Genomic DNA, 222,853 nt, shown 5'->3' with positions numbered 1-222,853 from the left:
TAAATCCGCATTAATCTTTGCATACGCCGCCATCATAGCCCTTTTCCAAAAGAATCACTGAATTATATTTATATTCATATTCGCAGGTACAACAGTAGATTTCGTTCTTTCACCGCATTGTCGTCCTGACAACTGAAACAACCTTGGAAATATACGTCATGATTTATCAATAATTGCTCATTGATCAGGTGGCAACCAATCACCAGACACTAACTTTGCTTATAGCTTTAGCTGGTGATTAATGAGCGTGGCGATGTTCTTTATGGTATTTTAAATCAAATTCATTGAAATATCCGTGATCGTAGTTGCTGTTGTAATCGTGTATGTGAGTTTTGTCAACATCAGCGGGATCAGTCCACAATAAACCACCAATTGGTGATGGATGCATCATTGCTTGTTCATTGAGCTTTTTGTCGTAAAGATGCAAGATGTGACTGTTAGGGGCAGAGAGATCACTCTTTGTGTTGTTTGAAGTGTACCTCGATGCCTTGCCTTTGGTATTCCGTCACTAAGTGAGCGCCGGATAAGTATATGCATATCCATATCTGTCGACAAAATTCAACTCAATTTAACTTTTTATAGTAGTGCATTCCAAACCATATTAGGTGAGGTAAAATAGTACGATTACGCTAGATCGAGCTTCTACGTTTGCATAGGAGTCATGAAATGACTCTAACACATCAGAGACTATTACATTGGTGCGCATATACAGATCGAGATAGCCACCCATACTTTTGCGAATTAATTTGGACCAGACTTTGTTTGCTTACGTGCAGACGATGCTGGAAATACCCTCACAAAGCAAAACCCATTTAAATCATTACTGATTATAAGCATATCGCCGAGGGAATGGAACTGTTGCAGAATCTATTTTCATGCAACTCCGAGCGATTTAATAAATACATCAACGACACAACACTGGCGGCTCAGCTTGATAGCATTGTAACAAAACCCGCATTGGACTTGTTCATCAATTTGTGCTGCATGCTGTATGTTTATTATGTATTGATCGTTGAAGCTGAGCTTTCCATAGAAACATTGAGACAGTCCGCACAGACGAGATACTTTAACTGCATATTTGCTAGGTTCTGACATAATCTTACTCTGTGGTGTTTGACTGATTACACCTTAATAAAAGTTATGGCAATCAAGAAGTTATTGAGTGCTAGAGGTTTGCATGCAACGTCTCGTCTGTCTCTATATTTCTTACCCTGGTACTTATTGTGTCGGTTAAGCTACTTGAAAAATATTTTATCAAAACATACTGAATTGAGCCAAGAAATACATTATACACATAGATCTGCTCACGTTGACTATGTCGGGATGGGGTAGGCGGATGAAAGTTGTTATTTTACGTGAATGCATTAACATCGATACCCGGGTTCAGTGTTGCAAACGTCTAGAGTGTTGGCTAAGTAACCTGCAACAGAAATGGCATATTCCCAAAAACTGTATTCGTCCTGGTATTTCTGATATTTACACGCCTGATCTCGATGATCACCAGCCGGGTGTAACGTGGATAGTTTTGCCTGTTTAAAACACCGATCGTCACTGACTTTTACATTATCACCGACCGTGGCGGAACATTGGTGTTAATAAATAACTCGAACTTAAAAAAGGCTGGTATGGGGAAATATGCTCTTTAACTCTATCTTTCAAGAGGATCATTCATATCAACGATTGGTGAATTTGTCTAACGTATTGATAATCTTTACGATTTATTTGTTGTTGATTTCATTGCGGTTGAAAATCGTAAATGGACCACCGTGAAACCACGACGATCGATTTTAAAATCATTCAAAAGCTACATAATCAAAACCACGCCGATAATAACATCCATAGCTCCGTAATATATATATATATATATATATATATATATATATATATATATATATATATATATATATATATATATATATATATATATATATATATATATATATATATATATATATATATATAGAAAAGACAGATGAGTGTGGACGCCATCGTTATATTAAAACGAAAACATCTTTCTCGTGTTGTTTGCTGCACCAACTACTACATTCGTTTGTTATATCAACCATTTTTATCGTCTTCATCATCATAATCATTGCAACATTCATTTGTACGCAACGTTAGCGCTCTTTTTTGTTTCTTGCACAATAGCAAATAATGACTTTTCGGGTATTTTACCAAACACAAATCTTAGCTGTTCCAAGATGATTCTTGAGTTACTTAATTTAGGAGCATGTTCCGGATATGAATTCGGAAAGTAATATAGTATCGTTTGGTCTTCTTTGACAGATGTGTAAGATGCTGTCAAATAAAACACCGATATAATATGTATGGTTTACGCTCCAAACATACTGCGGCTTGACATCTCCATAAATTATTTCAAAATATTATGCTCATCTATTTGTGAACTTATATATATATATATATATATATATATATATATATATATATATATATATATATATATATATATATATATATATATAACAAGATTATTTATATGAGATTATAAAAACGCTTGTGATTTTGAGCTGCTACAGAAGAATGTTTTGCAGTGACTTGACGTGTGCGGTCAGTGTCTATTAAGCGGATGGAATCTGTAATCCCAGATTTGAAGCAGGCATGAAAAATGACATACTATGAATAATTGATGTCGTCTCTGGTCAAATTAAATTACAAAGCATTATGTGTTTGCCCCTAATTGTAATTATTTGCAAAAATGGATCATAAGACTAATTTTAGTTTCTTGTACAATCATCCTAAGCTTGAAGTTCCTCACTCATTATTTGAAAACAGTGTTATTCCGCAAGTATGGTTTGAAGATGACTCGCTAGCATTTCATGGAGACCAATTAATCCACTAGGAACTCGTAACAAATTAGTACAAGAACTCTAACAGCTATGATGAAGGCATGCATGTACATCTCTGTTATAATAAATTAATCTGAAATGTCATTCCATTACTTTTTTTATAAACCCATACATTATATTAAGCCGTGTAGTGGTAAGGAAAATTGTCCAAGGTTGTAATTTATATGTCTCAAATATTAATTAGTCCTTCCACCAACAAACATACTATTGGTTTTTCACGTTGATGTTATCAATTGGACCGTCTCTTGTATAATGGCAAAACATGTTCTATTCCGCTTTGACAATTATAGACACACCAGACTACTCCATATTTGGTTTAACGATTTTGTTTCCAAAAATTAAAGGCATAGAAATATAGGCTGTTTGCTTGATTTACTACATGTGTATACATGTACGCTGATCTGACTTTTCCCTCCCATAATACCCGATTGCATACCAAAACTACCACCAAGTGCCTATGGAGTGCCGGATTACCAAATATGCAGGGCAGGCACATCGACTTCGGATCAAAGTAATATGTTTTGGTCTTAAAAGAAACTTTCAATCAAGCTTTCTTAAATTGTTTCCAAACGATAGAAGAAGAAAAAGTAATCAAAGAAACGAAAACTTTACGCTAAAGACTGCTTAGAGAAAATACTATTTTAATGAAATGTACCCATTAACAACTTAAAGTACATAAGTCATAGAGAGGGACCCCAAGATTTTGACTGCCTATTGGCCTCGACAGGGTTTAATCTGGCACTGTGCTTATGTGAGAGAAAATTAGTTATATTCTTGTACTAGCGAGTGCATAAACCAGTATCGGGAAAAATCATAAGGATGTAGATGAGTACCAATAATACCAAATACTTACACATCTCAATAATCAAAATGCTACTGCTCCATTTTTGTTTAACTTTGCTGTGCATAACTGATGTGAATTATATGTGAATAATATTTATATTCTGGACTAAATTTATATTTTATATTTTATATTTTGTGGATTTGAATTTCTTGGATTATTCTGAAAGATCTTCTTGGATCAATGGACGCAGTGGGTGAGTGTGACACTCCATTTAATCATGTAACGTGTGAAAAAAAATAGAATGCATATTTGTCTTGGTCATCAACAATGTGCAAAGGGATGAAAAGCTGAACATGATATTCTAGTTTTCATGTGTATATGACGTTATAAATGGCAGAGATATCCTGATAGATGTATATATATACACTTAGTGCTCTTTTATGTTGTGTGTGATTGTTATTGCGAAAAAAGGAGTTGAAATTCGTACACGATCTGTGATTCGTACAGGTTCTGATTTAGTACTCATAATTACTATATATGACGATATGCCATATACATGTCAGAGATTTGCCATCTACAGTCAGATTCTAGATAAGATCTAAATTCACACTGGGGCATTCGGATCAAGATGTTGGAAACATGATGTGTGTGTATGTCAAATACATTAAGTATCGTTGTTAAATACTATATGTATTTGTGAGATGCTTTTGTGAACTGTTGTTCACGTTAACTCATTCCAGTGTAAATGTGTACTCAGTCCTAGTGCCAGTAGTTATATCCTTATATGTGTTATATATTTAGTTTTTTAGTGAGTAGATAGTGAGTAGATAGTGAGCAAATCACATATGTACGAATTCAAAATATTATGGTAGCGGATGCGTTAGCTTTGGTACCTTTACCATGTGTTAATTCTGAGTTAAGTTCTGAGTTAGACCAAATATCATTCATCATTCGAACAATGAGAACAATTTTAGTTAAGTGATGCACGAGAGGTAACAGAACATACAACTGTTACATATCTGTCCTAGCAGAAGAGGGCTCACATTCGTTAGTGCAAGTGCGTGCGATATATAACAGGTATTAACCTATTTATCAACTGTATACGGACTTCACTATAAACCGTTGAACATGAATGACAACCTAGAAATAGATGAGCGTTACAGTGGTGATGAAAGGTCCGGTTTAGAAGAAGACTTAATAGCAACTCAGACCGAAAAAAATATATACCTTCAAATTGATTCGAAATTTGGAACTCTGGACAGAGATGAATTTAAAAAGAAGATGTGTTTGGAATTGGATGTACAGAGTTTAAAAGATGTAAGACTATCACTTCACGACCTGGCTAAATTGGAAAATGTCAATTACCCTGTGACTCGTATAGTTGAGAGAACAGTAAGATGTGATAGTGCTCCTCTAGAGGAGAGATTAGCTGAGGATATATTTATTCTATACCATTTCTTAACAGGAGATAACAACTTATCTGAAGTGAAAAGCCTTGCGTCGAGACAGAAGCCGAGCACGGGTACGATTGATAACAGTACATGCGTGAGTCAAGCATCTAAAAGAAAAGGATCTAACAAACAGTCTCAGCGATCTGAACCAAAACCAGAACAGGTGATAACGTTATCAGATCACAATTCAGTATCTTCACTATCAAATGATAAAAATGACAGTTCAATAACAACAGAGAACTTATACAAGATAATAGACCTAAAACATTTTATACAAAGCAGTATTCAACAAATGAAAGATGACATTAGAAATGAATTGAAAACTGAGCTTGACAAGATACGTAAAGAACTGCTCAGTAGAGATGTTAACTCGACTAGGTTACAATCAGAATTAGGAAGATGCAAAGAGGAAGAGAAGAAGTTATCACAAGACAACCTGGCCTTGAGAATCTCACTCAAGGAGAAGAATAACCAGCTGGAAACTATAAATGCTCACCAGCTGTTTCTACACCAATTGCTCGGTGATAAAGTATATAACAAGGCTAAAGAAAATGTAACTTCAAAATGTGAGGCAGAAACTCAGACATTACTAGCTGATATAGTGCGTATGGGCAATCATTCAAATGAAACACAAACGGAAAAGAGGGCTACAGCGATAAATGCTCTGGACTCTGATTATATCAAACGGCGGAAGCATTTATCGGATCAAACGGAATATACGGCCAAGTCAACTGACTCAAGGGAAGGAGTGACGTTAACACTGTCCACCATACTCAATACCTCCAACGAAGAACATACATTAGTTAAAGATAACGGTGTACGTGATTATCACCAAGATCAGAAATACTCGGCACGAGTACACACAAGGAACAACGATAGGGAGAGAAGGTCACCATTAGCAAACAATCCGGGCACCTCATTGAAGGACACTGATAAAGTAAACAAACCGATTTTAGTTATCACAACCAACAGAAACTGCAGACCACATAAACGAATGAGGAACTCTTATGAACGTCGAGTTCTAATGTCAAGAATACCAGTTGATAGAACAAGAGAAGAGATGAGAACCTGTATTAAAAAACACGCTAAAATTAAAGGAGTAGAAGTAATTGACTCTCAAATATTAAAGCATTGGCGAGTAAAAGGAGGAAAGGACACTTTTACTGTTTTAATCACGGTAGATAAGTTAGACTTTGAGAAAGTTTTAGAGGAAGGTTTATGACCAAATTTTGTATGGGCAAGAGAATGGTATGAGGATTATGGTGATAAGGACACCCAGCAGTACTGGCGTAAATAAATAAAGGAGCAGTAAGTAAAATACATATATTATGGTAAATTGCTATATAGTCTTTGCAATACTTGTGTTGAAAATCTTTTTTTCGTTAAGTCAACTAATGTCTAGTCATACATTTCGTTTGTTGACGTGGAACGTAAAAGGAGTCATGTACGGGTCGCCTTACTTGTATTCTTTGCTAAATGAGGTAGATGTTGCTGTACTTACTGAGCATTGGCTTCTCCCGGAGCAGCTCAGTTTCCTAGATAATATACATCCAGATTTTAAATCATTCGCACGCTCTGACAAAAGACTAGCAGTAAATTTCGAAGAAAGGCTAAGGCATACTGGGTTCGGGGGAATAGCAATCCTTTATAGGAAATCACTCCGCGTTAATCCCTTGTCGAGCGCTGGCAGTGACAGAGTTTTAGGGATAGAGGTAAAATGTAATGATAGACTTAAATATTTTATATTTCGGAGCACTTTTGCCATCAACTAATTTTCCTATTGCAAGTTACTCCGAAACAATAGAAGAACTAAAGGATCAGTTTGATATTTTCTGCAAAGAAGGCATTCCCGTACTTGCCGGAGACTTCAATGGTCAGCTAAGTTCACTGTTTAGCTCCAAAGCAAATTGTTTAACATCAAACGCTAGAGGCACTATTCTGGAAAAGTTTCTGAGCAATAGACATTTAATATCTGTCAATCCATTTGTGAAGGGCCAGATTTTACTTTTTTCTCAACTGATGGCAAATCAAAATCTTTGATAGACCATATACTATTGCAAAAAAGTAAATTCGATTTAGTGGTTAAGGCAGAAATAATAGATGATCATCCTTTGAACATTTCAGATCATCTTCCTGTAAAAATAGAGTTGGTCACACCTTTAGTACATAAGGCACCAATGGCTGACGAGCATATCATTCATTCCATAAATTGGAAGAAAGCCTCAGCAGAACAAATAAATAGATATAAGGAAGCAACACGCAATGAATTGTTAGCGCAAATGCATAAAGCAGAACTAGCGACGAACGTCGATATTGAAATTATTATTCAAGACACGGTAAAGATTTTACATGAAGCAGCTTCTAAGTTTCTTCCCATAAAGAGGTTTTGCCCATATGCTAACCCCTACTGGAAACTATTAAACGTAAAAAAGTTTCACACGGAAATGCGGCTGAAACGCAGGGTATGGATTTCTAATGGTAGGCCAAGAGGCTGGGAATATATATCATATGCGAACTATAAGAAAGCGAAGAAATTGTTTGCAAAAGAATTATTGAAAGCTAAAGAAATATACGATAGAGAACAATTTAATGAGCTTGAAAAGGCTGCAGAGCTCGATATTTCTACTTTCTATAAGTTTATACGGAATAAAAGAAATAAACGCGATTACATTCACGAAATCGAATCAAACGGAAAAATCGTACGCGATCACGACTCTGTTAGAGAGTTATGGGCAAATCGTTTTTCCAGTTTATCACTGCCTGACAATACTTATCTGTACGATGAAAATCATTACCAGATGGTCTTAGCAGAGGTCAGAAAACAAACTAAAGAAACCTATTCAAACTTTGATGAACTTGTTGATAAAATTCCCACTAGAGACGAAATCAGTAGTGCAATTAGCTCTGTCAATAAAGATAAGGCATGTGGCCACGACGGTACTGTTGCTGAGCATTTACTGTTTGCGGACCCTCCAAGCAGTGTACAATTACTTGAAATTATATTCACAAAAGTGTACGAGGCCGAGAAGTACCCGTGCCACTTTAAACAAGGTTTGGTTATACCAATATTCAAAGGAGGGGGAAAGAACAAATTAGATATGAATAATTACCGCGATATAACTATAATTCCAGTGCTTCAGAAAGTTCTAGAACAAATTATATATAGTAGACTACTTATATTTTCTAAGCAGATTTCTTTTCCAAATCCGTTGCAACATGGTTTTGGAAATAATTGCGGTAGTATCACTGCAGCGTTCTGTATCAAAGAATCTATATGCTACTATTTGGATAAAAATACTCCTGTCTATGCTACATTTCTTGATAATGCTAAAGCCTTCAACACAGTTTGGCATAACGGGTTATTCTACAAGTTGTACAGACTTGGCATCAAAGGGAAGACCTGGCGCATCATGAAAGATTCGTTTGAGAGAGTAACAAGCTCTGTTTTATATGCGGACAAGCTGTCCAAACGCTTCGATATTAGGCAGGGTGTAGGACAGGGCCGTATCTTGTCTGCCTGGTTCTTTCTTGTAATGATAGATGATTTGATCACGGAGTTAGATCACACTTTGCGAGGTCTAAATCTTGTTGATCTCCACCTGCCTTGTGTCTTATTTGCAGATGACACAACTGTAATGTCTAACTCGCATCATTCAATGCAACAGCTGCTTGATACAATTTCCGACTATGCGAAAAGGTGGAGATTAAGATATAATGCAGATAAAAGTTGCACCATCTTGTTTACTAACAAAAGAACGACTGGTATACCTTCCTTTATGCTCGACAAATCTCCAATTCCGGCAGTCAAAAGTAAGACGTATGCCGGCATACCTCTAAAATACAACTTAAAACCAAACGATGCGATAAAAGAAGCATGTGATAAAGGCAAACACTTGTTAAACTCTTTATATTTTATTGGTATCAAAGATGGAGGAATGAACCCTCTAACAAGTCTGAAGATTTGGAAAAGAATTATTCTACCCTCGGTCCTATATGGATGTGAACTATGGTCAGGTATCACAAACTCGAATATAGAAGAACTTGAGTTATGCCAGAGATATGCAGCGCGACGTATGCAAGCTTTCGATAAATATTCGCCTACGAAGGCAACGAGTAGTACCTTAGGACTCTGATCAATGGAAGCATACATAGATAGGATTAAATTTCTCTTTTTCAACCGATTGTGTAAGGGCGATTGGACTTTTATCTGGAAAAAGATTTTCATTATGCGCCTATGTCAATATCTGAACAACCCGCTAAAACAGACGGGATTTATACCTGATATTGACAAAATAACTAAGAAATATGGTATGGGAAGTGTTCTTTTAGACTATGCAGAAAGAGTACAAACTGAAGAAAAACTCATCTGGAATCGACATATTATTGATATTATCCAAATCCATGAAGAAACTACCTGGAGAGCAAATATGGAACTAAGGGATGATTTAATTCACTTCAGAAACATTCATTTGGACTTAAAACCAAGTAATATATGGTTTCTTGGGCGTAAATTTCCATCCATGTTATGGCCTCTCTCTGAAGTAATGAAACTATATATCATGCCTGTTGGTAAAGTTATGGTATGCAAACTCTGTGGAAAAGAGACTGACGACAGAGCGAAACATCTTATTTTAGGCTGCGAAATGCTGCTTGAGGAACGAAACGTTTTCTTTGAGAGAGTGATTGACTCTTTAGAAGTGAGAGACGGGGTTAACTTATTCAATCAAGAAGACGATATATTGTTGGAGACACTTCTTGGAAGCAGGGTTGACTGCATGTCGTCTATTGACGATGACGTATCAGATAGGCTCATGTTGGTGACCGCAAACAGCATAGCTTCATTCTACAATAAAATGTGTGCCCTACTATCAGCTAACATGCCCTAAAATGATATTAAAATTAAGTAGTAAATTAACATTAAATATAAACAATTAAAGGCCAAAGTCTTCTTGTCAAATCCGCAAATTTTGTTGTATGACAGCTGTTTGTGTGTGTGTTTATGTATTTGTTTATGTATTTGTTTATGTTTATTTCCAAGAGATTTCTATATGGTTTTCTGTATTTATATATCTCATTTTGTAAATGCATTAGTTGACGATGTATATATCATGCTTGCGTTCTCGTCTATGATGTGTCTCATAATCCTATGATATGTATAATATGTATCTTAGCAACCTGATATACTCTTTGTTGAAGAGGTAACTAAGTCATTTAGACAGTCAGTCATAGATAAATGCATGCACGCACGCATACGCGCAAACAAGTATATATATGCATAAATACATGCGTCATATGAAGTAAAAAAAACTACATATAGAATTACACTGTTATAAGTTTTTCATTTCATTTTCGTTACTATCTCGAACTTAATGTTAAGCACATAACACTATAGACGTATTAACTTTTCGAAATATTATCATCATCAAGCAACTGTTAAAAGATTAGTGCCTTGCTCCGCCAAATGACTGCAGATTTGCATAATTGCAGGCATTGAGATATTTCGTTTTGTCAATACGGTAGCTGACACAGTTTTACTTTTGTATTTTTGTCAATTTTCTGTTTTATTTTATGATCTTGTATTATCATGAGTTTGTTTATTCTGATGTAATCTCTTTTTAAAGAGGAAATAAAGTCAGTCAGTCAGTCAGTCAGTCATACATACATACATACATACATACATACATACATTGTCGTGGATTTGTGCATGTATATTGATCATCTATTCATACAATAATGTCATCCTTGACAGTTATACTGATATGGATCTGCTATTAAAACAGATAAACTAAATTCTCTTCTGAGTTTGCTCCCCAATACATACCTTACATGTAGGATATCTTTTTGTTCCGGTGAATCTATAAAGTAGCGCAGCCATGATCATTTCGTAATGGTTCAACAAATTTGTAAAATGTTTTGTTGTTGTTGCTGCTATCTTTGATGGTGTTTTTCATTTTTGTTTTAATATCTGCATTGCTTAATATGTAAGTATGCTGTTAGGCAGACATACGATCCTTTAGTAGTCTGATCAATGAAAGTTCCAATGATTGGATTATAATTGTAGTGGGCATTTAGGACGTCAGCATTTTAATTAATCAAACTGTAGGAATTGAATAGGATACTGATATCAGACAATTGAATTGTATACTATAGTATGTTTTTATCTATATCTAAAGACATTTTTATTTGCGAATCCATTTAGCCAGTTGGTTACATGCACCTGCCAAACATATCAATACAAAAGTACTCTATGAATCCGTTAAATCGTATCCTTATCAAGATGTGGCCATTATCCGAAGCAGCTGTATATAGTTAAACCTCAGAATGGAGATGATTTCCACAATAAAGTATGTATTTTGTGAAGAACATATTTATGGTTTTACAAGGGTAGACGGATTCTGCACAATTAACTTCAGAAAGTGTCCTGCAATATAATGAGCTTTTTTATTTTTAAAATGTGTCATCTGTATGGACTCAGCATTGGCATAATTAAGTTCATGCACATTTTGAATAATGAGAAAATTAAATTTTGTTTGCATTATATTACGTGTTTCTGTAAAGGTTAGAAAGAAGCAGAATCTTCGATCTCTACGGAATCACTTATGCAAAACTTATCACTTTATGTTCAATGCATCAATATTGTCTTTACTAAACGAAAACATGACAATAGTGAGCCTGAATGCATTGAGATCAGTAAGCGTTTGTATAAACTTTAATATCTATAATTACTGTTAATCTGTGAAGTATACCTCGAAATGTGTTTGGAAGTTAAGTGTCTATTCTGTAAGTCGAGTGAAGTGTGACTTTACGTTTGACATTTAAGGAAAGGCTCCACTTGCATGTGACTGTAGACTTAATCCATTCCTATGTCCCATGCATCACTGTAGTCAAATTCAAAGCTACAGAGTAAATCTATATCTGGAATGCAGACAGAAAGATGGCCTTGATCTTTCAATGCCGTATCAAGTTCGTTCTTTCCTCCCACTCGGGGAAAAACACGTGGTGTTGTCTATGAAACAACTACCACCTTATTTTTTTTTTGATAAATTGTCCTAGAAACTGTATGATGTTGTACTTAGCGCGAAAATCGTTCGCAGTGTGTTTTTATATAATGAAATAAAACCCTACATTCTAATAGTTTTAGAGAATGCATTGTTACGTAGATTTTATATATTTTGTTTTATCTTGTTTTATTTCAATTGTGAATGAAATTTGAAGGATTTATGTTCCTAAAGTTCTTCTGCAATTCTTTCAACATTTCAGTTTTATAATTTTATTTTAATAGGCACTATATATCAAATATTTTCAAATGTGATCTTAAAGCATATTAATACATTGTAGAGGGATATTAAGTTATCTTTATTAATCAACACTGCATGCTACCTTATCGTGCCACAATGCACAATGTGTACTTCTTTGTTGCAGAATTTGTAAGTGTGGGACTCTCAAAAAGGACCATGACACCATTCAAACTGCTAGAGCTAACGAAGAATGGAATGTTGATATGGACACAGTGCCTGTACCTACTAATGCCTTTGGGAAGATTCAGTTTGATGATGATGTAGCAAATATTGAAAGAAAAGTAAGATTGACTGTATACCAGTTGATCTCTCTCGCCGCAATTGCGACATGACACACTTGCAAAATTATGTATACAATTAAAACCTTGTTCTCTAAAATACAGGTCATATGTGTATTTATATGAAGATTACAGCTTTTGAAAATTTCAACAAACAATATTTTGTCTTAAAATTTTAAAAAGAACTTAAAGCATTGTGAAATAAATTCCAAATAGTCCACAAAGTTCTATCAAAAGTCCTAATGAATAACGTTCTGATTACGTTTAAGTGCTGTTCCAAAAAGAGATCCAACACTGTGTTGATATGCCTGTAGTCTTAAATGTATTGATATACCTTTGGACTGTGGTCTGATGATGTACCAACAGTCTTTTGATGAATCTGAATATGATCCACGATGTCTGAATGCAGTATAATTCCATCTTCATGATTTTTTCCAAGAATATTCTTAAGAACATTGGTATTCCACAGAATAGTATTTTTTAAAAACAATTCCAACCAAATCAATAATTGAGCGCAACAGTACTAATGATGTCTGCTTCAAATGTTATCGCATGGATTAATAATTGTTCTAGTATACAAAATTATAAAACACTGTATTTGACCTAGGTCACAATTAGTATTTCTTGGAACTACTCTGGTACTTTAATATAATTATCCATTTTAAGTCACACACACACACACATATATATATATATATATATATATATATATATATATATATATATATATATATATATATATATATATATATATATATATATATATATATATATATATATATATATATATATATATATATATATATATATAGTTACGCATATTTAAATTTTATTGTTTGCTAGTTTTTAATCATGTGTTATGTTTAATTGTAATTTGTAATTGACCTTGTGTAGAATCAGGTTAATTGTGTACATGACTGTGGTACAAGACACAATGGCCATGTAGGCATTCATAGCCCATTATTTCACTAACTGATGCAAAACATCATTTGTTATTTGGCAAATATATATATATATATATATATATATATATATATATATATATATATATATATATATATATATATATATATATATATATGTAACAAATGAAATGCTATCTTTTGCACCAATCAAGCAATTATTATCTAACAAAGTACTGATTTGTAAGTAAACTTGTATCATAATGGTAATCAGCCTATTCAAATGATAACTATGTGCGTAATTTTAGCCGTATTATTTATTTATTTCCAGCTAGATTTCACAGTAATAAGAGATAGCCACCTATTGGAGGTTTATAGTTTAACATACTTGAACAAGGCTGTAAAATTATAATTAGTTCGACATATAAACAATCAAACACAAAAAGTCAACATATGCTATATTATTTTCAATTTCGCAGTTTGTCCGTGTTGACATAAAAACTGAAATGCCAAAGATGATGACAATGATGAAAATGTGGGGAATGGAAGAGCCAAACGTGATCATTTCTGTGACTGGTGATGAAGAAGACTTCAAGATGGACACACGTGTACAATTAGCGTTTGAAAGTGGCCTGATGAAAGCAGCACACAACATGGGTTTGTATTTAACATCTTGTTTAAGATTATTTCATACTTGTCCTATACATTGTGACATGATATTACACAAACATTCGTCTCATAATCCTTTTGATTTGTTTAATTATCTGACATAAAATGCATTGGCGAGAACATTAACATTCATCAGTGTGGTTTGGTTGGGGTTGCGGTAATATAATACAAGAGAACCGGCATAAGTCATCAAGCCAAATAAAAAATGTTTGCTAGGCCATTAAGCTTTTCTGTCACTTTGTTGAAAAAAGCAAATAAGGAAGAGATGAGTAGTGGTAGTGGTAGCACTGAAAAACCAGGTGATATAGGGTTCCCAGGGCACCTGTTTATTAAATAGTTGCTAAAGACAATTATTGAAACATTTGCATATTGATAGTAGGCCACAATCTATTTTATGCGGGAAACGGCTCATGTTGATTGCCACAGGCGTCTGTAAACTTAGAATGGTTCCCTCGGAAAATCAAAATAATCTCATTTTCAGACACTAAAATAGCTTAAAGATGGTCTTTAAAGTCCAAATTCAATATGGTAGCCAATCCCACTTATAAACAATTCAAGATTATAATTCTTTTCAGATATCCTAGAATTTAAGTTATGTTAAATATTAGGAATACATGTATCCTTGAATATGATTGTCAAATCGTATTATACATTTTGCCTATCAACATATTAATGCTTTAAATATCCTCTAATATATCGTGAAATCATATTATCAAGTTCAGGTGCCCTCAAACTTCGTTGGTAAATCGTATTAAATGTCATAAAACTTCCAATGTTTTGGTTACAGCATACAAATATTTGATGTGCTTGGCTTGTATCATTAACTCCTCTAATACACTTCCGTATGTCTATATCTGTATCATACATTTTAAGAAATAGAGTTGTGAAAAGGAAATACATTAGCCAACAAAACATGATGTTAAAAAATGGTACATATCTTGTAGTTTATGGTGACTCCCATGCCGAATTTAAGAAAAACTCTTTTGAAATTTTTCATTATTGCCAGTAAGAAGCACTCAATTATGAACAGAAAAGCCTTGATCAGCCTTATTTCTCACCCCCTCTCCATTACAGTTAAAAATAAAAAATAAGTATAAAATATATTTACAATAGATACAAAATTAAATTAAACAAAAATGAAAGATAAAATAAAAATGACAGACTGGCATATCTATATATATATAACGAGAACATTAGAAGTAAATCATAAAATCGGCCAACCTACCTAAAGCACGTTCATGCAGAAGGTGCATAAGATAGGGTTTAAGGAAACATGAATTATTTCCCCTCTTATGTTACGTGTTTAGGCTCGAATAAGCAGTAACACCGGAAAGAGTGAAAGGAACAAGATTTCAAAAATAGGATAATTTATTTCCCTGTTAAAATATTTTAAAAATGAAAAAAAAATATTAGAAAAGAATCAGATCGAAAGATAATCCAAGAATAATCCAAGAATAATATTTTGAAGTCCAAATAATAAAATGTTCTATTAAATTCAAGTTCGAGTCCCGACGAAGAATCCAAGATGACAGTCGATGTCGTATACAGTAACGTGTACTATGTTGAAAAGTTTACAGTTCCTTGTAGAAAAACAATAATTAATCCTCCGGTCTTGGAAATCCAAATTAATTTTTTAAGTAATGTCTTTGTTTAAGAATTCTTTATGAGCACAAACAATTTACAGAGAAACGAATTAATCTTTTAGAATCTGAAAAATGAAAATGTAACTCAAAAACTTAAAACTGGTTACAGCAGAAGAAAACAACTTGACAAGTGATCATGTTTACATATAAAAATTACGTAGCCCCTGTATGTTCTTGATAAAACCCAATCATGTTGCTCAGACAAAATCCTGTTTATTTGACGCTCAGTCAAGGCCAGAAACAGTTTATTTTATTATTAGGCATTTATGGAAAGATTCAGGTCAAACTGAATTTTCTGGAAAATATCATATTCCGAGCTAACAAAATTACATTAAATTGACAGGTAAAGAAAAGAAAAAGATTGCAAAACCCACAAGCAATCAAATCAAAACAAGCACAAATTAAATCAAATTTAAATTATATCAAAAATACGTGACACCCAATCTTTAAGGCTTTAATAGGCCCTATTGCATCATACCTCCCAAATGAGCAAGGAATTATGCATTTATAAAAGGGTTTAATTCTTTTGAACAAACTTATATAAAATGTTTGAACTGTATAGTTTTTTTAAGAATAAAAGATCACAATTGATTGTCGACAATTGTAGTGCCTTTCATTTGTCCTTGGATAATTTATTTCCTGCATGCAGTTAGGAGAATTCATACTTTATTTTCCACCGTCTTTTTTCTTCACCCACCATGTGCGTTACAGTTTTTCACCTCACATCCACACTCATTACTTATATGGAATAGGACCGTCTGCACCGCTTACGTACACCACTGGCATGTGCCAATAATAAGTTGTCTTTCCTCTGTGGAGCCATTTGCTTTAATTTTTTCCAATCATTCGTATTAGCATTATAATGTTTCCAATTAATTTTAACGTGATGTTAATACATTGAAAATGATGTTACTGGAAAAAGCAGCAGAGGTTGGAGCAGGCATCTCAGTGTTTTATTTCGACGCTTGATTGGTATGGGGTACGGGTATTTTGAAGAAAGTGTCCGGTCGCGAAGATTCTTTTCCTGGATTTATGGTGACCATAATCAGTTGACAGGGATAATCATTTTCAGGAGGATCCGTCCTTTTGTCAGTAGGAGTATACAAAATGATTTTTAAGTTGGGCCCCTTCCGCTGCTTGAACAAGTGTAACATTATTGGATGATTATGTGCTAAACGTACTAGTGTTAATGTCAATCAATGGCACTTGTGACTAGTTTGTTATGGAGTCCGTGCGCTCAGAAGTCAGTTGTACCAGATGCTGATAAGCTTGGTTCAAACTGATTTTCCAGTAAAAATCAACGTGCACTGCAACAACGCACAGTTGTAATTGCAATCATCAGATTTGTTTCAAATTCAAATTTCAATCGGTAACATCATTGCCGAAAACGTACGTATATATTCCATTGTTAAATGTTGATAAGTGATTAACCATTATATCCTAACAGTTTATTTTTTTACCAGAATTGTCTTTGTGCAGGCCAGTATTGATCTAGAAGCATCATAGGTTTTAGACAAACCCTGACTAAAGGGTCTGACAATGATCGGCTCAAGTAAATACATGTTACACCAGAACTTCCTCTTTCGAGAATGCTTTCTTAGTATTCTGCTTAAATCAGCTAATTCCTCCAAATAAAGGGTTTGACGTGGCGACAGTTGTATTCTGTTTAATGTGATACACTAATAGTATTGTCAGGTAATAAAGTAATTCCAATTACTTAGCATTGCATGGAATTTTATTTGTGCCTTTTGATTTTCAAGATATAGATGGGACGTAACATAGCACAACTACGTTTCTTTCAGGTGCCTGGATTATAACTGGAGGGACCTATGCTGGTGTTGTGAAAAATGTTGGAGAAGCAGTAAGAAAGAATCCAATGAACACTAGAAATCGGAAACCAGCTGTTGCCATTGGTATAGCACCATGGGGAGTCATTCAGAACAGAAGGGACCTGGAGCTCAAAGAGGTGATATTATGTGTGATATGATGTTGTTTATCCATGTAATTTTTAAAATAACTATTAAGTCTGTTCACTATGTTCTTTGTTGCATGTTTGTTAAAAAGTGGGAACTTTTACTGTACAAACTATCAAACGTAAATAGAAGATTTTTAAAAATAGTTAGTGTCATTGGCACTATATAGCCAAATTCGTACTGATGTGATAATTAAGCCCTATAGATACACACATACTGCTCTGCCATAAACAAGCTGATACTCAGAATATAGTTAATTTAATTGACGAAGATATGGGTCTAAACGTCTCCACGCCTGCATTAATCCATTTACTTTTTCTTTATAGGAGAATATAAATTTGCTTTATTCAAATTTAAATGACTAAATCGATTCTACGTTTGTGAACCAATGCTGGCAGACTCTGGCATCAAGCCCTGTATAGGATGCCAGTCAATATCGGTTAGACCACGCGAATATAATGACACCTACACACAAATATAATAACTATATTATCCCTAATTTAGAACTGCCCTAAATAGAGCTTGATCAAGGAATTACATCACTGACCTTGCAGATACTCAGTCTAAGTATCTCATAATCCTAATTCCGCCATTCTAATTAATATGCAATGATATAAATGATATATTACAAAAATACCGTAAATCCGTTTTGTGTGCTTCAAAGTTCATTTTCAAATAAGCAATTAAAATGACTTTTCTGTGGAAACAACATAATTCTTTTCTTCTTTGTTAGATAATTAGTCAACCCTCACTTTCTCAACCATGCTAATGTCTGCATAACATAAAAATGATAAATTCAGAAGAAGAAAAAAATATCAGTTAAACAAATGGACGATTTTTTATAACTTGTGATACTTTATCTTGATATAGGGGACATCTGAGCCTGCGAAATACCATATCAACGGGAAGCCAAATTCAAATGAGTGCTTTCTGGACCCAAATCACAGTCACTATATTTTAGTGGATGATGGAATCCAGCACAAGATTGAAACTGAGAACGATAGTATCAGTGATTTCAGGGTTCGACTGGAACAGGCAATATCCAAAATGACAACAGACAAAAAACATGGTAATGCTCTTTCTTGATATTTAATAATTTCCTGCATCCAAGCAATGTCTGTCTGTAAAGAGTGATGACCAGATCTGCCATCACTTAATCACATACAAAACAAGTTCATTACTGAGAATGGTAAGCAGACAACGAAAACTTTAAAACGTCTGGGTTTCAGCTTTAGATTTTTTGTTGACCAATCACAAACAATGTTATTTTTGTAGTTCATTAAAAAAATTGGCTGATTAGGGAAATTCACTCTCACAATCAAGTTAAAAGTTTTTCTTATATTCAGGTCTCATCTGACATCACATTATCTATACGTATCACAGTTAAATGTACTTTTTTCGCATGTACTGCTCATTATTTTTAATAATAATAATAATAATAATAATAATAATAATAATAATATTATTATTATTATTATTATTATTATTATTATTATTATCAGTGGTAAAAATGTAACGTAGAAAAAGAAGAATTTAGTATCTTCCGGTCTTACTAGGTGCAGAAAGGTTCAACATATTCTGGAGATGGAAGTTAAAATAATTTCAAGGAAAAGATAATATTTTGGGACATATTTATTCAATTTCATCTCATACTTATATTGTCATGATAATGAAGAGATATGCATTCGTTCTAATGTACAAATTCAGTCCTAAACACTGAAGTATAATTTCAAAACTTAGTTTAAAGATTCCGATCTTATGCAATGAGCCAGGCTGAATGTAAATGTTTGGTAATGTAGGCAACATCTATAGTTTAAAATTATTTGTGTCATGTTTTATCAAAATATAAAAATAAATTCACACATAGAGTTTGTATGTTTAAGAATTGCTGTATTTCAAAGTCTTGGTTTCTAAAATGTTTAGACCATCATCATTCCTCTTTGTTCAGACTGGTACTTCGGGTCTTCACGGCTGCTCTCTATCTAGGGCTATCTGTTATTCCACCTTCTTTCAAATGGGGATGGTCTTAAATTTGGTACAGAGTGTTCTACACAAGTCATGGCTGATCATTCCCTTCTGCGTTTGCCTTCAGGGTTCCAGTCCAGGGCATGGCGTGCTATGTCCGGCTGGACTCTCGATAGGGTATGTCCAGTCCATCTCCTGTTGCGTTCCTTTAAGTTGGATATTTATGTATATAATGTCATTTGCCATAATTCCTGGTTCCTGATTCAATGTGGCCATCTGATGTACAGGATCTGTTGGAGACAAGTAGTGACGAAAATCTGTAGCTGGTGTTTCAAGTTTGTTTGTCTCCCGGTCTCTGCCATATGAACCAGCGCAGATGAAGTCACTGGAGTTGAAGTTTTGTTTCTCCAGTGGCCCGAGAGTGCTTGCCTTTGGAACCCTCATCTGTCCTCCTGACTTGTTAACAATGATGCCAAAGTATTGGAACTTAGCGACATTCTCAATAGCATTTCGTATGGTCGGCAGGTATCTCTAGGCTGTTAGTTTGGGTTCGAGAAAATAAGCTCCTTAGCTGCATGTGCTGGAGTGTGTGCCATCAGACTAATATCATCTGCAAAGACAAGTCTTCCAGTATATGGATCAGGGTTTACTGTATTCGTTGTGGTCTATTCGCACCTTTATCACCCAGTGTATCATTAGTGAGAAGATACATGGTGATAAAAGCATCATTGCTTGCATACACTAAATATAGTATAGGCATTGAAGGTGGTCCCAATTATAGGCTAGATTACAACATTAAGAGAATCTATAAGGTCCTCCTGAGTTGTGCATTATATATCGTTACTATAATATGAGTTATTTAACAAATATTTGTTTCACTTATATAATTATCTATTGCTTCTGTGTATTTCTTATCAGCAACTCACCATGCCCAATTTGAGTATTTCTCCTAAAATATAAAGATGTCATGATGCCTTTATAAATAGCATATCACAGATAAAATAAATCTACACCATCGAGTTGAGCTGTATATACTCCCTTCGCTAAATTATGTATTCTTATATTCCAGCATTTTAAAAATCTTGCAGTGCCAATAGATGTACATCCTCACACTCTCAAAAGTTTCCGATATCATATTGTTGGAGAACACAATTGTGACGTTCTTGGATTACTTTTTGGTTTAACGGTTATTCTATCTAGCAAACGTTCCGATCCAGAGGAACGTCTCAGGACCTTGTAATTTCAGCAGCGTGACGTTTAGTCTGAGGCAACTACATGAAAAGGACAAAGATTGATGTAAAGTAACGTGTTCGTGGCATATCATATATGAAGTTAAAGTATGCCCTGTAAGCATGCTGTGTTGAATGTAAAATCTGTGTTTCTTATACCATTCATTGCAGATGTCCTACCAGTACTTGTATTAATAATGGTTCTAGGAGGACGAAGTCGTACATTGACGACAGTTAATAATGCTCTGAAGGACAATACACCGGTTGTCATTATAGAGGTAACAGAAAACTGAATTGTATATAAATTATAACATTTAATACTGCAGTTACACTAGAACAAGATGAATCAAATGTGTATCACCTAGACCGGGATCGTCTGCATAGAAGATATTCTTTTTACTGTAAATTTCAAACAAACATAGTATAATGTTGTTCAGTTAGAGCAATGGTCAACCTAGGTCTACATTAATTGCATTCGTATGCAAATCATGTATCGTTATATCTGATGTGCGTGTTTAGTAGGCTTTTTTGATTGAAAACTAAACCTATGATGTTTACTACAATAAGGACTGGTTGTTAAATCCTTGAAAATATTTGTATTGTGATGATGTTTCTAGTCCGATTTCTTGTTTGCAATATAAACAAGCGAAAGTGTTATAGCCAAACCGTCCAATACAATCGTACTTTTATAAACAATATTCTTAATATGACACTTTAAAACATATAGCATATAACATGTTCATGTGTTTACCGTGTAAACAGTAAACAGTTGTGATTGCCATATCATCATGGTATATGCTCTTGAAACATTAATATTCCTTTGCTGTTTAATACAGTTAATTGCCATTGATATGATTTGAAAGTTAAACGCAGTACGCGATAAATAATCATCCACTTATTGACAGTAGCTTGAGCTATTTTGTGTTACTGGTACCTTCAACATTGCTGTAGTTAGCAGGCATATATAAAGTTTACAAAGTGGAACAACCCAATTCATTAGAAATTATACAAACCAAAATTTCCTATTAAGAAAGCATGGGAACGCTGTTAAATATTATTGAATTGTTTGTGATCAGCAAATGTTTGAATTTCCTCTACACATGTAATTCAATAATAAGCTAAGCAGAATGATCTTGGTAGATAAAATTTTAATGCTAGGAGCAGTATGAACTGGTGATCCCTTTTTGCAATGAAAATGTTAAATATCACATATAATACACAAACAGGAATTGCAAGAGCTGACAAAATAAACAATTTGGCGAATGCATATTTTACACCGATTCACAGCAATGCAGGTGTGAAAAGATCATTTTCAATGCTGAAAACAATTCAAAAAGATCTGTAATTAAGTATGAATAAGTAGATCACCCAGTTAGTGGTGAGAAAAAGTTTAGCGTTAATGAAACTGTCCAGTCGTTTTTTATAGGCTTGCATGACCTAATAACTTATTCTCAATTGTACAACATTGCTTATATACAAACAGTGCTATAGATTGACACCCACAATAATCCAAACGGTTCAAAGACATGCAAAGTTTTGGGAAGTTTGCTTTTGATTGGGAAGTTTGCTTTTGATTGGGAAGTTATGCCACAAGTATAGGTAACACTTAAGGTGCAGACGACTAATGCAAACATACTTAAAAGTTGACTGATAATAATAGAATATTAGTTTTAAATATAGAATTGAACAGCTTTTCACATATGTGGTCCTTTGTCCAATCCCATATGAACGATTCAAGGTGGTCATTGATATTCTCAATTTTCTCCCATTTTCTTAAATATCACACTAACATTAAAGTGCATTACATATTAATACATATTAATTTGTTGCAACCTTTTTAAGTTTGTAAGTTACGAATCATACAATCCAAGGTAACCTTGACTATCACCAGGATAGGCATTTACATTGAAACCAAATTTGTTGTTGACAAATGTAACACTTTAATCGGGGCAACGTTTTGATTGATATTTAACATTGCATACAATTAAAATGAAAAATGAATTTTGTTATAAATTGAATTTATACATATTACGTAGTGCAAGTTATTGCAGTGTTTGCCATTAAGGCAGCATGCCTTCTAATAAGCAGACAATCTAATCACAACAGGTGAAAATACTTTACATATCAGTACACATGTTGCCATTACAAAACTAGCTACTATAATGAATTATGATTTTTAATTTAATGGAAGGGGTCTGGAACTTTTTATTTACGATTAAAAATTATAGTGATTTTTGTAAATTTCTCCTAATTTAGGAACCATTAAAAGTCAATTCCTTAGTAACTGTTGTAGTTGTAGTTAAACACGGCAGCATAACTGGTGCAGGAAGAACCTGGCAAAAAAAAACGGAAACAACCACCGACCCACTAGAAGCTACTGGCAAGCTTTCTCACATACCCACATTGGCCGAATCCATGACTCAAACCCACGCACACAGGTGAGATGGCAATGATCGGTAACGGTGAGCGCTTTAGACACTCGACCTATCCGGGCCTCTCTTTAGTAACAGAACTAATGAGTGAATACTATAAACCATGTACAAAGCGATAGAATTATGCAGTAAATATGCTTACTGCCAAGTCATCTTAAGCATCTAATGTGGCTTCATGATGTTATACCACATATGACAGTAGTCAACAATTCCAACATATCAGATATAACAAAATATTGAATCTTATCAATCATTTTCCATTTTTATCTAAAGTATTATGTAAAACATTTATAAGAAATATGGAACATAATTTATATCATGATTTGGGTCCTTTGCTGATTGTTTTATTCAGAGTTGACTGTTTTCTAAAAGTATGAGAATGGTTTACATAACAACACACAAAAGGCATGTAGAATGTGTGAATGGTCTTTCTTCCTTGAACATGGATACATTAACACCAAGAGTTTGAACTAATATTCCCATAATGAAATATAAATGAAAACAAAAGTTTGAGTATACACAGAATATTCCGAAAATGCATAACATATACGTAGTTTATCGGTTTCACAAAAATGATTGAATTTTGTTTCTTACATGTGTTAAGTCATGAAAGTAAGCTGGAAATATTTTCGTATTAGGTGAACACTGAAAATTCAAGACCACAAAGGAGAATGAAAAATTGTGTTCCTCAATCATCGGAGGAAAATATGCATCTTTAAATTTTGTTTATTGCAGGGATCTGGAGGAGCAGCAGACATACTAGCTTATGCTTTCAAACACCTGGCAAAGGTTGAGGATTACGACAAAGATAATGAGGGACAAGCAAACATGAGGTTTATGAATGCAAATTCTCATTGAAGATGAATAAGTACATTCTGTGCCATAAATTGTTTGTTGGTATATGATGGCTCATCAAATTCTGAAAGGTTATATCACGCCTTGGGAAGTGTAGTAAAACCAAGTTTAGGCCAGCACAATTGTGGTTCTGAGTCTGATACACTAACCACGGAATTAAGGCAGATTCGATTAAAATCTGGATATTAATCGCAAATGAAACACAACGTGTATATTGGTAATACATGTGCAAATTATTAGGTATTTGGAATGCAAAATAAATGTTTGCGAATGTATGTAAAATAAAAACGAAAATTATGCATTCAGGTTTAAAGACCAGCTATATATTCTAAACACGTTGTCGTTACCTTGTGAACTTATCACTAAGAACAAAGCTGTATAAAACGTAATGATATTCTTATTTTGATGCAAGCTGTTTGACGAAAAATATAAATGTAAGAAGTAAGGCATTACGTCATCACCCATCATATGCAGCATTTATATAAAAATTATTTTAAGCAAATCAAAAAAATGTCTTGTTGAATAGATTCAGCATAAAAGTTCTGATATATGATAGATTTAATAATTTAGCAGACAAAATTTCATATATGGTATTTTAGCTAAGTTATTTCTGTAAGTGGATTGATAGGTAGAGTTTATTTGTCGGTCCATCACTCGTTTTGAAGCGACCATTGTAGAAAAGGAAAAGGAGCCAGTCAGTATATAATAATATTGAAAAAATGGTAACGGAAACATGGTATGCAGCATGTTTGTGACAAACTATGTGTTTAATGATACAGTTGATGATCAATATAAACTTTGGGTCGATAAATACATTGTACAACATATTTATATTAACAATTTAACACTTATTGTTTAATTAGTTGTTAATATTTTTTTCTGGAAAATGGTTGAAACGCTGAACTATGGCTCAGTGAGTATCTCTTTAGTAATGGTTTAATAGATAATACATTTGTTTCAACAGAACCGAAAAGCATATGACAAAAAGCCTGGAATGTAAGATCAAGGATAAAATGAAGAAGGAAAAGATAGATTGTAATATCGATGTAATCAAGGAATGCCTTGCCAAGTCCGATCTTATTCATATATTTAAAGTGGGCAGAGATAACCATGGCATTGATGCTGTCATGCTTAATGCATTGATGAAAGGTAAATGATTCTTGCAGTGAAATATAAATGTTTTGATTGCCTTACTAGATAATTATATTATGATATCGTATTTACAGTGACAAAAGTAGCCGTTCCAATTTTGCTTGTTCTAATATTAGTTTAAACTCATCACCACACTAACTAAATCAATTTAGAAATTTCCATTAGATTTCTACAGCTTTAATGAAACCAAATGAATGCGATATACGTATACCTATTCCAATACAGTAATGCATATGTTAAGCATAGACTTGAACACAAGATATACAAACGTTAAAAAATATAATTGATTTTCTCGGAGTCTGCTGTAACAGTAACATCCAACAATAACTGATTGTTACAGATAGCTTAGTATTATATGTTGTAGATAGGTAAAACATCTCAGCTAGTCATGTGAGATAGGTAGACTAGCATGATAATTGTTCATAAAATACTTTTGTATATTTTTTATAGTTAGACTAATTTTGGATTTGTTACTTGAATTAGCTTTGCAGTTACCTTGATATTACCCTTTTAAGTTTTCTCCAGAACAGGATTATGATGATGATTATACCTAATTTACGGCACTAAACATTTAACCATCTATATGATTATGAATGAGGTTTTCACACGAATGTGATGTTGCAGTAGCTGTTGAGAAATAAAATAAATATAAGAGTCGATTTTTGATCATACATACAGTGTGGTCATAATCGAGTCGAATGTATTAGTGAAAAATAGATTCTGCATAGATTTGCTGATGCAAACTATGGAATGCGAGGAGAGTGTCACTTACATATACAGGATTTCTTATTAACCCCATGGATTCTTTGTAAGTTTCTTAAAAACATTTGATATTGCTAATTCGCAGTCATGATGTGACAAATTATGTGCAGATGGCTGCAATACTAGATTATATTTGGTAAAACTACTTATATTCATTGTGATAGTAAACAAATATATATTCATTATAAACATATAACGTAAATTGCAGCCTCTGTACTATACCCGTTAGTCCCGTTTTTATTCATGGAAGTCCTAAACGTTTATATCCATACGGGTAGGATAAGAGAATATGAATGTATGCTATAATAATAATAATACGATTTATTATTGAAATGGGATCTATGACCATATCTACCGTATACATGAATAAGCGATACTGATGAGTGGTGAAAAGTGGGCGTTTGACCCTTTTGACCCCTCAAAATATTTTGAAGGGATTTATGCAGGTCTATCTTCACATAATTAATTTACCAATCGACTAGAGTATAAAGAATACAACGTAGGAACTGAGATAGCTTTATTGTTTGGATGCATTATATAGATTTCTCAAAGAGGCTCAAAATACTCTGTATGCATTCTCATAGATATTATATAAGCACATTGATCAGACGAATAATTTGGAGGTGATCTAAGAAATGGAACGAGATAAACTAGGGCAGATTTACTAGCAAAACACGATTATAAATATAGTGATGTGAAAAGTAAAGTCGCAAGAGAAAAGTAATAATTCGCCCACTGAATCTAAAGTTTTTTGATAATTTTAGTGAAACATATTCCAGCTGTAATAAAGATGATATCGAAGAACAAATCAAATAAACAAATGCTTTTGTGTATTAGTATGGAAATCAAATCCTATCATGCCAGACGACTGTATTTGCGTTGCAAAGTAATATATTACGATGCAGAAGTGATGCAGCGTAAGTATTTGATAAAATCAGTAACGGCAGTTGTCGAAGATAAATATCTGAAAAGCAAAGATACATTTTGCAAGACGTTTGACATTATTAGATACGTTCAGAATTCTGTCAAAATTCATGCTGGTGCTGTACTCAGTGATGGACCATTTGAGATTATCGATGCAGACTTTTTCATGAAAGATATTATATTTAGCGCGCGCAAAGCAATTTCGCTATCAGTACCCTGAAATAGCCGTAATTAATTATTTGACAAGGGCTGATCAACAACTTAGTATTAATTGTGCTGACATCAGATTCCATTGGTTTTGTATAAAGTAGCACCGGAGTATTATAACAAGATAACACAACACAGCAGTGTTTACGCACAATTAGATAAGCACTATCGCCTTTATATAAAAATATCCACTAGGAATAATAAATGCAAAGGTTCCTATGTTGGAATATGCTAACTTTGTGCAGAACATGGCATTACGAGCACAGTGAAACAAATACGGTGGTGTTACGTAATGGACCAGGTACATGACATGTCTTACATATGGTATCGGGGTCAAGTCATATAATCAATTTTGCCGACTATGTCGATTTGTTCGTGAATACCATTTGACGCGAGAAAATAAACCGATACCTGTCATTGCACAGACATATACAAAAGACAATAAAATAGAAATAATTGAAATCATAGGTACTACTGAAGCGATTAAAGTTTTTAATCCTGGTAAAGCTCAATCCTTAAAATAAGTCATTGATCCACTTAATTAGAGGCGCATGCCTGCCGAGCCTGAGCTCAAACAGATCGCACATCAACACGAACTATACATACCATGTTGTATAATAAAGGCTGACATATTTAAATTATTGAGACCCACTTGGTCCACCATCGCCACCACCGGTTGCCACTGCAACATCAACGATTACTAATAAAACAACAGCACAACAACTCGAACAATTTGCGATTGATAATAATATCTGAATACCAAGAGGTGCAAGAAAAGTTGACAGCCTTGCGTCATGAATTAAACAGTCTCAGTAGTTTTACATCTGCTATTGCTACTGAAGCAGCCAAGTATTTTCGTGCAAATCACAGCAAACATAAATACCTGAAAACAAATTTCAAAAGGGCAAGGGCAAATAGAGAATCACGTGGCAATTATCCAACCCACATACAAACCAGGCAGATACACCCAACAAATGTTAATTCATACGATTGCTGGAATCGTATCAGTATTACAAAACTTCGGACAGTCTAGTGTTTAAGCAGACATTGTTCTTAGCGCCTATTTGGTTATGCCACTTGACATGGAAGGATTCAGAACTAGAAAATCCTCGATTCATAGTGGTGGCGTCGTAATTTTGAACAGTATAAATATCAGCGCCATCAACGATAAAATTGGTGAAGAAAATAGAAAAAATTCTCGAAACGTTGCAGAAACTCAAGAATGCAGGATCAGGATGGACTCCTGAAAGATAATAAAAGCTGAAGTACAACTCGAAAATACTGGCAGCTCCTGGGTAAAGTCAATTTTACTAAAGTCACACTGAACAAATTTAAAACACTTAACCCAGATATCTCAGTTAATGTGTTCACTTACAACACAAGCTTTAAACCGTTTGCATTATCCCCACATCGGCAGCATGGACGAATCTAGACTGATTTGTTATTAGAAAGTGAAATGATCGAATCAGATTCGGTATCTCACTAGATATGGATAAAGAATCTTGCTCGGCTGCTTAACCAACACAGTATGCATCACGGTAAGACATATCCATGCAGTTGTGGCATGCAGAGGTGGCATGTGTGTATTTTGCACCCATCAACTGCTCACCAGCCATGAGCAGTGGAATCAGAGGGTATATGTTGGGATGCATTATTGTCAATAAGCGAGCTTAAGCAGGAATTGCTCGCCGATATTGACCAACATTTGTCCATCGGGCGTTCACTTTGTTGCAAAATAGCAATGATAGGTCACATTTACACTCGTGCCAACAATCCAAACATCGGCGTGTATGACGCCGCTCTCTTTATCAGTATCACCTTGGATATTGCGAAAATAACCTCTATGAATTTGCGATGATGCAATCGCTGCCAGTTTGGTAGATTTCAGTGGATTGATCCTGCGCAAGTGGATATAGAAAAGCATGTGCACGATTACAGCATTAACATCTACCACCGATCCTTCTTTGAAGTTCATAACGAATACCCCAAACATTTACACAATGTGCACAAGGATTATCCGCTGACACCAGAACCACATGGTTGTCCCAGTATCAATGCTATATCGTTGATGAATATGGATCAAATACACTGAATGCACCAAAAAAACTAGTACCAAGTCTATGGACCAAACACAATTATGAACTGCAGGTACGAATCATACAGCTTTATCTGCGACTGGTTGTGAGTATGACCAAGGTCCATCGAGTACTCGTATTTCGCCAGCAGCCTAGGATGGCTTCGTATATTCAGATGAATACGGATCTGAGAAAAAAGGCTACCAATGACTTTGAGAAGGTTTTTCTTGAAGATCATGACAATGCCGTGTTTTGAAAAACCATTGGGAATTTGTGCAAACGAGTCCGCATAGATCTTGTCCGTGATAGTGAACAAGACAAACTTCGAAGGCTTGTCGCTGACTCGGCATTTGAATCATGAAAAATCTTTCCTGGTGGTCTTTTTGCCCTTCCCATTCAAACAATGAAAACTACCGCTGAGAAATCCAGTTTATGTTGGTTTGTCAGTACTGGACTTGTCAAAGCTGGTCATGTACAAGTTCCACTGCGACAAGATCATTTTACATAAATCGAGTCAAGATGATGTACACCAACATTGACTCGTTGCTGACACATATTACCACCGATGATGTGTGCGCGGACGTGGCACAACCATGTTTAGTAAAATAATTTGATACAAACGAGTATCCAAAACAACTGCCGTTATTTAGCAACGCAATTGAAAAGGTTGTTGGTAAGGTCCAAAACTAATGATCGGTGAAACCAGTCGAAGACTGTGGGACTGCAACCGGAACTGTAAACAACTGTTGTTAACTCCTAGAACATTTGTTTTGAAGGATTTCAAGCACAAGCTGTACTTGGAAATTCTTTGAGACTGACGTGAGTTCGTATACACTGCAACTATGATATAGTGCCAGAAACATCGCATAGGTGTTTACCGAGGCACCAAAGTGAGTTTGTTCTCACTTGATACCAAACCATGGATACTACCCGCTGAATTACCACTTAAGCGTTTGGTCATTGTGATGTTGTCAACCGACTTACGATTGAAGTCCACGAACAGTCACTAGAGCATTTACCGCGTTAATACAAATCCTGCTGGAACGACTTCCATTCGCAATTATACTCACACAAATTTCCTGCTTGGTTGTTTTAGTCCAATCGGGGAAGTTCTCGGAATATCAGTTTGTTAAGTGATAGTAAATACATCCACGGATCATACAGTGTCAGCAACATGACATTGCCCACCTTCTCCCTCTTCCGGCATATATATATATATATATATATATATATATATATATATATATATATATATATATATATATATATATATATATATATATATATATATATATATATATATATATATATATATATATATATATATATTCTGAATAACAGTGACACTCCTATCTAGAATCGCGAGACAATTTGCTTGGTAAATAAGCCCTCAACATGGTCTTACTGCCCCAAAAAAGTGTTCTGACGTTTCAAGTTACATATCTAGATAATAACCAGGAGCCAAACAAAATGTTATTTGACACCTTATTAGTCACTGAAGTTTCTTTGCGGTTAAACGGACAGCGGGAACCCTCAGGCGAAATCCTTCATGTCTATGCATCCGACGCTCCTCATGTTGGACTTGCATATCGCAGTATGTGGTCGTACATGGGCCGGTATCAGAACGTCGACACTGGTGTATTTAATTTCCCGAAAAGACTTTCATACCTTGTACCCAATGTATTAATTTTCTTTGGAGCATCTGAAGTTGTTGAGGTAATTAGTTGTCGACATGCATTTGTATGCACCTGTAACTCCCGTTGGTGCTAATTACATGTGATAAACTGTGATGATTTCTGAAAAGCCAATGTTATTGAACAGTGCTGGTGGTCGAATGAAAGTTATCGATGCACCTGTGGCAAATGCATAATTAAACCTGTTATGAATTTTAAAAATATTGTCTTATCACAAAGTGAAGGTGGTCGTTTGTGCGAGGCAGCTGGGACAAATACAAGCAAGTATGCAATCAGAAACAATAATGCGTCACTCTGAAAATGGCAATGTCCCCATGTGGCTAATTTTGAAAAACACGAAAAAACGTCGGCGATAGTAACATTATCCAAATCTGCTGTAACACAAATGCATGGAACTGATGGAATATTTTGATTGCTTGGAGCAAATCCAGCGTTGTTAGCAGAAGCGGCTGCAGCAGGTGCAGAAGCTGCAACGTTAGGGGTTGTTGGAACTGCATGGCAAACGCAATAAAACTTAGTCTCGATGTCTTTATGCGAAATGAATTTTCATCAATAGTGCCACGCACACGTGAACCCGGCTTCGTCATACTGGATTTAACAACAAGACCTGGCACTACTGGATCTCATACGTAAAAACATCTCAACATCCCTTGTATTTTAATACGAATGGACTTTGCCTGTTGAAGCTGCTGATTATGTAAGCCAGTACGATGGACCTGGATAACATATACTGTTTCGTTCGACTCTGCCAATACAAATTCTGTTGGATAGACACATATACGGACATCTTCTTCTTGAAGCGTTGCGTGCAGTTGCTGAACACAACCCGAAACCACATATTCATTTCCATTAAAGTACATTTAATACTCCACAAAATTTCCATTAACATTACGGAAGTTAGTGAGTTTGACGACACGGTATTGATTTGGATCTAAGACGATTTGCCACCAAAATGATTTGTCTGAGTTTACTAGTTGCGTTGTTCATTCGATTCAGGTGAGCTTGTGATTTTTGAAGATCAAAATGGTAATTTTAACCGGCTAATGCTGACATTCAAATATTTTTTTATGACACCAGAGGTACAATTGCAAAGAACATGGCTGAGATCGCTGAAAACGGTGGAACAATAGACGCAGGCGTGTCGGTTGAGTTTATCAAAGGCACTGTCGATACATCTGAAAGTGCAACAAACAATATGTGCAATAAGAAATTGCTAACGTGCCCTTAAACACCACGTGTAGTAAATTCATGGAGCTTTGCTATGGGAATATCAATCAAACAAGACAAGAAAAATCTGACGCAATCGTAGTAAACTAGTAAATCTTATATCTACGTCATAAAAATAGTCCTAATAAACCTAAAGGTTACATCTTAAAGGTGCTCGAGCCCGGAGCATACTTGTATCGCAACATAACTAAAGTCACGTGGGGTCGAACGGCAATGGTGTTAAATAACAAGCGGCATTTTGATCTTAATTATTTATCAGCAATATACAAAAAATTACAAGACCAAGCAGTATATGCATGGAAAGTTACATAGTTGCTTTATCATCACCGTTGATCACTGGAGATGAAACTGAATGTGAAGCACTCCATGTTTATCGTAACGGGTACGTAATCGTCATTGGCATTTATGCATTTGATCAAATTATATCGTTGTATAAATACGTAAGGACCTCGTTGATTAAGGTGGAGAATCTACCGACGATGTGTAGGATCAGCTGGCAGAGGATGCAGACACCGATAACAATTTTGCTCAACTTCACGAGGAATATCTGGGGAAAAGTGGTGTCACCGTATTATCTGTCATATAATTTTGTTAAAGTTCCAGTATAAATTGCTCGTGGAACCACCTTGATATATTATTACTAACTCAAGGATGGCTTGGAATCATTACATAAACAAATATTTAAACGTTGACATCACATAGAGATGATAAACTTCTAAGGGATTGTTTATATAACAGTAAAGTGATATTCACCGCTGTATCCACCTCAGTTACGGACACGAATGAATATTTTACACCACATTAACTCAAGTGAGACGAAAATAACTAGGCTGTTAATCTACAACAAGGACGATCTTGTTCGTATAAAAAGTTATTGAGCAAAAACTATCTTTTGAGTAGAAGATGCTGGCGAGGTTGGTGTCTTATTCAATGAAAAGGGAACAGAAAGCACAGTCTCCGGAGATTTATGTATTCTTGAGGCAGAGGTTTTCTATAATTGTATGGCAATTGTTCCGGCAAATAAAGTTAACTGGCATGTGTGCATATTGCGCCTGGACGTGATGAGACCGGACAGGGTCTGCCTGTCGAACAATTGTGCTATGCGACTGTATTATTAGACAAACTATGATGTACCCTCCTTCTTACCGACGTCGAAAAATAATCGAAGTGGAAAAGCAGCTTCGCGGTGAAATTACCATGAAACCGCGATAATTGTAAAATCGTGAAATACAAACGACCACATTTGATCGTAGATGCTATTTGTGGAATTGCTGTGGCAATGACTTACGTCTTGGGTTTACTGAAATCACGTCAACAACAACAATTGTAGGTGCACTAATTTGAATTATTGTTGAAGCTATAGCAATGGCAACCGGTTTGTCTGGTGGGGCTAGTGAATTAATTTCGATGAGACTGCGTTTACGAGTACGCTCCTATTCCAAATGACAACCAACCATACAGAGCAGTCTCAGTACAACCATTGATCTGTATCCAGTGGATATCGATGATAAAATAATCAATATAATCGTCAATATAATCGAGTTTCAAAACTGTGCTGGCGGCAATGAATATCACAGGCTATTAAGAGCATAGATAATGACTCGAAAGGATTTTACACATCAAAAGTCGAATATAAACAATCTTCGCCTGTACAGAGGCCTCATTGTTGCGTGAACGATCGGCTTTATATGACCACGTTGTTTGGAAATATTGACCTTTATCGCGTGTATTATCAGAAGATATGTTTTACATATCGATAACAGAGGAATTAGTGGTGAAATACTGTTTGGCAATTTTTGATCCCGTTGAATCACGGATGCACGACATAGACTCGTCCCCCATTACTAGTCGCATGCGTAGATTATTAAATTTCTAAGCATGCATTGGTCGCACTGGGCTAGATAAGTCATGTGGATAGAAGCTGTAATGTGTTTCAGGGATGCAAAGGGGCAAAAAGGGCAAAACGCTCACTTAGATACTACTTGAGGGGCTGTATATGGCAGAATTACTCCACATACCTGTTCTATCTTACGATGTCATGTCGAATCTCAGTCTCTGAGCTTTAAATCACATACAGAATACAATTACGTTTCTCAATTAATCCTTGCTAATGATTGTTGAGTCAACTTTGGTAGTTTTGAAAAAGATTATAACGTTTGAATCTAGGCCTGACTTTCCACCCACAGTCTTGACATGCATGTTGCGGCCACCTTCATGTTTATTATGTACGCTAATTTAAAGTTTGGTACATATCACAAACTCTAAGTAACCTAACCTTGCATGTGTTTTGCAAAGATCACAGCACGTGTTATGCCTAATAAAATAGTATATAAATGAAAATCATAGAATATAAATAAATATAGGTTGAACTCAGTAATTTCATGCATACACCGTACGATATGTAACCTGCCCCAAAGTGTTGAAGGTGTCGTAAAAAATGGAAGTTGTTTGCATTTAGTTCTGATCAATGTAAATAGAATAATGCGTGAAATATATAATCACATAATTTGCTAGGAAAATAATGTTTTGCCCAGAATTTACCTCAGCTTTGATCCATAACCAAGTAAATGTCCATTATGAAGACTACTGATTGATTCACAGATCTATATAATATTATTTAAAAATGTTTCCTGTCTTCCTCTAATTATTTTTGAATCATTAAATTCTACTTGTTGTTATCTATCCATAATGAGTAGTACTCAGTACCGTATAACATACACTTGGAGGAAACGTTATAGTGGATCTAATCACATGACAAAAATGTAAGATTCATATGCAGAACCATGACATCTCAAGTTAGAAGATTGCGATATATTTCACTAATATCTGATACTTACGTGTCTAGCTGCCCTCCTTTATATCCGGTCTACATATCCATAAAACAGTCGGTTATCAGATAAACACTGAAAGTTTTATCATTTGAAGCAGATAAAGGCGACACTTCTGATATTCCCCCACCCATATCCCAGTGGATATAGGGTATTCCACTCAATACACGAAATGCTAAGAAACATACATACACTGCTTTACAGTTTTGATATCTTTCAGCCAACGAGGACCTGGTGAAGAATAACATTGCCGCAGACAAGAAAAAGATGGTTAATCTACCTCTGTCTTTCCTTTCACATTTTATCTACCTACCTACTTTCAAAACAAACGATTAACTTTCCCTTCCTTTACAAAACAAGATAAATAGTCTTTATTGTCGATGTTGCGATTTATGTCTAGACATAAAATTTGTTTCTGATTCATTTCTAGTAAGATTCATAGAATTAAATTATATAAATCAGAATTTTCCATAAATGTCAACTAGAGATGAATCTGTTTAATCTGATGTATTATACTTCAAAACTTATAAAAATTGTAATAATTATTATACTTTAGCGAAAATCATTCAATCTCATTACATTTGAAAATCTTGTGCCGGTGAGAAAATAAAATAACAGTGTGACGAAGAGCTTTGCTGTTGCCAAGATAACAGAACTGGATATACGCAAAATATGAAGAGAAATATTCATATTTGGAGACAATATGTAGCTCACAAACACGCTAATTAAACATGGATATATATTACAAAAAGCTAAATAAAAGTTGAATATGTGTATACGATAGTAAAACCACTACGCATGCCAATAATCTTAGAACTTGAATTCGTCCATTTTCTGCCTTTCTGTTATGAGTCACAGGTAGAACTGAGGTACATCAAAAACGTATGCGGTTCAAGTTATTAAGCAAACATATATCCATATTAATAGAGACGGTTCATGAGGAAATAATCTTCATATAGCACCCTAACATGATGCATATATAATCGATATATTTCCTTCATCTCCGTGATAGTTGGTGACTTGTGTTTGTCTTCTATGGCTCAGAATGCAAAGTAAGTCATCATCATCAATCCCTTAACCCAAGAGGTCGTTGGGGCACCAAAGTTGACTATACAACCAATTTTCGACATCTTACCTGTTCTCTACTGCTCTTTGGGAATCTCCAAACCCCATGTCTGTCAATTCCTTAATGTTTTGTTCCCACCTATTGTATGTCTGCCTCTTCTTCTGCACCCTCGCACTGTGCCTTGCAGGATTGTTTTTTCTAGTCTAGATGATCTTGAGACATGATTATACCACTTCAGGTTGCTCATTTGTACAGTGGTCAAGAGGTGTTCATAGGATACGGTGGACCATTGGATCTTGTTGTGGACTTTTGCGTTGGTTACATGGTCAACTTATTAGATGCATAAGGTCTTGCGGTAGCATCACATTTCGAAGGTTTTAATCTTTCTTTGGAGATCTGATGTGAGCGTCCATATTTCATTAGCTGTCAGAAAGGTGGATATGACAATCGAGCGCATCAGATTTTTTTTTTGGAACCCAAAACAACTGTTGGGATATTTCCATATTGGCCTCAATCTTGTTTTTGCTGCTGTTTTCTGGGCAATCGTGGAAAGTATTTTTGGTTTGGAGCCCTCATATGAGATAATTGATATCAGGTATTTGCAGCTTGCGACTCTTTCCAGCTTCTGTCCATTGACCTTTATTTCTGCACTAATGCCTTTGGTAGTGTTTGTAATCAGTTTGATGTTTTGGCGCTAATCTCCAAACCGTATGCTGTAGAGGTCGTGTCGAGGCGCTCAACCAAGTCAGCTAATTATTTTCATCTCCTGCTCAACAACCAATATCATTTGCGAAACGAAGGTTGGTGGTTGTTCTTTCTCCGATGCTGACAGTGCCCTTGTGGTCATGCAAGGCATCCTCCGTGATCCATGATCCTTTCCAGAAAAAATATTGAAGAGCGTAGGTGACAGTATACATCCCTGTCTGACTCGAAATTCTGTTTGAAACCTATCTCCTCTGCTGCCATTGATGACGAGAGCACTGTAGGTTTTGTCATAGAGGTTCTCAACAACCTGCACCAGGTTTGAGCTGATGTTGTACTTCCTTGTAAATGCCCATAAGGCCGCATGTCATATCCTATCAAAGACCTTTTTGAAATATATAAAGACGTGGTATAGATTATGCTGATGCTGAAGGTATTTCTCACAAAAGAGTTTGAGATTGAATATTTATTGTGTGGTGCTCCTTCCTGCTCGGAAGCCTGTCTGATCTTCAGCAATAATTTTCTATGCTTGAGGCTGTACTCTCTTGAGAATTATCTTCAGCACGGCTTTGCTTGGGTGACTGATCAGACTGATGGTTCTGAAGTTTTGGCATAGCTGTCGGTTTTCGTCCTTGGGACCACGGTGACCAAGGATTGAATTCATGCGGCGGGCCATTCTCATGTCTATCATATCACGTTTCAGGTTGTTGTTAGGACTGTGACTGTCTCTTCTCCTTCTTCTTGAATGGGCTGTGTTGGTATGATGTGAACGACGGCTAACTTTCTTTTCTTTAGTGATCTAACTGTAATTTCCACTTCCTCATGAACAATGTGGATTTCATAAATTTCTTCTGCCTGAGGGCAATAAAGTACTCTCGGATCTCCTTGGGTTTTGTGATTGTACAATTCAGAACAATATTCTGTCCATCGCTTTAGGATCTCTTGATCTTAAAAGAGGCATTTCCTGATTTGTCTTGGATGGAGGTAGTTTTCCCTTGTTTATATGTTGTGAAAACTTTCACCAGTTGATATCCCAATTTGCTGTTATTTCTACTCACACTGTCGTTGATTTTGCAGCATTGTCTTTCTATCCAGGATTCTTTTGCCTTTCTCATGCTTTTCCTGGTCATTTGTATCTCTCTGTATTTTCTAGCTCCTTCAGTATCTCTTTGTCCCTTTTTCAATTCTCTGCAAGTAAGAATACCAAATATGAAAATATGGTTTTGATCTTTATATATATCCCTTCTAATAACTTTTTTCTTTGAACCAAAGTGGGTTGTATAACAGAAAGAAAGAAAGATGTAGCTAGGTAACGATACTGTACAATGTAGAATTTCTACTAGCATTACACATTGTTGATATTATCTGGTTTTCAACTTTTAATTTTTTATTGTTGATTCATAATTGGTGCACATGCCTTCATTAAGAAGTCAACATGAAAGGGCAATTTGTTTTATTCCTTACTGCTTCTCAAGATCATATAATTGTATTTTTTTAGAATAGCAATTTGGTCAACACACGTTCATAATAATGGCTGTTTCAACAGGAATTAAACCTTTTAACTTTATTATGTTTCAAACAGGTTATTCTAGCTTGTTTCCGATAGTGGAAAATATTTGTATTGACCTAGAAATTGATGAACCATAACGACATCTGTTATGTTATGTAAATTTATATCAGCGCAAAGTATATCCTTGATATTTCATTGTTTTAGTAGTCGTAGGCCATGAAGCAAATTTAGAGAATTATTTAAAAGAAATTGTGCCGGCTGCAACATATAATTGTATTGGTGCCTGTTTGTCTTTTTCTAGTCTTCTTGGTTTAAACCGTTTGGTTTCAATGTTCTAAGGCAGCGTATTCAGTAAGATTCCTTTTCTTTCTTGGTTTGGGAACTCCAGTTGGGGTTGTGAGCAACTGCAATAAGTGTTTGTCTTTTTCTAGGAAAGAAAAGGAATGTTAATCATCTGATTACACCAAGAAATTAAATTTCATGGGACAAAACAATTTACTTTAGAATGCTTATATAAGCAACAATCACTGGTGCATCTCATGACTAAGTAGATGTTATGCCTGGATTTAGTCTCTTCTTGTACGTTTGCTGATCAAGCTAACTGTGTCTGTAAATTGTACATTTTCAGACCTTCAGTCTAGATAACATGATGATGCATGCCATACAGTTTGCCAGTGCGGATTTCGTGAAGCTACTTTTAAATAATGGTGTCAAACTCGAGACGTTTTTGACAGTCGACAATCTGCTGCAGTTATACAACAATGTAAGTTCACGACAAAGCCGGTGAGAACATTTTCCTTTTCGATTTAAGGTGTGCATGACAGAGTACCAAATTTCGTTCAAGCAACTGGTACGAATAAACGTTGTTAAAAATCAGCTAATGCTAGTAATGCAATATACTAAATTGAATTGGCTTGAAGTAAAACCAGAAATAAAATTGATGATTTCTATTTGGACACTGTTATTTCCACGTTATAAAAGTTGTACAGCAGAACCAGTGCACCCTAGATACAGTTCAGATGAAATTAACCGCTACGCGAAGTTACATGTACGCCATTTAGCAGCAAAAATTACAAACTCAGAAGACAAAAAATATTGACCAATTAATAGAACAGTAACCAAGCGATATTGATTCAGAACTGGAAATTGATTTGACTAATTGTATCATTTTCTGTATGATATAAACATCAAAAAACAATTGTAAACCTGTGATCAGCTGCAGAGCAGTTTTTCCTCTTTTTTGACACAATTATTTGTCATATTAAATATGGACTGCAGATTGTTTAGTTTAATAAACGTTCTCTTTATATGCTGATGACTTGTTTGGAGCAGTAATTTAGATATTGGATTCAAAATCAAATATACACAACTTTAAATAATGTATGTAGGTTAAGCCAATACTGCAAGATATTAGGAATGATATCGATTCGATAATGTGTTCGATTAAACTTATATTATTTAAGAAAGAATTTATAAAATATTGGGGATATTTACGCATTAATGACCTCCGTCACCTCTTTCCCCTCAATACCACAACCTTTAAGTTTTTAGACAATACACCTTCTTTTTATAATGCACTCCCCAACAGCACAACTTCTTTTTTTCAGTCAAATTAGCACCATTTGTTTTCTTCACGATCATCCATTTTTAGTAACGCACGCAATACAAACTATGCAGACAAAGTCAATACAGAATATATATTTGTTTACGGATGCTCGCAAGCTAAAGACAAAAATCACCATTTCAGCTTCATAAATGGAGATCCCCGTAGCAGACCGCACACTTAATAATTTGAGTATTATGATGCCGTCGAAATGAGTCACTAAAAGTTGAGGAAATCATGAATCACAAATTGAGTGAACATTCAAGTAAATGAAAATTTGAATATGTTAACTTGCATTTCTTACTCAACTCTGTGAAGATTCGAGAGTAACATCACAGGTTACACAGATTTAATAAGGATAAACCAGGTTCCATAAGTCTAATGTTCTGTGTCATATGATTTGACTATACTTAATAGGTAACTTATATGTGATACAACAAAGCACACCTATTTAATGGGTGGGTTAAAAGTTAAAATTATGAACAAATATACTCTAAGAAGGGTAACAGTTTCAGAAAACAAACTCAAATTCTTCCTATACAATTATATTTTAACATATAGAAAAGAACGGTACTTTCATTTGGAAGATAATAGGACAAGGTATTGAGATTAAAACAATAATCATAATGTTTGTAAAATAACCTTACCTTGTGGGCTTATAATGAATCATTTATGGTACTTTTCAAGTCTTTGAGTATAGGGTTAATGTTTGTACTGTACTATGTTGTGCTGGTTTTCAGTGGCATACAAAATTGTGAAAACAATATGACGACTTACCCCTGAATGATATTTCTAAAGTTTAACTTTAGTGTCGCTTTCTTTCTATCCAAACAGTTTAAAATCACCCAACAGTCAACACGTCCGTTATAAGTTAATAAGTGCTATACATTTTAGTTTAAAAAGATAATGTTGTACTTTCGGTCTAAACGTATGAAAATTAACTTCACGTTCAACAATGAAATAGAAATGATAGATGACTTTCAGAATATGGTTGGACTATATTTCTTTTTCAGAATATGTTCTCAATTGTTTTCTTCATTGATATTCCAGAATAAAATTCAGTGGCATTTTTAATGTTTTCGTTGTCATATGTCTAATGTCTGTAATGTTTATTGAAGATAACATGACCAGCACATGCATTTGTTAGTATCATTATCGCCCTACAGGGACCTCTCAACAAGATATTTTATTTTGGCTGCAAACGCACATGTTTTTTAATGGATGCAGGTTTATGATGCAAATGTTTAAACATTTCTGGAAAAGATGGACGCAGTTTGCTGACACAATGTCCTCAAATTGTTAGTATTATTCTTCCAGTATGGTTTTAAGTTCTTATGAATGTTTCGAACTAATTTCACAGGACCTCTTAGGTATTTCAATGCAAATGAAACTCTTTATAGTCATTTTCCAAATTTGTGATGAAATCTGATGCAATAATTATACATCTGGGTGAATCAATACTGTCTCACATATGTTCAATTTTTATGACAGGCAAAGTTCTCCTAATTTACATTACCCGATCATAAATAATAAGGGGCATGAGTACTAAGACCTCGCAAATCCAGCACTCCCAAGTTATATCTTTTTAGCTTATTAGCTAAAGGTTATCGATCCATCTTTGTGGCAGGTAGGTAGAGTGACCTCCCCATTATAAGTGGATTGGCGCTAATTCCTGAGATACTTCAGTTAATACCTCTGCTCGTCCTGAGTAGCACGCTCTGTACAGACAGACCTCTCATTTGTTAGGTTTTCTACCTTAAAGCAAGCACTGGGAGTTGTCTCGTTGACGAAAAATAATACCCCGTTCATAAATTTCCAACTTTTTTGATCTTTATTTCTTCGACGACAAAGTATATTTTAAGTGTCTTTGTGCCTCACACACTTTGGTAACATTAGTAAGTACTTGGACTTGTTGCGATTGCGTTCCCTCATATTTATATAGCTATATTTAAATAGACGTAGGTCTGGTGTGCAATATAGACAACTAATATTGCAATATAAGTTCCGTTACTGTTTAATATATACAGATATTTTTTCTATATTAATATATTGATATAGTCTTAGTGTCCACATCGGGGTTATATATAATGCTTGTACCTGTATAGGCTAGAATTTGGACTTTCATGCCGGTAACATTCTCTTATAATTTGTATTTTAGCATCCGCTTTGCAAGAATCAATCACGAAGCTTCATGCATTTGTATGTGCATGTATCTTGTGTATTATATAAAAAAACTCATCTATCTGGCTGCATAGTTTCCACAACATCAGATATGTACAGAAATGTTCTATATCCTTATTTTAGTCATATAATCGAATTCATAGTTACTGTAAGCGACACTTTAAAGATTGCACTTGTATAGACAATAAGGTGGTATGTCCTACATGGAACATTTATTAGAATTGAAATTTAGTGTACACTTTGTAGGTAGATTATTGTCATTATGTATTGCTATGCACGTACAAGTTCATACAAGAGGATATGTGCAGGGCTACAACCTGTATATTTTCTCAGCTGTATTTTCTCTGACAGATCTCGACCACTTGCAAGATCAGAATGAATTTCTACATATGTAATTTACCCTGGTTATCAATCCACGAAGTCAAGTCGAAATTGCATTTAATCGAGAGAAGTCAGTTCAGTTATCACTGAAGGGGAAGTCACAGTCACGTTGAGAGACGAAGACTTCATAAGTTTTCACGCTTGGGTTCGATACCATATCACTCTCTCACAAGTCCGTTTGTCATTAACGGATATAAATTGATGCACGAACGCTCAGATTTACTGGCGCCTACTACCATGGGAGGTCTGTCTCCCTAATCATCTAAACAACTGTTGCCTGCTCAACTTTCCGGAAGTAGTTTACTATTAACTAAAAGGTATAATCTACTTACAAATTGTTTCCATGTTATGCCAGAGTTACCGATATTCTGAGCTGCTTGCTTCGTCAATTGCATTAGAAAATGGTCAACTGATATTAAGCTTATTAAAGAAGCCCTCATGAATAAACAGTTCTCAGAACCAGAGGTAGAAAATCGCACAAGCGAGATGACACCCCCCAATTTAAATGGAGTGCCTAAGAGCACATTGTAACACTATCGACATCAATATCTCACATGTATAGCTTCCTACTTTGTCTCCTTGGCAACAGACACCATCAATCACAAACAGAGACTTCCATTGCACTACTAATCAAACCATGGAATCATCGTGGAAAACAAGATAACGGAGAAAAACAAAGACCGATCGGATCTTCTGTCCAATAGTGACTACACACGTCTTTCCAAAGACTTTAGCCCTTTGTTGTAAGAACTAACCAGGCTGAACTTCTGTCAAGAGCCTCCTTGGTTCACGGCACCCAGACTCAGTGAAGAAAAAGCTATTTCAGTGAATTTAAACCAAATGTAGTTGCAGCAAAATGGGTCAGTATTACTCATAAAGGCACTGCTTTGATTGCCACAAAGAGGCTAGTGTGCATGGGGAATAGGAGGTTTCTATTTAATTTCTTTCTAATGACGACCCCTCATCTCAAGACCATCTATGGAACCCATTGCAAATTCTGAAGTGATACTTAAGAAGGACCGAGACCTCGCGCCGACACAGGTGAAAGTCTTTCGTACGTCTCACAGAGGGAAATGATGACATATGAGCTAGAATGCGTTCGACCTTGATAAAGTGGGGAATTCGTTTTGTAGATCGGAAAATAACCGCAGACCAAATTAATGTGCTTCACAGATAGGTTCATGAAGTTAGGGCATTTGCCACAAACATTGCAAGAGAAACTGAACCCCTGATGGCATTATCCATGTCGTGTGAGGGAGTTTATAGTGTTTCAATATCATTATAAAATGCCAATCCCGTCTGGTGAAACTAGTAGCCGTGGTGCATAGAGGTTACCTTCCCATATCATTTGACCGCTTCAGAAGGATGTGGCTTAACGACTACCTCTGGATTTGTGGGGGACGGTGCCTTCCGCTCCAGTAGTAACTGATATGTTCGCGGTATTAAGAGCCAATTTTTTTATCAATGGGACATCATTCTATCAAACAGTTAATTAGGTGGCCTGATAACGTTTTGAATGTTTGCTATAAGGATGTTTTCTTTGAGGTCGCCATTTGCGATATGGTTGTAGTTCTCCCTAATATATTATGATCGCATTACTAGTATTAAAGAAATATATACTATTAGAAAAAGATTAGTTTCGAAGAAATGTATTGTGACTTACAAAAGTACATTTCTAGAAATGGAAAAATCCAAATTTGATTTGGTTTGGTGATTTAGGGCACATCAACACAAGTTCTTGGTTATTTAGTGTTGAGGCAATTGGAGTAAAGTTCCTTGCCTTGTTTCTTTAGAGATGTACTTAAATAGTTTTGTATTTTTGATTAGCTTATGAAGCCAAGCATTCAATAATTGCAGTCTGTGAACGAAACATAGTTTGCTCAGAGAGGATTACACATATTTTGTCTATGATTTTTGGTATTCTAGTTATTCTTTATTGTCCAATTCATGTCATTTTTAAGATATGATTCGCAGGAGCTGATATTATGAGAGACAACTATAATAAACTTGGCGTCGTCAGTTGCATATTATATTTGTTATGCGCAGTGCCATACTAGCGCACTGTGAAGTGACCCTGAAATTTGTAATCTCCAATTGGTAGTTCGCACATCCAACAAAGAGTAGAAGCGGTGTTTCGCTTTATCCTCGTTCTTCAGAGACCGCCAACATTTTTATTTGACCCCCAATTTTCATAGGAAGGCTTGGTGTTTTCTCAGTGGGCTACCAAAATTTGATGGAAATAACGGTTGATGAGCTTAAATACTTTTTTAAAAATATCTATTTGCTTGAAATTATATATTTTGTTGCTGAGAATGATACTATTCAACATTATCATGATTATGCGATGTGGATTACGGAACTATGTCTTAACGTTGAATGTTGATGTTTGAGTAGAGAAAAAAAAACAAGTAAAACAATTAAAACTTGGTAAAAGTATCAGACCTAATAAGCTGATAAATTAATTTTTAATTATGTTATTTATTGTAATCATATTTGTTATTAATGTTACAAATTATTGTTAACAATCTACTAAATGTATTAGACACCTTTAGCACAGTAACTAAGCAACTTTGTTGACTGAACTGAGAAGTTTATGTTGAAGCTCAGGCTGGTTTCTAACAAAATATGTTTACTGTGGATAACATTTTAAAACTTCATGGCTTACTTACAAATTCTCTAAATTCAAGTAAAAAAATTATATTGACTTTTACAATTACTGATTTTGCAAAAGCCTTTGAAAATGTCATAGTACATTACAAGCTTAGGAAATAATGGGACAGATATGTTTTGTTACTACAATACATTTTATACATTAAACGGTTAATAGTAGACATACAAATAGCAATATCTGGTCCGAGAAATATGTGTGTGAGTGAATACACAAGGTGAATGTTTATTATCTATTTATTGTTGACGTTTAAACGACTTCAAAGATTAAGGTTCCCTAAATGAGATTGCAGTGAGATATTTAATTATTCGGAAAATATTCTTTATAATTTGTGAAGATCATAAAAAAGTGTCCATTGAAGCAACTGATGATTGAAAATGGGTCCAATACTTTTATAATATATATCACCGAAACGTAAATAAGAAAAGTAACCGTTATGGTATAACAATGAATTTCGAAGCAAACTGGGCTTTCAAATGGTTCAGATATTTTGTAATAAATGTCACATAAAATTAAGTACAAATAAATAAAAAGTATTATGGTGTTTTCAAGGGTCGAAAGAAGTGCAGTTGCAGTTAATGACCTATTTATATACCCGTTGGAACTAGAAATAGTTAATAACGTTGACTTTCTTTGCATTGTGTTAGCTTAGGTTGTACATTTATTGAATGAAACCAAAGGCTTGCTGGACAGACAGGCTAGTTAACCTTTTCTTGTAGGTGTAACATTTTTGTACATAACTTAGATCATATATTAACATTAATGTTTTGTAAATTTTTTGATATTCAGAAGTCCCAAGTTTGAAATATAACACCAAAACTGCGATGCAAGCAAATGGAATAGAGAGTCCACTTAAATGTTTGAAAAGAAGATCTGTGACTCTTGATATGTTGCAGCTAGATTTTATTTATGGTGAATTAGGGACAATGTCTCTATGAAAAAATATATACATGTACAACCGTAGTTTGAAGCATTAGTAAAACTTTTTTAGGCTTAGAATATAAAATATGTTTATTTTGATTGCATTTAAAAAATATATTGATCTGAAGAGTAATTATATCAGTTAGTATTTATCACTTGCCAAGCAACGTATTACCTGCAAATGTTGTTAAAAACTGGCATTAAAGGATAGAAGATTCTTTGAGATATACTTTGTCTGTGGATTTGACTTGAGAGTTCAGACATAAAACATATCTAATTTTCGTTACGGTACAAATAATTTTAAAGGCTATTTTAAGATGGAGGACATCCTCACGTAATTTCCATAATAAATCTGGCATATAAAGGATACATCATCTTACCCATATTAAACACAGTTAATTAAAACTATGCAATTGATTGCAAAGTTATTCTCTCTGAATTAAATACAGAGAAGTTTATAAATCTAACATTGCTCGTATGCTATGATTTAAGCAGATCTAATGCTTCAAACTACGGTTGTACATGTATAATCAATACTATAACTTATATATATATATATATACATGTGTGTGTGTGTGTGTGTGTGCAACTGCTGCCAAGTGAAGACCAGATGTTGAATACACACCAACAAATGGGGACTTAAAAGTCAAATGGGGATCCGAGTCAATATGTAATATGATACATTACAATTAATGAAGATGAGAGAGGGAACAAAATGATTCTTGTATGATTTATCGATGATGAGAGAGAGCAAAGGCAGATGATGAATGAAAAAAATTACTTATATTTAGCATTTATGGTAATACTGACGTTAGAGAGGTACAAATGATACTTGACCTGATAACTATACAATTGATGATGATGAGGTGAAAAACATGGTGGTGGTGAAGGATAAAAAAGGACAGTGAATGAATATTGTCCCTACAGAGCAAACTCACCTTTTTACATGGAAGTCCCTATTTCGTCCCCTTCAGTACTCACCTTAACCTTTATAGTAAAATCCAGCCTTTGCCAAGGAATTCTGTGTGTGTGTGTGTGTGTGTGTGTGTGTGTGTGTGTGCGTGTGTGTATTTTCTTGAACAATAATGCAGTTGATTTATGATTTACGATCCATTTATAAAATTATGTACATTTATTACCTATTTGTTAATTGTCTCTTAGTGGTAAATTCGCATTACTTCATTTACAACATGCATATTTTTTGCTTTAATAGAAGTATATGAACTGACGATAAATATGTCATATATTTGGAAAGCTTAGTATATGATGCATTACCGTTATATTTTTTATGTCCATTAATATATTTCTTTCTTCACCAGGCCCCTTCAAAAAGTATTTTCAAGGATTTGTGGTCGAAGAAAAAAGAAGAGGTATGTTATTTGACCATAAAACAAATTTTAATTTTAGAATATTTCTCAAATTTTCGATTTAAAGTTGCAGCTGTGGAGACAGAATTATCACTACACAACCAATCGATGCATACTATGATTTATCCTTTGCACTGTTTGATCCCCAAACTAAATAACAAAGACCTATAAATGTGAGAATGTTTACATTGAATGTCAAGGTTGTGGTAGCAAATCAAGTTTAGCCTTCGCACGAAATTTCGAATCAGCATGTATGTTCTCCTAACCAGTTTGAACAGAGATCAGGTGATATTTGACATTTATGGGGCCATATTTTGCATGGGATAAATTACAGACTCGTTCAATATCAATATTTTAGACTAAAACATCCAGCGGAGGATGATAACTCTTAACATGTAAAGGAAAATAAATTTCAATTCGACGTCATTAAATCATCTTGTCTCGCGTACGCGTTAACGCTAATTTCGCTAAAAGTTAATATCATTTAACCTGTTAAGAAAGGACATAATGCCCATACAACTGAGAACCAGACTGAGTGTTTCCATGATGTAATGTGACATTCAATTGTGGGTTTTTAGAATTTTGAAGTTAAGACGTTGTTCTAATCATCCTATGGCATACATTTAGGGACGATACTTTGTAGAAAACAACACAATTATCTCTGGAAATGTAAGTTATAAAGATAATTTGTATATAATAACATATATTCGGCAGCAATATTAATATTGCCCCAATTCATTACTCCGGAAAATGCATTACCTCACCACATTGTATTCGGTTAACTTTCCTTTATACTTCCAAAAGCAGCCTTTCTGGAAAGACTAAAATAATATCTTTCGGTCTTTATATTATATTGAAAAATGGAAACAACTCTCAAATATTACCTCCCTTTACAACTTTTTGGTGGCTTCCATTTGAAAGGATATCTTGCAGACGATTCTATAAAAATATATTGCTTATATTTAATTCATTAAATTTCATTTTCATTGGTACAGTGACAGAAAAAGAACTGTTTTATATGGTTCATAAAACAGGTAATACAATCAGGTCAATTTCGTCTTTGCCACATTTGATCTCAAATAGCAACACACATTTTTCCCGGTGGATCTGTATCTTAAGCATATTCTCTCATTGTAACTCGTTATTCAATATAAATAATAGCATCATACTGCCACAAGTCCATATTCCATCAAGATTTAGCACACACAACCAGAAAACAATGCCACTGAGTTATCGGTATGTGAACTCGTGCGTAGCGGTCACAGTCGCATGGCAACCAAGTAATTAATTCTCATATATCTACACATTCTGAATCCCTGTTAAAGAAATGATGGTATATAGGATTAATTATAGAAGATTACAAATATATACCAAATAGAATGGAGAGTACCAATCTCTGGATTCTACGGAAGAATGCCTAAAAACGCTAGGCAGAATTACTATTTAATACAAATAATAATAACATATAGGTTAGAGAATGTTAATGCGTACCATGCAGAGATTCGAACCCAGATCCGCGGGTAAACGACATCCATCATCTTTCCTGCACACATCAGTCCATGTTCCATCACGACTCATCACACATCACCAAAACAATGATGCTACTGAATCTGTGTAATACGCATTTGTTTGTTGCAGACACACTCAAATGGCGACCTAGACGGATGGGTAACCCGACCATCATTGCATTTATTGCTATTGCGAGTGTTTACTAACTGGTCCGGTCGACAACGAATGGGCGATATACGACTGCAGTTGTCACGATTCACTTTTCGCTGAATGTCGAGATGTCCATCCACGTGTTCATACATCTATGGTAGTCTATACCAAATGCTCTGCACTAGGATATTTCTCATCCGGACCAAACATTGATCTCTCAGCTTATGGTGGACAAATTTTACTCATAAAGGCGTCCTCCAGAGTCTAACTACCCTCTCCGAACCGATATTGTAGTATACCACCACTTTTAATGGCAAGTACTAAGGACAAAATGATGCATCTAGACGATAAGGTGTCATCATTGCAACACAGAATGGTCTGTCCATGGACCCAATTTGTACAAATGGACAATCGACAGCTAGACGAAGTGGATAAGATGGAAATGCTTCATTCATCTGATCGTACAATGGAACGGACAGAATTCAGCTCTAATGCAGCTCCAACATAATGGACGAAACGATATTATACAAGACAAAGATCTTTCCGATTTGAATTTCGATTTTAATCTAACCGGACCAGGCTCAATTTCCAAAAATGAAATCTCCATTGGTTCTTAACGTGGCCAACTCATGCATGTTAGAGATCCTGTTATCCACATCACTCAGCTATCGTATAACCTACTTTCCGATAGCACTTGCCACATCATGCATAGTCAGTGAGCTAAATGCCCTCTTGTTGGATGCAACCTTCATGCAGTTACGCTTGTCCTAATGATACAACCAAGTTACTTTTCCAAAAACAGGTTGCCATCACTGGGTAATCACCAACACATTTTTCGCTTCCTCTCATCGATCAATACGTTGATAAAGGCGAGACCCCAAAATCCCGTGCTCTCTCTCAAGTATTATCTGATTTGCTTGGAAGATATCCATATAGGTCTGCCTCTCAGGTTTTGAAGCAAGACATATCACATCAACCTTTCGGCGCTTGGTTAAAGGGAGAATATAACTGACCTCTCTTGGGAGCAGGTGTACACTGACCTCTCTCAGGAACAGGTACGCCCCATGAAAATCTAGGCTTACGAAATACGCGCAATTTCCATAAGCCTGGCAATCGAACGTTACGTCTCCTGTCGAGACGCCGTAGTCAGCTGGATGACATGCTGAGACCACTTTCTCAGCTTTTTGTGTCAAAGAGAACTGAGCAGTTGTAGCTGAAACGACAATGCAATTCTGTAACTTGGCGGTATTGGCCACATTCATTTGATTTTCCTGGAAACACTTTAAAGGTTAGACCAAATAGGTACAAAATCTCATAGCGTTATACCCGTATGCATAAAACTAAGGTATCCCGTTGTGAAAAATAACATTAGGAGAATTTAATCAATTGGTAATAAAAGAATGATTACCAATGGTGACTCAGGTAGATGTGGGATAATTAGGATTTCCTCCACCACTTGCATATTATTCTAATGTAATGTGGTCGGGTAGTCTATCTACCGAAGAAAGCAAATATTGTTTGGTACATAAAGTTTCTCCTGTATTACTTACCTCATCACATTAAAAGCATCCCTTCTACACTTCCCCTGCGAACATCCTTCAAGGTGTCGATCAAGTAAATATCGTCTTTCAACCGCATATAAATCTAGCTGTATAGCTCTTTGAAGGGGTACATAACCTATAAGCTTTGCTTTCGTTTTAAAACCGTACCGACATAGTTACGTTTTTCCGTCTTTGCGTGTTCGGAGTGGCTGTATTCAGAGGCAGCAAAGACAATTATTCTAATGTAATGTGATCTGGTAAGTACTATAAGAGAAAGAAATATATTTCTAAAACAAAACCTTTTTATCATTATGTAATATCCTTGGCCCATTGTCTGTTTGATCTAAATTCTCGTCACTTCACTTGATTTCCAGCATGCATAATTCGTGCCCGAAGTAGGTTATATGGCACTGTGGATGAAGCATACCAAAGTAAATATCATTGTTATTGTAGTTGTAATTACCGTTTGCTTATGCATATTGTCACAAACTCAAAATGCTCAGTGAAAATGTGCCACCTAATAGATGTTTCATCCTTACGACAACATTTAGAATAAATCGAAGCTTATCAAATGCTTCAAGTATTGCATCATGTTTTTGCTTTGTGTTTAAAATCACAACTGTATTTGATAAACATAATAAACATGGTTCATATGGTAAGACATAGTAAGTATAGTATGAGAATTATATGGTAAACAATCTCCATTTATTTATATAATTTACCTCAATTAAATATTTGTTGTCAACTTAAATTAATGAACATAGTTTAATATAGCCCTTCAACAACACAGAGCGATACGTTTTGTTTAAAGAAAAATCTCAGCCATATCGACCTTGTTTTGCCCGATAATCGTTCTACTCCCCGACTCCAAACTTGAAATAATTGATCCCAAATATATGTATCATTATTCATTGATGAAAACGTGGAAAATGTTTAGAGTGAAGTCTTTACAAATACGTGGTACCAACCAACCATGTACACAGGTTCCATTTTCTAAAATACGTTTCCGATGTTCGGATTTCTAAGAAGTAAACTGTTTTCGAAACTTTTCCAAAGAAAATCTAAATATGAAAATGTCCTTTATTATAAGAAATGAGTTCGCGTCGACACTGATATGAATTATAACATGACTCATACTATAAGAACATATGTTGTTCTCATGCATTTGTCGTCTAGACCTCTTACACATTTCTATAACTTGATTCATATATAAATTGACTTCTGGTACATTTAACTTTTCTTTTATTTACTAGGTCTCTTTAAAACGTATGTGCAGTATGAAGGAAAAGGAGGAGGTATGATATTGGACAGAAAAAATATATTTTATTGTTGAAGATTAATGTACCCTTATTAGACTAAAAGTTGCATGGTACTATGTTGCAGCATTTTTTAATCTAGACAGACCTGGGACTGGCAGATAGCGTCAGCAATACAGAAACAGTTTATGCAAAACTTTGCACATTTGTTATCTTTCGCAGGAAAAGGAAAATTAACACTTATTGATATTGGAATGTTTATATTTAAAGTCAAGGTGATTATTCTTAATGGACATTAGCTTTATCATGACATTTCGAGTCAGGGCTTAGATATCCTTTACCAATTTCAAAGAATTTTGATAACATATGTTACACTCATTTTGTCAATGGATGAGCCAGGCTAATTAAGTAGTCGGCAATTTGGAATTCATGGTGAGTGCTCTTCCTATCATTTCCGAACAATCAATTGACATCATTCTGACAAAATCCATGGAGACATGGTACTTATGTTTCCATTTTCCTAAAACGATCCATATGGATTGCAGAGTTGGTAGCCCGAATGCCACTTTGACTGAATTTAATTTGTTTGCATTGTATATAATATCTGGATAAGAACTGTGTTCAATTACATTACAGTGATTACTACGGAAGGCATAATTGTATTTCTTGATAGATCTGTATTGTTTGTTTTGTGTATGCATTAACCTACCCAGATAAAATTATGCGAAACTTACTATCAAGTAATATATTAATTGAGTGCAGATGCACAAACAGTTATGACTAACATCAGGAGTCTTGAACAATTTAAGTGCTGTGTTTTAATTGGCATATTTTTCTGATGCATCATTCCCATATCATTCTCATCGGTATAAAACAATATCACGTCAATACTACTTTCTCTCGCCTAGTCAAAGGTCTTTTTAGCGTAATATGGTATGATATGGCCCTACCAGGTCTGATTAAAGTTTGTATTTGATTTGCTATCCTCATTATGGTGTCCATAGCAAATACATTGTTCAAACATTCTTGTCATCACCTTATACAGTTATGATGAATCTTGAAAATATTAATGTTCAATAGGTTAGTGTTAAAGCACCATGATCTTATTTCCAAGTAAATATTGGCAAATGTCCTCCTGCGGGTCCCGGGTTGTAGAATTGGCCAGACGTGCCTCACTTCGTGTCGCAAGAGGTGACTAAGTAGAGTCAACCTGTTTGCCGTGGGTTGCGTCGCGTGTCGGGGGAGGAAAGGATCCTGGTAGTTGATCAGAGGCTTTCCGATGCAGTACACTACTTTGGCCTCTAATTCCTCTAGACAGGTGGTCGGGATGGGCCGGATCTCGACAAATCGGCTGGTTACGTCGAGACCTAGGAAGTCTTTATTTACTCGCTCGCCTACTTTATATTTCTCTTTGTATCTGTCTTGATACCACCGTTGTCCCTATAGTATATTCCTTTAGCTTTCTCTTTCCCATGTCCTGGAAGACTTCCTAGAAGGCGGTTTCTTTACGGATAAATCAGGAGGTAATTTTAACGAACCAGGAATGTGGTGGCTTCACGGGCTAATCATAGGTAATTATATCGATTGAGTATAGAATCTGTGTATCCCTGGCGCTTGAAAAGTGTTCCCTTGTTTGTCACCATGGTGGGCGGAAAGCAGGATGCTGAATTTTAAACAATCCTAAATGGAAAATCAAAAATCAGAACAAACGTACAAAACCTGTATCAGACACAGATGACGAAAATTGTAGTGCGGAGTCATTTTGAGGCTTCATGGTTATACAGCCTAAAGATGCCTCAAAACCGCCTGCCGCACTATCTCCGTTTGTGATCGAAAGAAAATCACAGGATGATTGGCACTGCAAAACGTATCAAAAAGTTGAAATCGGGTTGCCTTCTTGTTGAGCGAAATCGACGAGGTAAAACAGAAAATAACAAGAAAATAAAAATTTTCTTCGATATCCCAGTAACTTCATTCGCTCACACAACAGTCAATATGTCCATAGGCTTGATTCCCTGTCGTGACTTGCCTGGAGTCAGCGATACAAATTTAATTGAAGGGATAAAAAACGAAAGTGTCACTGCAGTCCGTAAAATACGCATTAAACGTAATAACAATCTGCAGGACACCAACATCATAGTACTCACCTTCAAACATCTAACAGTACCCAGAGTGGTCAAAGTTGGCTTCTTGCAAGTGAAAGGCGACATATACATTCCGAACCCCCTTCCATGCAATAAATGTCAGAAATATGAACATCACGAAAACCGCTGTTCAAAAAACAAAATATGTGGCCGACGCGGAGACCATACTCATCAGGAATCTGATTGTAGAGCAACTCGACATTGTGTCAACTGTGGAAAGAAGCCCACGCCAATTCCATGGATAGTGATACTTGGAAACAGGAGAAGGAATAGAGAGGGTAAAGAACACATCTAACATTCCCTATCCAAAAGCCAACAAACTTTTACAGGCAACAATAGTCAACCTGGCCATTCCTTCTCCGCTGTAGTGAAGAACAATTCCAAAAAAGCGAAGGATACTCAAACACAGATTTACCCGATTCAGCACCAAGCTCTCACACCCATTATCATGCACAAAACAACTCGGCATCTACGCAAAGAACCTTCAATAATATCCCATCACCGAAATTACCAAATAATAAAAACAAATCTCAAGGAAATAAGCAGCAAAATGGGTCAGATGACCCTATCAAACTCTATAATAGGTTTGGAGACATTGAGAGCATGGATGCAGAAGAGACTGCTCCATGCGCTGAATGTAGGTTTAGACCTACCACCAAAATATCCCCCCACTTCCTTCAGAGAAATAAACACACACATTGCCTTCGCGAAAAGTCTTACCTAGCTCCACAATCTTCACTTTAAGTTTAAAATGAAGGACACCATCATACAATGGAACTGTGGAGGACTTAAAGCCAACTAAAACTGCTTTTAAACGAACATGATCCTGCAGTACTATGCCTTCAGGAAACATTCTTGAAAAATAAGGACAACATCACACTTAACAACTACTCCCTGTTTAACACCTACTTTCAAAATGTTGCCAGCTCCTTGGGAGGAGATTCTGTTGTTTTGAAATATAGAGCCCCTCATATCGTCGTCCTTTAAAACAAACACTAGCTATTGCTGTAAGCGTTACTCTATATCGAGCAATTACCGTTTGTGCTATTTACATATCACCACACACCAACAAAGTACCAAATAAATTAGGGGGGCACTGAGTGTCCGAGTTTTCTTAAGCCCTCTTTGTACGGATCACTGCCATCTCACATCTGTCCGCGTCGTTAGAGCCTCCGATTCGGCAAATATGGGTATGTGAAAAAAGCTTGCCATCAGCTTCTCGTGGGTTGGTGGTGCTTTCCAGGTTTATCCAGGGTTCTTCCTCCACCATTAATACTATAGCCTATCGTGTGCTGAAAAATGGTGTTAAACCCCACAACAACAACAACCAAATGAATTATGCAATCGTGTTCAACAACTTTCAGCGACCTTTGTTTCGCTCGGAGATTTTAATGCCCATAACCTCTTATGGGGATCAAATTACATAAGTGACATAGGCCACAAAGTAGAATACTTTCATCCCTAGACAGAATTTGTGTCTATATATCACCAAATCAACAACACATCTACACCAGGAACGAGTACAAACACGTGTATCGATTTGACAATTTCTTCTTCTTCGTTGATATTGGATTATGTATGGAAGATCGCTGATGACCTTCATAGCAGTGATTACTTTCTAATCTACCTTGAAAATATCAACTCTACTACTGATGACGCAATTTCACAATGGAATATAAAGAAGGCCGAATGGGCTAAGTTTGAAACACTCTGGAAAACTAGGCTGAATAAGGATACAGTCTTCAAAGTTAATAACCCTATTCAGCATTTTACATCTATTGTAATAGAGACTGCAGAATAATCCATTCCCAAGTTCTCACCGAACTGTAAAAGAACCCCCAAAACCTTGGGTTGCTAAGGAATTACGGAAGCTATCAGACAATGCCGAGAAACATTGACAAAATTTAACAATCATCCGACACCGGCAAATTTAAGTAAATACCGTACTCTTCGGGCCAAAGTTCGCCGTACAATCAGAAAAGGAAAAGATAATCATGGAAGAAATATGCTTCTTCTTTGAACTTTCGTTCCTCTATTAAGAAAGTTTGGGACATTATCCGCAAATAAACGGAAAGAGAAAACACAATTCTCTCCGACATCTGAAGCTAAATAATAACAATTTTAGTTCAAAACTTGACATAGCAAATTTTCATGCTGACAATTTCTCTAAAAATTCCTCATCATCTAATTATTCCGAAGCCTTCCAAAGAGTATAAAATCAAAATGGTCACGTTTAAAATTCACATCCAACAACTCGGAAAGTTATAACCAAGTGTTCTCACTATTGGAGCTAATGGAGGCTTTAGACAAGGGTCATGATACATATGCTGGGTCTGACGAAAAACATTACCAATATTTGAAACACCTTCCAGAATCATCATTAACATCTCGTTTGAAAATCTTCAATGATTTATGGATTACTGGTAATGAACATAAGATTTGGACAGAAGCAACAGTAAGACCAGTTCCCAAATTAGGTAAGAATAGAGCAGATCCTACCAACTATCTACCCATTGCACTGACAAGCTGTGTCTGCAAAATAATGGAACAAATGATCAATTCTCGAATTGTATGGTACATCGAAACTAACATTCCAATATCTCCTTTCCAACGTAGCTTTTTTTGTATGGCCGTAGCTCCAGTGACCATTTTGTTGGACAGGAAAAACATATTCATGACGCATTTATCAATAAGGAACATTTAGTAGCGGTTTTCTTTGATTTAGTACAGGCCTATGACAAGACATGGAAGTACTGGGTACTAAATTACCTGCACTATCTGGGTGTCAAAGGCTGTCTGCCCTCTTTGATATCAAACGTTCTCTCAGACAGACAAATTCAAGGTACGAATGGACTCTGCCATCACTGATTTGCACGAGTAAGAGACGGGTGTGCCTCGGGCAGTATTATATCTGTGACGCTTTCCAACATCAAAATCAATAGCATCACCAAATGTTCGTCTTCTGTTGTGGACTGCCCGTTATACGTTGATGATTTTCTAAAGTGTTATCGATCAAAGCACATGCATACAATTGTAAGACAACTACACAAAATATCAACAAGATTCAAAATTAAGACACTACTAACGGTTTCTAATTCTCGAAGTCAAAACCGATATTCATGCATTTCTGTCAGTTACGAAGACATCATGATGAACGTAAACTCAACCTGGAGAGAACGCCTATTCCAGTTGTTGAGGAAAAAAATAAGCTTTTAGATATTTTCTAAGAAAACTGACGTTTATTCCACACCTAAAGAACTTGAAAGCTAAATGCTTGAAATCTCTAGATCTACTCAAAGTAGTAGCGCACACTGACTGTGGTGCTGATAGAAAGGTCATCCTTAATTTATATAGAACGTTTATTCGCTCCAAACTGGACTATGGTTGCGTTGTTTATGGTTCAGCTAGGTAGTCATATTTAAAGATGCTTGAGCCAATTCGTCATCAAGGACTAAGACTCGCTCTGGAAGTGATTAAGACATCATCCTGTGAAAGTCTCCTTGCTGAAGGAAACGAACCACTTTTATCACATCGTGGAGAAATGCTTTCCGCACCTTAAACTCTCAAATTAAGATCAAACCCTCTCTGAACTCTGTCTTTTCTGCTGTTTTGCAACTCGAATACTAAAACTTGTACGAAAAAAAGCCAGACGCGATACCTTCCTTTGGCATTAGAATATCATCCAGCCATGACAGTACAAAATTAATTTTTCCAAAATTCAGCAACGGTCCATCTCCGAAACATCTCCCTGGCTACTTAAACAACCAAAAGTAATTTTTACGATTAAACGATGGAACAAGATCTCAGACAAACTCTTTTGTCTTCCACAATTCTTATCATCAACTCCTCACCGAGCTGACAAACTACAGAAGAATTAATACCAAGGGATCAAAGGATGAGGAAAAGTCTGCTGCAACTTTTATTAGTGGAAAACACACAATACAAGTTCGCTTACCAAATGGCATATCAATGTTTTTTCTGCCGAAATCAGAGCAATAGATCTTGCTCTGCAAGATATTGAAAAGAAACGTATTTTAAACATCATCATCTTCTACGATTCCCTATCAGTACTTCAGTCACTACACAATAGAGAACTTGAGCATCCATTGTTGACCAATGTCTTCGTCAAAAAATACTAAGCTGAGTACCTCCCACATTTTTGTGTAATGTTGTTTACCTAGCCATGATGGTATTAAAGGTAATGAGAAAGCAGATCGGGCTGCTAAAACGGCCCTAACTCAAGAACCATCTCATTTTAAAATACCGTATACTGATTTTAAACTTAGTATCAAAGGGACTTTACGTCAGAAGTGGCACACATCATGGAATGATGCAGTGACTAATAAACTTCACGCCATCAAGCCAACCCTAAGAGAATGGACTCCTTCCTACAAACCATCCGTAGGGAGGTGGTAGTCATTGCAAAAATTCGATTTGGTCATACGCATATGACCCACTCACAAATACTTAAAGGCGAAGACCCATCAGAGTGTGTTTCTTGCAATGGACCATTCACTGTTAAGTACTTTATGATGGAGTGTTTCTACCTGCAACCTACACGTGATCAGTATGACAATATTCATAACATGAAGGAGCTTTTTGATACAATAAACTTCACTTTTATTGTGAAATTCTGGAAAGAAGTTAACATTTAGTCTCAGCTATAAATTTTACGTCATCACCTTGTGCAGTTTTATGTAATGTATATACCGTCCCATTTTCAATACCGTTTCATTTGTCTTCATTAACATACAACATTTACACACCCCTTGATCGGGAAGCTTTATTTTTTACCGTTACTATCTTATCGTTTTAATTTCAACTATTTGGTTTTGATATCGCTCTTCGATATGAAACCTTTTATAATATTTAAACGATCGTACATATAACTTTTTGTACGGCGCTAAACAGCCTAACAGTGCTGGTGCATCGTTAGAATAGAATCAATCAATCAATCTATTTTGCAAATGGGCCAACATGTAGTTTTAACATTTGTTGACACATCAACGGAGTTGACTTTCATTAAGCTTTACAGGAACCATTCAAATTCTGTGTTTTACTGCATTTGTGTTTTTTTGGTGTCTTCTCTGCCGAATATACCTCCATCTAAAGTATTGTGTACACTTTTTTTAAGTACCACACATTAGTATTGTAATATTGATTTACATAAACCAGATTGTGATCATTAGGACATGTTCTTTGTCTTGTTGTGGCTTCCCCGGCAATCATGTGACTCCCATAGTTGACTGATTACGAACGTATTAGTGACCACTCCTTATTAACCATTGGGGCACTTTCTATAAAAAGTCTTTTCTCTGTTCTATGACATTTTCTGCCATGCCTAATTATTTATGGATTCCACATATCTGGCTTCCATTGCAATAAAAAGAAAATGATTACTGACATCTAACAAATAATATTTGATTAACATTTGCTTATGAAACTTTCGTATGTTATGGAATGCTAACACTGCATTTTCGGTTATCACACTATTAAACTTCATATTTTTGTATGTTTCCGCTATATATTGACATTTGAATTTAACTTTGTAACATCATTCTCTTTGACATTCTAACAATGTCCTAACAAGATTTATCTCTTAGGGCGGTCTGCAATCATTTGGGTTTATAACAGCCTGGTTAGAAGTGCATTTGAATCATAAATACCAGATCAGTGTGTTCAATGTTAATGGTGTAGAGGAATGTGAGTAGGATTGGAGATGTAGTGCATATTCTGGTCTCTTGACTGACAAGCATGTTTTGTGGCTAGACCTTACTGTATTATTTAATGCATACACTACATGTCAATGCTAGCTGATTTTGTGTAGCTAATGCTGTTTCTTAATATTCTTTTTATGGTGGAGTTAGAACTTGGTTAACTTGATAGGCTATCATTATTAACTTCATTACACTCTAAGCCTGAAATAAATTTATATGATCCAGGAATATTCGAAATTATAGTTTATATGGCACTAATATTAGGTGGACATAAAATAATGTTATATGTGAAACAACTTTTGATTTAACAAAATATTAATGACAATGACATTGTATTGGTGTGATTCTAATAGTATTCATTGTACTGTTATACTGTATGGATGAATGTATGGTTGCTGGGAACAGATAATTATGGACCAAATAAACGATAAACTTCTGTGGAAACATTGATTTATACTACTCTATAATATAAATGAATCGACATCATTTATGACCTGAATTAATTAGGTGTTTCTTTATATTTCCACACTGTAAAATCAACACTATAAGACAATTACACTGAAGGATGTGATGCACTTGGTACAATATTTAGTTGGTGACAACTATCTCCAACATTACACACAAGATCGATATAAGGATAGTGATGATGCGAACGAAGATTCACAGAAAGAGTCAGATGCAAATGAAGTCCAAAAGAAAGACCACGCTGTCAGTGGAATCCAAATAGATGTGAATAAACTCGAAACGAAACAACAGAATGTGAATGAGATCCAAACAAAAGATCTGACTGCAAATGAAGTCCAAGCGAACAATCCAGGGTCGAATGAACTCCAAAAAAATGAGCAGGATGTGAATGAGAAAAAAACGAAAGGTTGTGAGTGCTTTCTTCTCTATTACACGTTTTCATGCAGCAATATATAACTAATTATCTTGACCTTTCAAGAACTATTTATTCTTTAAGTTTGATAAGCACAATTTATCAAAGAACCTGTCTGTGACTAGTGTTTTGTTTTTCTCCTATTTTAATAAATCCAGGCTTTAGCTACTTGTACCGAATGCTTGATTCTACCCATCAAAGTGGGGTTATTTTGTGCTTCCTGTGCCACACCTACGACTTACGACGCACGTGCACACATTTAAGTACTACCTCACAACATAATCGACTCAACGACCGAATTATCGACCAGTCAAAACAGATCAAAGTGAAGCTGGCACACATTCATTTGAATCATGTTAGTCAATGTAATTAAATCTAGACAATTCTCATACATTGGTGCGAGTCTCCTTTATAAACGAATGAGACAATTATGCCAATAAAGGAGCTTTCTATGTTCATATTTAAACAACATAATGTATATTATGGTCACTTTAAATGTATTAAGTGATATTTACTTTGTGGATAAAATGATTTTCCTAAATTATGTTGCATTAAAGATGTTAGTTTGGGGAAATCACATTTCATAATTAGATGTTTAACTAAAGGTGACCACCTCATATTATTTAGCCTTTGATATTTGTATATGACAAAATCAATTATAAAACAGGTCTGAAAAATATGATACTTCTGAACCTGAGTTTGTGTTTGAGTTTGATAATTTGATTTTGAGTTTGAAAATTTGGGTTTGAGTTTGAAAATTTGTTTCAAAATCACAAACGATTTTACTTTTCAAAGTTCGTTCCTGGTAAGATCAAAGTGTTTCTGACTCATTGTTATGATCTATGTAAGGCAGTGTGATGAGACATGTATATCGAGTATAGTTTTGATTATGCTTGCTTTACTGTTACCTTCTGGACATTGTGACGGTCAATTTGATAATTTTGTTTAATAATGGTATTCAAATTCTAACCTGTTCATAAAAGTTAATATAAACTTTTCTCTCAAAAGGTGAAGAGTTTGCGAAGAAACCCGATTTTGAGAATCCCTGTCATGATCTCTTTATTTGGTCAGTTCTAAACAACCAACAGGATAAAGCCAAGTTGTTCTGGGATAATGGAAAGGTAATCATTTTATATGAATAGGCTGTCGATTTGTGGACATCAGTAACGAGATAACGATATAAAAAAGTTTTGTCAAAGTGCTTCAGCCTGTGGATATGTCTCTCCGTCAATTCCTGACAAAGCTTGATGTACCATCTTCTCCCACAAAGCTTGGAAGATCGTAAGAACATACTGCTTTCTCGTTTACATTTTTGAGGGATATTTCGTTACCGTTTAACACATTAGGGTTACATTGTATTTTGAGAGTTGAGACTGACATCGCTTTCCCTTCCCCACGATTTGTAGGATTTCAACTAAACTTTGTTTAGTATCCAGTTTCACATGTTGATCATTGTTGACTAGTATTGTGGATCAAAATGGAGGCGTAATATTAAATTACTATATTACTATTGACCCTTAAAGACAAAACCTACAGGCCTGATACATTAAATTCTCCTAGACCCCATATTGGCCTACTTAGCATAATGTTAAATTTTCATATACCTAGAATGGGTCATAATGTTAAACTTTCTTAGCATTACATTTCCAAAAGCGCTATAAGTACAAAACAGTTGTAAAGATAAATTTATATTGAGACTATAACGGGCCATCATTAATGTCACTTTCAAATAAATCTCACACTGGCCAGCATGGCCTATTTCTAATTTATGATGTACTCCATATTGCCCCACTATACAATTCTTATACAGATTTATGCTTTTCCAGCTTCAATCGTTCATTGTTGCTAATGTTCACAGGGCATGCATGTGTCAAGTTAATATAGTAGTGAAAACTCCAGATATTTTATTGCAAGCTCATATTGGATAGAGCTATTTTTATTACATATGTATATAAGATTAAGTGTGCTTATCCACATTCTGTGTTTCATGAATTTTCAACAACTGTTATTTTCGACCTCTTAAAAGCCGCTTGACCAGGTTAACACAAAATAGAAAATGGCACTTTGGCATGAAGATCATTCAAGTGTAGACATCAAAATCATATATAATATAACTTAAATAACATTATGTCCACAGCTGATGAACATAATTTGGCCAAATAAATGTAAATAATACCAATATGATATAATCTGCATTGCCAAAATTATACAGCCTCAAAAGGCTTCTTTACAAAATAACTATGACTGAATTATGAATACATCTGCAAACATTATCAAATCATGAAGGCCTTTACATTTTATAGATAGGAGTATGATCATCGACACGGCATGTGTGCTATTACTAAAAGAGAATAAGAAATAAAACACGACTGTAATTACTTTCAAACACGCTACAACAATTCAAAAATCCGAAGCAAAGAAAGTTTGATTACGAACAAGACTCTATCACCCTAAAGTAAAATAAGTAAACTTGACCCACTATGAAGTTTGGGCTTGTTGTTGAGTTTAATTATAGTGGCGTGCGCACAATTGCCACTTGAAGTTTGGGGGACACTATACAAACTTTTGTGTTCTTACAGGTGAAATGGGCAAATGATACTTCATCCAAATGAGCGATATCATAGGAGACTTAGGCGTTTCTTTTATTTGGAATCGTTTTGACATAATCTACGATGTAGCTTTCAGGCGATGGAAAGATAACATTAAATTACTCGAGAAAGGTCATTAATGCAATTTTTAATAATGCAAAAGTAATTGTTTTAGGAGTTTAGGAGGGTATGCTATATTTTCAGCCTCGGCAAATGTGAGTCACCACCGAGATAGATCATCAAAAATAAGTCCTGAATGATATTTTGAAAAACATTCTTGATACATGTAAAAGTAGAATATATCTCAAGTTAATTTGTTTCAAGTATGAAAGGTTGTAGTATAAAGAAAGTCATCTGGACTATTTATAATATCAGTATGCATTTTACAGGATAAAATCGCTGCTGCCCTAGCTGCACATGCTTTATTTTCTGCCATGGAAAGTCAAATTGATGATCGAGAATTACTAGAAGGAATTGATGACAATAGCACGTAAGATTCATTGCAACCTTTTACATCACATGGAAAACAGTTAGTTAATTATAAACAACATGTTAGCTAATCTTTCCATGATAGTTAATTGTAAACAACATGTTTACGTGGCAGGAGTTCAAGGTTTATCATGTCTACAGTTAACTTGCTTTTGAAAATTTTCTCATTCTATTACGCCATAGGTCAAGTGAAAGTATTCATTAATACGGATTTGATAAACACAAAAAAATCATCATTCTTGTTTTGGATTCTTATGTGAGATATAATTTGAGAGAAATTATTTATTTAGAACATTAATTGATAGTAATAAAGTCTTAATTAACTTTCACGCCTACTTTGGGATTAGTGTGATCTCATTCAAGGACATACTGGAATACAGCATTGTGTTATATCGGAACATTCAGTTTTATTGGAATTCTTTCGAAACATTCTATATTTGTCTATACTTTTTGGACGTGTGATACGGCATTAAAAATAATTTAGACCTTAATTCACTATAATGTGTGTCGTTTGAATACTCACTTTGCATTGTACTGTAGGCAAATAAATTCCTTGTTGATTGTATGTACATCTGTTTATTTCACTTATTACTGTTGCATAATGTAAGACCTAAAGTCGAACACAGTGTTCGTTTTTTTAAAGTATGAAGAAGTTTTCCCTATTGTCTTTTCTGATCTTTGATTCTATTATCCTTTGCCACAAGGTCAAGAAGCATGGTAACGTTTCCTCAACTCTACAGCTCTATCCTAATGGGCACATTCAGATTTCATCACGTTATGCGTTCGAAGACATTGCCTGGATGGGCATATGACACAGTTTATCTGTTTCTGTTTATTATTTTTACATGTGTTTACAGTGAGTTTATGGCATTAGCCATAAAAGTTGCGAAAAAGTGTTATGAAACTGATCCAAAAAAAACACAGCATCTGATGATTTGCAAGATGAAGCAGTGGGGTAATGCAACATGCATCGAGATTGCCGTGAATGCACGTAACAATGAATTCGTTTCCCTACAAGCATGCTATGATGTCTTCGACGAAATCTGGATGGGAGGATTGAAGCAGGAGAATAGCATAAGCAAAGTAAGTAAAATTCATCACTGCATAAGATTTAGCCAAATGAATTAATGCATACGTTTAGCTCTGCTTGCCTTAAGTTACAAGTATAGTGACTTTTCTGCTATGTCCTGGGTACCGCAGGATCAGAAAAGAATGTTGTTTGTATTGAAAATAGAACATCATCTAAGCACTTATACACCTTTATTGAATTTATTTGACAATAAAGCTAACCTATCTGATTCGGCCCACTTTAGAGGGGTGTCTTGTACTGAAGGTTGCATGCATATCTTTATAACTTAATTGTTTCCATAAAGTGCCTCATATCATTTCACAATTACTGAATATCACGTGACATGAAAAATGCTTGTTTTCCTTTTGGTAATATTTAGGATTTAGAAGAAGTAACTCTTCATTTTAGAGACCTTATCAAATGCGATTGCACTTATTGACATACCATGCAAATAATTATGAAGATCTTGATAAAATATAAGTATATCCACCTTTATTATCTCTGCTTTCATACATTAAATCTAAAGACACATGAACACAAGCACAAGATCGGTAGGAAGTTTAGATCTTACTTTCGTCTCTGCAGACAAATGCTTAGCTAATGTGATTGTTTCAAGTTAGAGGCAACACAGCTCACATTGAAAACGCTTTCACAATTGTTTAATTACAGTTCTTATATTCACGTCTTAAAAGATGCATAGACATATGTGTATTGGCTCAGGAAACTAGAGTTCTGGGTCCAAAAAAATAAGGACAGTTCTGGCTCAGAAAAAGGTGACAAATAATGGATCGATGAAAAATCAGGAGAGTTTTGGGTCAGAAATAGAACAGTTCTGATTCAGAAACAATAAGGACAGTTCTGGCTCAGAAAAAGTACGGACAGTTCTGACTCAAAAACAAATGGCTCGTAAAAATAAGGATAGTTCTGGCTCATAAAGAGAACAGTTCTGGTTCAGAAAAAAATAAGGACAATTTTTGGTTCAGAAGAAATCAAGGTGTTTCAGTGTGATATGAAGGTGAAGTTATGAATTGATAAGACAAGGTATCTAAATGTCTGAGTTTATTAGCAAAATTAGTGAACTGACTCATAAATGACAATGCAAATGATTTTCTGGATAGATATAGTTTATATATTTTGACAAGTCCCTTAATTAAAATTTTTATATTACAGAATATGCCAATTAGGACGATGATATAACTATTATATGATATAAGGTCAATTAGAAAATAAATCACTATATATATATAGTAGCACTTGTTTGGTAGACTTGGATTATTTTTTTTTTTGATATCGTGTGGAGTCTGAGCAGAACAGAAATGCTATATTCGGCGGCCCTTCTCATCAGAAGTAGGTCATTTACCTATACTAAGACGTGGAGTATACGTTTATGTTCCATATATTTGTACTTTTATTTAGAAGTTAATTTGGGAAAACATCAGCGCGGCCTTAGCACGTGTTATCATATATAACGTTACCTGCCTGAGCAGGTCAGCTGGCACAAAGGCATTGTTGTTATTTTCTTAGTATTTAGTAATGACCATATTGGCTGTGATGCAAAACTGCTAGATCAGCAGGATACCCAAAAGCAATTATAAGCTATTCCACCAGCAAAGATGATTGCTATTTTTGTGTTTTCATGTGTCTCTCTCTTGTTCGCTGCAGGCCAACGGGTAAACTTTAATATGAATAGAATGAATCGTACAACTTGGTTTATTACCGGCTGAGGAACATATCGTAGGACAACACCGAAGGAGTGCACTATCACCCACTTTCAGACCTTTGTATGAAAATTTATGATAACGCAGTAGTGAAAGAACTGATTCATTGCGCAAAATGTAGTATTAGTACAGTCTATGAAGAATTATAATTATGCTAATATATCTCAATCTTGATGTAACATCATGTCTATTACAGTATTGTCATTTACAACTAGGAAAGGTTTCTAGTCAACCGAATTAACACATTAATTTCAATATCAGAACATAATCAACGATATAATTAGATCGGTGCCTCTCTCTCTTCATGAAATTTTTTATGGAGCATACTTGCAGGGATCATAAACAGTACACGATGCCCATTTTATCGTGACCACGTCCACTCCCCGGTAGAATTGGCCCGACGTGCCTCACTACGTGTCGTTAGAGGCGACTAAGCAAAGGCAACCTGTTTGCCGTGGGTTGCGTCCTGTGTCGGGGGGGGGGGGGAGGGGAGGAAAGGATCCTGGTAGTTGAACAAAGGCAATACACTAGTTTAGCCTCCACTTCTTCTAGACGGGTGATAGGGATGGGCCCGGTCTCGACAAATCGGCTGATCACGCCGAGCCCTAGGAAGTCTTTACTTGCTTGCTCACCTTCTTTATCGTTCTCCTTGTATCTCTCTTGATACCACCGTTGCACCTACAGTCTATCTCTTTAGCTTTCTCTTGCCCAAGTCTTTGAAGACTTCATAGAAGGCGGTGGCTTAACGGATCAATCAGGAGGTAATTTTACCGACCCAAGAAGGCGATGGCTTTACGGGTCAATCATACGTAATTGTATCTACTGAGTATAGCATCTGTGTATCCATGGCACGTGAAAAGTGTCCCTTTGTTGGCCACAATGGTCGGTGGAAACACAGGTGCTGAATTTCAAACAATCCAACATGGAAAAAAGAAGTTAAAACAAACGTACACAACTTGTATCAGACTCGGATGACTAACCATGTAATGTGCAGTCATTTCCCCGCTTCATCATTGTACAAACTAACGATACCTCAAAACCGCCAGCTGCACTATCAACGTTTGTGGTCGAAAAGACAATCAAAGGGTGGATTGGCACACCAAAAAGTGTCAAAAAGTTGAAATCGGGTCGCCTTCTTGTTGAGTGTGCAAGCTATTGCTGTAAGCGTCACTCTAAATCGAGTGATTACCTTTGTTCTATTTACATACCATCAAACACCGACCTAGTACCAAATGAATTAGACAGTCTTGTTCAACAACTTCCCACGCTGTTTTTATTTACCCAGAGATTTTAATACCCATAACATTTTTTGGGGATCAAATCACATAAGTGACGGAGGCCAAAAGGTAGAAGACAGTATTTTCTAGAAACGATTTGTATCTATACAACACGAAATCACCTACATATGTACACCCATGAAGGGTTACATACACTTGTATAGATCTGACAATTTGTTCTCCTTCGCTGCTTTTAGATTATGAATGGGAAGGTCACTGATGGCTTTGACAGCAGTGATCATTTTCCAATCTACCTTGAAAAGATCAACTCTGCTATTGATGACGCAATTTTATAATGGAATATTAAGAAGGCCGACTGGGATAAGTCTGAACCACTCTGTAAAACTATGCTGACTGAGGATACAGTCTTCAACGTTACATCTGTTTTAATAGAGATTGCAGAAGAATCCATTCCCAAGTCCTCACCGAACTGTAAAGGAACCCCAAAACCTTGGGTCACTAAGGAATGTAAGGAAGTCATTAGACAAAGCCGAGAAGGACTGAAAAAGTTATCAATCATATGACGCCCGAAGATATAAGTAAACACCGTATTCTTCAGGCGAAAGCCAGCCGTACAATCAAAGAAAGTAAACGAGCACCATGGAAGAACTATGCTTTTTCTTTAAACTCTCGTTCCTCTATTAAGAAAGCTGGGGACACTATCCGCAAAATAAATGGAAAGAGAAAACACAATTCTCTCCGACATATGAAGCTGAATAACAAACATTTTAGTTCAAAACGTGACATAGCAAATATTCTTGCTAACAGTTTTCTAAAACTTCCTGATCATCTAATTATTCAGAAGCCTTACGAAGATAAAAAACTCAAATAAAAAAGTCACGTTTAAAATTCACATCCAACAACTCAGAAAGTTATAACCAAGTGTTCTCACTATTAGAGCTTATGGAGGCTTTAGACAAGGTCAATGATACATCCGCTGGGCCTGACGAAATACATTACCAGTTTTTGAAACACTTTCCAGAATCATCATTGACATCTCTTTTAAAAATGTTTAATGATTAATGGATTACTGGTAATGTATCGAAGATTTGAAAAGAAGCAACGGTAACATCATTTCCCAAACCAGGTAAAGATAAGGCAGATCCTACCAACTATCGACCCATCGCACTGACACGTTGTGTGTGCAAAACAATGGAAGGAATGATCAATTCTCGGCTTGTATGATACTAGGAAACCAACAACTTAATATCTCCTTTTAAAAGTGGCTTTCGTTTTAGCCCGAGCACCGATTACCATCTGGTTAGACTGGAAACAGTTATTTGCACCGCATTTATCAAGAAGGAACATTTAGTAGCGGTTTTCTTTGATTTAGAAAATACCTATGACACGAGAAGAAAGTACTGGATACTAAATGACCTGCACGATCTGGGTGTAAAAGGCTGTCTGCCCTCTTTAATATTAAATGTTCTCTCAAACAGACAATTCTTGGAACGAGTGGGCTCTACCCTCTCAGAAATGCACGAGCAAGAAATGGGTGTGCACCAGGGTAGTATTCGATCTTTGACGCTTTTCAACATCAAAATCAATATCATCACCAAGTGTTTGGCTCCTGGTGTGGATGGCTCGTTATAACTTTATGACTTTCTAAGATGTTATCAATCATAGCACATGCATACAATTGAAAGACAACTACAACAAAATATCAAGAAGATTCAAAATTAGACCAGTACTATCGATTTTCAATGCTCGAAATCCAGAACGGTATTTATGCATTTCTGTCAGTTACGAAGACATCATGCTGAACCTAAACTCACGCTGGACGAAACACCTCATCGAGCTGTTGAGGAAACAAAGTTTTAGGTCTTATCTTCGACAGAAAATTGACTTTATTCCAGACCTAAAGAACTTGAAGCTAAATGCTTGAAATCTCTCCACGTATTCAAGTAGTAGCGCACACTGACTGGGGTGCTGATAGAAAGGTCATCCTCACTTATATAGAACGTTTATTTGCTCCAAACTGGACTATGGTTGCGTTGTTTATGGTTCAGCTAGGAAGTCATATTTGAAAATGTTTGACCAATTCATCGTCAAAGAATAACACTAGCTCTTGGAGAATTTAAGACATTCCGGTGTGAAAGCTTCCTCGATGAAGCGAACTAATCACCTTTATCACATCGTAGAGAAATGCTTTCCGCACAGTATACTCTCAAAATAAGAACAAACTCTCTGAATCCTGCATTTTTCTGCTGTTTTCAACACAAATACAAAACATTGTACGAAAATAAATCAAGCTCCATACCTCCTTTGTCATTAGAATATCATCCAGCCTTGAGAGTACCAAAATTGATCTTTCCAAAATTCAGAAAAAGTCCATCTCCAAAACACCTCCCTGGTTACTTAAACAACCAAAAATACTTTTAACGCTACACGATCGAAAACAATCCGAGACAAACCCTTCCATCTTCCACAACTCTTATCTGGAACTCCTCACGAATTTAAAATCCACAGAAGAAGTTATACCAACGGATCAAAAGGATCAGGAAACCGCTGCTGCAGCCTTTGTTAGTCGACAACACAACACAAGTTCACTTACCAAATGGCATATCAATCTTTTCTTTTGAAATCAGATCAATAGTTCTTGCTCAGCAATATATCAAAAACAAACGTATGTTAAACAGTGTCATCTTCTCCGATCCCCTATCTGTATTTCAGTCACTACGTAATAGAAAACTCGAGAACCCATTATTAACCGAAATTCTCGTCAAAAATACTGAACTGAGTAACTCTCACAATATCGTATACTGCTGATTACCTAGTTGGTATTAAAGGTAACTCAAGAACCATCTGACTTTAAAATACCTTATACTGATTTTAAACCTATCATCAACGAGTCTTTTTGTCAGAAGTGGCATGCATCATGGAATGAAGCAGTGAATCATAAACTTCAAGAAATCAAGCTAACCCCAGGAGAATGAACTCCTTCATACAAAACCATCCGTAGAGAGGAGGTAGTCATTGCAAGAATTCGAAATGGTCATACGCATATAAACCACTCAGACATACTAAAAGGCAAAGATCCACCGGAGTACGTTTATTGCAATGAACCATTGTTAAGCACTTTATGATAGAGTGTATTGACCTGCAACCTCAGCGTGATCAGTATTATAATGTGCATGACAGGAAGGAACTGTTTCATACAATAAACATCAATTGTATTAAAGAATTCTTGAAAGCAGTGAACATTACTCTAAGTTATAACTTGTTTGCCATCACCTTGAGCATTTTTATGTAGTTATTTTTCCTTCTCTTATTTTCAACAACTCTTCATATGTCTTTATTAACATACACCAATTACATTCCCTGTTGATCGGGAAGCTTTATATATTGCCATTAACCATCTTAACGTTTTACTTTCAACTATTTGGTTTTGATATCGCTGGTCGATATAAAACCTTTTGTCATTTTTCAATGACCATGCATATAACCATTTTTATGGCGCTAAATAGCCTGACCTTGCTGGTGCGCCGTGAAAATAATAATTAATCAATCAATCATTTGATGTAATTATAAATAAGCAGATAACATGATGCTATCAAAAAACATTAAAATCTTTGTATCAGTATTGGGAACTCTTTTGGTCCTCATTATAGGCACATATTTTACAAGCACATATTAATGCATAACTAGAACCTGCGTTTGATGAACTTGTTGTTGTTGTGGGATTTAACGCCATTTTTCAGCACACGATAGGCTCTATACATGGCGGCCAGTATTAATGGTGGAGGAAGAGCCCGGGAAAACCCCGGAAAGAATCACCGACCCACGAGAAGCTACTGGCAAGCTTTCTCACGTATCCACATTGGCTGAATCTTAGATTCGAACCGCCGCAGACAGAGGTGAGATGGCAGTGATCCGTAACGAAGACCACTAGGCCACTCGGGGCCCCTTGATGAACTTGAGTATACTGATGTTTATTTAGCTGGTCAATGTTATATGTACTATAGTCCAGTTCATGTTTTTGAAAGTCAAGGTTTTGTGATTACTGTTACTGTTGTACTTTGTTTTACCTAACCTATCATATTCGTACCAGCAGTGTACTCAGCAATATTGTTTAAATTTCGGTCTTTAAATTTCAAGCAGTGTGAGCGATAACTATTGAGCATGAACTATATAAACTGACAGTGTATCCCATTCTTCTGGATGTATGCCTTTCCTCAATTAGATTTTGTACAAAGTCAAGTTCATTTCAAAATCTTGATTGTCTTTAGTTAAAGTTGATCCACTCCTCTGCTTGCTGAAGGGAGACTTTGACCGCTGGATACGGTCTAATGGTATGTGCTTCAAAATAAGAGTCTCATTAGCATAACTGTATCTTCATGTAGGTAACCTGCTTATCTTGTCAAGACATGGCACCAGTAATTCAAATCTTTGCAAAATCGTTTTAATGTGTTCGACTAAGTAAGTAGGAAAATGTAATTTGGTAGGTATATGCTTAAGAACATGTAGATATTCTGATTATATATCTTTGTCAACACACACATTTTCTGAATATGTTCAAGCTTGACAGTTTGAAGAAAACTGAACGCAAAAGTGAACAAAAAACCCACTAGAGGACAACAAAGTAATTTGCTATTCACAGTTGCTTGCATATTTTGATGGCCATATAGTATTTGTATGACTAGTTAAGTTTTTTCTAACTTTGTAAACATTTTGGACCGCAATTTTCTGTCTCTATTGGGTGCAATTGGGTTTTATAACTTAAATCGAATGTCATTGTCGTAATCATTTTACAAGATCAAAGTCATCTGGCAGTCAGAGTTAAATTGTTGGCTATGTTCTTATTCCTTTTTGTTTTAATATGCATGCAACATAAATCCATACAGTATTTCTAAATAGGTCTGATAACAAAATCTTGCCTATGATTGTAACGGTGCTGTGGTAGTTGCATAAGGGCATGTATATATTGCAAGCAGTTAATTATTTAGGGATACATCTAATAATAATTCCAATTTCAGCTACTGCCATGTATGGTATTTCCTCCTCTGATCCTGCTCTTGGCACGCTTTCAGGAAAAAGCTGATCAGCTCAGTTCAAGTATTGATGCGACGCTACGGGAACGGCAGGTTGAATTACTGCTATTTTATCAACTACTCCTAGATTTTATATGCGCTAACATGAATATGGATTGAGCATCTTTCATTACATTTCCATCTGTCTACACATACCTTCTTGTTTATTTTTGCAGGTCATCGTAATATGGACTGTTGGAATTTTCTCATCATTTATAGGAATTATTGTCCTAGATCTTGGTCTGCCAACATTATATTAGATCTAAATTTGGCATGCGTATTTATATTGTAAAGGCCGTGATACATTTAACTTCCAGCATCATTTACATGTAGTAATATCACAACCTGCTTATCTTATATAACATAGCAATGATGTATAAAAAAATCAGATTTTAACATGCAGCTTTATAAGCATAACAATGTTTGTTTTCCAGCGTTTTGCATCAATTGCAGGAATCAATTTTGAACGAATAATTATACTTTAAATTATTTGTATAGCATTTCACAAAATCATTGATATCAATCTCGATACACGATTACCCACGACTTGATTGATCGTTATTCTGCTTGAGGTGTATCAGTTCGATGTTTCGGCAATTCATTTGGCAATATGCTTACTTGCACCTTTTACCGTAATGCACTTGTTTTCCAGACTGTAACAATTGGGCAGAACTTGTGTTAAGACTTTTGGTAAAGCATTTACATTTGCTTATATTTCTTAAACCCTAAATAGATTTCTAAACACTTGATCTTAGTTATTAAACCTAAAACAACTCATTCTGTAGCATGCATGTTTGTCCTACAACCTATCAAAGTCACAGTCATATAAAGTTATCAATAAGGGCTTGGCTCAAGTATTGTTTCATTTGCTTATTCTGCCTAAATCACTGCTTAAATTTTTTTCATACCTACAATGACACATTTTTAGTCATGACAGTTGAATTTTCATGATGTTCACTCAAATGTTTAACATTGGGATCAACGTCAATGGATTTCTTGGAATTTTGTGATTGTAGGCTCGACTTGCAGGCCCTGACCTTTGTGTTAAATTTCAAAAATGTTTTGCGCTAGCTCCGTCCAGGTATTCAAAATGAGTCACTTACAAGATTTACACGAGTTATTCATCTATTCTAAACAAAACGCAGGTGCTAAGTGCAAAGTTGACTGAGCGTCCAACCAATAGAATTTAAGACTTTGTGTTAGTAACAGTTAACAAAGTAAATCAACTATACAAACCATGTTTCCTTGTTAGTGATGTTATTGCAATTGATCTTGTTTTGTAAAATACACAAAAACGTCCTTACAGTATATACTGCACCCTTTGTATTCACCACAGAAACTTGGGCATATAGGTCTAAGTAAATCTTGGAATCTAAATGTTATATTTCTACTCATCGCGTTTTGTGTTTAAGTATGGCTTTGTTTAATCTTATGAGAAACTATTTGCATGCTCTATTAATTGCTTTAAGTATATATGTTCATATTCGCATTAATTTCTAATTGCATGTATCAACGGATGTGTGTAATCCAGAAGTTATCTTGCTGTCGTTCATCAAAACTACGGTAAATAGTCTTCTTCGGTACTTCCATATTGTATGCATTCTTAATTTTAACAACGAGTCTTGACACATCTTTTCCTTTATTAATTAGTTCATGATCAACAATAAATAGCCACATTTTAGATATCAAAGAAGCACATTCTTTTATTGACAATCATTGTATTCATCTGTAAATTTACATACAGCTTTAACTAATATTGTGGTATTGACCTTGAGAGGAAAATATACATATTGATGTTATGCAGATTCAATTCCTTTACAAACCAGTAATATGATTTTCCAAAGTATATTAGTATTAAAGTTTGCAAACATCTTCTTGAAACTGGTTTAGCCCACATGTCTGCCACTAATTATATAAAACGTCTGAGCTATCAGTAATTAAGGCGAATTGATTTTTTTGGGATATTAGATGCATGTCAATATTATTTCTTTTCCCTTGAAGATTTGTAGGGATATAGAACATTTTCCCGTGAAGAAACCCTAATTGATATATCGGTATTTACGTTTTTCAGCTTAAAAATGACAATATGAAGTTTGTATTTTATTGTGCATTTTGTATCACTTTTTTTCAGAATAAAATGCAACTAATACAGACCACATGCAACATGAATTAAATTGATTTCTATAATGATCCATCCTAAGTTAAATGTAAATTCTTTTGATAGTGTTGTATAGCCAAACCTCAAATTAAATTAAATATTTTCTAAGTTTACTTCAATATATTAATCCGGTTAGAGGTTAAATTTATGACATTTTCAACAGATACTTTTAATTCCAAAGGTTGGTAGTGTACGTACTAGATTTAGTTCCACTTAGTTCCGTGTATATACTTCAACTGCCATTTTTAATGTGATATTACGCTTTGTACTATTTATTATTTCTAGTTCTCTACACAGAATGTTTACAACCGGATGTTTCACAATTTAAAAAATATGTTTACATTATTATTATAATTGTTTACAGACACATAGAACTAATTCACAAATATATGAGTTATGAAAATTTATTTCAAACAAATTTAGGTGGTTATTATTGCTAGTTCCAAATGGTGTTTTCTTCAGTTTCTGGGTGCTACTGCAGTTGTTGGTTGTGGTGTTTGTACTGATTTAGTGTGTCGTTGGGCTTCGTCACTGACCTAATTGTTTAACTATACTTGTTATAAACCAGAAGAGCATATAGGTTGGTCTGTTGTCCGTCATCCGTCGTATGACTATCCATTCGTCAGCACAACTTTGATGTCACAACTGCTTCCTCTTAAGCTATTTGGATGATTGCTCTGAAACGTACACACATTGGTCACATGGCCAAGATGGTCCTAAATAAAAAACATATTTTTACCATAGATGCCTACCGGATAATCTTGGGATCCATCTTTCAAAGATCTCTTACGATATACATTTAGTCCGGAATCACGACCGTGCATATCTGACCAGCAGCACAGCCGACAAGACAACCATCTTGAAAATTGTGTTACTGTTACTTATTCTGAATTGATAGTGATATCAGCACAGGCTTTCCTCTAACCAATTACAAGTTGGTCTTAAAAGAAAACGGTACCTTTGTGATGTCCTATTTTGCCGCCGATCTAATATTAATTATAATCATCACTTTAGCCAGCTGAAAATATTGTTATCGTTACTCCTCAGGAATGGATCGTTCTGTCAACATATTGTTTTCGTAACGGCCTTCTTTTCGTGTCTGACTCATCCTGAATGGAAATAGTGCTGCACTGACGTTCAATGTGACCGTCACATTGGTCATCTTGAAAATCTTTTTATAGCCACTGCTTCTGAAAGAATGATTGAATCAGTATGTGGCTTGCACAAGTTTTGATGGTTTGTGGCTAGTCCAAAATTAAAATGCTGTTGATATGGCATCCACTATGGCAACCATCTTACAAATCTTATCATCAGAAATCTACATAAACATAACGTCATATTGATTTGGGGTTTTTACCATAAGAGTTCTCATGACATCCGGTTGGTCTTAAATTAAAATGATGCAGACATGACGTCTAATATGGCGGACACAACAGCCAATACAAGAACTTGTTATTGCTACTCTTACCGAATGGAAATTACTATGTGGAAGATTTTGATTTCACCAAAAGACTTCTTATGATAATTGATTTACCTTAGCTGAAAATGGTACCATAGGTGAATCCAGTATGGTTGTCATGACGACTAGTACAAATCTTACCACTACACACCTTGGATATACGATGATTATGGTATGATGACATGGGTTTGTCAGCAAGTACTAAGCGAAAATGGTGCTGGTTGCACATCTATTATTTCTGCCACAACGATTGTTGAGTATACTCTTGTTAAGCGCTATGCCATGATTTTGTTTACCAAAACATGTGTACTGATGTTTATCTGCAATAAATGAAAATTGTGTGAAGCTGACATTCAAACTGTTTGCTACAATATCTATTTTGAAAATATTAATTGTACGATATATTGATTCTCGCTGCTTTGGATAGCAACAAGGTTAAATTCCTCACACTACTGACTCGTATGCGACATTTGACAGAATATACTATGGTATATTACTTCAAGTCCCCAGCATGTATTTCTTAAACAGGCTTACTATAGTTGAAGCAATTCAGCCATGAGTATAACCCATCTAGAACCTGTTGAGAATAAAATCATGTGAATACAATGACATCTGATGAAAATATACTTAGATATAGAACAAATACGGAACAACTGCTAAGTATATTTAATTTAACTTTTTGTTAGTTATGTTTTAGATATTTTAGTACATGCTATTGTAATGTAAGACTGTAGGTTGGACTTGACCTTGTTCAAAACTGAGGTCATTTATGCTTAACCCAAGTTGACATTTTTATTATTCAGTGTAAACAAATAATACATAATTAAATTATTCTCTCTATGATTGAGCCTAATATCAGGCTTATTATTAATCGAAGAAGTAAATATGTTTGGTTTGGTCAATGGTTTGGAATTTCCTTACTGAATACTAAAAAAACCAGATTATTGTGTTGTAAATATGTAATCATTCTGGAAGGTTATTTTTCAGTAGGTAATAGTTGTTTTTAGAAAATGTAAATAGTAATCTGAGGTCAAGTAGAGATAAATTGTAACTGTGAGGACTTCATATTTCGTGCTGTAACATGTATTACTTACAAGTTTCATGTTATAAGTTGTGACCAGTAGTTTTCGGCTGGAATCTTTCATGTTCAAATTATTGAATTCAAGTGATTATTTTCTCTGGAAATACAAAAGTGCTCTGATAAAATTCTTGGATAAAGACATTCACTGGAAATTATACTAAATTCAAACCCGGATTTGTATTACTGTCATTCAAAAAAATACTGTTGACGCATCGACACTATATAAGCTATAAAAGACATGTCATCTCCTTCAGGTTTTGAATGTTGTCGGAAATTTTACTGTATTTTACTTCGGACTTTAAATTACTAGTACTTGTGTCTTTAAATCTTGGAGTATTTTGGGATTTAATTCGCAGTACTGTAAGTTAATTTTTCTCATTTTCACTTTGTATTCTAGGGAAATAAATTATGTGTTACATTTTACAAAGCTTGTTGTCTCTTACTCTTTTCTGGGACTTATCTTACGAGCATACACTTGCAACAGAGCAAAAACGTTTCAAGCACTTTCAATTTTAACTTTTAATATTGTTATAAATATTAATAAGTTAATAATACAAATTGTGTATCAACAAATTGGTCGAGGTTGATCTTAAATCTTATCAAGTTAAGGTATGAAATAAGAAATCAATGCTACGTCATCAAGAACATTAAATATGAGCAATAATTTTATTAAAATATTAAAGGTCCAGTTGAAGACGAAGATGGTACTATTAAGTGGTATATTGACCAAACTTGTGTGCAGACACTAGTAGCTAATATATAAACATAATTGATATATGGTGCCTTTAAATCTTAATCTAATGAATATAATCTGAATTCATTTAATATTATAAGCACAATAGCGATAAACCATTTGTCTCCTACAATATCTTGAAATGTAAATGAAGGCAAATAACTAATGGAATAACTTCATACTGTTTGTTAATATCTAAACCCACTAACCAATCAGGGTGTGAACGATTCAATGAAGTTAAATTTAACCTGATTAGGTTATGAATGTCACATATTGAAATGTCGCTCTCAATGGCTAGAATCACAAACATAGATAAGTTGGTATAAAAAGATATTTTAAACAGATAAAAGTATATTAGAACAAGTTAGCTGTTATGAATGAAATAAAAATATGGAAAATTACCAAAATGCAACAATTACCAAGACATATTTTTGTTGAATCTCAGGATGAATCAGAAGTAAAAGGCAACATGAAATTAATTTTGTATTTGATCATGCAAGTGTAATGTGATCTTTGCTAGAATTAAAATGTTTACTATCCTGAACAGTTATTACAACGCACCGTTGATCCAGCAACTACAGTTATTCAAGGGGCAATCGACGTTTCGGGACATCGACACTGGAACTAATTTAAATATATTTTGCTTATGGGATTATATGCCATTTTTCATTTGACAATACTAAGCACGGTAAAAGAAAACTTATAATAAGTACTAGGGATATTGCTTTGGAATCAAATTTCAATTTTAATTTTGCAGATGTATGATGTCAGTGTTATGTACTAATTGTAAGTGACCGTTACCTAACATGAAACTTAATAAATGGCGATAACAATGTTATGGTATGATCATATATTATTATGAGCTATGCTTTAATTCTTTTGTCAATAGTACTATTTGGATTTTAAAAAAAGGAGTTAATATTAACAATGTTAAATACAAAATATATCAGAGATGGTCATTATAAAACTTTCCTAGTTAAAACTCAATTCCAGACATTAATATTTGTAAATTATATAAATTACATTTTGAATACAAAGATGTAACAGATATACTAACACAAGAGAAACGCGTACATAATGCTTTATTTGTTTATGAATGAAACCTGTGCATATTCATTATGTGATCTTGCATTTGCTAGTCTGATTTGAACGAATGTAATTATAAAAGAGTATGATAAACGTATTAAATATGCTTTTTTTAATGATTTTGGTTGAATATGATACAGGCCAGATCCACATGCTGATCTTCTATCACGTTAGCTGAGATTATCAGTAATCAGTCAACTATGACGTCTAACATTTTGACCAGACCTGTTATGTTTTTAAAATATTGAATGTATATGGAGGAACTGTAAAAATATATAAAGAAAGAGAATGTCTTATTCCCATTATTACTCAGGATAGGTTTATACGATCAGTTCACAAATAAATTCAACATTCATGGACATTTATACATACTTGTGCTGATCAAACATATTTGCAAGAAATATGAGATTAATATATGACATAAATTCATCAGGAGCAGACTGTTTGAAGTTCTTATGATATATTATCTGCCTTAAGGTCAAGGTCAATGGGACAATTTAATTATATGATCTTTATATATGACCTTGTTTAACTTTTGAACCTGTGGAGATCTTGTAATGAAATTTTAATTTGACATTTTCTAGCATGGTCATGGCCACCTACTCAATGTCAATGTTACAATAAACCCAATGGCAATGTCGCCGGCAAGAGTTTGTGACACGACAAGATTAACAGGCGCCATTTATAGAACATTTATGAAAAATGTGTGAGATCAATATGAAGAACATACAATCTTAGGTTTGCATCTCAAAGTTTGTGGTGAATGTTAAATATGATGTCTGTACAAGAAATTATGGTTTTACAATATGAGCAATGTTTCAGATCAGACAGGCAATATTGGGTGCGTGCATTTGGGATTGACAAAGTCTCCATGCTCTCTAACAATCGCATATAGTGTTATAAATACACAAGAATGATATAACATTGCAAAATAGGTATCCATCATTCAAAATTTTAAAATATAGACGAAGTGTTCGAAAACCCTTACAAATGTTTTTCTTTATTTCAGCAAAGTAGATCCAAACAACTTGATAAATGGCACATCCGAGCAAGTGAATTACAAACCAGATACAAATGCAGCAAATGAAAACATGCACCAAGCAAATGGCAATTCAAATAGAACAACAAATGGCAAGAGAGTCCTCACAGCATGGGAGAAAGTCACAACTTTCTATAACGCACCCATCATTATATTTATGTATAATGTTGTAAGTTTCAAATATCCAATGTGCAATTTATTATCCAGACTGTACGCGTGTACATTGTTATGCAATTTAATACTTGAAACGACGCATTTAAACATCAGCATCATACTGTATTAGGCACATACACAAAATCTGCAATATATTATTTAGCATCAAGACAATTATTTTCGAGCCTGCAACCTTTTCGTCACGTGCTCGGCACGCTAATCACTATACCTCCACTGGTCCTGCCTCCATTGCTCACTTTTTATAATATGACAGGAAGGCGCATTGCATATATTTATTATAGCTGCTTTGTAGTGCTTTCACAACCTTATTAATATTTGCATGCAGATGCTCTCTGTTAAAAATATTAAGAAATTATGTAGGTCCTTGCACTCTGCACCTAAGCTGCTAAAGAAGCGAATCTGCTATCTGGAAATTTACTTTCCAATTTGTGAATATTATCCCTACGCCGACCTACTCAGAGGGAACCGTTTGTACGCTAAAAGTAACAAATAATTTCAAAATACGTGGCCACATTGCTTTATTTGTTTTCAAAAACTTCTCGGACAGTGTTATGTATATCTTCATCGTAATTTAAACTAAACACAATTTTTGTTAAAGTGCTAACATGTGTGTTTGCAAAGTATAAAGTTGTTCATGAATATTCTAGTACTTTCTTTGTCAAATCTTCCATTTCTGAGGTACGTAGTTTTTCACGTTGTTAAGCTACTCATCGTGGTAGATGAGTAAATCATGAATGCAGATAAGATATTCGGACAGTTCAGAGTAATATAGATATCTGCTGCTTTTCTTTTTCACTGATTGTATTTTCAAAACATTAAATTTAATATATTTATGTTCTGAATTGTGCTTATTCTTATATGTCTAAACGTTGATTGATTTTCAGATGAGAATAATTCAATAACTTTTATTCGAAGTCAATAATTCGTATCAGATTACGCTATTTATACTGTATTTACTATAGACAATAGAAGAGCGCAAGTTAGATAAGTTCATGAAACTAATTAAGTTACCATTTTGCTACATCATTTTGTTAATATTAATATTATTATGATATTCCCTGGTTTTGGCATTAAGTTCATTAAAATATAATTTGACCAAACGTCAACGTAGGTCCATGGAAATGTCACCAGAGCTTAATGAAATAATGAAGTACTTCCTAGGCATTTTTATGTTTGCTGCCACTTGGCGCAATGTTGTAGATGTCTAGCATTCAGTGCATAATAACCATTATTTTGGAGATTGATTGGACCTGTGCCACAAAACACGTACATTTTATGAACTGTGTGCCCCCTACATAAAAGCGCATCCTATCGATTTTGCAGACCATAGGTCAAAGGAAAGATCCCAAAGAATGAGGGAGAAAAAATAGTTTTCACACGTTATAATCTAACGTTATATCCATTAGATAAGTGGGGGCCCATAAATTCATGTCAGTATAAAAGGTTGCCAAAAAATGTTTCCAAAGTATATTTTATGACATGTAGATGGAATGTCTACCATAACTAGTCTAATGCATAAAGTTAAAGCATTGGCAAGTAAAAGTATATCTCTTTGATCTAAATGATCATCCGGTGTGCGACGTTTGATGCAGTACATGCAATTTGATCAAATTATGATGACAAGAGAGTTTATGTTATATCATAGCAATACCCCCAGTCAATACTTGCCATATCCTGAGGCAGTGCTGGTGGGTTTTTGGGTACTCAAAGAAAATTTGTTGATAGCTCATTGGGGTTAGAGCATTAGACCGCGTCAACTTAATACGTCCTTTCATACATTCAAATTGTAGATCCGCAGAGAAATTATATAAACGAATAAGAAAATTCTGTATTTAACGTCCAATTGACAGTGGACTATTTTGTATTTTCTTTATTTAATGCAGTCTTGGTTAATCTCATTATCTGAGAGAAGCTAAGCGTAATACAACTATAATTCGTGGTTATAAGGGTAATTCTTGTACAACTGGATCCGACTGTTGCTCAGAATTCACTTAAGATATTGTAGTGTTATTCCCAGAACAGAAGATTAACTTTTTGCATCTGGATTGCTGTAATGGAGTGCCAACCATCCTGGGTAGTGCTGCAGTTTTGAGGAATGTCATATACTCCATAATGACTAATGTAGATATTATGTCTACAGCGTACGCAAATCTCAAACGTGACCACATCTACGCTGATGCTAATGACAAAGTGAAAATTGTTCCATTTTATTTTATTTTAGTGTTGCATAATTTTGAAAAAGTCATCGTCTCCTACATCACGGATCCTTTACGACCTTTTCTTATAAAAAAACTAAACCATACTTGTATACTGTTCTGATTACCTAAATAAATGTGTTTTACGTTTTGTACATTGAGTAAAATCTGACTTCAGTGATACGTTTCCGCTGATTACACACTTGCAAATGATCTGGAACAGTGATGGTTTAATCATTATTATTGAACACAATGATATGTCAACAAATTTTCTCCTCTATGACTGGGCTTAACTCAAACGAATTGCTTTGTTCCACTTACAATAATTTATATCTGCAAAAAATAACAATGTTCTAAAGACTATTCTGCTTGTTGTCATGGAAATGGTGGTTACATATTTGTGATCACTTTTCTTTACTCTGACAAGAATATCTGCAAATTATTCCTGATGCAAAATAATGCGCAGGCCCTTCTACGATAATCCAAAACATGAAAAATGCAGTAAAATGGTAAGTGAACACATTCTATTTTAAGAAAACTAGCCTTATGCGCAATGATTTAAATACACTGTAGAATTACATTGCAAGGAACTATTTCTAGCAATGCGACACATCCAGTTTAAGATTAGTTTCAGCTATCGTTCCATTTTTAAACCTAATAAAGAATACTAAATGCATTTTCAATATTTTATGCCACAAATATTGAAAAGTATACCAAAACAAATTAGAGAAAGTGTGACTATAAATGCATTTAACTACGAACCTATTCAATGGACAATATAGTCAAACATGTTTGATAGTATAACTTAAAGTATACATTTTCAAACCAACTACTTGTTACCTCTCTATTTAATTACTGTATATACACAATATTACTAAATGGAACATGTTCTCGTACAACGTTAAATAACCAACTTAAATAAATAAATCACTTATATAAATTTAGCGCATTTTAAATTTTATTTATCTTTCTTTTCAAGTATGAGGTTGTGAATTGTTTGGGAGGGCATTTTTGTTTTCTAATGAACGAATTAATAATGATATTTGCCTTTATGTATTCTTTGTGCCACTAATTACTACGAATATGCATGCAAATATGCATATATTATAGACAAAATGAGGAATAGTTCCATGCAATAAATCTTGTCAAACCTCTGTAAATCAACGGGTTAATATTATTGTTACTATTATTATTATTATTATTATTATTATTATTATTATTATTATTATCATTATTATTATTATTATTATTATTATTATTATTATTACTATTATTATCATTATTATTATTATTATTATTATTATTATTATTATTATTATTATTATTATTATTATTCAGATGACCGTGTCGAAAATTGGTTTAGAAAGCATTTGATTTCATGTCATACCTAATGAGGCATATTGATAAAATTGCATCTGTATATGCAGAGAATCATTACAATTAAAATTCAAACGAATTTTAGTCTATGCCATAACGTTCTATTATGAACGTCCTTTATGCTATACTCGAGCTCTTTTGTAGTTCTTTAATATTATAGATCTAAATAAAGTATATTCCCTTATCATATTGAAATGATCGATTTTCAAAACGTTTTGGGAAAATAAGTTTAAAGAAATTACATGAAACTAATTGTTACTGTGAGTTGAAATTAATTCTTGTCAGAACTTTCATAATTACGGACACTTTATATATTTGCGTTTGCATGTGTGTGTTTTGATGCAGGTAGATACACACATTTGAAACGGAAGAAGGCACTTTTAAATTATCAATATCTGTTTCCATGAACCGTTTTATTACTTGAACACATCCACACTAAGATCTTATTTCATGAAAGTGGTACCCACGTTTAAAACCATATGAAAGATGATACTATTGCAATGAGAGTGTTATTATAACGTCCGACTTTGCGTATAGTTCCTTCATTATAAACGACATTCATTTCAGTTTTTTATAAATCGAATACAATCAATTGTGACACTTTTATTTTGTAGTTTCCTGAATGCAGAATAAAAAGCCAACATAAAAGGAATGTATAGTAGCTCTGAGATTTTAAGTAAAGGCGAGAAGCACCTCTTTGCAGCAAACACATTAACAAGATTCTGTCTCATTTCAGAAATTCTTCATAGCCTTTCTCAGCCTGTACATCTACTTTGTGATCAGTACGCTGGAGCCAAAGATTTCAGCGCTAGAAATTATTCTTTTTGTGTGGGTAACTTCCTTCCTCATTGGAGAGATCATACAGGTTTGTGCACTTTACCATATATATCCTGTGTAATGTTTTTAGTATGTGATTTAAAAAGTGCATACAAGCAGCAATATCTGTGTAAGAGGGAAATACTCTGTAGTCTGGAGTTCCAGTTAAAAAGAAAGCATAAAATATATAGCTTCGTGTTTACACCAATGAACATATATAGGCAAATATTTATTTTTACGGGGACATTACCCACTTTGTGAATAGTATACATGCATTCGTTGACGATTACAGACCGGCTATGCGGTTTATGTACAGTAATATTCTCTATTGTAAGTGGTAACACTGGACAACAAATTTTTACAAAAGTCATGTTACTGAAATAAAATTAGTCAATTCTTATCAATTTTTATGTGCTGAACACGAATATGACAGTCAAATTGCAAAATTGGCTCTAGTTTTTTTGTAATCTGCAAGAAATTAATGTTTACATAACGAAATGCATTCCAATAGTAAAAGGTCAACTGTAATAGCCTACCTATAAAAAATCAAGTCATTGACTACATCTTAGATTTCTTCGCCTGTCTCTTGTACAGCTGTTCGGGAGCATCTCTGAGGAGTGTCCAGCAGTAGTCAGCCAGCATTGTAGTGGACCATTTTCCCTGGTATCTTTGTTCCATTGTTGCGATATCTTGATGAAAACGTTCGCCGTGTTCATCACTAACAATACCACAGTTGCTAGGAAAGAAATCCAAATGGGAATGAAGGAAGTGAATCTTTAGAGACATATTGCAGCCAAGTTTCTTATACTTCATCAACATGTCTTCTACTAGTTCCTTATAGTTTTCTGCCCTAACATTTCCGAGGAAGTTTGTAGAAACTAGGCGAAAAGCATTCCATGCTTGTTTCGCGTCACCTTCCAACAAGTTGTTGAACCGGTCATCTTTGAAAAGCTCTCGAATCTGAGGACCCACAAAAACTCCCTCTTTAATCTTTGCTTCGCTGAGTCGAGGGAATTTTTCATGCAGGTATCGGAATGCTGGCAAAGTCCGGTCAATGGCTTTCACGAAGTTCTTCATCAAACCTAGTTTGATGTGAAGGGGTGGTAGCAAGATTTTCTGAGCCTCAACCAGAGCTGGGTGTTGGATATTCTTCTCTCCAATGGCTACATTCTGCCTGTGAGTCCATTCCTTCCTCATGTAGTGCATTTCCCTTGCTCGGCTATCCCACTCGCATAAGAAACACATGTATTTTGTATATCCTTGCTGCAGTACCATTAAAAGGGCAACTACCTTCAAATCACCACAGAGGTGCCAGCTGTACTTGTTATACTCAATGGAATTCAGTAGCTGCCTTAAGTTATCGTATGTCTCTTTCATGTGGACAGCATACGCTACTGGAATAGATGGAAGAATGTTTCCATTGTGCAAAAGCACAGCCTTGAGACTCAGTTTCGAAGAGTCCACAAATAGTCTCCATTCTTGTGGGTCATGAGTGATTTTTAAAGCATTCATGAGGCCCTCAATATCGGAACAGAATATCAGATTACTTTCCTTTCTGAAGAAAGGCTCCAATTGCTGGTGGCGCTTTCGATATGCAGTAATTGTGACATCTTCTTCTAGAAGATTCCATTGTTGGAGTCTTAATCCTAGCAATTCTGCCTTGTTCTTTGATAAGTCCAAATCACGAATCAGGTCATTTAGTTCTTCCTGTGTTATTCTGTGTGGGGTTGATGATGCACCACAGTGAAAATCTGGATCACTGCATGCTGATGGACCAGGAGAAGAACAGGTCGACTCACCTTTGTCTTCGTCAGATGAATCAAGAGAATATTCTGCTGGAGGTTCTGGAATAGGAAGTCCCTCACCATGTGGAACTGGTCTCAATGCAGACGGAATGTTTGGGTAGACTATTCTCGACTTCTTTCGCTTCGTTATTCCGCCGGAAAGAGGAGGAACCAAGCAGAAGTAACAGTCATTTAGGTGGCTGCTTGGCTCTCTCCACACCATTGGGACTGCAAACGGCATTGATGACCTTTTGCAATTCAACCACTGTGAAAGCTGTGTTGTACATGTAGCACAGCATATATGCGGAGCCCAAGGCTTGTCTTGGTCACCAACCTTGCATCCGAAGTAAAGATGATATGCCTTCTTCACTTGAGAATTGATACTTTTCTTCTGGTTGGCAAATGTCACTTCCCCACAAATATAGCAAAAATTGTCCGCGGTATTAACACACTTTCGAGGCATTACTGTTCTTTATTGTACGTAAATGGATAAAATAATAAGTTTTATGTAACAGTAGCTTGAACTGTCTCGCACAACGTCTAAAATATTTTAAATGCTGAACCTATCTGATTGGGCTTTATATAGTACACTGCTTACGTCAGCTTCAGCAGCCGCCTGGCATTAGTATAATAGGCCTACACATGTATAGTACACTGCTGACGTCAACTTACTTCAGCAGCCGCATGGCATTAGTATTGCATTGCATCAGAAAATGATGCAATCAACTGTGGATGATGTGAGCATGATGGTATTATGCAATGTTACATCATTATTCCGGATGTTGCTGCAGTCCTACTGGAGAAATTTACACAGTGAAACATAGAAAATGAGGTATATGAATATCTTCAAAACGAGAGCCAATACAAATTTTTCACGGTTATATTCGTGTTCGGCACACCAAAATACTACAGATTAGGGCCTTTTCAAGTCAGTAATGATTTCACTGTTGACCAGTGTAATATATTATTAACAGCGGTTAAACCAAGCACAAACACAAACGTATCTGATAACAATAGGGCAATCCTAGTGCTAATATTTGATCAATATCTAAGACCTGTTCAAGATCTCGTACAACGTTTTCTCTTTTCACTGTCTAATTTGTGTACAAATTCTAACGCATGTGATAACTTTTCCAATGTCCAAAGATATTTTTGGGTTTTAGTAATGATCCCTAATGTAACTGTTTATTCTCTAAAAATTCATATTCTTCAAATCTCAAACATGTGTAGTTTTTATGCAAAGTTTGACACAAATTTCACATGGAAAGCCAATGTCCTGCAACACAGGAGATGGAAAGAAACGAAAATGTAGCTGATTTAATAATTGATTATAATATTAATACTATTCATCTGTATATTGAGATGCATGCACAGCTTGTTATTTTAATATACAATTTTTCTTGTACAGATGTGGAATTTAAATATATTAGTTAGATATGCTGAAAGTCAGACTATTATATGAAAGAAACAGTGAATTATAGCTAGCATTTTAAAGCTTCAAAGACTCTTGTCAGTGCTTGCAACCGCTAAATAATGTATGTGCACCATATTATTTCAATGTACTGCCAATCAGGCCATACTATTTACCCTGTGTATATCCTTGGTGCAAAACGTTTCAGTGAAGTATGTGCGTTACGTATTGTGTCATTTGAAACAGGTTTTTTTTTTCAAACTATCTGGATTAGCAGTTTAGGAAAATTGATATGCCAATAAACTGTCATATTTATATTTATTTTAGCTTTTTTCTTAACAAAGAATTCCATATTTTTGTTTTAGAGGGACACTATATGCTTCTTAAAAGCTGACATTCTGTATGACCGCCTTCACTGTCATTTGTATCGGGAATTTCAAAAAAAATTGTTCTTCGTACATTAGCCTTTGTCCTACTTAATGGATTTATAAGCGTCCTAAATAAATATGTCTTTACTTTGTTTTCAGTGGAATAAAGAGATACCATGATATCTTAAACACTACTGGCTTTGTGTGAAATCGAGAATTATTCGTTTCTGTTGATTGATATAGCACAACCTTGAAAACATATTAGAAAACATACCGCTCATATTAAATGCTATGAATATTATATATGGTTCCATTCGTCTCTATTATATATTTGGGCAGTCCTCTTTTGTGCCTATGCTAATAGTGACACACAGTATGATTTTGCAACGTTCTACAACATGTACAAAATACTGATATAGGTCTATGTCTCACTACACATGTGTACTTTGAAATAATAGCTAAACAAATATGGCAATATTTAAATTGTTGATATTCGATATAATTGCAATGTATTCATATTCGATCGTTTTGTTAAAGCAGAAGTTACAGATTTAATGGTAGGAAAGAAATTATATTTGTGTTGAAGTATAGCAATTAAAGCCACTGTACCTCACATTATAGGTACTGTTGCAAGTCTCTCCTGTCAAACAAATAAAAATATATCATTAAAAATAATTATTGCTTGTTTAAATTAAAACAAACAACATAAAATGAAGCCATTATGAGTGAAATAAACACGAGCAGAAACAATGTAACACAAAACATTTAGAATAACTGCCATTAACTCGATCTGCATGCTATTACTAACAATATAATTTGTTTTTTGCTATATCATGATCGTGAAATAGAAAACAATGGTCTTTCTAACGGAAATACTCATGCAGCCGCCCCGGCTGGCCAGGGTGGGTATCGTAAAATGTCAATGCCAATGACTTTTGCATTAAAACTCCAATGCTTTACTAGGTGAGAAGACAAGATAATTTAAGTATAATTATGGCCAAATACGATTGCGTATCGAACATATCAATTGTGTATCGTTGAAATCTAAACCCGTTTGCACTCTGAAACATTGCAAATTTGTTTAACGCATATACTCCTTTACATAAATGGGCAAAACTGAAGACCGAAATTAACACATTAAAATTGTTTTTGTTGTTTGCAAGTACATGAGAAATAGTTGAATCACAAAAGACATAATCGGACTCTTCGCCTCAATATTGGACAAGGCCGAACAATAAATAAACAATACTCTTCTCAAGTAGAAGCTATATATTCTCTAAGAATTTTAGTTTAGAAATTGAATGTTCTTTCATTTGTAATTTTGCAATTTTGAAACCATTTTATAAAAAATATAAAGAAAAACGTGTTTCCTATAAAATCGAATATGAACATGCTGAAAATTGTCACCCTGAGTATGTTTGCGTATTACATATAAAGGTGAGGTCAGTTTAAGTTTGGTTGGGATATTATAATTACCACCAAGCAAAAGCATATTTATTCGTGTTTTACAGTCCATCTGAAAATTGTGATAACCACTTGCCTTTTTCAAACAGGTTTTAAGAATACCGGCATCGTCTATCTGCAGAAGCGTCCAACTTTACATAGCAGATGAGTGGAATGTCTTGAATATGCTCACAAATTTGCTGTTTATTAGTGGAGCGGCTGTTTTGATGACCCGTCCTCAAGCAGCTGTTTTAGAAGCTGCTCGTTCCGTTTTGGCAACAGATCTTGTGCTTTTCTTCCTGAGAATTCTTCCCATTTTTCATGCGCACAGAACAATAGGACCAAAGTTGGTGATGATCACGAAAATGGTATGTAGCCATGGTATCCGATTTTCTCAAATTAGTCAGTCTTTTACTTCCCATGATTTTTATTTACCACACCATGTAAATCCAAGGGTATATTATTTATTAAAACCATATGACTGCTTGTCTTTTGTTTGTATGCATGTGTATAGACATGCACAATTTTTTTCTCAATAACATAACTTTTTATCTATGATATGTATTTCTATCAAACTTGGGCTGCCTTTGACGAAACGGTGTATAGACACATTTTGCTAGTTACACATTTTCATTCCAAAATATTGTCCTCGGATCTATCATGCCGCAGTTATTTTTAGGTTTGAACCAAGTAAACTATGATTCTTTATCGTTACAACATGATAAGTATATTTTCTGCATATTTCTTCGAGTTATGGCCCTTTATCATTCCGAAGATGTATTGCTTAAGCACTACCTTATGAACACTTGGGCTAGCATTTAGTAATTATATTTCAACCAAATGTGTGTTGAAGATTTATCTCAACTAGAGTTTGGACGAGTTTATTTACAGGCATATTCTGAACACATTTCTTAAACTGTTGATGCTTGATCATCTTATCATATAATTCCGTTAATATATCTAAGAATTAAGTCTCTTGATACTTGTAATGGTACTGAAACATTAGTCATGTTATTTACAGTATATATGTTGTAAATATAGGATCTATTTTTGGATTTGGACCGAGGCAATGAAATTCCAGTCAAGGGGTTACATTATTTGTCTCCTCGCGAGGCTTGCCGAGTAGAAAGGCATATAATGTCACCCCGCGACCTGGATTTCTTTGTCTCGGTCCAAACCCCAACTTAGATTATTTTTCTTATCCAATATTTTCCTTTCAAGTGAAAAGAACTCTTCACTAGTGTAATACAGTTCGCGTGAAAATGTTTACATGTGGCTCGATAATACAAATATGTTAATGATCGTTGTGGTGTGACCGTTGCATCCGAAGTACATAGTTTTTACGTGTGAGCAAAGAAGAATAACAACATAAAACGTCGCATAGTGATGAGGTATTATCATATTTAATATATGGATGTTACGTGAAATTGACAATACATAATTAATATATATTACAAGAAATTGTTTCATCAGTTCCAATTTTGAAAAGTTATATTGTAAATAATGGAACGATACTGGCTACTCAGCTCTGTTGCAGCTATACTTAGTACAAGCTATAACGAAGAGTAACATCTTACTTTAGACTAGTCATGGGTAATTAGAGATCTGTGTCACTATCGTATATAACTCTCCTTTTCTTCGCAGGTGGTAAAATTGTTTGTGACATACTTGTATTGTTCTCAATATTTATTGTAAAATTACCACCGTGTACAAAAGACCCTCCAAATACGGCCCCTAGTGGGTAACATGTGCTAAACTTTCAAGTTCTCGGATTTTTTGAAAATTTATTTTTCTGTCTTGGAAATATGGTAAGTGCTATGGTGAAATTTGCTGACGGATTAATGTGTTGACGGATAAATGATTCATTCTGGCTGGTAAGTGCATTATTTGTCATTAAATATGGTATGTACATTTTTGGTTCAACTGGGGTAAAATGGAGATGTTTAACAAAATTAGAATAAAGCATGTTTGGCATAACACATTTCAGGCTGTTTCTAAGTTTTCGGTAGTTTTTAAGAGAGTTCGGAGGCTATGATGTGTATAGGTATATAGTATCTGTGCATGGAACAATGCTTTCTGTCATAGTTCATTTCAAGAAGCATTGAGAATTTTATCCTATTTGTAGCACAGTCATTTTTCAGGCAAGCCTCATTAAATGTAGCAAACAATATATAATTGTTTCACAGGAAGTATTTAAACCTAGTTAGGTAGCTTTTGCGAAATTTAATGACGCTGACCTAACAATGTACTGCGTTAGGCCTGGAAATATGATGAAATTGACCATGCTGTGTGAAACGAACTAGAATAATAAAAAAGCCCGACCTCGTATGCCTGTGTGTCTCTGTCTCTCTCGAAATGTTTTTGTATGGTGTGCTCTAAAATATGGATTTACCTTAAGTTACTATGCTTTTGTTATATATTTGTTGTTGTCGTTTTTGTTGTTGTTTGATTTTTGAACAACTACATCAGGCACAGCAGAAGACAACAAGGGTTTCCTTTTTTAACAGTAGTTCTGTGGACACCTTGACTGACACAACTGGTCTAAAATGACTAGAATGTGATAAGAAAAGTAAGATTAGCAAAACAGCTAGATTTCTTTGTCACATGGGTGAGAAAGCTTCGTCTCATCCAGAAGTAACCCCGATGAGATCAATAAGGAGTATGCAGCTTGCATTGTCAACATTTAATGTTCTTGATATACTTCAGAATCGGATTACTAATGGAATGTGAACACTCCACTTTTTGCACTTTTGTTGGCTTTCATTCAAATTTACTGTGTAGTTTTATCTTAACCACAGTACATACCATTGTGCCGATGGTCCAATTTATGCATATTTTACAGGCATTTGGCCCTAGGTCAACTTAGATACGTTGCCCTTATAAGCTTGTGCGGTACCTGACATTCACATTTGATATTTGATTTCAACATGCTTGGCTATGTTACTTTATTAAATAAACTTTTAGATCCATTAATGATGATGAGATTTTTAATATTTCTACAAAGTGATGGCCATTGAAAGACTTAGAACTTGCATGAGGTTCACTTGTGATCTCCCTATCATTGAGATCTTATGTTTCACTGCAATAAAATTTGCAGGGAAGATTTAACATATCTCGATTGTGAGATAACTCTTTTAATGACCATACTTTGACCTTTGTTTACTAACGTTATGGTCGTCGAAAAAATTCAAATCGATTCTATCTGGATATGAATACATTCTGGTATGCCTCTAGTGTGAAAGCACAAAAATAGCTTATTGTTTCGATGAATTACGACACATACCATTGTAAAGGTACAATATCATCTGCTTATCACTTTTTATTAATCTTTTTATATATATGGTTCTAAAGTTTTGATTTCAGTTGCTTGCCCTAGAACATATGTGCATTGCAAAGTATTTTGAACAGTCAGACGTGTACACTGTTTGCATTATTTCAGCAATATCGGACGAATATTGCAATATTCTAGGTTTTTTTAATTATCAGCTTCTATAACCTTTCACATGACTTTTCATATTTTGCAATGTATTATATTATAATAACTTCAAGAAAGACATGGACTATATGTTACTGGTATATTGCATATGATTTACGTAGTTCCCAGTCCTCTAGATTCTTATCAATGTTGCCAAGGGTCATTTGCAGTGTTAAACATAAACTAATGTAGTTCTTGAGATATTAAAATCTTTTATTTGACACATATTTGCGTATTACATAATAAATCATCGTAAATATTTTCCACAAATAACGCCTATTGTCTACAAACCACACAACATGTATCATAGTATAATAAATTTACAAAAGGTATCATATATCACTTATAAATTAAGCTAAACCCTAAATATTATTGCTACAATTCCCAAGGATATATATATATATATATATATATATATATATATATATATATATATATATATATATATATATATATATATATATATATATATATATATATATATATATATATATATATATATATATATATATATATATATATATATTATAAATACAGTGATTCCTTCACGCTCCAAACATACTTTTCATTCAAATACTCTATCCAAACATGTACAAATAGGAACGAAAATGATTTAAGTATTCTCATGTATGACTAAGATTCAAATAATCTTATGTGATGAAAGTGAGATTCAAATAATCTCATGGAATGAAAAGAAACAGTTTTTAATGAAAGTGAGATTTAAATAATCTCCTGGAATGAAAGTGAGATTCACATAACCACGTGTAATCAAAATAAAGCTTCCAATGTAAGTGAGATTCAAATAATCTCCTGGAATGAAAGTGAGATTCACATAATCTAATGTAATCAAAATAAAGATTCAAATAATCTCATGTAATCTAAATGACTCCAATATACTCAATTGAAACAACAACCAATTGAAACAAACATGACTCAGTCATTTGTACAGTCGTATGATTCATAAATATTTGTAAAACTTTCAAATGTGTCCACTGACAAACAACACAGCTCTCCCGAATTCTTCGGTTGGCCCTCTCTTGAATTGCCCGTACAACCCCTTCATGGATCCACCATGCGCACAAGTTTGCAAACCAGCGGTTTCGGCTTCGTATGGCCTTGATTGTTACGTCATCTTCCATATCGACACACCAACTGCCAGATAGATACCCAGAGATACCCGCACACATATACACACCGACAGTTGTAATAAGTTGGGTTGGCACACTTGTATTGACCACGACGACCCTTCATTGACCCACCATGCACACAGACATACGTATAGACATACGTACAGACAGCTACAGACAGCCCTAAATAGCTTCAGACAGCCCTAAAAGGCTACAATAATACCAAACTGGTCATAATAATAGGTTCGGAATTAATATCTATAGAAACGTGCTACTAAATAAACTCTAATAGCACCTTGAAATTCAAATGTTCACAACGTTTGAAATCTGCGTAGTAGTAAACGCATCATTTTACGATACGACATTAAAAACTGAATACGCTTCACATATAATAAAAAATACAAATGTAACAGTTACCACTACGGCTGGAGAACACAAATGGAGAACGTTCACTTCTTGACAAGAGCCATAGACCAGTGTGTCAGTTAGAAACGGAACTTGCCTTAAATCCACAGGAGAGTGAGTATTAGTCAGGATAAAATACCCGTGCTTACCGTGCTTTTAGTGAATATCGCTGCAAGCGATCTACGACGAGGTACATGCTTGTTTAGTTGCTTACCTAGGAAACAAATTATTCACCCTAGGTAACGTTGTACGCATGTACGACGAAAATGATTAATTCCTTCTAAGGCGAAACCTAGTTATATCTTGCCTTATTCTGTGACAAATGCAGCAAGCATTTTATTATATGTTCTTGTTCTTATTCTACCTAACGCTCAATTATATTAACAAAATACACTACAAGAAACAAAGTAATTAATTGAATGTCGTATTCCAAACTAAATATATCATTACACAACAACAGCATTATTACTGCGCACATAGCTAGGCCCAGGAAAATGTGAACTTAGTCGCGCGCTCGACATAACGTTTGAAAGAAAAAGGCTTGTCTTGCTAAACTTGAAATTTCGATTCTTATTGTGAATGAATGCGCATTGCAACAACTTTTCCTTTTGATCTTGAATGAATAGATTTGGTAGTTTTTTCTATGCTACGAAATTTCGTGACTATGGACTGGATTTTTGTGTGAAAATTTCACATGAACTACATCGGATTGAAGAAGCGATGTAGAAGCGTGTTTACATCTGCAAAAGTGTTTTTCTCTCTGTCACTGAATGCTTGAAATCGTATTGTGGGAAACATATGAAGTGTTTCAATTGCAATTATCAAAAATACGCTATGCAATTTAATGTTTATTTCATTTTGAGTACAGTACATAAGATGTAATTGCAGTTATATTCGACATTACAGTACAATTTCGAAATGCATAATCAAGATTAGGAACCTATGACATGACTCATGTAATTCGGATTTGCAGAACTAAGAAATTACATTTTGAGGAAATTCAGGATGTAAAACTGTAATTATATCTTTTTGCCATTTTTATGACCAGATAAAGAAGACAGTTTATCCCTTGTCACTCGTATGTTCTTTGTAAGGACCCTTTCTAGCGTCAACTGTATAGCTAACCTAAATCCGAAACATTTTATCAAACAAGTTAACTGGGATTGTGCCAAAGCAGATGGAATGTGGCAGTCCACGAATCATCTGCTTTACTTCATCCAGATACAAATTTAATCAACCAAAACGTAAACCGCCTACTACGCGAGTGTATATGATTTGTTTACAAATCAAAAGTGCTGGCGTCTGCGTCTATTGTTTGCTTATAATATAAAGTAGTTCCTTTATGCACGTGAATGCAATATGAATATGTGCAATATCGTAAAATATTGAACGATTCTGACAATGTAAAGTTAACGTAAAAAAAATGAGCATATAATAATAATAGTTACGCCGCGGACGATGTGTGATATAGACTGTACGATAATAATATATAAATAATTAAAAAAGTTAAGAGCAAACATTGTGTGATTGACTAAAGTGAATCTATGTACAAAATACTTTGCAATATTCAAATGTCGAGATTTCTGGCCTATTTTTAACAACTATGGTTGCCTCCATAGAAATGTATAGATTCCTTAAAGGACCGAAACCACGTTAAACTCTCTTTGAACGTTGAACTATTGCATTTCTGTGACCAAAAATTAATGATGCAGCCTTGTACCAAATTCATACCCAGTCCTCCTCACTTTATAACCGGATTATTAAAATGCTAATGACAAGATATTGTTCTGAGTACATATCTTTTCAGAAAGATGTTTGATTGTACAGTACATGTGACAACGTGGGAATAAACTATCGTGACATTCATACTATTAGACCAGAATATTCATCTAATATGAAGGAAATGTTAGATATTCCATGGACGCTTATATTGAAAATACAATATACTCGGCTTGGTTTTCTCCTAAGAAAGCAGCACAATGTCAGATTTATATCGGACGTAAAGTTTCTTCATACACAGGCCAATGCATACTGTAGACAAACAGAGCACAATATTATACAACGACAGCAGTTTCTGCCCACTACACTTTTTATCAAATTTCATGTGAATGCCTTTCAAGGATACAACTACTGGGACGTTAAAGTTCTCCCACATTTCAACTTATAACAAGATCTTCTTTAGGGGATAATACATTTCATGCACAGAGGCAAACATAAACGCCACAGTTCCCTTTCGGCAAATATAGGCAACATTTTATAAAAATTAGGACGCGGTAATAATATGTATTAGAAAACTAACCAAACACTAGAATAAATGCAAATATTTGATCAAGTATATGCATAAGGATGGTGAATTGGACAAACACATCAAGACGACAGCTAGAATTACAATGCATTTTGGAGATCATCGTGACCTAGTTAACTACTGCATTACCAGAAGACTGGCATAATATGTAGCAGTGCGTTCACTTTAACAACTGAGATATAATTTTCACTGCAGAAAGCAGATGGATACATATAATTAAATTGCACTCGAAAATGCAGCAAAGACATGAAAGTAATAACGCTACATTAATTTTAAATTGTTCGAGTTGGTTGAAACAAATCAAAGTGATAAGAAAAATTCACGTATGGTGGTTTAAGCATATAACTGTTGGATGAAGCTTCTATGTTGTAACCAATGAATTGACAGATTGTCCACATGCCAGCGAAATGCTTGGCATGTTTGTTTGGCCTTATTTATTATATATCATTCGTAATCTACGACGATGCTGCTCTAGCTACTCACACAGCAGCTTAGCTAAAGCGCCTGATCGATCGCTTTGCTAAAGCATGCGATGAGTTTGGGCAGACCATCAGCCTAAAGAAAACAGACGTGATGGCTCAGGACGCGGACCCCTCAAGCATAATCATCATCAACAACTACTAATTTGAGGTAGTCAGTCAGATCACGTACCTCGGCTCTACCATCACGAACAACCTCTCGCTCGATCCTGAGCTCAGCAAGCTCGATTGAAAATGCATCACCTGCTCCAGGTTGTCGCAGAGAGTGTGGAACATCAGCATGCTGACCCTGATCACTAAGATCTCCGTGTACCGTGCCCGCGTACAAGGCACTCTCCTGTACGCGAGTGAAACCTGGGTTGGAGCTGCTTCTTCTTTCTCCGCGATCGCTTTTCATCAGCTAGCAAGCATAACTTGTCCTCGCCGTCTTTCAGACCAGTGCTCAGAGCACGTCGCCTGCTGGACCTTTTCAGAGCAAGCTCCTCCCAGGTGTTGACATCGATGTCAAGGGCTTTGATGTCGCGCTTGCAGACATCCTTGACGCAGAGATGTGACCGTCCGATCGACCTTTTGCCAGAGGCAAGTTTCGAATAAAGAATGTCTTTGGGGATCCGCCCGTCATCCAGCCGACGTACTGATGCGACGTTGGCGAAGGAGTGTGACCATGCTTGAATCTTGGCATGTTCAAGCACCTCGCTGTTTGATGCTCGATCGCTCCAGTGATGCCGAGTATGCGTCGGTTTTCTCTTGTGAGGCGAACATAGTCCAGACTCAACCTTCAAGTACAGGAAGTGCAGCAAGGACTGCCACTCGGGTGTTGGACAACATGGCCACAGCAGACGCTGCACAACCACCAGCCACTTCCATCTTCTCTCGAGACTAATGGATGCCAATTATTTATAACATAGCATTTGTAATTTATTACTAGGTTTAAAGTTCTCCTTTTATCCAACATATCGGATAACGTCAATCGTGAACATGCAGATGTAGATCATATTCATACTGATACATCCAAATTTGTATCTTGTTGGAAAAAAATTGCATAGAATAGTCCCGGGAATTTGCTTAGGATTAGGTAACGTGTGTTGTGATTATGTTCTTGCTGCAGTATACGATTTGTGTGCAACTGGGTACACATAACCACAAACGGTGATCTACTAAGGTTTTGTCCGTTACGGATCACTGCCATCTCACCTCTGTCTGTGTGGGTCCGAGTTTCGGATTCAACCAATGTGGGTATGTGAGAAAGCTTCCAGAATCTTCTCGTGGGTCGGTGGTTCTTTCCGGGGATTTTCCCGCGTTCTTCCTCCACCATTAATACTGGCCGCCGTGTATAGCCTATCGTGTGCTGGAAAATGGCGTCAAACCCTACAACAACAGCAGTAAGGTTTTGAGCTTTTGGACATTTGTAAATATTTACGATAATGTTACATTGAAAACACCTTTACCAGACAAATTCTTCAGCAAAATGAATGAAAAAACTAAACTAATGCAAGGATTATTATTAGTCGTAACAAGAAGTAATATTTGCTGTATTAAATTTTCAGAAAGAATTTGTTTTTCTTATTGGGGAAGGCTTAATAATATTCTTCCATTCTTTCATCTGTTTTTGTGGGTATTTCGGTACTATTGCACTATTCTTTACGATAGGCTTTGTTGCCTAAATTAACCGAAGAACTTTCAGCATTTTCCCCTACAGCAGGACGCTTTCCCATTTATTAGTGCTTCAAAAAATTAAATAGAAATATAAGCCCTGAAAACTTTGAAAAACATAACATACGTAACATAGTCTTAATGAATACTCCTTATATTATAGACGATTGTAATAAATTGGTGCTTTCATTTTATTTGTTGAATTTTTAATTAGGATATTAAAATGTTTTGATCAACTACGTTTTGCGTCTAATATATGGCAATTGTACACTAACTTGAATTTGAAAATGTGATCATTAACTGCTAGTTTAGTAGATAAACATGAATATTATTTGCGAATGTATCTCTTTCTGAAACATTAATTCATGTTGTTATTTGATTTATAATGGCAAAGATTTACTTGTTCAAAGTAAGACTTATTCACATATGTGTTTCTAATAAAGAGGGTCATGTGTTAGACTTATGCTTTCTTTTCACAGGTTTGGGATTTGGGTTTATTGGCTGCAATAGTAGGGGTTTTTATTTTGGTGTATGCAATTGCATTCTATGCCATCTTGTACCCTGATACCAAGCTCACTACAGACACCGTGATGGCCATATTAAAGCAACCATATTGGAATATATATGAAGATTTTGTATTGGAATATATTCAAGGTATGCAGTGAGATGAATGATAGCTTTACCTTTATAACAAGTATCTATATGTCAATGTATGTATATATGTATGTATGTATATATTTATGTGTGATGTGTGATGTGATTTGGATTTTTAACGTAGCTTTAACAATTTTTCAGTCATATCGCTACGATGTCTAAAATGTGGCAGTTTATAGTGATGTCTAGCACTGGGGCATCATGCCGCAGACATGTAGCATGATGTCTCACCCAGTCACATTATCCTGACACCGGGCTGACAGTCCTAACACTAATCTCTTAATGCTGAGCGCCAAGCGAGGCAGCTGTTAGTACCGTTTTTGTAAGTCTTTGGTATGACTCGGCCTGGGATCGAACCCACGACCTCCCGCATCCGAGGCGGACGCTCTAACCACTGGGCCACCGGAGCGGTGCTGTATATATTTATGTACGTATATATGTATGTATGTATGTATGTATGTATGTATGTATGTATGTATGTATGTATGTATGTATGTATGCATGCATGTATGTATGTATCTATGTATGTATGTATCTATGTATGTATGTATGGAGATATGTATGTATGTATCTATGCATGTATAGATGTATAATTGTTGGTAGGTAGACAGGTAGGACGGTGAAATTTTGGTTACCTGTTTAGTAGCGGAATATTGTTAAACACATCAAATATCTATCCATGTTTGTTGATATAATGTTGTTGATGCCACATCAGCATAATCCCGGCTACGTATGACTGATTTAAAGTTATGTACACTTAAAAAGAACATTTGGTAATATTTGTAAGAAAGATGCAACATTCCAAAATCTAGATAGTCATGCATGATAAAAAGTAACGATCTCAAAATGTGCAAATAATGAGTGGCAGATATTAAAATCTAGAAAGGGTTGAACAGTTGCTAAATATGTTTCAGTTTTTTCTCATACAACATATGGCTAATGATGGTCAATATTTGTATATAGGGTATATGAAATAAAACAAACAGGACAAAATGGAAAATGTTTCATAAATATTAATTGTTCGAGCATAGGATTAATAATTCAAGAGTTGTGGGTTTCTCTCCTCTCTCAGATCAGTGCAGTAGGATGCCTTAGTGTATATTGTATGTCTCATGGAAACATGCTTATAAAAACAAATAAACATCCAACCAAATATTTGACCAAAGTTATATACAACATAATGATTAGACCATACTCGATTGACAGCTCTATTTTACACCTGTTCAATCAGTTTATTCAGTGGTCTTAACTGAATCTCTTTCATTTAAAATAAAATAACTAATAATTCAGCAGTAGCAGGAACAATCAAAATATAATTCTCGTCTGTTTCTAAGATTGGAGATACTCAGTCCTTCTTGACAACAGCTTAGCGCATTTTCACTAAATTTGACATAGTATTCTGGAATCTAGATATTCAAATCGATATAAATGGATCCGATTTCACACAAAATGTGTTGTCGATTCTCAAAACAAAATGACATCTTTGAATTAGCAATAATTTATCCAAATGTCAAGAATGGCTGATTTGATATAACATGCTTACAACAGGGTCTTTGAATAAGGTACACAATATGGATTTAACTACAGTAGGTGCTATTGCTGACCATGTAAAGAAATATATTAAAAGTGCATATTTGAAATCGAAGCGTGCTCTTAACAAGCTGCAAATAACTAAATGGTCCACAATATTTTTAAAAAAATTGCCAATGAGATAAACATCATTCATGATTCAAAAGGAATGATCTTGTATATAAACTGAAGTTCTGATGAACTGGACTTATGGTTATCTACAGAAGACATATATAAATAACTTAACTTTGTCATTGGACGATTAACAATTAGAATGTAGAATTAGTTGTTCAATGACATTTAGAAATATAAAATAAATATAGAAAAAATTAAATCCAATCAACAAAAAATCCCCCCCAAACAAAAACAGACAGTTGCCCTGTCTCCGATTCAAATTGCGAACAGAATAAATATTTTATGAAGATATGGTAATTGCCGAATAACTCTAGAAATGATAAGCTAAAATTATATCAGTGTAACTGTTCTAATCATTAGAAAATGCATATAAGAAGGAGGATGGTAACCATTTGTAACTGAGTGTCATTTACCTTATAATATACAACTTTCAATTATACCATGACCCAATAAAGTTAAATTTTCATTTTTGAAGCATAAGCTATATGTCACAGATGTTTGCGGAAGTTTGGAATATTGTATCCAATAAATAAAGGTAATTGCATATATTAATCGTGTTTTTCTTGGTGTGGCAGAATTACTTGTTCCTGTGGGAAACACTCCGAGTGACATTAATACTATTACATTATTTTTTAATGATGCTGACCACATCCTGCAAATTGGAAATAAAACCATATAACCCTCTAAAGATATTATGTTCAAAAAACGAAATGATCAAGGACAAACATTACTGGAGATATTCGCATCTGAAGGAATTTCCATTATGCTGAAATCCATTGAATCATCATCATACAACATTTGTAAAACATATTCCACATTTCATATTTTTCAAATCATTTATATGTAACGAGACCAATTACACGATTTTTATATTGGTTGCATACCACTTGTCGGCTTCTTGAAACTCTCAGATTCAGCGTCAACTTCTCAGAGAAACACCGAAGCCCTTTTTGTTTTACAACTAAAACTTTGTTCTATTAAACAAGGTGCAGACAACTGTTCAAACGATGCAGCTGTGTATAGAGATGGGACCGTGCCTCGTTGTCCTACAGAGGCTGGACAATACGTTGCGCCAGTGATGATGGGGATATACATGTTAATGACTAACATCATGCTTCTCAGTTTGCTGATTGCTACATTCAGGTATTATAAATCATAAATTTAAAACATACACAGTTACACAATGGCAATATGAGAACTACCACAGCTTCTTTTATAAAATAATTTATGCTATAAATTAATTTTAAGAAATAATTATATTACTGAAAGTAATGCCTTCAGACACTTTCTATCTTTTTATATTTCCTTCCCTCTTTCTTACTTCTTTCTTTCTTTTTTCTTTATCTCGTTTTGTTCTTTGTCTTTGTCTTCTTCTTCACAAACCTAGAGATTTAACACTTGTTTTGAAAAAGCAAGCAGAAGCAAACTTCTACTTAATGGCAAATGTGTAAAACGAACCTTTTCTGCTTCGACATGCATATGAAGGTTAATGTTCGTAGACATGATATTGGTTACTTATACATACCGTTGGAAGAAATGGCAATTTCTACTTATAGTCATACATAAACTGAGAAACTAATATGTGCAACTAATATCTGTGTAAAGTGTACATATCTCATTTAAGATAACAGTCTCACTTTCAACCCTATGATATAATTAGTTTATAAAAGTTTAATGCAGACATGGTTGTATTGGGTTCATAAACAAAAGATTTGAAAAGTTGGAACTTTATTCCATCAAGCATTTATTGGCAGAAATTATTATAAAAAAATGTTTTCCAGCGTGTAGAAGTGATGCTGATTCACTTCATAATATAAATATTTTTAACATGTATTATTGTAATTTTTGTCAACGACAACATATGATTCAGATCTTTCTTATACGTGCAGTTTAATAGAGTATCCTTTAACAAACCTCACTCCAGTTACCAAAAGTACTTATTACTTCTGAGTGCGCTAAAAATCTAGTGTGCTTAATAAATGGAAACAATTTAAATATTTTTCCAAAATGATACCAATTAACGTTCTCACGGTTATCTTGTGTGGGAGACATTTTTTTACTAATTATATTCCATTTCTTCTCCGTTCACTTTACATTATCAGAATCGCGCAATATTCTACGATAGTGAAAACCACGACACGTGTGCGTAGAAATAGTATAGCGTATTAGGAACTACTTTGTAAACAATCCATGTACACTCATGTATAAGACACTTTAGGTTTTAGTTTATTAGGTTTGTTTATGGATGAACTAAACCAGCTCTTTCATCTATTTGAAAGTACAAATGATAAAGTGAACAAATTGGACGAGTTTACTGAGTCACAAATGAAACTTTCAGACATGCAAATGAATGAACGTGGCATTCGCAATGTCCACAACAAACGTGACAGACCAAGTATTGAAAATATCATTCTGCCAATTTAAACATGCATTTAGGAGGAATGTTAGTAACTTTCCCTAATGAAAATGTTCATTCTATGACCAGTGTCCTCTGGGGTATATTAAATAGCATATGCAATCATACTTAGCGCAAGGGTTATTGTATATCTGTAAAAAATGTACCATTTTATAAGTGAAACGTACTAAATTGGTGAGAAAATGCAATTGAAGGTATAGTAGAAAAGTAGGTACCTGAGAGCCAATAATCCAAGACAACGAAGAATTCTTATTTCCCATGGCTGAATGGAATGCCATTTTGCATATAGAGATGAACAGACTGATTAAAGGAATATACTGATTTCTTTGGTTAGGTACCTTTGTATAAATGAACGATTATATTGTAATATAAAAAAAATCATGTTCTTCTTCTTAATACATTCCGTTGTGCTTATACATCATTTTGAGTAAGAATATTGGGTTTATCTAAAACAGATTCAAACGCTTTCCTGCTTTGGAAATATGTGTTTGTGTCAATCAAAGGATTGTTTAATTGACAGTCGTCTCAAATGAGACTTAGGCATTTTTTCCTCTGCCTTCAATGAATATTGTTTTACATGACCTGTGATGGGAATAAGAATATTTCATTTACAGGTGAATATTTGTTTCTTTCACTTGACCATCAGTAGAGAGACTATTATCGGATTTTCTATCATTGTTACATCTAACGACGATAACTGCATACTGGATGCACTAAAATAGCAATGTCAAAGCAGCCTTTTGCCTTTTGAGATATTTTGGGTCTCTGATACACGACACAGCTTCTATCCACTACAATATTTGAAGCGATTAATATGCCATACGCAATTCTTTGATGTTTATCATTAATAACTCCAAGAAAATGAATACCCATCGGGGATATAGTCTGTTACGTATATCAGAACTAACAGACCTAAAAGTTAAAAAAAGGTTTATCACCAGTACTTGTTAGGCATTTTTAATCATCCACGATCTTACAGCTGTATATGGTTTTCGTGTTACCTATCAATACTCCCAGGCTCCCAACTCGAAAAAGAAATGATCGAGAATGAAAGATATATATGAAAGTTTAATCATTTCAGCATACAAGAAAATGCGGATTGTTTAACTCAGTTTTTACAGTCTGTTGTTCAAGGCGGTTTATTATTTGTGCTCAGAATTGTCAGTGGCTTTATAGTTCCGCCAAGACAGCTTCAAAGCGGCCACGCTAATTAATTTATCCTCGATAGTTACTGAAAATAATTTGTTATTCGTGTTGATACCGCTTTGGGAAGCTGCAGGGTCTGAATAAACACGCCATGTGAATTTAATTGTATCCAAATTAATTTGTTAGCACCTCCAGAGACACCGTTTGTTGTCGATATAGCTCCAGCAATAATTCCGATTGGTGCACCTAAGATGAATGATGTGGATGCGACTCCGGTCACACAAAGACCAACAATAGCATATACGACCAAACACGCGCGTTTGTATTTCACTTTCAGCACGGTTCTCTTGGTGATTTCATATCGCAACTATTATTCCGCTGCGATTATTTCCTCACATCGGTAAATCTGAGGCTCCATACCGATTATGCCTAGCACGTTTACATCTAACGATCGTCTTTGTCCAATGAATGTTTCCCTAGCAAATGCGTCGTTGCTGAATAACAGCTGTGTTCCTTCTTTTCTAGGATGAGTCAATTCTGGTTAAAATTATTCGCTAGTGAATGTAACTTGTGTGGTTATATTTGCGAGAAGCACTTTTGTAAAGAATCCCGGAGTATTGTTGCATCTGTTGCTGTAACTAAGCGCTTGGGCGTTATCATGTGCAGAAGCCGTGATTCTTCGAGTTACCAATGGTACATCCAACTTGCTTCCAACGAGCAATTTCGACTTTATCCTCAACAAAACTATATGACAGGTTATAGGAGGTTTGGTAACATCACTTTCAAGTAGATATTCTTCGAGAAGTGGAGGAATATTGTTATGGATGTTATCATCCTCTGTCAGTTGTTTCCAGAACACCTTCGATTAACTACACAACCATATCGCCGCGGTCAGATTCCATTACTTGTATATATAATGATAAAATCTTAAACACAAACACCAAAGAGGGTTAAACAACCTTCAAGTTAAACGTAGAGTGCGTCGCACTGAAATTCATTACCGGTGACTAACGATACTAATAATGCACCTGTGTAAAAATTTAAATCATTTCTGGCGGGATGTTAATACATGATATTAATGTTACATGATCTTGATCAAGATGCCGCTTATATTTTGTCAATATTCTCTTTCCTTTGAGTCCCACACATCTTTAGTTCCAGTTATGACAATCAAGTATGATCCAGATTTCCGCACCTTTAAAATCTGAAGTTTCTTTAGGTTCAAACCCTTTTCAATAAGATGATCTAAAATATATAGACCTTTTACTAAGGTTACCTGGTCATATTTCCTCTTCTACTTTGAATAATATTCCTTGAATTAATCTCCACGAATTTAGTACGCGTGGTGGTGCGGTAACGTTAGCAATCTGTTCACCTACGTCTTGGTTTAATCTACCATTGGCCGTATCAATGTATTCTTTAATAATTGTGGCCGACACGCTGCTATCTCTGTTTAAGCGTTGTCAGTGATTTCCAGGTCATTCTCGATAGCCCGGTTCAACTTAAAAATGATATCTTGAATGTCAACGTTAGACGTTTGCAGTATATCAGTTTGATTTTAAAAACTAAGAAACTAACCTGTGTCAGCACCAACAACAAGATGATTAGCTAACTTATTTAAATCGGCTTTGATGACAAATCAGCTCAGATCCACATCAGCAAAACGTCGTCGAGCTGTGTAACATTCACAAGTGTTAATTGTCATTTATATAATATTAAACGTACTTTAATGTGAAATCAGTAAATTCTTGTGGGGTTGGTGAACCCTCAAGTGTTTGTAACGCTTCAAGAACACGATGGCATCATATGGGCCCATCCAACTGAGTATTGCTGGTATAGTTGATTAGAACAAACGCTGTTATCCAGGTTAATTATGACCGGTTAAAATAATGGACATTTCTTGGTGGTGCAAGTCCATACAAGTTAAACTACAAACGATGTTGAGGTGTCACCAGGTATGGGATCAAATGAGTGTCAGGTCCTGCTATTAAACTAAGGTTGACGATGGCGGTTTCAAGTTTGCTTGGCACCGTCGATGTTCATTTCGCATAAAGACACCACGAAAATGTTTGATTTTTAATCAAGATTCCTTTATGGTGCGACTTTGTGCCTGCTATACCGGGTAACTGAAGTCCTCTGCCAGATGGTATTCGAAGATCTTACCTACCACCGCCTTTTTCAGTGCAATTCCTGATGTAGTTCCGACAAAACTAACGCCTAAGCTTTTGAAACCGCTGTAGCCGCTGCTGCCAACAAAGTTGGAATTACTGCAAGGAATGGAAATATTCCACTGGTCGTTTGCATTTGTGTCACCTCTGGTATTGATAATTATAATGATGCCGAGGTGTTAATGTCTTTAGCAGCATTAAACTGTGAATGTTGTGTATGGGTCTACTACACGGGAACATATCCAGTTAGTTTTGCCGGTGAAAGTTTCAATGTGACCTTACAATAGTTGTTTTCTTTCATTTTCATTTTGTCCACCTGAATTTTAATACGACCGACATTCACTTTGTGATAATACATTATTATTTAAATACGTATGCATCAAGTTCAAATATGAATTTCTCACATGAGCATTGATCACCCTCGTTCAACCATCAGCAAACACCAACAACAGAGTTGTATCAGAATGTATCATTGATAACCAGCAGCACCAGCCGTACCAACACGTGCATGAAAATACATGTCCACAACAGACTCTTTAAACAGCTCCAGGTGTTCCAGTGAAAAGTAATACATCGGTACAGTGTCTCAATTTTGTACATTGAAACCCTACAAACACATGATTGGTGCGCTATGACCATGTTTAGTACATATTTGCCATTTAAATTGCACATGAATAGTAGTTGGTGGAGACAGCGTTGAAGCATACACGATAAGTGCCATTCTGTAATTATTGAAATGAATAACACACTCATCCGCAACTCGAATGTTTATAATACAACTTTACCATCAGTGGCAGCTGCAGCACGCTAAATTCTTGTTCTTGCAGGTTAATATGACTGTGTGTTTAATCCCAAAAATAACCTTGCCAACATCTCTACTAGACCTAAATATGTGACTGAGAGGATTTGCAAAATAAAATCGTAGCGAGGCTCCACAAAGTTGTCCTTTGCATTGATCTAATCCACTATTTAAAGTGACGTTAGTCTTGTACATCAGCATCGTTAGCAGGGTTAGCGTTTAGACTAGGTTACCTAATTGCATACTACTGAGAATACACATTATCAGATCTAACTTTGATAAATATCCTAGCTGTTCTAGTGTTATTATCGCTGTATTGGCAGAATGATCGGTACAACCAGCATGATTCTGTGCAAGGTTTTTCCGCAACTTCCGAAATTGCCTCACATGCACCGAACAATCCAGACGTTTCCTGCACGTGCAATGCTATTTTGAATTGATTGGAATCTCTGCCTGGGTATGCGTAATGCTGAAAATCTTGTTTACTTCAATTAACTAACACAGGCGAGTCCAGTTCAAATCCTAAATCGCCATTGTTTATACATTATTAACTTTGTCTAATATCTTTTGTAATGCACGCCCCAATACAAGATTTGCAATCACTGAATCTGACAATCGTTGATCAGCGGCCTCATTGATGACAAACTGGAATAAATACCATTATGAAAAACACATCCCTGGATACAATTATTGTTGGCCCGGTACACAAGTTTATATGTGTAGCACAACTTAAATAAGTCATATGAGCATTGAACAATGAAGACACACGCACGGTTGGTTTAAAACCAGTCAATGCGATTTGAAAAGAGACTGTTACCCTAACTAGCAAATAAATTCACATCCAGCTCCATTGCAGGGGCTCAGAGGCAAGTCTGTTGGGTATTTGTATGCACCCAGAGAGTTAGAATTTGTACAACGCCGTGTTACTGACCCGATATGGTCCTTCAATATGTTTACGTTTTACGAAATGATTGATACTCCAGGACAACCAGCGCATTGTCATTTGGGGTCGTCACTGGGTGGACCAAAACCTACCACCCAAAAAGCAAGTAGTTCCTGCAAATACAGAACTTCCATCAGGATTGGTTATGATGCGCTAGTATTCGTTCTCTGTGCGAAAGCGCACCAGCATTATTAGCGTTAGTCTGTATCAATCATAAGTTGATTCACAGCAGCAAGACTGGAAAATGCGTAAGTAGTTCGGGAGCATCCATCGCTTGGTATCAACTGGGACAGACTCCCTTTAGTGCATCGGTAAACACCGATGCGATGTTTTTGGCACCGAATCATATTTGCCGTGTGTGCGAACGTATGTCGGTCTCGAAGACATTCTACGTACATGTTGTGTATGAAATATTTCTGCAGAATAACTCGTCGAATACATTTTACTTTTTAAAGTTCTTGGAGACACCAACAACATTTTAGGTCTCTGTCGTACGGATTCTTTGATTAGTTTACCCAAACAATCGTCTTACATGCAAACAACCATTTTATTTGTGTCACGAAACAACGGATGGTCTTTCGGATGTCTGCTAATGTTAGATTCATTTATCAAACATGCCTGTGCCATGTTTGCGTGAACTTATCTGTGATAATATGCAGTTTCGGTGTACATCATCTAGGCACGATCCAGATAAATAATCTTATCATATAGAACATAATCAGCCTTGACAAGACTAACACGGACGAATCAACATTGATTGGTTTTGTCAGCTGCAGATTTGATTGTTTAATGTGAACGACAACAAGTCTACCATCAAAGATCTTACGAGAATCAGAAACCGGGTCTGCTATGAGATTTCAAAATCTGTCTTGTTTGCTATCACATACAAGGTCGACTCTAATTCTCTATTGTTTTTGCAAACACAAAATTTTTCATGGGCTTGAAAAAGTCCTTCCATAGCTCATGTTTTGCCCTTGTTCTCAGATCCGTATTCATCTGGATATTATGTGCTACACAAGCGTGATGATGAAATCCATGCACTTGATGGACTTCGGTTATACGCATACTCAATTGCAGGTAGAGTGTATATGCGTCCGAATTCATCAAAGATCGCGCACTAGTACGGAGACAACCACGTGCAAGGTGCCTGAGGTGTCAACGTATAAGTTGTGTGCATAAAGTAAATGTTCCCTGTATTCTAGATCAACTACAAAGAAGAACCCCTGATCACTGTTGATGTTATAATCGCGCACGTGTTTTGATTGTCAATACGTCCATGAACAATCCACAATAAGCTACCAACCATTTCATTTCCCACTTTTTTTAGAATTTTGGCATCTACATATAACTACTACGGACAGCATGGTCATACCCGTCGTCGTTTGGATTCCATGTCTGTGACTGGCCATCGATATCACGCCACGATGTGGGATCGCTCTCTAAACAGATGTACCATTACCAAGTCGAGTTTGGTTTTGGATAACAAGGCATTTCACGCCATGCCTGGTAATCGAACTTGTACATATGCATGACAATGTCACAAATTTCTTCAAACACATAAGCGAACAACCACACATCAGTGGGCAGATACAGATCTTGATGCGGAGCAATCTTGTTTGCGTGCGCGAAATCATTTTCCAAAATACCTTCATGTGACGGCAATGAATAGAACGCTTCGATCGGTGGCGCCTGCATTTCAGTAAATTTGTCCCATTCGCCCATACAATCGTACAGTTACACACCTTTTCTCGCTAACAAGTCAATGTTTGAGGCGCCGCTAGTGCCCTGGGGACAGTATTGACGAGTAAGTACAATGTTATCCGTCTTTAGATTGATCACCCATTTGTTCAATGTCAATTTCAGAACCTTTAAAGAATCAATGAGCTGTAGTTGTGCCTACTTTTCTGCTTGTACCATTGTAACATTGTACCAATGCAGGTTATAAATCATAATAGGGATATTTCCTTTGCTGGGGTACGTAATCAACGGCAGACTACATGTGTTGTATTCAGCAATGAGTGGCTGTGAAGAACTCACGAATGTTATCTCTGGTCATAAATATTTTTGCTGGTGAATTAAGCTGTTATCAAATCCATATTGCCGTAAATTTAAGAAACACTTCCAGTGGGTCTGGCGCACCCTGGGCGCAATAAAGAATTGGTGGTTCGTTTTGCCCGTCACTCCGAACTACTGTATAACAGAATCCGCATGGAATTTGTTCAGTGACTGCATTTTTAGGGCGTTATTGGAAACATTTGCGTTTTATAAGCAGAGCTAGGCGCATTCCGAGTTCATTCATTCAAAGTCCGCATAGATGACTTAATAGATTGTCATTGTACTGCAGTAAAGTTGAGAACGCTTTACCTGGTTCTGGCATTATCGTCCGCGGCGGGTTGTCACTAATATCATTACAGTAAAAGTCATCGCTTGTGAGTAGTTGTTGGGACTCAAACACAAAAAGTCTGCATGGAACCATTTTACTCCTGTTTTCCTTTTATCGGATAAGTAACAGAGCAAGATTTCTTACCCATGCACAGCGCGATACATATTCTGTTTGTTTCATTTTACTCAGCAAAAGCAAATCAAAGTGGACTCGATTATCCAAATTCTTTACATTTATTACTGACCTTGGCGGGACCCACGCTGGTGTTGGTATTTAACTGAGTGCACGAAACAGATGATATTGTGAGATATCTACCATTACATGAACAATCTTTTGAGAGTCCTGAATTATTATATTTATGTAATCTTTTCAATGGCTTAACGATATTATCTTTGATGGCGTTGGTATGTTCGCAGTTCAGTAATGTGCAGGCACCGATATGAATGAACAACTTAGTCGTCTTCAATCAGTCCTTGTCATGCAGCACAAGCAAATGAACGTTAAGGACAACGTCTGCTTTAACCTTAGAGTGACCAAATAATTGTAACACCGCTACGATTACAGGAATCATTTTTGTTGATAGTTGTCCAGTGTCTTTACATGGTTAGGAGTTTGCAATTTAAATTAAGGTATTTGTGATTTCTGTGCTTTTGCATGAACATAGTCAATCGCTTAAGTAGCAATACCAGATTCAAACGGTTGTTCTCATCTCAATACTCACCTTATCTCCTAAGTATGTCAGCTTTTCTTGCACTTTTGGTATTCGTATGTTATGCTTGCAGTGCAGCGGCAACCGGTGGTGAAGCAGGTTGACTTTGTTGAATTATGCATATATACATGCATATGTCCAGCTCTCTCTCTCTCTATATATATATATATATACATATATATATATATATATATATATATATATATATATATATATATATATATATATATATATATATATATATATATATATATATATATATATATATATATATATATATATATATATATATATATATATATATATATGTGTGTGTGTGTGTGTGTGTGTGTGTGTGTGTATACAATAGTGCAGAAACATGTTTTCCAATTATCTCATTAACTGCATTATTATTTTGTGTAAAATTACAATCGTCTTCAACTTTATCTAGTAACGTAAAGTAATGATGACAAAGTTTTTCAAACTTAAAGATCTCTTTAATGACATCGTTTTGCAAACGTCTTCACAAAATAGCAATGGGTAATGAAACAAAGTTTACGATTCGTCTGTAATTTTAAACCAATACTTTCATCTTTTGCAGTTATTCAATCGAGAAGGTACAACAACAGGAAGAAATGCATTATAGCATGCGTCGATACAACTTGATATGCGAGTACTACACTAAATCATGGCTGGCACAACCCCTTGCTTTACTGGTTTACCTAGTGCAGATTTCGCTTTTTGCATGTGGGAAAATGCAATGTCCCAAACTCTGTCTTCTATCGGCTTTTACTCAAAGAGGCAACGCTTTCAGTAAGATTATTTTAACTTGTACGTTTTATAAATATAATTTCAATGGAAATATATGCATTCAACATACATACATACATACATGCATGCATGCATACATACATACATGCATGCATGCATACATACATACATACATACATACATACATACATACATATATACATACATACATACATACATACATACATACATACATACATACATACATACATACATACATACATACATGCATGCATGCATGCATGCATGCATGCATGCATGCATGCATACATACATACATACATACATACATGCATGCATGCATGCATGCATGCATGCATGCATGCATGCATGCATGCATGCATGCATACATACATACATACATACATACATACATACATACATACATACATACATACATGCATGCATGCATGCATGCATGCATGCATGCATGCATGCATGCATGCATGCATGCATACATACATACATACATACATACATACATACATACATACATACATACATACATACATACATACATAGATACATGCATGCATGCATGCATGCATGCATGCATACATACATACATACATACATACATGCATACATACATACATACATACATACATGCATACATACATACATACATACATACATACATACATGCATACATACATACATACATACATACATACATACATACATACATGCATACATACATACATAGATACATACATACATACATACATACATACATACATACATACATACATACATACATACATACATACATGCATACATACATACATACATACATACATACATACATAGATGCATGCTATCATCTTTGTGCTTATGTCTCCATCTCATAATAGGATCATAAGGACAACCAAGAAAATGCATTATGGACCCTGGACCGCTAGTCTCATGGCCTAACTGGTTAGGAGCACCGCCGCCTAACACTCGGGTGAGGGTGGACCCCAAACTCCCATCACATTTCTTTTTGTTGTCAAATGAACCAAAATCATTTGCGGCTAAATGTTTGCTGCATAAATAGGGAAAGTTAAGATGGCGAACTCCATTAAGTCCGTCATAACGACGGATATATTCCGTTGCACCAGTGCAAGGATGGGTGGTTCATTAGTGCTCCACAGTGTTTAGTTATATTCAGAGGCATACAAGTATCCCGTTAAACTAGTAGAGCTAAGGACAAGTACCTGTGCGAATGAGTTTTTGCATTAAACAATAATGCATATAAAACTTTCTTGACATTGTAGCATAAGCAAAACTTGTGGTGTTTGCTCGTTTTCTTTGATCCTAACTGTATTCGTTTCTCGTGAGTCAGAATAAAGCTCAGGATAAAAGAACCATCTTTCATTGTGTATCGAGCATCATATTATCTGAGACATCCCGAATGTGAGTTATAGTATTTAATGAAATTATAGAAATTGTTAGATAATTTGATTTGGTACTGGACACATGTTAAAACATCTGGTTATTGGATCATTGTGTGCCATCAATTTAATCGATTTTTTGGAACAAAGCTTGGAAAAATTGTTTCATTTCATTTTCTTTTGCGGTGATATTTATTTTCGAGTTAAAACTGTTTGGAAAATTTAGACAATAGTGTGAGTTGCAAGACTGCCAACAACATTAAAAATGCGTAAAATAAGCTAAGGGCATGTGTCTTTGGAGATTCTGTAAAATTAACGTAATAAGAAATAAACGCATTCATGATGTAATTTAAAATGTCCCTCCTAGAAAGAGAACGTTTTGATATTCAGATCTTGTCATAAATAGAGATACAGACATTTCAGCATATATTATCACCCTGAAAAGGCAGTTTGTTTTAGGTAGAAATGTTCGAACATTCAATATTATATGCACTTATATAAATTATTTCTCCATCATGAGTTAGCAAAGCACTTGACTTTACAATGTTTTCAAATATGAGAAAAACAATTATTTTCAAGAGTTATACAGAGACCTAACTCAAAAACGAAATTGCTGTTAAAGGTATGTTGTCATCGTTTTCAACATCAATTTGTTTACTGAAAGGAGAACACCGAAATGTTCAGATTACTCACAAACAGGGTCAAATATGTACATATACATTCCTTCTAGTTTAAATCTTTGAATATTAGTTTTCATCCAAATAAAAAAGTCATATCGTTTGAGTTAAAAATACAACATTACAATAATTAAATCTGACACAACCATGAAATTTTAATGTGACTTTGGATTTCCAACTAATGTTTAATAAACTGTACGAGGTTTCAAACAGATTAAAGATAAAGAAACCTAACAGAGTACAACATAACATGTATCTCTATTTATTTTCCGGTCTTTAACACATTATTATGTGTCATCAATTATTATCTTTGGTTTATAGTGTACATTCACGTAAAACATCGACAAATATCAGAAGCTCCTTATAATCGTTAGATGATACAGACAAACCCCTCTTTTGTAATATCAATTCACAATACAAAGGGTAGTATGGATTTTTGTAACAAGACAGCTCAGGTAAATAGAACTGGCCTCATGAACGATTAAAGTATACTGTTATAACGCCAAGAAACTGGTGTGCTTGTCATGATGACTTTTTATTATTTGCTCCTGTAGCAGTTATGTATAAAAATGCAAATCATGTTGGCCATTAATTTCAAGACCAAACTAAGCAATTTCGCTTCTGTACAGTGAAAGGAAGAGTACAATCAGGACCGACGAATCCAATTCAAAGCTCAAAGAAAAATAAACCAAAGTAGAGACTTAATTTGTATGTGAAAAAATAAACACGAGGCTCATACCTGCTACCTCATTTGGGGTGTCAAAATAACACTTTTTCAACAAGACCTAAAGGATGTACTTTGCTATATTATGTTATAGCATGATAGCAAATAAAAAAGACTTTTGATTGGACATATTTATTTTAATATTTTATATCATGTTCTGGATGTAACACAAGTACTTTCACGCTTTCTGAACAAAACTATTGCTAATGTTAGAACACACAAACGTTTAATATGCTCTATCAATTACTAGAGTAATCTTTTACAAGTAGAATAATCTATTCAGCTACTACATTGTGATCCCTCAAATAAATGAAGGGTTAATGTAGGACTCAAGGTACAAGTTACATTAAAGTAAAAAACCCATCTACAATTTTGCGAATATAACATAAAGGACATGACGGTTGATTATTGGAAGGGAAATTAAGTAAAGTTATCTTTGCAAAGTCACGCCAATTATTTCAAATTAGATGAAAAAATATTCTAGAATACACTGTCATTTTACAGAAAACAAAACAATCAAAGGAACATATTACTCCTTTAGAGCAGAATCGGTGACACAAGTTTCCAGCACATGCTGATCGTTTTGTGTTAATTGCAATGAAACATTTGTCACAATGCTTGTATATAAGTATTTTGTAGAAATTAATCTAGTACCTGCAACATGAATAAAATGGGGAAAAGTTTAGACTTGTGGATACTAGTTTGAATTTGGTTACTTTATTGGTTCATATCAGATGAACACATCGTAACAATAAACCTCTTTTATGTCTTTTATGTCTAGATTTTAATTATGTCAATTATTGTAAACTTTGTTATTAAAATCCATGGATTTGTAAATAATAAAGGAAGTTCTAGTTTAGAAAATATTATAGTTTGGATAAACTTCTGAAATACCCAGCCATCTTTCTTCACAACTGTGTACCAACTTTTACAAAGACTATTCACACACCTGCCATATTCCTACAATATAAAAGTCTTTCCACACGGCGATCGTGGAATGCATTACGGACGAGCCCAAATGATTCCATATGATGTCAACTTATTTAAACGTAACATAAAAATGTGTCTAGTAATCAGTAGTGTCCAACAACTGAAAAGCTGACGGGCAAAACAGGACATCTAGTCCTATTACTCAAACCCCCAAATCTGTATTCATATTGATGGATATTATAAAGGCTACGGTAACAGTCCAGATTATTTTCGCAATAGACAGCGATAACAAAAACGAAGAATAGTATCTTCTATCTGATCAGTCTCTATCTGATCAGTCTCTATCAGTCTCAGTGCAAATATGTCGGTCTCTCAGGAAAATAGTACGGTTTAAAATTCCACACTATGTGTGTTTCTTAAAAAGCAAATTTAAGAATTTTAGAGGACGTGTTTGCTATTTTGAGCTAAGAAATGACATTGTTGCTTATTTAAGATGCTAATGTGCACAAAACTACAGAACATAAATGATAAACAGGCACCTTTATATAAATATATACATTCAATCTCTTACTGCACTTTGGTTATCATTTGTTTGTTTGATTCTGTGGTGCTTTATGGCACAGCAACAAAATTAGGTTATTTAGTGCCGAGACAATATGAGTACAGAGCTATCTGATCTAGGCTAGTCAGATGATAGGATTCGAACACATACATTTTCGATTGTGAGTTCGAGGCTCTAAATACTGAGCAACACCTAGTTTAAGCATTAAATAAAATAAAATATATTTATTTTGAATGGGCTTAATAAAATAAACTGGGACCAAGGATACATTTTACAATGAATTTTCAGTTTCTTAACGTTTGTTTTTGTGTTCAACAACTCATAAGTATTGCCGCATAATATTATTTTTCATTCGTATGAACATGGTGTTTCACTTTTCTTAATAATTGCTTTGTTATCTATTATGCCAGATTTGTTATACCTTTAATAATTCAGGATTAGACTTTAATGTCCATCAGTGTCATAGTGGGACTGATAAGTATCCTACCATTCAGTTTTATGTTTTGCTTCATATTTATTCCATTAATCTTATAGGTTAGGTTGTATATAATTTGTAGCACATGATTCCTCAAGGCTGCATTGCTTGAGAGTATACTTTGAAGATAGCCTGTATGCTAATTAGGCTTGGTATTTCCATTTTTCCATTTAGTTTTGAAATGCCTGTAAATAGAGGGTTGACCAGCATGCAATCTGTCTGTTTTTGTCCCTCCAACATATACATCGGATCCTTATTCAGCAGAAATTATTAATTGGTATTTCTAGTAACACTTTGCCAACTTCAATAATCTTATATACTTTAAAACTTTCAAGTTCATTATCCTCATTGCTATCACTAGCTAATATTGGCCAAATGAAACCATCAACTGAAGTAGAACTTCATAAATAATGCAGTATTGAAACTAAACCAGATCCATAGTTTTATATCCATTCGTACCAACCCCGTGGTCTAAGTAATTAGAGCGTCCCCCTTGGATGACGGAGGTCAGAAGTTCGAAGCTCGGCCGAGTCATTCCAAAGGCTTATAAGAATGGAACTAACACCTGCCTCGCATAGCGCTCAGCATTAAGAGATTAGTGTTAGAACTGGCCGACATGGTGTCAAGATAATGTGACTAGGTGGGACATGATGCTACATGTCTGCGGCATGATGCTCCAGTGCCAGACATTACTGTCAACTGTCACGCTGCAGACATTGTAGCATTATGACTGGAACATTGTTAAAGTTACGTTAAAAATCCAAATCACATTCACACACACACACACACACCAATCAAATCAACCATACATGGCTAGCGGAAGTACTCAGATGAGTATACTGTTGCCGACCTGTAAAACAACATATATCGCGACAAGTGCTTAGAGGCCTCTAGCGGTAGCCTGATTTTTCTCGCAACAAACACTTTAAGGGATAATAGCCAAATACAAGTTGTATAAAGCTCAGACTGCATTTTTATATGTGTGACTTTGAACTAATTGTGCTGGATATTTCGCTCATCAAGTCTTCAGACTGATACAATGTTTGCGTGATAGACGCACTCGCTCACCCTGACAGTACCAGTTATAAAACTCGGTACATAGGCTGCAGATCTATGTATTGCCTTCAAGTAGTTCTAGTCAGTATTTCTCAAACGATGTCTTACAGTCAAGTAAACTTATGATACGGTCTTGAATCCATTGTGCTCTCTGGATCATGCTTAGTCTAAAAAACTTTTTATATATTTTATACTGGACAAGACTTGACTTCCTAATTATATCGTTGTTCATCTGAGTCACAGATTATACTGCATTATAGTGAAATTAATATATCATCACACTATAGGCAAACATTTAACTTAGTTTTAAATATTACAATTTAACCAGATTTGACAAAAGAGTTTTATCCATCATTACTCTAAATAACATATAAAACGTTTTATTAGACAGGTACTTATGCAAGAAGGCTTATAAACATCAAGTAGCTAATTATAAAACTAAACTTATGGAGGGTCACCTACAATATAATTTGCACTATGGCAAACCGCTTTAGTATCTCTTCTTTTTTGGTTACATTTGTCTAATTATCCATACAAACTGGTTATCACTACTTCAAAAGTTAACGCTTCTAAAAGACTCCCCTTTAAGCTCCTCAGCATAACGTATAACTACTTACGTTGAAATCATCATTTAAGAAGATATAAGGTTTTCATTATTGCAGCGAATATAAGAATTATTATGGATAAGAGTGGGTTGAATCAAGACAGGGTTTTCACACTGCATCAAGCTGCTAATTTTTTCATGTTTGCGTTGAAAAGTATAATATGTAGTTTTCTTCTGGCAACAGTGGTTGAACTAAAATACTACTCTGCTTGCCCTTGAATTTATTTCACATTAAAATTTTGGCTAATGTCAGCGATTTGAGAAATATGAAGACCGCATGGGTTAATTGTTGTTTTAAAGTTACCCTTGTTGTTTTCCATCACTTACAGAGCAAACATTTGTTGAAGACTATACAAATGAACTGCGTCAATTGGAAGAGTTAAGTGCAGCCACAGTTTACCAAAGAATGGAGCGAAATAGTGACGAAATCATCGATAAAAAAGTCAGCACTATATCCAAGAGGTAGGTATTCATATTAGTAGCTTTTATTTTAGCCTTGAGTTGTCTTTTGCTCAAACTACCACATCACCCTATGTTCAAGGACATTGAACATAGTCAATTTGGATGTTCGAAATATTTGAGACCAAAAATAGAATTCCAATCACAAATGTTGGAAATCCTAGCGTTTGTAGGTGGCATGATGTTGATCTATAATTCTTGCAACAGCATTATGTCAATATATGTTAAGTCTAAATACAGATGTTACCAATGCAGCCCTTGCGTACAAGATGAATATGTTCCAGTTAATAGTATACTGGATACAAAAGAAAGTCTAATTGCAAACAAAAATTCAGGATATTTTGCATAATGTATTATAACATCCATCGGTTTGTATGCAAATACCATTGTATGTTTCCTATTTTATTTCAGCTCAATAACCTCGGTTATCCATTAAATGGAGAACCATTATGATGATCTGTACATGTATTGCCTTTTCATTAAGTCACAAAAATGTTTTTAATAAATAAGATTACTTCTTCATATACTGAACGTTGTCAAGAGCTTGATCACTGGGCAAGGACAAAACCAATGGACTTTGGAGACAGTGTCTAATATAAGGCCACTGTTACTGAAAGAAGGAAAATGGTTTCCGCACACTAGCATTTGTTCTCACCTCATACATGAAAATAAGTTTGTGGCATTAAAAGGAGAAATGGTTTCTGCAAGAATATTTTTGCTCTCGAAAATGTACTCTTTTCAACATTTTTATTTATTCACGTGTAAAATCTTTTTTACTGTATTTACTCAGAGTCATCTTCCACCTACGTATTAAGCAATACATACGTAGATAAGGTCGACATTTGAGTGTAGCAAAAAACTTAAATTCCTTTTCCAGTCCCCCACTGCTATGTGAAGTCTAATATGTTTGCATGTTTAGATAAATCACAATAAAACAAGAAAAGATGGCTCGCTTTGTAATAAGTAAACTACGTTCGAAAACACGACCACTACAGAGAGAAATGAAAGTATTCTCCGCGGAACCGGCAATTACCGCAGTAAAAATGAATACACTTTATCCACCTTACCTAAACAGTCAGGTTAAATAAACAAAATCGTGGTGGAGGCAATACTGTGTTGATGTATTGAAATATGACTTATCAATTGTGAGAAAGTAAACAAGAAACAATGCTCATCTGTGTTTCCTGCCAAATACTTAAACATAAGAATCAGACCTTACTAAAATTGATTTAAATTGACTAATATATAAGGTACGAGACAGATAAAGGGATTTGTTTGTTAAGAGATACAATCAATTTAAAATTAATTGAAACTGTGTCAAACACGAATTAAAAGCAGTCTACCTAGCCGTTATATATTCCCAACACTGTTACAAAATTCTTTGGAGAACAGCTTCTGTGATGAAAGCTCGAACGAAATGAAAACGGTTATGTAGTTAAAGCTCACTGCCCCGAGAAAATGTTTAGTCATTATTTCCCATTAAATGTACTTGAATATTAAAGTAAAACAAAATCGCTGGGTAAGAGAAAGTTTTATTCAAAACATCCTGGGACATCAGTGTAATTAAATGTGCAACTGAACACGAGAATGACCTGCTGCATCTCCCCAGCATTTACACTTTGAAAACAAGACCCAAATCAATACATTTGTTTTAAATCTGCGTTCCCAAAGAATATCCTCTGCTAAGCAAACCAAGAGTGCTATTGTTCGCTGCTTTTCTAAAAAAACAAACTAATGGAATCGACTGAACAGTGGAAATGATATGTGTTTAACCATTTCATCGTGTGATCCTGAATCGATACTAGATCATGAGAAATAGACAAGCAAACCATTTACTTGAAGTTAATAAAACCCGACCTCCTCGCCATTGTGATGTTTTCTTCACAAGTAATGTCTTGTGTCTATGGTGCGACGTGGGATAGGTTAGAATGTATTAAAATAGTATGACTCTATGGAAAAGCTAATTAAAAGATATAATTTCCTGGGTTGCGGGTATACACAATTTTATTAAATTGGGTCGTGAGATAAAAAGATTAAAAACCACTGACCTAATAGTCATAAGTATGCGCATTTAGATATTTAGAAATTTTTACATACTGTTACAATAGGCCTAGAAACTTTTTCATAGGTTTTTATGCTAATATACTAGGAGTTTCTACTTTTTCCTTACTACTTACTACGTCTTACCTGCTTATGCAGTAGGATTTTGTCATTGCTGTATTAATTTAGTCTCATCCATGTTGAATAAATTATGGTCCTGGACAATTAACTTAATATACTCATATGTAATGTTGTTGAAACCATCAAAATCTAAATAATTATTAAATATATTTTGAATCAATTTGATAAGAACAATGACTTACAGGCTTATATGTTTATTATTATCAACAAGATATTTTGACAGATTTGTAGCCTTGCTGAACAAACTAATATCCTTGCAATGTAAACGATATATCTTAAGGACCTTTGAAAAGTATTTTCATGCAATTTGGTACACACATTTTCTTCTCATACTTAAAATGGCATTATGGTTTCATCTTACATATTCAATTTTGGACACAGTTATAACCATGGCTAATCCGCTAAACATCTTTACATGGGATATTACTTTTAATCACGAAGGCTCCAGAATCGTGCAATATATTCTAATGGAAATTTCATATGAAGATTATCTTAGATGCTATATCCCTAGTATATGTTTTCTTGTCTACTCCATATTTGACATAGTTATTGTTTATGTCGATTGACTATATTTTGCCATGGGTCTTGGTTTTAGTAATCGTATCATAAGAACTCTTGAACATAATCTGATGTCATTTTAATGTTAGCATTGTTTCGCTTACCTCATGTTACATCTTATTATATAAAACCTTAATTATATTTTGATATAATGCAGGATACTGGGCGACGCTATTTCTCTGTATATAAAAACTGTTGATGATTTATATTATTATTATTATTATTATTATTATTATTATTATTATTATTATTATTATTATTATTATTGAAATCAGATTGGACCAACTGGTGAAAAAATTCGACAGGCATCTGCAAACTATATCTACAAAGGAACCTAAATCTAGCAAAAATCGAACTGGTTCTTCGATTGGACAGAATACCGTGACTGCTACTGAATCTAGTTCAACAAATTTAGAGACAAAGGTAGCAAATATAGAGAGAAAGGTGAAAAATATGGAGACAAAGGTTTGTAAATCAATTGGACATATCATAAACCAAAACATAAATTGATTTTTAATACATTACCTGATCATAATATATTATGATAACCTCTACTAGCACACAAACAAATCCATAACATGTGAGTCAAGTTAATCCATAACATGTGAGTCAAGTTATTACCATATATTATCGCTTGTAGTGGCAATTATTGTCACCGAGATGGAACTCAGTTGCTACTTGTTTCCTACTTGATAGGAGATGTTTGGTGCCTAATGTAATCATTCGCCAGGTACTATCTCTGATTGTTTTTGTTGAGCATTCTTCTATTAAAAAGTCTAACAAACAATTTTTGCAATTGCCTTTTCGCAACACTTTTGGTGATTCTTAGAAGTTTTCTCATCATTGATGTATGTTCCACCTATTCCATTCCCAATGTTCACATTATATACCAATAGCTGGGACTTCAGATGCCATCTTTGTTATAAGATAAGCTAACCAGTGTCACCTTAATTGTCTACATATATTGTCAATATTACATAAAGGGCATCACAGTATATTTATTATCTTTCATCCCATGTAAAGCAGAAGGTATTATTCTTCGTTTGATTTGTTTACACCATTTTTGAGGCTATTGTTTTTTTTTATTATTTTGTTCCTCATTAATACGATACATTTTGAAATTTAACTTGTTTATACAAGGTTACAATTGCTACCTATTTTACAGAGTAGTTAAAGTAGGTTCTTTGTTAAAATAAGTTTATAGTCAAATAGCTTAATCCAAGACCTGCTTATTATACATTGGAGATTTTATCTCCTGTAGATCAGGCTATATCAACACACTTGAACGTCTGTATAGACACACCTGAACGTCTGTATATACACACCTGAACGTCTGTATAAACATACCTGAACATCTTTATAAACACACATGAACGTCTGTATAAACACAAATGAACATCTGTATAAACACACCCGAACGTCTATATAAACACACTTGAACGTCTTACATATAAAGTTTAGAAATGGTAAGAAGGAAATATGTTCATTTCATTGTAAATATAAAACTGTATGGATTTCCATGAATTAAGTCAAATTCATTATGACCGAAAATCTATCTCATATTTGTTTATCCCTACTGTTAAGAAGACAAAGTTTGTATCTTTGTTTTTGACTACTAGGCCACGTCACTTCCTCATACGTGAGGACAAATTTCAAACAGATTTCATACAAGTAGTGTGATCCAGATTGTGGAGTGAACCAAAAGGTTTTTATCGACTTGAATATGACCATCGCAAGATCGATGTGTTGTGTGAATTGATTTGAATGTTTAACGTAGCTTTAACAATGTTTCAGTCTTATCGATACGATGTCTGCAATATGCCAGTCTATACTGATGTCTATCACTGGGGCATCATGCATGTAGCATGATGTCCCACCCAGTCACATTATCCTGACACCAGGCCACCCAGTCCTAACACTAACCTCTTAATGCTGAGAGCCTAGTGAGGCAGTTGTTAGTACCATTTTTGTAAGTCTTTGATATGACTCGGCCGGAAATCGAACCTACGACCTCCCGCATCTGAGGCGGATACTGTAACCACTATATCGAAATGTCACTAAGGATCAAATTTGTGTGGATCAGATCAACAATCTTACTGCACATGTTTGATCAGGTATTTAATTAGGGGCTTAAACTTCGCCTGTAGATCATTACCTTCAGAAAGCCTGATATTAATGAAAATGAACCATTGCTTGCATCACATATAAGCAAAATCAGCTTATTGGTACATTTCCGAGCTATCCTCTGACCACTCAAGCCTCACAGCTGATGTCCTTGGATTTACCAAAACCATTCTTATTTGGAAGAAATTTGTATTCCACTTCTGAACATCTGAATTTGTTCTCCACAAATACTACTCAAAGTAATACTGGGACTGCAGAATTCTCTTTCCCCAAATCATTACCGTAATAAGAACTTTCTGTGTTGTGAAATAAATCCCAAAATATCATAAAAGTTAAATCACATGTCCAAAGTATAAATTATTCCAAATGAATTCCAGTGGTGCTTCGAATGAATTCTAATCTTGGCTGTGCTGATGTACTAATTGCATGGATTAGTATTAATGTCCTTGAATGAATTCTCACTAATTTATACATTGTGATTTAATAATGTTCTTTTAGGATTTTATGTTTTAAATGTCATATCTCTTACCATTTTTACCTTATAACGAATGTTTTTACTTTAAATATTATTAATTATCATCTAGAATTCCGTATAAACTATGTCAAGCTTACATCCGTCTACCCATCAGTTCCCTCGTCTCGCTACCCCTCAAACCCAAGCAAAATAGAATAAGCCATTTGTTCAAGTATGTATATTGTAAGACATATGAACTGGCATGGCTCCGCGGTTAATTTGATAAACTACAATCAAAGAGAGTGGATTGTCGAAACATACCATACTTAGTACAAAATAATAGACAGGTCTTGAGGTACCATAAATCCCCAAACCAACGAGCCACCAACCATCACCATATGATAAATCATTTATGATGAGATGGGTTTCAAACCCCCTCTCTAAATTAACTTTACCTTCCTAATCAATGTGAAACGTATTCTATCTCATTGGTATTTTCCATCTCCAAGGATAGTTTAAGTTCAGCCCAGTAATTGCATTTTGCATGCTGGGTCTATTCAATGCAGACATATATCATATGAGATGTATATTATATGTCAGTGGTGGCCAAAACCTTACTCAGAAGATTAAATGACCATAGGTTTGCAACATAGAAAATTCCCTGAGATATTGGCAGGCAAAAAGCATGCTGATTATTTTGGGTAACAACTGTTTTCGATTATTTCGTCAGGCAAGGGTGAAACAATTTTCAAATTTGCTGCATACTTGATTGAAATGTTATCTTGTATTATTCATGGTGACAAATCCACATTTGATATCTGCCACATGACAGGCATGCACAGTGTCCTAGTGGACTCACTTGTCATACAAAATCAAATAATCAACAACGAATTGATTGATTCACAAGTCCTTATTCAGTAGAATCTGCTCCCATTGAGCAACTCCGTAAAGTAATGGAGCTCCCAACGTTTGTCCACCGATACTTAGCAGCTCAGAATATTTGAGGGTACGTAATGCCATAACAGTGTCATTTACCCACACGTTGCCAGCTTCTTGGCAAAAAAAACCAGGAACATGCACATTAAAACTCAACCATTGTGGCAGAACTGCTGTCTTTTCAGAACAAATAATAAGGCGTGATTATCACTGACTTTGCTTGCTAAAGTTGGAGTGACTAGAAGTTATGTCATTGGCTTTGTTCCGGCACCTACTCCATATTTATTGCGAACTCTGCGCTTTGACAGCAGTGTTTAATAACACCTGAGAAACTAGTTATGATTGCAATACTGGTATCATAATTACTGAAGATTAAAACAATGGTATAATATGATTGGAGAAAGAAGTCGTCAATAGTTTTTAATAGCTCCAGATCGACACCAGATGCTGGCAATGAATAATTTAATCAACTTACTTCATACAGTCTAGATTATCATGTTTGCTCGCAGATGCGTGAAAATTAATATCGGTGTAATCTGCAATAATCTTTGTTTCCTCTTTTTATTGGTGTCGATGATTGTTTTAAATGATATACTCGCAAAAATGGGTACTTTACCAAAACCACGTAATGTGAAACCCACTAAAATAAAGTATACGGATATAAACTTGTTTTGAAAGACAGGTTGTTTCTATGTAATACTTTCCCGATCATAATAAGAGCTCAACATCATAAAGCCTCGCCTTAGCTACGTCTATAGAAGGGTGGGCACTTCACATTCTGGATTACCCTAACCCATTTGAACATTGCCCAGTGGATACAAAACTTTACTATTCTAGTTGAATAAAAATCATGTGATTAATAATTTTTCTTTACAGTTGGATTTCATGTCTAAACTGTTGCAATCGATCGACCACAAACTTGGAGCCAAACAGACACTCACTGGTGAAACTGATGTAAAAGTAGAAGGTATTATTCTTTGCGTTTGATTTTCCGTAACACTATTTTAGAGGCTTTTGTGTTTTCATTATCAAAATAATGATGAGTATGTTCATAATCAGCTGTTAAATACATGCTTTAGCAAGCTTTCAGTGTTTAGTGTAGGATGTTGTTTCAACCCCCATGGCTGTTTCAATACTACCTCACGTGACCTCGAAGTAACTGCTACACTGCAATGCTTTTCATGAATTTGTTGCAGTCATAAAGTCAGTCTTCTGCTATATTTCTTCTTCAAAATACATTATTATATCATTATGCTTAAGGGAAATATCACTAGCTAGCATATATTGTCCTTCTACTTAGACGTTTAGCTATGGGACCTCAGTCGTGTATAATTATATATGTGGCGGTCAGATTGATCAACCCTTAATACACTGTAGTGATTACTTCTACACGACCTGAACAGCCTGTTTTCCTCTGTTAGAGAGAACTAACAATCCAAGACTATCTGGTGCAAGCAAAATGGATTTTCCCTTCAACTGGGAAGTATTCTCCATCCATCTTATCATTATTTCTAGCTTATTTCTCTCACCAACGTTTACTATTTCGAGTTTCTACATATTTTACTTATAGGTGCCATGAGACATACCTGCAAAGTCACTAATTCTTTCCAATGAATATAGACCTGAAGCATAACAAACTTAAATTGTTTTTATTATGTGAAGCGTTTTTCTTCTTTTGCATTTTTAACACCATGTTAGGTATTTTTTATTTAATTTAAATCTTATTCAACTGAATTTTGTATTTGTTAGATTTAATTATTTAGACCATTATATGCTATTATAATGTAACCTTATTTACTGGAATAGAGCCCAGGTCTGACCGATTTTTAAAAAATATGTTTGATGTAAACAATTTTATAAAGATAATGTTTCTAAAGGTGACCTAGTTCCTGGCCTTGATTAAAAATTCAGTGATAGTTGTAGTAAACAATATTTCTTTAAAATTCTTTCCCAGAGTAAAAGTCATTGATTTCAGTTAAGACCATACTGGGATTACATGACAAATAACATGTGTTTATTGTTACAAACTTTTGGTTATTATAGAAGGATGAACTATTGACCTCCCTCTGGGCATCTTTTGCGTCTTGGTTCTACTTATTTTTAACGTTTTTGTCATTCGTGCCTTAACACTTGAGAAGTCAAGTTGTTTTATGTTTGACCATTTTTATGCTAATTATTTTATTTTATTCAAATTATTTAGATTTCAAGTAATTGTTTTCCCTGGAAATACTAGTGCTCTAAATTAATTCTTACACAAAAACATTTCTCGAAATGTTTAGAGATTTCAAACACTGGAATAATATTTTCTGTGATTCAACAAGAGGCTGTTGATACTGCAGCAATTCAAAGGTTACTGCAGCAATTCAAAGGTTACAACAGACGTCATCATCTTCCATTTTGGATTTCATCGTGATTCGAACTCAGTTTCACTTAGGAGTGTTTAAGAACAGGACATCTATTTTTTAATTTGTGGACTAATTCTGGATTTGTTTCGTAAAGCCGAAAGTTCTTTTTCTCATTTTTATCTTGTTTTCTAAGGAAATAAACTGTTTATGCTTTTACAAAAACTTTTGTCTTTACTTTTTTCGTGATATTTTTTGTAAGAGCCTAAACACGTAACAATTAAATACCGCCTATGCTATGTTACTTCTGCTAATAATGTGAAGTTTAGTGCTTCTTATTTACAGGTACTAAGTACGGTTTGTGTGGTAACTTATGAAGTTAGGTGAATATTATATAGGGTCTCTAAATAGACTCTAATTAGTAATGAATTGAACCTGCTGAATATCAATTACTATTTACACAGTTGATATATGTATATAGTATCTGTATATAATACTGCAAGTAGGCACTGCATATAATATTTGTAGCAATTATATTAAACTAAACGAATTCTATACTGGCACTATGTACAGACTGTGTCGGTGTAACAAGATAACCGGGTGGGATATTTCGGATTAACAACAGAACACGTTTTGACGACACAGATATATGGTTTAATGTGGCGATTTATATGAGTAGTGGATGATGAAGATATGTGCGTATTTATAATCCAAATATTGGATCTATTTAACAAAAAAACGCACAGTTTCAAAGATGAAAAAAATGTACAAATAAATTTAGGTCAGTAACCCTAAAACACAGGATAAATGATTTCACAAATGATTCAATAATGGAAAGATGAATATAGTTCACTCAAATAGTAAACAATGTAAGCGTTTACACATAGTAAAAAAATGTATTCGCTCAGGTAGCGAAATTATGTCACTAAACAAGAATGGATATACAATCTATCCTTCCAGTCCTGAATAATACACTGGGTCTTACTAACCCAAAAATTAGCATACAGCTAAAAATACATGTGTGGAGATGCACTCCGTCACCCGTGCACCATGTCCGCTCCACAGCTCCTCCGAATCAATTTCACAACCAATATAGACTCCGGACCCTCGGAATACTATGATCACTTGAAACATTAGACCCTCCGGACACTTGAAATATTAGACCCTCCGGTCCCCCTGGTCCTTTGACGGCTCTACAGCTGGGTCACCTTAGTCACTCTTGACATTCCGGACGCTAGGCATTAGACGCTCCGGCACCTTAAACGCTCCGGACACACGGACGTTTCTACACTCTGACATCACCGGACACCCCGGATATTCCTACCATCAAAACTCAGCTGAAAATATACCCGATACAGTGTACTAAACTTGATACAGACATAACGTAAGGACGTTATACATGGTAAGTTAAAAAGATTATATTATAATGGCAATTACAAAACAGAGGTTCAATAGTAAACTTAACCCTGCTTGATAAGACAATAGTAAACAATTCTTTTTTAAAAAATGTAGCTTTACATTACCAATATAAGTCCTGCACTACGTCGCAACAAGAATAAAAAATGCACGCAGCAGCAGGGGGGGGGGGCGAATCGGACATTTTGTCCAATCGTTATTTTGCTTAATTATTACTTTCTGCACTCAGCGGATCCGGTGTAGTCGTCGCCTGGTGAAAAAAAACGACGTCGGTCCATCCTACACGATGGTGACGTCATTTGGTTTAATGCGCGCCGATCCCAGCGTCGTCAGCGTCCGGTAAACACAGCGACGACCGCGTCGATGTCATTTCCCCCCCCCCCCCGCTGCTAAGAAGTTATTTACAATGAAAATTATTTACAACTAACCGAATATTTGGTCAAGTCCGATACGATATCGTGTCCGAGGATCATGTAAATTTATCGTTACAAATCCATGTGGGGTCGACTGAGCATGACTAAAAAAGTTTCGAAAACCATTAAAGTCCATGTCACCGCCGCACCATGTCTGCCAAATATTTCGTAGCGTGTGTGTATCAACGCCGTTGAATGCAGCAAGAATATTACAGTTGTCTCTGATTACTTTTGGAATCTGAGTGTATCGTTGAGTGACATATATCACGTCGGTGTTTTTATGCCTGCCTCTGGAAAATATCCTAGCTGGGTTTTTTTGATTGCCTAACATAACATCATCGTACACGACTAGATTGTTAACGTCGCCATCAATATCATCAATACCCGGTGCATCATTGATATCTGTAATAAACTCAATAACATTTTTTCAGCGATCGCTGATGCATTCTCGTTAAAATCTTTCAACACCTCGTAGCATCGTTGATCATCTACGCTAAGGGCGATTAAATACAACTTATCCCACTTCATCCATCTCATTATTAAATTGAGTAACAATTGCGTCTTGCCGGATCCAGATGGTCCGATGATAATCATCCGGATCGAGTTTGGTAACGCTGCAACATGCTTAACTGGTTCTCTCGTTTTAGTCGCCGAAAAATCAATTATATTCATATCTCTATACATAAATTATGGATCTATATTGTGTGAAGTGTAGAGTGCGTACTGGCACAAATGATATGACAACCGTTACAACAAGAAATAACAGATCGGCGCTTACTGGTAAGTGTGTACAATGCGGTACAAAGAAATTTAGATTTATTTCTATTGGACCCGGGGATGCTTTAAAAAAAAGCGAGGAGGTGATATTGCAGCCAAGTTATCAAAACTCCCCGGAACACCGTGGGCAAAGTATCCAGGAGAAAAGCACCTCCCAGGATATAGCTACTGTGGCCCCGGAACACAATTAGATATCAGACTCAATGATCAAAATCAGCCGCGACCCGGTGAGTATCCAATAAACGCTATCGACGAAGCATGTCGGATACATGATATAGCTTATCGTAGCGGTGATCTGCAACAGCGTCATATCGCGGATGTAAAATTAATTCACGCGTTAAATGCTATTCCTGATAAATCATTCAAAGAAAAATTGGCTTCATGGTTGGTAAAATCGGCTATGAAAGGTAAATTAATGATTGGAAGCGGAGCTTCTCGCGCTGGTAATTGAAAACGCTAGCGTTTATAATAACAACATGGAATCCATCTATTATTCTCCGAGAGGATACTGGAAGGGGAAGGCCGCAATTGGTAAACTCGCAAGCGCTGCAAAGGTAACAAAGGCCGTTGCGGCTAATTGGTTATCCAAACAGGCTATATGGCAAATTTATCTACCACCACCTAAACAAATCAACTTTTCGCGCTTTGATGTCAGCGTACCCAATGAAGTTCATCAAGCTGACATATTATTTCTGCCGCATGACAACGGTTACAAATACGCGCTAACCGTAGTTGATGTTGCGAGTCGATACAAACAAGCGGAGCCGTTAAAAACAAAGTCAGCAACTGAAGTAGCCGATGCGTTTGAGCGGATTTACCGAAGGGGTCCTCTGCGCTGGCCAAATCTATTACAAGTTGATCCTGGCAATGAATTTCGCGGCGCTGTTTTATCAACGCTGAAACATCATAGCGTCGCGATACGACGAGGTCATACTGCGCTACATCGTGATCAGGCAATTGTTGAACGATTCAATCGGACTCTTGCTGAACGGTTATTTGGGTATCAATACGCGAAAGAATTCATCCAAGAAAAACGATCTCGTGAATGGGTCAAAAGGTTGCCAGGCGTAATTGCAGCGTTAAATAACGAGATTACCCGAGCAATCAACATGAAGCCCAGCGACGCGATTAAATACGAGTACATACCCGGAAGATCAAAAATAGATAGCGTTTCCAAGCCGATTCTCGGCGATGTCACTGTTAGATATCTGTATGAACCATGAGAGCTTGAAGGCGGTAAAAAAAGAGCTACTGATCCTATTTGGAGTGTTACCACACATAACATATCAACGATAACACGATCAACTGGTAGACCACCGATCTACAGACTGGATTCAACTGCCCCACAGCGCGGATTTACTCGCGAGCAACTACAAGTGATACCTGACGATACTCAATTGCCCCCGCGTGGTCTTAACTAGCGCCGTTGCGTCTATTGCACTCAAGACAGGTCAACCTCACATTGTTTTTGACATGACCGAGACTGTTATCGATCCTGTCCACGGTAAATTGGCGAGCGTCTTTATCCGAATAACGCCAGCGCATTACACAATTGCAACTCGCGCAGTGATTATTCTGTTGTTGTCGTAACGCAATTATTAATTCGGCATCAATATCAAAACGCCGCTGTTTTTTTTTTTATCCTGTTGGCGGTAACCCGAGAGTTTTCTATCAATGACGCTAGCATCAATAATGTCATCGTTGTCGCCGGGTTCGTCGGTGGCTTCGTCAATAACAATTCTTCGAAGCTGATTCATTCTCCGTACTCTGGACACTGCCAGATAGACTAGATTTGACCATTCGATGCGATTATCAACTATCCAAACAATTGTATCCGTGATAGTTAGTCCCTGCGAGGAATGTATTGTCGTTGCGTATCCTAGCGTCCACGGGGATTTATCAGCACGTAGCGCGTCTTCGACGACGCTGATATCAACGAGCACGATATCATTCAGAACGAGAATTTGTTTTTTTGTCCCTGACGCTGTCAGGCCCGGGATTTCAACTTCAATGTTCTGTCGCCGTGTATCCGCGGGTCTATAACATAACGGCACTGGGCGCGTTGGAAACTTTTCCTTATGCAACGTAAACAACTTCCGCTGAAGTGTGTCTCTGACTATCTTTCTACTCGCTACAATCAAATCGTTTGGTCTCCATGTTTCCCAGAATTCATTTAACGGCGTTTCCGGAATCACCTCGCGGATTATTTCACATTGAACTCTATCCGGCTGTAATCTGATTAATTTTTTAACCTCGCGCAGTTGTTCATCAAGTGCTCGGTAATCAGTATCGGTTTCTTCATAATAGTCCACAAAATCCTTTAACCAATCATGTGGACCCTCGCCGACAAATGGTGGTGGTTGGCCATGGTCGCCACACATGATTACCGCTGTATTCGCGCGCAGCAACCACTCAAGAAACATTTGTAAAGTATCTAACGAAACAGTACATATCTCATCCCAGATGATAACCTCAGGAATAAATTTTTCACCCATTCGATCAGGAGTCCACTCACCACCGCTGTATCGAAAAAAGCTGTGATAAGTAACGGCGTCAACATTTCGTTGTTTTATCTCTCGCGCTAGTCTATGGGTCGGTGTAAGCACGATTATACTTGCCCGCGTTCGAAATAGTTCAATTGCCCGAGTCGTCTTTCCTGACCCGCCACAGCCGCTTAAATAAACTGTTTTGTGTCTACAAATTGGATCAGAACACGGTGGTGCATTAGACCATTCTGATAAATTATCACCGCGTAAGTAATTGTTTTCAACGGTGACATCTGCTGACGGGGAATAATCGCGTCGTATTTCATTTTTAATTCTCCATATACCCCAACTCTCGTCCGGACTAGTAAACTCGGCTATGTTTCCCTTGTACTTTACGTCTATATAAAATGAATCAACGGCTACTCTAACCGCGGTGTCGGGAAATCTATTTATCATCGAGAATAAATTGATAGCGGCGTAACCCAGCATAGACGCCCTCAAATGTGGATACGCGGGGCTGTCTCCATCGCTGTAGGAAACAACTGTACCCAACCTTGTTCCATTGGACAAGAAAGCTGTTTTGCAGTTCACGTATCTATTTTTTGCCACTGCGTCCTTGATTACGAAATCATATTCTGCGTCATCTATAATCAGCCGTGAGCAATATCGTTTGTAGTCGCAGTTTTTTCCACCTTGTGTGAACTTACCAATTATCCTTCTACCGAGATCTTTTGCCTCGCGGTTTCGTTGGTCGAATATCTTTTTGGACCATTCGATGATATATTCCTCGTTGGCATCAATGTGTGCTCTGGACTCGTCAATTATGCTATCTAGACGCTCTGGTTCTGGTAACCAGACTTCAGTCTGCGCCCGATATGATATTATTGCGTCACTGACAATCAACGATACAAGCATGCTACAATCAATCATATACCGTAGCAGCGCTATTGGCAGCCATCTCTTTTCAGACATGTGTCTACCGATCCAAATATAACAACAGCGATGAAGTCCTGCCGCGAATTCAAATGATACCATGCGAGCGAATCCGGTTAAATCAAAATCAGGCAGTGGTCCATTAATAGCAACACGAGTCATTTCATGTCTGGGGTGTCCAAATCGTTTGAAATACTCGGCGGCGGATCCATACCCGAGAAAACTCGCTGGATAACAGGCAACCATATCAACCGAGATCATAGCGTCGCGGTTGTATTCAGTGTTCCATAGTCCACCGTGATAATATTCCAAACAACTGGATTGTACATCCGGTAGAAATTCCTTGCGCGTTGGTCTCCACGCATTTTTCCTTGCTGCAACATGAGCCGCAACCGATGGAATCGTAAAACAATTTGTTAGCAGTTGTTCATCATGCTCTTCAAATTCCATGGCGGTTTTTTTCATCTTGTTGTGAAACGCTTCAGTGCGATATAATTCACCGTTTGGTCTTACAAACTGATCAAAGGTATCCGCATCGTTTTCAGCGCTGCGAAGTAACCACACTGACACAGGGTCGTTTTTACACAAACAAGCAATAGCATCAAATAGTTTCCTCTCTGCGAGAAAACCATCCTCTCCCAGGAATTCCCCCGGGATATACTTTACTGTTCTATCCCGTGGAAATATTGTGAACGCGGACGTCCACGCGTGTTCGTTATGATCAATAATTTTGATTGGGGCTCCCTTTGATTTATACTTTGATTCATATAATACTTCACCGGTTATCGTTGTAACGGTTATTGGAAATCTCAGCGACGTTTCTAATTTCGCTATGTCGCTAATGGTTGCTCCTCGCTCGCGCACTGTCTCCTCCCATTGGTTTATTTTGCTACGTCGTAAATCGGTCAGTTTATTTCCTCGACACGCATTTGTAAAATGCTCTATTACTCGTTCTGCTACACAATTTATCCCCGTTGACTGTTTCATCGGCGCTAGTTTTCCGATATCAGGTTTCTTATTTAACGGGTATTTTCCATAGACAACTGCTGTTTCAGGATACGCTCGTTCATAGTATGGTCTGTCAATTCCGGTTAACAGCCCTGGGTTGGAGTCGCGGCTAACAATGACTGTTTTCTTATCGCTGAGAACCGGTTCAAATTTATCACGTATGATCCAATTACCTGATTCCACCCGGACAATGAATTTTACTCTGAAGAAATACCTTTTACCGTCAAGTTGTGATATTATCGTTGCTGCGCGGTTGTCGTTCATGGTAGCATCAACAACGCCATCAAGTCGAAATGTTGACCAACTATGAGATGCACCATCACGCTTGAATTCATTGATACAATCGCGTATTTTTTTCACAGGGTTCTATCGTTTATTAACGCTTTTGGTGCGTCCTTGAGGACTCTATCGAGATTGAACTTAATATTTTTCCAGGGCTTAATTGCTGCTAATCTCTCAAACACTTCCATATAATTAAAACAAGTATTTAAATGAAAGAATATAGTATAATGAATCACTGCAAATGGTTGATGATTGGGTCGACAACCCCGTGCAATAAATCATGTAGAGGTGAATTCTGCGGGTATCATTTACAAAGCGTTCGTAATGGTTCTCTTGGCCCCCTACCGTGCTTGGTTTGTCACGTTGGTGTAAGAGGAAAATCGCAGTTGTGTATCAATTGTGGCGGAAAGCGATACAGGGAGTGAAAACGCTATTATGACAAGCGAATAAAAAATGCCGTCATTGACCCCACCGCAGACTTCGTCATCAAAACTCCTCAGGACTACATTGCAAGGTTTATAATTAAACCAAATAATGAATTAGACAAGTAGTATTATTATACAAATGAACCAAGAATTTCAGCCGCATCCTGTGCTCGTTAATTACGAGGCATCTCGCGACGGCGTTGTTAGAAATTGTAGACTGAAGAAGCCGATTGGTACCGTAAATAATCAGGGATACTTGCAATTTACTGCAGGAGGAAAAAGCTATTATGTTCACAGGATTGTATTTGAAGCATTCAACGGATTAATCGAAAATGGGCTTGTGATTGATCATATTAATAATAATAAGACTGATAATTCTCTTATAAACTTGCAAGCTATCTCGCAAAGTCAGAATACCAAAAAAGGCCAAACTGGTAAGTTTTTAAAGAAAGCAAAACCCGTAAAGTCATTTGATACAACAACTCACGAGGAAAAAATATTTCAGTCGATGAATGAGGCAGGAAAATATTTTGACATTTACATCGCCTCAATACGATTTGTTGCAGAAGGAATACAGAATTCAGCGATCTCAAAAAAGACGGGTCACAGAATTCGATTTTCATATATAACAGAAATCAGCGAGTGACAAGGTCACCGTGACGAAGTCACCGGCGCCTATGGCGCTGACGAAGTCGCCATGACAGTGCGAACGCTACAATAAATTGTCTCTTCCGGAAGAAATACCGGAAGAAAACGAATTATCCTACGGTTTCATCGAATGTTAACACACCTCGGGATTGATACGCAGGGTTCATTTTGTAAAATAATTTTTTTTTTATTTAGAAATAAGATGTTTATAAGAATATGAATATCGAAGACATCAATAATATATTAACCGAGATTTTAAAATTAAAAAATCAAGGAATTGAATTATCTGATAAGCTTGATAACCAAAAAATATTGTCCGATTATGAAATTATTAACGAGCAATCAAAGAAAGGTCGATATACCTTGCCACGCGAGTATTCTTTTATAAAGCGATTACAATATACGATCAATGAAAACCTGTATGGCAATGACGTAAATGCATTTATTAGACTATTTACTGCCGTTGAGACAGTACGAAAAAACCTCGGACAGGCTTTTGAACGACGTCGAGAAATCTCTAATAAAATTAAAAACATTAGAAGGATTATAGACGAAAACTCCCTGGAGCCCCTGGGACATATCCCCGACACACTCGGCGGGAAATTAGAAATTACGGAGCAATTGCAATAATGGTAGGCGAATCACTTACTACTCGGCTAGCCAGAGAGCGGCTAGTAGCGCTTAAAAAGCTCTTACCGTTACGAGACAGGGTTCGAAAACAACTTCAAACGCGGCAACAACTACAAACTGATTTTGCTGTTGGAAGCGAACAGCTCTTTGCTCCGGTAACTAAAGCGACCAAAGATGTTACGGCGGCAACTGTGCCCGTCCTCGGTGCGCTTGAAAAGATAGCGGCTCAGACCGAGCAAACAAAAAAGTCTCTGGAAACACTCCCTGCGAAAATAGCATTCGCTACAACACGGAGGCCGCCACCACTCGCTATAACGGACCCACAAGAACCATATGTTACAATGGCCGACGAGGAAGAACTAGGCGCCACCGCAAGAGAACCAGAAGAAGAAATACCGGAAGAAATACCGGAAGAAATAGAGAAAGAGGGGAATATACCCCGTAATGTGCTTAAAAAGAGCACAATCGATCAAATCAGAGCCTTCAGCGATGAAGAATTAGTTGATTTTACTGTTACAAATTTTGCTAAGGACACACGAGATGAGCATATCAATAGCGGCTACGAGAAAAATATAAGGTCGTTAAAGGATTGGACAAGAATAGTGTATTTGGCAAATAAACATAAAAATGAATTACCACCGCGTGATAATAATTATATAATATTCCACAATAAAGTAAAAAGTGAAAGACCAAAACACGGAAAAGGATACTCTGTTGGTAAAGACGTTACTTGTCCTGGTAGTGTTCTCAGTGATATATCACGGCTAGAAATACTAATCGGAGGAAAACGAGCCGGAAATAACTCTCCGGAAATAATCAATGAGGCCGCTGATATTTGCAGGCGGTTATTTGCCGGTGGTATCATGGACATTAATGCATATCGAACGCTCATTGACGAGTTAGTGGATGATTAAAAAAATTATAAAATTGTCGTTTTTTGTCGGTTTTTGGTCGTTTTTTGTCAGTTTTTGGTCGTTTTTTGTCAGTTTTTGGTTGTTTTTGGTCTTTTTTTGTCGTTTTTGGTCGGTTTTTACGGGTGAAAACCCCAGGAAATTATTTAGAGAAAATCGATGTTTTTTACCAAAAACCGGCAAAAACCAACCAAAATCGACAAAAAACGACAAAAATTGACAAAAAACGCGGATTTTTACCGCCGATGAAAACCCCAGGAAATCATTTAGAGAAAATCGATGTTTTTGACAAAATTTATGATTCGGTGGGGGGGGGGGTGATCAACCACTAATTGGAAAACACTGGTGTTTTTTATAATAAAGATGATTATACACTACAACCATGATAAACCAGTCAGCGTCTACGTGGTAAACTCACGATTGCCTGTATACCGCGCGTGGTACGGAGACGGTCTCGGTAGCACCATTGCGGGGTTATTTACAAGAATGGCTCCAAAAGTGGCGCCGTTAGCCAAACAATTAGGAATGAAGGCTATTGATGTTATTCGTGATAAGGGAATCAGCGCTATTGGAGATGTCGCCGAAAGGGCGTTTTCTGCAGCAAAGGACAAACTAATGTCGTTGGTGAGAAAAAGAAAACAGAAACCACCGGTGATGCCATCAACGACAGTGATGCCTGCAAATGTCAGTAAAGTAATAAATAACGCAGTGGAACAAAAACTAGCGTCGTTGGTAAACAATAATCAAGATGACATCGCAAACATGATAGCGGGAAGTGGTTTAAAACCACAAAATTCGAAGAATTTAAAACGACGACGATGATTTAGATGCATCAGCGTATTATTAAATAAAATGTTTAAACGAACAGCTGACCCGGCGTTTGATATGGACGCACCAGTGCACAAGGATGATTCTGTCCGTAATTATCAATTTTATTCCTATCATGCAGTACAACCCAACATACGATCGCGAATTGAACTTCAAGTCCATGATACCAGTAAATATTTTTTACCGTGTGAAGCGTTTATTGAAATCGAAGGAGAACTTGTAACAGAGGCCGATACTCCTGCTGTACCAGCACCGTATCCAGATGGTACCAAAGTTGGCTTAGTCAATAACGGCGTAATGGCGCTATTTGAGAGCGCAAAATATCTCATTGATGGAAGAGAGATCGAGTCTATAGAACGCGATGTTGATGTTGCTACAACAATAATCGGGTTAGCAAGATATTCCGACGATTATACAAGATCAGCGGGTCCATCTATGATGTTTTCAAAGGATACTAGAAACACTGCTGGAAACTCGCAATTTGTGGTAAGACGATCAAGAAATAATGCTAATAACGCTGATGCTGATGTTGAGAATATGATTATAAACAGCGATCCTAATTTTAACATCGGAGCTGCAACACGCATATCAATGTTAACAGGGCCGCGTAGATCTTTCTCATGCGCGATTCCACTGCATCATATATTTGGATTTTGTAGGAACGTGCGAAAAGTTATCTACGGAGCAAAGCATACCGTGGTGCTTGTGCGAAAAGGTGATGATAGAAATGCAATTTGGAGAATTCCAGAGGATCTTGCGAATCCAAATAATGACTCTGGTAAAGTCGTTTTAACTAAAATATTATTGTGGATGCCAGTAATGACTCCATCCATTACCACAGAGGCACGATTGCTATCCTTTATGGAGCAGGGAGGAAAATCATTACTAAGTTGGGTAACAACAACAACAGATACTAAGCAATCAAATATCAATGGTATATTCACATGGAACCTGGCATCACAACAAGGCATTTCGGCTCAGCGTCATATATTTGTTGCGTTGCAGGATATGACGAGAGTTGATAATCAACTATCCAGCCATATGATATTTGATCGATTAGGCGTTACTGACGTCTCGCTGAGAATAAACGGCCAGCAGGAACCATCTGAGGATATACAACTTAATTACGGTCAAAACCATATTGCACGCGTGTACCATCGGTTGCTGTCGTATATGAGTCGTGATCAAAACGTCGACACTGGTTTGCAAATATCACAACATGATTTCAAAGAACTATATCCGATCTATTACTTTTCGCTGGAACATCTTGATTTAACAAGACAATCCGTCGTTGATATACACTTCCGAGCTAATGTAACTCGCGGCGTTATTGCCGATTATAGAGCGGTTGCTGTCATTCTCAGCGATAAATCAATGCTGCTAGAAGGCGTTGGTGGACGAATGAGAATCGTTGATGCGCCAGTGGAAAACATGTAATTGAAAACATAAACGCGTTTACAATAAAAATGTCGTATAATGTTGTCGGCGTAGAGTTGACCGATGGTCAAGTCAAGAAATTACGATCAAAGTCGGCTAAACAATGTGGAACCACAATAACGTTAAAGCCGTCACAGATGGCAGGTGGTAATCATAAGATATCGTTGACGGCGCGTCAAATAAAACATTTCAATGATGCGATGAAGAATAACAAGGGTGTTCAAATAGATTTTTCGGCCGCAGCGATTAAAAACATGGAAAAGACCGGTGGGATATTTCCGCTGTTAGCTGCGATTCCAGCGTTGATTGCCGCGGCGGCCCCAGCAGTGGCGAAGGCGGCTGCGTTAGGAGCCGTTGGTACCGCGGCGGGAATAGCATTGAAGAAGGCAACCGGGAAAGGCTATAAAAAAACGACCCGTAGCCGGAAAGGGTCTAAGACTACCGGGAACCCCGTATTCATGGTACTCGGGGAAGGGTCTAAGACTACCGGGAACCGTTTAATGACTCCAATGTCTAATTTTGATTTAATAGATGCCGCAAACGCGTTAGCGATAAAAAACTTCAGAGGTGTTTTTATGAGGGATCAATTACCGACAAAACCAAGGAATATTGAAACCGGTATAATTAACCTCGATAAATCCTCCGGAGCGGGGACTCATTGGGTTGCATACGCAATTGATCCGCGTGCGATCGTCTATTTTGATTCATACGGGTTAGCCCCGCCAAACGAGTTCATGCGGTATATCCGGGCGTGTTCAGCCCCGGTTTTTTATTCCACGCTGCCAACACAACAATTAAGTGACCCACCGATATGCGGCCGTGAGGTATTGAACGTACTCGCGGCGATTTCATCATCGCGGAAACCACCTCATGTGGTTGTAAACGAATACACTAGTGGGGTCGTAGAGGCCCGGCGGGTTAATTAAAAACACTGTTTTTTTTTACAATAATAATGATTGATATCTGGGGACGACCGGTTTCGGCGCTGAAAAAATCCACGGAAACGCTCGCCACCGATGACATAAAAAAACTAATCGAGGATGAAATCGCTGATACGTTAAATTTAACCAGTGTTGACCCGGGCGAAATAGTTGTATTTCAAGACCGCCAGGGTAAACTGAAATCCAGTAATGTGTCGCTGAATGACGTTTTAATACGACAGCGTGATGCCGCCGAGAACACCATCGCGTTGTATACCGATGACGGACGACTTAAATCAGGTGAATCCATCTTGACGATAAATGGAAAAATAAATACACTTGGCGACAATTATATAACCATGTCGGATTCGTTAAAAAATTTGTATGATAGACTTAACGCGCAAGCAAATCAGCTCGAGGGGATACAAAAGTCTGTCACCGATATACAACTCACTACTGCTAGTTTTTTTGGAACCCCGACGGTAACCGAACCGAATCTTGTGGGGATAAAAAATACTATTTCGGAGTTTACAACGCTGTCGGGCCAATTTTACACGTTACGAAAAAATTTTAACAGGGCTGATAACACCATTGATAAATTCTTTGGTAAAAAAAATACCAGACCGGAAGAAATTACAATAACTATAAATGATATCACTGCGTATGGACAGGAAATAAAAACAATCAAAACTGATGTTGCAGCGAACAACGCGGGGTTGCACGTTCATATACAGGAAATAGGAACAGTCAAAACTAATGTTGCAGCGAACAAAAATAATATAAACGCGCATACACAGGAAATAGAAACAATCAAAACTGATGTTGAAACGATCAAAAAGAGTGTAAACGCGCATGAAGTTCTCATAAAAGCATTCAGCGTTAATGTTGCAGCGAACAAAAGGAGTGTAGACGCGCATACACAGGAAATAGGAACAATCAAAACTGATGTTACAGCGATTAAAGACAGACTACCGGAGGTGACAAAAATAAAAATCCCTCATGAAAACACCATCAACACAGTATACACGATTCATCATGAATCATTCGTTTGGACTCCTACACAGAATACAGTAAAAATCACCGCAACTGTTAAGGGTATTTATCGATTGACACTGGTTTCAATGATGCAGTTTAACATATTATCGTCGAGTTCATCCGGGTTTAACAATACAATATCAACAATTATAGACAAGGACGCAGCTGAACTGTTTACAATTTCTGCCGTCGATAGACATTTAATCGAGGCAAACATTACATGGTATGCGGAATTTGTGACGGATCTAAGTAATTAAAAATACTAGCTCTTTTAAAATAAAAATGACCACCAAGGTAATTGAATCAGAGGTATCACCGACGTCACATCAATATCGATTCAATACCGTAAAAGAATTCTCCGCGAATTTGAAAACGCTTTCCGAACAATACCGTGTAAAAATAAAAAAAATACCGCCGAAAAATAACCACCATCGACGCGGTCGTGTACTCGGTGTCGGGTATAGTAGCCGGTACCGGTGTTATTTTATCCACGGTAACCATGATAGCCCCGATCGCTGTTCCAATCGCTATCTCCGCGGCGACAACAATTGCTGGAGTCGCCAACGCAATCACTAGAAAGATATCATCGTGTTCTCAGAAAAAACTCAACGAGTATACAGTAAAACATCAAATAGTATCCAACGCGTACTCGAAATTATCCGGGTTTATCTCGTTGGCGATAGATAATTCGTTTATATCCGATGCTGAATTCTCCACGATGGTCCAGTTGTATGACTCCGCGATGTCAAAAATCGAGGATTTTCAACTGGAAGCTGGAAACCACGTGGCTGAAACAACTTCAATGGGCTTAAAACATTCTCCTGAAAGCAAGCAGGTTGTTGAAATTAAACAATAGAAACGACGAATAATAATAATGTCGCTGAACCCCGAATGGTTGCAATTATTTCAACGGATCGCGGAGAACACCACTCCGGTACAAACAAATATGATATCGATAACATCAACGAAGCCAGAATTCAGTGTAAACTTCCCATCACCGGTTCCAGTGAAGGAAATACCGCTGGCAAAATTGCGAATATATCACAGTTGGCCTAATATCCGAGCGGAAGCATTTAACGGACAACAACCTAATAACTCGCTGGTTTTTGCATGGACAAATAAACCCGATGGGACCCCAGACTGGAATGAGGTTACAATACCAACTGGGTCATACCAAGTAGAACAAATCAATAAAGAATTCCAACGAAGGATAAAATCGATCACAGGAAAAGAATCAAAAATCGATATTACGGTTCATGAACCGACGTTATCATCGACGATTGAAATAAGCACACCGGGGTATATGGTTGATATTTATAACAGTTCAATAAGAACCATACTAGGTTGGCCCGAGAATCCACCTAATGAAATCCCCGCGTATTTGCACACAAATGTGCAATCGTATCATGAGATTAATCCCAGTTATCAAGATGAATTGTCTATTATAAGAAACACGTTATTACCCAGCGGGTTTATATTTCAAGACAGGAATACCATGCAATGGTATTTTCCGTATAAGAAAACTTCTGAATCGTCCGCCACGGTCACAGTTCGTTTAAATGATATCACTGGTGCGTTTGCCGAGATTAATCGTAATTACCAATTACAACTAGAACAGCTGCGGAAAACAAAAGCACGAAAACACGTTGAGGTGTTAAATCAACTTATATCAGACATGGAATATATCAATGAACGAATCGTTAAGACAACATCTGCTAACAACGATGATAATAAACAAAAATTCCTAACCGAGTATAATATCACAGAAGCCGATTTACCCGATTTCAAGTTTCCAGGATACAACGCGCCAGAACTAAGAAAGTCTCTTATTGATTTTCTCGGTCCATCAACTATCCTCAAACACGATAACGGAGATGGTGGTAGGCATATTGCTCCATACAACGTAGATATCGCATCGGTGATAGCAATCAATCTAGTGTGCGATGTTATCGAAGGGAGTTACCAGGTAGATACCAAGCAATCAAATCAAGCTCAACAGGGGTATATCCTTTATTCATTTTCACCAACAGCCCCTCCCGGATTTTTAATCGTTGAGAGCCCAATTAATCCGGTCTATATGCGATGCCATAATCGGTTTTTAACGAGAATTAATTTTAGACTTACCGATCAGTCAAATAACCTAATTGATCTACAAGAGGAGGAGTTAGTGATCACTCTGTTTGTAAGATCATTGTAAGCAGCGGGGGGGGGGGGGGGGAAATGACATCGACGCGGTCGTCGCTGTGTTTACCGGACGCTGACGACGCTGGGATCGGCGCGCATTAAACCAAATGACGTCACCGTCGTGTAGGATGGACCGACGTCGTTTTTTTTTTTACCACGCGACGACTACACCGGATCCGCTGAGTGCAGAAAGTAATAATTAAGCAAAATAACGATTGGACAAAATGTCCGATTCGCCCCCCCTCCCCCCCCCCCGCTACTCACGCATTATGGTATGTAAAGAAAACTATAACAAACATGCAAAGGCAAATATGGTAATACACTAGTTATCACTTAAAACCCAAAACATTACCTACCCCTACAGCTGGAGTTGTGCGAATCCTTTAAGCAGGCCGCTTGCTGACAAAACCATTAGTATTGTAAAGGTCCTTTACATGTAGTAACGTATTTATACCTTTAGAATTTTCGTTATTCTTTATCAAAGGCACCTTGCACGTGTGGCACAGGACGAATCGTACTCACGATTTCGAAATACATAGACCATATTATAATCACCCTCGGGTATCGTTGTACAGAGAAAAAGAAACGAAACCGGAGTACATGTATTTAATTAACAACATTTACACCATTCCGTGACAATACCTCCCCCCTAAAAAAAAGTGGTATCACTTTTAGAACAATCACGGAATGTGAACAATGAATCATTATTAAAACTTCCAATTTTCAGATCGAACGAAATGATTTGCTAATTACACCCTACTTAAAAAATCAGCTCCCACATTTTCTGACCCTCGAATTGCCTCGATTCGAAAACTATGGTTGCAAAGATAACGCCCAACGCATCAATCTTGCATTGGTGACCTTTGCTTTATTCAAATATAAAAGCGGCTGATGGTCCGTTTGCAAGGTAAACTCCCTCCCAAAAAGATATGTATGGAATTTCCCTATTCCCCATACTAAACCTAGGCACTCCTTTTCAATCACGGAGTACTTTTCCTCTCTAGGGAGCAATTTCCTACTTGCATAAGCAATGGGCAATTCCATCCCCCCTTGCTCCTGTAGCAAAACAGCCCCAAGACCCGTATCGGACGCATCAGTCCTCAGTACAAAAGGTTTATCTATTTCCGGCAACTTTAAAATTGGTGCACTTACCAGTTTGTGTTTTAGAGTGTTAAACGCTTTTTCCTGGCATACACCCCATGAAACTTTATTCGGTTGCCCCTTCCTAGTCAAATCCGTTAATGGGCTGGCAATAGCCGAAAAGTTGGGGACGAATTTCCTGTAGAACCCGATTAGACCTAGGAAAGACCTTACTTGTTTTTTTGTCTCTGGTCTAGGGGCATCCCTGATTGCTCCTATTTTATCTGAATGAGGTTGCAACTGGCCTAGTCCACTTACCAGATGTCCCAAACATTCCAGACTGGAATACCCTATGCTACACTTAGTAGGCCTAACTGAAAGGTTTGCAATGTGAAGTCTATCGAACAGATCCCGTAATACCTGAACATGTTCATCCCATGTATGCGTGTAAACAAAGATGTCGTCTACGAAGCTGTCGACGTTTTCCGTTCCGTTTAATAATTTGCGCATGAGACGAACGCACGACGCACCGGCGTTGACTAAACCGAAAGGCATAACTTTAAATTGAAACAGTCCTTTGGGAGTCGCGAATGCCGTCAACTCGCTGACATTATCGGCGATGGGTATCTGCCAATATCCCTTGCTTAGATCTAATTTGGAAATGTATTTATGACCTGCCAATTTTGAAAATACACCTTCCATATCTGGCATTGGTTCTGCATCAAATACGGTGATCTTGTTTAATTGCCGAAAGTCGATGCAAAACCGGTTGGTCCCGTCTTTCTTTCTGACTAACACCACGGGGGACGAGTATGGGGAGTTTGAAGGTTCGATCACTCCCTGGTCTAACATTTTCATCACTTCTTCGCTGATTGTCTCCCGTGCATTAAAGGGTATCGGATATCCTTTAATCCTGATAGGCTCAGTGGTATTCAATTTGATCTCGTGTCGAATTAGACCCGTACAGCCTGGTCTGTCCGTGAACACATCTGGATATTTGGACAAAACCTCCATAATCTGTGTACGTTGACCCTCCGATAACTTAGGGCATACATTTATCTGGTCAATACTTTCCTTACCAACGTCCATGGGGTATTCAAGGGGTATTTCTGTGCTGGAGACGAATTCCGCTTCGTCACCAGACCTATCCTCTATCACCGCAACGCATACTACATTCAAAATCCCTTTATCAATCGTTTGTCCAGGTCTCGCTACGTAGAGTTTAAGCATATTGGCATGAAATGTCTTGGACTTCCCCTCCATATCAATGATATAATCCATTTCGCCTTTCACCTGTCTGACTTCATATGGCCCTTTCCATTGGACTAGCAGCTTGTTGTTATTCGTTGGGAGAAGCACCAACACTTGATCGCCTACGTGAAACTTTTTACTCCGAGTTCCTCGGTTGTAGTACTTGGCGTACCTACGACTAGATTTCGCGAGTTCGTCTTGCGCCATTTGACAAGTACTTTCTAATCTTTCGCGCAAATCAACTACATAATGGTATGTGGTCTTAACTTCTTCGTCCGCGACCTCGTCTGTCCACAGTTCACGAAGTATGCGCATAGGACCACGAACTGTCCTACCGTACAATAGTTCAAACGGGGAGAAACCCAAGCTTTCCTGAGGAACCTCACGATATGCGAACAGAAGGGCGTTCATATATCTATCCCAATCCTTCGGTCTTTCCGCACACATTCTCCGCAACATTTGCTTCAATGTGCCGTTGAATTTCTCGACCAATCCATTGCACATAGGATGGTAAGGTGTTGTGCGTAACTGTTTAAGGGACAACAACCTACTAATTTCTGCCATAAGATCTGAGGTGAATTGCGCTCCACAATCCGTAAGAACTTCTTCGGGCACTCCGACCCTGCTGAACATGTCTACGAGCGCTTCGGCTACACGTTCGGTTTCAATTGATGGCAAAGCTATGGCTTCTGGATATCTGGTAGCGTAATCTACCAGTGTCAAGATGTATCGGTTTTTCCGATCTGTATGCGGAAATATTGGTCCTACAATGTCGATGGCCACTCGTTTGAACGGAGTATCTATCAAGGGCATCTGACCTAACGGTACTCTAGTTACCCTGCCCTTAGAGATCGTCTTCTGGCAAACGTCGCACGAGCGACAGAACCGCGCTATGTCGCTATTGACGCCAGGCCAATAAAATTCTCTTAATACCCTATCCGTTGTTTTCTTTACACCTAAATGACCTGCCATACTCGACTCGTGCGCGACCTTTAATACATGTGCCCTAAATTTCTGGGGAACCACTAATTGCAAGAACTTCCTATCCGATGTAGAGTATTCCCTGTACATTAAACCCTTTCGAACAAGGAATTTAGAGGAACCCCCGTTCTTACACTTTCTCACGGTACCCGTTAATGCCTTCTCAGAGGTTGCAAGTAAAGACGCGTCACGTTTTTGTTCATTTTGGAATTCTTCGCGGGATATATCAGTAATGGCTTCCGGTACTTTTAACTTACGCAAAGGTTTATTTTCCTCCTTTACCTGAGCCCTAGTTTGCACTGCCTGGATGATAGGGAATCGGAAATCTGCTATGGTTGGAAGTCTAGAACCCGGTACGTTGCCAATCGTCAGTTCATAGATCGGGTTGGCTACGCATAAAGCTTCCACAGTCCCGGTCAAAAAAGGTGTATCTATCATTATCCTTGCAACTGGAACGTGGTCGATTGTCTGGTCAAGCAACATGCAAGGTGATTTAACCCCAAGCAATTGATCATCGCGGACTAAGCTCCGTTTCACGACTACAGTAGTGCATCCCGTGTCTCGTAGAACGGTGACTTCTTGTCCGTTAACAGTGCCGTTTGCGGTCGGCACCCGTGCCTCTGGAAAAATACACGTGCCGATTGATTGGATCACATCGCGACTGGTCTCTGAACGCACCACCGGTTCACGCACCGCTTTCCGCTTAACCTGCTGGGAAACATTAAGTATTCCATTTACCGATCTTCTGCCTCTAATGGCTACCGCTACTTTCTGGACTGGTCCCTTCCGCTTAGGACAATAGTGGGAGATATGACCCACTTCCTTGCAAATGAAACATTGCATGTCACTCCGCTTCCCCTGGTTACTCCTACCAGATTTTTCAGGTTCCCTGGGTTTTCTGTCGTTGACCTGATTCCCACCTTTGACATCTCGCGTGATGACATTCTGCGAACCTCCCCGAGCTTCGGCGAACAAATCCGCCTGTGTGGCCATTTCATGTACATTTGTGAAGGATATTTCCTTCAAGAATAAATATAACTCCTTGCCACAAGTTGTTAACAATTTGTCACGAAGCAAGAAATCGACAAGACCCTCAAATGTCTTGACGACTTTACCACATTCCACCCATCGCTGCAAATAATTGCAAGTCCTACTGACGAACTGTGTGAATGTTTCGCCTCTATCTGGTTTACTATACTTAAACTTCTTGCGAAACCCTTGCTCGGTTAGTTCATATTTCTTGAGAAGTGCCTCTTTCAACACGGGGTAATTGAGCGAATCGGCCGTGGATAAACGCGAATACACGTCTAACGCTTTACCTTTCAATAACGCGCTAAGATGGAGCGGCCAATCGTCTTTCTTCCATTTTTGTACCGTAGCATACCTCTCGAACCTATTTAGATAACTATCCATATTATCTTTATCGTCTTCAAATGGGGGCAATTTTGGACCTCTCAGTTTAACATCATGTTCCCCCTCTTTTTTAGCTTGCAATAGCTCAGAATTTCTTAGATGTTCCCTCTGCCGATTTCTATCTTCCATCTCTAAAGTTTCTAACCTTACCTGTTTTTCCCTTTCTAACTTCTCCATCTCTGCTTCCCTTTCCCATTCTATCCTTTCCCTCTCAGCCTGTTTCTCTAGTTCTATCTTACCCTTCTCTAATTCTATCATTTCCTTCTGGGTTTCCCTTTTTTCCCTTTCTATTTGTTGTTCCCTTTCAAATTTTTCCCTTTCTAATTCCCTCTCAGCCTGTTTCTCTAGTTCGATCTTACACTTCTCTAATTCCCTCTCCTTTAATCTTTGGTCCCTCTCCCGGGCTTGTTCTTCACGAACGAAATTTCTAAGGGACTCCCCCTCATAACCAAACTGTTTCCCCAGTTCTACCAGTTCTTTCGTAGAAGACATTTCAAAAGTTTGGTGGTGACCAACCTTAAAGTGCAGTTTTATACAAAACACGTAATTACCACAAACCGTATTTTCTTTCACGAAATGCAACAAAAATATTAAATACAAAAAATAAAGTAATATTAGGTATCTACCTAACCTTGGTGCTTTGTCAAACGCATCTGAAACACACAAAAAGCATACAAATATAATAAAACAATTTCAGTGCTCTGTTATATCCGAAATGATCCCACTTCTGACACCATTAGTAACAAGATAACCTGGTGGGATATTTCGGATTAACAACAGAACACGTTTTGACGACACAGATATATGGTTTAATGTGGCGATTTAAATGAGTAGTGGATGATGAAGATATGTGCGTATTTATAATCCAAATATTGGATCTATTTAACAAAAAAAAAAAAACGCACAGTTTCAAAGATGAAAAAAATGTACAAATAAATTTAGGTCAGTAACCCTAAAACACAGGATAAATGATTTCACAAACGATTCAATAATGGAAAGATGAATATAGTTCACTCAAATAGTAAACAATGTAAGCGTTTACACATAGTAAAAAAATGTATTCGCTCAGGTAGCGAAATTATGTCACTAATCAAGAACGGATATACAATCTATCCTTCCAGTCCTGAATAATACACTGGGTCTTACTAACCCAAAAATTAGCATACAGCTAAAAATACATGTGTGGAGATGCACTCCGTCACCCGTGCACCATATCCGCTCCACAGCTCCTCCGAATCAATTTCACAACCAATATAGACTCCGGACCCTCGGAATACTATGATCACTTGAAACATTAGACCCTCCGGACACTTGAAATATTAGACCCTCCGGTCCCCCTGGTCCTTTGACGGCTCTACAGCTGGGTCACCTTAGTCACTCTTGACATTCCGGACGCTAGACATTAGACGCTCCGGCACCTTAAACGCTCCGGACACACGAACGTTTCTACACTCTGACAACACCGGACACCCCGGATATTCCTACCATCAAAACTCAGCTGAAAATATACCCGATACAGTGTACTAAACTTGATACAGACATAACGTAAGGACGTTATACATGGTAAGTTAAAAAGATTATATTATAATGGCAATTACAAAACAGAGGTTCAATAGTAAACCTAACCCTGCTTGATAAGACAATAGTAAACAATTCTTTTTTAAAAAATGTAGCTTTACATTACCAATATAAGTCCTGCACTACGTCGCAACAAGAATAAAAAATGCACGCATTATGGTATGTAAAGAAAACTATAACAAACATGCAAAGGCAAATATGGTAATACACTAGTTATCACTTAAAACCCAAAACATTACCTACCCCTACAGCTGGAGTTGTGCGAATCCTTTAAGCAGGCCGCTTGCTGACAAAACCATTAGTATTGTAAAGGTCCTTTACATGTAGTAACGTATTTATACCTTTAGAATTTTCGTTATTCTTTATCAAAGGCACCTTGCACGTGTGGCACAGGACGAATCGTACTCACGATTTCGAAATACATAGACCATATTATAATCACCCTCGGGTATCGTTGTACAGAGAAAAAGAAACGAAACCGGAGTACATGTATTTAATTAACAACATTTACACCATTCCGTGACAGTCGGATAAAAGAATACTATTATGGTTGTCAAAATTAATAGTCAGAATCATTTGCCCTCACAACATTACATACCTGATAGTTATATTTGTCTTGCTAACATGTTAACGTACATGTTATCCTGGATACAATATGCTGTAATGGGACAGATAACTTCAGATTGCTTAGCAGTGTCTTCTATCACCTGAATTTATGAATGCAAATTCTGCACCGGTCAGATATCAGTGTGTTGCATCATATGGAATCCTCAAGAAAAATCATTCATACATTTGCGCAATATGACATAGCAGCATCACTTGTCAGAACATACAGTTGGGTAACTCATGGCACTTACTAATGACGGACTTCCTAAATTCCCATTAGGAAGAGGTAACCAGACCACAGTTGGTATGGATCATGAAACTGTATCCTTCCATGTGTTAGAAATTAGTGCCAACTTATGAAACAAATGTAGCAGAGAAACAACCAGGTGTAGGTACTTCATTATCATGTGTGACATAGGGATTATAGTTACACACTGGTACAGGGAATACCTCAACACATTCTGCAATGAAATTGGTTTCATGTTGTGGTTGATGTAGATATATGCATACATTGAGAAGATCTCGTTGATCGGAATAAATTTCCTGGATAGAAACTATTCAATCATTTCTCCTTTAGACAGTGAATGGTCAGTGCTAACCAAGCACATGGAAACAGGCAGTGTGACCAGTAGTATGTAGCAGACTTAGATATTCGTGAGGTAGTCGGGACTGGTTTTCCATCAATTTTCTAAGCGAAGGGAATAGATCTAATCATTATTGACATTTATTCTCACAAAGTGGGTAAATTCACGATTGCTTGGATTCACGTCACTTCTAAGTCAATCGAACCTATACAATTTGAGGATCAAACTAAGGTTGAATAGCTTTACACGTCGATTTCACTTAGGCAGCCTCTGTTAACCTTGTGAGGGAGGAATGTTTGTCAGTGGATGCCTGGCCTAGGCATATGAAGACCGTTGACTAGACAGCTAGGAACCCACCGTCTGCAAATGACACATTCATCCAAATTTCACCTCCATAGGGACGCTGCATTAAACACCTCAAAGATTTTGCTGGAACAACTTCAGCATCTGTCGAGGCTAGATCTACTTGACGGAGAATCTATTATGTCAAAAGGGCTTCCCAAGATCTCATGAAACAAACTACTATTAACTGTCTGTGGTTCCATATCCATAACACCATACAGTTAAGTTGGTACTAATTCAGGTCATGTAATCTCAGAAAATATGTGACGGTTATATCTTCAACATAGAAAGACTGTATTCCTATCACTAAAGGGATGACAACATACAAAATACCATTATTATATGAATGGAACAGAGCGTCCGTTGTGCATCCGTCAAACAGAAAGACACAGTCCTCATTTCTTTACTTACAAATTTGCAGTATTTCTAGATGGATAGCTGCCAAGTGGATCAACCTGAAAGTAGACAATACTGGGATTCCAAGCGAGACAGATATCCTGGTACACAGTCAGCCCCGATATTTATTGAAGGTTATAGTTACTGCATCATTCCGTAAGAGAGAGATATTTCAGTCTATGTAAAGGCCAGTTTACAAGGTTGAAAATCAAGCTACCACGCCACGATTTGCCACTTCTACACCAGTGTGTATTGGCAGCGGACCTCGTTATCGAAGGTGTGGTAAACAATACTACCATGTCTTCCCGCCACAACCTGAAGATAATGGACCTCAAACAGTTATAATGTCAAGTGCGGGCCATTCTGATTGATGTATTGAGAAATATGTTAATCTGATATCTACCCTTGTCCAATAGGCTGCAAATGCAGATTTACTGCTTTCTTTTCCCAAATTAATGACGTTTCAATGTTCAATATTAAAGGCAACAGTATTAATCCACCATAGAGTTAAAATATCATATTTATCATGTGATTTGATCTCCTAGTACCAGTGTCGCATCCTTTCATGGCTTTGTGGAAGCTGTAATGTGTCCTTTGGTCATCGTCTAACTTCAGCCTTCATACCAGAATCACGTGTTTAAGATGCTTGTCCTTCTTTCCCTGGCTTCAGCATCAGCGAGTGAACGTCATTTTGATTTGTTTTGATCATTTTTTATGGTTGATGTTATGCAGCTGCATTCAGATGGTCGCACTCCAACTTCGTTTCGTTCGATGTTGCACCAGAGGCAAGAAATGTAAGAACTGAGGCCGAATGTATATCACTCAAGTTATTAAACCATCGTTTTGGCAGTATAGAACCTCCAAATGACAACATATGTTAGATTCATTTGGCAGCTAATTATGGGGCTATACCCCTTTAATGCAGGAATATCCAGAAACATAATACTTAGAGGTAGGATGCAAATGCTATTGAAATGTTATTTTGTTATGAAAAATAAATTTAATTATGAAATATTTACATGCTTTATTACCACATTTGTGACACTTGCAAGAAATATATGAGAGCAGTATAGTAAAAGCATGGTGAATATATTCCCTAAACTCACCCTATCCATGAAACAAGAGCAAACTACATTTTAAATAAGTATACGTCTTCATTCGTTTGTTAGATTCATTCATAATTAAATTCATATTTCAAACATATCACGTGAATTAAATAGATTTTAATGTAAATAGCTGTCATCATACTGACATACTTCATGTTCTTATTGACAATGTCAAGTCTCCTTGGGAAAATATCAGAGATAATTAGACAAAATATAGTAAACCAAGATAAGTTTGTATGGAAGGATAGCTTGTTGTTAATGTCTGCATTCAAAATAACTTATCCAGCTTTCATGAAACAATGATTGCTTTGGTCCAAGAATGCACCTCACTTGGGTTGTTGTTGTTGCTTTTGTATGATAAAGGAGGCGTCAATTTGTCAATTCGCATTCAAAAGTTCATTGAACACTCACAGGCACATTTACACACACACACACACACACAAACACACACACACACACACACACACACACACACACACACATATATATATATATATATATATATATATATATATATATATATATATATATATATATATATATATATATATATATATATATATATATATATTATATATATATAAGTACCTGTGTGTCTAATTTGAAAGTTGAAGAGAAAATATCATGCATCATGCTATAGCATTATAACAAAAATAATTAATTGTATCAATGTTTCATTGGCGTAAAACGGAACACTTTTCTTGACTGATCTTGTTAATAATACGTTACTTTGAACTCTAACATCGTCTTGAAACTTAAAGAGGTACAAATTTACATAACAGTGTTTGTTTAGATGTAACTGACTGCATATTGTTTGTTAATATGTAGGTGATTTTGGGCTATGAATATATGCTGAGTTGCAAGTGTAATGTGATGCATACATCTTGAAACAGTACTGGTTATATGTTTTTTAACCTATGTATATTTAATTGGTCTGATATACTGTATATTACAAGTCGCTCCCCATAAAGTTGAAATCATTCCAACTACAGAGTATATGCTGTAACATTTTTGTATACAATGGACACAAACTAAACATGACCGCTCCTGTGACCTAAGTGGTTAGAGCGTCTGCATCGGATGCGGAAGGTTGCTGGTTTAAACCCAGTCATGCAAAGACTTATAAAATTGGTACTGGCTGGTTTCTTGCTAGGGGCTCAAATGATATATTAAAGAAATCCTGCTCTGCCATGCAAATGTTTCATTTAGGTGCATATTATATGTGGGCAATAAGTAGAGTGACGAAAGTGATAATATGAAGAATTGTATTAAAACTGAGGTTATATTTCAGATTGTATTAACTATTCAGTACAAATTTATTGAAACGTCATCAATTCAAAAGAAAGGGCTGGTAGTTAGATGTATTCAGAATTGATGTCTTTAAATGATAGATGGGAGTGGGTGTTTTGAAGTTAATTTACCTAAGACATCTGCTTCGTATTCTGCATAAACTAAGATAAAATAAATTTACTAGCATATATTTCTTCTTGTGCACGAAGAATATTTCGTATTTTTTTAAATTCTTGATTTTTTTTCATTATGGCAGTTAATAATGTGGAGAACGAATTATCCTATTTGAATTGATATCATGTCTGTCATGCCATATGACATACTATGACAATGATATATCACCTGTCACCTGAACTGGTCAATGTCTATCCTGTACGGATCTTTCCCAGGGTGGTAGCTCTGTCTTATAGCACCTGAATTAGTTGTTGCAAGTCATAAACATATGGTTCAGAACACCCTCTGCTGTCTCTCTGCACAAGCAAATCAGTCAAAGTCAATGCAAATCTTGCACAGAACACCTAGCACACTATTCGGTTCAGGCAAATCCTAAACATTTCTGTTCCAGTAGCGCCTTCTATCATATGAAAAATAATGTATTTCCTGTACCGGTCATGGACGGACAGTATATCAGTGTTTCCAGTCACCTGAACTGACTTGATCAATGTACTTATAGGCTGTAGTAAACGAATAAACGGAGATAAATGATGATGATGATATTTGGAGCATTACCTTATCGTGAAACAAAACGTCAGTTATTATGTCAGGTTTTCGCTAATTCCTTATGATTCGCTTACTTCACATTACATTACCAATTGAGTGCTAAGAAGTTCAGACATGATATCTCACTTCTCTCGCTCTCACTCTCTCTTTCTCTGTATATGTGTGTGTGTGTGTGTGTGTGTGTGTGTGTGTGTGTGTGTGTGTTGATGGTAATTAACATGCATTTTTCGTGCGATTGCATTTTAATTGCTGCATCTTCTTTTCTATTATCTTGTCGAAATATCTAAGGCATTTAAAAACATTGCTTGCATTGTTAATGTTATCTTGTAATTTGTGTACAATCGAAATCTCTTTCATACATATATGCTGAATTTAGGAGGCCCTTCTCACTGTCAGTGGTCATGCCTTTCAGTCGAGCATTTCCTATGAACGTTTTACTTACCAACAATCTTAACAGTATTTATTCAGAAAAAGGTTGCTAAATTACTTTTGGTTATTTAATATACACACCGAAATTACTATAGAATGAATTTAAATAAATCGCGCATGGTACCCATGCATAACTCGATTATGACTTTTGTTTCTTTTCAGCTGGTGCACACTTGTCAAAATTTAACCAAACTTTAAATCTTATGTTTCATTCTAAGGTAATATCCCCAATGTCATTGTTGTTTATTTATTTTAACTCATTTCTAACAGTTTCTAAATACATCTCATTTCCATCTTATGTCATTCAAGTCTTCATTGACTTAATTATTCATCTAAAATGTCAGGTGTTCGTTATTTCCTGTTGATTCACTTACTTTGAGCTAGGATAAAACCTGATGAAATCTTGCGCAACGATGAGCGTCTCGAATGGTCAGAGCTAATAAAAAAGTAACGATGATTTAGCGATGTGGTCTAATATTATCAACAACAGGACTCAATATTCCAAATAAAACGTTTCTGTGCCACGTTATGACGTGTTGCCACTCTTTATCCTGACAATAGTATTGTTCTAAAATGGAATGAAGGTGCAGCCTGATAAAAACACTCAAACTGGACAGATCATTTTAGGACAGATACTTTTAGAATCATTTATCCCGCAAACGTTTGCGCTGTGTCTAAATATGTCTTTATTGGCTTAATTTAGATGTGGAATATATTTCCCAACTACAGATAAAAGTAAGGAATTTTGCGTGAATTGTTAGGTCACCCTGTGCACTGCCCTATAATATATGTTAGCGACTGCTGAATAAGTGTGTTGTTTACGGGTTTGAAATGACAGTGGGGATCGGATTTATGTCAATGTGCTACAATTGTTTATTTATTATTGTACTGTTTAACCTGATAATTTTATTTTATTATTGTATTTCAGACTAATGCCACTTATCGTCTGGCAAAAAGGCTGGCTCATTCCTATGTCCTGCAACTCCATAGCGATCATATATACAAGGAACGTCCTGAACTCGGTGGCAAATCAGTGAATACCTGCTTCTGAGGACAATAAATCCATACCTGCTATGTTTTTTTTGTGCATAGGTTGAGCACGTTGCATGAGGTGCCTTTTAGAATTGTCAGCACTATATGGTTTTAATTACCAAGAAATAAAATTGTAGCTTGAGTAGTATATAAATTGAATGCACTAAACTAAAGAGACATTCTTAGTAGCAGTCTTTACATTAACTGGTACCGATATAATAGATTATTTTATTGATTGATTGTGTATATTTGATATCATAGGCAAGCTAACTGCCTGTTTTGTATGTATAATACCAGAATGTAGTTTTTTACCTCTGTTCTTTCTTCGTACGGTTCATGAATTAGAGTTTCTCGACAGCTATTTTCAGCGTAAAATTATACTCTCATTAGCCTCAGGTAATGAGGCTGGAAAATTTGTATTTACATTTTTCAAGTAAATTAATACATTGGATGTCATTTATCTTGCAGTAACAAGATTACCATAATCATAAATAACATTTCATGCCTAGATGATATGATTATCCTGTGAAAGCTCTCAATGAAGAACACTCGCGGGATCTTAAGGTTTTCTTTTTTCTGAAATTTTCCCTTTGAAAAAGTTATAACTGGATTTGATATTAATAACAAGATGATTTTGTCGTTGTCGTTGATAAACTTGTTAAATTTGTATGGAGGTATAAGTTATGTTTCACAGCAATTTCTCTTCCACATGCAGGAAAATATCGAATCTTTGCTAATACTCAGAAAACTTTATTTGAAAGGACTCAAAAAGGATTTTAAAATTATGTAGAGTTTGGACAGGTTCATTATTTAGAGTTTGGATCGTAATGAAGTAATATTGGTTAAATTGCTATAAGACCACGTTTTCTGTACTTAGTGGTAAATACTAGTTAAATTTCGTTCTGTTTATTTTCTGTTATATAACTAAATATCATGGTTTCACCTAATTGTGCATACACTGCAACTGTTTCAAACATCATTAATGGATAACGATTTTAATTGTTTTTCTCATCTAATGTTTATATGGAGACGTATTTCTTTTAAGATGTCGGCAATTCAGTTATGAAAGAAAATGTTAATTATTTTATTTTTATTTGCTGTACATTTCAAAACATAATCAATAGAAAATTGCATGACAAATTAGACAATGCGGATCGTATTCTTGAAGACAACGTTATCAGCTCTTATGAATATATTGCTCATGTACAGTAAATCATTAAGAACATTTTTGTAAATGGTCATATTATGTTAATTTATTTCCTAATATATGCAAAGGTTCCGCTATACAGTTATTACGAACATTTGCGAGAGTGACCAGTTTAAGAAGTAGTTCGCATTTGCAACATGCATGGAAAAAGAGTTTTGGTATGTCTGCATGCTGCTTTCGTGAACTGTGACTGATATCGCTTTGTATGTAGTAACTGTACAAACGTAAAGCAGATCGTTGATTATGATGGTTGCACCTGTGATCGAAAAATGAGATTGCGCTAGTTCAACGTACCCCATTGTAACAGTTTTTATAATAAGGAAAACGAATTTCACCAAGGTAGAAAACATTAGTTTCGGAATGTGCAAGAAATGTGTTATAAAATACATAGACGTTTATAAAACTGTTATTGTCATGTGTTTTCCAATTTACTTTTAACTCAATAAATTAAAAATGGCCAAATAGACCTAGCAGTCGTTTCAGAAGTTTATATCCATAGTAGGTATAAACACCAAGATCAATGGAATCAAAAGTTAATTTAAAAAGACTTAAAGCTATATAATTATGAATTTGTTTTGGATAGGGCATATAGCTCTTTTTTTTAATAACCAGGGTAACAGATGAGAAAAACGTAGGGAATTCTTTTTCTTTAAAAATCAAACCAGTATTAAGTACTAAAAAGTAGAGCAAAACAAATGTAGATTGTTTTATAAAACACTTTTTATATGATTGTGATAAACTATATTTCGGCATTTAAATTTTTTGTGTGTTTTAAAGAGAAACTGGAAGCGTATATAACAGTTTTCAGTTCATATCAACATTTTCAGGTTTTGTTCAATATTCAATACAAATTTATTGAAAAGTCATCAATTGTCAATTCATAATTATTCACTTTTATTGAAGTGTTCTTGCAAACGCTTCATCTCATTTCAAACAAGTATTATGCCAGAAATGTAAAATCGCGAAATAATACATTTAAATATATATTTGTCAAAAGGTATGATACATAAAAGTTAGATGTGGACAGAGGAAGCTCATTCCACGAGTTACCTGTGGCTGGTGCACAACTGGCTCGGACAGTGTTTTAGTCCATATCGTACGTTTAATCAAATGAGACTATGGATTAAACACAATTAAGGCCATATTTAAATACTTGACAACTTTAATTTATATTTCTAAGCGTTTGCTTTTTAAAATTATATTTTGAGTTTATTGTATACAAGATAAAGATCTATACAATCAGGTTTAAATTGACAGACGTGCACAATAAAACTTAAACTACATAATACTGATTTTGCTGAATGTGTATACAAATTACAGTTATATAATTGCTCGCTCAGGTCTGCATGTTTTGATAGAACGTGGAACAATTTAAGTTATTTAGAAGATTCAGTTCCTCATTAGCCATTGTCTAAGTGGGCTTTCAATTGCTTTCTTAATAGACAGCGTCCTACAAAAAAGCCGCAAGAACAGACAGAAGGATTTGCTTTCATTGATCCTTTCCGAAGCATATCAAGCATTGCGCAAAATCAAACACCTATTTAACCCAACAACCAATCTAATCCCAGTAAAAAGCAATTTGTTTGAGAACAGATGTGCTTGAGCTAGTGTTCAGTGACCGATATATACCCTAAGTGTTAGATCTAAAAGTGATATTAGAATTTTGCATTTTTGTTGAAAATCACTATTAAAACGTTTTGTTTCTACAATTTGAGCTTTTTCCGTGTATTCTGAACTTTCAGTTATGTATCTATATCCTGGTTATCGATCTGGTGAACTAGTTAGCCATTCAGTCAATAGCAACGAATATGACCGAGGTACGAATTGGTATTATTGGTATTAGTTGATAGCGCAACATTAGATGTTACAGTCAAGAACTCATATTAGATAGTCAATAAAGTCAGCAGTATTAATGTAAGAGTTCACTTTGCACTCACTTAATTCTGTAGAAAGCATGTATATTTAGTAACTTAAGCACTAAAAGTTCATTTTTTATGTCCATTTCTCGTAAGTTGTGTATAAGAATTGTATGGAAAATGTGAGGAAAAAACCCCAAACAAAACCCGTTCTATTTAGTTGAAAAAGTCCAAAGAGGAGTTCCCCGAGTAGCAGAGTGATTTAAATCGCTCGGCTTTACCAATCAGTGCCATGCCATTTCTTTATGCATGGGTTCGAATCTCAAGCTTCTTATGGGTCGTTGGTTCTTACCGGGGTTTTCCCCGGGTTTGTCATCAACCAGTTATACTGGCCATCATATATGACATTTGATTCTACGAAATGGCGTTCAATACCATAACAACAACAACAGCAACAACTAAAAATGTGGTGTGGGACTACGTCTGGAATGAATGATCTGGAACTAAGGACTGCCATGATGTGTTTCATGTGGGGCTTTGGAGGTTTAGGCACTTCCTGCACACCATGTTATTTTTGAATAAGAAAACGACAACCTGCATTACAAATTTTGACATCAGTATTACACTAACATTCTGCAAAAATTGTATCTCACTTTGTTCGTCATTTTGTAATGTATTTTGCACATGAAAAGTCAGTAATACAATATTTTATCAACCCAATTCGTATATATCATACATTTATATTAGTATCTTGAACTCACTGATTGTATTAAGAAATCAGAAAGTAGTAACTTATGTAGGTTTTTGTCACTTCACAATAAAACCTTTTATTAATCTTCAGTTTATGCTACTCCATAATAAAATGATACTAGTTGAATAATTGTAGCTTTTCGTTTGCCAAGGCTTTTTGACTTGTAAGATTTAGAACATATGCAATTGCATATCATTTGTTACATTAGTACTTGTAGCGTCCGACTCGGATGCGGGAGGTCGTGGGTTCGATCCCCGGCCGAGTCATACCAAATACTTACAAAAACGGTACTAACAGCTGCCTCGCTTGGCGCTCAGCATTAAGAAGTTAGTGTTAGGACTGGTCGGCCCGGTGTCAGGATAATGTGACTGGGTGGGACATCATGCTACATGTCTGCGGCATGATGCCCCAGTGCTATACATCACTATAAACTGCCACATTGCAGACATCGTAGCGATATGACTGAAAAATTGTTAAATCTACGTTAAAAATCCAAATCACAACAACAACAACAACAACAACAAGTACTTGTGTGAGATATTTTGTTCTGATATACATTATGTCTATGGATACTTCATATTTACCCCGTTTACATGACAGAGTGTTTTCCTTCAAGCCTTATTTGTACAACAGTTAAATGCATGTAATCCGTTTTGACTAAGACACATTAAGTGGTCAAAGTGTTCTAGAGAATTTCATGATTTTATTAATTGGAAAGGTTGAGCAACAAACATTTATCAAGTGTCATGTTTTACTTTTCGATACGTATACCGCTAAATTATAAATGGGAAAGTAGTTGAATGAATTGACAGTGTATATAAGATCCTATATACGATTTCAGATGCAAATTGTTATTTTGTTGTACCATAACTACAATAAGTCTTTACAGAGCAAATCTAAAATAATATTTTTAATAGAGCAAAATGATAAAATTGAGCAAGCAATTACTTTATGACTCTTCATATGTAACCAGTGATGTCTACTTACTGATTAGTTTTACAACGTTACTTTTCTATTATTCATGTTATTGTCTACTTACTGATTAGTTTTACAACGTTACTTTTCTATTATTCATGTTATTTGCTACATTTTTAACCCCTGAGTAGATGATTGCTTGCTGTACATAATTTATTATTGTGTAATGAGGTTTAGTTTCCAGTCGCTTGCATGATACAATCTGATGATGATGAAATTTTTGTTATTATCACATAGTTCGTAGACTTTACATTCAATATTTCCGGGCTAGTATTTTCACAATGGAGGCATGTCACGTTTCTGTGAGTTTTATTGACCCCGTGAAATCAATGTACATCAATGATAACAGCTAAATGAATATAACCTAGTACAGGCAAATACATTCTATTCACATTAATTCATTATGCACATCTTCCATATCCATAAGCCATTCTTTATCTCCAAAATCTCAGACTGGAGAATGGCTGAGGTATAACCAGTAAATGTAATGAAGCGACTATTGACAATATACACAGATGATTATGCAGACTGATTTCCGTCGTACACTCACCAAGGGTCAAAAAAATAGAAAGCTCTTCAGATCAGTATATATGTCCAGTAATAAAGCATTACTTATCTTAGATCCTCGAGATATTATTAGAAAACATCACATGTTTAAATTAGTATTCATGCACTTTATTATTGGGAACAGGTGGAATTTATCTAGGTGCTTACATGTATGTTATGCATGTAAGTAAACTCGTTTGTTGAGACTTCCTTTATATTATGACATACTAGTATTTATGGACAAATCATGTAAAACATTTATGTAATGCATGTGACTAATCTCCATTTTTGATAAGTCTTTTATAATATGTAATACTGGTGTTAAGTGAGAAATCATTTACAAAAGAAAAAGAATTTGGCATAGGTCTTGTACAAAGGAACATAAAATCAACATCCAGTCAATTAAATTCAATGAGTTGTATTGAATTGACTATTTTTGGTAATTGTACACCTGTATACAAACTATCACAATGTTTGATGTATTTTTAATTGTATAAAAATGTGTGCTATAAGTATAATTGTAATTAATTTAGCAATAATGTTTAGCAATAATGTGTGTAGATTTGAATACACATGGTTTTCTGAGTTTCCCCTATTTCACTGAGTGTGGATAACTAGAATTAGTAATTCTGAATATCCAAGTTGTTTTCGCAATTATGATTTGTTGTGACACTCCTGCTGTTAATGTCCTGCATTGTTTACTTTTAAAATCATTTTTAAACTGTCAATGCTGTTGTGTGATCTAAATGTAATATTCTTCTCTCTATGTTTCAATACTTTGCAAAAGGCTAAACATTTTATTGTGTCGTATAGATACCATTAATAAGCAAAATGTATGCCTACAGAAAGACATTGCTGAATATATAGTAGGGATCCATTTTAAGTCTTAAATCTACGAAGCAAGCTATTTTGTTAGGGACAAAATTTGAAAAATGTAACTACAACTTTGCTTTAGCGGATGTACATCCACGTCTATGTTAGTTTTAGTAACGGTAAAAATCAGTACAGGTATTAATAACTGTAGGATGGCAGTGGGTATCAGTAACAAAACAATGAAACTGGCAATATAAATCATTCAACAACGAATATTTACTATATTTTCAAGCTAAGTTAATGATAAAAGAGACCAATGTATGCAATTACACACTGAGCCTTGATTTATTACTTTCAAACTGAATTAAGAAAACATGCGTATTCATTATAATAGGTGCTGGTAGAGAAAGAATAACTGCTTACGTGAAATAAGATCAAGAACAGGTTAACCATATAGTACAAAACGTTATTGTTTACAAGAGTTACCTGATCTCGTGAGGAAACGTATATTGTAATTATGAAAGCGCCCACATAAATATAAGAAAGTTAAGGCAGCAATAATAACATTATCTCATCTTTATAGACCTTCTGTTGCAATAAGTGCTTCTTGTTTCCTTTGTCCCTCTTGATATGTGTGTCACCCAATTCTGGAGGGAGACGGACCGTTTCCACTGCCTTTCGGATGCTAAATGCAACACTACAAAGAATAGCAATTGCATTTTCTTTTCAATGTGTTTTCTTGATTTGAAACTGAAGTATATGCGTTTTTGTTTATTTTTTATTGTTTAAAGTAGTAGTTTTCATTATAATAACGGATACATTTTTTGCATTTTTTCAAATAGACTTTTTAGCACGGTTTGTAACATGTTTCAATGAGGCTATGGGATTACTAATTTTCTTACACTTTCTAAAGATACTATTTTAGAATATATTTTGTTAGTTTTTCAAAGTGGCTATGCAAGTACACGTTTAACTATATTTTGAGAGAAGCGACGGTTTATACTTTTGATTCATTCTTTCAAAGAGACCATACTAGTACACATTTTGTTACATTGTCAAAACAGTTATAAGAGTACAAATTTTGCAGATTGCAAATGATGAATTGGTCCTGCTCACAGAACACTAAAAATCTGTTAGACGGAACGTTTTGTCTATGGATTTCTAATGGAGACCAAATATAACTAACTCTTCAGGTTATTTGGATAGACATGATAGTAGAAAATATTGTAATCGTACAACAACATTTTAATAATAGCTTTTTAAAAACAAAATTGACTGAAAAAAATAAATAAAATTCTTCTAGTACTACAGTACTTTACTATTTACAACCACCAGGGTTGAATTAGTGTTGAATACTTGTTTAGATGCTTAAACAAAATGGTCATTTTGTGTTTTGTTATGATCTAACCTAATTAAACATACTAATATTTTTAACAAATTCTAACATTGTTTGATCAGTTTCAAATAAAATTAAATAGTAAAATTAAATAGTGTTCTTGGTTCTGTTTAGTAGAATCTGATTATTTAGTTTATGTAAGAAACACAATATATAGATTCAGCAAAAGACCAGATAACCATGTTACCTATATTCCTGTTAGTAAATCCACAAAACATTTGACATCACTAATATATTTTCAGAGCCAGATTCGTAACAACAATTCAATGGAAAAATTTCAAATACCAGTTTTAATTTAATGAAACACACGGCCCTTACTATTTATGAAACATGGATTGCAATTAATCATCACAGTGAATCTGACTCCAAATGTAGCATATGAACGTGGAGAGGAAAAAGCAACCTCCTAATTTCTAGATATTTAAATATGATTTTGTGGCCACTCACTATGATGCATGGAGCTATCTAATAAACATAATAACCTTGAGAATATTGTCATTACCTGACCGCTAATTTGTTAAAATCAACATTTCTCCCTGGTTATGTATACGTCTTTGTTCGTATTCTATAGGTTAACCTGAAATTTATACGGATCACTACTTCGTATGCTAACATATGCACTATCAGTAAATCATGAGAAGGCAAACAAGGCTGGTATTTGGGTCCCTTAATGACACCCTTAGGATGGGTCCCATGGTACTAACTGAAATGTTGTTCATAGCCTAAAGTGTTATAGACTTACTAGACATTACAATATATAATCATCATGAGTGCGTGTGGGTGTGTGGCTCTAATTCTGCCCCACTCGATAAATTAATAATCCCACTTTGCCGGAATTAAGCCGACGTACATGACTGAATGGGCAAAATACGTCTATATTTAAAGATCTGTTCATCTACTATAAAATTACATATGTATTAGGTTCCTAAGTTCCTGATGAAAAACAATACCAATCTACTGCATACCCTTAGTCGCCATCTTCGGTTCTTTACTTGGAATACATTGAGATCGCTCATACATGACAAAATATACAGCTTCTCCGAATACTTATGGCTAAGTTACTTATGCAGCAATCGAAGACCAGTGGATCCCTCAAAACCCACTAGAAACATGACTAGAGTCATATTATAGAACAAATTCATAGCTCTAATATATACATCTGCATAAACTTCACACGAGACGGGGTAAATAAAGTACAATACATAACAAAAACATATTAGGTCGACAGTCCTCCTCGTAACCATTATCTAATGTTAGAATTGTATCTGTAGTATTTTACAATTGGTATTGTCTGTACGTCTTATCTTCGAATAGTATGACATGACTTGTATTAGAATGTAAATGTTGCAAAGCAATCAATTTGCCCCATCTCTCTACACACTATTCCTTTCCATGTTGGTCTGCATATGCACTAAATATCATGCACATTTCGCAATATCTTGCAAAAAATATATATATATAAACATCACTCGATACATTATGAATAAATTCATAGCACTAAGATTGATTCTAATCTGGTTAGTGTGTAGATTGTATAAAACAATTTGCAGACAATAAGAATCAAATTGGCTGGTTGAATCTGGTACCTATGTCAAAACGTGTGTAGACCGACTCGTTAACTCAGTTGAAAAAGTATTAGGTCCGACATCCACCCATACCATTCTGGGTCGACTGCCTCATTGTGTCCTTCAAAAGAACACAAGTCCCACTTCTTGTTAAAACTGCTCGAGTGCAGTTACGAAAAAGGACCAACAAATTAAGCTGTTTCAATGGCACAACTCTAGCGCTTGATAGCTTTGACTAGAAGTTATATCGATACATAGAATCAACTATCGATCGTTTTTAGTTTTAGCCAGTTGCAGATTGTAATAGTGATTTCGCTTCCAAATATCAGCTGCAGGAAAAGAGATCCAATGCAGAAACTAGTTGCCAACGTTATTTATTTCAAAACTTATATAGACGTTTGTGTTCATACGAAATCAGTCTATTACGTGTTCCAGCAGCAACCTTCATAAACGTCCCAGTGGTTTTATATCCCGTCGGTCTTGGTAATACCTTGAAATCAGGATTGATATTCATTTTGATGTCACCGAGTTTCACGAGATTCTAAGTACGGGCTGAAACAATGTTATTAAGAGCAAATAAAAGTTCAAATGAAACAGTACATGCTCATAAACCTGCTGATTTATATATTGTTTTTAAAGTTAGTATACGTGCTCTATCTCTTTATTTCCATCTCTCTCTGTTTCTCATTGTGTTTTGTTTTCTTCTTGAAATTGCATGTCTTTTGATGTAGACCTATTAATATATTTTATTTATTTTGATGGTGGTTTCTATAGATCTTTTTGATACATTTTAGTTTGGATGTGAACTATATTATACAAAGAGCGAAACCAAACATCGTCAGTCTCAAACAGCCCATTCTTTGGTACTTGTGTCAGGCACATATGCCTGTTGTATCTGATGGCCTGAAGTAGTCGTTTACATTAAAACTCTTTGAAAGGGTGACTTGATCAATTTCCTTCTGCATTCAAGTCTAAAATATTTTCGGCATCGTGTGTTCCCTTTTGGTTCCTTCCAAATTTTGCCATCCTTTTAATGTTACTCCAGATATTCTTCCCAATCGGAAGTTATTTTCAATTTTATGTTAAAGTTATTTAATTGGATACCAATAGGTTATTGCCAATGAATGGTCTTCAGGGCATACATTGGTATTATTCTAACCCTATTGTTGAAATACGACTGGATTTCTTTTGGTACCAGCTATATAAAGCTGAATACGTACAGATCACCGACTATATGTGGGAAGTGTTTATGATATTGGTAGATATACATGTCAAATAATTTGAAATAGGACTAGTTAGTTGTTTTAGTTTCTTTGGTTGCTTATTGTGGTACATGGCGCGAAGTTTTAGTATACTTGAAGGAGGAATATTCATTTTCGAAAAGCTAAGTAATTATTGAAGCTAACGTCAAATCACCAAAAACACCATACAAGCGTGAAATTGGAGATTTACTTGTGAGGTCATAATATGCTTAGAGGAGACTTGAAGTCCTTGGAAATGGGGAAACACGCATATCGGTACCGGGTATGAAAACATACTCAAATTGGTTCAGTTCTATCAATATTTATTAGGAACAAAGCCCTACCTAGGCGATCTTGATTTCAACCTTTCTTGGACATTTTCTAGTCAGAGATCTGTTCCAACAGCACACAAAGTTATCAATAAATCCGTCTAGCCGATTTCGAGATACCGGAGGGTTATATAGAATACGTGGAGGGGCTGGTACAACGCATTCGATAAGAAGATTATATCTTATGTATACAGTTGGGCCATTAGTTCCCTCTTTAAAGAATTTCGACATGGGCCCTTCTTTGACATTTTATCTATCGGGAAGAGGTTCGAGCGACGAATTGCATCTATAGGAATCAATGACATATTGGATAATCGATGTGCACCAACTATGAAAAATATGCACAATTAAAATTGAACGAAGAAATATATTATAATTATTGAACCCCTACTTACAAGATTTTGTTTTCCACACTTCCTGGACAGTATCTAGTGAGGGAGCTGTTCTAACAGAAAGTGTGTATCCCTTTCCTTTTAAAAGTATTCCAATGCCTTAAGGGAAGTAGGTTCATTTTGAGATCCTTTACGTTTGCGGCGTTATTTATTATAGCTTAGTGTATGTTTTCTATTGTCATAGGTTTCACATCCAATTACCATTTCTCAACATTTGTATTTCTCGTTACGTCGCCCCGTCTGGTATTTGATCAGACTGATTGTTTTAAAAAATTCCACTTCACCTGAAGTTATGCGTTGATATCTTTCCTACACCTTTACCTCTTCCTCAAACGGTTGAAGAAATAAGTCTATCTCCACTGGGTTCATTTCGAGCAATACAATGGAAACATCACAATTTTGAACTCGGTCAGTGCTGGTTGTCATTTTGTTCGACGTTGACAAAATTAGTTATTCGAAAGCGCTTAATACTACTGGGAATTGACCCGTATAAACAATGTTAAACTAATGGACTATTTATGATGTTATTAATAATCAAACATATAGACATTCACTAAAGTTTATCAGCTGCATTTTAAAAATCATAGTTTAAGACCAGTAAAATATCATTTGAACAAAAGTAACATTTCCTAATTGAATTAAGTGTAACAAGGTATCACGTTCTTTAATAAACAATGGTAAACATTCTGAACTTCATATATATATATATATATATATATATATATATATATATATATATATATATATATATATATATATATATATATATATATATATATATATATATAGCTGTAACAAATGAGATCTTTGCTGCAGTGTATGTTCACCATCAAGTCACAATAGGCAACATGTTGAAATGATAATAATCTAATTTATTCAGAACATTTATACATTAAGAAATTATTGATCAAGTAGGGCACACTGAAACTTGAATGTAATCAACGATCAAATATTTCACTTTGCATAATATTTAGTTGTTTACAGTATCCATTGTAGTACTTGTCAGGCAGAATGTTCCCACGAACTTTCAGGAATCTTGGTGGATAATATGCATATAACATGAAAAGTCTCGTGTGAACATCAAACATAAATGCTATTGGATCAAATGACCTATTATTGAAATAGGGGAAGAGTGCTCTTCAAGATGCAGCACTACACCAAGTTTCATGATGATAGATTGCGTAGTATGTACACAGCAAGCAAATAAAATATAGGTTCTGAAATAAATTTAACCCATAAACGAATCCAACAAAATGTGAACTATACCACAGTAACCCTTTATGCACATGCGTGGTACTAACAGAGATGTATACAACTATCTAATGTAATGATTCAAACGTGAGAAATTAAAAATTAGATAGCCCAATGTTAATCAAGCGTTAGCTATGAATCAGAGTGACCTAATTTTGTGATTTTGGTGTAACGCTTATAAAATTGCACTACCCCGCCAGGTTTCATAACTTCAGGTGTAACGACTGTAAAAGGCCTACGTGGTCATGAGCTAAACACAAGAATTTACCCTATCTCAGTAAAATGTGAAACGTAGGTCACAATTACCTTATTTTGTTGTATGGTTTTGCAAGCAATAATCCTGCTTGATGATTCTAGCATGCACATTGTTCGAGATTCGACCAGTCAGTGAAATATGGGTTGCATTGATTATCTTTCTGTGATGACGGTATAGTACTCAAGCATCAAGGTTCATGATTCTAGTTACGAAGGTGGGGTGGTAAGCTATATATTCGGTCCTGACCTAAACGAAAACCGCCAGTAAAATCTGAATTAGATATCATAGTAACCTTTATTTGTCCAATTAGATGGTACTAACAGACATGCATATTATCATCTATTATTATTATCAAAGCATCATCAAAGCTTGGGAATTTTTTTAAAAGCATAAACGATAAGTAATTTTCGATGAAGCATTCACATGGGGTTCTAGTAACCTACTTTTGTTGTGAGACCGTAGTATTGACCAAGATACATCCCATCACTATCGTTTTTAATTCTTGGCATAATAATATTTGTACAATGTGCAAATGAACATTGGTTCATAGATCAAGCGCAAACACGTAGCATAAGCCAGTAAGATGTGAAATGTAGGTTGCAGTGACCTCCTTTTGCACAGTTATTCACTTAGATGCTATGAAACCCACTCTAAATTGTTGCCTAGGAACAAGGAAGAAGAAATTATTGAGAAACAATGAAGCTGCACATTTGAATATGCTTGGTATGTGCCGTGGTCGAGCTGGGTGGGTGGTTGTGGTGGTGCAAGAGTTAACTCCTTTACCTTAAAGAGACGACCTAACATGGGTACTCATTAGGCAGTTATCACTAGGAAAACACATCCGATAAAATTCGCATAGACTCTAATCTCAAGAAATTGTGATTTTTAAATGCCATAAACCACTTTATTTTTATAATTTTGCAGCGATCAGAACAAACGTTGTGCAATCATTACATTGAGACAATTGTTTTGTTCTGCATGGAATAGCATCATTTGTCTACAACCGTTCTTCATTTCAATTAAAGCCTTACTTCATAACAACATTTGCAAAGAATTCTAATAATATTTAAGGCGACGTATATGTATCTTAAAAACAATAATCGTTAGTATCTTTTTATTAATTTTAGGATAATCGTCACGTAGATAATTGTTTTCATCCCTGAGAAAAGGTCCGAGTTTTATATAAGAACATAATCTAGAAGAAGTAAATCAAGATTTGACGAAAATCAAATTCTTAAGGTCATATGCCAATTGCTTTTTAGATATTATATTTTTATTCGTTTATTAAGGATATCAAATATTTAATTTAAAAATATTTAATTTAAAAATATTTGGCTGTTAAAATTTGTCTTTGATACTAAGCATTCAATGACACAATTTTCAAGCATTTGTGTCAAAAATATATACAATCTACAGCTTAGTACCTCATGAACAGATATTTACCGTTTTATGGTTTAAAATTCCAGCCATACGTACTATTACAACTGGTCTTAAACTAGGTAAAATAAAAAAGTGAATACCATCAAGTTTTGTAAAATTCAACAAATAATTTACTTCCTAGAATAAGGAGTGAAAAGTGTAAAGCGAATTTGTGGTATTGCAAATTAAATCCCGAATAATACATGTTTGGAATTATTCATGATGTAGGGATGCTGTTCAACCGGCGTGGAATTCATAATTTGAAAATTATGTCAGATACTAAGTGTTCCTATATGAACATCAGGAAACAACTGCTCATATTCAAGAAAAGCTGTTTTAGTTCATTCTGTTCTTGGTGCTGCAGTTGGAACTGCATTGTCTTTATTGCGTGCTATTTTTTAAAACTTAAATCAAGAATAAATAACATATCCCAGTTTCGTGCAGTATGGGCACGTAGAAAGGGGTAAGGATGTTTTATCAGTCTGATCAAACTTTGGATTCCTATTAGTTGTACCAGACTGAAAGGTGTAAGTAGTTTCTTGAGACTAGTTTGGCTTCTTATTAACCATCTGGTGAGATGAAAACATTTTGACAAATTACACTGTGTGGGCCAAGGCATACTCGTCAGCTGTATATATCTAACATTCATCAAGGTACATTTTGCAGTCACTATGGACACAGTTCATGAACTCTTCGACTAATATTAGTTAATTGTCATAATCTTTCTCAATCATATAGAAGTCGACCAACTATCCAATTGTCGCGCTTTTTCCCCCATGCAAATTCGAATCAAACCAAAAGCAGTTCCAATAAGATGGGTCAGTATCGTTCATATCGGCCCTCTTTTGTCTGTCAGGAAAATGCACCTGTTCTTGCGGAATTAGACTTGTGTAATGAAATTCATGTCTACTCTGGACACTATATCTCAAGGTCGTACGCAGAACCAAACGCAAGTGCTGAAGTGGTACTTTGGAAGGACCGATCAGTTGCGTAAAGTGAGATCTTACTTCTTCTTACATTGAAAGACGGTAAAGATGACACTATCTTCCAGATTGCATTGGTCTGTTCTATCAGCATAACAAATTATGACCCCACATCAAATATATGTTACGATCAATGGTCTTAAATTAAATAACAGAAGAAAGAGAAACCAACAAGTTTTGTAAAACAGTACAAATAATTTAATTCTCCAAGTCGTAAAATGCAAATTTCAAAGGAACTTACAGTATTATGAATTAAATCCTAAATCATCCTTAAAAAGATATATCACAACTCCACAAGAATAGAATACGTCAAATGAACTCCATTCATATGTCTTAACGTCAATTATATTTGTAGTGTTTAGACAAAAGGAGCCATATCAAATAATATAAACACAGGCTAATACAGTAAGACGTTTATTCTACTCTAATGCGTGTTGTAGGAAGACTTCTGACAATAATACTTGAAATTAGGAGCTTGTATATTACAAAACAATCCCAATGCAACGAATGATAATAAAATGTGAAGAGTATTTGAATAATATTTTGAAGGAAGTCTAATGTTATACCCCAAATTTAAAATAATTTAGCCCCATTGTATCAGAAGAGCTACTACATGTTTTCTAACAAGCAAACTCCTCCCTAAATTTCAGATCACTTACACCTTGACTATATTTCCATTTCACTAGCAAAGCCCTTAATAGAGATTACAATCTTCAATAACTTTTTTTTTGGAACTTCAGAATAGTAATGCATTTAAATACAATCTAATTCAGTAGATGAGTGAAAAACCTGTGTTTTGTCAAAATCAGTAAAAATTAAAATATATGTTTTCAAACCTTCCACGTTAATATTTCAAGATTTATTTCTGTTATGAAAGCATATATACTTTGGTATCATATTATATCAAGTTATGTAACAAATATGCATATACTAGACTGAAACAACTAGGATTGGTTCATGCAATTAATCATATCAACCTCATTAATTGAAGTTATTGTTTTTGATAAACTCTAAACAAACATAGGTATTCATAATGCACTTTGCGGAGCTTTAATAATGATACAAATTTAAAAGACGCTATCTCCTAAATTATTGAAATGTTCGCTGTTGAAAGCTGTTAATGAAGATATGTTTTAAATAAATTATTCAATTCTAACTCTCATTCTTTTTCAAACGAAATGAGTTCTGGCCAGAACAACCACCATAAATAAGTGTATCGCTCCGGTGGTCCTGAGGTTAGAGCCCGTAGAGCATCCGCAACGGATGCGGGATGTGGCGGGTTCGAACCCCCTGCCGAGACATGTCAAATACTTATTAAAATGATACCCACAGCTGCTTCGCTTGGAACTCAACATTAAGAGCTAAGTGTTAGATCTGGTCGGCCTGGTGTCGGGATATTGTAGCGATATGACTGAATTTTTTAAAATCTACGTTAAAAATTCAAACACATACACACCATAAATATGAACGTGTATACTTATCTATCTATCTATTTATATATTTATCTATATATCTATCTACCTATCTGTCTATTCATCTATCTATCTATCTATCCATCCATCCATCCATCCATCTATCTATCTATCTATCTATCTATCTATCTATCTATCTATCTATCTATCTATCTATCTATCTGTCTATCTATCTATCTATCTATCTATCTATCTATCTATCTATCTATCTATCTATCTATCTATCTATCTATCTATCTATCTATCTAGGTTTGTGTAGGTAAGAAAGTAGATATAAACAATTGAAACTGATTGCACGTTTCAGGTATCCAACGCAAAAATGTTTTCTATAAAGACCTTGATATTATTTGAAAGCATCCATACCCATGACCTTGTTCATGCAGCATATACTCAAGAATACACCCAAGTTTGATGCTATTACTATGACAATGCGATTTGCCTGCATATTCCTGTGATTGTGAACGACACTCATTCCGTTTGGTTTCAGCTCGCAAGGACAGTAATAGTAATTTAGACTACGTGCATTAGCACTAGAGATTGCAAATTAGATGTTAATACGTACTTATTTCAACAGATACATTCAGCCCAGAAATATCTCATTTCATATATCCTTCATTGCCTTTCTCTTCCTGTGCAGCTACGTACCGATCAGCAAGATGGAGTTAAATGTGTTGGAGGCAGACATTGTTCTTATTGTGTGGGTAGCTCCTTTCTTCTTTGGAGATATTGTGCAGGTTTGTACAATCCGCTGCATATCATCGATTGTTTAGTGTTAGCAAACTCTGTACAAAAACGTATTAATTTGTATTTTGGACAGTCTGGTTGAACAATCAGCTTAAATATATGTTGTGTTTACGTCCTCATGAATATAAATAAATCTAATTACATGGTGTCATTATCCACCTGATAGTTAGATGTATAGATAGATATAATTATCTGTACTCGAGTTCAGGTTATCTATTTGCACAGAGAGGGGGAGATGAAGAATAAGAATGCAAAATTAGCTGATTTAGTAAGTCATTTTTATTTTAACGCGTTCTATTTGTACACTGAGGAGTATACATAATTTCTTTTTTAAGAATTGTAATTTTAGTTTTATAGATATTTTCTAACTATATGATGTTGGTATCTTGAAATCTGATTACTATTCGAACTAAAGAGTGTTATAAATGCATGCACCTTTTGACAACATCGTTACCATTATAAACATAATACATAATATCCAAGTAAACCAGTTGAGAGTAGAAATATAGATACAAAAGGCACGTTTGGAGCAGAGTGTGGATGCACTGGGAGGAGACCAATTGGGAATAGACAATTTGTGAGTAGACGAAATGATACTGAGCCAGATGTATAGCTGCTGCAATGTTCCTTCCTACTGAGTACGATGTCATCTGATTCCTATTTATCATTTAAGCTGTGTTCCAGTCTGTGGTGGAAAGCTGGACACTGTACTTTACGTAAGGATATTTGATGTAATACCTGTTTGAAAGGCTTCTTTGTAATTTGTATTGCCATCTGTCAGTGCCTTTATCATCTACATAATTCTCTCTGTGAACTGTTATTACACAGGTCTCTCTCATGCTCACGGCATTCACTATAAAATAATGTCATAAATCTCAAAGCAAATTGTATGGTCTCTAGCATATCCATTCAGGTGTACGCCAGATGAATTGGTGTTCTGTGTCCTAGAAAGAAATACATTATATATATATATATATATATATATATATATATATATATATATATATATATATATATATATATATATATATTCTCTCTCTCTCTCTCTCTCTCTCTCTCTCTCTCTCTCTCTATATATATATATATATATATATATATATATAGCTCGAACATCACTTAAATAAGTTGATATGCCAACCAAATTTACTATTTTTCGTTACTGTTCGGTTTTATGTTCAGAACAAATTCCAGAATTTAATTGTACAGTCTATTTGTATCTAAATTACGTTTTGTCTTACCGTTTTGATTTCATTTTTATATTGAAAACTAAAAGAAATTGTCTAGATACTTTATTCTTTATCCCAGAGAAATACAAATTTGATTCCTTCATGTCTTCACATACAAATGACAAAATGCTAGACTTGCTACATACGTTTGTTTTTTAAATTGATTTTTAGTAGAATTACGAGATAACACAATCTTGAAAATGCATTCATCATCCAAACACAGTATGTTTACACTGCTAACGTTAATGTTATAAAAAGTATGCATGCTACAACCTGAACAAATGTTTCTGTATTTTGTATTAGTGGGTTGGTAATAAGCGTCAGTTCTCTATTGCGCATATGATGCTTGTGCAAAAACAATCGACTTTAGCAAGGTTCTAGGTTCACTGTATACATCACTAAATACCACATGTAAATAATAGATCAATGGCTCAAAAACAGAAATCGCTATAAGCGACGGTGTTAGTTTCCGATGTATCTGTGAAAAACTAATTTAGGGGTTTCATTTCGGCTAGATTTCGAGAAGCCCATGTCAGCGGCACTGATTAAAGGTTGAATATTTAATTTGTAATCGCGGCGGGAATAATTATCAATAGAAAAAGCCTTTAGTAAAGAAATGGCTCGCTCTTGTGTGCAAAATGTTACCTTTAGTTTAAAAATAACCAATCTCGGAATGATTGTGAAAATCAGAACTTCAAGATGTTTCAACACATCACGTACATTTGTGTTTCGCTGTGTTGCTGCAAAATATTATATCTTTTGTCACTGCATTTTCGAAAACAAGACAAGAAGATTAATTTTGATCAAATCGTTGCGAAAAAACTGTCAATTTTGAAACTCAACTTTTTAAAGACTTTATATTAGATACATATTGATGCCCTATTGTCATTTCAAGTGATTGAGAAACTTCTTTTCATTGACCCAATCAATAATTGCCAACTCAGGAACAAAAGTTCACTACAAACATTGGAATTCGCTTCTCCATAATTAACCCTATCCATCCATAAAGGCTTTGAATTCACTGGATATTCCTTCTGCTTGGTTGTCTTGCTACGATTAGTCCTATTTGTCCATAATTATGTTTATCCATTATGTGTGTTTAACTTTTGTAAATGATTGTACTTTACCATTGTATAAAAACATCCTGAAATGCTCATTTGACCTGACCATATAAATTTATAAAAAGAGTAGCGGCATTTGTATTATTTGTAAGCTATAAATAGGTTGTTTACTGATGTTTGAGTTAATGTTATTTTGTTTTGGATCTTATATACAGTTATTGTTATCAACACTATTAATTCTAGTTCTATCTTATGGTTTAGTCTCTGAAATCAGTTTTAGTTGCGTTCAGACATAAATTATTCATTTTAAGCACTAAATGCTCATTGTCAATTTGAACTTTAACAACATTTTTGAATGAGTGTGAATTTATTAAATGACATTCTGGATTGTATAGTCTTGATACATCAATACTGTTTACTTATCAGTTCATTCAAGGCTTTGGAACATCATTACATTCTATACTAGAATTCATGCAGAACACACTATTATTTTGGACTTGTGATCAAATCTTTAAGATTATTTGGAATTTAAGTCACAATACAGGGCTTTATTAAACTTGCTAGCTTTACTCTTTGTGATGTGATACATTTTAGAAGATTATTTGGGATCTAAGTCTCAATACTGGACGTTCTTTGTATAATTTTACTTTCAATTTTAGGCAAATAGATTATTTGTTGACTGCTAGTAAAATTGTTAATTTTGCTTCCTTCCATCCTTAATTTCGAACCATTGAGTCAGAACAGTTGTCATATGAATGAGTTGACTTGGCACACGACGGTGATCGCTAGCTCTTACAAGTGTACGATTTCCAACCATTTTAACGTTTTTTTCATTCCTTTTTGGTTTGATACAAAATCGTAATTAATTTGACATTACTAAGCAGGGCTGCGTTTAGTTGATTGTAACAATGCAACAAATATATCAGTACATTTGCAGTCATTTTGTTACATAATATTTCTCATACAATTGGACATGCTCACATTTATTTAGATGAGGTTCTTTGCAAATGATTGATAAAGATATTTTCAGTTTAACTATGTTCGGGATACACTAATCGCCATACAACTTATTCAGCTATTAGTGTTCCACATTTCATTTTTATTTATTGAAACTACTTATCTTTATCAAACAGGTTTTAAGAAGACCAGCATCGTGCATCTGCAAATGGTTTCAGCTATAGCAGATGGCTGGAATTTTTTAGACATTTTCACAATTTTGCTGTTAATAATTGGAATGCTTGTTTTAAGGATTAACCCTCAATCTCTTGTAATAGAAGCTGCTCGAATCAAACTGCGATTAGATCTTCTATTGTTTTTCATAGGAAGTTTTCATATTTGTCATGCGTACAGACAAATAGGACCAAAACTCGTGATGATCATGAATATGGTATATAGAGATTAGACCCGTTGTTTTTCCTTCATATAAGACAGATTTGATCTCCCATAATTGTTTCATACTTTGCAATGCAAATCCTGGATTATCAAGTAGGATTACCACCTATCTTCTTGTCTATAGGTTTAGTATAAGTCGATCCATTTGCAAATGTTTTGACTCAGAAACATAATTTTTTCACAACTAAGTTGATTGCGAACCAACTTGGTCTGCACGTTAAAGACACACTTAGGTAATATAATATTCTAGTTTGGATTTTCAATTTCTAATAATTTGTCCTCAGACCTGTTGTGTCACATTCATTATGATGGCTTCAAACGAGTTTTCTGGAAGCGTTATCTTATGAACAGTACAGGTATAATCGAGAATGAATATATTTGCTACATATTTAATATAGTAAAGGCCATTTATAATTCAGCATATTTATGGCTCGTGTCCTAGCCTGTGAACACTCTGGTTTCTATATCATGGTTAAATTTCAACGAAACGTGACTTTATATCAACTTGATATTGATTAGGTTTGTGATGTTCATCTGACCATAGTGTTCTTAAAATATCTATAAATAGCGCATACAAGATTTAACTAATGGACAGATAGGTGCACATTTAGAGAGTCATAACCCTTGGTCAACTCAGGGAAGATATCCTTACCATCTTGGGAGGAATGTGGCATCCACATCTTATGATTGGTTTCAACTAACGTTTCCATAATGATTTCGTTCAATTCGCCCTTAGAGCAGCTAAAGAATGAGTAGATTTTAGCCACTTGGTACGGAGTTATTGTCCTTGACCAACTTAGAATTAGCATCCTTTAATCTTGTGAGCACTCTGTCATTTACATGTTATACTTGAGTGCCGCAAAATGTACAAGGAAGGTTTAATTTGAAAATTACAAAAGTTTAGCCTTAATGTGCAAAGTTATGACAATATGAAAACTTTCAACAACAGAACAGGATGTGAGCTACTAGTATGCCTTTAGAAGGAAGAGTTGTTGTTGTTGTTGTTGGGCTTAACGCCATTTTTCAGCACTCGATAGGCTATACATGGCGGCCAGTATTAATGGTGGAGGAAGAATCCGGGAAAACCCTGGAAAGAACCACCGACCCTCGAGAAGCTACTGGCAAGCTTTCTCACATACCCACATTGGCCGAATCCGAGACTCGAACCTTCGCAGACAGAGGTGAGATGGCAGTGATCCGTAGCGGAGAGCGCTTTAGACCACTCGGCCACTCGGGGCCCCTAGAAGGCCGAGTATTGGTTTCATAAATTAAGCTCCAAAATAGTCATGACTAGATGACCTGGTTATATTTTAAATTCATCAACATGTTTGACCTTTCGCAATTCTGCAAACATTCCGAGGCAGACAAATTCAAATTTAAACGCATATCTGTATTAACATAATTGAAAACATAGTACTGGGATTATGCAACAGTTCCTCTTTTATGCACATTGTTACCTAAGGCAATTATCAAAATAAATTGTTAACAGAATGTAAAAAGACATGAAAATATATTAATATAAATTTTTATACTTGCACGATATGATTAGATTTACAGGACATTCAAAATATTTTCACTTTCGGCTTTGTATTTGGCTGTTTCGGATCATATTTAAGTGGTCTAAGATGACTATTGCAAAGACCAGCTCTCACAAATAAGTATGGCCCTTTAATGACTGCGGCATATTACTAGCTCCTGAATATATTAGTGTTAACATATTGTTTGACTGGTCATTGACAGTCTATTGACAATTTCTAAAAATAAATTATCTTCAGCTCATAAATCTGTATATATTTTGCGTGCCGTAGAATAGCCTTATAATATGAACGGTCTTGCGATTAATATGAACCATACATTCAGAGAAGCTTTTTCTCATCAAGATCTATGATGACTTTTTAACGTTGTATTTCTTTATTACTTTAATGGTTTCTACGAATTAGGTTTCTCATATTCTAGCTGGAACATACTTGCTATAATACTTCATTTTTTAGCAAGAACTTAGATACCCTTAATTTCAAGAAAGGAATGATCATATTTTAATTATTTTTAAGTATGATTTAATAAGCAATTCTTCCAGTTCCTAGTTGTCCAAACTTTAACCTGGGTTGGTATGGGTTAGTTTCTGTGTTAAATGTATGTAACATACTGCATGTTATGGCCCTGCATCAAGTTATATAGGCTTATAGTTATGACCCTTTCTATATGTTTGTCACATCGCAGGTCAACGTTAGATTTTGCCACTAATTTATTTTCCACAAACTATAATATTTTTTATTGAGTTCTTCTGAACGGTGTCACTTCTAAACTAAATACACTCTCAATATTTTACCTTAATTCCAAGTCGGTTCTGTGTGTCACTACGTCTTTGAAAAACCTCCAGCTCATTTCCACTTTTCTTACAGCCACAAGCTCACGTAATGTACTTGGAAGGGCCTCCGGTTTCCTATTGTCTATGATGCGCATCTTTGACATCAAACCTAAGCTTCTTTGGGTTCAAACCTCGACTCAACAAACATGTATATATGATAATGGTTCCCAGGATTTTCACATTATTTGGCAGTTATGCCTCATTCATCTCCTTCATATCCTATCATGTGCGGAATAATCATGATATCCCTACACAGCACAAGGCAGATACACATATAGTACATGTATAATTATCCCTTCAGATGTTCTCATCACGCCAATATTTATGCCATGGAAGGGATATCTTAATGAAATTAAAACACTAGAATATACAAAGAATTTTTAAAAATAAGATGAGATTGGGATTTAACGTTTCCAAAATCATTCGTAGTTATTTTGGCACCAAAAAAGAAGCATCATGACCATCCATACAAAGTGAGAAAATATTTCATATCAAATTGGGCATGTCAAAAAAATCATATGAATTTATTCAGTTCTGATATAATCAGCAATATATTTATCTATTTATTTTAGTGTATGATTAGATAAAACAAATTATAGACAGATGATAACAAACATTGCAGAGTAAATGATTGGAAAACTTTAGCGATAAATCCAATACTGTAGTCTCAAATGCTTGTAGATTAAGGCTTTGTGCGTGGAACAAACTTTCACTTTGCAGCGAATAGTTTTCAGTTCTGCTTGACAATAATATATTCTATTATGAGAAGAAAATATGGTTCGATAATCTAATAATTGTTTCACGCCTCCCGGGCATGCTGAGTATACGTACAAAAATCTGTATGATCCTCTGAAAATAACACGATTGTAGATTGTAGTAATCCCATGAAAATGTTATTATTCATAAACCGAAGAAAAGGAGGGAAAGCACATTACATTTGTTTGAATATGGACCTACTACATTTCTGTGACCAAAACCTAATGATGCAGTCTTGTTCCAAATTCATGAAAAGTGTTTACGTTTTACTAATTAGGTACTAAAATGTTAATTCCTAGATATAGTTCCGAACATACACCTTCTAATAATATGTGCAGTATACGTGTTGACATGGAACTAAACTATCATGATGTTCATGACATCAGATCAAAATATCCATGTCATATGAAGCATATATTACCTGTTTCATTCACGCTATATTTAATATACATAAATCTGGATTTCAGTTGTGAAATCACTTTTTTGCTTCATTAATGGAAGTAGAAAATTTCACTTTGAAATTGATGCAAAAGAAGTTCTGTCATGCCTATATCCATAAAATTACATCGAATGCAAAGTAAAAACATGCAAGTTATATAATGACACCACCTGTTGCCCCCACAGCCAGACTATTTTAAATCCATAATGCAAGATATGTGGGGTATAATCGGGAAGATAGTTTTGTCATTGGGGTGGTTGAGACTAAGTAAGCTAATAGAAAAGAAACTAATACATGGTAGATTAAATACAGCACTGTTAGATTGAGTAAACCTTTATCTCATTCGATAAGGGTGAGAATAACTAAATGATATAAACAAAACGATATATGGTAGTTTGAATACAGAATTCTTGGACTTGAGAGTTTTGATAGCCAATATTTTTATTTATGATAAAAAACAAAATTCGTCTGCGTTTTTGTCTGAGTGTGATGTATTTCAAAGGAATTGATCGAGTGTCCATCTTTAGTTGAATAGCTGTCATGATTTGTTCTCGCGTTGTTTCTGGTACACAATTCATTTATTTCTAAAGCCAGCATTTGTTCCAACATATTGTATGTCTTATTTATTCAATCTACAGTAAAATGTATTATTTTATATTCTTGGTTTATTATTGATGAAGGTGAAGTTGTATATTTTTAACATTGGTATGCATCTGTGTATGTGTTTCGAAACTTTCTAAATTGGTTCACTCTTTTTTATTCAGAAGATTGTACCTAATATCTCTCAAAAGTTTAATAGTCTCACAATTTGTTTGTTCTTTCAACAGATGTGGAACGTGGGATGCAATAATAAGAGTTTTTATTTCGGCATATGCAGTAGCCTTCTCTGCCATGTTTTACCCTAATACAGAATTGACTATTGACATTGTGATATATACCTTTAAGCGGCCATATTGGAATATATGTGGAGAACTTAATTTTGGAGAAAAAAGATATTTGTTCACCATTTTATTATCTGCTTGTTTTTAAGGCATAATATGAACAGATGCAAACTTTAAGAGCATCGATAGGAAGCATCATTGTTTAAATTGTATGATACAAATTGTTTGGATACAAATCGATATTTTAATCGTATGAAAGTTTATACATATTATAGTATAAGATAATATCTGGGAATATCTCAATATTTTTATGTTATGAGAATATCTTATTGTCATAGTAAGATATACTATTTGGGATACATGACGGTGTTTCTTGGATACACTAGATATAAGTGCATTAGCTGGTATTTACTTTCAATAGGAATCTTTAAAATTATTATTTACAACCATATTCCCTCTATATTAGGATGTCTTGAAAGAAGATTTTCAATCACTGCTTAGTATTTAAGAATTTCATGGTAAGATCACGTTAAATTATCTGGAATGCACATTGATGTTGATTATGGATTTATTTCGATTGGGATTAGTGACCAGAATGTGTATGTTAGTTAGGAAAATATGCAGAATTAAGCAAAACACCCATATAAATTTTAAATATCGCGATTTCAAAATCTTTCAGAAACAAAGGTTAAGGAGGATTTAATTCAACTTCCTTATGACACAATTAAGATTTATGATGATGCAAATGATGTATGATTAGCCTTCAAGGATTTTATTATTTTACGTAATTGATTAACATACAAAAATCTTAGAATTAGATCAGATTCGGAGAATTAAATAAATTAGAGCATCTTAACATCAATGCATAACAGACATGACAAGCATGGGAAAGCACAAAATGGAAATGTAAAGATAATTGGCCTATTGATAGACATTTGGGATAAAGATATCTTATACATTAGCGATGTGAAAGGAGACTTTCTAGATGAAGCTATTCGAGAATCATAAAACAAATCGAATTTAATCTGAAAGACGTTAAAAGACCGTATATTTTCATACAAATCATGTAGTAAGTTTCTTACTATTAATGGCAAAGCCGTAATTGCTTTGCAAACATAGCAAAGAGTTTAAATAATTTCTTCTTTATTATAGTGTTAGATATTAGCAAGGAGTTTAATTCATCATCTATGTATATTAAACATATGTCAAATTAACTTTGTCTAGATATGGAATATTTCCGAGGCTTTGTAAAAAAGAACATTTTAAAATATGTCTAATTAATGTTCATTATTCCTGATTTTTTAAAATAAATTCTGACCACAGGTCTGACACTTTTTTTTACAGTACGTGGCGTGTTAGGTAATTACGTCGCTTTTGGCTTCTCTCTTTTAATAAGGTTTGATTATTAGTATTTAGTTTTATTCCGCTCATGTATGTTAACAAGCTTAGGCAAATGAGAGTCATAGTCCCGCATGTTTATATGGGGATTGGGGCCTAGCAGAACGAAGAGGCACATTTAGGTAGGAAGAGGAGAAGTATATATTCCTCCTCGTGTTATAATCAATATGGATGACACGAATGTCAGGAAAATAAACCTAAATTTTTAGTATTCAAGGTCACTACTCTATTTTCTGTGTATATACATTGGTATAAGGCCCAACGAATATTCCGACCCAGTTAATGTTAGGTCAAGTGTCCTCCCAAATGAGGTAATACAAGACTAGAGAGTGAGCCTGGTAAGCCCTCAAGCACGTGCGGGAATTGGAGACTATCTCAGAGCCCGTAAACCAGTGGTGGTAAGAGCCGGATTGAGATACCATGTAAGCGGGACTGCAAGCTAGCTTTATAAAGCTTACGGTAAGTTCCTTCTACAGATTAGATTCGCCTGATTTGACATTATCAGGTGACAGGTAACCGAACGGTCACAGGTTACCAGTCGGTGGGAACCAATGTGATGGTGTCGGTCACTGGTCATTACATCCTATTTGGGCACAAAGACAGGGATCGGGTCGAGACTCCCCTCGCTCAAGGCTACCGTTGAACCTACTTAGGTACTGACAGCCACGCGGATTTGCAGATCCGACCTCTTTTAATCTAAGCGAGGTGTGAGGAAGTATTTTTACAAGGAAATGAATTGTCCATTTCATACATGCCGTCATCGACATCGGGACCTTCCCTCATAGCAGGATATAATTTGCTTATAATGTGAAAGTAAAAGGAGGTGGCGACACCTGTCTTCTTCAACAATGGCTCTCAAGAACGGTTGAGGAGTGTTTTTGTCCTCTAACAGAATCTGCCCTATGGCCAGTTCCTTCGCTACACATGAGACAATGTTTCCCCTACCCGTATTTCTCCTCATCATCAGAGAAAAAGGGTGATGCTAAGTCAAGCCTCCCTAGCAAAGAGAGTTAGACGAAAACCTCCTGTCAGTTTTAGTGGACTGTATTGCGATCATCACAAAAAAGGGTGAGACGACGCCTCTTCCCTCCTTCTGGTACGATACGTCCACTAACCCATCAAATAAAACGACGAAGTAGAAAACATTCAGGTCCTTTGATAAGGTGACAAACGAAGTTGACCTTCTTCTAACTCCTGACTTTGGACCGAAACTCTCAGTCTCAGAGTACAAGAAGATTCTCTCAAGTGTCGACAGTATATTGGAGCTACCTCAGATGCAGATCCCATTTTGCTCTACATTTGGCTATAGACGGGGAAAGAGTTCTCGTAGTTGTTTGAAGGGCTAATAGTTTACTAGGCAAAGTAAAGGTTGGTCCGTCACCTTCACAGACTCTTCGTTACTACCACAGGCATCCGTGGTCATCTATAAGAAACACTACCCCGCCTGGCTACTTAAGCCACTCCCTCGGACTATTGGACGTCACAAGTGGACATTTCCAAGGGAACTTTGCCTCTCCTTCCAGTTAAGACGTTAGAGGCATTTAGACGAAATTTTGACCTCATTGTCTTGACGCGTGGCACCAAAGACGATTAATATTCATCTAATGTTTTACATTTTGCGAAGTGTGTATTGTTCGCAGTAACAGCATTAGTATTGGTGATGATAGTGGTATTAATAGTAGTGCTGATGATAGTAGCTTTAGTAATAAATGCATTGGCGATATTTTTACTTGATTAATATACTTTGCATTGTCAAGTTCTCCAGCGTCATTTCAATGATACTCTAATATGTAAAAGCCTAATCTCATTTCAAACTACAAATTGTGTTGTTTTCTATTATTATTTTAAAAAAATAAATGTTTGACTGTATAGGCAAAAGTATATTGAAAAAGAGGGAAAAAGGATTTTTATTGAAAAAGAAAGAAGTTTAGTTCATAGGCTAGTTTATGTTGTTAATTGGAAATATTGCTGGATAATTTGTATATCAGGAGAAAAAAAATCCTTAAAGATCTAAATTACTTTTCTTTCTGCCCGTTCTCCCCTAAACCGGATCATATTTATTCAATGTAAATCTAATATTGATTTGACCATTGCCTAGAATCAAGAAAGTACAATGCTTACCTCCGTTCAAATTAGGAATTAGCTATACTTTTGGAATATCAGAGTTGTACGTTGACCAAATTTACGAGTAGACACATAGAACCGGTATTATTCAATCACAAACTAGTTTCGTACTTCAACTACCAATCAAACATGCCGAGAGAAATAATTATATATTGACTTGCATACGTTTAATTGTTTCCTTTTTCAATAGAGATTTAATTCACTATTTCCGCCTGAATAGCTTTATCAACTGATATATACAATTCATAGTAATCTTCGGTTTTGAGAAAATGGCTTTATGTTTTGTCGCCTGCCTGTCGTACGATGGTACTAGCTCTGAGGCATTGGTTTCCAAGACAATTCAATTTTGATCCGTTCGAATTAGCATGCTGCATGTTTAGACGAAAAGAGTACACCAGGGTGCAGCCAAGAAGGTCATAGTGTATAAAACATATTATCCTCATTTTAAATGTGGGAAAAGTGTACACATGTCACTAGCAAGAAAGGAAGAAGTTTGTAAAATTGAGTTATCGTTTGATTTATACATTACCTATGTAATACCTTAGAATAATATGCGTAACGCATTGTCAGTCTAGATCCACTTATCAGATATTTTGCCATATGTTCTGTACATTAAACATCAAATATACAATTGTTTAAAATAAAGAGATTTTAGATTTATTTTTCTCAAGTTTAGTTAATTTGGTGTCTCTTTTTATTCGCCATTCAAAATGAATTTTATTCAGGACGCTTTTAATAGCTCACTATTTACCCTAAGTTCTACCCACAATTATTATGCAAAGGAAAATAGGTAAACTGTATGGACTTAACTACGTAAAGTCTAAATATTTTACCATGGCCGGGTATTTTCATTTCACAGATAATATTTGTGGTAACGTCACATTTTCAAAACCATTTAAAGACGCCATTTATCGGTGTAATACACGCTGCCAAATATCACGAAGACCGTTGTATATGCTTGGCATATGTATACGTTTGGCATTTATTGGTAGTAATATGCTTTGTCTTATCAAGTGCCCTCTAGCACAGGTAAATGTCTCAGCTAATGGCAATTAGCTTAAAGTAAGTGGTTTTAGCGTGAGAATAATAGACGTAATACAAAAGGAGCTAACACTAAAAAGTCGCAGATGAAGAATGACATAACAGTGATAAGAGAAAAGCATGAATGTTAATAAAGGCTTTATACAAAGACAGATAAACGAATTACAGTGTATGTCTGGTAGATCTGACTGACATAATAAATACAATATATCATGTTACATTCGCTAAACAATGCTACAATTAACATTATGAGGTTGAATAAGCTAATACTGAACCGAAAAATAAGTGTTACTAGTAAAATCTAAACATACGAAGAGAACAAGGTGACGATGAATGAACAGTTTTTGAGCATTATGGCGCCAGGCATGTGACCAAAAGCGCAGAACTAAAAATACAATTTAATGGGGACAAGAGAAGAAAAATTTAGATTTCCATGAGTTTTGCACAGATAGATTTAATTATTTGCTATACAAAAAAGACCCTCTAGCTGAGCCGGTATCCACTCCCTTCTCCGATGGATAAGCGTCTCATATCCATAATGGACTCGTTGTTTATGTTAAAGTCTTTGTGTTGTTTATGGTATGTTTCTGATTATGACCTTGATTATGTTTACTTTTGTTGATGTTTACCCATTCAAGTCAATCGTAGATGTTGTGAAGATTTCTTCTGCACCTAGAGGTGGGATTAGATGCGTTTGCCGTACCTGACACCTGGGAGCATCCCCCAATCGCCTCTCCTGTGGCCGACGTCCCCTAGAGTAAAGACCTGTCCAATTTGTCATTTCATTTGTTTATCGTATTATTTGCTTATGTTTATGTATTTTGGTGTTTTAAACTAACATCACAATATTTTTATTTTTGATTTCCAAAATGATGTGCTGTAAGAGTTTATATTTGCAGTCTCTTTCCCTTTGGCGGGGAACCAAACCAGGATATCATTGTATATGGAGTCGAAATCTCCGTAAAAATTTGACCATTATTTCTAACGGTTTCTCAAGTTCTCTCCTCAATATATATAATCTTTTTCGCCCCAATATTAGGGATCTTCAGTTCTCTTAGTTTCTCATGGATCTCCCGGATGGTTCGGGACCTGTTTATGCCTAAAGGGTTTATTGCATCTCTCGACAACAGTCCTGACACGGTGCGACTTGTGGATTTAGATTATTGTCATATATCTCAGACGTACTTCCTCTCGTGATAGTTTGTGAGATGGTTCCCTGCTAGGATCCTGGGTGCACCGGTGCAGATATATAGATTTTAATATTGAAATTGAGTTTTATAAAAGGTTTAGGTTAACCGAGGAATATGCCTGGCATTAATATTATATTTTGAAAGACTCCGTGTTTGAAACATTGTAGTAAGAGAATGGGGCCTGGTCCGCTCATCAATCTGGCAAGAATGTATGATCTGATCTAATCGGGATTTAGGTCGTGTGCGGTCATCCGGCCACATACGACACATTTTCCAACCTCACCACACACACACACACACACACACACACACACACACACACACAAACACACACACAATGATTGTGAATAGAAGAGATAAACTCTTAGAAGGAGAGGTAGCCAATGTGATTGACGATATCAAAATAACTTCTATTTCGTATTTTAGTCCATTAATTGTGATGCTGTATTCCTAGAATTATGACTGGAAGGATATACATTTCAGCGCACCTTGCCTTCGTGCGGTCGACATTTGCCCACTTTAAGGATTCTTCGATTGAGAAAAAATGTTGATATCATACAGGTCGTTTTCTTATGTCACTCGTTGTAGCTAGTTGTGGCTCAGGCAGTTACAAAATTCCTTCTATCACACATCCATTTGTGCCATCCACTTTATAGACTGGAGTATTTCGTTCACGCTTATTTCGCATGACGCAAAACAAGTTGGTTGTCCAATTAAGTAACTGGCTATTGTTAAATCTCCAACGTTTAACAATTCTTTGTGCTTTATGCGGGCAAGGAAAGGGTAGTCATAAAAGAGACACAAAGAACAAGACACTTGTTAACATTGCCAGAAAGGAAAGACATTGGTGGTCAAAGTGTCCATGGAGAGAGAACGATCCGGAAGAGAACGAAGAGCGTTCTTCAGAAACAGAAACAGAGCCAACTATTACTCATCAGGAAATTCAAGAAGCCAGTGGCAGTAAATAAATAAAAGAGGGGAATTCAGTGCGTACAGAATCACAAGAAAAGAAAATTGAAATTTCCTTGTGATTCTCATTCAAAGAAAATATATCAAAGAACAATGTTTGTCTATTCACATTTTTCTTTTTGTCTTTATTATGGATAAGATATTAAACATGTTTTACTGTAAAGTGAATGAAGTTTCGTTTGCTTTGGCAATCATTGAGTAATATATCTATTCTAAGAGACATAGATGGCTATCAAAAGGATAATGGATGGTTTCCATTTATAGTAATACAAACAAAAGCTGTGGACTTGATATCAACATATCTTATTATATTTATTTTGTACCACGACCGAGTCGTACTCCAGCTGCAGGTGTTGAATTGACTATAATATATAGAAGAGTTAGAAATTTTGGTCATTGTTACATAGGTTGAACTAAAGCTATCGGATGCTTTTCTGCCAGTTACTTTAACGCAGACGTTGAAAATCATTATTTAATACTTCTGTCCTTTTTTAGTGAAATCTGCAATCACTAGTTATGATGAAGAAGGTGGTGAAGTTGGTACTACTGTTATCTTATTCTATAGGAAGAATACTGGCAATATCAGCATGTATGTGTGTATGTATATATGTATGTATGTATGTATGTATGTATGTATGTATGTATGTATGTATGTATGTATGTATGTATGTATGCACGCAGGTAGGTAGGTAGGTAGGTATGTAGGTAGGTAGGTAGGTAGGTAGATAGGTAGGTAGGTAGGAAGGTAGGTAGGTAGGTAGATAGGAAGGTATGTATGCAGGTATGTATGTATGTATGTAGGTAGGTATGTAGGAATGTAGGTATCTGTATGTATGTATGTATGTATGTATGCACGCAGGGCCAGCGCCAGACCCGGCCAGACAATCTGACGCCCTAGGCATGGTTAGATTCTGGCTCCCCCCCCGAAAATATCAATTTCAAAATTCATAAACAATAATTTTTTTTAAACATGTATGTGTGTGTGTATGTATGTATGTATGTGTGTGTATATGTATGTATGTATGTGTGTGTGTATGTATGTATGTATGTAGGTAGGTAGGTAGTAAGGTAGGTATGTATATATGTATGTAGGTATGGATGTAATGTGATGTGATTTGGATTTTTAACGTAGCTTTAACAATTTTCCAGTCATATCGCTACGATGTCTGCAATGTGGCAGTTTATAGTGATTCTAGCACTGCGGCATGTATGGATGTAGGTAGGTAGGTAGGTAGGTAGGTAGGTAGGTAGGTATGTATGTATGTATGTATGTATGTATGTATGTATGTATGTATGTATGTATGTATGTACGCAGGGCCAGCGCCAGACCCGGCCAGACAATCTGGCGCCCTAGGCATGGTTAGATTATGGCGCCCCCCCCCCCCGGAAAATATCAATTTCAAAATTTATAAACAATAAATTTTTTTAAAGGTAGGTAGGAATGTAGGTATGTGTGTGTATGTATGTATGTATGTATTCATGTATGTATGTATGCATGTATGTATGTTTGTATGTATTTATGTATGTATGTATGTATGTATGTATGTATGTATGATTGTATGTATGTATGTATTTGTGTGTGTGTGTGTGTATGTATGCATGTATGTATGTATGTATGTATGTAAAATATTTTCGTTCATGAGCGTGTAGTATAGCTAAATTTTTTCAACACAGTTGGCATTGATAACAAATATTTACATGTGTTCGTCCTTTCTATTATTGCTTAGAGTAGTAAACCAACGACACTTTAGATATCCTAAGATAAAGAATGAAGAAGATGTATGCACTTGGGTAGAAAGTGGGAAAAAACATTTATATAAACTATAGTCCCTTATAAGTCGGGTCAGTCTGCATTACATCATATATGCAGGTCTGTGTAGTCTCAAAGAGTTATTCTGTAGAACAAACATCATATACATTGATCTACAAGACCATTATGCTACGGCAAATCAGGATCTTTGTTGATTGCAGCTTGGCTCGACTTATAAGCTAGTAATACGATAAGGGTTGCTTTACATGATGCACAATTCATGGAGATGCAAGACCCTGCAATAGAATATTTTCAGTGAACATAATGTTTTATTTGGCTACATCCTGGGAATGTAATGAATGCAGTTGAATAGAAAACCTACATTAATAAATAGTTATAGAAGTCACAAATGATCCTGGTATGGTGACGATAGTAGATGTTCCAGGCAGTTCAAATATAAAGCTGTCATGCCATCGGTATGTGTCCACCCGAACAGCCAATATGTTTCGATATAGTCATTTAAGTGTGCTATGGATGTCAAAATGTATTCAAGTCATGGCTCTTTTTTGTGTATTTAATCAGTTAAGTTCACAGTCTGCTGTTCACATTTTCGCAATAATTTTCGTATTCCTGACAATATTTAATATTGATCCACTCGACGCTCTAAGATGTGTAACGTTGTGTTGTATAGATGTATAATTATATACTACATGAACAATGGTGTATCAGTGCTCATTCTACAATTATTATATCATACATTTTGCCCTGCAACTAGCAAGCTTTGAATATATGCTTTGAATATAGTTGTATCATTCGATTCGTACATATAAGAACAAACGTTTAAATACATCCTTAGTGATGTTTTACAACAATGTGAATACAGTGCCCAATCATTCCGGTCTGGCACACAATGATGAAAATGATGTCTTTAGCGTCAACTAGTAGTCGTGCTTTAACGAGTTTATTATTTTACAAAATCAATCTATAACAGTAGCACGATTGAAGCTAGGCGTTTGACCATTGTATGATATTTTGTGACAGTAACAAATTACAGATGTGTTATTTAAGTCCTTTATTACAGGATATATTTATTGATGTTCTTTTATTTTAACTGATATCACAGACACACATTCTTCCAATAGTAAATAAAGTTTATAAAATAGCTTTAAAGTCTTTCGTCACAGTTAATTGGATGTTATAACTTTCAACATGCTTAAAATAATCTGAGTCTCGTGCCCTTTCTCCGACAAAAGCAAAGGAAGGACTGAAATGCAGTGTAAATTCGTTGATTGTGGATCCTGTCATTGAACCTATAATGGACTTAGCCATAGTACCATAATCGTATAACTCGTTTATCAGCTGGTTGTTAGATAAAGGTTTGGAAGATTTTGCAAAATGTACATGATGATTAGTGGCTATGCTGACCACTTTCTTAAGGAATGGTGTGTGTACGAATTGGTTAAATATATACTCTAATGCAATAATTTTGTAATATTGTATTTGAAAATAGGAAGTTAAGAAAATACCAGTTTTATTTTACTACAAATACGTCTATAACATTAGATTCTTAATATTTCAGAGAGTCCCGCTGTATCGCCCTTGCTGCATCGGCCCATTTATATTATTTTCTATACGTGAATCCCCTTTTCTACTTGTATACTAAGTGTATACAAATTTAAAAGGTTGAGCTATGGAAACGCTCTATAGTATGAACCATGGGATGTCCACACTTTGTTTCGAGAAACACAGGTGTCAATGTTTGCTGTATAAATGGCTTAGCCGTTTTATTCAGCGAAAGTGTATATGTGGTCATATTATGGGAGATATCAAGGGATTACAGGTTATGACCTGACGACAAACTCATGCTATATAGGGTCTGGTGTTGTCTTAATAAGGACAAACTCAAGAACCTAAGGTTGTTGTACTATTTCTTTTTTTTTGTAATGTCAAGTCTGTGTATAATAGTTTATGAGTGAGAATATGAACATTTTCTCAGTTATTACCCCAGGGTCAGTCCCGAAGGGGCAGTAAGAGACACGAAGATAAATCTTGATTGCCTAAATTACGTTGCTTTTTTAGGTACCAACATATATGGCGTGAATACCAATGCGTTCCAATAATATGACAAAGATGATAAACTGAAGGGATAGGAGAAGAAACAGAGGCATTACCAATGGTAAATGTTGGTTTTAAATAAATGTAAGGTCAGGTAGTGCCAAGTAATGGATGATACCCAATGTTAATTCAAAGCTAGATACTGGCACCCTAGTGATTGAGCAAATAATCCTATCTAAATATGTAGAAATGAGGAGGTTGGAGTGTCTTCCTCACCTCCCTTCTCTCCCTTTTGTGAGATTCACTTTGTTGAGTAAAAAGCGATCCCTGCTATCTAAACATTTAGTCACGCATGCTACATCATATTCTTACTGATCTATAAATAGTTCACACTGAGTTGTCGCTATATATGTGCTTCTGACAACATTATGCTCGTGAAGTCTAAAACTTTACCCTGTGGAAGTGGATAGACACATATGTAACATGGTTAACAGATGGAACGTAGCTGAATCGATACATGTGTTCTAACTAAAACTAAACTAAACAATTACTAGTATCAAACCGAAAACTCATTTTTTAGTAAGACATTTTATTTGACTTTGATACAGATATGTTAGCAAGATGATACCAGGGTGTTATTATGCTGGCTTGTATTAAACATTATAGCTCAGTCAAGACTGTGTGCATCTGTCCTTGAAAAGTGCATAATTCTTTTGCAGAACATTTTGTAAATGAGATTAAGTCATAACAAAACATAAACTGGACTTATTTATGTTAAGCATTTTAAACAAGTACTACATCTATCAGCATGCGACATCTATCCTGATAAAAAGAATATAAATGCGTACAAATCTGTCACGATTTCATGAATTTCATCATAGTACTTATTAATAGTTAAGCACTATGATAATAAAACAGTTTCATTTATTGTTTTCAAGCACGTTAATTCTTGCTACAATTTGTGACTTAAAATGTGTAGAAAGGTTAAAGCAATTTATGTTAATATGTTCATATAAATACAGCAAAGTCTCACAGGTATAATGTGCATGCTCATGAAATCCAACGAAAATAATTTCACTGTAACACTCTAATAGTTTGCCTTGAAGAGTCCAATTAGTTTCCAAGTGAAACATAACATATTTATAGTATTGTGTGTGCAAAAGAATCTGCCAAACGTGTACCCTTCGAAACATAAAACAAAATATGTAATACATAGCCTTTTTTAAAAACATAACAATATTGTGTACTTCCATTGCTTTTAAAGTTGAAAAATGTAAGAAAGAAAATATACTTCCATAGCATCTTTGAAAAAATGTAGCAAACTGACTTACATTTTGACTGAATATTACAAAAATGTTAGTATAACTAAAGAAAAGGCAAAAGTAATCATATGTAAAAATTAAAAAAAAATACTTGATTTGGGTAATTGAACTCCCACATCTTTACAGTCTTGTACATAGGACCAGAAGGGCAGGATAAACTGTGTCACTCACTCTCAATATTTGCGAACGTTGTAACACATAATGCACTAGAAGTGCTAACCATATTATATAACAGGATTTGACTCAAACGTTTTGCAACCTTGTCATATTCCAGTTCGACACTAACATAATTGCAAGGCAGGTTTCATCATCTGATCAAATAACTTGTGAACAAATTAGCATGTATGGCTACATTGTTATCTGGAATGCTTTTTCATGATATTGCTCCCATTAAACTTTCATGTATATTTATTCAGTACCATTACTTACAATGCTGTCTTTATATAGACATATCATATCCTAAATTATATATGCATGTTTACGCATACGAAAACTATTATACCTACTGAACATATGTCAAAGTCAAAGCACATTACTGCATACACTAAAAGGTTAGGAAAAGCAACAAGTAACAAAAAAAATAAATAATAGGAGTGTCTCAATATATCAGAATAAAGACAGAAAATGGGACAATCCAGTTAAGAATAGCTCTACTTGTCCACACTCTGTGAGATACGAAAACAAAAGCAAACGAAACCGTGAAACAACCACACAAAGTATTGTTACATTAATAACCTTCATAATTATAGGGGGCCTGGAAATTCTTACAACGGCAGCCAATGAATGATAGAAACACGACGGAAATATTCCATGGCGTTATTTGAATCATTAAAATGTACAGAACATGATATGTTAATATACTGACGTCGTTACAACAATACACTGCCTATACTGAATGTAAAGTATAAGATGTAATAATAGTTTATTTGTCATGATCATCAGATTTAATCATTTACCTGACTTAAAATTAAAACATAATTACACAATACCATATTCGGAATAGCAAGCAATCATCCAGTAATCTTCTCAGATGTCCATCGTGTACTAGCATGCAGAATACAAAATTCGTATATCCCAACATCCAGACAACAGGAAGATATCATGGGCCAAACGCAGACACATATAAGTAATACTCTAGCTCTGTACCTAGTTACACTGAAGACTTGCTATATTTGATATTTTTTTCTATCACTATAATTTGTACCTATTATTCAACATAATAACCGTTTTCATTTAGAACCTTGCATACACAGTTCATTTACTGATCTACTTTCCCATGTATAATTTAGTAGACTTCGTATTCAGACCTGACACATAAATCTAGTATATGATGGTTGTTGATACAGTTTGCCTAATTATTTATGATAGTAAATATGAATGTTTGCTATATTTAGAGTCAAAATAATTGTCATGTAAAGGTGTAAAATTGGACTTCAGCCATACTCTATATCAAAATCAAACATATTACACAAGTGCTAATTTCAAATATGACTTACACAGTTATTTAATGTATGTTTCTTAAAATCCTTGCTGAACAAAATACTAGAATTATTTCACTAGTGTCATACATTTTATTTGTCATTTGGGATGAGCACAAATTGAAGAATCTTCTCATAACACTATAGGCAGTTTATGGTGAAGTGAAATAACTTCTAAGCACATAATTGCATTTAAATTGCTGCAGCATGTTGCATGTAACCATATGGTGTACCTTAAGGATGGAAGGGATAGTTTTATTATTCAGAATGCGCGTATTCACGTTTTAATTTCTCAGATATGTGACAGTAAAAATTGCATACTTAGACTAGGTGTTCCAGGGCTGCCTAAACATTCAATGGAATCCAGAGGAAACACACATAAAAGGATTCCAACTGGTTTTGTCCCTACCCTACTCACCCCACAACCAGATAGTTTGGTCCTTTCAAATAAAGGTCCTTTTCGTACAAGTCTCTTATTAGTTAGTATAATCACATTCCAACTACTGAATAATATATTCTAGAACATATTGTTTCAGTAGACACTATTAAATCTGAATTAAAAGCTTGGTGATTGTAGTCGCATGTTTTGTACTGTCAACTAGTACCAATAATATTGTTTCATAGATCATTGACTTCTCGGTGTCAATTGGCTTATTTTTTAATTCCAACTGCATATATTTTTGCGACATAAATGGATTTCTTATCTAGTACTTTCTTCCACACTATCATTAGTGAGGCCTGCAATATATTTCCCATAAAGTCACTCTGAAGTGAATATATAAAACTACTGTATGCTATGTGTCAAGTGAGTTGCTGCTTGCAAACTTTAGAAAAAGAATAAATAAACATCGTTGCAGACCATAAAATACCACAAATGGAAATCAACAACTGTCCATCTTTAATGCTATACTAACCAATCATCTATACATTACGCCATTATAATTGGGATTTCAGAGTGGTACATAAGTAATTTTGCCATTACAAATTGAAAATTATCCTAAATATTGTACCAGTTCACCAGATCCGTAACTACGTTATGCATATACACAAGGAAAAGTCCGGAATACATAGAAAAGGACTTATCATGTTATCATTAAAAATTACAATAGTGAATTTAAGCCAAAGTACAGAATTCTCAAATAACGGTCAGATCGAATACTTAATATGCATCTAGGACACTAAATTGGGCATATATATATTGGGACTCAGGATAAGCCTGAATGTTCCCACATTCTTACTTTGAACTCCCGTTGGAGTTTTCCCTCATTATAGTGAAGTCGTATCTTTAAATGTACTAATATGTAATTGATTATTTTCTCATGGCTCACTATTATCAATACCGCCTAAATATAAACCTAGTGCTCTGAAACCTTGAAAATTTGTAACCATAATTAAAACAAAATTACAATTTGGAACATTTGTGTTAACACTACCACAACCACTACTACTACTACTACTACTACTACTACTACTAATACTAATAATAATAATAATAATAATAATAATAAATAATCATTCTGGCGAAAAACTGGACTGAAATGAGCTGAAACTAACTGATAAAGATTTTACAAACATTATGTAATATTTACGTTTCCACTGATGACTTTTCAATAAATATATTTTGAATAAAAAACAAAATCTGAGAGAGAAGAACTTGGTAGTACAAATTTTAAAGAAATTAACGAACATTTACATGGACTGAAAACATTAATCTCACACGGGTCTATCTTCAATTATAAACACTCAAACAGTTTAAGTCAAATTATAGCGTATCAAAGTTATAAAATAAACATTCGTCAAAATGAACTTCAGACATATATTTATTCCGCTCTACAGTGTTGTACTTTGCACTGGGTTACAGTTTGAAAGATAAAGAATTTTTACTTCACTGGTTATCTTGGATATCTTGGTTATTGAAATAATGAAGACGAACCCCCATCTTCCAACTTGTATATTTTAAGATGGATGGGAGTAATTTGGGTTATAGATTTTACAGGTTATCCTTACTTCAGATGTACACTTCCAAGAGACTGTTGTCACTACTTGACCACTTAATTCGTCGACCTCAAATGTAAATTGGAAAAAGTAAGCCAATAACTTTTAAAACTTTTTATGTACTTTAGTTACTGTCTTGCACTTTCAAAAGTTCATTTTACATCTTGTGGCAAACATTTATTTTACTTAGTTTAATAGCTGTTAAAATTATTGTACTTTGGACAAGGTCAAGCTATTTTGATCAACGGTCTGTCTTAGTAGTTCAGGAGTTTCGTAATTGCAACATGTCAATAAATATTAGTCACAGTACTTTAAAACTTCATGCAGGGGTCCAACAATCTTTCAACTGCGATTGTTGCCAATGCAAAGAACTTCACCTTATGCATAGCCCGTTCCCAGGAATACATAATAACTGAAGAGCTGAATCGTTACAGACAGAAGCAAATAAATCAACTCTAATATGAATCGTACAAACAAGTATTTTGTACCTCCACACAAATGATACTTGTTTAAAAGGGTGAATACAAAAATACCTTGCAGTTATCAATGCCAAACAAAATTTCTTCACAAAGACATAACTTTAAGATTCCATGCATAATCGAAACATTTAAATATAATTGCTTTTAATCATACTTGTTAGTGATAAATAAGATCCAATAATTGAAATTGAATGCAAATAAATAAATGGAAAACCGCAAACCTCATCTACCGGTTAATAAAATAATGTTCTAACATAACTTTAAACTTTATTTTATTTCATAAACAGCAATGGTGAAAACATGCACTCCGTTATTAAAATTCCAATACTGTATTTTATTTTCCTATGACAGTATGTGTTCCCTCGCCATCAAGGGGACCCCAGTTAAACTAAAGACCAATACAAACAATTTTCCTATGGTTAAGTGCTCTTAATGTATAAACCACTTATGGTACGCTTTGAATTCAGGGTCACTCGAAGATTGGGAAATTATAAAAGGAACCTTATGCACCTTGCTTGTGGACAAACAATGTTTTAAGTGCCTTTGGTAGATGGTGCATTATGAACACAGATGGAAAATGACTATTTTACCACTCCAATGCATATGGGTGTGGAAAAATGAAAACAATATGGTAATCTTATATGTCCTAAATAATCTACACTTGAATGGTATTGTCGGTCTCGTTTAGTCAATGTATAGGTTATCACTAGCAATGCTTGATTTACGGATTCCTTGTAAAGTAATAATCAGCTTTCATTCTAGTCAATGTTGCATAAGAAACCGACCGTCTTTCTATAATGCTCTTGATTGGGAAAACCATGGAATTTTGGATTTAGTATCTTTAGAAGGCGCCATCCAACTTCTCTTTAGCAGGCTACGTCAGAATGTAACTTGTATAAGCAATATGGAGTACTGGGTCAAGTAGTTAAACATGCTCTCAGGAGACTGGAGCACTAGCCTGGAAATAGATGTTACGCTGTACATTAATTTAACATATCTGTATAATATTCACTTAAAATGTGTAGATATTATTATCACATTTATTTAACCGTCACCAACAGTTATTAAACAATAGTGCACAGAGTCCAATGAAAATATTTCAAAGTTATTACTTGTATCGGAAAATAAGAAAAAAAATACTCATAAATAAATTCAGTAAGAAAATCGGTAGCTATGGTACAGAAGTCCTGGGAACAGTCATTTACAAAGCATTTTCCTTTAACTGATCACTCACACATAAGTATCTACTCCATGCTATGCGATCATGCCTTTTAGCACAACATTAGAAATTGTCTGTGTTAGCAGTGGCAACAAAGCATAAACACATTATACAAAATGGGGTCCATACCATTTGGAATCTTGTGACCTTTGTTCCGACAATTTGACCACTTCACAAAATCATCAGCACTTTTCACTGTATCAGCCTTGGCGATGTGAGAAAATTTTCATTGTTCTAAATTACCTCAAGCTTTAACTATGCGTGAAGTAAGAATAACGAATTAATCAATATCTGCAATTTGTTTTCTAAATAGTTTAATCACTACAAATGTAACTGGAGATATCTGATCTAGCAGATAAAGCTAAGGATTTAAAGGCTGTGATAAATGACTAAATGGAAATTATTGACGATAACATAGTTGCAGCATATCAATAATAGAGACATGCGACATCATTTAATGCATGTGATCAAATACGTGTTGGAAGCTTTAATCACAACAATGAGAAACAGTTTATATGTATGACTAGAAATAATACACTAGACTGAAGAGCTGTACTAAAGTGGACTACATGTACAGTATTTCAAAATGTTGCATTTGCAGTATATCACTTTTAGTCCACGAAGAACTACGACAGGGGATTTTAAACAAAATCTACATACTTCACATTTAATCTTTGTAATAACCTAATATAAGCTAAATTTTAGCAATATAGCAATGTATGTTACATGCATATGCTGCAAGCATTTAGTTGTGTATAATGTGAAGTAATAGTGCATCAGTTATTACCATATTTTAATTGATGTCAATTCAATTAAAGGAAACATGTTTGGGAAAGACAACTACTAATAAGCAAGCACGACAGAACATATTTTGGTTACTTCCCCTGTTTTGCAAACAAAGAATGCCCGAGAGGGGTCAGCTACGGCAGAAACTACTGAAATAATTGACATAAACAAGATATTTGATTTATATCCTAACATCGCTACAAACGGAAATACGTTGATACAGCATGGATGCCAGCGACGGTATCATGCAATTGGAGAAACGTTGGTTCGATATGCAAGTTTTAAGTCACAAAATTCGATAAGCTGAGTCAAATGTTAATGTCTAAAGAATATGAACGTTAAAGCATGCCCAGTAATTTTTAAAATCAAAGCTTTCACTTGAGTGTTGGTTTCTGTTAATATTGTCGTTCGTTATTTATTGACATCATAGATTAAGCATATATTTGTAACGAATGGAACTATGTAATGATGAAAGCAACATATCATATCACTATAAAACAGTTTCATAAAAATCAAGTAATTAAACTTGACAATAATGGCATAGTTCATATGTCACATAACTGTTCACTAGTTCAAGATTATATTTGATCTGCTTGTGAAAGTTAGAAAGGTTGCACTGAACATTTATATGTGAGTGTGGTATTATTTATTATACATCAATACGAATGGTTATTTGTCTTTCTCCTATTCCATGGATATAAAATATGACTTTCTTAACGCAATACCTCACACTAAAAGTGCAAAACATCCATTGTAATTTTTTTCCAAATATTTATAAAGTGTGCACACAATTGACATATGCCAAGATTATAAACATAATGATTTAGTTTGTCACTGAGATATATAAAACATTGTGCAATTAAATCAATAGAAAGGTAGCAGAGGATTTTGACTTTACAAATACATCAAAATCAAGCCAGATTGCCAATGTGACTGCATAATGATGTCGGCTGAAGTACAACAGCAGTTCTGGAAGGTATCAAGGAAACATCATATAACAAAACACGAAGAATTTGTGTTTGTAAAATAACATTATTTATGTAAATTAGAATATGTAAGCTACAGATATCTAACCGATGAATTTTAATTTAAATGCTTTTAAAATATTTTAAGCATTTATCATACATTTGATAACAAAAATAATTATGATAATACAACCAATACTATGAACGAATATTAATAGAGAAAAATACCCTCGACTCTTTCACCAGTTTCCTCAGGACTGGCCTGCTCAGTTTCCGGTTGATGTTTTTTAAGTGTGTCAACGATCCATTGTAACTAAACAAAAAAAGACGTTTTTTACCATTTAATTCAGGAAAATATATTTTCACCCTGCTATTGTAATAAATTTCTATTTTTGTGTGTTAATAGTGTGTGTGAGTAATTCTTTTCATTTTTTGTTTTTGTCTGCAAATTATTTAAGATTTGTGATCTGGGTGGAAGTCCGATATATTTGAAATATAAATAGACATACACATTCCAGGAAATATAAATACTACAATAACAAAACTCTGGAGTTTCCAAAACACTTGTATAAAAGTCAATTATATTTGAAACCTTCCATGACTCCGTTGTCATCAACATATACTTCTCCCCGTGTGTTTGAAAACTGCTGACAAGATAATCCAAATTTAGGGCTGAAATATGTTTCTTTGATAATATTTACCTAATTGCATGTGTTAGAAGGTGTGCCGTTTTACATGACTTTGTATGTGAGCCTAATGGACACAAGTGGGACTCATATTAACTTTATTGATATTTGAGGTCCTTGAAATTAACCCGATGAATTATTGGGAAGACCTGCTTATGTAAATATGAAGGTACACATCTTGTAGGTTCAGCTATACCTTAAATTCTTGAGGGTTTTCAGTATATATGTGGGTATTACTTGCTAATCACTTGCTATGGGGAATAGCACACTTGTTGAGAAAAACGATTTTGCTCTCTTATGAATAAAATGATTGAGCAGCAGAGATATTAATCGCTGCCAAATAACCTGACTGGATTGTATTTATCAATGAATTATAAAAGGTGTGACGTGAAGTCTTAAGGAAATGAGTGATCAATTCTGCACACATTCGACGACATCCACTTGAGAATCAATGAAGCCTACAAAAACGAACGGACATTCAAATATGAATTAAATGATATATCTGCTTTCTTTGAAACATTTAACATACCACGAACAAACACTAGTTGGCAGTCTTAGCATTTTTAAATATTATCAACATCCCTATACATCTACATGTTTCACCGAGAACTGTTAACACAGCAGTTATTGAATCACACGCACATAAACTGTTTTTCTATAAAATCTATTGTACAGTGCATTATAGTTTAAATTTTGACGTGTGTGTGATTTGGGTTTTTAACATACCGTGAACATTGTTTTAGTCATATCGCTACGATGTCTTCCGTGTGGCAGTTTATATTGATGGCTAGACATGTATCATGATGAACCACCCAGTCACATGATCCAGACACCAGGCCGACTGGTCATACCATTCAGCTCGTAATGCTGAGGGCCTAGCGAGGCAGCTGTTAGTACCGTTTTATAAATATTTGGTTTGATTCTCCTGGGGTTCGAACATGCGACCTCCCGCAGTCGAGGCCTTTAATTTTATATAGTTTGTGATAATCTCAGTAGTTCAGCTGGCGTTTGAAGGTAACCAGAGCGGCGCTTGTGTTCATATTTGCACTCTTTGAGAATAAACGTGACTGTTATTCAAACTACCCAAAAGATCTTGTTACATTTTCCTAAGCATATACAATGATATATGTGCACCTGTATTATTGTACGTACGTTGAAAAAATACAACAGCAACTCAACGTATCAAATGTTGGTTTCCCGGAAGGTAGATGAGAAACTTTCTTCACGGCATGGTTTTACACCTGACCCAAAATAGTGCTGGTTTTGTCAATCTAGTTATCAAATCCATCATGAGGGATAGGCATTTTGTTTCGTTTTGGGTGACACAAGATCGTTACGTGTGTGTGCAAAAAGCGATGCAAAGCTGAAAATAGCAGACTTCGCTATTCAACGAAATTTTAAAAAATGATTGTTTGAATATATTATTTACATTGGGGATATAGATCGACATTCATGTATTGCCATGATGCCGCGAGGAGTTGTTATATCGACGTACGTCATTTACTTCACATACGGTGCTTGCAGGAATTCTGAAATATAGTTTTACGGAGTAATGCTTTCTTTACACTTGACATAGACTGAATAAGAGCTGCATTTTCGCAGATGACCATACAATCTTAATCACGCCTTTACATTATTCTACCTACCAAGATAGTCATGTCTAATTATTTATACATGAAGTAAAATAATACCTTTAAGACACAATGCTGCTGCTCAGAAATTTGACAATATTCTTTAACAATACTCCTTAAACATTCTCATTCAAGGCAATGATGATTAATAAACTATGTTCTTCATCATACATATTTTTGGCTTACGTTACTTTAAATAGGTTGGGGCCTCGAGTAGCAGAGTGGTCTAAAGCGCTCTCCGTTATGAATCACTGCCATCTCACCTCTGCGTAGGTTTGAGTCTAGGGTTCGGCCAATGTGAGTATGTGAGAAAGCCTGCCAGTAGCTTCTCGTGGGTCGGTGGTTATTTCCGGGGTTTTCCCGGGTTTTCCCTCCACCATTAATACTGGCCGCCATGCATAGCCTACCGTTTGCTGAAAAATAGCGTTAAACCCCACTACAACAAGAACAACAACATCGTTCACTTTCATAACCTACAATTAGTGCACTTTGCCTACGCTAATAAATCTGATGTATGTTTCCACAGCAGTATTCAGATTACATAACACATCACCCTGACTGTTGTCATCCAGCTTAGTAATCTGTGAAATGGTGGCTGTTCATCTCTGAAAACCATAACCGATAAATGTATGTATATCAGTCAGTTGTATAAACTAACTGCCGATAGGTTCGCATACGATTTAAGCAGGATTGTTTATACACATTAAAGGTTACATGCGTATATCATAACAGAGTTAAGGGAATAAAAAAAAATCTTCTTTCCAACTATCACATGTAATGGCAGGTTAGGAATATAAATGCCTGTCTCACGATATGACAGATTAAATGAGGCAGCAATACAATTGGAGTATGACTTGTGAGATGTCCTGTTGAGAATATGATTATATCTCTTATAAGTGTCTGTCAGCAAGGGTCTCCTCAGTGGGACTGAGGCGTTGCTTATCTTGCTCACATACAAGTAGGGTGACAGGTCAAGGAAGAGCAAATAGATATGTTGCAAATGGATAGCTCATTCCGTCCATGCTTGTTACTCTTTCCTGTCCATACAAATGAGAAGTTAAAACTCCCAATCTGTAATATGTCTGATTACGCAAATTGCTCCAGTGATTGTGAGTTTTGAAGAAGAGTTGGATTTAAGGTAGATGGATTTATCATCGTGAGTGGAAATGCCTGTTGATCTGCAGATATTGAATTTGTCCTTTTAAGCAGTACAAGATGTTACGGACTGGACAAGACTATGATTGTTTGATATAAAGATCAGTTGTCTTGGTTACGATGTCAGCAAATACAGAAATTGTATAGGTGATGAATGATGTAGCAGCAGGACAAAAACAACTGAAAGCAGAATTCAGAAGTTTTCCTAAACTGATACGCATAGGACAGAGTCTTTCCTGTACGCTTGGAAAAGGAAGTGGGTAATAAATGTATGCCTTCAAAGTTATGGGTATGGGTAACAAAGAATCCTCTTGGGATTCAAACAACGAATGGTGTGGAGAAACAGTAATCGTATATGATAAACGATGGTATGTAGCTGTTCATATTATGAAGTGTTATTGTCTGATAGTTGACAGTGTCTTTGATAATCAGACAATATCTGATATATGCAACAATTGTCTAACGAAATGTAAATAGATAAAGCCAGTACTGATATATGATACAGCTATGACCAGTCATGTTAATATCCGGTTTATGATTCATGGTGCCTTCACAGGTCAGTACCCAGGGACATTGATCTTGTCATCTGATGCAGTTTCACTGTTTCATGAGGGGACTGGGATTGGAAGTGATGCAACCAATATCTGGATATATTCTGCATCTTTGGTCTAGGAATGAGTATGCTGTGGATAATTCACTGTAAGCAGTCTTGGTGTCATTGAAATTAATAAAGACAGTACTTGAACTGGATTGCATGAGGTACTAGAGCAGCTGACATCCCATTTCCAGTATTGGCTATCAAAGGAGAGGTCACCTTACCCAGTTGAGTAATTGCCCATCTCCGTTGGATATAACATACAATACAACTAAAATCTTAAGGTAAGAATACACACCTTTACAATATTTGGTGACATTATTTACTATAAATCTAACAAAATTTCGTGCTACGTCATCCTAAGATTCTTAAATGAATTAAATTAAACAACATCTGCCTCATTGGCTGGAAGTGATATATACACACAAAATATGTTCCACTGTCAGTGGACACCCTGACATGGCTGATTGACCTGTATGTATACGTGTGTTTAATAAAGCTTTGTATGGTCATAATATACCTCTCATGAAGATAATGCTAACAGTTGCTATTTCATTAAAGTTCTATCATTTAAATATGCAAGCGTTATATAGGTTTCTTTCCCATTAAGGCTATTTTTAGTAAATGCATTTCTATGTTGTTTTAATCACGCAAAAGTGAAAACTAATAGAGAAGGAGCAATCTCAATTTATTTTGATACCATAAACAATCTTTGTGAAAAGCGATAAAATATAAGTGGAAATTGTCTGAAAATGGACTTAAAACTGAAAGTAAACGAAATACGACTTTAATATAAAGACAGATTTTGGTAGTCTTTGATGATACAAAACATATGTTACATATGTTTCTTTCTGTACAGACATATAAAACAGAAGTTCAAAGATATAAAATCCTTCTCGCAAATGTTTGTTGCACATAAACTGCAATTGTTAAGAATGTAGAAGATTTCTCGATTGGTTTATAGTGCTATCGTTGTTAATAGAATAAACGAGCACAATCCATACACTTAGCAAGAACATGGTTCGTACCGATATGTTGTCAGAGAAATTTATGCAATTGTCAAAGACTTTTAAGGGAAAATACATTTCAGTCGGTATAATGTATCTAAACATATTCACAAGAGAAATGTAGATTATTTTTAAACAACTGCACAATTCTCTGTTAAGAGGAATTTTCAACAGGTATCATATTTACCTATGTTTTGATCCTGCATCTCATCCCGAAAGTTCACTTGTAATTGGTGTATTTATTTTTCTTTCAGCATGTTGAATATGACCACATTAAAGGTGCTTCTTAGGTTGACCTTTTATATTTTCACATTATATTTCTATACAGACATCCACTAATGGATTTATTGTTTGAAACAGTTTTTCATATCAAGACTTAGAATCTGGCATATGCTTTTTCTAATGTAAATTTTCTTGTAAGTCTAATTATATTAATTCTAATATAAGTCTCTGTGAATCAGTCAGACATATGAAGTTGCTATGAGCAGCAGGGGGGGCGAATCGGACATTTTGTCCAATCGTTATTTTGCTTAATTATTACTTTCTGCACTCAGCGGATCCGGTGTCGTCAGCGCCTGGTAAAAAAAAAAACGACGTCGTCGTCGGGGGATCGTCCAAACGTCATTTGGTTTAATTAACACCTTCTGCGCGCCGATCCCCAGCGTCGTCAGCGTCCGGTAAGCACATCGACGACCGCGTCGATGTCATCGCCCCCCCTGCTGCTATGATCTTACAAACAGAGTGATCACTAACTCCTCCTCTTGCAGATCAATTAGGTTATTTGACTGATCGGTAAGTCTGAAATTAATTCTCGTTAAAAACCGATCATGGCATCGCATATAGACCGGATTAATCGGACTCTCAATGATCAAAAATCCCGGAGGGGCTGTTGGTGAAAACGAATAAAGGATATACCCCTGTTGAGCTTGATTTGATTGCTTGGTATCCACCTGATAACTCCCTTCGATAACATCACACACTAGATTGATCGCTATCACTGATGCGATATTTACGTTGTATGGAGCAATATGCCTACCACCATCTCCGTTATCGTGTCTGAGGATAGTTGATGGGGGGGTGTCCGCGGGTGGATTCTCAGGCCATCCTAGTATGGTTCTTATTGAACTGTTATAAATATCAACCATATACCCCGGTGTGCTTATTTCAATCGTCGACGATAACGTCGGTTCATGAACCGTAATAGCGATTTTTGATTCCTTTCCTGTGATCGATTTTATCCTGCGTTGAAATTCTTTATTGATTTGCTCTATTTGGTATGACCCAGTTGGTATTGTAACCTCCTCCCAGTTTGGGGTCCCATCGGGTTTATTTGTCCGTGCAAAAACCAGCGAGTTATTAGGTTGTTGTCCGTTAAATGCGTCCGCTCGGATATTAGGCCAACTGTGATATACTCGCAATTTTGCCAGCGCTATTTCCTTTACTGGAACCGGTGATGGGAAGTTCACACTGAATTCGGGTTTCGTTGATGTTATCGATATCATACTTGTTTGTACCGGAGTGGTGTTCTCCGCGATCCGCTGAAGTAATTGAGACCCTTCGGGGTTCAGCGACATTATTATTATTCGTTGTTTTTAGTGTCTAATTTTAACAACCAGGTGGTTTCGGCTTCCAGTTGAAAATCCTCGATTTTTGACATCGCGGAGCTATATAACTGGACCATCGTGGAGAATTCAACATCGGATACGAACAAATTATCAATCGATAACGAGATCAACCCGGATAATTTCGAGTATGCGTCGGATACTATTTGATGTTTTACTGTATACTCGTTGAGTTTTTTCTGAAAACACGATGATATCTTCCTAGTGATTGCGTTGGCAACTCCAGCAACTGTTGTCATTGCGGAGACAGCGATTGGAACAGCGATCGGGGTTATCGTGGTCACCGTGGATAAAATAACACCGGCGCCAGCTACTATACCCGACACCGAGTACACGACCGCGTCGATGGCGGTTATTTTACGACGGTATTTTTTTATTTTTACACGGTATTGTTCGGAAAGCGTTTTCAAGTTCGCGGAAAATTCTTTTGCGGTATCGAATCGATATTGATGTGACGTCGGTGATACCTCTGATTCAACTTCCTTGGTGGTCATTTTTATTTTAAAAGAGCTAGTGTTTTTAATTACTTAGATTCGCTGCAAATTCCACATACCATGTAATGTTTGCCCGGGCTAGATTTCTATCAACGGCATAAATTGTAAACTGTTCAGTTGCGTTCTTGTCTATAATTGTTGATATTGTATTGTTAAACCCGGATGAACTCGACGATAATATATTAAACTGCATCATTGAAACCAGTGTCAATCGATAAATGCCCTTAACAGTTGCGGTAATATTTACTGTATTCTGTGTAGGAGTCCAATCGAATGATCCATGCCGAATTGTGTATACTGTGTTGATGATGTTCTCATGAGGGATTTTTATTTTTTCGAATTGCTCTGCTACTCTCGGTAGTCCGTCTTTAATCGCTTCAACATCAGTTTTAATCGTTCCTATTTCCTGTATATGCGTGTCCACATCTTTTTTGTTCGCTGCAACATTAGTTTTGATTGTTTCTATTTCCCGTGTATTCTCGGTTATACTTTTTTTGTTCGCTGCAACATCAAGTTTGATTGTTTCTATTTCATATGTATGCACGTCTATGCCTTTTTTGTTCGCTGCAACATCAGTTTTAATTAATCCTATTCCCCGCCAATATGCGTCTACATTTTTTTTGTTCGCTTCAATATCAGTTTTGATTGTTCCTATTTCCTGTGTATGCGTGTCCATATTATTTATGATCGTTGTAACATCAGTTTTGATTGTTTCTATTTTCCGTCCATGCGAGTCTACATTATTTATGATCGTTGCAACATTAGCGCCGATTATTTCTATTTCCCGTTCATGCGCGTCTACACTCCTTTTGTTCGTTGCAACATCAGTTTTGATTGTTTCTATTTCCTGTCCATACGCAGTGATATCATTTATAGTTATTGTGATTTCATCCGGTTTGGCATTTTTTTTACCAAGGAATTTATCAAAGTTGTCATCGATCCTGTTAACATTTTTTCGTAACGAGGTAAATTGGCCCGACAGCGTCGTAAACTCCAAAATAGTATTTTTTATTGTTGCAAGATTCGGTTCGGTTACCGTCGGGGTTCCAAAAAAACTAGCGGTAGTGAGTTGTATATCGGTGACAGATTTTTTCACCTCGGTGGCAGATTTTTTCACATGCGCGTCAAGTTCGATCACGGATTCATTCAACCTTATAGTACCGTCTCGGATTAATTCTATTATTCTCTCTATCTCCACTATATGTTTACCTGGTCTGAGTCGTCCGTCGCTGGTATACAGCGCGATAGCGTTCTCGGCGGCATCACGCTGTCGTATTAAAACGTCATTCAGTGACACATTACCGGATTTCAATTTACCCTGGCGGTCTTGAAATACAACTATTTCGCCCGGGTCAACACTTGTTAGATTCAACATATCAGCGATTTCATCCTCAATTAGTTTTTTTATGTCGGCGGCGGTCGTTTCCGCGGATTGTTTCAGCGCCGAAACCGGTCGCCCCCAGATATCAATCATTATTATTGTAAATGTTATTCTCTAAAATCCGTTGAGCTTCTACAACCCCACTAGTGTATTCGTTTACAACCACATGAGGTGGTTTCCGCGATGATGAAATCGCCGCGAGTACGTTCAATACCTCACGGCCACATATCGGTGGGTCACTTAATCGCTGTGTTGGCAGCGTGGAATAAAAAACCCGGGCTGAACACGCCCGGGCTGAACACGCCCGGGCATACCGCATGAACTCTTTCGGCGGGGCTAACCCGTATGAATCAAAATAGACGATTGCACGCGGATCAATCGCGTACGCAACCCAATGAGTTCCCGCTCCGGAGGACCCATCGAGGTTAATTATGCCTGTTTCAGTATTCCTTGGGGCCGCCGGTAATTGATCCCTCATAAAAACACCTCTGAAGTTTTTTATCGCTAGCGCGTTTGCGGCGCCTATTAAATCAAAATTAGACATGGGAGTCATTGACTCCCGAGTCAATAAACGGTTCCTGGTAGTCTTAGACCCTTTCCCGAGTACCATGAATACGGGGTTCCCGGTAGTCTTAGACCCTTTCCGGCCACGGGTCGTTTTTTTTTGTAGCCTTTCCCGGTTGCCTTCTTCAATGCCATCCCCGCCGCGGTACCAACGGCTCCTAACGCCGCCGCCTTAGCCACTGCTGGTGCGGCCGCGGCAATCAACGCTGGAATCGCAGCTAACAGTGGAAATATCCCACCGGTCCTTTCCATGTTTTTAATTGCTGCGGCTGAAAAATCTATTTGAACACCCTTTTTATTCTTCATCGCATCATTGAAATGTTTTATTTGACGCGCCGTCAACGATATCTTATGATTACCACCTGCCATCTGTGACGGCTTCAGCGTTATTGTGGTTCCGCATTGTTTAGCCGACTTTGATCGTAATTTCTTGACTTGACCATCAGTCAACTCTACACTGACGACACTATACGACATTTATTGTAAACGCGTTTTGTGCTTTCAATTACATGTTTTCCACTGGCGCATCAACGATTCTCATTCGTCCACCAACGCCTTCTAGCAGCATTGATTTATCGCTGAGAATGACAGCAACCGCTCTATAATTAACACCACCCGGGGCTATACGAGCTCGGAAGTGTATATCAACGACGGATTGTCTCGTTAAATCAAGATGTTCCAGCGAAAAATAATAAATCGGATACAGGTTTTTAAAATCAAGTTGTGATATTTGCAAACCAGTGTCGACGTTTTGATCACGACCCATATACGACAGCAATCGATGATACACACGTGCGATATGGTTGTCGCCGTAATTAAGCTGTATATCCTCGGATGGTTCCTGTTGTCCGTTTATTCTCAGCGAAACATCCCTGACTCCTAATTGATCAAATATCATATGGCTGCGTTCTTGACTACCCAATCGTTCCCTATTCTGCAGCGCTATGAATATATGACGCGGGGCTGAAACACCCTGTTTTGACGCCAGGTGCCATGTAAACGTATCGGCGACGTTATCCTCTTTAGCATCAGTTGTTACCGCTAGCCAACTCAACAACGATTTCCCTCCCTGTTCCATAAATGCTAACAATCGTGCTTCCGTGGTAACTGATGGAGTCAGCACCGGCATCCACAATGCCATTTTAGTTAAAACGACTTTACCGGCAGCGACGCCAGCAGCACGCCATATTGCATTGTTATCATCGCCCCTTCGCGTCAGCGCGATTGTATGCTTAGCCCCATAGACAACTTTTCTGACATTTCTGCAGAATCCAAATATGTGATGGAGTGGAATCGCGCATGAAAACTGTCGGCGTGGTCCTTGCAACATTCCTACTCGTGCTGCGAATCCTAGATTGTAATCATTGTTGGTGCTTTTTATAATATTGAAATTAGCGCCTGGTCTTGCTCTGCGGTCTGGATTGGCTGCTTCAGCCTGTGGGTCAGCTGCGGTATCTCTTTCCGCCAGCACGTTAACGTACTGAAGATGGTCAGCGTTATTGGTGGTGTCCTTCGAAAACATCATAGATGGGCCCGCCGATCTTGTATAATCATCCGAGTATCTCGCCAACCCAATTATCGTTGTTGCAACATCAACCTCGCGTTCTATTGATTCAATTTCTCGCCCGTCAATAAGATATCTGGCGCTCTCAAATAACGCCATGATACCGTTGTTGACGAAGCCAACTCGAACACGATGGTCATCTGCGTATGGTGCATTATCGGCGGCATTTGTCACGAGTTCTCCCTCGATTTCGATAAACGCTTCACACGGCAAAAAATATTTACTGGTATCTTGGACTTGAAGTTCAATTCGCGATCGTAGGTCGGGTTGCGCTGCATAATAAGAATAAAATTGATAATCACGGACAGAATCATCCCTGCGCACTGGGGCGTCCATATCAAACGCGGGATCAGCGGTTCGCGCAAACATTCTATTATTTATCATGTTGATGTTTTCAATTGAAATCCATCAACGTCGTTTTCGTCGTAAATTCTTTGAATTTAAACCACTCCCCGCTATCGCGTTCATGAGCGCGTTGGTTGCCGCATCGGCGGATGGCGAAGTCGCCAACGACTGAGTCGTCGCCAACGACTCTAGTTTTTCTTCCACGGCGTTATTTATTACTTTACTGACATTTGCAGGCATCACTGTCGTTGATGGCATTACCGGTGGTTTCTGTTTTCTTTTTGAAAATCTCTTGGATTTCACCAACGACATTAGTTTGTCCCGCGCGGCTGAAAGCGCCTTTCCGGCAACATCTCCAATAGCGCTGATTCCTTTATCACGAATAACATCAATAGCCTTCATTCCTAATTGTTTGGCTAACGGCGCTACTTTTGGAGCCATTCTTGTAAATAACCCCGCAATGGTGCTACCGAGACCATCTCCATAGTACGCGCGGTAAACAGGCAATCGCGAGTTTACCACGTAGACGAGTACTGGTTTATCGTGGTTGTAGTGTATGATCATCCTTATTAAAAACACCAGTTTTCCAATTAATCATCCACGAGCTCGTCTATGAGCGTTCGATATGCATTAATGTCCATAATACCGCCTGCAAATAACCGCTTGCAAATATCAGCGGCCTCATTGATTATTTCCGGAGAGTTATTTCCGGCTCGTTTTCCTCCGATTAGTACTTCCAGCCGTGATATATCACTGAGAACACTATTAGGACAGGTAACGCCGTAGGATTCTTTACCAACAGAGTATCCTTTTCCTTTTTTTGGTGTTATACTCTTAACTTCCTTGTGGAATGCGTCGTAATCGGATTTACTACGATGTGGTAATGCATCTTTATGTTTACTCGCTAAATACACTATTCTTGCCCAGTCCTTTAACGACTTTATATTTTTCTCGTAACCGCTATTGATATGCTTCTTATCTCGTATGCTCTTAGCAAAATTGTTGGCAGCAAAATTAATTAATTCTTCCCTGTTGCTGAAGCCTCTAATTTCATCTATTGTGCTCTTCTTGAGTACAATACGGGGTATATTCCCCTCTTTTTCTTCCGGTATTTCTTCTTCTGGTGTTTCTTCGGGTATTTCTTCTTCTGGTTCTTTCGCAGTAGCACCTAATTCTTCCTCGTCGGCCATTGTAACATAAGGTTCTTGTGGTTCGGTTATAGCGAGTGGCGGTGGCCTCCGTGTTGTAGCAGCCGCTATTTTTGCAGGGAGTGTTTCTAAAGACCTTTTTGTTTGTTTTGTCTCTGCCGCTATCTTTTCAAGCGCACCAAGAACGGGTACAGTTACCGCCGTAACATCCTTAGTCGCTTTAGTTACCGGGGCAAATAACTGTTCACTTCCAACAGCAAAATCAGTTTGCATTTGTTGTCGCGTTTGAAGTTTCTCTCTCACTCTGTCTCGTAACGGTATAAACTTTTTAAGCGCTGCTAGCCGCTCTCTGGCTAGCCGAGTAGTAAGTGATTCACCTACCATTATTGTAAATTGATCCGCAATTTTCTAATTTTCCGCCGAGTGTACCATCGGGGGCTCCACGGAGTTTTCGTCTATAATCCTTCTAATGTTTTTGATCTTACTAGAAATCTCCCGGCGTCGTTCATAAACACGTCCGAGTTTTTTTCGTATTATTTCAACGGCAGTGAATAGTCCAATGAATGCATTTGCGTCATTGTGGTACAAGTTTTCATTGATCGTATGTTGTAATCGTTTTATAAAAAAGTACTCGCGGGCCAGGGTAAAACGCCCCCGTTTCGATTGTTCGTTAATAATCTCATAATCGGATAATATTTTTTCACTGTCGAGACCATCAGATAATTCAATTCCTTGATTTTTTAATTTTGAAATCTCGGCTAATATATTATTGATGTCTTCGATATTCATTATTCTTATAAAACATCTTGTTTTTAAATAAAAAGAAAAATGAAACCCCGTGTATCAATTCCGAAGGTGTTTAATAATTCGTTAGACGTGACCTCGTCAGCGCCATAGGCGCCGGTGACTTCATCACTCGCTGATTTCTGTTATATATGAAAATCGAATTCTATGCCCGGTCTTTTTTGAGATCGCTGAATTCTGTATTCCTTCTGCAACAAATCGTATCGAGGCTCCACAAATGTCAAAGTATCTACTGGCTTCATTCATCGACTGAAATATTTTTTCTTCGTGAGTTGTTGTATCAAATGACTTTACGGGTTTTGCTTTGTTTGAGTATTTACCAGTTTGGCCTTTTTTGACATTCTGACTCTGAGAGATGGCTTGCAGGTTTGTAAGAGAATTATCAGTCTTATTATTATTAATATGATCAATCACAAGCCCATTTTCGATTAATCCGTTGAATGCTTCAAATACCATCCTATGAACATAATACTTCTTCTTTCCGGCACCAAATGTCAAATACCCCTGATTATTTACGGTACCAACCGGCTTCTTCAGTCTACGATTTCTAACAATGCCGTCGCGAGACGCCTCGTAATTGACGAGCAGGGGATGCGACTGAAATTCTCGGTCCATTTGTATAATAATACTACTTGTCTAATTTATTATTTGGTTTAATTATGAATCTTTCAACGTAGTCCTGGGGGGTTTTGATGACGAAGTCGGCGGTAGGGTCAATGACGGCGTTTTTAATTCGCTTGTCATAATAGCGTTTTAGTTCCCTGTATCGCTTTCCGCCACAATTAATACACAACTGCGATTTTCCTCTTACACCGACGTGACAAACCAAGCACGGCAGGGGGCCAAGAGAACCATTACGAACGCTTTGTAAATGATACCCGCAGAATTCACCTCTACATGATTTATTGCACGGGGTTGTCGACCCAATCATCAACCATTTGCAGTGATTCATTATACTATATTCTTTCATTTAAATACTTGTTTTAATTATATGGATGAGTTTGAGAGATTAGCAGTAATTAAGCCCTGGAAAAATATTAAGTTCAATCTCGACAGAGTCCTCAAGGACACACCAAAAGCGTTAATAAACGATAAAACCCTGTTGAATAAAATACGCGATTGTATCAATGAATTCAAACGTGATGGTGCATCTCATAGTTGGTCAACATTTCGAATTGATGGTGTTGTTGATGCTACCATGAACGACAACCGCGCAGCAATGATAATATCACAACTTGACAGTAAAAGGTATTTCTTCAGAGTAAAATTCATTGTCCGGGTGGAATCAGGCGATTGGATCATACGTGATAAATTTGAACCAGTTTTCAGCGACAAGAAAACAGTCACTGTCAGCCGCGACTCCAAGCCGGGGTTGTTAACCGGAATTGACAGACCATACTATGAACGAGCGTATCCTGAAACAGCAGTTGTTTATGGAATATACCCGTTAAATAAGAAACCTGATATCGGAAAACTGAAACCGATGAAACAGTCAACGGGGATAAATTGTGTAGCAGAACGAATAATAGAGCATTTTACAAATGCATGTCGAGGAAACAAATTGACTGATTTACGACGTAGCAAAATCAACCAGTGGGAACTAACCGTAAAAGAGCGTGGAGCGACCATCAGCGACATAGCGAGATTAGAAACATCGCTGAGATTTCCAATAACCGTTACAACGATAACCGGTGAAGTATTACACGAATCAAAGTACAAATCAAAGGGAGCCCCAATCAAAATTATTGATCATAACGAACACGCATGGACGCCCGCGATCACAATATTTCCACGGGATAGAACAGTAAAGTATATACCCGAAGAATTTTTAGGAGAACAATTCTCCAGGGATGGTTTTCTCGCGGAGAGGAAACTATTTGATGCTATTGCCTACTTGTGTAAAAACGACCCTGTATCAGTGTGGTTACTTCGCAGCGCTGAAAACGATGCGGATACCTTTGATCAGTTTGTAAGGCCAAACGGTGAATTATATCGCACTGAAGCATTTCACAACAGGATGAAAAAAACCGCCATAGAATTTGAGGAGCATGATGAACAACTGCTAACAAATTGTTTTACGATTCCATCGGTTGCGGCTCATGTTGCAGCAAGGAAAAATGCGTGGAGACCAACGCGCAAGGAATTTCTACCGGATGTACAATCCAGTTGTTTGGAGTATTATCACGGTGGATTATGGAACACTGAATACAACCGCGACGCTATGATCTCGGTTGATATGGTTGCCTGTTATCCAGCGAGTTTTCTCGGGTATGGATCCGCCGCCGAGTACTTTAGACGATTTGGACACCCCAGTCATGAAATGACTCGTGTTGCTATTAATGGACCACTGCCTGATTTTGATTTAACCGGATTCGCTCGCATAGTATCATTTGAATTCGCGGCAGGACTCCATCGCTGTTGCTATATTTGGATCGGTAGACACATGGCTGAAAAGAAGTGGCTGCCAATAGCGCTGCTACGGTATATGATTGATTGTAGCATGCTAGTTTCGTTGATTGTCAGTGACGCGATTATATCATACCGGGCACAGACTGAAGTCTGGTTACCAGAACCAGAGCGTCTAGATAGCATAATTGACGAGTCCACAGCACACATTGATGCCGACGAGGAATATATCATCGAATGGTCCAAAAAGATATTCAACCAACGAAACTGCGAGGCAAAAGATCTCGGTAGAAGAATAATCGGTAAGTTCACACAAGGTGGAAAAAACTGCGACTACAAACGATATTGCTCACGGCTGATTATAGATGACGCAGAATATGATTTCGTAATCAAGGACGCAGTGGCAAAAAATAGATACGTGAACTGCAAAACAGCTTTCTTGTCCAATGGAACGAGGTTGGGTACAGTTGTTACCTACAGCGATGGAGACAGCCCAGCATACCCGCATTTGAGGGCGTCTATGCTGGGTTACGCCGCTATTAATTTATTCTCGATGATAAATAGATTCCCCGATACCGCGGTTAGAGTAGCAGTTGATTCGTTTTATATTGACGTAGCGTATAAGGGAAACGTAGCCGAGTTTACTAGTCCGGACGAGAGTTGGGGTACATGGAGAATTAAAAATGAAATACGACGCGATTATTCCCCGTCAGCAGATGTCACCGTTGAGAACAACTACTTACGCGGTGATAAATTGTCAGAATGGTCTAATGCACCATCGTGTTCTGATCCAATTTGTAGACACAAAACAGTTTATTTAAGCGGCTGTGGCGGGTCAGGAAAGACGACTCGGGCAATTGAATTATTTCGTACGCGGGCAAGTATAATCGTGCTTACACCGACCCATAGACTAGCGCGAGAGATAAAACAACGAAATGTTGACGCCGTTACTTATCACAGCTTTTTTCGATACAGCGGCGGTGAGTGGACTCCTGATCGAATGGGTGAAAAATTTATTCCCGATATTATCATCTGGGATGAGATATGTACTGTTTCGTTAGATACTTTACAAATGTTTCTTGAGTGGTTGCTGCGCGCGAATACAGCGGTAATCATGTGTGGGGACCATGGCCAACCACCACCATTTGTCGGCGAGGGTCCACATGATTGGTTAAGGGGTTTTGTGGACTATTATGAAGAAACCGATACTGATTACCGGGCACTTGATGAACAACTGCGCGGGGTTAAAAAATTAATCAGATTACAGCCGGATAGAATTCAATGTGAAATAATCCGCGAGGTGATTCCGGAAACGCCGTTAAATGAATTCTGGGAAACATGGAGACCAAACGATTTGATTGTAGCGAGTAGAAAGATAGTCAGAGACACACTTCAGCGGAAGTTGTTTACGTTGCATAAGGAAAAGTTTCCAACGCGTCCAGTGCCGTTATGTTATAGACCCGCGGACACACGGCGGCAGAACATTGAAGTTGAAATTCCAGGCCGGACAGAAAAACAAATTCTCGTGCTGAATGATATCGTGCTCGTTGATATCAGCGTCGTCGAGGACGCGCTACGTGCTGATAAATCCCCGTGGACGCTAGGATACGCAACAACAATACATTCCTCGCAGGGACTAACCATCACGGACACAATTGTTTGGATAGTTGATAATCGCATCGAATGGTCGAATCTAGTCTATCTTGCAGTGTCCCGAGTACGGAGGATAAATCAGCTTCGAAGAATTGTTATTGACGAAGCCAGTGACGAAGCCAGTGACGGAGTCATCGATGCAAGCGTCATTGATAGAAAACTCTCGGGTTACCGCCAACAGGATAAAAAAAAACAGCGGCGTTTTGATATTGATGCCGAATTAATAATTGCGTTACGACAACAACAGAATAATCACTGCGCGAGTTGTAATTGTGTAATGCGCTGGCGTTATTCGGATAAAGACGCTCGCCAATTTACCGTGGACAGAATCGATAACAGTCTCGGTCATGTTAAAAACAATGTGAGGTTGACATGTCTTGAGTGCAATAGACGCAACGGCGCTAGTTAAGACCACGCGGGGGTAATTGAGTATCGTCAGGTATCACTTGTAGTTGCTCGCGTGTAAATCCGCGCTGAGGAGCAGTTGAATCCAGTCTGTAGATCGGTGGTCTACCAGTTGATCGTGTTATCGTTGATATGTTATGTGTGGTAACACTCCAAATAGGATCAGTAGCTCTTTTTTTACCGCCTTCAAGCTCTCCTGGTTCATATAGATATCTAACAGTGACATCGCCAAGAATCGGCTTGGAAACGCTATTTATTTTTGATTTTCCGGGTATATACTCGTATTTAATCGCGTCGCTGGGCTTCATGTTGATTGCTCGGGTAATCTCGTTATTTAACGCTGCAATTACACCTGGCAACCTTTTAACCCATTCACGAGATCGTTTTTCTTGGATGAATTCCTTCGCGTATTGATATCCAAATAACCGTTCAGCGAGAGTCCGATTGAATCGTTCAACAATTGCCTGATCACGATGTAGCGCAGTATGACCTCGTCGTATCGCGACGCTATGATGTTTCAGCGTTGATAAAACAGCGCCGCGAAATTCACTACCGGGATCAACTTGTAATAGATTTGGCCAGCGCAGAGGGCCTCTTCGATAAATTCTTTCAAACGCGGCGGCTACTTCAGTTGCCGACTTTGTTTTTAACGGCTCCGCTTGTTTGTATCGACTCGCAACATCAACTACGGTTAGCGCGTATTTGTAACCGTTGTCATGCGGCAGAAATAATATATCAGCCTGATGAACTTCATTAGGTACGCTGACATCAAAGCGCGAGAAGTTGATTTGTTTAGGCGGTGGTAGATAGATTTGCCATATAGCCTGTTTGGATAACCAATTAGCCGCAGTGGTCTTTGTTACCTTTGCAGCGCTTGCAAGCTTACCAATTGCGGCCTTCCCCTTCCAGTATCCTCTCGGAGAATAATAGATGGATTCCATGTTGTTATTATAAACGCTATCGTTTTCAATTACCAGCGCGAGAAGCTCCGCTTCCAATCATTAATTTACCTTTCATAGCCGATTTTACCAACCATGAGGCCAATTTTTCTTTGACGGATTTATCAGGAATAGCATTTAATGCGTGAATTAATTTTACATCCGCGATATGACGCTGTTGCAGATCGCTACTTTTGTAAGCAACATCATGAGCATGACACGCCTTATCGATAGCGTTTATTGGATACTCACCGGGTTTGGGCTGATTTTGATCATCGAGTCTGATATCTAATCGTGTTCCGGGGCCACAGTAGTTATATCCTGGGAGGTGTTTTTCTCCTGGATACTTTGCCCACGGTGTTCCGGGGAGTTTTGCCAATTTGGCTGCGATGTCACCTCCTCGCTTTTTTTTAAAACATCCCCGGGTCTAGCAGAAATAAATCTAAATTTCTTTGTACCGCATTGTACACACTTACCAGTAAGCGCCGATCTGTTATTTCTTGTTGTAGCGGTTGTCATATCATTTGTGCCAGTACGTACTCTACACTTCACACAATATAGATCCATAATTTATGTATAGAAATATGAATATAATTGATTTTTCGGCGACTAAAACAAGAGAACCAGTTAAGCATGTTGCAGCGTTACCAAACTCGATCCGGATGATTATCATCGGACCATCTGGATCCGGCAAGACGCAATTGTTACTCAATTTAATAATGAGATGGATGAAGTGGGATAAGTTGTATTTGGTTGCTCCTAGCGTAGATGATCAACGATGCTACGAGGTGTTGAAAGATTTCAACGAGAATGCATCAGCGATCGCTAAAAAAAATGTCATCGAGTTTATTACAGATATCAATGATGCACCGGGTATTGATGATATTGATGGCGACGTTAACAATCTAGTCGTGTACGATGATGTTATGTTAGACAATCAAAAAAACCCAGCTAGGATATTTTCCAGAGGCAGGCATAAAAACACTGACGTGATATATGTCACTCAACGATACACTCAGATTCCAAAAGTAATTAGAGACAACTGTAATATTCTTGCTGTGTTCAACGGCGTTGATACACACACGCTACGAAATATTTGGCAGACATGGTGCGGCGGTGACATGGACTTTAATGTTTTTCGAAACTTTTTTAGTCATGCTCAGTCGACCCCACATGGATTCGTAACGATAAATTTACATGATCCTCGCACACGATATCGTATCGGACTTGACCAAATATTCGGTTAGTTGTAAATAATTTTCATTGTAAATAACTTCTTAGCAGCAGGGGGGGGCGATGACATCGACGCGGTCGTCGATGTGCTTACCGGACGCTGACGACGCTGGGGATCGGCGCGCAGAAGGTGTTAATTAAACCAAATGACGTTTGGACGATCCCCCGACGACGACGTCGTTTTTTTTTTTACCAGGCGCTGACGACACCGGATCCGCTGAGTGCAGAAAGTAATAATTAAGCAAAATAACGATTGGACAAAATGTCCGATTCGCCCCCCCTGCTGCTCTATGTTATCAGGTGAATTTCTTGCCAAAACTGCTGAAAGGTTAGAAGATAAATAATGGCCTGTCAGCTAAATCATCTGGCAAGAAGATATGAACTACTAACGCAGTTGAGCAAAACACCATATAAATTTAAGCAAGTTAGCGTTTCTTGTATTGCTCTACGTATGACATTCTCGACTTCGTTAATCGGCTTCGTGTTCTGTTTCAAATCATTTGTTTACTTTAAGATATTATACCATTTAAGTACATATTTGAAGGGTTCTTTAACATGCCTGGCGCTTTTCGAAACCATAAGTAATGACAAAATGTATTGACATCAAAGACAATGCTGCCACTTTCACGTGTCCCACTTACATGGAGAATCATTAAATAGAAAATGCAAATAATGTCGGCGAGAAAACATTTCATTTTATATTGATATTTCACCCGATGTGGAGCTTGATGGCTCTATAGACCGATTGACCCGATTTTCGTAAATGACTAACCACAGTCCTTTTATATTCTGCGCTGCATTATTTAACAAAAGATTCAGTTATCATCTTTACTATCCAAACTAATTTGTGAATTTAGGGGGTTCAATTTGAAATGTGTGATTTTCTAGTCTGCCGTAGCAATCCTTCAGATATCTGATCCATGCTATCTGGTTATGACGATTCTCTATCGACTTCACATCTTCTCACACAAATTTGCATTTGTTTCTTTTTCATTTTGGTTGCTAGATTCATCAAAACGAAATACAGATGAGACATTAATTTTATCAGTACATTTTTAATGTTTCTGCAATATAAATGACGCACACAGATAAGCGATGTTTTCCTATCTCCATATGAAATCACTGATGTCATGCAGCTGTTTGTAAACATGGCATGGACGAGTTTGCTAACATCTTCCTCAGGTTTATAGGAAGATTTGTATCTGAAATTGATACAATTTCCAAGTGAGAACAAAATCATTTTTCTACAAAGCTCTTAGTACTTTGTTGTTAGATTTT

At 35.9% G+C, this 222,853-nt stretch overlaps 3 protein-coding genes and 1 long non-coding RNA gene across 4 annotated transcripts; 3 read left to right on the top strand and 1 right to left on the bottom strand.

Annotated features, from left to right (window-relative positions):
• The first annotated feature begins 12,549 nt into the window (after positions 1-12,549).
• LOC149771775 (transient receptor potential cation channel subfamily M member-like 2) lies at positions 12,550-24,358 on the top strand. The gene is made up of 6 exons (XM_089948143.1): positions 12,550-12,681; positions 14,060-14,237; positions 17,695-17,858; positions 18,736-18,934; positions 21,231-21,337; positions 24,227-24,358. Exons 1-6 carry the CDS (start codon positions 12,604-12,606, stop codon positions 24,347-24,349), a joined length of 849 nt encoding a protein of 282 aa, XP_089804269.1. The 5' UTR covers positions 12,550-12,603; the 3' UTR covers positions 24,350-24,358.
• Positions 24,359-24,402: 44 nt separating this feature from the next.
• On the top strand, positions 24,403-92,833 carry LOC149771774 (transient receptor potential cation channel subfamily M member-like 2). The gene is made up of 14 exons (XM_089948146.1): positions 24,403-25,495; positions 35,436-35,485; positions 39,122-39,256; positions 47,567-47,621; positions 52,068-52,109; positions 61,817-61,929; positions 63,786-63,886; positions 64,743-64,968; positions 72,926-73,033; positions 74,511-74,542; positions 80,506-80,704; positions 85,018-85,146; positions 90,214-90,471; positions 92,810-92,833. The coding sequence occupies exons 1-14, from the start codon at positions 25,324-25,326 to the stop codon at positions 92,831-92,833; spliced, it is 1,644 nt and encodes a 547-aa protein (XP_089804272.1). The 5' UTR covers positions 24,403-25,323.
• A 7,205-nt stretch (positions 92,834-100,038) lies between these two features.
• LOC149771773 (transient receptor potential cation channel subfamily M member-like 2) lies at positions 100,039-165,490 on the top strand. The gene is made up of 7 exons (XM_089948142.1): positions 100,039-100,201; positions 102,892-103,048; positions 113,050-113,261; positions 119,989-120,121; positions 123,133-123,322; positions 127,248-127,338; positions 157,751-165,490. The coding sequence occupies exons 1-7, from the start codon at positions 100,138-100,140 to the stop codon at positions 157,753-157,755; spliced, it is 852 nt and encodes a 283-aa protein (XP_089804268.1). The 5' UTR covers positions 100,039-100,137; the 3' UTR covers positions 157,756-165,490.
• A 33,739-nt stretch (positions 165,491-199,229) lies between these two features.
• On the bottom strand, positions 199,230-202,279 carry LOC149771772 (uncharacterized). The gene is made up of 2 exons (XR_016418157.1): positions 202,173-202,279; positions 199,230-199,932 (listed from the first exon to the last, which is right to left on the bottom strand). It is a non-coding gene; the product is annotated as an uncharacterized LOC149771772 (long non-coding RNA).
• Positions 202,280-222,853: the final 20,574 nt, after the last annotated feature.

Source organism: Sinohyriopsis cumingii, unplaced genomic scaffold (assembly GCF_028554795.1).
Source record: "Sinohyriopsis cumingii isolate HCF-2022 unplaced genomic scaffold, ASM2855479v2 utg001660l, whole genome shotgun sequence".
NCBI classification, from domain to species: domain Eukaryota; kingdom Metazoa; phylum Mollusca; class Bivalvia; order Unionida; family Unionidae; genus Sinohyriopsis; species Sinohyriopsis cumingii.
The sequence above is the reverse complement of the archived record's forward strand: the minus strand, read 5'-3'. Positions and strand labels throughout refer to the sequence as shown.

Coding starts and splice junctions, on each gene's coding strand:
- LOC149771775 (XM_089948143.1), top strand. CDS start 12,604: ATGGACACAGTGCCTGTACCTACTAATGCCTTTGGGAAGATTCAGTTT. Junction 17,859..18,735: donor GGGACCTGGAGCTCAAAGAG/GTGATATTATGT, acceptor ATCTTGATATAG/GGGACATCTGAGCCTGCGAA. Junction 18,935..21,230: donor GACAACAGACAAAAAACATG/GTAATGCTCTTT, acceptor CATTCATTGCAG/ATGTCCTACCAGTACTTGTA.
- LOC149771774 (XM_089948146.1), top strand. CDS start 25,324: ATGACAAAAAGCCTGGAATGTAAGATCAAGGATAAAATGAAGAAGGAA. Junction 35,486..39,121: donor CCGCAGACAAGAAAAAGATG/GTTAATCTACCT, acceptor GTACATTTTCAG/ACCTTCAGTCTAGATAACAT. Junction 73,034..74,510: donor CGACGCTACGGGAACGGCAG/GTTGAATTACTG, acceptor TGTGTAATCCAG/AAGTTATCTTGCTGTCGTTC.
- LOC149771773 (XM_089948142.1), top strand. CDS start 100,138: ATGGCCATATTAAAGCAACCATATTGGAATATATATGAAGATTTTGTA. Junction 103,049..113,049: donor TTGCTGATTGCTACATTCAG/GTATTATAAATC, acceptor CATCTTTTGCAG/TTATTCAATCGAGAAGGTAC. Junction 120,122..123,132: donor GTCAGCACTATATCCAAGAG/GTAGGTATTCAT, acceptor TATTGAAATCAG/ATTGGACCAACTGGTGAAAA.